Source organism: Schistocerca cancellata, chromosome 8, assembly GCF_023864275.1.
Source record: "Schistocerca cancellata isolate TAMUIC-IGC-003103 chromosome 8, iqSchCanc2.1, whole genome shotgun sequence".
Classification (NCBI taxonomy): Eukaryota; Metazoa; Arthropoda; class Insecta; order Orthoptera; family Acrididae; genus Schistocerca; species Schistocerca cancellata.
Genome location: NC_064633.1, coordinates 489,261,877 through 489,465,559, shown reverse-complemented (window position 1 = coordinate 489,465,559; position 203,683 = coordinate 489,261,877). Strand labels below are relative to the sequence as shown.

General features: G+C 42.9%; 1 protein-coding gene across 1 annotated transcript; it reads left to right on the top strand.

The window, feature by feature from the left end:
- The first annotated feature begins 25,217 nt into the window (after positions 1 to 25,217).
- Positions 25,218 to 135,733, top strand: LOC126094544 (D-aspartate oxidase). Its single transcript, XM_049908975.1, has 7 exons — positions 25,218 to 25,277; positions 77,107 to 77,294; positions 93,323 to 93,532; positions 115,634 to 115,865; positions 120,982 to 121,049; positions 126,629 to 126,839; positions 133,575 to 135,733. Exons 1-7 carry the CDS (start codon positions 25,248 to 25,250, stop codon positions 133,680 to 133,682), a joined length of 1,047 nt encoding a protein of 348 aa, XP_049764932.1. The 5' UTR covers positions 25,218 to 25,247; the 3' UTR covers positions 133,683 to 135,733.
- The last annotated feature ends 67,950 nt before the right edge of the window (positions 135,734 to 203,683 follow it).

Below are 203,683 nucleotides of genomic sequence, written 5' to 3'. Positions count from 1 at the left end.
TCCCTTCAAGACACCATCCATTCCGTTCAACTGCTCTTCCAAGTCCTTTGCTGTCTCTGACAGAATTACAATGTCATCGGCGAACCTCAAAGTTTTTATTTCTTCTCCATGGATTTTAATACCTACTCCAAATTTTTCTTTTGTTTCCTTTACCGCTTGCTCAATATAGAGATTGAATAACATTGGGGAGAGGCTACAACCCTGTCTTACTCCCTTCCCAACCACTGCTTCCCTTTCATGTCCCTCAACTCTTATAACTGCCATCTGGTTTCTGTACAAGTTGTAAATAGCCTTTCGCTCCCTGTATTTTATCCCTGCCACCTTCAGAATTTGAAAGAGAGTATTCCAGTCAACATTATCAAAAGCTTTCTCTAAGTCTACAAATGCTAGAAACGTAGGTTTGCCTTTCCTTAATCTTTCTTCTAAGATAAGTCGTAAGGTCAGTATTGCCTCACGTGTTCCAGTATTTCTACGGAATCCAAACTGATCTTCCCCGAGGTCAGCTTCTACTAGTTTTTCCATTCGTCTGTAAAGAATTCGTGTTAGTACTTTGCAGCTGTGGCTTATTAAACTGATTGTTCGGTAATTTTCACATCTGTCAACACCTGCTTTCTTTGGGATTGGAATTATTATATTCTTCTTGAAGTCTGAGGGTATTTCGCCTGTTTCATACATCTTGCTCACCAGGTGGTAGAGTTTTGTCAGGACTGGCTCTCCCAAGGCCGTCAGTAGTTCCAATGGAATGTTGTCTACTCCGGGGGCCTTGTTTCGACTCAGGTCTTTCAGTGCTCTGTCGAACTCTTCACGCAGTATCATATCTCCCATTTCATCTTCATCTACATCCTCTTCCATTTCCATAATATTGTCCTCCAGTGCATCGCTCTTGTATAGACCCTCTATATACTCCTTCCACCTTTCTGCTTTCCCTTCTTTGCTTAGAACTGGGTTTCCATCTGAGCTCTTGATGTTCATACATGTGGTTCTCTTATCTCCAAAGGTCTCTTTAATTTTCCTGTAGGCAGTATCTATCTTACCCCTAGTGAGATAAGCCTCTACATCCTTACATTTGTCCTCTAGCCATGTCTGCTTAGCCATTTTGCACTTCCTGTCGATCTCATTTTTGAGATGTTTGTATTCCTTTCTGCCTGCTTCATTTACTGCATTTTTATATTTTCTCCTTTCATCAATTAAATTCAATATTTCTTCTGTTACCCAAGGATTTCTACTAACCCTCTTCTTTTTACCTACTCGATCCTCTGCTGCCTTTACTACTTCATCCCTCAGAGCTACCCATTCTTCTTCTACTTTATTTCTTTCCCCCATTCCTTTCAATTGTTCCCTTATGCTCTCCCTGAAACTCTGTACAAAGAGGAAATTAACCACAACCAACCGATTCAATTTTTACCCAAAGAAGTTACGTTCGTAGTGCAATCCTGTCTGTCATGAAATCACCACACACTGGTATACTAAATTCATAATAACTCTCTGTGAAATCTTCTTGAAAAGAATAGCTGAGGGCTACTTTGATGATTACACTACATGCTTCACGTGGTCAGCTTGGTTTACACAAATAGTGTAACTCCACAATAATTTTGATAATTAAAATAAATTATCAAAACACAATTTACAAAAGAAAAATATCGAACTGGTTACTATCGTCTTACTATTAACCTGATGGGTGAAACAATTGTATAAGCACGTGGTACTGGTCTCACAAAGTACACCCCACATGGATTGAACATAAAGAAAAGTTACTATATTGAAAAATATTGTCAAGACGAGACATTATAATCTCACGCGCATTCGCATTTAAGATTGATGACCTTAGTTAGAGTTACAGATCATCCACACGTGGTTCCAATTTACTCACAAAGTAGTGACAAAGCAACTACTGGAAGATATTCTGAACTTCACACTCGAATTACACTGTGTTGCAATTTAATATAACATTAGATATTTTAGATCTAAACCTGAAATAAAGGTGATTAAATTTTCAGTTTGGCTGAACTTAAGAAATCCATTGTCCTATGGACTTAGCAGAGACGTGCTTAGCCGGAGATCTTACCATTTCAGACGCTCACCGCGGACCGACTGGCCTGGTCCCCTACGGAGGGTGCTTCACAGATACGAGGGCTATCCACAAAGTACATTACGTTTTCGATTGTGTCCGTTAGGGGCGGGGCTAGCGCGGCCATCTTGGTGTCATGACATTCTGCCGCTCAGTCGGCATCCTGCCGTGCTAGTGAGAGGTTCGTGCTGTACTCCGTTGAGTTACTGTGACAGTTTGAAATGTCAGCGTTAATTGAAAATGTCGCGAAGTATGAAGTGCGTGCTGTAATAAGGTTTCTGACTGCAAAAAACTGTACACCGATAGAAATCTATCGGCAGCGTTGTGAAGTGTATGGGGACAACATAATCACTGAAGGTGGAGTGCGTCAATGGGTCATAAAATTTAAAAATGGCCGAACTAACTTTCACGACGAAGAGCGAAGTGGAAGACACAGCACAGTGACTGCCGAACTTGTCGAAAAAGTCGATGCCACGGTCCATAAAAACCGTAATTTCACAATAACGGAACTCTCTATGAGTTTTCCACAAATTTCACGAAGTTTGTTGCGCGAAATCATTACCGAAAAGCTTGGTTACCAGAAGTTTTGTGCAAGATGGATACCAAAAATCATGACAGAGATTCACAAAAATCAGCGAATGGCTGCAGCGTTAACGTTTTTGGACGCTTACGAGAAAGATGGCGACTCATTACTCGATCGCATCGTTACTGGTGACGAAACATGGGTTAAGCATGTGAACTGCGACACAAAATTGCAGTCATTGCAGTGGGGGCACACAAATTCCCCCCCAAAACCCAAGAAATGCATGCACACAATGTCGGCAAGGAAGGTGATGGCGACTGTCTTTTGGGACAGATTTTTTTTGTGGATTTCCTGGAAAGAGGCACTACAATAAACTCTCAAAGGTATTGCCAAACTCTGCACAACCTCAGAAGAGCAATACAAAACAAGCGCAGGGGAAAGTTGTGCTCAAAGATCTTGCTGATTAACGACAATGCCCGGGCCCACACGGCAAATGCCACACGTGAAGTTCTCGAATCTTTTAAGTGGGAATTGTTTCCTCATCCACCGTACAGTTCCGACCTAGCACCGAGCGACTTCCACTTATTCCCAGCAATGAAGAAGTGGTTGGCTCTGCTGCGTTTTGATGACGGCGCACGGCTTCAAGAAGAGGTAACCACGTGGTTGAAGGCGCAGGCGGCTGAATTTTACGACGAAGGAATTTCCAAGCTTGTCCATTGCTACGATAAGTGCCTTAATTTAAATGGAAACTATGTAGAAAAGTAGAATTTAAATGTGACTTTTATCTGTATGTAATAAAAAATTTTCGAATACTTTATTTATTTTTATTCCAAAACGTAATGTACTTTGTGATAGACTTCGTACAAACGGAAGTGACCAGAGAGACAGCTTCCTATACCAACATGACAAGGGTCGTACAGGACCATACTAAGAATAGACACCTCTTTGCTTTTAGAAAGCGTAGTTACCTGTTCCGACGTTGGTCCTACTGTTCTCTAGCAGACAGGCTTGTCTGCTGCCATCAAGCATGCAACTAGAAATACATTTCCTCATTCATCCTTTCACACAGAAGGGAAGGGGGATGACAGTATCTTATCACATACAGTATATAAAAGAAAGCAGATGTAGGTTCCGTATGAGACTGTGTGACATGAATTACATATAAACTGTCTTTTAAAGTGTAGTAGTGTGACAGATTGTTCTTGATTATGTGTAAAAGTAACACGTTCCACTGCTCAGTCTCCTCCTAGATAGTCAGAAACACCACAGTAAATTTAGAAGTGGAATGTATGCCATAAATGACAACAGTTCTAGAAAATTAACATGAAAGGAATCCAACAGAGACCTTTCATAACCCCAACGCTCCGGGAAAGGACTCTGCAGGGAATTTTCTGGCCATGCTAGGACATTCCCAAGCAGGCTTCTCACACCCAACTTAAACCGAAATGTGAAGAAAAGGCAAAAGGTCATCAGCTATTTGCTAAAACACAATAATTTCAACACATCTTTAGAATCTACCAATTTCGAAGAGAAAAAGAAAACAATCTGAGACACCTATTTAAAAGATAGTGTAGACCTAATTCGGTCAGCAAGTAAAAACAATGGTCCCTGTGTCATTAATATGAAAATAATTTCTGGTTGTTACCCTTATGGAGTTCACCAGTATTTACTCATTGCAAGAGCTAACTGATCACAGGAAAATTTATGACTTTATTAACAAGTAAACTTTATGAAAATAGCAAAGGTGCCACAGCAATTTAAAAAAAAAACATGAAAATAACATGAGTATTATGAAGCAGAACATTACAATGCACAATCCTAAAAAAAAAAAAAAAAAAAAAAAAAAAAGATAATAAGAGAAGAAACATGTTTTACAAAGTGATTATCGCAAAAAATTCTATATCTTATAAAACTAATAATTTGTGGAATTAAAATAGCTTTGTGGCACTAATCTTATCACTCTACTAAATTTCAGTTAGTTAGCAAACAATGATCACTGTGTCATTATACTGAAACTACAATCAGTTATGTGATTGTTACCCTTATGGGGTTCCTCACTATAAATATGCCCCATGCAAAGGCTAATCGATCACAGTCCAATGAGAATGAATAGTTATCTGACTGATAAACGAAGCAATGCGACAGGAATGAATTTACGATACAAAATATCACAAATCTAATACATCACACAAAAACAAACATTGAGAAATAAAACAGCTCTGAAAGTACAGTAGTCAACATCTAAAAACAAAAAAAAAACACCAATAAATAAAAGATCTGCAAAATACAGGATTCAATGTCTAAAAAAAACAATAAATAGAACACCTGCAAAATACACGAGTCAGTCTAATAAAAAAACACACCAATAAATAGAACCCCTGCAAAATACATGAGTCAAAGTTTCTCTGAAGGAAACAAACGTATATGCATTGGACTAAGAACTGTATAATCACTGTTCACTGGCATACGCAGTAATTCCACTGTTCTGAGGCACAATATAAAAGGGGATGGGGGGGGGGGCTCGTCACTGCAGCTGTCAGTAGGGATTTTTTTCCATGTGTTGCATGCAAAAAAAAAAGGTTCAAATGGCTCTGAGCACTATGGGACTTAACAGCTATGGTCATCAGTCCCCTAGAACTTAGAACTACTGAAACCTAACGAACCTAAGGACATCACACAACACCCAGTCATCACGAGGCAGAGAAATGTTATGTGCAATCCCGCCATCTCTGCCCTCTCATGAAGTTTCTCTTAGTGGCCCGTGTCACGTACAACTCGATTTGGTTTCTTGTTTGTGTTGTCAAATTCGTGCGGTATCCTCGTTTGACTCGCCAGTTTGATATTCCTGCGCATGGATGACACTTAATGGCTCTTCTTTGTGTCACCCTTAGCAACCAGCTGAACCATGATTTACTGTCGCTTGACAATGTGCTTCCACCACGAAATGTTGACAGGCGTCGTTGAAGTCTGCAAGTTTCTCTGGACAGTACCTGTCAAAAGGCTCCACGCCCCTTTATACCCTGTCTTCTGTCGTTTCACCACAGCCGTCTCGTCATGGTCGTGTGTGTGTGTGTGGTGCGTTGCCAGCAGATGGATTTCCGCGCGGTGGACTGCCTAGCCATCTCAGGTCATCGCCTCCACGAAGGGTCGTAATGGTGCGGCTGGCCATTAGCTCCGGGTGCAAGGGAAAGTGTTTGCCCCTCACCCTTTTTTGTTGTCGAGTGTGCTCCAGAAGTGGCCCGGCTGACAGTGTGTCCTGCTGGGAAACCCGACTGTTTACAACTGGTCCTCCTCCTCGCTGCTGCCACTGTCTCGTAAGAGTTTAGCCGGTCTGCTTTCATGTTCTCAACTACATTCACAGAAATTGTTCATCATAGTTATGTGATTACAAAATGTCATACATAATACCACTTTGTGTTGTCTTTCACAATTTTTAAGAACAAAAGTGAAACTTACTTTTTTTCTTAAGTAAAAAAGTTACATGCATTGACAATATAAAAATAAAAGTTAAATGACTTGACAATATAAAAAAAAAATAAAAGTGAAATGACTTGACAGTACAAAAATTAAATGAACTGACAATATAATATCTAAATCCACATCAGTAATGTGGTATGCTTCAAATTTAAACAATTCACTTGCGTTTATATAAATCAAACGCTACTTATTAATTCACTAAAATGAATAGGATTATGCCTTGTGCAAGAATAGGTCAGGACAGCATAGGATTCACATGTTATTTACACACACACATCCACACCTATTGTCTATTCTACAAACTAACAAAAATATGGATTCTTTCTGTAGTCTTGATTGATGTTGAGCCAGAGCCTGAAAAATTATTCTGCGTTAATACTTGTCCTAGAAAAGCGACGTTCATGTGTTTTGCTGATGCTGTGAGCCTTACAGCTTACTGTTTCCGCTGGTGCGGAAACATTCAAACATGAATTACTCAAAATTTTACTTCAATCCACTACTATGTAATCCAACAAGCTACTCCAATGCTACTTCAACACAGTGTTTATACCACTACAAAATTGTTCTAATTCGTCCTCTTCTTGACACTCGCAGCATATGTCTTGTCACATGATAAATATGGAGAAACTTTCCTTAAACATACATAGGAAAAAGAACAATGGTTATTTACATGCAAAAACATTTAAACCACTTGACACACTTGATAAGAGAGTCGCAATTATACATTTATCATACTCATATATCTATACATAAAACAGTAAGACAATTTCATCTAAAATTACGTTATCACAAGAATTAATCACACAGATGACTCTGAGAAGGGTAAAAATATTTTCATCATACAGGTTATACTTCATTTTCTTACCCATTTTGCTCCAATTTCGTTCCTTCTTTAAGTTACCTTTCGCTTCCAAATCAGTTATTTGGCCTGTGGTGGTTATTCTGGATTCTTTTCTCATGAATGGCAAAATTTTGGTCTCCTCTATTCGGTAAAACAGTTTCATCTTAACTGACACAAAAGATCCGAATCCTCCTGTAGTTTAAATGACAAATGTTTTGCTTCATCCTTATTACATTAAACCAAGATTTCCTTCGGTCCCATAATCAAAATTATTTAATCTTCCTCTATCTTCAAGAGGAAAATTTCTTCAGTTCAACTCATATAGGCTGCAGTGCATCCCGCACCAGCGGAAACAGTAAGCTGTAAGGCTCACAGCATCAGCAAAACACATGAACGTCGCTTTTCTAGGACAAGTATTAACGCAGAATAATTTTTCAGGCTCTGGCTCAACATCAATCAAGACTACAGAAAGAATCCATATTTTTGTTCCATTCTCCATTTGCTGAAAAACTGCTCGTATTTGACTACCACAATAATATTTCAGGGCCACATAAATTACAAAACCACAATTCTTCTTTTACCTTGAAGGGAAACAATATACTGACGAAATCCACAGACAGCACTTTACATACTCAGCTATAAAGAACAAAAAAGACATATATCATCAATATTAACATATCATCGCATATTGGGAAGTCAATGGTTAAACAATCGTGTTATTGCATCCTGTTTTCAAGATTCTAAACTTACTCATTCCTCTCTCAGATTTCTCCTATCTTAAAATATTCATACAGCACGCATACTATAGTAAGAGATCCTCATTTATACTGACAGATGTAGAATAGTAATAGATAGATAGTAGCACTGAAAACAGAAAATCGGAAACAAGGCTACTAACAGCTGGGGACCTGGGTTTGCCAGACCCATAATACCCACAGATCGGATATTCCCCTGAGTTTTGCATTAATTCAACACAGATCTTGCTTCTCTCAGAAGGGACTCTTTTCAATTTACACAAAAAAACCATAAACAGGATTTCACTCGTTCACAAAGCAACCTTTGATCTTCACATTTGAACCAACGTAAATCATAATTGCACAAGGAAAGGAAAAAAACTACAAAACATTACTTCAATCAATCACATAGAAACATCTTTATCATTATTTTTACCAACATATTATTCAAAACGCATATGTCACAAATGTAAACTAATCCATTCTTTCTCTTCACCATCCTCTTTCCTCAATGTATTCATTTGCCAAGTCGCTCATTTGTTCTGCCGGTTTTGTTCATTGCCATAGCCGGCCGAATTTCAACATCATGTGGTGCTCCGCCTACAGTCCTATTCCCACCGTGTACCCGGTAGTATCGATTCTGGTTGCCATAACTGTTGCGTTCACGATATTGTCCACGTCCTCGATCATTTCCGTTGTTCCTCCTGTGTTCGCGACTGTTACCCCAGTTTCTATACGGCCGGTCCCGATTATTGTTCCGTTCGCGTCGCGATGACCAGTCACGCCGTTGGTTAGTACTACGGCCACGACTGCGATCGCGCTGCTGTACCCCGTAATAACTTTGTGCCTGATTAGGCGGGCATTCTCCTGCATTATATTCCAACTCTTGGAGAAGTGTCTTAAACGTTTCCACGTCCTCTTTGCATCGTCCCGCAAGAATGACGTGGAGCAAGTGCATCGGCAATTTGGTGATGCATATCCTAATTAGTTCCGCAGGTCCGTATGGGTCGTATAGAAATTGATTCGCCTTCAGCATGTGGTCGAATAGGCGTGCTGGGCTGCCGAAATCAGACTGGTTCAAATTTGGCAGCATAATTATGCCATGCTTGACCCTATCTTGTGCCGCTTCCGACCAATAGGCGGACAGAAAGGTTTGTCGAAACTCCCGAGTGGAGTTGCAGTGTCGCGCTGCCGATCTCATGCGAATCGCCGGTTCGCCTTCCAAATAGCCACACATATATTCTATCTTATGTGAACTTGCCCAGTCGGGGAGAAGACAGAATTCAAATTGCTCAAGCCATGCTCGTGGATGTATTCCTTTTTGCGAATTTCGAAATATCTCAAACTTTCTCACCGTAAGGAAATGTTTGAAATCAAATCCCCGCATTTCCTCCCGGCGAGGCCCTTGAATGTTTCTATCTTTCTCATGTCTGCCCTTCAAAATACATTCTTCCCTGTCGTCAAAATCTCCCTCATGACCGGAGTCCCTCTCTGCACTGTGCGTACGGCTCTTTTTAGTGCTATTGGCGAGTTGGGAATCACACCCCATGCGGCTTTCCAGATGCCACGGATTCTTGTAATTCGCCTGTTACAGTTTTGTGCGCCTGTTCACTTCGAACTGTCCCTTCTGAAATCTAAGAAGTGAACGCACTTCTTCGGTCTCTGTGACTGCTACCGGTGTAGTATTGTTATCGCTCTCCGTCACCTTCATCGTGTCTACGATGTCCGCTAATGCTGCAATCTTATCATGTATTTGTCTGTTGTCCTCCGCCCCAGTCTGCTTCAATTGTTCTACTTGCTGTTCAAGTGCGTGAAACGCTTGACTGTTGTCCGCTACTGTGTTACTAACGGATGCGGGACAATGCGTTTCCGCCTTCTGGACCCTGGAGAGTACCTGCTGGTGTTCCCTTTGGCATTCTTCTCTCAGCGCTTGGAAATTCCTAAGTAGCTGTTCCTCGCTCTCTTTCGATTCCGCATCGCGACTCCGCTTGCCCTGTTCTAAGGCTTGCAGACGATCATCGATTTGTTCAAATGTACGGCCTAATTCTTTCATAATATCACTTTTTATTTCACTTGCCAGATTGTTTATTCTTTGTGAGATATCATCGGACACTCTCTGCATCGACTTGTCTACTTTATTTGTCTGCTGGATTAGTTTTTCGTCTAATTGCTCGCCTAGCTTGCGGATCGATTTTTCAGATATCTGCGTAGTTTGTTCGCCTAGCTCTCGGATCGATTTTTCTGATTTCTCTGCGTTTTCTTTATTTTGTTCCAAAAGGCTTTCATGAGTTCTGCCAAATCAATTTGGTTAGTTGGAGGCAAATTAATTTCTGGCTCTGATGTGAGCCCATTCGTCCTGTTTTACATTTCCTCTGAAGTATTCCCTATTACATTTTCGGAACCATTCACCGCGTTAATATTCGAAATCAAATTATCCCCTTGGTCCATGTTGCTTAAGTTGTTGGACCGTCTACTTTTAGCTTGGTTACGTGTCTGTATTGGTTCAATTTATATCCGGTACGCAACACACTAATCACAATAAATGTATCCCCCAAAAATTACGACAGTTACACGAAAAGTACCCAACCTAGTACGCACTTTTTCACACGCAAAACAAATTTTTATCTTTGATCGAAGTAGTGCAATTTACAAGCGAGAAAAAAAACACACAAATATAGAAAACAAAACAACAAGACAAACAACACAACGCTGCTCAACAACGCCGTGAATCTTTTGAAAGTCTGCTCAGAAACAACGCAGAAGTTGTTGGAGCGCTAAGGGAAAAAAAAATTAACATTATACAACTCTCGCAATCTAACGTTTCAGAGATTCCAGAGTCTAGCGGAATCACAGAACAGGGTCGCCATGTGTAATGTTGATGCATTAATTTGTTCTGAAAGCGGTGCTGATATTCAAGACAATAAAAGCGGGTTAAAAGCCGTGAGCTATCTGGGGAAGTTAACCTTGCATTACTGAGCAACTGTTTCACCAGGTATCCAATCTAGCTTGCCAAATTCCCAACCAAACATTAATTATAATCTTTTAATAGTTATTTTACGACAACCGGTGATATATATATATATATATATATATATATATATATATATATATATATATAAAAAGAGAATTTAAATAAAAAGAAATAAATCAGTTTATATTTGGACATTTATTTTAACATTGATGATTGTTCCGTTGAAATTTCAGCATATTAAACTTGATTCATAACTAAACTGGTGCCTTATTTAGGATTGTGAAAATGTGAGTTTGTAATCTTACGGAACACATCAAATATGGAGCCAAGATTGGGACACTGCACACAACACTGCATTCATAAAATAACACACGACGAACGTTGAAACATATGCAAGAGGAAATTAACCACAACCAACCGATTCAATTTTTACCCAAAGAAGTTACGTTCATAGTGCAATCCTGTCTGTCATGAAATCACCACACACTGGTATACTAAATTCATAATAACTCTCTGTGAAATCTTCTTGAAAAGAATAGCTGAGGGCTACTTTGATGATTACACTACATGCTTCACGTGGTCAGCTTGGTTTACACAAATAGTGTAACTCCACAATAATTTTGATAATTAAAATAAATTATCAAAACACAATTTACAAAAGAAAAATATCGAACTGGTTACTATCGTCTTACTATTAACCTGATGGGTGAAACAATTGTATAAGCACGTGGTACTGGTCTCACAAAGTACACCCCATGTGGGTTGAACATAAAGAAAAGTTACTATATTGAAATATATTGTCAAGACGAGACGTTATAATCTCACGCACATTCGCATTTAAGATTGATGATCTTAGTTAGAGTTACGGATCATCCACACGTGGTTCCAGTTTACTCATAAAGTAGTGACAAAGCAACTACTGGAAGATATTCTGAACTTCACACTCGAATTACACTGCGTTGCAATTTAAGATAACATTAGATATTTTAGATCTAAACCTGAAATAAAGGTGATTAAATTTTCAGTTTGGCTGAACTTAAGAAATCCATTGTGCTATGGACTTAGCAGTGACGCGCTTAGCTGGAGATCTTACCACGCCGCGGCCCAACTAACCTGAGCCTCTACGGAGGGTGCTTCACAGATACAAACGGAAGTGACCAGAGAGGCAGCTTCCTATTCCAATATGACAATGGACGGACAGGACCATACTAAGAATAGAAACCTCTTTGCTTTTAGAAAGCGTAGCTACCTGTACCGACGTTGGTCCTACTGTTCTCTAGCAGACAGGCTTGTCTGCTGCCATCAAGCATGCAACTAGAAATACATTTGCTCATTCATCCTTTCACACAGAAGGGAAGGGGGATGACAGTATCTTATCATATACAGTATATAAAAGAAAGCGGATGTAGGTTCCGTATGACACTGTGTGACATGAACTACATATAAACTGTCTTTTAAAGTGTAGTAGTGTGTCAGATCGTTCTTGATTATGTGTAAAAGTAACACGTTCCACTGCTCAGTCTCCTCCCAGATAGTCAGAAACACCACAGTAAATTTAGAAGTGGAATGTATGCCATAAATGACAACAGTTTTAAATAATTAACATGAAAGGAATCCAACAGAGACCTTTCACTGGCTCCACGACATGCAAGTCCCACTTTGTGACATTGTGTGAAAGGCAATCGACGCCTGGCAACTCAAGATATGAACCCAGTTTCCAGTAATCTGTCCCCAAGAGCTTGCTGTGGCATTCCGCTTGTAACTTCTGCCCATATTTCAGCTGTCGTCGGCTGTCGGTCCGTTAGAAGCAGTCGAACAATCCTTCGCTCCTCCTGTGTTGTAGCCCTCTCCGATGGATCTGTGCCTCTTATTCTTGTCACACTGTTATCCTGATTCCATCTCGTCACCTCACGTTGTGCAGGCATTGCAATCCACCCAACAGTCTGTGCGAAGTGTCGGTATGATGCCCCCAAGCCTCTCATGCCAGTTCGACCTAACCCGTTCCGCACCTGGAAAGTTCCCGTAACGTTAGACACACCCAACAGCCATCATCTACTCACACCATGTTTCGTCTGCAGTAACGGCTGTTTTCTGTACTAAAAGTACCGAAAGCAAGCTCGCACGAGGATGGAATTTTAGTCAACATATCTCACAGGTATATAAATACTGGTGAATCAGTTTGGTAGCGTGTAACACTCTCCATTTCCGTCAGAGTAACTTCCGCAGTATCACCTAAATTCATTCGACTACATTCAATTATCAATGTTTTATTTCTTTTAATGCTCATCTTATAACTTCTTTTCAAGACAGTACCCATTCTACTCGAATACTTGATACTTTGGTGCCGGCCGATGTGACCGAGCGGTTCTAGGCGCTGCAGTCTGGAACCGCGCTGCCGCTACGGCTCAGGTTCGAATCCTGCCACAGGCATGGATGTGTGTGATGTCCTTAGGTTAGTTAGGTTTAAGTAGTTCTAAGTTCTAGGGGACTGATGACCACAGATGTTAAGTCCCATAGTGCTTGGCGCCATTTGAACCATTTGATACTTTGGTGGCCGAATTCTTTCAAGTATATAGCGACCAAATAACAACTGTGCTGCCAGGTCACAATGATCTGGCAAGTCCACCGCACACAGTGCACACTATTCAGATCCAGTAATATCGAAGACTTTGAAGACAGCTCTGTAATGTGCTGTTGTATGGTGAACACTTCTAAGAACTGTGTGTTCGGTGCATAATAAGAACCTCACTAACCGATCGCGGAGTAGAAAAGCAATCGCTTAGCAGTGGAAAGGCATCAGGACCAGTTGAGATATCTATAAGATCCTAGAAAGATTATGCGAAAGAACTTGCTCCCCTTCTAGCAGCAGTTTATCGTAAATCGCCAGAGCAACGAAGGGTACCTAGCGACTGGACAAAAGTTCAGGTCATTACCATTTTCAAGAAGGGCCACAACACGGATGCATACAATTATAGACCTATGTCATTGATGAAAATAGGTTGTAGAATTATGGAACATGTTTTACGCTCAAAATTTATGACGTGTTTACAGAAAGATAATCTCCTGTACGAAAACCAACTTGGACTCTGCAAATAGAGGTCTTACAAAGCCCAGTTCACAACGTGGCTCAGGTTGATGTCGTATTCCTTGACTTCAGGAAGGTATTTCACACAGTCTCGCACTGCTGTTTAGTGAAAAAAGTATGAGCTTATCGAGTATCGAAGCTGCAGAAGACTGATAAATGGTACAGAGTCCGATATTTGACCCTGAACGTAAATATGTGTAACATATTGAACATACACATGAAAAGAAAACCACTACTGTACAACTAATCTGTCGATGAGAAACTGCTGGAAACAGTATCCATCGTAAAATATCTAGGAGTCATTATCCATGGCGACCATAAATACAGTAGAATCACCAGGTAAAGCAGAGCAGGAAAAGCAGATTCCAGACTGTGATTCATAGGAAGAATCTAAGGCAATGCAACTCATCCATGACGGAAGTGGCTTATGGGGCGCTTGCTCGACCGATTCTTGAGTACTGTGCATCAATATGGGAACCTTACTAGGTAGGACTGATGTAAGAAAAGGAGAAGAATTGACGAAGAGCGGCGCGTGTCGTCACGGGATCGTTTAGTCGGTGCGAGAGCTTTACCGAGATACTCAACAAACTCTGTTGGCTATCACTGCGTGAGAGGTGTTGTGCATCACGGATGGCGTTTACTATTGAAATTTCGAGAGAGCACGTTCCAAGAAGAGTCGGACGACATACACTCCTGGAAATGGAAAAAAGAACACATTGACACCGGTGTGTCAGACCCACCATACTTGCTCCGGACACTGCGAGAGGGCTGTACAGCTGTACAGCGCCGTCGAATGGCGCTAGCTGCGCAGCATTTGTGCACCGCCGCCGTCAGTGTCAGCCAGTTTGCCGTGGCATACGGAGCTCCATCGCAGTCTTTAACACTGGTAGCATGCCGCGACAGCGTGGACGTGAACCGTATGTGTAGTTGACGGACTTTGAGCGAGGGCGTATAGTGGGCATGCGGGAGGCCGGGTGGACGTACCGCCAATTTGCTCAACACGTGGGGCGTGAGGTCTCCACAGTACATCGATGTTGTCGCCAGTGGTCGGCGGAAGGTGCACGTGCCCGTCGACCTGGGACCGGACCGCAGCGACGCACGGATGCACGCCAAGACCGTAGGATCCTACGCAGTGCCGTAGGGGACCGCACCGCCATTTCCCAGCAAATTAGGGACACTGTTGCTCCTGGGGTATCGGCGAGGACCATTCGCAACCGTCTCCATGAAGCTGGGCTACGGTCCCGCACACCGTTAGGCCGTCTTCCGCTCACGCCCCAACATCGTGCAGCCCGCCTCCAGTGGTGTCGCGACAGGCGTGAATGGAGGGACGAATGGAGACGTGTCGTCTTCAGCGATGAGAGTCGCTTCTGCCTTGGTGCCAATGATGGTCGTATGCGTGTTTGGCGCCGTGCAGCTGAGCGCCACAATCAGGACTGCATACGACCGAGGCACATAGGGCCAACACCCGGCATCATGGTGTGGGGAGCGATCTCCTACACTGGCCGTACACCACTGGTGATCGTCGAGGGGACACTGAATAGTGCACGGTACATCCAAACCGTCATCGAACCCATCGTTCTACCATTCCTAGACCGGCAAGGGAACTTGCTGTTCCAACAGGACAATGCACGTCCGCATGTATCCCGTGCCACCCAACGTGCTCTAGAAGGTGTAAGTCAACTACCCTGGCCAGCAAGATCTCCGGATCTGTCCCCCATTGAGCATGTTTGGGACTGGATGAAGCGTCGTCTCACGCGGTCTGCACGTCCAGCACGAACGCTGGTCCAACTGAGGCGCCAGATGGAAATGGCATGGCAAGCCGTTCCACAGGACTACATCCAGCATCTCTACGATCGTCTCCATGGGAGAATAGCAGCCTGCATTGCTGCGAAAGGTGGATATACACTGTACTAGTGCCGACATTGTGCATGCTCTGTTGCCTGTGTCTATGTGCCTGTGGTTCTGTCAGTGTGATCATGTGATGTATCTGACCCCAGGAATGTGTCAATAAAGTTTCCCCTTCCTGGGACAATGAATTCACGGTGTTCTTATTTTAATTTCCAGGAGTGTATTACTTCCTCCCATATATATATCGCTTAATGACAACGAATAGGAAAATTGTGAAATTAGAGCAAGTACAGAGGCTTGTATGTATTGTACTGTATGTTAACCGGGGGCCTAGAAACGACGGAGGGGCACCGTCCCTGCCGCAGCCGCAGTGGTCCACAACCCCACGACGACTACCACAGTCCACTTCATCCCTTCGCCGCCCCACACCGAACCACCCTTTCAGTGTTATTGAGCGGTTCGGCCCCCGGTGCCCCCCCCCCCCCCCCTCCTTTCCCCAGGGAACGTCTCACATCAGACGAGTGTAACCCCTATGTTTGCGTGGTAGAGTGGTAGAGTAATGGTGGTGTACGCGTACGTGGAGAACTTGTTTGCGCAGCAATCGCCGACATAGTGCAGCTGAGACGGAATAAGGGGAACCAGCCCGCATTCGCCGAGGCAGATGGAAAACCGCCTAAAAACTACCCACAGACTGGCCAGCTCACAGGACCTCGACACAAGTCAGCCGGGCGGGTTCGTGCCGGGCACCAGGAACTCCTTCCCAGCCCGGAAAGCCGTGCGTTAGACCGACCGCTAACCGGGCTGGCTATACAGAGGCTTACCGACAATCGTTCCTCCCGCGCACCATTCGCGAATAGAACAGGGTGGGTGAGGATCAATTACTGGTGCCAAAGATACCCTCTGCCACGCACCGTGTCTGCTGCAGCTGTCCTTGTGACAAGGTCGCGCGGTGGTGGCGCCTGGGACCACTGAGGGGCGCGTGGCCTGAGACCCGCTCGGATTGGCCCCGCCATTGTCTCTACACTACCTTACAGCATCTTTGCGCTTGTCGATCTCTTGCTTTGAGTTTCGATGTTAGACGACATCGCATAATTTATATCTAATAGTTTGAGAATTTCAAAGAGTGTATTCCAGACAACACTGTCAAAAGTTTCAGTTGTGAATACAGATTAGCAGTGTGATCCAGCACCAGATTTCAGCCTCGGTTATGAGCTTTCAATAAAAAGAAGAAAGAGGGTAAAATACTGTTTTGTAACGCAGCGTATTCCTCTCATACAGCACCAAGGGGCCTATAGAATTTCTCGTGTCCGTCTGAGGAATATATCACCATCAGGTATTAGGAATATGGAATTTTACCGAGAAACTGAGTGCATAGCGCAGGGATTAGAAACTTAACGCTAACATATCTGCTCTTACGAGCCAAATGTTAATGAGTTTGAAAACCAGGTTTCGAACCTCTCGCTTCGCAGCCAAGGGGCTAAACGGGTAGATTGTTCTTGGCAGTTGTTCTCGCTATTAATGCCTGCTATTTCATATCCTCCTCTTAGTTTTGCAGAGCACTGTAGTTAAATCTCAAGCTTCTGAGTCATCGATACGAAAGCAGCTGTCGAATACAAACTGGACAGATGGGGAAACAAAACCGGACAAGCGCGAGCAGGACTCACGCTTCCAGGGTTGCGTACAAACTAAACTGTGTACACACACAGCGTTTTCGTATGGCTCAACGGCCTGATGTAAGTTTTTCTATTGGACGACACTTCCGTTACTCGCGTTTGCTTAACCTACCCCAGTTATCCAACAGGGAAAACGGATCTACAGTTTAACGAGGGATCCGTGGCTACTCCACGCCTCGTTGAGAGTGAAACGAAGACAGAATAATCCATGGTCTGATCGAGATTCGATCCCGCGACCTCTCGGTTTCCAGAGATTGGCTTTATCGCTAAACGACCAACCAGCCATATACGCAGATAGTTCACGTATACGTTTTGATGAGTGAGTTTGCGAGTATCAAAATATGTGACGTGTATGGCCGCATCTTTTGACTGTTGTAACTTAAAGGCTTAAATTATTTACACTGCCAAGGGACAGATATTTTGCATAAATATCAGCTTCGTAACTCTACACGTTCCTGGGAAGAAAGAGATCTTAACAGATGGACAAAAAATGGCAAAAATTTTACTAATGTGATATAAATACAAATTACGAGTTTTCAGATTTTTCCTTTACTTGCACTGTGAAACCTTGATTCTTGCCGAATTTCATGATTCAGGATCAACGGGAGGTACCCTGTAGGCTTTGTATTGGTACGTAAGAAAAGCCAAGGATAACCGCTGTAAGCGCCCGCAAAAGATGTATTTTGCTACGCCGGAAGGCGAGAACAAATGATAAAGACCTCATTCAATTTTTTGTCACCTTATGTCTTGAGTTCTCGTGGAGAGAGGACGTATTTAGATACGAGATGCGTGTAATACCTTTCACGGTATCTGAATAATAATTTGTCTCAGAGCAAAAATATGTGGCCTTTTATTTTCTTCCGCGCACCACGAAAAGGTCATGTCACCTCCTGCTGCCTGCAAAAATTGGGGAAGAAGTCCGATAAACAAAAATTACATTACCGACTCGGTCACGAGGAATACGTTTTGCGGCGTCGGAAGAAGAAGCACCTAACATGGAGTGTGTAGATCTCTACTACAAGAAAGTAAGTTCACGTTAAAACGGACGCAAAGGAAACAAAGTATAAAAATCCAAAATTTGGGCATTAATTGAAAATAATTGATTTCTATTAATCTATTTATTTATGTACCCTTCTTCTTCTTATTGTATATATATATATATATATATATATATATATATATATATATATATACACTCCTGGAAATGGAAAAAAGAACACATTGACACCGGTGTGTCAGACCCACCATACTTGCTCCGGACACTGCGAGAGGGCTGTACAAGCAATGATCACACGCACGGCACAGCGGACACACCAGGAACCGCGGTGTTGGCCGTCGAATGGCGCTAGCTGCGCAGCATTTGTGCACCGCCGCCGTCAGTGTCAGCCAGTTTGCCGTGTCATACGGAGCTCCATCGCAGTCTTTAACACTGGTAGCATGCCGCGACAGCGTGGACGTGAACCGTATGTGCAGTTGACGGACTTTGAGCGAGGGCGTACAGTGGGCATGCGGGAGGCCGGGTGGACGTACCGCCGAATTGCTCAACACGTGGGGCGTGAGGTCTCCACAGTACATCGATGTTGTCGCCAGTGGTCGGCGGAAGGTGCACGTGCCCGTCGACCTGGGACCGGACCGCAGCGACGCACGGATGCACGCCAAGACCGTAGGATCCTACGCAGTGCCGTAGGGGACCGCACCGCCACTTCCCAGCAAATTAGGGACACTGTTGCTCCTGGGGTATCGGCGAGGACCATTCGCAACCGTCTCCATGAAGCTGGGCTACGGTCCCACACACCGTTAGGCCATCTTCCGCTCACGCCCCAACATCGTGCAGCCCGCCTCCAGTGGTGTCGCGACAGGCGTGAATGGAGGGACGAATGGAGACGTGTCGTCTTCAGCGATGAGAGTCGCTTCTGCCTTGGTGCCAATGATGGTCGTATGCGTGTTTGGCGCCGTGCAGGTGAGCGCCACAATCAGGACTGCATACGACCGAGGCACACAGGGCCAACACCCGGCATCATGGTGTGGGGAGCGATCTCCTACACTGGCCGTACACCACTGGTGATCGTGGAGGGGACACTGAATAGTGCACGGTACATCCAAACCGTCATCGAACCCATCGTTCTACCATTCCTAGACCGGCAAGGGAACTTGCTGTTCCAACAGGACAATGCACGTCCGCATGTATCCCGTACCACCTAACGTGCTCTAGAAGGTGTAAGTCAACTACCCTGGCCAGCAAGATCTCCGGATCTGTCCCCCATTGAGCATGTTTGGGACTGGATGAAGCGTCGTCTCACGCGGTCTGCACGTCCAGCACGAACGCTGGTCCAACTGAGGCTCCAGGTGGAAATGGCATGGCAAGCCGTTCCACAGGACTACATCCAGCATCTCTACGATCGTCTCCATGGGAGAATAGCAGCCTGCATTGCTGCGAAAGGTGGATATACACTGTACTAGTGCCGACATTGTGCATGCTCTGTTGCCTGTGTCTATGTGCCTGTGGTTCTGTCAGTGTGATCATGTGATGTATCTGACCCCAGGAATGTGTCAATAAAGTTTCCCCTTCCTGGGACAATGAATTCACGGTGTTCTTATTTCAATTTCCAGGAGTGTATATATATATATATATATATATATATATATATATATTTGCACAGCTTTGATGAGTAAGTTTGTATTGAAATATGTGACATACATCGTGTATCTTGTGACTGTATTGCCGCAGAGGCTTAAATTCTTCATTCTGTCAAGGCACCGTAGACCCCAGTACGTGACATAAATTTCAGCCTCAAACTCAATGTGTTCCTGAGAAAAAGGGTGTTAGAGTCGCACACACAGACAGACATAAATACTGACAGACAGGCAGACAGATGGACAAGAAAGTGACCCTATAAGGTTTCCATTTTCCCCCACTGAGTGAGGTACGGAGCCCTAGAAGTAAGTAAACTGTTTACTATCGCCATAATTGTTAACACATTTGTCCCATTGTAAGGTAAGGCGGCCATTGCCTTCATGGAAAAGTGTTTGCCTATGTAACCATGATTGGTTTGGAGTGATTTGGGGAAAGAGACCAAATAGCTAAGTCATCAGATTAGGGAAGGATGGGGAAGGAAGTCGGCCGTGCCCTGTCAAAGGAACCATCCCGGCATTTGCCTGAAGCGATTTAGGGAAATCACGGAAAACCTAAATCAGTTGGGCCGACGCGGAATTGAACCGTCGTCCTCCCGAGTGCTAACCACTGCGCCACCTCGCTCGGTGAACCATGATTGTAGGCAGGCGTGCAATTCTTTTCGCCTGAAGCAAATTGACGGCCACACGTGTCTGACTTCAGGGCTCCAAAAATGTAGGAATCGAATTGGGAGTGTTGTGGATTTGGGGCGTCCACCTTGATGAAAATCTCTATGCCGCTGAAAAAGACTAATAAAGGTGAACTGGTAGGACGAATGCGCGGGTTCTACAGCAACGCACAATCAATGAACGTAATCCTGAATAGTGAACAGTAAAATACATCACTCACCTTTTTAATGCTGGTTACAGCAATTGTAGAAGCAAGTCCAGCCTATCTGGCCTGCTTTGACCACAGTTTCATGAACACAAACGTTACTTTTGAAATAAGAAATAGTTTCCAGAATGAAATTTTCGCTCTGTGGCGGAGTGTGCACTGATACGAAACTTACTGGCAGATTAAAACTGAGTGACGGACCGCGACTCGAGCTCGGGACTTTTGCCTTTCGCTGGTGAGTGCTCTGACCAGCTGAGCTATCGAAGCACGGCTCACAGCCTATTCTCATAGCTCTACTTCCGCCACTACCTCGTCTCCTACACTGGCCCGAAACGCAAAGGTCCCGAGTTCGAGTCTCAGTCCGGCACACAATTTTAATCTGCCAGGAAGTTTCATATCAGCGCACACTCTGCCGCAGAGCGAAAATTTCATTCTGGAAACATCCCCTAGGCTGTGGCAAATCCATGTCTCCACAACAGCTTTCCTTCCAGAAGTACAAATCCTGCAAGTTTCACAGAACTTCTATGAAGTTTGGAAGATAGGAGACGAGGTACTGGCGGAACTAAAGCTGTGAAGACGGGTTGTGAGCGGTGCGTGGTTGTCCCAGTTGGCGGAGCACTTGTCTGGGAAAGGCAAAGGTCCTGAGTTTGAATCTCGGTTCGGCACACAGTTTTCATCTGCCAGGTAGTTTCAAGAAACACTATTTGCATCTGTCTGGTTTTCATTTAACTGCAACTTAACAGATTCTTGTCGGTCTACGTGGCTTCGTTTATTGCACTATGGTCAAATGCAAACACGGGTAGAAATTGAAGATAGGCTTCGCTTGAATCCACGATGTTTATAGACGAGTATACCGATGGGAAGATGTTTCCACCAGTTTCTGATATGCTCTTACAAGTTTCTGTTGACAAGCAATATTTGATATTTCAAAAATGGTTCAAATGGCTCTAAGCACTATGGGACTTAACATCTGAGGTCATCAGTCCCCTAGACTTAGAACTACTTGAACCTAACTAACCTAAGAACATCACACACATCCATGCCCGAGGCAGGATTCGAACCTACGACCTAGCAGCCGCGTGGTTCAGGACTGAAGCGCCTAGAACCGCTCGGCCTAGATGACCGGCCCAGATATCTAGCGCACTGTCTACACTGCCCAACGACATAAAAAGTCAGCGCTGATGATGTGTGATAAGCACCGTATCGACACGACACTGAACTCTAAATAAGACGCAGTTGTCTGATTTATAGGGAGTAGTGCATCACCATAATGCTTAACAGTGCTAAATTAGCCAACGAGCTCGGGAAGGTTTGATTTGTATAATGTACCAGCTGCGCGACTCCCAAAGGCGCCGGCTGGCTCAATGGGCTCCGCTGACACCACTGCCAAGATGGGTGTTTATAAATACACCCCCATTAAGATCCGAAGAGATTAAGGAGGAGAAACATTGGGCAACGTATTCCACGTAGATATTTTGGTGGTACTAAAGAACGCAAAACTAGTCGTGTAGAACAGCACTGGCCACACATACGCGTATGCATATTGGCATGCGCTGATACCGAGCGAAGTGGCGTGTTGGTAAGGCACTGGACCCGTAGCCACGAGGACGGCGGTTCAGATCTCCCCCCCCCCCCCCCTCCCTGGTGATTCAGATTTACATTTTCTATTATCTCCCTACATCCGTGATGGCTCTTGATCTTCCACCATAACCGAGTCCATAACCATGAGGTAGCAAAGTTGAGGTAGCCAAGGAGGTGGAAACGTGGGATCTACTATGCCAAGACTGCTTGGTAGCTACATCAGGAAAACACAATTAATTAGCAAGAGTACAAAATAAGAAAGTATTTATAACTTAACTTTGTTGTAGTCCATGATCTGTTGGTTGACAATTATGAAAGACGGCCAGCCAGTGTGGCCGAGCGGTTCTAGGCGCGTCAGTTTGGAACCACGCGACCGCTACGGTCGCGGGTTCGAATCCTGCCGCGATGTCCTTAGGTTAGTTAGGTTTAAGTAGTTCTAAGTTCTAGGGGACTGATGACCTCACATGTTAAGGTTCTTGGTGCTCAGAGCCATATAGAAGACGCGACTAGACTAAGCGTCTGTAGAATGACATAATTTACAAGTCACAAATCTTGCAGTGACGAATTAATTTCTCGTAATTTTGAATGTCGAATCCGGTGAATTTCAAGATTAACTAGGCTGTCAACATGACAGTAAGTAGAATAGTTTATAGCTGCCAACTTGGTATTGTTGACTTTACTGTTGTACTATTCCGGAACCTTACAACTGGGCTACAAAGACTTGCGGGCAGCAATGACTGAGCTGCAGACGATGACTGACTAAGATCGGCGCCAGCTGACCACTGAGCGCGGCTACGAGCAATAGACTGCACTACTCTCCTGCTACACATGAAGTGGCGCAGCGGCGCCTCGCGGCGAGCATAAGTACTGCGATTGGCTGTGTACTGTTTGGCTAGCACAGCCGTTCTTCTGCTCCGCTTATCGAGAGAATCGCATCCGGCGGATCGATCTCTAGGGCGGCGGTGTGGTCGTATGACTGACGACATCACAGGAATGATTGCTTTCAAAGGACGCGACCAATTATCTTCCCCAGACTTCCCCAGTCTGAGCGTGTACTTGAATTCAAATGACCTCGTCATCAGATTCAAATGGCTCTGAGCACTATGGGACTTAAAGTGTTTACAGTGAGTGTTCAGTGTTGTGTGTCTTCTCCGAATTGTTGCGAACGGACATCATACTGTCGCTGGGTGAGATTTTTATATTTCTTGCGAACAGAAACCAGACTGTCGCCATGGTTTTTAATTGTCTGTCTACTATGTTCCCTGTCTGCTTCCTGTGTATTTTATTAGCTTTGCCACCCCTTTGCTTTATGTTTTAACTTTCCACAGTTTTCCACCGTTTTACAATTTCAGTCACCGCTTTATCGCCTGCTTTTATTGTTTCTTATCTTCTTTCTTACGTTTTTAAAAAGTCTGTAGGCTGCAGAGGAGCGTAATAAGCTGCTGCCAGCCCGCCCCCTTCGGGGGGAATCGAAATACAATAAGGGAAAAAAAAATATGGGACTTAACTTCTGAGGTCATCAGTCCCCTAGAACTTAGAACTACTTAAACCTAACTAACCTAAGGAAATCACACATATCCATGCCCGAGGCAGGATTCGAACCTGCGACCGTAGCGGTCGTGCGGTTCCAGACTGTAGCGCCTAGAACCGCTCGGCCACCCCGGCTGCCACCTTGTCATCGACGGGACGTTAAATCCTTATCTTCCTTTCTCTTCAGCATGCCCGTGCTGGCGGGGCTGTGCAAAATTGTATAAGAGTGGTGTGTTGGCAGAAGAGCCAACACCGTGTTGCTAAAGGAGGCCGAAATGCACGCGCTTAAGCTCACGCAGGCTTGCGTTACAATGTAATTAATATAGCAAATAAAGTACGTAGTTGATGTAATACTTAACTTTATTCCATAATTGGTGAACATCGGTCTGACGGTACATTATATAATCTCAATATAAACTGGTAATGGCGCCTTGCTAGGTCGTAGCAAATGACGTAGCTGAAGGCTATGCTAACTATCGTCTCGGCAAATGAGAGCGTATTTATCAGTGTAGCTTCGCTAGCAAAGTCGGCTGTACAACTGGGGCGAGTGCTAGGGCGTCTCACTAGACCTGCCGTGTGGCGGCGCTCGGTCTGCAATCACTGACAGTGGCGACTCGCGGGTCCGACGTATACTAACGGACCGCGGCCGATTTAAAGGCTACCACCTAGCAAGTGTGGTGTCTGGCGGTGACACCACAAAGAGTAACAGATTTTACTTATAAAATTATTGATCTCAAAATACAGGGTGGTCCAGGAGAAATTGCAAATATGAAGGGATATGGGAGGAACGATCACTCGAAGCAAAAAAGCCCAGTAAACATGTGCTCTAAAGCTCATACCACGAGAGGTGTGAGCACTTTTTCATCTTCGCTACTGTAAAACACATCCTTACACTCAAGAAGTGTTCACTTCTTGTGTTTTTGACGACCGCTGGTATCTTACGATGTACGCGCAGCAGAGAAATCTCTCAACATCTGAATATCCTGGCTATGAGTCGGTGCCGTATAGTAAGGGAAAAGTCGTTGAATGCCAAGCTTGAAAACTAAAGGTAATCAAAGGCGTTATCGAAGGTATGTCTACAAGGTTCCATCTGTATTCAAATTGTTCTGGATTTAGCAACCGAACCTTGACTAGCAGTGCTGCGTGTGCAAGAGTTTACAAGTGGAGTTGTCCGACCTACAGAAAATAATCTTGCTGTCGGTGAGCGATATGATTGAAGGTAAACGCAATGACTGTCCTGTTACGATTTGCAGCAGCGACGCATAACTTGCGAACCCGCACTGCGTACATTTTTGTCGCTGCCGCAGCGGAAACTGTTCCCAGCGTACCGCAGCTTATCGGGATCACTCGTTGCGTCAGCCAGTCAGCGCAGAGGCGCACATCAGAGCAGCCCGTGTCAGTGGTTGTTGCCATGGAGGACGCGGCGGTCGCTGGCTACGAGGTAAACAGCTCTTATCGCGCGCATCAGCTTGGCTGCTATATTTCTCGTTAACCTAAGCACGATACCCCTTCGTTTTTACTTACACTGTTAAGGTCTTCTTTTCGATAAGTCTTCAGTTCTCTCCGTGCGTAACAGTAACACCGACCACCTTAAACGGCAATCGATGCTGGCGTTAAACCTCTGAGAGGAATTTTTGAGAAAGTTGTGACTGTGAGATAACCTAATGGGAACAGAACAATCAGACTGGGATTCGTTTCCAAAACGCTCCAGCAGAGTATAACCAACAGTAAACAGAAGGGTCAGGTACAGACGATCTCCCAGCACAAAAGCAAGTTGTAACGTTACGTATTAATATCGGTCGCCAGCCTAATTAGGCTTTCTTGCGTGAAGCAATGTAATAAAAAAGAAGGCAGTGCTAAGGCTAACCTAATCTTCCTTGACACACACAGTAGAGTCTTTCTTTATATCTGTTCACTCTATAACACAGTCACCTAACTTTGCACATAAACGTACTACTAACTTGAAAGCCAGACAAACAAACGGCCAATGAGATAACAAACAGTAACATATGCCTATCAACAACACGTACCTTAAATGAACTAGATGCAGCAGTTCATAGAACCAATCAACAATACACATGAAACTAATAGCAATACTAAACAGGGAAGAGCATGAAATGATTCTGACTTAAATCACGGGATCTATTAATGATCATACTCTACAAGATCATTGATCAGTAAAGGGTCTCTATTGATGTGGTTAACCAGCTTGCAATAGAATAGCTAACATAGTAAATATTTCTTTTTTAAGCTAAGTTTTGAAGCAACTGAACAGAATACAAATGTAAGTACACTGGCACTGAAGGAGCCTTTGCTTTGCTTCATTAACTTACTAGCTTAGCACATGAGGGCCCATAAACTTTCTTGGTTTGAAGAACCATGCTCATTAACAAAACTACACAATTACATATCAGAAATAGTAAGTCTTCTCATCAATCATTATTCAATAAGTAAAGCACAACAAACAATAACTCTTTAAATAACAAATGTGCTTTGATAAGCAGTCTTTTAATCTACTCAAAATATAGTTGGCTGTGCAACTGCCAACAAAACATTAAATTCAAGTTCAAACACCTTCTCATGAAATGAACACTGATGAACTTCGTAATTCTGATGAAAGTGCATAAATGCAACAATTAATAATCTTTTTCACTTCAAATCAATATTATTGTTGTTTTAACTAACAACTTTAGTATTTTCAGGCAGCTTTCCAAGTAAGAAAAATTATTTAAGAAAATAAGTGCAGATTGATTTAAAAATGCGCTGCAAGTGGAGTATTTCTCAAACTATAAAACTGAACTTTAAACACTGTAACTCCACTCATTAGAAAACAATCACAACTATTTTTACAGCTGCCGAATGAGTCTGTCCAGCTTCGTGATTTGGGATAATCACGGGTGTAAGATAGAGTTTTTAGCAACGCCACGATTATTATTAAAATCAACCAAATTTCACAAATACCTGGTCCAGAGTGCCAAATATAAACAATTTAGTGGGAGGGTGGTAGCACCGGTGGCGTTTTTTGCAGTGCTGTTAACATGGCTGCGATGCAGTCATGGCTGTACTGTTGGCCTCGTTCTGTTACAGATCTTGTTGGCGTCGGAATTATATTTTTACAGGGCCATGGTAATAGTATCACCAAATGCAGCATCCGAGGCCCATACACACTGCTCTTAAGCTCCTCTGGCCTCAAAACTCCAAGAATATGAGCCACAATGATCCGCTACTGCTAGCGAGTGTTAACCACAGCACTGCACAGCCCAAACTCCTTATCCGTGACAAAGCACGAGTTGACACTAGCGCACCAACCACACCTTTTCCACGCCGCCAGGCTACTTCCGTAGCTGCGAGGCTTCCCCACGTCTTTGACATTCAATCCTTCGTTCCCCAACTATGGATCAACAGTTTAAACAACATCGTTCAAAAAGTTCACATAACTGAAATATGTATACATAGTCAAAGAATTTCCATGACAGATAGAACACTCTACATAAGCAACACTACAAACTGTCATAGAAAGTCGATATAGATACAAAATAGGTCGAAAATCGGTGTTACACGTGCTTATTTTAATCGTCGCAAAACCCGAAAATGTCTGCTCTTAGGATGTTGTAAATCGTATTATTACAATTGTTTGTTATTTCCTTACTATATGTTTATGGGAAACACATATACTCATAGGACACTAAACGAGAAAACAGAAATATACACACATCAACAAAAGTTGGTAGTCACTCCGGTATGTCATCCAGATGTGTTGCTATTGCAACTGTTCGAGTACTACTCAGTCACGATGTTATGGTCCCTGGCCGTTATGGGAAACAGGCGATGACATTACAGTAAAGAAGTACAGTAGCGACTAAGGAAAACGCATCACACTTTCAATGCTTATACGTCAGTTGTGCAAACAATATCAAACACGATTACGCGATCTCTCACGATAAGTCGACCGAAGGGCTCTCGCTCCCAGGTGCAATACTATTACGGCCGACTGTTACCTATCGGAGGGTCTCCACTTCACTGACGTTGCACACAGTTGCCACGAGCGCAATTTATGGGCAGAACGCTGCCCTCGATTCGAGTGCAGCATTTCAACAGAAAGTAAAGCATCGGTAGGGGGTCATTAGAGACGTCTGTGGAACAGTAGAGTGAACATTCGTCATACCGCGAAGGACGATCGTGACCAATGATCGGGTTCGCATCATGACTCTACACGTATAAGTCTTGCAGCCAGGGGAATTTTTCGCCTTGTGCACCTGGGTCAAACTGAAGTGATTTCGGACATTGAATCAGTTCCAGTTGGCAGGGAATGTTGAGGACTTACACAACACAGGCCGTCCACGTTCCACAGGTGCACAGGATGTTTGCTATATACGACTTTTGAGTCAAAGGAACCGTGTTGCTTGTGTTCCAGCGTAACATCAAGCGCCGCCACGTCGGCCTGAAACGTAACAGCAGAGAAGTCTGTGAAACGCCGTCAGCCAATAGCACGCTGACTAGGATCGCACCACGACTGGAGCGGCATCTATACGAAGACAATATAAGGGCCGCTCCAGCTAGCTTCGGCAGCACTTGTGACTTGTGATTTATACACTCCTGGAAATGGAAAAAAGAACACATTGACACCGGTGTGTCAGACCCACCATACTTGCTCCGGACACTGCGAGAGGGCTGTACAAGCAATGATCACACGCACGGCACAGCGGACACACCAGGAACCGCGGTGTTGGCCGTCGAATGGCGCTAGCTGCGCAGCATTTGTGCACCGCCGCCGTCAGTGTCAGCCAGTTTGCCGTGGCATACGGAGCTCCATCGCAGTCTTTAACACTGGTAGCATGCCGCGACAGCGTGGACGTGAACCGTATGTGCAGTTGACGGACTTTGAGCGAGGGCGTATAGTGGGCATGCGGGAGGCCGGGTGGACGTACCACCGAATTGCTCAACACGTGGGGCGTGAGGTCTCCACAGTACATCGATGTTGTCGCCAGTGGTCGGCGGAAGGTGCACGTGCCCGTCGACCTGGGACCGGACCGCAGCGACGCACGGATGCACGCCAAGACCGTAGGATCCTACGCAGTGCCGTAGGGGACCGCACCGCCACTTCCCAGCAAATTAGGGACACTGTTGCTCCTGGGGTATCGGCGAGGACCATTCGCAACCGTCTCCATGAAGCTGGGCTACGGTCCCGCACACCGTTAGGCCGTCTTCCGCTCACGCCCCAACATCGTGCAGCCCGCCTCCAGTGGTGTCGCGACAGGCGTGAATGGAGGGACGAATGGAGACGTGTCGTCTTCAGCGATGAGAGTCGCTTCTGCCTTGGTGCCAATGATGGTCGTATGCGTGTTTGGCGCCGTGCAGGTGAGCGCCACAATCAGGACTGCATACGACCGAGGCACACAGGGCCAACACCCGGCATCATGGTGTGGGGAGCGATCTCCTACACTGGCCGTACACCACTGGTGATCGTCGAGGGGACACTGAATAGTGCACGGTACATCCAAACCGTCATCGAACCCATCGTTCTACCATTCCTAGACCGGCAAGGGAACTTGCTGTTCCAACAGGACAATGCACGTCCGCATGTATCCCGTGCCACCCAACGTGCTCTAGAAGGTGTAAGTCAACTACCCTGGCCAGCAAGATCTCCGGATCTGTCCCCCATTGAGCATGTTTGGGACTGGATGAAGCGTCGTCTCACGCGGTCTGCACGTCCAGCACGAACGCTGGTGCAACTGAGGCGCCAGGTGGAAATGGCATGGCAAGCCGTTCCACAGGACTACATCCAGCATCTCTACGATCGTCTCCATGGGAGAATAGCAGCCTGCATTGCTGCGAAAGGTGGATATACACTGTACTAGTGCCGACATTGTGCATGCTCTGTTGCCTGTGTCTATGTGCCTGTGGTTCTGTCAGTGTGATCATGTGATGTATCTGACCCCAGGAATGTGTCAATAAAGTTCCCCCTTCCTGGGACAATGAATTCACGGTGTTCTTATTTCAATTTCCAGGAGTATATTAATTGCTTGCATGGTAATTTTATAAATCGAAGGACATTGATTATTTGCATGTCGCAATTGCTTGCGACATCTCTTTGTAAAAAGGCAAAGTTAAGTATTGTCAATTTAATTTGCTGTAATAGACTCCATTAATAAGATCTGCTTGAATTGCTGTCTAGCTATCCGAGAAAACAGCTTCCTGGTCACCCTATATTGGAAGAGTGGGCCGGACACGACAGTTTGAGTGCTCAAGAACTGAATTCAACAATCGAAGAGGATACAGGACGTCATGTATCACTTCAGACTTTTAGGAGACGAATACACGATTCAAATATGCATTCCCAAAGACTACGGTTAGCACCTCTTAATAAGCCACGTGCTCCGCTACAGATGGGTAAGAAATCGTGCGGAACGGACATCCCAGGATTGGCGTCGCATGTTGTTCACGGACGAAACGCGGGTCTGTTTATAACCTGACAATCGCAGAAACGAGTTTGGTGACAGCTAGGTAATCTCGAATGCCTCCAACGCCGTGTGCCACAGGTGCAACGAGGAGGTGGTGGAGTGATGTTCTGGGGTTACATTACATGTAGCCACCGTACAACTATCTTGATTCGTGAGGACAATCTCACTGCTCTTAGGTACATGGGCGACATCATGCAACCATTAGTGATCATTTTGGTGACAGTTTCACCTTGATGGATGATAGTCGCGTGCTCATGGCGCTGTTCTCGTGAACATGTCCCTTCAGCATGCTACGATCATCAGAAAGGAGTGGCCGGCCTATTCCCCGAACATGAAACCAATCAAACAAGTGTGATATCCAGAATGAGATTTTCACTCTGCAACGGAGTGTGCGCTGATATGAAACTTCCTGGCAGATTAAAACTGTGTGCCGGACCGAGACTCGAAGTCGAGACCTTTGCCTTTTACGGGCAAGTGCTCTAATACTGCAAGGTTCACAGAAGAGCTTCTGTGAAGTTTGGAAGGTAGGAAACGAGGTACTGGCAGAACTGAAGCTGTGAGGAGGGGTCGTGAGTCGTGCTTGGGTAGCTCAGATGGTGGAGCAGAGAGAACGACCTTGGTTACGTAACGCACTGATAACGGACTTAGACCCTTCAGGCACCAGCAGGCGGGCGTTATCCCGTATGCGTGCTGTAGTCGTACTAGCAGCACGCGTCCCTTGGTGCGCCAGTCTGGCGCCGAACCGAGTCGGGCGTGTTGCATAACCGACTCGCTAGGCGCTCAGCGGACAGTGCGACACCATGTTTTCAAATTTTTTCGAACTGTTGCATCCTTGAGCCCCGGTTCGCGATGTACGCTCCCCGGTTGCTAAATTCAGGGATCACACATTATTAATAATTATAGTACAAAGTAATATCTCCAGTTAAAGTTACATTTTCTGCAAGTACACCAAGTCCTTTCATCCATACATGGATTTTTCATCGTTACTAACTTTTCTACAGGAGCGTGTATACAATGTAAATGGCATGTTACTATAAACATAGCTAGGTCTACTTTGGGTCTTCGGATCAATACCACAATGCCACGTCTTGTAGGCGATGACTTCTCGATCTGCGAAAGATTCAAGTCCAGGAAGGGAGGCGTTTTCACAACGGACGATGGCTACGGTAAACCAACCACTACCAGAATTCCCAGTAGCGACGTCCAGAGTAAAATTAACCCTGCCTTTCGTCCATACATTAATTTTTTCATCATTACTAAACCCGCGAAAGGCAAAGATCTCGAGTTCGAGTCCCGGTCCGGCACACAGTTTTGATCTGCCAGGATGTTTCATATCAGCGCACATTCCGCTGCAGAGTCAAAATCTCATTCTGGAAACATACCCAGGCTGAGGCTAAGCCATGTCTCCGCAATATCCTTTCTTCCAGGAGTGCTAGTTCTGCTAGGTTCGTAGAAAAGCTTCTGTGAGACGAGGTACTGGCAGAACTGAAGCTGTGAGGACGGGTCGTGAGTCGTGGTTGGGTAGCTCAGATGGTAGTGCACTTGCCCGCGAAAGGCAAAGGTCTCGATTTCGAGTCTCGGTCCGGCACACAGTTTTTATCTGCAAGGAAGTTTCAAGTGTGGTATCGTTTGAAACGAGCTGTCTTTGAACGTTGACAATGACCACGTGTTCTGCATGACTTCCGAAGAATCGCCATTGATGATGGGACATTTTGGAGCGCGGCTGACTTGATGATCTCATTGATGGTATGACATGACGGATTCAAACCTGCACCCGAGCAAGGGAACTTTTCAACGCGTATCGACTTTGCTCACGAGTACTGTCCAAAACCCTCATAGGGGACGGACGGTTTTGTCATGATTATTTTTTATTTAGTGATGTCAACACATAGATAATAATTATATACGCTTGTCTGTGAGCCAGTTTTTGTTTTCTGTGCCATGAATATCGAAATAAAGGGATGACGCCAAACTGTTGTTGATGTGCGTCTATCAGAAAGAGTTGACTACGTACTGTTGATTGAATGGAAAAGGCCGTTTTGCAGTTCACTGCAGCAATGTAGCATCTTCCCTGCCATTGCGTGGGATATTTCTAATGTTTAAAAAAGAATGAATAACTTGCTAACAATTACTTGAAAATATGCCTTTAATGTCTGCTAAAAAGCATCAGGGCCAAATAATATGGAGAAAACCCCACTAAATGACATTGACATACCACTGATCTCTGTAAAATGACTACTTGCTGTGTGTGTCACTGTCAATAGTAAGCAAAACTATTGAATTAGGACAACAGTATAATAATATGATGTTCTTTTATTTACTGATTGCCGAAACACTCTGTGTAACTGCTTTCGTACGCTGAAATACGTCTATTGTATGCTAGAATGACAATCTGCTGTCACTGCCAATAACAAACACCCGGAATGGTACTTCTTCGCTTGTTGCAGTTTCTCTAAAGTAATCCTGTACGAGACTAATGTTTCTGTTAAACCTGCACGTTGCTAGCCTCATTCCTGCCTTTGTCTATGACAGACACATGAACACATCTATACATATTTAAAACAGCATGTCTTTTACTGTATGGGACTAGGGTGTACAAAACAAACCTTTGTTAAGCAATCCGTGTGACATATGAGAATCAGAATGAGCTTAGCAACATCTTCTGTCTATCGAACTACTGATTGTGTATTAACACGCGTTGTACTTCTTTAATAAAGTCATGAGAGCGTAAATTATTATGAATTATTGAGTTACTGTGCCACTTTCGTGTAAAACTAAAAAACAGAAGGAATCGGTAACATGAAGTATCTACCGTTGATCTTCGATTAAATGATGTGGGATCAGATAAGTCAAAATCTGTTTTTGTTAAATGCTTAAGGTCCTGAACTATTGAAAATGTAAGTATTTAAAAAAACTGTTTCGAAATTACAATATGATCTACTGCTGAAAAATCACAAAAATGTGTTATTTATTACTTCACAGCAAGGCATGCATACTTTTACAGTCAACTTAAGTAACCTTACAACAATCTTTATAGTGAGAGAAGTTAAGTTTGTGTTAAAACTAGAATATAATTACCCTAATTTTTATTCTTTGGATAACTGTTTTTAATCTTCACTGTCTTTTACATTCGTCTGAGTTTAGTTACTGTTCATGTGGAAAGCCTGGTGCAACATAATTATTTACAGAGCTGCAGGGAACAATAGCTGGCGCGGGAGATGAATCAATGCAATCTTTCCTTAACTCAGACTGTGGCGCTGCCACCATAGCTGACAATCGCTGGAGTCGTCACATGGCAGTTTTTCGGCGGTCCATGGGAAGAGCCAGGAAAGTTGGGGTGCTGCATTGTCAATGAATGAATTATTTTAGAAAATTACAAAAAATAATTTCCGCCACCACTCCGTTGCGCTATCTCGTCGTAGAACTCTCGCTGTCAAAAAGGAAAAAATAGTAAATGCTTGTATAAAGGGTATGACGTCATCAAACGGAAAAAGTGAAGATGACATAAAGAATGGAACAGGACAGAGCATGAGGGCCATATGACAACTGAACTTCGGTCCTTTGGAACAACAAAATAACAAAAAGGACCAAGCCGGTGATATATCGTTCAGTTTTTGAAAACGTCGCTACGTACGGAGCAGAAATATGGATAGTAAAACGAATAACAGAGAAACAAATTGCTTGTCCCAGGTATGGGCTTAGGAGGCGACGTTGTGGCATCTCCAAGCTAGACAAGTACTAACATAGTATACTACATAGTTTAACTATATACAATTTATTTATAAAGAATACACTTTGGTCCGGTAGGAAAAGTATTATATGTGTAAAATTTTGCTAACGAGGAAAAGACAAGCCGAAAGAATACAGTCAGTGTGGGGACTCTGTAATGTACTGACTGACGGACGAGGTTGTGTCATTTAATCTTTGAAAAGAGTGGTGATTTCGCGGAAAGAGAAGCATGTTTCTTTGCAGTGAAAGTCAGGAGGTTGTATCCGGAGAATTACAGTAGTGACCAGAGGAAACAGTCTGAATACGTAGAAACGAGTGGAATGTAAATGTTTCCAGAAAACTGTCATAGCAGCATTGCAGTAGTAAAAGAAGAAGTTTCTAGACGAAATACGACTTTGATATTTTCGACAAGGAAAAGGATTCGCAAGAGTGGAAGTGTACAGAAAAGAAGATGCAGATTTAAAGGCCGTACAATTTGGAGGAGGATCGAGGCAGAAGTTCAGAAGATTGTCAAGATATCCAACGTACAGGAAGAACCAATAGTCGTCGTCACAAAACGCGGGACTGTACAAAATATTTACAATTATAATTGATTCCGTGTATAATCATTGAAAAACATCACCTTGTTTTGTGTCTGAGAAAATATCGGTCATTACACACAAAGTAAAAGTCAGTGCAGCAGCAGAGTTCTCCTGTATTCGATTACTTAGGTTCTATCGTTTCTTGATGCAACTGACAGTTCGTATGACATTCTCTTCATCAAGCATATCGCTGTCATGTTCCGACTTCGTATATGTGTTCTGCTGGACAATTAAGAAGAGATCTTTATAATAGATATTTGAAGACCTTCTCAGTTTGCGCGTGTCAGCTGTCAGAGCAATTATTTCTGCTGATATGGGAGTATCTCTATCTTTAAAATTTCGGTATATTCACTGCGGCATACGGCACGCGCGGCTAACCATCACGCGGCATTGCGGAGAGACTTTTTGAACACCCCGGATTACCGTATTAGAATCAAACTTATGGTGTGTAAATTTTACTGGCGAAGAAGGCAGAATATGAGATTGTGTCTTGTATCTTAACTTCCATCGACAAATACACTACAAATACAACAGATGTGCGCATGGCAGAGGATGACTTTCCTTGTATCGTGTATTGACGTTTCATTTTCATTTTGTTTACTAATGGAGGACGACAACAATTACAACTTAGATGTTTATGTGTTAGATTTTATTAGTGCATTATAAGTTTCACAATTCATGTGTGATCCTTATGTGTGGGGCTGAGCCTTTCGTGTTTATATAGCCGCGTAAATCATGGACCCTTGGGAAACAGAAAGAAATCGATAGCTACAGATTTTAATATGGAAAACAGTGAAACACAACGTCTTGACTAGAAGAAACGCCATTGAACAAGGTATTAACAGAATTTAATAAGAAGATTGTGCTGCTCAAGAAAACTAAATGAACAAGTAATTTAACATGACGACATTTTATAAAAACATTTTGAAAAGATAAATTGTTCACAAAAATCTTATAGTACACCCAAAACATTAATATTCAGTAGTACATAGTCAGTGTGATGATTAGTGGCAAATAAAAAAAAGAGAGAAATTTCACGAAACAGAGCATTTTTGCACATATAAAGAGGCGTCATCTTCAGTGGATAGTGATGTTCTATCACAAAATCATAGCTGATTCAGGACCTAGGTGTGCATAAACTTTATAGTTATTAACCACCCCGCAAATTACTTACCCCTCTGCGTAAGTAGCACTTACCAAACTTAATTTTGAACTTTCTCATCTTCTTTTCTTTTCTGCTGTCTGCTGATGTCCATGATGTTTTCGTTCTGGGTCTAATTTTCTTCTGGAAACCTATGGGAGCCTCGAGTTTTCATTTTAAAGTCACAATCTCTGTTTCCTGCGTTCCCATTTTTTTCCAAATACATCTGATTTGTCTGTTTCCACAGGTCTAATCTACCGACGTGTTGGAAGAATATAAGCTTTTTACCTGATGATATTCGATGTTATATCTTTACGTACGTACAATTTTTGGTTCGTTCGTCTTCTATAAGAAGCGTCTACTGTTCTTTAAACCCAAAAATAGTCTTAAAAATCTTTTATTCTCTAAGTTATAGCCCTATAGGTGACCATGTTCTTGAGAGGTTCAGTGTTTCTGTTGCATACAAGCCTTCAGGATCGATCACAGGCTAGTAACATCTGATTTTCAATACTTTACAAATTCTTTTTGGTGTAGATGTACACGATGATTTTGTATGCTGATTCAATCTTGTTGGTTTGTGCTCCTTTTTCTGTAGGGCGCGTTTCTATTCATTCTCTAAGATATACAAATTTCTCCACCGTCTGAATCATTGCTCCTCCTGATGTCGTCCAGTTAGAAGCTGCCTCGATATTCGCCAAATGTTTGTCTTCTTGGTTATAATCCTGCTTTAGCTGCCTGACTCTGAACGTAGGTGCTCTGATTAAAGATTTCGACAAGATTACTCTCCTCTCTAAATGCAGAGCAGCCGATATATATTCCATTCCTCTCGCATCCGATTTGTGTTCTACTAAATCCTTTTATTTCTGATCGCCATTCACTAATCTCCTCACCAAGGATGAGTTTAAAAGAGAGTCCAGCATCCTTACGGATTATGGTTTTGATCTTGTAGAACTTTGATAGGATTCCTCTTAACTTGACCTTGGACGTCATGTTGTTATTGCCATGCAAGCACATTACTGTATTCGAAAAAAATGTGTCACCTGCATCCAGTTTTAATATGTGTATTTTACGCTATGTGTTTCGGATTCTGCTAGCACATCTTCAGGCGTCATTCATTAATTTAAATAGCTTCCCTACTTCTTGAGTGAATCCAATTCGAAGGAAGGAAGGAATGAATCGAGATCAGTAGAGACGGGACACGAGCTCGGATTACGAAAGGATGGAGAAGGAAATCGGCTGTGCCATTTTTAAAGGAACCATCCCTGCACTTGACTGGATCGATTAAGGGAAATCACGGGAGACTTAAATGTGAATGGCCGGACGCGAATCTGAACCGTCCGTCCTCTCGAAAGCGCCTCCGGTGAGATAACCACTGTTCCACCTCGCTCGATGAATCGAGCTTGAAGAAGGGCCTCCTCTCCTCCAAAACGATTCAGAAACGGTTTTAGCATTTGTAACTGGAATATCGAATAGCACCAAGCTTAACATTTCACTTTGCTTATGGAGCACACTTTGGAAAAATCTCATTTCGATATCTTAAACGGCTTGTGTTACGTGAGAGGAGTCCTCCTAATTCACTCTGTAGTGTTTGGCGAAGGGTATCTGTTACAGGAGAAAGTGTTCCTACTACAGTTCCACTACCGAGCGAAGTGGCACAATGGTTAAGGTTCGCATTCGGGAGGACGCAAGTTCAGATTTCCTTCCGGCCATCAAGTTTTAAGTTTTTCGTGGTTAAAAATCTAAAGCCAAAGTCAAATCGCAGGATGATTCCTTTGAAAAAGAAAAGAGTAATTCCCTTCTACAATGGTAGCTTGTGCTCCGTCACTAACGACTTAGTTATCGACCGGAAGCAAAATCCTAATTTTCCTTTCATAGCTGCGAATGTTGATGGTGGAGAAAATTTTAGATATTTTCTGTAATACGTCGTCTTCAGTCAGAAGTGAAATCTTTCTCGACGAAAAATCACAACATAGCCGTTATCTTCATATTCTGGGCTTTCATCAAGATCTGCATTTCAAAAGCTGGAGCAGTAATCAATTTTCATCCCTCTCTAAAAAGCTTATCATTTTCTTGTGTAACTTGTTGCAAGGCGATAAACTGTCCTTGTCAAGTTTTCTGTCAAATGGTTTTCGACTGTACAACAGTGAAGAGTTAGGAGTGTGTGAAAGTAAAGGAGAGAAAAACTACAAAGCTGAGACAAATTGCATTACACATAACAAAATGTTACGATTAAACTGAAACTGATACGTATAGAATTATATACTGTAATAAATTGTGAACAATAGGATAAATAAGTGCGAACAAATGCCATGCAGCTGCAGAAGAGATATACGTGTGGTAACAGTGTAACACCAAGCTATTTACCAAATGAAAATACAATAAAATCACAATAAAATAACCGAAAAGAAAACGGTTGTATAATGTAGGAGAGAGAAGTAAGTAAGTCTTTTCTATAGCGCTTCTGAAGTGACAATTGAAAATTTGAACCAGGACAGAACTGTTTTAAATATGAATTTGATAAGCAGATGTTGATTTATATACTTTTACTGGATAACCCATTGATCTGTTATATTAGAAGAATTTAATTCGTATAATCAGTTTCAAACTTATATAATTTCTTCTCAATACGAGTTATGGCAGTCCAGTTCAACTGGAACACTGAGGTACACGATGTGATGTAAAACGTAATCACATCGAATATCAGTAGCGTTACTTAAGCACAAATACGCCAAACACACAGTAACATGCCTAGACGGGCATGACCTTTTAATTACTGTATATTTGGCCTTCATATTCGGTGCACTGTCATATTTCGTGCGGACAGTAGCACTATTGATATTCTATGTGGGTACGTTTCGGATCACTTTTTGTACTTCTTCAAATTCCTAAACCAGACAAGATGGTAATGTTGGACGCTGAGGTCTGGAGCGAAATCAACATTCTAACACATCCCAAAGGTGTTTCAGTGTTTTTAGGTCGGGACTCTGGGCAGGGAAGTCCACTTCAGGAATGTTATGTTCTATAGACCATTGCCACAAAGATGCTGCTTTATGACTAGGTGCCTTGTACAAACACTGTACAAACCACCGTTGTCTCCTGACTGTTGTACACAATGGTGTAAACTGCTTTCATATTCTTTCACATGTAGCCTTCTCTTAAGCGCAATAAGGGGTACACATCCTAACACCTGCATGATGTAACACCATCTCCTCCGTACTTTATTGTTGGCAATACATACAGTGACGGGGAACGCCCTCCAAGCATTTGCCAATCTTTGCCCTTCTGTGGGGTTACCATATCGTAGAGTGTGATTCATCGCTCCATATTACTCGTTTTCCATTATCCACTGTCCACTGTCCACCTAAAGCGTGGCGGCGCATGAAGAGATATGTGGGTTACTAGGAGCTGGTCGACCATGGTGTCCCCATTCATTGTAACCCCCTTCGTACAGTCACTGTGCTAACTGCACTGCCGGCAGCACTTCGGAACTCACGACTGATTCCTTCCACTAACTACGCGCGATTTTACAGAAACACCCTCTGCAGTTATCGGCCGTCCCAGGTCGTAATTTACAAAGGTTGAAATATACCTGATGGATTTGTTACTCAGTGACATCCAATGAGTAGTCTTCATCAGAGATTACTGACGTCTCCTGATCGAGCCAGTCTACTGTCACTGCTTCTTTGCTGACAACATACTATGGCGTTTCTGCCTCTCGTCGTATCTAGTGGTCAAATCCGCATTACAAAGGGGTGTCCGGATACTTTTGATCAGACAATGTAGAACTGTCAGAAAGGTCACAGTTCGTAGTAATGGACGAACAGTCATCGAGTAAAACAGAAGTAATATCCGGCGTTCCCCAAGGAAGTGATATAGGCCCTCTATTGTTCCTGATCTATATTAACGACATAGAAGACAATCTGAGTAGCTCTCTTAGATTGTTTTCAGGTGATGCTGTTATTTAGCGTCTTGTAAAGTCACGAGATAATCAAAACGAATTGCAAAATGATTTAGATAGGATATCTGTATGGTGAGGAAAGTGACACTTGATCCTGAATAAAGCGAAGTGTTAAGCTGTTCACATGAGTACTAAAAGAAATCCGCTAAATTTCGATTACGCGGTAAGTCACACAAATATGAAGGCCGTAAATTCATTTAAATACTTAGAGATTACAGTTAATAATAATCTAAATTGGAACGATCACATACACTCCTGGAAATGGAAAAAATAACACATTGACACCGGTGTGTCAGACCCACCATACTTGCTCCGGACACTGCGAGAGGGCTGTACAAGCAATGATCACACGCACGGCACAGCGGACACACCAGGAACCGCGGTGTTGGCCGTCGAATGGCGCTAGCTGCGCAGCATTTGTGCACCGCCGCCGTCAGTGTCAGCCAGTTTGCCGTGGCATACGGAGCTCTATCGCAGTCTTTAACACTGGTAGCATGCCGCGACAGCGTGGACGTGAACCGTATGTGCAGTTGACGGACTTTGAGCGAGGGCGTATAGTGGGCATGCGAGAGGCCGGGTGGACGTACCGCCGAATTGCTCAACACGTGGGGCGTGAGGTCTCCACAGTACATCGATGTTGTCGCCAGTGGTCGGCGGAAGGTGCACGTGCCCGTCGACCTGGGACCGGACCGCAGCGACGCACGGATGCACGCCAAGACCGTAGGATCCTACGCAGTGCCGTAGGGGACCGCACCGCCACTTCCCAGCAAATTAGGGACACTGTTGCTCCTGGGGTATCGGCGAGGACCATTCGCAACCGTCTCCATGAAGCTGGGCTACGGTCCCGCACACCGTTAGGCCGTCTTCCGCTCACGCCCCAACATCGTGCACCCCGCCTCCAGTGGTGTCGCGACAGGCGTGAATGGAGGGACGAATGGAGACGTGTCGTCTTCAGCGATGAGAGTCGCTTCTGCCTCGGTGCCAATGATGGTCGTATGCGTGTTTGGCGCCGTGCAGGTGAGCGCCACAATCAGGACTGCATACGACCGAGGCACACAAGGCCAACACCCGGCATCATGGTGTGGGGAGCGATCTCCTACACTGGCCGTACACCACTGGTGATCGTCGAGGGGACACTGAATAGTGCACGGTACATCCAAACCGTCATCGAACCCATCGTTCTACCATTCCTAGACCGGCAAGGGAACTTGCTGTTCCAACAGGACAATGCACGTCCGCATGTATCCCGTGCCACCCAACGTGCTCTAGAAGGTGTAAGTCAACTACCCTGGCCAGCAAGATCTCCGGATCTGTCCCCCATTGAGCATGTTTGGGACTGGATGAAGCGTCGTCTCACGCGGTCTGCACGTCCAGCACGAACGCTGGTCCAACTGAGGCGCCAGGTGGAAATGGCATGGCAAGCCGTTCCACAGGACTACATCCAGCATCTCTACGATCGTCTCCATGGGAGAATAGCAGCCTGCATTGCTGCGAAAGGTGGATATACACTGTACTAGTGCCGACATTGTGCATGCTCTGTTGCCTGTGTCTATGTGCCTGTGGTTCTGTCAGTGTGATCATGTGATGTATCTGACCCCAGGAATGTGTCAATAAAGTTTCCCCTTCCTGGGACAATGAATTCACGGTGTTCTTATTTCAATTTCCAGGAGTGTAGATAATGTTGTGGGTAAAGCAAACCAAAGACTGCGATTCACTGCCAAAGCACTTAGGAGGTATAACAGGTCTACCAAAGAGACTGCTTATACCACGCTTGTCCTCCCTATTTTGTAGTATTTCTGTGCGGTGTGGGATCCGCATCAGGTGGGTCTGACAGATGACATCGAAAAAGTTCAAAGAAGGGCAGGTCGTTTTGTATTATTGCGAAACAGGGGAGATAGTGCTGCAGACATGATGCGTGAAATGGACTGGCAATCATTAAAACAAAGGCGTTTTTCGTTGCGACGGGATCTTCTCATGAAATTTAAATCACCAATTTTCTCCTCCGATTGCGAAAACATTCTGTTGGCGCCTACCTACATAGGGAGAAATGATCATCACGAAATAAGAGGAATCAGGGCTCGCACAGAAACATTTAAGTGCTCGTTTTTCCCGCGCGCCGTTCGAGAGTGAAACGGTAGAGAGACAGCTTGAAGGTGGTTCATTGAACACTCTGCCAGGCACTTTATTGTGAATAGCAGAGTTATCACGTAGATGTAGATGTAGATGTAGAACTGCTGCTGATGAGGATGATTCTCTGAAGGCGAGTCGAAGTCGAAACCACAGACTTTTTCGGGTCTGAGACTGGCTCAGTTGCAGATATTTCGACATTCCCTGAAAGGTGACGAGTAGGTCTGACGTGGAAATGAACGGTACAACGCAATGAAGCATTCCGGGGGAGACTCCACGTGGAATCCACATTCATTTTTTGACTAGGCTAAGCTAAAGAAACGAATTAGTAAACGGATCAGAGATTAAACATGGACAAAGATAAGATTAGAGTATACTAGTAATTAAATCCCGAAGTATTCGCAGAAAAGAATCAAATCTGACTTCTCCCCGACAAAGCAGGAGCCTCTACGTGGGAACTGGGAGTTGGACTTTTTATCTTTCACTCTGTAAAGGAGTGTGCGCTTCTTGAATCGTCCTGCCAGGTTAAAACTGTGCACCGGGCCGGAAATCGACTTAGTGGTAGAATTGAAACCGTGGGGCGGCCCGTGTATTGTGTCCGGACAGCACAATTGATTACAGCATTACCTAAGAAGGCAAGTTTCTCTATTCTAATCTCAGTCGGGCGGTCCGCCACACACTTTTCAGCTGTGAAGAAGTTTCAATGTGAGAACTTATTGAGACGTTACACCGTTCTATCATACGGGCCATTTTATTTTTGTTAGCAACTCCCCTTTTCCCTTTATTTAAGGGGGGACGTTCATGAAATTGAGCAACAACGTAAATTTTTGATTTACTTTTTGTTTGTTAGTACAACTCATGGACAATAAGTTCCCAAAGTTCCAATGTTGAAATCGCATCCGAAGTGCCTGAAAATTAATTAAAAGTGTGACGCGGCCTCCCTGCCACGCCCACGTTTTGAAGCAGCACTTCAATACTAGCTTAGTGAACAACGATTCTGTGTATTACTTTCAACCAAACGTGTGCGGGATACATCTAGACGGCAGTTATACATACTCTTTGGTTTTATAGATCGTTTTGACTCTGTTCTGTATCTCATAAACAATAACAAACGAGCTGTATCGTTTATGAAGAAGCAATTCTTTTTTTGCCTTGTGATACTGACGGAGATTTATACAAGTTCAAAAATGGCTCTGAGCACTATGGGACTTAACATTGAGGTCATCAGTCCCCTAGAACTTAGAACTACTTAAACCTAACTAACCTAAGGACATTACACACATCCATGCCCAAGGCAGGATTCGAACCTGCGACCGTAACGGTCGCGCAGTTCCAGACTGAAGCGCCTAGAACCACTCGGCCACACCGGCCGGCATTTATACAAGTGTTCGATTCTTTCTTCATTCAGTTATGCCACGATCCCAAAGAGTGCATAAAAAACTGGATAAACTGCGTCTGAAATGGTCTTCAAGATAGGAAATTTTACTCAAGACATCCTGAGAAATAGATCTGCAGCTGAAAAGTCAGTTGAAGACCTGGTAAAGGAAAGAAGACAGACAACAAGAAACCAGAAGAGAAGCCTTGAAGGGAAAGACTACTCAGAGTACAAATGTGGTGCCTTCTGAAGAAGTGACGTAAGGAAAATAGTTAGGTTGAACTTTAATTTGCGTTTCCTGTAAAGTTTGTTTTTTAAAGTTTATGTACCTTTTACTCAGATTCTATGAATGATAGAATTATGAAATTTTGCACACATCTTTCTGTCAACCTAACAAATGTTGCCTCAAGAGTAAATTTTGACATTCTGATTCCTAGCTGAGATATGGGGCAAAGTGCTTGGAATTTTGCAAGAATTTAAAATTGTACTTGTGGAATTATAATTAAAAAATATGAAAATTCTCCTATTTGACCTATTCCAAAAACCTCACGAGAGAAGCTTACTACATATAAAGAGACAAAACAGAGAATTTTTTATAGAAATCTCTTTAATACTTTCTGAGAAAAAGGAACGTACATTATATTTTTGAAAATAAAACTTCAAATTTCATTTAAAAAAGTTGAATATATATAATTAAAAGATTTTATATGTAAATGTGTTACTTTCATGTAAAGCGTGGTACAAAATTTCATTGCCATGTCTCCAAAACTGTGGATTTGGTGCATTTTTGAAATAGTGTGTGTTTTTCATCAACGTCCCCCCTCAATGTTTTGGCCCTAACAGCAAGGCCATAAGAAATAACAAGCTTAAATGACAAGGAGGGTGACTGCTTTATTAATTTTCTAATACTCGTACAACACTCAAATCATTCAAGAACGGCGTCGGAAGCGATGGCGAGAGAAAAACCAGTTTGTAGAGATAAAATAGGTATTGTTAGATATGGAAGGAGAGTTTAAAAGAATCAACACACAAAAACTAGAAGACATCGATCATTTTCGTGAACTGAAGCAGAGTGCTGAAGACTGCGTTTTACTGTTGCGTTCTTTGATTTGTTATCAGTAAATATACGAATGCGGAGCGGAACGGAAAGTATCTGGAAATGTCAGAAGCGGCTCGATAACGACACATGAGAGGCTGTTGGGGTACTGATTGCTGATAACAGCTTGAGAGCGATGAAGCACGCATAATGTATATCGAAGAGACAGATTAAATTTCTCCGCAATAATAGACTCAAGTACGACTGATAATCGACGTTGCTACCAGCAGTTCGTTTCAAGCAAATCAGTCGTAACGTATTTCAGGTACAAGATAGCTGTGGCACACATTTTTAATTTTCCTAGCATTGTTTAAAATATTAAACATACACTACTGGCGTTTTAAACGTACACCTTTGGCGTTAAAAGCTAATGTTGCTGCAAAATATTACTGAATGCATTATTAGAGATCTATTAATAACTGCTAGTTTGACAGTTCACATGCAAGAGAATTATTTTATACAGATTGAAGAAAGTAGAACTTACCCGAAAAATATTGACAGTAAAACTGATGCAGGACAGACTACTGCTGATGAACATCACAGAAGATACTTAAAAGGGCTGTCGCTCACATCCACGCAGCGCTGTGCTCGATTTATCAAACTTTGAGGCATGCATAGCAGCTCTCCGTGAGGGATAGCAGCAACTACGTCTTCAGTGTTCTGCTGTAGCTCTTTCTGTGTGTGTGGATTATTTGACTTCACCTCAACCTTTAATTTGCCCCGCAGTTAAAAATCGTAAGGAGAGATATAACGCAATCGAGGCAGTGAGAGGATTGCACTCCCTCTGCTGATTGCTCTCTCCTCAACGAACACGTCATTCATACATGACAAAGTATTCAAGGCGCTGTGTGCTGCTTCTCCGTCAAGTTGAAAATATACAGACAGTCATTCAGCTTCTGTGAGTTGATTCACATATGGATTAAACAGCTCCTAGACATACCGATTAGCGTTAACACTTTGGTGAAAGAATCGCGTTACGATGCAGACAGCAGACATTACTCAACAAACGCCAATCTTGACATTATGCAACAGCTCTTCAAAAACCTGACAGGTATTTTATGATGTATAATAACGCATCTTCTATGAGTTCACTTACCGTGACAGAGAAAACCAAGTCCTATCTGAAATGTAATGATACGCTGAAGTAATCGAAAATAGAGTAGCTGTGGGCATAATGGTGCAGTTTGTGTTGTTGACATCTTTCCCATGACGTCATCAATTACGTCACCCTGCAACATTACCATATTTAGCCCTACTCCCCTCCGCTTTGACATCATAGCTCAGTTAAAAAAATGTTCAAATGAGTGTGAAATCTTTTGAGACTTAACTGCTAAGGTCTTCAGTCCCTAAGCTTACACACTACTTAACCTAAATTATCCTAAAGACAAACACACACACCCATACCCGAGGGAGGACTCGAACCTCCGCCGGGACCAGCCACATAGCTCAGTTGTACTGAGTATAAAATTGTGGGAAATTTAAAAATTTATAGGAAATTTAAAACAGCCCATTTGCGCTGCAGGGTTTTGCCCCACCACTCTCGTGTCATAGTTAACTTGTGCTAACAGCCTAGCTGGCCTTAATGTAAACTGGTGATTAATTCAAAAATCCAAGATAGTCATTTGTCCTGTTCGCGGGAAACCCAAGATGCTGGACCACTTGTGCTAAGATGGCTGAACGAAGGATACTGGTTCAGCCTGCATGGTAGCCAGATTTACCGGGGTTCTCTCCATTCCTCTGACGTCAGAATTCAAGGTGGCGCACCCAGGGATACTGGCACAGCTTGTATGGTTGCCAGGTCATTTGTGCTAAGTATAGAATGCGAGATGGAGGAGATAGTACTGGTGCAGCCTACTTGGTTGCAAGATTTCATGTGTCGTAAGTTTAGAATCATATTCTAAGTTTAGAATGGCAGGAACCTAAAAAAATAAATAAATAAATAAATAATAAATCCGTTTGGCCCTAACGTTAAAACGCAGCTTAAACGTTTAAATAATTTCTGCCATGTCAGTTACCCCAAGTTTAAAATGGTGTGCAGTTTACACATTTGTGGTAGAACTGAATGGGAATGTTTATGCCTTTATTTAAACAAATGCAGTGTCACCACCTCCACCCTTGCGCCCACCTGCATACTGCTCCCCAAGTCCTACATTGCGCCCTTCGTGCCGATTCCGCTAGCAGGTAGAGGGCCTGACAGGAAAGGACCGTGCAGCCTTGCCTGCCGCAAAGCTCGCGGAAGTGAAGCTTTTTTTTTTCATCAAGCCAAGCTAAAGTTTTCCGAGCACAAAAACGTGCAGTAAGAGTTATATGTGGTGTGAACTCAAGAACATCCTGCAGAAGCCTGTTTGGGGAACTAGGGATACTAACTACTGCCTCCCAATATTTTAATTCCTTAATGAAATTTGTCATTAAAATATATATCACTTTTTCAAACCGACAGCTCAATTCATGGAATCAATACTAGAAATAAGGATAATCTTCACAAGGATTTACAGTCACTTAGTCTTGTACAAAAAGTTGTGCATTGTTCAGGAACACACATTTTCAATAACTTGCCAGCAGCCATAAAAAGCTTAACAACCAATGAAATTCAGTTTAAGAGAAGCCTAAAGGACTTATTGGTGGCCAACTCCTTCTACTCCATTGATGAATTTCTCATTAAAACCAACTAATATAACTTCTGCACAATTTCAGTGCAGTAATGTGTTCATTGTAAATATGTGTGTGTGTGTGTGTGTGTGTGTGTGTGTGTGTGTGTGTAAGTACAATCTAACTTCTGCACCATTTCTGCGCAGTAATGTGTTCATTGTATTATAGTAGTTGTATTACACGTTTATTACCTTACAAAAAAATAAAAACTTTTTTATTTTAAATTCAGTGCATTAGTATTTGTAAAATGACTCTTTCATATAGTGTTCATTAAAAAATTACGATCATTCCCCTTCGGACCTGTGGAATGGTACATTAGCTTATTTGTTTTAGTTGTAAATATTTGTCATGTATTGTTGTTTTTCTGACATGTTCTACATCCTGGAGGACCTCCTCACTATGGATCAATTGGAATGAAAGTAAATCTAATCTAATCTATAAGCCACCGTAGGCTGGTGACACCTCCAATGCAGAGGGCGGCTGCAAGGAAATGCGTACTGCTGACTGGAGTACATAATGCAAAGTGCAGATCACTCACACCGGCCCTGGGCTCAAACTTGTGGGAAACAATCCAAGACAGTGGTTTCCACTTCCAACACTAGTATATTTTTTGTGGTTGCACTGCAGCCATCTCTACAACCCAACTGATATCATAGCCCATATGATCGAAATCCCCCCTATGAACCATGGACCTTGCCGTTGGTGGGGAGGCTTGCGTGCCTCAGCGATACAGATGGCCGTACCGTAGGTGCAACCACAACGGAGGGGTATCTGTTAAGAGGCCAGACAAACGTGTGGTTCCTGAAGAGGGGCAGCAGCCTTTTCAGTAGCTGCAGGGGCAACAGTCTGGGTGATTGACTGATCTGGCGCTGTAACACTAACCAAAACGGCCTTGTTGTTTTGGTTCTGCGAACGGCTGAAAGCAAGGGAAACTACAGCCATAATTTTTCCCGAGGACATGCAGCTTTACTGTATGATTAAATGATGATGGCGTCCTCTTGGGTAAAATATACCGGAGGTAAAATAGTCCCCCATTCTACATCTACATCTACATCTACATCCATACTCCGCAAGCCACCTGACGGTGTGTGGCGGAGGGTACCTTCAGTACCTCTATCGGTATAGATAGATCGGTAGGATAGATTGCATGCAACCGGTGGCGGAGTGTTCGTCGCTGTTAGTAGTAGTTTATCCTGTAGTGAAGTAGAAGTGGATAGTTCCTGTGAATTATTATGGGTGGAGGTTACACTCAACAACCGAGCAAGGTTAATAATTGGCTCCTTTTACCGACCCCCCGACTCAGCAGCATTAGTGGCAGAACAACTGAGAGAAAATTTGGAATACATTTCACATAAATTTTCTCAGCATGTTATGGTCTTAGGTGGAGATTTCAATTTACCAGATATAGAATGGGACACTCAGATGTTTAGGACGGGTGGTAGGGACAGAGCATCGAGTGACATTATACTGAGTGCACTATCCGAAAATTACCTCGAGCAATTAAACAGAGAACCGACTCGTGGAGATAACATCTTGGACCTACTGATAACAAACAGACCCGAACTTTTCGACTCTGTAAGTGCAGAACAGGGAATCAGTGATCATAAGGCCGTTGCAGCATCCCTGAATATGGAAGTTAATAGGAATATAAAAAAAGGGAGGAAGGTTTATCTGTTTAGCAAGAGTAATAGAAGGCAGATTTCAGACTACCTAACAGATCAAAACGAAAATTTCTGTTCCGACACTGACAATGTTGAGTGTTTATGGAAAAAGTTCAAGGCAACCGTTAAATGCGTTTTAGACAGGTACGTGCCGAGCAAAACTGTGAGGGACGGGAAAAACCCACCGTGGTACAACAACAAAGTTAGGAAACTACTGCGAAAGCAAAGAGAGCTTCACTCCAAGTTTAAACGCAGCCAAAACCTCTCAGACAAACAGAAGCTAAACGATGTCAAAGTTAGCGTAAGGAGGGCTATGCGTGAAGCGTTCAGTGAATTCGAAAGTAAAATACTAGGTACCGACTTGACAGAAAATCCTAGGAAGTTCTGGTCTTATGTTAAATCAGTAAGTGGCTCGAAACATCATGTCCAGACACTCTGGGATGATGATGGCATTGAAACAGAGGATGACAAGCGTAAAGCTGAAATACTAAACACCTTTTTCCAAAGCTGTTTCACAGAGGAAGACCGCACTGCAGTTCCTTCTCTAAATCCTCGCACCAACGAAAAAATGGCTGACATTGAAATAAGTGTCCAAGGAATAGAAAAGCAACTGGAATCACTCAACAGAGGAAAGTCCACTGGACCTGACGGGATACCAATTCGATTCTACACAGAGTACGCGAAAGAACTTGCCCCCCTTCTAACAGCCGTGTACCGCAAGTCTCTAGAGGAACAGAAGGTTCCAAATGATTGGAAAAGAGCACAGGTAGTCCCAGTCTTCAAGAAGGGTCGTCGAGCAGATGCGCAAAACTATAGACCTATCTCTCTGACGTCGATCTGTTGTAGAATTTTAGAACATGTCTTTTGCTCGAGTATCATGTCGTTTTTGGAAACTCAGAATCTACTATGTAGGAATCAACATGGATTCCGGAAACAGCGATCGTGTGAAACCCAACTCGCATTATTTGTTCATGAAACCCAGAAAATATTAGATACAGGCTCCCAGGTAGATGCCATTTTCCTTGACTTCCGGAAGGCGTTCGATACAGTTCCGCACTGTCGTCTGATAAACAAAGTAAGAGCCTACGGAATATCAGACCAGCTGTGTGGCTGGATTGAAGAGTTTTTAGCAAACAGAACACAGCATGTTGTTATCAATGGAGAGACGTCTACAGACGTTAGAGTAACCTCTGGTGTGCCACAGGGGAGTGTTATGGGACCATTGCTTTTCACAATATATATAAATGACCTAGTAGATAGTGTCGGAAGTTCCATGCGGCTTTTCGCGGATGATGCTGTAGTATACAGAGAAGTTGCAGCATTAGAAAATTGTAGCGAAATGCAGGAAGATCTGCAGCGGATAGGCACTTGGTGCAGGGAGTGGCAACTGACCCTTAACATAGACAAATGTAATGTATTGCGAATACATAGAAAGAAGGATCGTTTATTGTATGATTATATGATAGCGGAACAAACACTGGTAGCAGTTACTTCTGTAAAATATCTGGGAGTATGCGTGCGGAACGATTTGAAGTGGAATGATCATATAAAATTAATTGTTGGTAAGGCGGGTACCAGGTTGAGATTCATTGGGAGAGTCCTTAGAAAATGTAGTCCATCAACAAAGGAGGTGGCTTACAAAACACTCGTTCGACCTATACTTGAGTATTGCTCATCAGTGTGGGATCCACACCAGATCGGGTTGACGGAGGAGATAGAGAAGATCCAAAGAAGAGCGGCGCGTTTCGTCACAGGGTTATTTGGTAACCGTGATAGCGTTACGGAGATGTTTAACAAACTCAAGTGGCAGACTCTGCAAGAGAGGCGCTCTGCATCGCGGTGTAGCTTGCTCGCCAGGTTTCGAGAGGGTGCGTTTCTGGATGAGGTATCGAATATATTGCTTCCCCCTACTTATACCTCCCGAGGAGATCACGAATGTAAAATTAGAGAGATTAGAGCGCGCACAGAGGCTTTCAGACAGTCGTTCTTCCCGCGAACCATACGCGACTGGAACAGGAAAGGGAGATAATGACAGTGGCACGTAAAGTGCCCTCCGCCACACACCGTTGGGTGGCTTGCGGAGTATAAATGTAGATGTAGATGTAGATCGGTTCTCCCTTCTATTCCAGTCTCGTATTGTTCGTGGAAAGAAGGATTGTCGGTATGCCTCTGTGTGGGCTCTAATCTCTCTGATTTTATCCTCATGGTCTCTTCGCGAGATATACGTAGGAGGGAGCAATATACTGCTTGACTCTTCGGTGAAGGTATGTTCTCGAAACTTTGACAAAAGCCCGTACCGAGCTACTGAGCGTCTCTCCTGCAGAGTCTTCCACTGGAGTTTATCTATCATGTCCGTAACGCTTTCGCGATTACTAAATGATCCTGTAACGAAGCGCGCTGCTCTCCGTTGGATCTTCTCTCTCTCTTCTATCAACCCTATCTGGTAGGATCCCTCATCGGTGAGCAGTATTCAAGCAGTGGGCGAACAAGCGTACTGTAACCTACTTCCTTTGTTTTCGGATTGCATTTCCTTAGGATTCTTCCAATGAATCTCAGTCTGGCATCTGCTTTACCGACAATCAACATTATATGATCATTCCATTTTAAATCACTCCTAATGCGTACTCCCAGATAATTTATGGTATTAACTGCTTCCAGTTGCTGACCTGCTATTTTGTAGCTAAATGATAAAGGATCTATCTTTCTGTGTATCCGCAGCACATTACACTTGTCTACATTGAGATTCAGTTGCCATTCCCTGCACCATGCGTCAATTCGCTGCAGATCCTCCTGCATTTCAGTACAATTTTCCATTGTTACAACCTCTCGATACACCACAGCATCATCTGCAAAAAGCCTCAGTGAACTTCCGATGTCATCCACCAGGTCATTTATGTATATTGTGAACAGCAACGGTCCTATGACACTCCCCTGCGGCACACCTGAAATTACTCTTACTTCGGAAGACTTCTCTCCATTGAGAATAACATGCTGCGTCCTGTTATCTAGGAACTCCTCAATCCAATCACACAATTGGTCTGATAGTCCATATGCTCTTACTTTGTTCAATAAACGACTGTGGGGAACTGTATCGAACGCCTTGCGGAAGTCAAGAAACACGGCATCTACCTGTGAACCCGTGTCTATGGCCCTCTGAGTCTCGTGGACGAATAGCGCGAGCTGGGTTTCACATGACCGTCTTTTTCGAAACCCATGCTGATTCCTACAGAGTAGATTTCTAGTCTCCAGAAAAGTCATTATACTCGAACACAATACGTGTTCCAAAATTCTACAACTGATCGACGTTAGAGATATAGGTCTATAGTTCTGCACATCTGTTCGACGTCCCTTCTTGAAAACGGGGATGACCTGTGCCCTTTTCCAATCCTTTGGAACGCTACGCTCTTCTGGAGAGCTACGGTACACCGCTGCAAGAAGGGGGGCAAGTTCCTTCGCGTACTCTGTGTAAAATTGAACTGGTATCCCATCAGGTCCAGAGGCCTTTCCTCTTTTGAGCGATTTTAATTGCTTCTCTATCCCTCTGTCGTCTATTTCGATATCTACCATTTTGTCATCTGTGCGACAATCTAGAGAAGGAACTACAGTGCAATCTTCCTCTGTGAAACAACTTTGGAAAAAGACATTTAGTATCTCGGCCTTTAGTCTGTCATCCTCTGTTTCAGTACCATTTTGGTCACAGAGTGTCTGGACATTTTGTTTTGATCCACCTACCGCTTTGACATAAGACCAAAATTTCTTAGGATTTTCTGCCAAGTCAGTACATAGAACTTTACTTTCGAATTCATTGAACGCCTCTCGCATAGCTCTCTTCACACTACATTTCGCTTCGCGTAATTTTTGTTTGTCTGCAAGGCTTTGGCTATGTTTATGTTTGCTGTGGAGTTCCCTTTGCTTCCGCAGCAGTTTTCTAACTCGGTTGTTGAACCACGGTGGCTCTTTTCCATCTCTTACGATCTTGCTTGGCACATACTCATCTAACACATATTGTACGATGGTTTTGAACTTTGTCCACTGATCCTCAACACTATCAGTACTTGAGACAAAACTTTTGTGTTGAGCCAACAGGTACTCTGAAATCTGCTTTTTGTCACTTTTTCTAAACAGAAAAATCTTCCTACCCTTTTTAATATTCCTATTTACGGCTGAAATCATCGATGCCGTAACCGCTTTATGATCACTGATTCCCTGTTCTGCGTTAACTTTTTCAAATAGTTCGGGTCTGTTTGTCACCAGAAGGTCTAATATGTTATCGCCACGAGTCGGTTCTCTGTTTAACTGCTCAAGGTAGTTTTCCGATAAAGCACTTAAAAAAATTTCACTGGATTCTTTGTCCCTGCCACCCGTTATGAACGTCTGAGTCTCCCAGTCTATATCCGGCAAATTAAAATCTCCACCCAGAACTATAACATGGTGGGGAAATCTACTCGAAATATTTTCCAAATTATCCTTCAGGTGCTCAGCCACAACAGCTGCTGAGCCAGGGGGCCTATAGAGACATCCAATTACCATGTCTGAGCCTGCTTTAACCGCGACCTTCACCCAAATCATTTCACATTTCGGATCTCCGTCAATTTCCTTCGATACTATTGCACTTCTTACCGCTATAAACACGCCTCCCCCTTCACTGTTCAGCCTGTCTCTGCGGTATACATTCCAATCTGAGTTTAGGATTTCGTTACTGTTTACGTCTGGTTTCAGCCAACTTTCTGTCCCTAGTACTATATGGGCGTTGTGATCGTTTATTAATGAGAGCAGTTCTGGGACCTTTCTATAGACGCTCCTGCAGTTTACTATTAGCACATTAATATTGTTATTCCCTGTTGCATTTTGCCTACTCCTATCTTGCCGCGTCTCAGGAGGCGTCTTGTCGGGCCTAGGGAGGGGATTCTCTAACCTAAAAAACCCCCATGTGCACTCCACACGTACTCCGCTACCCTTGTAGCCGCTTCCGGCGTGTAGTGCACGCCTGACCTATTCAGGGGGACCCTACATTTCTCCACCCGATAGCGGAGGTCGAGAAATTTGCACCCCAGATCTCCGCAGAATCGTCTGAGCCTCTGGTTTAAGCCTTCCACTCGGCTCCAAACCAGAGGACCGCGATCGGTTCTGGGAACGATACTACAAATAGTTAGCTCTGATTCCACCCCGCGAGCGAGGCTTTCCGCCTTCACCAATTCCGCCAACCGCCTGTACGAACTGAGGATGACCTCTGAACCCAGACGGCAGGAGTCATTGGTGCCGACATGAGCAACAATGTGCAGTCGGGTGCACCCAGTGCTCTCTATCGCCGCTGGTAGGGCCTCCTCCACATCTCGGATGAGACCCCCCGGCAAGCAGACAGAGTGAACACTGGCCTTCTTCCCCGACCTTCTCGCTATTTCCCTAAGGGGCTCCATCACCCGCCTAACGTTGGAGCTCCGGGCGGGGACTACTCAAGAGGACATCGTTATCAGGAGAAAGAAAACTGGCGTTCTACGGATCGGAGCGTGGAATGTCAGATCCCTTAATCGGGCAGGTAAGTTAGAAAATTTAAAAAGGGAAATGGATAGGTTAAAGTTAGATATAGTGGGAATTAGTGAAATTCGGTGGCAGAAGGAACAAGACTTTTGGTCAGGTGAATACAGGGTTATAAATACAAAATCAAATAGGGGTAATGCAGGAGTAGGTTTAACAATAAATAAAAAAAAAATAGGAGTGCGGGTAAGCTATTACAAACAGCATTGTGAACGCAATATTGTGGCCAAGATAGACACGAAGCCCATGCCTACTGCAGTAGTACAAGTTTATATGCCAACTAGCTCTGCAGATGATGGAGAAATTGATGAAATGTATGATGAGATAAAAGAAATTATTCAGGTAGTGAAGGGAGACGAAAATTTAATAGTCATGGGTGACTGGAATTCGAGAGTTGGAAAAGGAAGAGAAGAAAACGTAGTAGGTGAATATGGATTGGGGCTAAGAAATGAAAGAGGGGGCCGCCTGGTAGAATTTTGTACAGAGCATAACTTAATCATAGCTAACGCTTGGTTCAAGAATCATGAAAGAAGATTGTATACATGGAAGGACCCTGGAGATACCAAAAGATTTCAGATAGATTATATAATGGTAAGACAGAGATGTAGGAACCAGGTTTTAAATTGTAAGACATTTCCAGGGGCAGATGTGGACTCTGACCACAATCTATTGGTTATGAACTGTAGATTAAAACTGACGAAACTGCAAAAAGGTGGGAATTTAAGGAGATGGGACCTGGATAAACTGAAGGAACCAGAGGTTGTACAGAGTTTCAGGGAGAGCGTAAGGGAACAATTGACTGGAATGGGGGAAAAATACAGTAGAAGAAGAATGGGTAGCTTTGAGAAACGAAATAGTGAAGGCAGCAGAGGATCAAGTAGGTAAAAAAACGAGAGCTAGTAGAAATCCTTGGGTAACAGAAGAGATGCTGAATTTAACTGATGAAAGGAGAAAATACAAAAATGCAGCAAGTGAAGCAGGCAAAAAGGAATACAAACGTCTCAAAAATGAGATCGACAGGAAGTGCAAAATGGCTAAGCAGAGATGGCTACAGGACAAATGTAAGGATGTAGAGGCTTATCTCATTAGGGGTAAGATAGATACTGCTTACAGGAAAATTAAAGAGACCTTTGGAGAAAAGAGAACCACTTGCATGCGTATCAAGAGCTTAGATGGAAACCCAGTTCTAAGCAAAGAAGGGAAAGCAGAAAGGTGAAAGGAGTATATAGAGGGTCTATACAAGGGCGATGTTCTTGAGGACAATACTATGGAAATGGAAGAGCATGTAGATGAAGATGAAATGGGAGATACGATACTGCGTGAAGAGTTTGACAGAGCACTGAAGGACCTAAGTCGAAACAAGGTCCCGGGAGTAGACAACATTCCATTAGAACTACTGACAGCCTTGGGAGAGCCAGTCCTGACAACACTCTACCATCTGGTGAGCAAGATGTATGAGACAGGCGAAATTCCCTCAGACTTCAAGAAGAATATAATAATTCCAATCCCAAAGAAAGCAGGTGTTGACAGATGTGAAAATTACTGAACTATCAGTTTAATAAGTTCAAGTGGTTCAAATGGCTCTGAGCACCATGGGACTTAACATCTATGGTCATCAGTCCCCTAGAACTTAGAACTTTTTTAACCTAACTAACCTAAGGACAGCACACAACACCCAGCCATCACGAGGCAGAGAAAATCCCTGACCCCGCCGGGAATCGAACCCGGGAACCCGGGCGTGGGAAGAGAGAACGCTACCGCACGACCACGAGATGCGGGCTGTTTAATAAGTCACAGCTGTAAAATACTAACGCGAATTCTTTACAGACGAATGGGAAAACTGGTAGAAGCCGATCTCGGGGAAGATCAGTTTGGATTCCGTAGAAATGCTGGAACACGTGAGGCAATAACTGACCCTACGACGTATCTTAGAAAGTAGATTAAGGAAAGGCAAACCTACGTTTCTAGCATTTATAGACTTAGAGAAAGCTTTTGATATTGTTGACTGGAATACTCTCTTTCAAATTCTAAAGGTGGCAGGGGTAAAATACAGGGAGCGAAAGGCTTTTTACGATTTGTACAGAAACCAGATGGCAGTTATAAGAGTCGAGGGACAGGAAAGGGAAGCAGTGGTTGGGAAGGGAGTGAGACAGGGTTGTAGCCTCTCCCCGATGTTATTCAATCTGTATATTGAGCAAGAAGTGAAGGAAACAAAAGAAAAATTCGGAGTAGGTATTAAAATCCATGGAGAAGAAATAAAAACTTTGAGGTTAGCCGATGACATTGTAATTCTGTCAGAGACAGCAAAGGACTTGGAAGAGCAGTTGAACGGAATGGATAGACTCTTGAAAGGAGGATATAAGATGAACATCAACAAAAGCGAAACGAGGATAATGGAATGTAGTCGAATTAAGTCGGGTGATGCTGAGGGAATTACTTTACGAAATGAGACACTTGAAGTAGTAAAGGAGTTTTGCCATTTGGGGAGCAAAATAACTGATGATGGTCGAAGTAGAAAAGATATAAAATATAGATTGGCAATGGCAAGGAAAGCGCTTCTGAAGAAGAGAAATTTGTTAACATCGAGTATAGATTTAAGTGTCAGGAAGTCGTTTCTGAAAGTATTTGTATGGAGTGTAGCTATGTATGGAAGTGAAACATGGACGATAAATAGTTTGGACAAGAAGAGAATAGGAGCTTTCGAAATGTGGTGCTACAGAAGAATGCTGAAGAGTAGATGTGTAAATCATATAACTAATGAGGAGGTATTGAATAGGATTGGGGAGAAATTTATGGCACAACTTGACTAGAGGAAGGGATCGGTTGGTAGGACATGTTCTGAGGCATCAAGGGATCACCAATTTAGTACTGGAGGGCAGCGTGGAGGGTAAAAATCGTTGAGGGAGACCAAGAGATGAATACACTAAGCAGATTCAGAAGGATGTAGGCTGCAGTAGGGACTGGGAGATGAAGAGGCTTGCACAGGATAGAGTAACATGGAGAGCTGCATCAAACCAATCTCAGGACTGAAGACCACAACAACAACAATGATCGAAATAAAAATGGCGGGGGGCATTTGAGTATACAAGAAACACATTTATGCTTTAATCCGTATTTAAAAAATGGCGAGACATTAAAAATTGTACTAAATTTCAAATTATGTCAGTTGTACAAAATCCCACACTTAAATCCAACAGAGAACACAAAAATCACAGAGGCATAGTCATCCTCTAATGAGAACTTATGCTACAGAGGGTTCTCGTGCTATCCTTTTAAAATTTAAAATTCACCGAAAAAAGTAATGTGTGAGCTGGGCGGCAGCTATTAAGCAAGCAGTATACTTCTATCTTGTACGTAGCCAACGCCAGTTCTGCGAAAAACATGTGGATCTTGTATGCACCTACCATGTATCCACCTCAATGAGAGCAAAACCCATTTAAACGAAGCGATCGGATGAATTGTAACTGACAGAAGCGCGACAAATACATACGGTGAAAAGAATGTTATGAGAGTAATGATCTTGGTAACATTGTCGTGTCCAGCATTTCAAGATGGAAAAATATCAGCAGCAGTAGACACAGGACCACCAACACCTCATGGTATATGGATGCTTAACGGTGATGTCACAAGCCAGATAACCGAATTCAGACAAGAGCACACCTCCTGCATTGCGAAAGCATGTGTCACCGCAGGTGAGAGGTCCTGCACGGTTGGATGACATGCACGCTCCGGTGGCTAACGTCTAGGGGTAGCAGTGGCGTGTGACATCATGAAAGGAGTCTAACGCTTCTGATTTATGAGGGATTTTCATGCTCACAAGCGATTGGTGTGGAGTGGAACTTCTAGTTGACATCAAGATGTTTCTTTCCTGAATATACACGGGATCTTCTGCATACATACAATGGCGATTCTGCATGACACAACACTCTGGTAGGTTTCCGGATGTATGTGGCACCAATTGTTTACAAAATTTTTGTCAAGCTCTGGTTCAGGGGTTTCGATGTTCTTAATCATTCCGACAGAATGCGCAGTAACCTTGAATTGTTGGATGATGCGTCGTCAGTGATATGTGATTCTTGGAGAGCAACATAGATACCAGAAGAGCAGGAAACTTTAGTCAGATGGAACTCCAGTGCAGCAGTCCTATAGGGAAAACGTGCACAGAAATTTTCGTAAAGACAGGTGTTCATTGTGGTGCATTCAGTAACGTAGTAGTAGATTTAAAATAGATTCAACTAGCTGTAGTAGTAGTAATAGTAGCAGTGGTAGGTTCATACCACAGACTGGAGTAGATTCCCAGCTAGCTGTACTGCAACGACCACACAATTTTTGATAGGTGTAAGTATTATTCTTTAACTAACACAGATTTTTTTCCCGTTGGTAAGTCTTGGCACACAAAAATTTATCATTACTCATATCCGTTGAGACCCCCAGGTGGGTAGTATAGTTAATGGCACAAGTGAAGGGAGCAATGTAGCATTTGCTCATAGTGATCAAACTGTATGTAATACATTTCAATAGTATCAATACTTCCCCATACAGAATCTTGTCCATTATTAATACATGAAACATCAGAGCTTTGCACGAGTAGTCTCACACAGATTATTAATTCTATAGCCTGCAGCCTGAAGATACCGCAACGAATGTACTAGGAGCAGACATGCCTAGAAACCGCTGGTTAGAGCACTTTAAGAAGACGACTAAGCCAGTTATCGAAATATTGTGAGCTTCTGTAAAGTTTGGAAGGTAGGAGACGAGGTACTGGCAGAAGTAAAGCTGTGAGGACGGGGCGTGAGTCGTGCTTGGGTAGCTCAGAAGCCGGCACGGTAGCTCAGCGTGTTCGGTCAGAGGGTTAGCTGCCCTCTGTAATAAAAAAAAAAAACTGAGTACACCGATCAACAACGAATCAAAACGGGTGTCTTACGACGCCCGCCCCGAGCAGATACAACGAACGAAAGAGAACAAAACGAGATTAAAAAAAAAAAGTTGGTAGAGCACTTGCTCGCGAAAGGCAAAGGTCCCGAGTTCGAGTCTTGGTCCGGCACACAGTTTTAATCTGCCTGGAAGTTTCATATCAGCGCACACTCCGCTGCAGAGTGAAAATCTCATTCTGGAAAGTAGAATCGTTTGTACTGGAACCTTAAATCATATGTGATTTACTGCTGTGAATGGACGAATCCTGGCTTATACAGAAGCACGTAGTCATTCTCCCTTCACTCCATTTACGAGGAAAATGGCAACAAAATCAACGAATTTTGCACATATATCAGTGAATTTTTTTGTCGAAATCGCAAAATTTTGCTTCAAAATCAACGAATTATATGTCGATACCATGGAAATTTGTGCCGAAATCAATGAATGCTGAAAAATCACAGGGCCACACTGCCATCGGTGCCACATACCCTTCAAGGAATATGTATCTCATGGGGAGACTTCACTGTTAACACTGGAGCGACCAATACTGTGTGATGTCGAAACAGTTAAAGAAGATTGCGACACACATCTATGGCATGAAGGTGATAGATAACCTTGTACACCTACTAGAGAATGGTGTTAACAAATGTAGTGGGACAGGAAAGGAAGTGAAGAAACCATATAGCGATATATGGAATATTTTGTTACAACTTTGCTATAATATGGTCATTTTGATTCATCTTTACCGTAACCTGGAGCACTTTGTTACAATTCTACTGTAACATGGCATTGTTTATTACAATTTCAATGTAACATGTGACAATTTGCAACAATTTTTCTGTTACATGGGCTTCAAAAATGTTCAAATGTGTGTGAAATCTTATGGGACTTAACTGCTAAGGTCGTCCGTCCCTAAGCTTACACACTACCTAACCTAAATTATTCTAAAAACAAACACACACACCCATGCCCGAGGGAGGACTCGAACCTTCGCCGGGATGTTACATGGGGTATTTCGTTACAGTTTTGCTTTGTTTCAATTTTACAGTAATAGTTATTTTCTTCCAGTTTCGCTGCTACATGGGGTATTCTGTTACAATTCTTCTGTAACATGACGATGTGTGGCGTCATTTATGAACTTTAGGATGTACGGTAATGTGATGTTATAGCTCAGATATTTAAATGTAAACTTGTTGGAATGCTATTATTTATCTTTATTCCACAGTTTGAGTGTTCATGGACAACCACCAAGTAGTCTGATGTCTACGTAGCAGTTGTGACAACTATTTATAGCTCACGACCATTCTATAGCATTCACGCCACATATAGTTTTCAGATCTCATGCGTTCTGTATTTAGAATCCAAGATAGCAATTTGTCAAACCCAAGAGCGTAGGTCACGTGATAAATAGTGCAAATGGCTCTGAGCACTATGGGACTTAACTTCTGAGGTCATCAGTCCCCTAGAACTTAGAACTACTTAAACCTAACTAACCTAAGGACATTACACACATCCCTGCCCGAGGCAGGATTCGAACCTGCGACCGTACCGGTCGCGCGGTTCCAGACTGTAGCGCCTAGAACCGCTCGGCCAAACCGGCCGGCGTCTCGTGACACTGGCACAGTCTGCATGCTTATCAGATTTCCAGTGATGTCAATGATGACCTCACAATCCGAGAAGGTGATTCAAGATAGTGGACCAGGGGATATGGGTACAACCTACAATGCTGTCAATCCAAAATACTTCTTCAAATTTCCACGGCACAGCAGTCACCTACCCTTCACCCCTCCCCATTCATTCACAGCACCAACGCTTACAGTGCACTCAGATGATAACCGAACACCAGCCACAAAGGGACCATGGAATGGCTCCATTCAAAAGTAATCCCACACACATTAATACATTTACCCCACTGGGAGACGAGACAATCAATCACTGTTTTTTAGAATACAGTCGTCTGCTCACGAATCCACAATCGCACCCACTCTTGCTCTTCCTCACCTGATTGAAACTGACGTCCATGCATGTATTTCTTCATGTTGGCAAAGAAGTGAAAATCACATGGTAATAGATCCAGGCTGTATGGAAGTTTCAGTGTTTTCCAGTCACATTGTTGAACCATAGCCTCCATCCGACTGGCAGTGCGGGGGAGGGCATTATCGTGAAAATCACAGTTTCTTCAAATTGTCTTCATAGCACTGTACGTTGATTGTGGTTTCATGCTCTTGGAATTCGATGAGCAGAGAGCCCCTGCAGTTGAAGAAGAAGATCGTCAGGACCTTACAGCAAGTCGTGTTGTTGGCTTTGCTATTTGTCCTTGGTCTCGAAATGGTGGCACCACGTTTCTTCCCCTGTATGATACAGGACAGAATCACATGCACTCCCTCGTGGTACTGCAACAGATGGCTCAGACTAGACGCTGTTCAGTTCATCTTTTGTCCCTCTGTCAGGTGATGTGGCACCCACTATGCAGAAATTTTGCAGTAATGCAAGTGGTCTTTGATGATGGCATGTACAGAGCCATGGTTAATGCAGACCTGAAAACGAATTTCATCCTCCATTATTCGTCAGTCTCCCTCTAGAAGACCATCAGTCAGCTCCACAGCTCCACCACATCAGGAGCAATGGCTCTATGGGTCTGTCCTGGGTATGGATCACCTTGAAGTGAAATATGTCCTTCCCAGAATCTCTTTTGCCACTCATTCACCAGGTATATGCAGTGTTCACCATACACAACAGACATGAGACGATGAATTTCACGTACTGCAGCTTTCTCAGCCATTAGAAAATGAACCACACCTCTCTGCTCTTCTCTGCTTGTCCATGTCAACAGCCAGACGAACACACTAAACCAGTCTGCCGACAACCAAGGACATAATACAACAAATGTCAGAACCTGTGATGTGGCACTATGTTGTTACCCTGCTAAAGTGATGATTTGGTGATGCACTCCACTGATGTTGAATGGGATCAATTGTGCTGCAAGCTCAATTACGATGAAGACTGCATGACAACCAATTACAACACGTTCCTAAACACATTCATATTTTCGGGAGTAGCACCTGTGCATTCATCGACACGTTTGGGTACGATAAATTGAGGGTAAGATCGAAAGACCCAACACAGTGCCTGTATTTAAAGCGTCTAAATGCCGTGAATCTACTTCTTGTTTGCTGCAATATGATTTACAGTGAGCCAACTCAGTCGAGAGGAGCACATGTTAAAGTGCTCTTTGGCGATGTTGTTAAGTATGTGTTCATGAGGAGGAAGAGGAGGAGGAGCGTAGTTAGGTGAGTGTACAACTGAATTTATGTGTGTTAGACTTAAGTCTGCTAGTATTACTCATATAAATAGACATTTTATACACGCAAATTTTATGGATGGCATACCTAAGTCTATTAGTGCTCCAATTGGTTAGAACGTAATACAAGCTGAATTTAAAGCATTTTAAAAACAGTTCTGAGGTGAGACAGTGTTGTGAAGGAGCGAGTGACTGCAGCATTATGGACACTGGAAGAACTATGTCCTATTTTGTCTAAAACTGACATTTTGAAACCATGGTTGTCAACAAAATACATGTTTATTCTTGCACAGAAGAAAACAACAACCAACCACTTTTAATAATGCCGTTTATTGACATAAATTGCGTCAAACCGGTTTCGAGGCAACAGGTTCAGCATTGGAAGGCTGTTCAAGTAACGATACACATTTATTGTTGTTTACATTAATTTTCATCTTTTATTCCCCCTTGTGCTGAAATTGCTTAGGGTGGTGATGGTCTGCAATCAAACCACAGAGTGAGAAATAGCCTGCATACCTGTAATTGTACCTAATAACGATTGGAAAAAATGTAAACAAATCATTAAAGTGAAACTGATTTAGTTTTAGATTACTTACATGAAAAGCCCCCCTGCCCCCCTCCATCATTACGCTCCAATGTTGACCACGGAATTTTCGCCATTAGGGGGAATAAAAAGCGAAAACTAATATAAACTACAACAAATATGTCTGTTAACGTAAACAGCCATCTCATGAAGAACCTGTCGGTTCCAAACATGAACCAGCGCTATTTGTGTGATGAATAACATTATTAAAAATTGCAGTTGCTGTTTTCTTCTCTGCAAGAATCAAACTGTATTTTGTACGTTAGCAGTTGAAACTTCCCCTTTGAAAATTAAGAATGACAGTGCTGCAAAAACTCTTAAGTTATTTGATTTTCAAAGAGCTGAGCAAAACTATATTTACTGAGACTGTTTTCTCTTTACTTATTCTGATCATTTCTAAACTGACACAAAATATTTTTAGCTCAACGCAATCTGAGTTTCAATAATCCTTACAAAAGAATAGCCCTGACTAACAATAACCTATACCCATCATGAATCACTAACCTCACAAAACACTTCGTTACTCGAACTACTGCAATACAGAGAGCATCAATACTGCCAGCTAAATAAAAGATTCTAACTACTGAAGGCACTAACTACTGACAGGCATATAGTTAGCAAATGAAAGATTTTGATAGAGAACAAACAATGTATTTACCTTAATAGTGTTCAAAAGTCATAACATATATCAGTTCATGATATCCAGTCTTACAAATTTGCTTTTTCTGACGCACACACGTCCAGATCGTCCGCTCATAGTAACCTCTCAAAACTCTGCCATCTCTCTCCCCACATCCACCACTGCTGGCGGCTCACCTCCAACAGCCCAACGCTACGTGCTGTTCACATCCAACTGACCAACACTACACTAGCGAATATTTCAACAGTGAGTCCAACCAGCCACAGAGTGCACAAAGCGCAGTTGGCGTTACCAACATAAAAACCTAAACAGCCTACTTACACAATTATCATTGAAACATAATGGTGAGATAATGACGCGACATTTTCGATGTAAATATCCAAAAACTAAAACAGTTTGACTTAAATGATTTGTTAACATTATTTTCAATCACTAATATGTACAATTACAATTAAATAAGCCGTTTCTCACACAGTGTTTTGGTTGTAGGACATCACTGCCCTAAGAAATTTTCACCAAAAAAATCTTCAAATTTGTGTGAAATCTTATGGGACTTAACTGCTAAGGTCATCAGTCCCTAAGCTTACACACTACTTAACCTAAATTATCGTAAGGACAAACAAACACACCCATGCCCGAGGGAGGACTCGAACCTCTGCCGGGACCAGCCGCACAGTCCATGACTGTAGCGCATAGACCGCTCGGCTAATCCCGCGCGGCAAATTTTCATCACATGGGGGAATGAAAATTAAGAACTAATGTAAACAACAACAATTGTTTACGTCAGTGTGAACAATCATCTGTTGATGAACCTGTCGGTTCGAAGCTGGTATTGCCATTATTTATGTGAATTAACAGTATTATTAAAAGTGTTCGGTTACTGCTTTTTCTCGGTAAGAGTGAACCTGTAAATTGGAAGAAATATTTTCGACAAGCAACATTGCGAGTTCTGCTGTCTCCCAGGGTCTGTAATCTGAGGTCTCCATTTTTGATCTGATGTTGTCAGTGACATCATTGGAAATATGATACCGATACAGTTTGAGACCTTCAGTCCTTCCATTGCGGATTTGACAAGGCCTCATCTTGAGTTCTAAACTTAGAACAAATGACATCTGACAACCATGCAGGCTGCACCGGTAAGTAATGTTTGCACCTGTAAATAGCTCCATCAAGTTCTTGAAAGAGAGCATTTCCACTTTGCCATTCTCCTGATGGAAATAGTCATGATAGGGCGCTAGTCAACCTATGAATACATTGTGTGTTGAAAAGTAACTGGTGACTGTGAACAAACTGTGCATTAAAGATATACAGGTATAACTGCATTTCAGTCACTTTACATTTACATATGCCTCGTTATTCCATAGAGTAATGCCCAGCCAAGTGTCATCCACTTCGATCCGTGCCAAAAACCGAAGAGCAAATTCAGAACGTTGTTGCAGATCATGAGATTTCAGTTGGTGCACCGTTTGGATCTCGTACGGGTACCAGTGTAACATAGATTGTAAGACTTTCAGTACTGTTGATCATCGGATGGACAGCTCTCGTGGCACTGAGCGAGCACTAGCACTGTCCGGGGCACATGGTGCACGCTCAGTTATAATAACAGCATCCTTTTCAATAACTTCCAGTGGGATGGGACACCTTTCTCTTCCAGGTGCCACACCAAGCCCACCTATGTTTTCAAATTCCATTATCATCTTCTTTAAAACATTTCATGACATTGGGCCCTCCTCAGACCTTTCCCACTGTCGCAATGCAGCATTATAATTGCAGCCGTTCACATAAAACAGTTTCACTAGCAGCACACGGTCTTTCTTCTCGATAACCGTAACGTTCACTCGCGTTATGACAGTGAGGATACCATATCCTCATACAAACAGTGTACATCGCCATATTTGCACCTGGCAGCCACTGTAGTGAAACGTTCCCTCAAAAATGTGTTGATCTGACAATATTTTGAATGTTAACAAGAATACAACCTAACGTAACCTCCCAGCAAATAAATTCAATGACAATGACCATTAAACAAAATTCGCAATCTGACTCTGGTGTAAGCTTCCGCAAAATAATGAAAAACAATTCAGTACTAATGAAACTTCAGTGATAATGATAATTCAATTAAACCGAAATATCGGTCTTTGGCCCTGTGCATAAATCAGAATTAAATTCTTACCTCATTGTAACTGCTAACCAGATTTCTGCTCTTAATGTTCCGCACTGCTTGGAGGAACTGCATTGCAAATAATAATATTCCCTTTTTTTTTTTTTAATTTAACTGAAATTTGTCTTTAAGGGAAGTGGAATGAATTTTTTTTGTAAAATGTTTTGAAATCAAAATTATTATTGGCGCGCTTGTTGGAAATTAATTACAATAAATAAACTTTACATTATCTGATGATTACCTTAATTAGCAATGTACCTCATTCAGCATCTTGACCAGTGTTGCCGACAGACCACATCACACAACCGAACTGGGCTGCTACTACTGACCGACCGCTCTGCATGACGACTACCACTGAACTGCTCTGAACGATAACTAACAGAGTACTGCCCTCAACTAGACAGAGCTACAGACTCGCAACGACTGACTGACAGACTGAGAACCGCTCGCAACACTCGCGCGGTCAAGCGCATACTCTCTGGTCACAGATGCTACAATGCCTCGCCATCGCTGCTATGTTACATACGTGTTTCATAACCCTCCACTGGGGGGGCAAAAATTTGGCAGCGATGGTGAGTCATTTGGACTTGCCAAGCGCGGCAAAATTTTTCTTTAATTAACAAACTTCTACAACTTACAGAATATTTAGATGTAGTACATGAATTAAATGTTGTGCACACGCACTAAGTACAAAATATGTCAGACAAAGACAAAATGTGAGTACAAAACATAGTAGCAAATCAGAAAAATGTATATACAAATTATTTGACAGATAACAAAGTGCACAGGCACTGAAAAAATTCTTTAGCATATTCAGAACAAATAAACAGACTGGCAAAAAATATTATGTTGACAAGTGACATGAGTGCACATGCACTGCAGTTGAGAACATATCAGTAAATGATGAAATGTATATACAATTAGTAACAAATGACATAAGTGCATACGCATTGAAGTATTGAATATACAGAATAGTACAAATCATATTGAAAAATGAGAAAAGTGCACAGGCACTGAAGTTCAGTAGAAAACATATTAACACCTAACATAAGTGCACATGCACTGTAGTTCAGAACATATCATTAAAATAAAATACTAAAAAAATGTATATACAATATAAAAGACAAGAGTGCACATACTGTACTTGAGAACAAATCGAAAAATGTCGTAGGTATTTTTGCAATAAATAAACATAATGGCAAAAATCATATCGACAAGTGACATAACTGTACTCGCACTGGAGTTCAGCGAATCAAAAATATGTATAGTCATGAACATAAATAATGTTAGCAAAAAATTATTTTCACTATGTGACAAGAATTAGGATAGGAAAGGGAAGGATTGCATCATGGTTGTAGCACTTTAGATTGCACACAGCTGTTCTGAAAGTCCATATCTTTCCACAGAAGTACAACACCAAGTGACACAATTTGCAGTTCTTTTCCCATCAGAATTCATCAGTGTAGCCAAGACACTGAACTCTCGTAGTAATATTTCATGTTCTCATTTTGGCAGTACATTAGGTACACCAAACAGTGGGACCATAATAACGTCTTCATCGCTCATGGTGGTGGACAGCATGTCGTGTCAACACCACGCTTTTACAAGACACACCAACGTAGAAGTAGTGCAAACCCAAAGGTAGTGCTCCATGATCACTAGGATAGACAGGACAAATGGACATTACAGTAATTCAGGGTAGTTGGCTCATGAGGTGAAGGACATTAAGTCACATAATATTGACAATTACAGTTTTCATTTGGGGCATTCATAGCCCAGTGTTGAACATTTCTGTACCAAGTATGTAGTATTACAGAAAAATGTTCATTAATTGTTTAACATAGAATCAGTAACCTTCTTTTCCTAGTTACAAAGCATTATTAAATAATCACATTCTTTTCCAGTTACAAAGTATACCATAGTTAATTAATCATTGGTCATTCCAATAGTATTAATCACTAGCCTTCTCCTAATTACAAAGCATTATGAAACAATCGCATTCTTTCCCAATTATAAAGCACAGTTAATCATTTGTCATTTCAATATAGTAAAAATCATATTCTTTTCCAGTTACAAAGTATGGCATAGTTAATTAATTATTTGTCATTCCAATATAGTAAGAATCATTAGCCTTCTTCTAATTACAAAGCATTATTAAACAATCACATTCCTTTCCAGTTACAGAGTATCAACATTGAAAACAAGAGCTAATTAATGGCATAATTAATAACATAATTCATTGATTGACATTAATTATTGGCACTCAGTGGCCATCAAGTATTGAATAGAATAAAACAATGTTCATCATTCAGTATTATTCAGATCATTACGAAGTCATTATTAAAAATCAGCTAATTACAGTCATAGCATTAATAATCATGGGCATTATAAGTAGTCTCATTACAATAAACAGTGGCAGTTATTAGCCAGTTACAAAGCATTATTTTATATATATAATTTTTGTATCATTACTGAAGTGACATACTATTCAGAGTTGATCAGTATTATTCAGAACTTTCTCAAACTGGTATCACTATTTGGGACTGGTAATACATTTTTTGTAAGCAATGCATTGCGTTTGGTAATTGTAAGAGAAAGCAAGAAGAGAAAAAAGAGAGAAAAAAAAATTGGTAATGGGTTGTTCCTGTAAATCAAAAATGTGTAACGTCATTCGTCATGAGTCAGCTGTAGCAAGGTTATGAAACAAGGCAGTATATGTGATCACATTTATAAATAATAGACACAAATGGGTAAAAAATGTAAGTGCTAGTACAGGTATAATAAGTAATAGGTTTAGTATGTATCATGAAAAACTTCTCCTGGAAAAAATACAAAATGGATTATTGACCTGAAAGAAGAAACGCACACTATGCTGAAAAGTAGTGAACTTCGAATTAACAAGTTGTGAAATGTGTATAAAATGTGCTTCATAGCTGTCCTTTCCAAAACTTTCCGTCATCCTACTATGCAATATAACACCTGCTGTCAAAACAAACTGCAACAAATACTTAAATAACTACGTAGCATAAATACATGACTTCAACATTATCCTCATCTGTAAAGAAAAAACTTCATTGTCAATCACTTCATTATTCATAACTCCATCATTATCATTACCTGTAAAGAAAAACTTCATTATTCATAATAGCATATTCTTCATCATTATTCATCAGTATTCATTATCATCTGCAAAATTATCACTTCATTACTCATTATACAATTATTCCTTATCTCTAGCATATTTCATCACTAAAACTAAGACGTGTAGTTCAGTCTGACAGCCTGCATCAATCACCTTGTATTCTGAAAGAAAAAATTAGTTAAGACTGCTATTCTACGATGAGTATAGTATATTCTTGTTAATGCTTGTTAATCCTGATCCATTTACTCTTCCTCATAAAGTTATTGCATCTTCTATCGTTTATTCCGTAGGTGAAATTCCCATTTCTGTTTAATTTATTTTCTTTACACGTTATTTCTTTCTGAAAATGATGAACAAAGATTAATGTCTTGCATTCAAATCATATACCCACTAAATAATTACTGATTAACGGTAACAGAATCAAGCATACAGCATAACATAACAGAAAACGTAATATGTCAAAAGCATAGACAGTGTTCAAAGACAAAATGTACACGGAATATCACAATGCAGCAGCAAAAAAAAAGAAAAAGAAAAACGTAAAATAGTCACGATGTTGAGACATCATAGGGCAAAAAATGTCAAAGTCAACTGGTGTTTGCTATATCTTAACTAATTCACAGTGCATACAAACAAAAGAGGAAAACAATCATACACACAAAAAAATAAAAAATATGCACGGTCTGATGTGTAACGACAAGAAAAGCGACCTGCTAACCTTACCTTGCCGGGCACTTGCCAAGAAAAAATACGACACTCATCAGTAGGTAATCACATAATTGCATAAGTGAATGGCATCATAGCATGTTACATCATAAAGTGATTTCATTCAATGAACGGTTTAATGTTTGAGATATGGTGATTGCCTTTCGATTTTCTGGTTCTCAAAGTTTCGACGTGTACAACATTGGGGTGAGGAATGCTGCGAATCCGATATGGACCTGCGTATAGAAGTTCAAATTTACTGCACTTACCTTTTAATTTACTGGATAAGTAGTGTGTACGTACTAATATTTTTTGTCCAACGTGAAAGTCGCGGCGTGTACAAACCTGTTTTTGCTGTCTTCTCCGGCGCTCTGCGGCACGTTTGATGTTGTTCAGTGCAATGTCGATTATTTCGTGGTGTCGTAAGCGACGAGATGTAGGAAAATTTACAAATTCCTTAATTTTGTTTGGTGGTTCAACGTTTTTCAGTATTACAGACGGAGATAGCATAGTGGATTCATTTGGAATGGAATTAATTACATCTTGGAATGAGAGTATGTGTGTGTCCCAATCAATATGTCTTTTGTGGCAGTATATTCTACACAGTTTACCAATTTCTTTCATTAACCGTTCACAGGGGTTCGAAGAAGCGTGGTACTTGGATATATAGATCGGAGAAATGTTTCTAGCTCGTAACATACGTGTCCATATTGCAGATCGAAACTGTGGTCCATTGTCGGAAATTACTTTCATCACATGCCTTACATGAAATAAAAAATGCTTTACAAATGCTTTTGAAACAGTTTTAGCAGTAGCTTTGCGTAACGGAGTGAAAGTAACAAATTTTGAAGTGAGCTCAACAGCGACAAAGATGTAGCAAAAACCTCTGTTAGTTCTCGGAATCGGACCAAAAATATCTACTGCGGCCATATGTCTTAATTTAACAGGTACAATGGGATATAAAGGAGGAATATGTGAAGTGGTGTCTGATTTAGCTTTCTGGCAAATTTTACATGACGCTAAAACTCGTCGTATACGTTTCTCCATGTTGTTAAAATAACAGTTCTGTCTCAGTATAAGAAAACATTTTCGTGCTCCGTAATGTGCGTAACTTAAATGAGTGTACCAGATTAATTTGTTAACCAGTTCGTCAGGAATACATAATAACCAATTGTTGGTGTCAGGGTGAGAGCGGCGAAACAGAATGTCATTGCGTACAGTGTAATGGTTTCTAATCGTAACCTTTTTTCTATCTTGCCAAAGGTGTTTAATTTCTTTCCACACATTGTCTTTATTTTGTTCTTGTGCTATGTCCTGTAATGACGATGAAATAAAATTTTCAAATGCTACTTGTTGAATGTACATGACACTGAAATTTGTTTTGCAGAAGTTGGTTGCTACGTCTTGCTGATTGTTGCCGAGAGAACGCGATAGTGCGTCTGCTATAACATTTTGCGTACCGGGAATGTGAACTATTGTAAAATTAAATTCCTGTAAATATAGTTTCCATCTGCTTAATCTGTCGTGCGTGAATTTGGCCGAAAGTAAAAATTGTATCGCTCTGTGGTCTGTGTAAACGGTGGTATGTCTGCCATAAAGAAAATGTCTAAATCTCGTAAAAGCCCAAACAACACATAATGTTTCCAATTCTGTAACGGAGTAATTTCGTTCAGCAGGTGACAAAATGCGGCTTGCAAATGCGATGTTTTTAATTGCTATTGAACCATCTTCTTCAATTTCCTGGAAAATGTGTACGCCTAAAGCGGTGTTAGAACTGTCGGTGGCAATGGAAAAATTTCTGGTAAGATCTGGGTGCGATAAAAGTGGAGCATTCAACAAGGCGTATTTCAAATAACATTTTCGTGGACAAGATTCTGTGTGTCAAAAGTATTGCTTACATTATTGGAATATGCAACCTGTACTGTATTTAATCAAATTCTATCTGACGTGTTATTGAATGTATGCTGAAAATTGTGCTAATTAATTTTACGTATGTCGTGATAGTCATTTCCATACGGCGCATTGCGATAGAGATTGAAATACTGTTTTTTCTATACATAGTTATTTCCTTGCTGCCGTGCGCTACTATTTGTTGTATCAGGGACTATACTCGCATGCGGCGAAACATTAAAGCCTGGTTGACCTTGTAGACTGCATTGTTGGTTAGGAATGCTAAGCGGCTGACTTTCATGCTGTTGTGGTGAAAAACGTCTATTGTTACAAAATGTGTTTACTGTTACCGATAATTTTACACATACTGATGATTATAATTTTTATCTGTTATAATAATTACGGCGATAGTTGTCATTTCGGGAGTGTCTAATGAAAAATTGTCACTTTCGGTAAAAACTTGTCTTATTCGGTTTTCATTACATATTCTTAATTCTAGGTAGAGCAATAGTTAAAGAGCGGTTTTGATAGATATAAAGGATAGTAGAAGAGAAGGCAGCAGTGCAGAAAACTAAAGATGAAACAGCACTACTACAGCTCGGGGCCCTATGCTCGCTACGGCACATATTCATTAAAGTGTAATGAATCCCCTGAGGTTCATTATGCGCTACAAATAAATTTTAGCTTTTGCGTTACACGCAATGGCGGTAAAATTCCAAAATCAGATTGCTGTATTCTTGCTAATTCAAGTTTCCTCATTACAGGCAATGCTGATAAAAATGCAATAGCAAATTGTCGCATCAGGTTCAAAACTCGTTTCCGCATTACAGGCAATAGCGGTGAAAGTACAAAAATAGATTGTCGCATATAGTCCAATGCGTGTACCTGTAAGCTGTCATTATTAAATTCTTTACATTTTCTGGCGGATAAAAATTGCTCGTAATCTACGTTCTCGTCATTGAATTTGAAAACACGTTCGGGTTTGTGTGTGAATCTGTTTGTCTGTGTCGTTTCGTACTTCAAGTTGCGTAGCTTTTCAGATTTTAAGTCGCGTGGCTTTTCGGATTTTACGTCTCGTAGTCTCTGTAAATTGCTCACATTATACACGCTGCGTGAGTCTGGCAAATGTTCATAAAGTGGCGTCTGTTGTGGTATGTTATTAACTGAAATGTTTTTAATCTCTGTTACTTCTTGTTGTAAATTTGACAACTTCCTACGTAACGTGTTGTTAGATGAATCGATCTCATTAATTGTCTGCTGTAAATTCTGAAATTCTGGTGTTTGGTTAAAGGAAACCGGCGCAGTATCGTCTGATTTATTCTCATTAGCACTTTCGATAGCATCAATACGACTGGCCAATTCATCATATTTTTCAGTCAGTATTTTTGCCTGATCATCGGTTTTAGAATCGGACGCATTAATCTGTTTTTGCAACTTACGCGTAGTTTCGCTCAGTTTTTTAACATCAGCTTTTATGACATCGCAATCCTGTGTTAGTTCTAATTGTTCGAATCTGTCTGTCACTGTTTGAATATCTACTGTGTGTGTATCTGTTTTTGATTTAAGATTGGAAATTTCGTCACGTAATTCTGTGTTCGACTGTTTGATGGAATTAATTTCGTCGGACACTGAGGCAATATTGTTGTCTACGTATGTCTTCGCTTTCGCGAACATTTTACGTTTGTCTTCTTGTCTCTGAGCAGTGATTGTTTCCATTACCTGACGTTTTACTTTATTTTGATCTTGAATAAATTTGCGGAAACGCGTATTACTGTTTTCTATGTGCTGATTAAAGCGCTCGTTAATCTGAGTGTTCTGTTGGTCGAATTTCGCGTCAATCTTTTCATCCATTGTGCGCGAAAGTTCTGTTGTCATTGCTTTAAACTCATCGCGTAATTGTGTAGCTTTTTCAGAGCATTGTTTAGCGACTCCGCTAATTTCGTCTCTGAGTGTTTCTGTTGCGGCTGTTTGCATTTCCCTTAACTCTTGCGCAACAGACTTAATTTCTTCGCTATTTTTTCGTGAACAAGCCTCAATTTCTGCGCGCAACTGTTCCTTAGTGTCATGACACTGCGCGGCAACAGCTCTAATTTGTTCACTAAGCTGTCTGGAATTGTCGTCTAATTTTTCATTTAAGTGTTGTTTGAGATTTTCATTATCCTGTCTGTTCTGTTCTCTAAGTTGTCTGAAATTTTCATTCTGTTGTTTGACCTGTTCACTAAGTTGTCTGGAATTGTCGTCTAATTTTTCATTTAAGTATTGTTTAAGTTTTTCGTTATCTTGTTTGTTATCTTCTCTATTTTGTATCAATATCGCCATAATTTGACCCAATGTAACATTATCTACTCCTTTCTCTGTACCGTTTGACGGTGTATTTGCAAGTGTCGCGTTTTGCGTGACCATTTGGTCACTCTGTAATTTACAAAAACGTCTATCAGTCGAATGTACACTGTCGGTCATTATTTCGGAATTACATAACTCCGGCGTACTTTGTGTAGCTTGTTCATTTTCATTAGAAAAATTCGTCTGTACATTACTTGAATTCTCCAAACCGGGTGTGTTAAGCTGGGCAGCGCTCATTACAATAGGGCGCTCCGCGTCATCGATTGTCGTCAAATCAACAGAAGACACAATCGAGTTCGTTCGTTCATCATTAAGAAAAAAGTCATCATTAATGGTTGGAATGCACTGATTGTTAGTGAACGCAGGATTGTCATCATTACACTGCGTGTCACAAGTCCTATCGGTAAAGTCGTTTGTGCCGGTAATTTCGTTCGTAATACCTCGCGATACACTATTCACAGTCTTTCGCGGCATTTTTACAATATTCACAAATATTCACAAAACAATAAGCACAAATGCAAAAACAACACACAAATGCAACAGAGCAACGAATTGCCGTTGACCTGTAGAGAGAAAGTCACAAGATTAGTAAAAGCGTAGCGCCAAATCCTAATTATATCTAAGCAAATAAGAGCAGATATCTGACTGTTTTTCAAAAGACTCTCAACGAAATACGATCCTGGACTGGGTGTCGCCAAGTGAAACGTTCCCTCAAAAATGTGTTGATCTGACAATATTTTGAATGTTAACAAGAATACAACCTAACGTAACCTCCCAGCAAATAAATTCAATGACAATGACCATTAAACAAAATTCGCAATCTGACTCTGGTGTAAGCTTCCGCAAAATAATGAAAAACAATTCAGTACTAATGAAACTTCAGTGATAATGATAATTCAATTAAACCGAAATATCGGTCTTTGGCCCTGTGCATAAATCAGAATTAAATTCTTACCTCATTGTAACTGCTAACCAGATTTCTGCTCTTAATGTTCCGCACTGCTTGGAGGAACTGCATTGCAAATAATAATATTCCCTTTTTTTTTTTTTAATTTAACTGAAATTTGTCTTTAAGGGAAGTGGAATGAATTTTTTTTGTAAAATGTTTTGAAATCAAAATTATTATTGGCGCGCTTGTTGGAAATTAATTACAATAAATAAACTTTACATTATCTGATGATTACCTTAATTAGCAATGTACCTCATTCAGCATCTTGACCAGTGTTGCCGACAGACCACATCACACAACCGAACTGGGCTGCTACTACTGACCGACCGCTCTGCATGACGACTACCACTGAACTGCTCTGAACGATAACTAACAGAGTACTGCCCTCAACTAGACAGAGCTACAGACTCGCAACGACTGACTGACAGACTGAGAACCGCTCGCAACACTCGCGCGGTCAAGCGCATACTCTCTGGTCACAGATGCTACAATGCCTCGCCATCGCTGCTATGTTACATACGTGTTTCAGTAGGTATTAATTTGTTTGTCAGCGTAAATTGGTTCCGCATTAACGCATTAGCATGTCTACCAAGTTTCGCTCCCATACGATAATTACACCCCGCATTGGACCTTCATGAGTAGCTTCACTTTAATTATAAACATTCGGTACTTGCCTATTGGTTGCTAACTGTGACTAATCACAGCCATACATCTATGGTGGCAAAGCGTAGAAATCAGATTTTAACGTTGCGGAGGGATACAAGTTATGATTTCGTAAAATGCGATTTTAAACTGTGGCAAATGAAAACTAAAAACCTCAGTTATCAATAAGTACACTACTGGCCATTAAAATTGCTACACCAAGAACAAATGCAGATGATAAACGGGTATTCATTGGACAAATATATTATACTAAAACTGACATGTGAACATTTTCACGCAATTCCTGAGAAATCAGTACCCAGAACAACCACCTCTGGCCGTAATAACGGCCTTGATACGCCTGTGCATTGAGTCAAGCAGAGGTTGGATGGCGTGTACAGGTACAGCTGCCCATGCAGCTTCAACACGATACCACAGTTCATCAAGAGTAGTTACTGGCGTATTGTGACGAGCCAGTTGCTCGGCCACCATTGACCAGACGTTTTCAGTTGGTGAGAGATCTGGAGAACGTGCTGGCCAGGGCAGCAGTCGAACATTTTCTGTATCCAGAAAGGCCCGTACAGTACCTGCAACATGCGGTCGTGCATTATCCTGTTGAAATGTAGGGTTTCGCAGGGATCGAATGAAGGGTAGAGCCACGAGTCGTGTCACATCTGAAATGTAACGTCCACATGATGCTGTAAACAGAACCTGGATTCATCCGAAAAAAATTACTTTTGCCATTCGTGCACCCAGGTTCGTCGTTGAGTACACCATCGCAGTCGCTCCTGTCTTTGATGCAGCGTCAAGGATAACCGCAGCCATAGTCTCCGAGCTGATAGTCCATGCTGCTGCAAACGTCGTCAAACCGTTCGTGCAGATTGCTGTCTTGCAAACGTCCTCATCTGTTGACTCAGGGATCGAGACGTGGCTGCACGATCCATTACTGCCATGCGGATAAGATGCCTGTGATATCGACTGCTAGTGATACGATGCCGTTTGAATCCAGCACGGCGTTCCGTATTACCCTCCTGAACCTACCGATTCCATATTCTGCTAACAGTCATTGGATCTCGAATACGCGAGGAGCAGTGTCGCGATACGATAAACCGCAATCGCGATTGGCTACAATCCGACCTTTATCAAAGTCGGAAACGTGATGGTACGCATTTCTCCTCCTTACAAGAGGCATCACAACAACGTTTCAGCAGGCAACGCCGGTCAACAGCTGTTTGTGTATGAGAAATCGATTGGAAACTTTCGTCATGTCAGCACGTTTTAGGTGTCGCCACCGGCGCCAACCTTGTGTGAATGCTCTGAAAAGCTAATCATTTGCATATCACAGGATTTTCTTCCTGTCGGTTAAATTTCGCGTCTGTAGCACGTCATCTTCGTGGTGTAGCAATTTTAATGGCCAGTAGTGTAATATTCACAGAAATCACTGATACCGGAATGTCACAGTTTACACTAAATGCGATTACTGCGATTTATCACCGTTGATTTTACACTGTGATTAGTCACAGGTAGCAACTAATAGGCAAGTACCGGGTGTTTATATTTAAAGCTCGGCTACTCACGGAGGTACAATATGGGCTGTAATTATGGTATGGCAGAGAAATTAACTATTGATAACCAAGATTGCTTAACGGTTATGTGTAAAGCGTAGTGGATGTCGTGCATTCCCCAGGGTAAGCGCATCGCGGTGGTGGGCGCCGGCGTGGTGGGGGTGACGACGGCGGTGCGCGCGCAGCGGCGGCTGGCGGGGGCGGCGGTGACGCTGCTGTCGGAGCAGGTGACGCCGCACACGACGGGGGACGGGTCGGCGGGCCTCTGGGAGCCCTACCTGCTGGCCGACACGCCGCCCGCGCTGGTGCAGTGAGTAACAGCCGACAGCTGCCTGCGTTGCCCAGGCCGCTTTCTGAACCCACTACCCTGCATAACTTAAGGGCGAGATAGATAAACTAACGTAACATATCAACGAAGTGAAAATGAATGAAAACCTGGGAGTATGTTTTCAGAGGTTTCCCAGTCGTGCTCAGAATGTTGGACTAGCCGGCCGGAATGACCGAGCGATTCTAGGCGCTACAGTCTGGAACCGCACGACCGCTCCGGTCGCAGGTTCGAATCCTGCCTCGGGCATGGATGTATGTGATGTCCTTAGGTTAGTTAGGTTTAAATAGTTCTAAGTCCTAGGGCCTGATGACGTCAGCAGTTTAAGTCCCATAGTGGTCAGAGCCATTTGATCCAATGTTGGACATCACATGGCGTGAGGTTAGCCTGTTTATAGCAGTAGTGCTGGTACCGCAACGTGAGGCAGCTGAACGAACTGGAAAACACATTTGCATTGATCGCGAATCTCTTGCCCAACGTAAAGTCCCGAGTGACTGGAAAAAAGCGCAGGTGACGCCTGTATATAAGAAGGGTAGAAGGACGGATCCTCAAAGTTACAGACCAATATCCTTAACATCGGTTTGTTGCAGGATTCTCGAACATATTCTCAGTTCGAATATAATGAATTTCCTTGAGACAGAGAAGTTGCTGTCCAGGCATCAGCACGGCTTTAGAAAGCATCGCTCCTGCGAAACGCAACTCGCCCTTTTTTCACATGATATCTTGTGAACCATGGATGAAGGGTATCAGACGGATGCCATATTCCTTGACTTTCGGAAAGCGTTTGACTCGGTGCCTCACTGCAGACTCCTAATTAAGGTACGAGCGTATGGGATTGGTTCCCAAATACGTGAGTGGCTCGAAGACTTCTTAAGTAATAGAACCTAGTACGTTGTCCTCGATGGTGAGTGTTCATCGGAGGAGAGGGTATCATCTGGGAAGTGTGGTAGGTCCGCTGTTGTTTTCTATCTACATAAATGATCTTTTGGATAGGGTGGATAGCAATGTGTGGCTGTTTACTGATGATGCTGTGGTGTACGGGAAGGTGTCGTCGTTGAGTGACTGTAGGATGACACAAGATGACTTGGACAGGATTTGTGATCGGTGTAAAGAATGGCAGTTAACTCTAAATATAGATAAATGTAAATTAGTGCAGATGAACAGGAAAAAGAATCCCATAATGTTTGAATACTCCATTAGTAGTGGAGCGCTTGACACATTCACGTCCATTAAATATTTGGGCGTAACCTTGCAGAGCGATTTGAAGTGGGACAAGCATGTAATGGCAGTTGTGGGGAAGGCGGATAGTCGTCTTCGGTTCATTGGTAGAATTTTGGGAAGGTGTGGTTCATCTGTAAAGGAGACCGCTTATAAAACACTAATACGACCTATTCTTGAGCACTGCTCCAGCGTTGGGGATCCCTATCAGGTCGGATTGAGGGAGGACATAGAAGCAATTCAGAAGCGGGCTGCTAGATTTGTTACTGGTAGATTTTATCACAAGCGAGTGTTACGGAAATGCTTCAGGAACTCGGGTGGGAGTCTCTAGAGGAAAGGAGGCGTTCTTTTCGTGAATCGCTACTGAGGAAATTTAGAGAACCAGCATTTGAGGCTGATTGCAGTACAGTGTTACTGTCACCAACTTATATTTCGCGCAAAGACCACAAAGGTAAGTTAAGCGAGATTAGGCCTCGTACAGAGGCATATAGGCAGTCATTTTTCCCTCGTTCTGTTTGGGAGTGGAACAGGGAGAGAAGATGCTATTTGTGGTACGAGGTACCCTCCGCCACACACCGTATGGTGGATTGCGGAGTATGTATGTAGATGTAGATGTAGATGTAGATGTGTGTCAACCAGTGAGCAGCTGCAGTACGCTGTGGTGTTATTTTTCTTCACGACATGGTCCAGAGACAACATATGCATCACAACGGGAAGAATTGTCGGAAAAATGGAAGAAGGATGAAGTCTGACGAGTGTAGCCTGGGAAGTTTGGCACTGCTCACAGCAGTGTCTCACATGCATGGGGAGCGGTCTGAACCGCAGGGCCTGCTGGCGGAAGAAGAGGTGGTGTTCGATGACGGTTAGCTACAACAGCAGACGACTTCTACATTGTGCAACAGCAAGAGGGACGTACGTCAAACAGCGGTTGGAATTACAACATCACAGCAAGGCCAGCAATCGCACCCTATACAGTGGCACGGCGACTGCATGGGGGTGGGCCCTTTGTCCAATAAGTGTGTTGTCTTCTGTTGACACCTGCATGTCGGCAGCACCGAGTGCGATGGTGCCAAGAGCGTAGAGAATGGACCAAGGAGGAGTGGGATCGCGTGCTTGTCTCGGATGAGAGCAGATTCGGTCTTAGTAGTGACTCTGGATGTACCCTCAGATGGCGAGAGGTGGCAATACGTAATCCACCCTGCAATATTGTCGGACATGTACGTATTGGTGGTCCATGTGTTATGGTGTGGAGAGGCAGCGCGTTGCGTGAGTGTACTGAACTCCAAATCTTTGAACAGGTACACTCATCAGTGGACGACATTGCGACATTGTACTCCTCCTCCAGGTGCATCTTATCAGGGGTACATTCGGCCCTGACTTCCTTTTTTTTTTAGATACAATGTGCGACCGCATCGAAAAGAGCAGACGAAGAAGCTATTGTAACAAGAGGATATTCTGCGAATGGACTGTCCTGTCCGTTCTCCAGACTTAAATGTCGTCGAGTCCTTGTGGTATGCATCGCATACGGAGACGTATCGCATCATGACCACATGCAACAAAGTCCACCCAGCAGCTGTCAACCGCACCCTATCACAAGAACGACTTACCAACCTTATGGCCTCCGTGGGCTCACGCTGCGCAGCTTGCGTCGCAGTGCGTGGTGATCACATTCTCTATTAAGAACCATTTCCCGTATTTTAAAATGTCCAGAGGACCTACATATGTCACGGAGAGTTCAGTGTAATTACTGTCTCTGAATAAAGGCGTCTCACTGGGTATTTATTTCAGTTATCTTTTGCATTGCATTATAGCAGTTCTTTCTATGTAACTTATAGTTCACGTTTAATCGACCTAGTATGTTGCTTGGCAGTGACACATCATGCAAAAGTCTGCAAGCTTACTACTTTCTTTTAGAGTCTGGACTTAAATAAAAATGGCAAGGTACTGTTAATCAGGACACGGGGATAATTTGTGATCTAAATGACAATAGATTTATTCATTCTTAACATCACAAGACAAAAAAATGACTAAAGAACCCTCAGACAAACATTATCATTTCAATAACATGGGGTCCATGGTGTACAAAGTGATCAGCTGGTGATCGACACACGACACTAACCGGAACACCTATGACTTTATCTGATTTCATACACGTGAATTCGGGTTATGGCTCAAAAACTACACCACCATCAAGCGTCTATACTCCATTATTCAAAAAAAGAAAAATATGGTTCGAAGTAACAGGGTGCTGAGAAACGTATATTGGAGCCCTACGCCGTAGCAGCGAATACTTTCCCCTTCTGCTGGTCAAGGTGGCACATCACGATGCGTTCGCCGACTGAAGTCATGGACGGCCACAATCTGTTATTAACGGCGCGCACCCGAAAATGGCGCGGTCCCACATTCGGTTAATTTGGAACGCAGGTACTATTGATGCAGCTCTCCATGCTACTCTATCCTGTGCAAGTTTCTTCACCTCCCAGTACTTACTGCAACCTACATCCTTCTGAATCTGCTTAGTGTATTCATCTCTTGGTCTCCCTCTACGATTTTTACCCTCCACGCTGCCCTCCAATGCTAAATTTGTGATTCCCTGATGCCTCAGAACATGTCCTACCAACCGGTCCCTTATTTTTGCCGAGTTGTGCCACAAACTCTTCTTCTCCCCAATTCTATTCAATACCTCCTCATTAGTTATGTGATCCACCCATCTAATCTTCAGCATTCTACTGTAGCACCACATTTCGAAAGCTTCTATTCTCTTCTTGTCCAAACTATTTATCGTCCAAGTTTCACTTCCATACATGGCTACACTCCATACAAATACTTTCAGAAACGACTTCTGGACACTTAAATCTATACTCGATGTTAACAAATTTCTCTTCTTCAGAAACGCTTTCCTTGCACATTGCCAGTCTACATTTTATCCTCACTACTTCCACCATCATCAGTTATTTTGCTCCCCAAATAGCAAAACTCCTTTACTACTTTAAGTGTCTCATTTCCTAATATAATTCACTCAGATCACCCAACTTAATTCGACTACAGTCCATTATCCTCATTTTGCTTTTGTTGATGTTCATCTTATATTCTCCTTTGAAGATAATGCCCATTCCGTTAAACTGCTCTTCCAAGTCCTTTGCTGTCTCTGACAGAATTACAATGTCATCGGCGAACCTCAAAGTTTTTATTTCTTCTCCATGAATTTTAATACCTACTCTGAATTTTTCTTTTGTTTCCTTTACTGCTTGCTCAATATACAAAATAACATCGGGGAGAGGCTACAACCCTGTCTCACTCCCTTCCCAACCACTGCTTCCCTTTCGTGCCCCTCGACGCTTACAACTGCCATCTGGTTTCTGTTCAAATTGTAAAAAGCCTTTCGCTCCCTGTATTTTACCCCTGCTACCTTTAGAATTTGAAAGAGAGTATTCCAGTCAACATTGTCAAAAGCTTTCTCTAAGTCTACAAATGCTAGAAACGTAGGTTTGCCTTTCCTTAATCTTTATTCTAAGATAAGTCGTAGAGTCAGTACTGCCTCACGTGTTCCAGCATTTCTACGGAATCCAAACTGACCTTCCCCGAGGACGGCTTCTGCCAGTTTTTCCATTCGTCTGTAAAGAATTCGCGTTAGTATTTTGCAGCTGTGACTTATTAAACTGCTAGTTCGGAAATTTTCACATCTGTCAACACGTGCTTTCTTTGGGATTGGAATTATTATATTCTTCTTGAAGTCTGAGGGTACTTCGTCTGTCTCATACATCTTGCTCACCAGATAGTAGAGTTTTGCCAGGACTGGCTCTCCCAAGGCTGTCAGTAGTTCTAATGGAATGTTGTCTACTCCCTGGGCCTTGTTTCGAGTTAGGTCTTTCAGTGCTCTGTCAAACTCTTTACGCAGTATCGTATCTCCCATTTCATCTTCATCTACATCCTCTTCGTTTTCCATAAAATTGTCCTCAAGTACATCGCCTTTGTATAGACCCTCTATATACTTCTTCAACCTTTCTGCTTTCCCTTCTTTGCTTAGAACTGGGTTTCCACATGAGCTCTTGATATTCATACAAGTGGCTCTCTTTTCTCCAAAGGTCTCTTTAATTTTCCTGTAGGCATTATCTATCTTACCCCTAGTGAGATAAGCATCTACATCCTTACATTTGTCCTCTAGCTATCCCTACTTAGCCATTTTGCTCTTCCTGTCGATCTCATTTTTGAGACCTTTGTATTCGTTTTTACCTGCTTCATTTACTGCATTTTTATATTTTCTCCTTTCATCAATTAAATTCAATATGTCTTCTGTTACCCAAGGGTTTCTAGTAGCCCTCGTCTTTTCACCTACTTGATCCTCTGCTGCCTTCACTACTTCATCCCTCAGAGCTACTGTATTTCTTTCCCCAATTCCTGTCAATTGTTCCCTTATGCTCTCCCTGAAACTCTGTATAACCTCTGGTTTAGTCAGTTTATCCAAGTTCCATCTCTTTAAATTCCCACCTTTCTGCAGTTTCTTCAGTTTTAATCTACAGTTCATAACCAATAGATTGTGGTCAGAGTCCACATCTGCCCCTGGAAATGTCTTACAATTTAAAACCTGGTTCCTAACTTTATGCCTTACCATTATATAATATATCTGATACCTTCTAGTATTTCCAGGATTCTTCCATGTATACAACCTTTTTTTTATGATTCTTGAACCAAGTGTTAGCTATGATTAAGTTATGTTCTGCACAAAAGTCTACCAGACAGCTTCCTCTTTCATTTCTTACCCCCAATCCATATTCACCTACTATGTTTCCTTTTCTCCCTTTTCCTACTCTCGAATTCCAATCACCCATGACTATTAAATTTTCGTCTCCCTTCACTACCTGAATAATTTCTTTTATCTCATCATTCATTTCATCAATTTCCTCGTCATCTGCAGAGCTAGTTGGCATATAAACTTGTACCACTGTAGTAGGCGTGGGCTTCGTGTCTATCTTGGCCACAATAATGCGTTCACAATGTTGTTTGTAGTAACTTACCGGCACTCCTATTTTTTTATTCATTATTAAACCTACTCCTGCATTATCCCTATTTGATTTTGTAATTATAACCCTGAATTCACTTGCCCAAAAGTCTTGTTCCTTCACTAATTCCCACTATATCTAACTTTAAAACTTCAAAAACGAACATTAGAAGGCTTAAACTTTCCCAAAAGTTCAGTACAGTTGAACTGGAAAGGATTATCTTCCGCTTCTACAAAAAATGGTTTCAAGTCGTGACCAATATCGTCAACATTTAGCGAAGTGACGTCATCCTCAGATGAAAATATAAAACTGTCAGATCGTTCTGTAGACTTGAAAGTTTTCTATCAATTATCCTACATTGGACACATTTTAATGAGGTTATTATGTAAACTCAACATATGCAGATAATAAAGTATGATAGAAATCATCTGTTTCATCATGAATGAAAGTATAGTTGACATTTTGGCTCAGTTATACGCATGTCATACTTTAGCCCTAAAAAAGGAATTTCCACGCTATTTTTTTCACGGCTTCGTTTTGTGTTATTTCAATAATTTTGTAAATCAACTTACCTGTGACAAATTATTAATCTTCCAAGCATTTCCAGTTCTTTGATGACTAAACAGATTTACAATGCGCATTTACTATGTAAACAGCATCACAGTCTTTCTCGAGCTCAAAAATACTAAATCCCGAAAAAAAGGTTTTAAGTTCCCCCGCAGTTTCAAGTTATCTCATTTTATTATATGTATTTCTGTCAGTTATAATCTGCTCCCCCTTCATTCCCTTCTCTAGCGTCATGAGTTTTATGTCATCTCTTTTTTTTTGCCGAATAATGAATTTTTTCATCATGTGGTTGCTGTGTGGTATAGAAACTGATGGAAAGCAGCAATGGGCATCAATTTAACATTTAAATCTCTTCTTGTAAACCCCATCCTTAAGAGTTCAAAATTTTAATTAATTTATTACTATTCACGTTACATCTTTTCATTCACAAACGGAAATTAGCTGTTTAGTTGGTGCGAAAATATTGCTCTAAAATCGAGCCTGCTTACAAAACACGAGCTGTAGTACAACGAGGATTAACCACACGGGATATTTCTTGCAGCTTCTAAGTGTAGTAGAATTCATTCTGTTCTTCCAAAATATATAATCATATACAGTAATCTTCATTTCATCGCTTGACTCTGAAACCAAAACGTTGATTGTACATCACGTCACGGCTGAAAATACTAATACGAATTATTTACAGAAGATTGGAAAAACTTGTAGAAATCGACCTCTATTCTTCCAAAATATATAATCATATACAGTAATCTTCATTTCATCGCTTGACTCTGGAACCAAAATGTTGCTTGTACATCACGTCATGGCTGAAAATACTAATACGAATTATTTACAGAAGATTGGAAAACCTTGTAGAAATCGACCTTGTGGAAGATCATTTTGGGTTCCAGAGAAATGTATGAAGACGCAAATCAGTACTGATCCTACGTCTAATCTTAGTCGATACATCGAAGAAAGGCAAACCTACATTTATAGCATTTGTACATTTAGAGAGAGCTATTGAAGTGTTAACTGGACTACACTCTTTGAGATTTTGAAGGCAGCAGAAATAACGTATAGGGATCGAAAGGTCATTTATAACTTGTACGGAAACCAGGCTGCAGTTCATCGAAGGACATTAAAGGGGACGCAGTAATTGAGAAGGGAGTGAAACAGGGTTGTAGCCAATCCCACGCATTGTTCAGTCTATACACTAAGCATGCAGTAAAAGAAACCAAGGATAAATTTGCAGTAGAAATTAAGGTAAAAGGAGGAGAAATAAAAACTTTCAGTTTTGCTGAGGACATTTTAATTCTGTCAAAGACGGCAAAGGACTTAGAAGAGCAGCTGAAAGGGGTGGACATTGTCTTGAAAAGTGATTGAAATATGAATTCAGCAAGGTAATGGGATGTAGGTGAATTAAATCAGGCGGTGCTGAGGGACTTAGATTAGGAAATGAGACGCTACTAAATATGAGACACTTTAAATGAGGCACTGTTAAATAACTTATTTGCAAAACGATATTGTACGGTAAGGATAAACCGAATGAGGTAGCACTGTTCCAGACAGAGTGGCCTTGTATTTGGAGGCTCCAGTCTTCATCCAGTAATCCTTATTTAGATTTTTCCGTAGTTTCCATAAGCTACTTCAGGCAAATGCCGGGAGGGTTCCAATTATAAGGCCACGGTCGATTTCCTATTCCATCCTCGGCATAATAGACCTGTAAGTATGTATGTGAATTAATTTATTTTTGTTGTTATTAAACTGTAATATCAAGACATGATCAATATCCATGTAAAAGTGATCTACGTATGCACAAAACTACTACTGTTTGTGGGACCGGAAAGTAACAGCGTTTCTGAGCATGTCGATATTCGTTTGTCTTTTATCGACGCATTGTGCACTTCAAAGTCCTGTCAAAGATATTTTAAGGTTAGCGTGACTTTTTTACTCTTAAATAATTAAACTAAATTTTTTTTAAATTTGTGATGTAGTGTCCAGCCAAATACCAGAAGCGCCACACATCCGACATTGCATGCTTTTTGAGTTTCACAAGGGTAGTTACAAAGCAAAAGTTGCTAAGAAAACCATGTTTATTCAAGTGCATATTCGTTCGTAAATGCCAAAGATTGTTTTCTAAGTGCAGGTCTGGTAATTTTGATCTTTCCGGCTCGTATCGATCAGGACGACCAACAGCTTTAGACAATGTTGTGTTCAGGGCGGAGCTGGAAGCAAATCCGCGTCAGACAATCGAGGAACTCTCACACATTCTTAACCTACCCTACTCGACTATCCAAGAACATTTGCAACAGACTGTAAAAAAGAAACAAAGCTAACTGACCCACCGCATGCAGAACACTGAATCTTTTTCAGATGGCTCGTTCACTGGAGATGAAAAATGAGTCTTCTATGATAATTCAAAACGCAAAAGGCACGGATCTCTCCGAGTGAATCACTATGAAGTACAGCTAAGCCAGGTTTACATTCCAACAAGGCGCCTTTGTGTGTTCAGTGGAGCAGTCGCGGGGTCGTTCATTTTTAAGTGCTGAAACTTGGACGAATTGTGGATGCGGACCTTTAATGTGAAAACTGGATCGAGTACATTAGTCTCTAATTGAAAAGTGGCCAACGGTTGTCAACAGAAAAAGCGATATTCTGTAACCCGATAACGCAAAACCGGACTGCGCTAAAAGAACCGTGAAAAAAATCAATGAGTTGAGGTGGGATGTATTGCCTCAGTCACCAAACTCGCCCAGAATTGCGCCATTGGATTTCCATTTACTCCGATCACTACAACATTTCCTAAGTGGAAAAAAATTTGAAAATGTGGGCGATGTGCAAAATGATATCTCCACATATTTTGCTCAAAAACCAATTGATTTTCATCAATTCGGCTTTGAAAATTTGCACACTAGGTAGGAAAAGGCTGTTGATGACGTGGGTGGTAACGTCACTGATTAAAAATAAAAAGTCTTAACAGTTTATCTGTTTGAATTTAATGTAAAAAACGACGTTACTTTCCGGTCCCCTAATACTACTACTACCGTGGAAGTACCAGAAGAGTTCTGCTATTTGTGGAGCAAAATAATCGACGATGGCCATAGTACGAAGTATAAAAGTTGAATAATGTCTTTATGTTACAAGTTGCAGTCACCGCCAGGTGGGACTACTGCTGTAATCAATCCCATCAACACTCAGTTCGAGTCAGAGCACTCTGCGTGAAGGTGGCAGCTTGTTGACAGTTACCCTTTTTCACCTGCCATCGGCATGGAGCTCTCTCTCTCTGACTGAGGAACAGCGCGTCAACATCAAGTTTCTTGCAAAGCTAGGCAAGAATGGCCGTGAGATTTTTGAGTGTTTGAAATAGGTTTACGGAGACAATTCTCTGAAGGAACCAACCGTGAACAAGTGATTAAAAAGGCTCCGGGATGGCCGAGAAGAAGTGAACGATGACCCTCGCCCAGGACGCCCGTCGACATCGAGTTCCGATGCAAATGTTGAACGAATTCGGGCTAGTGTTCTTAAAGACCGTAGATTGACAGTCAGAATGATTTCTGACGAGCTGTCAATCCCCAAAACAATCGTTCACGAATTCCTGACACAAAAACTTGAAATGAAGAAATTGTGTGCGAAAATCGTACCGAAGCTCTTGACGCCAGAACAGAAAACAAAGAGGGTTGAGTGTTGTGAGGATTGGTTGGAAGCAGAGGAACGATGGGACTTTCTCAACCGAGTCATCACTGGAGACGAGTCCTGGTTTTACGAATTCGATGTGAAGCTCAAATCTCAAAGCAACGAATGGAAACTAGTAGGAGAACCGAGAACAAAAAAGTCGCGAAAATCAAGGTCCAATGTGAAGTCAATGTTAATTGTTTTCTTTGATTCTAGGTGCATTGTTTACAAGGAATTTGTCCCTCCCGGCCAGAGAGTGAACGGAAATTTTTACGTTGAAGTTCTGACACGTCTCAGAGCTCGTGTGGCCCGAGTTCGACCGGAGTTGGCAAAAGGGGACAGGTGGATCCATCATCACGACAATGCGCCCGCTCACACGTCGCTCGTTGTGCGCGAGATTTTGGCCCGAAGCTCAATCACCGTGACAGGTCACCCACCTTATTCACCCGATTTAGCCCCGTGTGACTTCTTTATGTTCCCGAAATGCAAAATGGTGCTTCGGGGACGGCACTTGGGTGATGTGGAAGTCATCAAGGCGGAAACGACACGGCAACTGAACAACATCACAACTGAAGACTTTCAGAAATGTTATCAACAGTGGAAACGGCGTTAGCAGAAGTGTATCGCGTCTCAGGGCGGGCACTTTGAAGGAGACCATATTGCAATACCTGAATATTTGTAAAATAAAGTTGTTATTCAACTTTTATACTATTTTCCGGACAAACCTCGTAGACAGCATATACGAGTAAAAGCATTTCTGAAAAAGAGGAATCTGTTAACAACGAATATAAATTGTATGTTAAGAAACCTTTTCTGAAGGTATCTGTACGGAATGTAGCCTTATACACAGTGGCGTCTGGTGCAAAATTTTACCAGTGTTCTACAGTGTGGTGACCTATAGCCTTTTGACTTGCAGTGGTAGTAACCATAGCTAAACGGTATATATTAATTTTACGTATATAAATTGAACTGTTCTAATATATTTAAATTTTATAATCAATAATTTAACATTATGACGAATAAAATGAAAAGAAAAAAAAATTTGATACCTGCAGGAACCGAGCCCAGGTTCGAAAATTACCACTCACCCATCGTGCCATCATAACAATAGCTTTGTAAAAATCCATCATACTCTATGCTTGCACAATACACTAGATGCAATTAAAAAAATACTGACCGTTTAAATTCGATAATCTGTGGCAAATGGTTGAATGATCTGCTCTTTCTAAACACATCTTGATATTCACCTAAATTACTCTCTTACCTAAATTACATGGTGCAGCTCCGGATCTAGTGGCGCCCCCCCTCTTCCACCCCACCCTTCGAGTGTTTGAGATAAGTCGTCAAAAATTTGAAAAACATCGATTTTTCAAAAATTTTTTCATTTTGTAGCGGCCATCTTTCTATTCTGTTTATATAATATTGGAAAATTCAACTGTTGTTTCTTAACGTCTTATTTATTGCCTTTCTTATGTGATGTATGTATCAAGGCCACCTTCCACTCTCCTGGGATACTTTCTATTTTCCAAGTTTTCGCAAAGGTTAATTTTAGTTCATTTTATTTTAATTTTTGGTAGAGATCAGTTCGAACGTTCTGCTGTAATTGTCATCTCCATTAGCTTTATAAGGTTTTAATAACTTCTTCAATTTCTTTGGTAGTTGGGGTAAATCTTCTTTAAGATTTCCATGACAGTTTGAGTATTCGAGGTTATGAATTTGCACTGGACAAGTAAGACGCTGTTCAAAATATTTTGCAAGTATTTCAAAATTTTCAGTGTTTTGTAAGCGAAATCGGTGAGCCTCGACCCACACCCCTCTGTTGTTAGATTTGCATTTTAAGTACATCTCCTAACTCTTTAAATCTCACTTTCTTCTCCAAAGATCTACTGGAGAAGGGCCGCTTTAGCAGATCATCTACAGAAAACACTGTCACACTAAATTTACTCATATACGCGTTTGTTTTAGCGCTATCTAGTCTATAGCAATTTGACTTACAAGAGTAGTAATCATAACTAAGTCGAATATGTTAATTTTACACACACACACACACACACACACACACACACACACATATATATATATATATATATATATATATATATATATATATATATATATATATATATATATATTTAAACGGAACTATTATTTTTAAATTTTGTAATTAATGATTTAACATTGCGCATAATGAAAAAAGGGAAAAAGTTAGTATCAGTGTGAAGCAAACCTGGGTCCACAAACTACCAGTCTGTGTTTTATGCCACTTTGACACAGTGTCATAAGGACAACGCTTTCTTAAAAAAGTCATCATACTATATGATTGCACAATACATTACACCCAATTTTAAAGAAAAATACTTACCTGGTGCAGCTCCGGATCTAGTGGCGTCCCCCCCCCCTCCCCTACACCCGACCCATCAAGTGTTTGAAAGAGGTCGTAAAAAATTTGAAAAACATCGATTTTTCAAAAATTTGTTCGTTTTGTAGCGCCCATCTTTCTGAAGAGTTTGATATGTAAAACATGTAGGTTCGAGGAAATGTGAGAGATGTTATTTCTACATGTGACGTGGAATCCCCTGGCAGAGACACCACATACACTATGCACGCATTCAAAAATCAACTTATGATTCGCTCTGAAATCAACTTAGAATGTATTCAGAATTGTTCAAAACCCAACTGGATGCGTTTCAAAATCATATGAACAATCGGAAGACCGTCATCCACTGGATACTAAGCTCTTCGTGATACAAGGCTTTTTTCTTCAAGAAAATGTCTTTCGCGCCCCCTGACCCATGAAATTGTCGCCGGTGGCAGATACCCCTGCTTGGCCCCTCCCCCCTCCGTAGATCCGGACCTGACCTGGAGCTGTGAGTAACGTAGTGCGCGCGGTGCTGGAAGGGATGGCGTCACAGCAGAGCATGCATAGTAGAAAACAGACAGCTATGTCGTTTCTCTGAGTTTATCATAGCGTGGCTGATCTTCATTCCAGCACTCGGCGCTTTTGCAGTTATTGTGGAAAAAGCACTAAGAAACATGGTTTTGCACACTGAATAGCACACCAAATAGTTTTAATTGCATATGGGCATGCATTCGAAGAGAAATGGCATAATTTTAGTGCGATTTCAGTCTCGCATTCAGAGCGAAATGGCATAATTTTTATGCGATACTTATAACATGCTGTAGCATATTAGCAAGTGATAAGCGAACACCACTGCTTATATGAAAGTGGACATAAGCAGTTCAGAGTAGAAGAGAACAGTAGCTTTTGGAACGTGGTGCTATAGAAGAATGATGAAGATTTGATTGGTAGATCGGATAATGAGGTGGAATTGGGAAGAAAAAGAAATTTATGGGACAGCATGGCTTAAAGAAGGAATCTATTGCGAGGACACATCACGATGTATTTATGGATGGTTAATTTGGTGATGGAGGGAAGTATGGGGTAGGGAATGGGGGTAGGGGGTTGGGGTTGGAGTGTTTGGAGAAGGAGACCATACAGTTGAAAGTATCTAACCAAAATTGTTTCCTTTTTAATTAGTGAAAGTATCAAACAATAAATTGTTCCAAATTAATTATTCAACAAACCTGCATCTGACTGCGTCTGTGAACTTGTTTCTTGCACTCCTCCATTTTGCCAGAAATGCAACATGCATTGGACTCAGCAATCAAGTTTAAGAGAATAATGCCGCTTGTGCAATGGCATTAAGATGGTACTGAAAAATTAACTTTTGGCCCAGATGTTTACTTAATGAAATTATATCTTGACTTGAATAATGCCAGTTGTGCAATGGCATAAAATTAGTTATTTGAAATAACTTTGCTCTGATAACTTCAGTTATACCAAAATCGATTTCAAACCATGAACTGCACATATGTATTGCATAGAGGCCTCATTTTCTTTACGTTCTTTCATTGGTGTGTAACTTTACTTTCCTACTCATTTTCATGTTCAATACAAGCAAAGGATGTGGATTATGATTCAGACTGTTAGATTTAAGCACAATGTTGATTTCAATATATATAATTAAAATTTTAAGTCATACACAAAAACTACCATTTCCAACACCTTTGTATCACGAATCACTCTTCTAAAATAATTTACAAAACGCTTACTGTGTCAAACCTTGGACATACAGATCCTAACTCTGAACATTATCTAACAAAAACCATTTTGAAATCATTATATATCTTGTCTCATGTACGTGCTAAAGTTTGCTCAGGGTAACACAGCGAGCGTGACTCCTACCTTAAAGCTGTCACCACACGTCTGCCTCCTCTGGGCACCTAGCTGCGACTCTCGAGTTTTTTACTGCGCGCGCCCGGCTCTCTTAACCATCAAAGATCCTCCTACTCAAAGATATTACACTCATTCCACCCTGCGGTTGGCAACTGCCAACTTCATTTTCTGGATCTACCCTGATCAGACCTTAGCACATACCTTTCACAGTGAAGTCATCGGTCTCATAGGGTTGGGGAAGGAAGTCGGCCGTGCCCTTTCAAAGGAACCATCCTGGCATTTGTCTGGAGCGATTTAGGGAAACCACGGAAAACCTAAATAAGGATGGCTGGACGCGGGATTGGACCGTCGTCCTCCCGAATGCGAGCCCAGTGTGCTAGCCACTGCGCCACCTCACTCGGTGGAGAGCGGGTGTAAAAATTGTATCGGGAGACCTAGGCAAGAATACAGGGTCTAGGTTCAAATGAATGTGGACTGCAGTAGCTATTCGGAGATGAAGAGGCTTGTACAGAAGGGGCGAGCGTTGACTGTGTAAGTAGGCTGTTTAGGTTTTTATGTTGGTAACGCCACATAGCGCTGTGTATGAAAATCGCTGACTGTGCTGTGTGCAGTCTGAGGCTGGTCGGCATTGTTGGAATATTTGCTATTGTAGAGTTGGGCAGTTGGCTGTTAACAGCACGTAGCATTGCGCAATTGGAGGTGAGCCGCCAGCAGTGGTGGATGTGGGGAGAGAGATGGCGGAGTTTTGAGAGCGGATGATCTGGACGTGTGTTCATCAGAGACAGTAAATTTGTAAGACTAGATGTCATGACCTGATATATATTATGATTTTTGAACACTATTAAGGTAAATACATTGTTTGTTCTTTATCAAAATCTTTCATTTGGTAACTATGCCTATCAGTAGTTAGTGCCTTCAGTAGTTTGAATCTTTTATTTAGTGGCAGTAGTGGCGCTCGCTGTATTGCAGTAGTTCGAGTAACGAAGATTTTTGTGAGGTAAGTGATTTGTGAAAGGTATAGGTTAATGTTAGTCAGGGCCATTCTTTTGTAGGGATTCTTGAAATTCAGATTGCGCTGCGCTAAAAATATTGTGTGTCAGTTTAGTGTTGATCAGAATAGGTAAAGAGCGAAATGTCTGAGTACGTTCAGTTCTGCTCAGCTGTTTGAAAATCAAATAACGTAAGGGGTTTATCAGCACAATCATTAACAAATTTTTCTAAGGGGACGTTTCAACTGGACTGAAGAGCACAGCAACAACCTTCACATCACACTGCTCAACTTCCGTAAAGCAAACAAAATTTGCTTAGGAGTAACGGTAGGGTGTGTACTGTTGTGGCAGACGCTGGGCCGTGGAGACGTACCGGCACCTGTTGTCGCTGTGGCGGCGGCCGGAGGCTCCGGAGCTGGGAGTGAGCCTGGTGCCCCTGGTGTGCGTCGGCCAGCAGCCCCCCGGGCCGCCGCCGGCCTGGGCGCCGCACGTGCTGGGCTTCACGTCCCTAGACCACCGCCAGCTGGACGCGCTGTCTGCTGAGCACGGCAGGCGCTACACGTGAGTACAGCGCGTACCAAGTAAGCCGGCCTGCGCTGCACAGATTGCCAAAGAGGGGACGGGACATCGGCTGTGGTGGGTTCTCCTGTCTGAATGACTACCACGTGCTAGGGGAAGTGCGGTTCGACAGCTGAAGCATGGTCACAGGCGTACAGTATATCTCATATAATTTGTAAGCTACTGCTAGAGAGTTTGCAAACTACCATATTGACAAGTTTTGCTAGCACGAGCAATAACTGCACAAATACAGCCGCTCATAGTCAGAAAGGTGGAAGAAGTATATAGAGGGTCTATACAGGGGCGATGTTCTTGAGGACAATATTATGGAAATGGAAGAGGAGGTAGATGAAGATCAAATAGGAGATATGATACTGCGTGAAGAGTTTGACAGAGCACTGAGAAACCTGAGTCGAAACAAGGCCCCCAGAGTAGACAACATTCCATTAGAATTACTGACAGCCTTGCGAGAGCCAGTCCTGACAAAAATCTACCATCTGGTGAGCGAGATGTATGAGACAGGCGAAATACCCTCAGACTTCAAGAAGAATATAATAATTCCAATCCCAAAGAAAGCAGGTGTTGACAGATGTGAAAATTACCGAATTATCAGTTTAATAAGTCACAGCTGCAAAATACTAACGCGAATTCTTTACAGACGAATGGTAAAACTGGTAGAAGCCGACCTCGGGGAAGATCAGTTTGGATTCTGTAGAAATGTTGGAACACGTGAGGCAATACTGACCCTACGACTTATCTTAGAAGAAAGATTAAGGAAAGGCAAACCTACGTTTCTAGCATTTGTAGACTTAGAGAAAGCTTTTGACAATGTTGACTGGAATACTCTCTTTCAAATTCTGAGGGTGGCAGCGGTAAAATACAAGGAGTGAAAGGCTATTTACAATTTGTACAGAAACCAGATGGCAGTTATAAGAGTCGAGGGACATGAAAGGGAAGCAGTGGTTGGGAAGGGAGTGAGACTGGGGTGTAGCCTCTCCCAGGTGATATTCAGTCTGTATATTGAGCAAGCAGTAAAGGAAACGAAAGAAAAGTTCGGAGTAGGTATTAAAATCCATGGAGAAGAAATAAAAACTTTGAGGTTCACCGATGACATTGTAATTCTGTCAGAGGCAGCAAAGGACTTGGAAGAGCAGAACGGAATGGACAGTGTCTTGAAAGGAGGGTATAAGATGAACATCAACAAAAGCAAAACGAGGATAATGGAATGCTGCGGGAATTAGATTAGGACATGAGACACTTAAAGTAGTAAAGGAGTTTTGCTATTTGGGGAGCAAAATAACTGATGATGGTCGAAGTAGAGAGGATATAAAATGTAGACTGGCAATGGCAAGGAAATCGTTTCTGAAGAAGAGAAATTTGTTAACATCGAGTACTGATTTAAGTGTCAGGAAGTCGTTTCTGAAAGTATTTGTATGGAGTGTAGCCATGTATGACAGTGAAATGTGGACGATAAATAGTTTAGACAAGAAGATCATAGAAGCTTTCGGAATGTGGTGCTACAGAAGAATGCTGAAGATTAGATGGGTAGATCGCATAACTAATGAGGAGGTATTGAATAGAATTGGGGAGAAGAGGAGTTTGTGGTACAACCTGACTAGAAGAAGGGATCGGTGAGTAGGACATGTTCTGAGGCATCAAGGGCTCACCAATTTAGTACTGGAGGGCAGCGTGGAGGGTAAAAATCGTAGAGGGAGACCAAGAGATGAATACACCAAGCAGATTCAGAAGGGTGTAGGCTGCAGTAGGTACTGGGAGATGAAGAGGCTTGCACAGGATAGAGTGGCATGGAGGGCTGCATCAAACGAGTCTCAGGACTGAAGACCACAACAACAACAACAACATAGTCAGTAGTTTCTCACTAAAGTATCGAGAAAGAAATAGTCGCCCAAGTACCTGACAATCCAGCGGCGGTCGTATTGTTCTGCTCCACACTGCTGCTGGCTTGCCTGAAATTATCTACGGAAACATGCAGGCGGGTTTAGGGGAGCCACTCAACGTCAAGCACAACACCGTCCTACGTCAGGTATGAACATCTGTATTCTGAGACGATAAAAAATCACAGGTTGCACTGTTTACACTCTTAAGTCGTAAATGTTTATCACAATTAACAATCTTGGTGATTATCTGTCCACAATATCGCCTACCGAATACGACGCGGATGATTGTTGATGATGGGAAAGCCGAATAATCGAACGAAAGTTCTTACGCTCGCCACGCATACACAGATTTCTTTTGGTACCAGTCCTCCTTGACATTAGTAATGATATAGCACTGTTCGTAAAGTTAATTTTTCAGTTCTCAGTACTCACTTGCACGAGCGTGCGCGTAACCGTCGCTGCGCGGCTGATTGTTGATAATGCGGAAACGCGATGATGGAACGCATGTTCTCACGCTCGTTACAAAACACTTGCACTTGACTGCAGTATTTTATGGTAACTAATTTCTACTGATTCACATCAGTTCATTCTGGGAGACCGAACACGGCGCGGATGGTTGATACTGTGCGACACGCAACGAGAGGATACACAAATACGTTATCGGCGGCACTGCTCATTTTTAATTACATCTTGACGCACTTTCCTCTGAATCACTTCCATATATCATCATTTTACTGTAATAGCACCTGTAGCAACACCTCAACTTCCGTACTAACAATGCCTCTCACATGCCGAGCTACCCACATCATAACAGTTCCGTGTCCCGCGCTCGACTCTACAGACGCGGTTGCCCGAAGAGATACTCCACAACTAAGCCAGCGATATGACAATACGCTTACAGTCCGACCGTACCAGAAAGAAATATCATGAAACAAAATAGGATTGCAAAATTTAGCGCAGCGGAAAACGCCGATTTCTACGTTAAATATTGTAAAACGAAGAACATGTGTCACATGGAAATTATGTATCAGTTTCCTGACAACCTGTACGGCAATGTTACTTAAAAATGAAATTTTCTTCTCCTTCTGCCGCGTCTTTTTAAGTATTTGTAATTAGCCCCTTCACCCCTTTCTTTATTCTTTTGTTTGTGCAACTGAAACAGCTAGCGGTTTCTGCAACACTTTAAAGCACATTTTTTAATGAGATTTATTGTACCTCGTTTGTTGCTCACAAGGTAATTGGTGATAAACTGCTACAACAAATAAATAGTTTAAGTGTTTGATTAACGCGGTGAGGTGTTGTTGACCGCTCGCTTTTATCAACTGTGGCGATTTGGCTAGTTCCCCTCCCATTATTGCGTCCATCGGTTCATTAGCTTGGAGTTTAGTTGTCAGCAGACCGGCAAAGTGTGAGGTGTTACTCCAGAGTTCCTATAATGTGAGTGACGTCCTTTCGAAAATCGTTCGCAGTCATTTCCACCACTCTACGTTGTTTTCTGTAATTTTTTCCGCTTTTGTTTTCCTTGCATGTTCTTGACATTTTCTAATTCTTACCGTATGAAATATGGAGAAACATAGTAATTCCGTAGTTAAAGGATCCGATTCAAATATAATACAATGTGTGAACGCTTCAGACCCTGAACGTGAGGAAACTGTGGGCAGTTGGTTAGAGGTATCAGACTGTGACGATTATCTTGAAGACACTGAAACTACTGTGACTGAGCCTGACACTTTTTCAGAACAAAGTGGGACACAAAATGACGCTGATGGATGTAGTGACCCATGTGGCGACCAACGCAGAAGCAATTACTTCTACGGCAGGAATCAGTACAAACCTCCGATCCGAACTGTTCGAACTCCTCGTCATAAAGTGATCTTTAAGTTTCTATCCAACAAGCTGACTAAAGGAGATTCAAAAGCCCCGATTTAATTGTGGAATCTCTATTTCGATGAAGTTCTTGATCACATTCTACTACGGACAAATACTAAAATAGATTGAGTCTACATCTACATCTACGTCTACGTGATTACTCTGCTATTCACAATAAAGCACCTGGCAGAGGGTTTAATGAACCACCTTCAAGCTGTCTCTCTACCGTTCCACTCTCAAAAAGCGCGGGAAAAACGAGCACTTAAATTTTTCTGTGCGAGCCCTGATTTCCCTTATTTTAACATGATGATCATTTCTCCCTATGTAGGTAGGTGCCAACAGAATGTTTTCACAATCGGAGGAGAAAACTGGTGCTTGAAATTTCATGAGAAGATCCTGTCGCAACGACAAACGCCTTTGTTTTAATGATTACCATTCCAATTCACGTACCATGTCTGTGGTACTATCTCCCCTATTTCTCCCCTATAATACAAAACGAGCTCCCCTTCTATGTACTTTTTCAATGTCAATTGTCAATACCAGCTGATGCGGATTCCACACCACACAGCAATACTCCAGAACAGGGCGGACAAGCGTGGTGTCAGCAGTCTCTTTAGTAGGTCTGTCGCACCTTCTAAGTGTTCTGCCAATGAACCGCAGTCTTTGGTTTGCTCTACCCACAATATTATCTATGTGATCGTTCCAATTTAGGTTACTTGTTACTGTAATCTCTAAGTATTTAGTTGAATTTACAGCCTTCAGATTAGTGTGACTTATCGCGTAACCGAAATTTAGCGGATTTCTTTTAGTACTCATGTGAATAACTTCGCACTTTTGTTTATTCTGGATCAATTGTCACTTTTCGCACCAGACAGATATCAAATCTAAATCATTTTTCAAATCGTTTTGGTCATCTAACGACTTTACAAGACGGTAAATGACAGCATCATCTACAAACAATCTAAGAGGGCTACTTTGTCTCCTGTGTCGTTAATATAGATCAGGAACAAAAGAGGGCCTATGACACATCCTTGGGGAGCGCCGGATATTACTTCTGTTTTACTCGATGTCTTTCCGTCTATTACTACGAACTGTGACCTTTCTGACAGGCAACCACGAATCCAGTCGCACAACTGACGAGATATTCCATAGGCACGCAGTTTGGTTAGAAGACGCTTGTGAGGAACGGTGTCAAAAGCCTTCTGGAAATCTAAAAATATGGAATCAATTTGACATCCTCTGTCGATAGCACTCATTACATCATGAGTATAAAGAGCTAGTCCTGTTTCTCGAGGACGATATTTTCTGAATCCGCGCTATGTGTCAATAAATTGTTTTCTTCGAGGTACTTCATAATGTTCGAATACAGTATATGTTCCAAAACCCTACTGCAAATCGACGTTAGTGATACGAGCCTGTAATTCAGCGGATTACTCCTACTTCCCTTTTTGGATATTGGTGTGACTTAAGCAATTTTCCAGTCTTTAGGTACAGATCTTTATGTGAGCGAGCGGTTGTATATAGTTACTAAATATGGAGCTATTGTATCAGCATGCTCTGACAGGAACCTGACTGGTACACAATCTGGATCAGAGGCTTTGGCTTTATTAAATGATTTAAGCTGCTTTGTTACGCCGCAGACATAACTGCTTTGGCAAAAGCAAAGATGAACTTCAAAACCTGGATTTAGATGAAATTTTGGCTTTTTTAGGACTTCCGTATTTTTTCCGTCTTTAAATCCAACCACGGAAATACAAATAATATATTTGCAATTGTTGGTTCAGGTCGGGGAATCTTCAAATGTGTCACGGAATAGGAACAGTTTCCCAATGTTGTTGAGCGGCTTACGGTTTGTTGACTTTCAAACTAGAAAAAGAGAGGCTCAAAGTTGATAAAATTACAATACCTTCTTTTCTTTTTAGAAAAAAAACTGTGGCTAATTCCTAAAAATATTAAAATTTAGACACTTGTGCTACTGTAGATGGGAAACTAGGTTCCTACCGTAGTAAATGCTCGTTTGTGGTCTATATGCCCAAGAAGCCTGATAAATACAGCTTAAAACTAATGTCCTTGTGTGGTGCAAAGAGCAGTTACTTCTATAATAGGTACATATACAATGGAAAAGGCTATGATGGCGAGACATTGCCGGACAATGAAAAGAAACTAATGACACCAACTCAGTCTCTTTTGCGATTGTGTAAACCAGTCTATGGTATTAATCATAACATTACGGCTGACGACTGGTTCAGTTCAATACAGGCTGTAGAATAGTTAAGAAACAGAGGATTAACTTTTGTTGGAACTATAAAAGATTAAGAGAGAGATTCCAGAGGCATTTTAGCCAAAATCATAGAGCGATTGATTCGTCTTTGCACGGGTTTACGAAAGACACCACTCTGTTTTCACATGCACCAAAGACAAACGAAGCGGTTCTTCTTGTTTCATCCAAGCATGGTAGCTCTGTTGACGATTTGTCTTCTCAAAAACCAGAAATCATATGGCACCACAACGCCACTAAAGGAGGTGTCGCCGAACTGCACAAAAAGTTCTCCGCATACTGCCGCATGATCGATGTGTTTATTCAACCTTTTATTAGATATCAGAACAGTAAATGCGTAAGTTCTAAAGAAAAGTGCATCAGATGAAGATTCTGTTGACGGAGGTACGTTCCTGAAAGAGCTAGCTCATAGTCTCGTGCTAAAACATTCGCAAAAGCGGGCTCAGAACCCAAGACATCCGCATGACTTACGGCTAATGACCTACCGCCGTTTAGGCGCAGATGCTGCAACAAAAGAAACAGTGCTAGCAGCTGCAGAAAAGCAATATGCATGCACTGCTGTTCCCGGGTCTGCAGACGGTGTTGTGAAAATTTGTAATTTGGAATACTCTGACTCTTCATGTGGTTTCGATTAAGGTTAAAAACTTTATATTTTCAGTTCTGTTGATTCTTCGAAAATAAATGCAAAATGTTTCTAAGCATTAATTTCCCTATTAGCTAATGGAAAACATACAAATGTATTGGTTTACGAGATGTGCAGTTGTTTTGCTAAATATATCCGAATGCCAATTTGCTAAAGATAATTAATGTTATTCTTTTGTATTTTCGTGTTTATTTACACTGTATTAATGATTATTTCATGTGCAAAACAGAGAATTTAAAAGGAATACAAAATTTAACATTACACCCACCCAGATGTGAGAGGTCAGATTCACTACATCATGTTGTTAGTGTCCCATGTTTGCCACTATGTTAGTCAGACATTAAATACCTGGGTTGTGAAACTTAATATATTATATACAATGATCAAGAATTCAGACTGCAAAAATTTCAGCAGTTGGTAGGTACTATAACCAGCACACTCCCGAAAATGTTTAGGAAGTAGACAATACTAAAATTTTACAGCGGGATAGCAGTACCATTTCTAATGTATGGATCAGGGGCTTGGGCTATAAACGCCAATCAACAGAGGAGGATTGAAGCAGCAGAGTTGAGACTCGTAAGACCAATAACTGGTTACAAACTCACAGATCGGAAAAACTATTGTAAGCTTAGAAAGGAACTGGGAATCAGAAGCATAATTCAGTAAATACAGAAGTATAGAAACATTCAAAGGATGAAATGTCGTGTGGCTTGGCCCTCCCATCGCCTGGTGCAAGTCTTTTTAGTTGACGCATGATGAAGACAACGCAATACCCAGTCACCGAGCCGAAATCTCCGACCCAGCCGAGAATCTAACCCAGGCCTCTTGTTTAGCATTGTACCTTGCTGACCACTCAGCTATGGAGGCGGCCAGGATATCAGATGAACGAATACCTAAATTAATACACAACTATACATCTCAAATAGTTCAAATGGCTCTGAGCACTATGGGACTTAACTTCTGAGGGTCACCAGTCCCCTAAAACTTAGAACTACTTAAACCTAACTAACCTAAGGACATCACACACATCCATGCCCGTGGCAGGATTCGAACCTGCGACCGTAGCGGTAGCGCGGTTCCAGACTGCAGCGCCTAGAACCGCTCGGCCACTGCGGCCGGCTATACATCTCAGGGGAAAGTAAATGTTGGGCGTCCTAAGAATAATTGGGAAGATCAGTTGAAGTCCACTTGAAATTAGAATAGACAAGGATGCCTTAACCAAAACTGGACACAATGATGCATATAATCACGTGTGTCTGGTCATGAAAAATGTATCGAAGAACTATGGTGCGTGAAGACTGCGGGGCTACGCTGTGTAGTAATGGGATAGCAGCGATAATGCTCGCAGTGTGCAAGGTCACCAGTGACAGACAACTAAGGTGGCCGCTCCTTCAGAACAACGGGGTTGATTCACCCAGCGCTCAGGCCAGAATGCTTTTCTGTGCTACAGTGCAAGAGCTCTACACACAGCCCATACTAACAATACTTCTCCCCTCCACCACTGTTCAATGTCGCTTTATTCAAAACATCTATCATTTCCCCAAACACTAAACATCAAACACCGCAAACATTGAAAACACATTCACAACAGCTGGGCAAATGCGCTATCTAGATCAGGCTGTTCCAACCGAGCTCCAGGGAGCCGGAGCGCTCCGGAGCGCTCACTGCGGCAGCTCGGAGCCCGCGTGGAGGGGGAAAGCGAACTCACTGCCCCCTGGCCGCATGCAGCCGCAACTGACGCAATAATCCGTGTTCAATGACAGCTATGACTAGCCACGGGAGCCCTGTACCTCTACTGGAGGATACCTTTCTATTCATTGAGAGGGATGGTCGTCCGCAGTGTCTTTTATGTCATAAAGTATTTAATTCTGCGAAGAGGTACGATATACAACGACATTATACACGTCTTCAAGTAGCGCACTACGATCAGGTAGAAGGCGTTGCACGCAGAGAACTGGTAGCCAGGCTTAAGAACGACATACCAGGAGACCTAAGTCTAAAAACGGTTTCGTAATATGGAGGGTATCAAAACGTGCAACATAGTTCGTGTTCTGTAATGCGTTTATAATTTTCAGGCGAATGAGAGTAGAGAAAACACTACTGAATGTGCAATTCGAGTAAGCTACAGGGTCGCTCACATCACTGCGAGGTCGCTGCAGGAAAAAGGCGGAGAGCTTTGTTGCATTTTCGCTAGCGCTTGACGAAAGCACCGACATATTGGACTGTGCTCAGCTTGCAGTCTTTGTGCGTGGTGTCGACATGGAGCTGCAAGTAAATGATGAACTCTTGGATGTGGTACCATTCGATTACAGCGCGACAGGACGTGAAATTTTTAAAGCTGTTTGTGAATCAGTGGACAATATCAATTTGCCGTGGGATAAGCTCCATTCTGTAGCGAGAGACGTTGCACCACAAATGATCGGGCGTCACCCAGGTTTTGCTTCTCGTTTGAAAAATAAACTCGGGGACGAACTCGGGAAAGACATTTTGACTCTTCATTGTTTTATTCACCAAGAGGCACTGTGTGCTGAAACAATAGAGCCTGGTGGCGTAATGAAAGATGTCGTGAAGTGTGTGAATTCTGTGCGGCGTCAAAGTATGAATCATCGCCAATTCAAAGGATTCCTGAAAGATATGGAAGCGGAGTATGGGGATATACCTTACCACAGTACAGTTCGTTAGCTGAGTCGGGGAAAAGTTCTTGATGTTTTCTTTGCCATTTGTGAGGAAGTATCCCTTTTTCTCGAAATGAAAGGCAAAGAAATGCGTTGTCTTGAAGGTATAAAATGGATATCAGACCTGGCGTTCCTAGCTGACATAAATATGCATCTCAGTAATTTAAATCTGTCATTGCAGGGCAAAGGGCAGCTAATCGTTGACATGCACGACCAGATCAAAGCGTTCATGGAAAAGTTACGTTTATTTGAGAGGCAGATGAGTAATGGACATTTAACGTTCTTCAATCGTCTTGCTTCTTTAAAACTACCTGAAGGTACTACTTTCGACGATTACCAAGCAAAGTTAAAGCAGCTCATCACGTCGTTTGAAACACGATTCCGAGACCTCACTAGTTTGGAAATGGAACTTAAGGTGTTCAGCACTCCTTTTTCAGTTTCCCCCGATGGATGACTTGTCATCGTCACTTCAATTGGAGATTATTGATTTGCAAAATTCAACTTTGTTGAAAGAGAGGTACTGCAACACGTTGAATTTGTCACGATGATATCGTACATTACAGCAAAAACCATTTCCCAAGCTTCACAACAATGCCCCTCAGATCATGTGCATGTTCGGATCTACGTATTGTTGTGAGCTGCTTTTCTCAGCAATGAAGAGTAAAAAGTAAGGAACAATCGTTTCTTCAGGATGCAACAATGAAGGCCATCCTCAGCATTAACGCTGCCAACACTTTGATGCCTGATATTTCCGATCTTGTAATGAAAAGAAAATGTCAAGCTAGAGAGGCCCAATAAATGTAGTATGAAATTTCTTGTAAAACAGTTGTTTCTTATTTATTTCGTGAACATCGTATATATTCTGGTGTAGCAAGTCACCACGTCTTAGCAGCTAAGAGTATGAGGCTGTCGACCTTGTAAGACGCAGCTAGCACATCAGAACGCTTGTCTTGCCGCCTGCCCCAGCCAGCCGTTCCACGTGCCGGCGTGCCGGCCCACTTGAATGGCCACAGCGAGCGACACGGCTCCCTGGAGCAGGGAGCGCTCCGCGGCTCACGACGGAGCCGACGAGCTGGAACAGCCTGATCTAGATGGTACTAAAATATACCACATACGGCTTACGTTTTCTTTCGCCCTGATCCCTCTCCCCGAAAACGTCGTTTATATAATGGAAGAAAGCAGACTGAACAAAAACTTACTTACCTCCACGAGACCTCAGGCTAGTACCATGTAACACTCCCTCTAGCCTCACTTCAGGAGGAAGAACGTCTATAATTTTTGCAGCAGCGCTATATCCAGCTGAAGCAACTTATTCGTGTTAGGTCCCACAGAGCTATCAAATTGCGAGAATGTTGAGTGTTGTGTTTCACCTGCTGTTTCAAACATTCCCAGACATTGTCTAAGGGATCAGACCAGCTGATACAGTGGGCCAGACGTGGTACGATAGGGTGCCCGAGTATTCCTCAAACAAGCGACGTATGTGGGTAGCCCTGAGAACACGGCTCTTGTCATCCTGGAAGAGAGGAGTGTCCACATAACATTACTCATAGGCAACACTTGTTATAATAAATCGCGTTAGAGAGAAAGAAAGAAGAGATTGTTAATTATGTTTTTCAAAGAGTTATTAAGTGGTTCTCTCAAAACGGACTTTTCCTAAATTTTGAGGAAACGCTGTCTGAATTTCTGTGCAACAAATGGAGTCATACAACATGTTCATATAGCACGAGGTACGCGACTGAAAATATCCGTTACACACAATTCTCTTAGCAATGTGCACCCGGAAACTGTTTGAGATGGACCTGCATTCACTGTAGACAGCAGTTCCTGTGTAGTTTGAAACCGGTAGTCACTGATAAGAAAAGAAACTCGTTTCTGACCCCTTTCGACAAAAGATTCTTTTACTACCACTCTTCTTACTCCGTGTTACATGGCTGCGAGTTGTGCACACATCGAACTGCCCACGTTCGCAGATCGGGCAACTTTATTTGCGGTGTGGTCATGCGTACGTCCAAACAAGAGAACTCCTTTCTGCTATTCTGTCACGTCTGCACGTAGACGCATCTGACGGCGTCTATTCCGCAGAACCGACTGCTCATGCCCGTCACTTTACTGCCTTCGCTTACGTTGGTAACATGGGGCACGTGGCGTCGAGGTACCAGTTCTGCGTCATTTACTGTGGTACAAAGCGACCAGTGCGCTCTTTTAGAGGTGTGACAAATATTTTGGCCGCTAACACTATTTATACATCATTCACGTCTTATATCTCATCAGGCTGTTAGCGCTCACTAATCGAGATATTTTTATTGCTCATTTTTAAAGTCATAATTCTTTCTTGTGCTAATCTTTTCATCTACTGTGTACCTACTACACCCAACAGCCTCTATAATACATCTCGCGTATTCTAGTCTGCCTCTTCTGTTTCTCCTGTCTATTGCTCCTTCCGGCATTTCTGGATATCGTAGAACATCTCCCACTAACTTATCCCATCTTCTAGTAAGTTTTCTCCACAACTCCTGTTTTATGTTATTCTACTTAGTATGTCTTAACTCCGTACATTATCTGTCAACTTAATATTAAGATCTAGCTTAGCGCCTGCTGCTTCGCTCGTGTAAACTATATAGTCAGCACAGTGTTTTTTTTTTTTTTTTGTTTTCTGTAATCGAATATTCATGTTTTTCACAAATTGCAACATCTAAACTTTTCACGCTACTTAAAGACATAGAAGCATGTTATTTTCCAAATGAATCTCTGACTAAAAAGCGATTCTGATAGCTAGAGTCGGAGTTCGTTGTTAATGCTGCCTTAGGTCTATCTTCAAAATTGCCTTAATAGCGACATATTTTCAAAAACCTTTCACCCACTATTTCACCTTTATAATGGTGGAATTTCGGAAAATCCAACACACAGCTATTACTGTCAACGAGGCAGATCCGGCTTTCTTCAGAAAACACAACAAACCTCCACCGTGTCCTCCAATGAGCTCTCGCTTGACAGCACTGAAGTCGCAAATGGCGGTGGTTTGGAGTCAATCGAATGCGCGCTGCAAAGCGTCCGAATCATGGCTGCCCTTGAAGTAACCGTGTCAGTGTGGCGCCAACACAACTGCTGCACAAATGCTCCAGATGCAGTACGATGCGCCAGAGCTATACGCCGAACACGATGGTCTTCCCTCTCGGTAGTACACTACTGGCCACTAAAATTGCTACACCACGAAGATGTGCTACAGACGCGAAATTTAACCGACAGGAAGAAGATGCTATGCTATGCAAATGATTAGCTTTTCAGAGCATTCACACAAGGCTGACGCCGGTGGCGACACCTACAACGTGCTGACATGAGGAAAGTTTCCAACCGATTTCTCACACACAAACAGCAGTTGACGTCGTTGCTTGGTGAAACGTTGTTGTGATGTCTCCTGTAAGGAGGAGAAATGCGTACCATCACGTTTCCGACTTTGATAAAGGTCGGATTGTAACCTATCGCGACTGCGGTTTATCGTATCGCGACATTGCTGCTCGAGTTGGTCGAGATCCAATGACTGTTAGCAGAATATGGAATCGGTGGGTTCAGGAGGGTAATGCGGAACGCCGTGCTCGATCCCAACGGCCTCGTATCACTAGCAGTCGAGATGACAGGCATCTTATCCGCACGGCTGTAACGGATCGTGCAGCCACGTCCCGATCCTTGAGTCAACAGATGGGGACGTTTGTAAGACAACAACCATCTGCACGAACAGTTCGACGACATTAACAGCAGCATGGACTATCAGCTCGGAGACCACGGCTGCGGTTACCCTTGACGCTGCATCACAGACAGGAGTGCCTGCGATGGTGTACTCAACGACGGACCTGGGTGCACGAATGACAAAACGTCATTTTTTCGGATGAATCCAGGTTCTGTTTATAGCATCATGATGGTCGCATCCGTTTTTGGCGACATCGCGGTGAACGCACATTGTAAGTGTGTATTCGTCATCGCCGTACTGGCGTATCACCCGGTGTGATGGTATGGGGTGCCATTGGTTACACGTCTCAGTCACCTCTTGTTCGCATTGACGGCACTTTGAACAGTGGACGTTACATTTCAGATGTATTACGACCCTTCAATCGATCCCTACGAAACCCTACATTTCAGCAGGATAATGCACGACCACATGTTGCAGGTCCTGTACGGGCCTTTCTGGATACAGAAAATGTTCGACTGCTGCCCTGGCCAGCACATTCTCCAGATCTCTCACCAATTGAAAACGTCTAGTCAATGGTGGCCGAGAAACTGGCTCTTCACAATACGCCAGTCACTACGCTTGATGAACTGTGGTATCGTGTTGAAGCTGCATGGGCAGCTGTACCTGTACACGCCATCCAAGCTCTGTTTGACTCGATGCCCAGACGTATCAAGGCCGTTATTACGGCCAGAGGTGGTTCTTCTATGTGCTGATTTCTCAGGATCTATGCACCCAAATTTCGTGAAAATGTAATCACATGTCAGTTCTAATATAATATGTTTGTCCAATGAATACCCGTTTATCATCTGCATTTCTTCTTGGTGTAGCAATTTGAATGGCCAATAGTATACTAAGGGGCCGTCGCAGCCCAGTCTTATTGCGACCGTAGATCTCGATACCACCGCTGCCAACAATCATGATCAGTGGCTACATTCCTGCCAAGTCTTTCTGCTATATCGCAGAAGAAACATCAGCTTCTCGTTGCCTAATTACACGACGTCATTCAAGCCCAGTGAGGTGTTGATAATGGCGTCTTTGGCGTCTTAAAGCCATTCTTGACTAATGTCAACTCACCACGGCTAATCTCAAAGAACTAAAGTTCACGATCGTTACAGCGCGTATTTAAAGCAAACTTCATTTGCATCATCATAGTGACACTACTAGCGCCACCCTTATGCGACTGGCGTGAAATATGAACAGACATTATTCAGATGTAGAAACACGCCTACCAACTTTCGTTTATGTCGCACAAGTCCTCCTTGGTGCTGCAAATTCCGTCAATGTGTATAGCTGCTTTCATGTTTCTTGTTCTGCTCATTCCCAATGGGTCCCGGCGGAGGTTCGAGTCCTCCCTCGGGCATGGGTGTGTGTGTTTTTTTCCTTAGGATAATTTAGGTTAAGTAGTGTGTAAGCTTAGGGACTGATGACCTTATCACTTAAGTCCCGTAAGATTTCACACACATTTGAACATTTTTTAACATTCCCAATGCTCCACGTTTCATTTCCATACAGTGTTGTGCTCCAGAAGTACAATTTGAGTAACTTGTTTGTCAGATCCGTATCAATACCTGATAACAGTAAAGCTCCCTTACTGAAGAAAGCTGTCATCGCGTATGCGAACCTACTTGTGATATCTCCATTGCTCCGGCCTTCCTGTATAATGCTGACACCGAGATAGTAGACTCCTTTCACTTCTTCCAATACATTCAGCTGCAAATGTCGGTTCTTTAAATTTTCTCAATAGTGTTCTGCAAAAAGAATGTCGTCTTCCCTTCAGAGATTCCTATTTGAGTTCACAGAGCATTTCCGTAATATTCACTTATTGACCGAACCTACCGGTAATAAATCTGTGTGCCGCGCGGAGTGCCCGCGCGGTTTAGGCGCCATGTGACGGATTGCGCGGTCCCTCCCGCCGGTGGTTCGAGTCCTCCCCCGCGCATGGGTGTGTGTGTTGTTCTTAGCATAAGTTACGTTAAATTAGTAGTGTGTAAGTCTAGGGACAGAGGACCTCAGTAGTTTGGTCCCATAGGAATTTAAGAAATCTGTGAGCTTGTTTCTGAATGCTTCACTGCCTTCCTTTAATACACTATGGTGGAGGTCACAAACACCTGAGCAGTACTGAAGAATACGTCACTCTAGGATTCTAAACACAGTCTCACCGACAGATGAGCTACAGTTTCCTAGTTCAAATGGCTCTAAGCACTATGGAACTTAACATCTGAGGTCAACAGTCCCCTAGACTTAGAACTACTTAAATCTAACTAACCTAAGGACATCACACACATCCATGCCCGAGGCAGGATTCGAACCTGCGACCGTAGCAGCAGCGCGATTCCGGACTTAAGCTGCACTTTCCTAGAATTCTCCCAATAAACCGAAGTCGATCATGAGCCTTCCCTACTACCGACCTTAGTGCTAGTTCTATGTCACATCGCTTTAAAATGTTATTCCTAGCTTTTTAGTCGACGTGAGTGTGTAAAGCAGCATACCACTAACGCTAGATCCAAACATTCGAGGCTTGTTTATTCTACTCATCTGCTTTAACTGTCCGCCCCCGGTAGCTGAGTCGAGCCGGCACGGTAGCTCAGCGTGTTCGGTCAGAGAGCTGGTTGGCCTCTGTAATAAAAAAAACTGAGTGGAACGATCAACAAACGAACTTGAACGGATGTCATGTCACGTCCGCAACGACCAAACACGACGATAAAAAGAAAGTGGTCAACGCGACAGAATGTCAATCCTAAGGGCCCGGGTTCGATTCCCTGCTGGGTCGGAGACTTTCTCCGCTCAGGGACTGGGTGTTGTGTTGTCCTAATCATCATCATCTCCTCCCCACCGACGCGCCAGTCGCCGATGTGGCGTCAAATCGAAAGACTTGCACCCGACGAACGGTCTACCCGACGGGAGGCCCTAGCCACACGACATTTATTTTATCTGCTTTAACTTATTTTTCTACACTTAGAACAACTAGAAATTATCTCCAAGTCATCCTTTATTGTCTTACAGTCATTCAACAACTCTACTTCCCCTCACACCGCAGTGTCCTCAGCATACAGTCGCAAACTGCTGCTCACTCTATTCGTCTGATCATTTACATATAATATACACAGAACAATAATCGTCTCCACACACTTCTATGCGGCGTTCCTGACGATACAGTTGTGTCTGATGGACGCTTACCATCGATGACAACGAAGTGGGTTCCATCACGTAACAACTCTTCGAGCCACTCACGTATCTGAGAATCTATTCCGTGTGATCGGACGTTCGTTAACAGACTGCAATGCGGCGCTGTGTCAAACGCTTTTGCGGATCTAGGAATGAACTCTGTTGTTCTTTGTGCATGGTTTGCAGTATACCATACGAGAAAAGGACAGGAAGAGTTTCGCACAAGCGATGCCTTCTAAATTCGTGCTCATTGTGGACAGTAACTTTTCTGTCTCAACGAAATCTTTTAAACTCAAATTCAGAATATGCTCAAGAATTCTGTTCAAAAAAATGGTTCAAATGGCTCTGAGCAATATGGGACTTAACATCTGTGGTCATTAGTCCCCTAGAACTTAGAACTACTTAAACCTAACTAACCTAAGGACATCACACACATCCATGCCCGAGGCAGGATTCGAACCTGCGACCGGAGCGGTCACGCGGTTCCAGACTGAAGCGCCTAGACCGCACGGCCACACCGGCCGGCAAAGAATTCTGTATCAAGCCGATGTTAAGGATACTCATCTGTAATTCTGAGGGTCTGTCCTTTTACTCTTCTTATATACGGGAGTCACCTGCCCTGTTTTCCAGACTCTTGGGGCTTTGCACTGTGCGTTTGATTCGCAATAAATGTGAGATAAGTAACGACCAATGCCGAATTTGGGATTCCATTCGGACCCGGAGAATTTTTTTTTTCAACTCTTTTTCCTTGCTTCTCAGCGTCGGTGATACTCTTTTTTACTATGCGATGGTCAAACAAAGGTACCTTTTTACTTTATGTATCCGACATGCGTTTCGCCTCCTCCTGTTCTAAGCATCATCAGTGGGATCTATAGCAACACAGTTTTATTAGTTTTGGATTATTAAACAGTTCACTTCGCGATTTTTTCGTAAAATAAGATAATTACGTACCACTTGCTGATCTACGTTTCCTCACATCTGGTCTGGAGGTCGCACTACCACTTTTATCATTGCCATATAATCACATCTTTGTGTTCTCGCCTTCCACACACTGTTCACCATGTTTCTCACTCTTCTTTGTGGTGGACTATTGTTGTTTTGTCACTCGATACAACTATTTCATCGTACACTGTTTTTCACAACGTAAATATTGCGACTCCATTACGTGTTTCACCTTCTTTGGTATGTTTACCTATTTGTTGCCAACCTAACGAAGTATATGTTCGAGACTAACTTCTATTTATGATGTTTATACCGTGTGTGTGTATGATTATATGGCTGTGATAAAAGTGGTAGTGCGACCTCCAGACCAGATGTGAGGAAACACAGATCAGCAAATCGTAAGTAATTACTTTTTTTACAAAAAAAATCACGAAGTGAACTCTTTAATAATCTAAAACTAACAAAACTGTACCGTTATAGATCCCACTGATGATGTCTTAGAACAGGAGAAGGCGAAACACGTATGGGATAAATAAAGTAACTAGCAGGAAGAAAAGGCAGTTTTATTTACAAAACAAGTATTTATATGCTTGCCGCGGAGGATGGCCACACAATAAAATTGTTAAAGGTACCTTTGTACAATCATCGTACCTGAACGATTTTTTAAAACTCGAGTTTTAAAACTTCAGCTTTCGTTTTGTTTCTATTGTCACACCAGACTGGTCGACGAGTAACTGAATAGAAGCCTTTGCATCCCTTAGTGATTTTACGTAGAACCTGAATTTTCTATGGTTCTCGTTAACGATTTTTCGCTGACACTTGACGGTGAAAGTTGGATGCTTCGCTCATCGATCTTCTCATATACGCACGAACTTCTGCTAGCGTTTGCTTGTCGATATTTGCACGTTCTTTTTTGAACCGAGAGTGCAACAGACTCTGTTTCCTCAGCATTTTGCAAATTGTATTAAACTATGGTGAGTATTTTCCGTCCGTAATCCACCTACTTGGCACATAATTCTCCAGAGAACGATTTACAATCAGTTTAAACGTTGCCCATAATTTCTCTACTGCCGTCATACTGGAACTAACTGATCTCCCTCCATTCATCGTCTAAGTAGGATGCTAACAACCGCTTATCTGCTCTTTCGAGGACAAAAAGACACCTAGCCTTCTTCATGGATTTCATTAGCTTTATCTTTATACTTTATATTTAAGGAATATTCTGTGGCAAGTAAGCTGTCTGTGTTTTTCAACAAGACGAGTACGTGGGCCTCCCCAAAGACGATGCCATACAGAGTGGGCACTCACTTATCCGCTGGTTCAAAAATGGTTCAAATGGCTCTGAGCTCCATGGGACTTAACACCTGCGGTCATCAGTCCCCTAGAACTTAGAACTACTTAAACCTAACTAACCTAAGGACATCACATACATCCATGCCCGAGGCAGGATTCGAACCTGCGACCGTAGCGGTCTCGCGGCTCCAGACTGAAGCGCCTAGAACCGCTCGACCACTCCGGCCGGCGGTATCTGCTAGTCTCACGGCTTTCGATCACCTCCCTGAACTTAAAAGTGAGGCAAATAACGCATGCAGCGAAGAGTGAGAAGAGTGACAAAGCCACAGATGTCGCGAGTTCTGCAGTCTGCAAACTTGCCCCCACAGAAGATCATGATTCACGGACTGGACAGTCACCTTCGCAGGATAGGCTCCAGAGACTGCCCAGCGACACAGTACCAACAGTTGCTAAACCAGCAAAATCTTCTGGGTAAGGAACCAGTCCGAACACGAATTGTTCCCCGTCGTCTCTGTGGCTGCAACTGAGCTGATTGAGGCACTGTCCTCGTGATAGAATTCTTACGTCAGATTTTGTCGTTTTTCTGTCAACTCCTGTTTCAAATGGTACAGTAATGTAGAACATTATGGGTCAGTTCCGGTTCTACCTTTGCTCGAGCAGTCTATCTGTTTTACGGTCTGAAAAACGAATAAGAATAGCCATCGCCTTCTCGTCAGACAAAAATGGTTTCCAAATCTTTGACGAACTCTCACCAGTCTTCCTCCACAGTTTTAATTGTTGTTGGGATTCAGAAGTGTGGTGATGCGCTCAAGTTACATTCAAGGTCGCAAACGTTCGCAAATATTCTTGGGGATGTCTGCTAAGCATTAACAGTTTCGGCGCTGAAACGCTCTGCAGTACCATGAGCTTTTTCATGCCATGTTTCCGAAGCAGAATATCCTAGTGTACTGCTTCAGTTGAGATGGCAACAATATCAGCCGCAACGTGGAGACTCATTTTACGGTTTGTGCACTATTACTTGATCATCTCAACTGGTTTGTCGGAGCGTGCTTCAATTTCTATACTTGTGCTATGAGAGAAACTATTTAAGTTAGATAAGATGAGTAGTAAATACACTGATAAGCCAAAATATTATGACCATTGCTCGCCTGCGATATTGAATGCCGCCTGCTAGCGTTGTGGAACATGACGCGGTAAGAACAGTACTTAATCGGAGCTGAGATAAATGGAGTATCATTCTGGTGACGATACGGGTTGCATATTATGAAATCCACTGACATAAGCGACTTTGACAATGGGCTGATACTTAATGTCGCGGCCGAGCGGTTCTAGTCGCTTCAGTCCAGGACCGCGCGACTGCTACGGTTGCAGGTTCGAATCCTGCCTCCGGCATGGATGTGTGTGATGTCCTTAGGTTAGTTAGGTTTAAGTAGTTCTAAGTCTAGGGGACTGATGACCTGAGATGTTAAGTCCCATAGTGCTTAGAGCTATTTGAACGATATTTTTTAGACCAGTTGTAATGACCCAATGGAGTTTTATATCGTGTGTAGTATTTGTAATCATTAGACTGTCTTTGTAGCACAATTTGGCGTTTGTCTTTTAATTACGGTAATTGGTTTCCCTTTTCCGAATTTGCAACCATGTGGCTTTATAACCCTTCATGAGTGCTGTGTTTCCTTATGGTATCAGTTTCCTTTTTCCTTATTTCTTCGCGCGGTCTAGCGGTTCAGGCGCTCAGTCCGGAACCGCGCGACTGCTGCGGTCGCAGGTTCGAGTCCTGCCTCGGGCATGGATGTGTGTGATGTCCTTAGGTTAGTTAGGTTTAAGTAGTTCTAAGTTCTAGGGGACTGATGACCACAGAAGTTAAGTCCCATAGTGCTCAGAGCCATTTGAACCGTTTGAACCTTATTTCTTCATACTAAGAGAAACACCTCCTTTTCTTCGCCGCACATTATCCTGGTGCCTTTTGTGGTATTTATAGCTATCAAGTAAGTTTGCTGATACATGCAGTTGGGAGCAAGGACATCGGCAGATAAGTCCCTTCAACACAGTTTTAGTTGTTGTTTTTTAGATTCAAAAATGGTTCAAATGGCTCTGAGCACTATGGGACTCAACTTCTGAGGTCATTAGTCCGCTAGAACTTAGAACTAGTTAAACCTAACTAACCTAAGGACATCACACACATCCATGTCCGAGGCAGGATTCGAACCTTCGACCGTAGCGGTCGCGCGGTTCCAGACTGCAGCGCCTAGAGCCGCACGGCCACTTCGGCCGGATGTTGTTTCTTAGGGGCTGAAAGTTCTCATTCTGAGTGCTTTATTTCATAACATCCATATGGAAAATACAGTGTCCAGCACGAGTGTTATCTGCAAAATGAAACTCATTGCAATCATGCATTCACGTAACAGCATTACTGGTGAAACTCTATGAATAGTGATTCCAGAAAATTTCAAATGAATTCTCCGTTTCGACTGCGAAAGTAGTTACAAGGTCGTTAGAATTTATGAGTTAGATTTTGATAACAGTAAACCATGCCTAAAATTTAGCCAGAAATCGGAGTGAAACTTGCTTCAAAAATTTAATTGAACATTTAGTAGCGTTTTGCAAAATGATGGTAGACTTTCAAGTACAACTGAAAGAGATGATACTGGATTGTGCGGGAGAAGATCCATCAATAAGCACTTGTAAACTTGTCTTATAATGCACTCTTCGAAAAGTACTATGCGGAGACTGCTGATGATACAATAATTACACTCTTATTACAAACAATCCGTGCAGGTATTGGGACGAGACGATTTTAAATCCTACATTCATTTCTGACAATGGATTATCTGAGATTAGTGGCCCTCACTTTGAACACTTGTTATGAGTTTAAACTGTTCAAAAAATTGTTTAAATGGCTCTGAGCACTATGGGACTTAACATCTGAGATCATCAGTCCCCTAGAACTTAGAACAACTTAAACCTAACTAACCTAAGGACATTACACACATCCATGTCTGAGGCAGGTTTCGAACCTGCGATCGAAGCAGTCGCGCGGTTCCGGACTGAAGCGCCTAGAATCGCTCGGCCACCACGGCCGGCTTTTAAATTTTTGCTATAAGACTGTTTATGTCTGTAAAAAGTTAAATAACAATTTCCGAACATTTGTTTTTTTCATGTCAGAGTAGTATAGGGTACTCTACGTTCTACGATCTTTATAACAGTGATCGTAAGACTTTTTAGGACGAAGACTGTTTGCTGATGATTCTGAAAGCAATATGGTTACTTCAGTTAATGATTTTATCATATATCAGACATTCCTAGCTTGACGCAGTAGCAGTTGCATCTCTTCTTAAATTGAGGGTTAAACTCGGAGGTAGGTAAGCGCTCCTGAAGTGTGTGACGCTCTCTAGCCTTGTTCGTTATCACCCAGTCCATCCAAGGTACTTGATCTGTGATACTAGCTCAAACATCTCTTTGCTCGTCATGTATCTGCCAGGTATTTTTTATCTGTGCTGTATAATTGAAAGGGAATGGGCGACGGACGGTGCAAACTGTTGCTATCCCTCTCTTATACGAGGAATTAAATTAACAGGAAAGGTAATGGAACGTTTGTGTTCGCTGGCCTGTGGCAGGAGCGGCTTCAGCATGGTGACGCTGACGGCGGAGCCCACGCGGTGGCTGCCCAGCCTGCTGGAGGAGTTCAGGAGCCGAGGAGGCAAGCTGGTGCACCCGTACACCGTGCGCGACCTCACACATCTCGAAAGGGAATTCGACGCCGTCGTCAACTGCGCCGGCCTCGGCGCCGCCAAGTTCGTCAAGGATGACGACGACCCCGTCTTCCCCATCCGCGGGCAGGTCGCCAGGGTGGGTGCTCGACTACTTCTCTACTCAAACACTCGGGGTTTAACTTGGCCGGCTTCCTTTATGCCTTCCGCGATGTTGTACCTTCCCACTCGCAGTAAGGAATAAGGAGCTTCATAAATTTATTTTTAAATCATGATAGCTTAACACGTTTCGAAACGTACTCTTCGCCTTCGGGTGACAAACATTAATTTCTAGCAGCCATCGTTGAGATAATACTTCAATTAAATTCGAAATATGTGTAGAAAACATAATTTTGTTTGTGCTGCCCACTTCCGTGTTAAGTTCCTACTCTTGTCTGTAAGTTAAAGGATCTTCTAGGTCAAGGAAACACGGCATATCATAGCGACACTGACAGACTTAATTGTGGTGGAACAACACTGAAGCACGTAACGTACACATCACTAGAGACGCCGCATGACACATACACAGCCAACAACAACAACAACAACAGCACAACAAAACACCACACAAACAAGAACACACAGCAACAGAACAACGACATAAAGAATACATCAAAATAAGAAAGAAGATTCAAGATAGTACACAATGACCTAAAAGCACAAACTCACATATAAAATAACAAACATTTTCAAAAGACAAGGCATAAACATAGCATTCAAAAGAGACAGTTCAATCCAAAAGTACATTCCAAAAATAACAAAAGACACAGACAGCTATCAGAAAGCAGGAACATACCAACAACAGTGCAACACATGTGATGGAAGATACGAAGGACAAACCAGCAGATCTTTCGATACTAGATACAAAGAACATGTCAGAGTATGGAAATATCGGACAAGCTACTCAAATTTTGCAGGACATTTAAGAGAAAATAATCACAAACCTACTACAAGAGAGAAAGACATGAAAATACAATAAATAATGAAAGAAACCTCATAATCTTACAAGAAAATTACCACACTTGCGACACAAAGGCTGAAAGGAAGATACTACTAAATGACCAAGTGAATATGACTAACTACTCACTGTTTACACTGATTGATCTTATAACAGATAGTAATCCCAATACATGATCACGAATCCCATTTCTCTCACAAGAATATAAATGTTCGTGAATAAATAAAAAAAATTAGAGAATAAAATAGTGCACACACAAACAGACAACAGAACTTACATGAGCACACATATATTCACAGAAAAAAACGGTTGAAAGGGAAACATGTGAAAGTTGGCAACACTACAAATATCACAATACACACAGAAAATGGCAATTAAATTGCTATACGTTGAAAACAGTGACCAAAAAGAAAAGCGCATACTTTCAACCAATTTGCCATCTGAGGAGAAGCTGTTTACTTTAAAAATAATGAATTACACGCTGATCAGTTTATTATAAAAACCTCAACCAAATGTTTTAAATCTATAACCTGGACTTGCAAACAATAACCTGTATCTGCGGACGAATAATTCATGTACTGTTTCAGGGCACTCACTGAAGATGTCTTGTAACTAAGGCGAAACGCGTCTGGATGCACAAAAAAAAAAAAAAAAATAAAAATAAAAATAAAAAAAACTTAATATGCATCATGCGAAAGGCGTTTCTCTTTTCAACTACTGTAATTAAATTCGTAGTCATACCTCGATAATACCAAAACAAAGTTAATCATGCATGTGTGTATTGAACTGGGGACCTAGAAACGACGGAGAGGCTTCGGCCCCACCATAGCCCTCAGTGGTACACAACCCCCAACACGCTACAGCAATCCACTCACCCCACCGCCGCCCCACACCGAACCCAGAGTTAGTGTGCGGTTCGGCCCCAGTGCACTGAGAGAACTTTGACGGCACAACGGGCATCTTGTGTTCTCTCATGTGACAGCATCGTCGTGCCATTTTTCATGAGGACAATTCTGGTCGACACATGCCACGTATCTTTATGAACTGTCTGCTTGATTTTTAGGTAGTCCAGAGGCCAGGAAGATCTCCAGATCTCTCCTCTACTGAGCACGTGAGTGAGCAGCTCAAACAGAAGCTCCACTCCAGTTCCTGTATGCGCGATACCAAGGACGAGTTACAACAGCTGTGGGCCAGCTTACCTCAGAATAGTCTGCGACTACATTATGAACCCTTCCCAACCGAATGAGTGCATACTTCAAGACCAGAAGGGGCGGGAATGCAAGATCACACTGATATGAGTACTTATACTGCCAATTTCTTTGTAAATTTGACTAGATTTTGCAATCACTGAAATAGAGTAACATGCCCTCTCAACCCGTAAAGTTTCGTCTGCTTCCCTCTTCCCGTTCTGGGTGCTTAACTTTTTTGTCAGGCAGCGCACCTTTAAGCTATTCCATTCCACAAGAAGTCCCATTTAGAAGGATTGAAGGCGAGAAATGGAAATATGGTGTTTTTACATGTAGGGGAAACTTGATGAAAAGAAGAACAGCAATTATAATTTTTATTTGAGTGTCATAATTACAAAGTTTTTTTTAATAACATTACCGGTTTCGGCTATGCGATTTCCGTCTTCAGAATCGCATAGCATAGCCGAAACCGGTAATTTTATTCAAAAAACTTTGCAATCAAGATTATCAAATAAAAATTATATACATCATGATCGCCTTCCCGATTATCATTTTATGCAAAATTCTGTTCAGAATATTAATTATTAATAAGGATGAAAAGATTGTGATAGAGATTCAAAGAGATTTAAGTAGTTAAATTTCACAATCACTTGTGAACAATAAGGAACAGTAATTGCCAATATACGATGTTTAAGCTAAATCTTCATTGTTTTCGTGAGGTAAAATCCAGAATGACACTAACCGTAGTGAAGAAGACACTGCAACGTAAGTGACAAGTGTGAATTTAGTTGGAATCGTTAGTGTTGAAATGCTTGTCAAATAAACAGTAGCTGATTTATGTATTTTGCTCTTTCGGAGTTATATGATATTAACTATTTTGATATACTTGACTATATGAATTAAAAATACGTAACGATGTCTAAATCGAATGCGATAAGTACTAGGCACGAGCTACAGCTCTTAGCCTTCCCCTATTCATGACTGTGTAAGTTCTACTATCCCCTCACGTTCACCCCAACTACATAAATTCCTATGAAATTATATGTTCCAGAGCTTCATCTTCATCTATGATAATTCCGATTGTCTGTATTAAACTTGTGACTGATAATATTCTCGAGAAAAAGGTCATAATGCAAGAGGAACCTCACAAGAAGTGATCAAGATTGGATTAAACTGCCATGACCTTGATGGAAATCAGGAATTACTGAACGCAAACGAAGACGTGTGCTTAACACGTTTTTGAAGCGCCCGAGTGGGTGGCGCTACGGTTAGCACACTGGACCCGCATTTGGGTGGACGACGGTTCAAACACTCGTCTGGCCATCCAGATTTAGGCTTCCCGTGATTTCCCTAAATCGCTCCAGGCAAATGGCAGCATGTTTCTTTTGAAAGGGCACGGCCGATTTCCTTCCCCATCCTTGGCACCATCCGAACTTGTGCTCCGTCTCTAATGACTTCGATGTCAACGAGATGTTAAACTCAATCTTCCTTCCCTCCTTATTTTAAGGAAGCGACTGTTTCAAATGTGGCTCTCGCCAAGTGACGTCATTCAGTCTCCGGGCAGACGATAAATGCCAAGAGGTTGTCCAGTTCACCCAGATCTCTTTATCACGCATCCATCATTCTTGCCTTCCTCTGGAAGATTCCAAACTCTACTGACTTCCCTACGTATGCAGAACATTGTGCCACCCCAAAGTCTGTAGTTTTAATCAGTGTTACTATGACTATAGCGGATACTAATATCGGAATCTGGAATGTTTTATTCGAAATGTCGCTGCTTAGAAACAGAAACGATTTTATTCGAAATATATTGCAAACAAATTGACACGTTCTAGATCATTTCGAGGAACCGATATCGTGGTTCCTGAAACATGCGAACAATTCAGTAAATAACTCAGATGAGCAATGATGGAAAAAGTTGCCAACTGTCACGATTCAGTGCAAACTATACCGCATGCACTGAATGTGGTTACCACGCTGCGATTTTTGGTCAAAAGTCAGCAGTCGTTAGTTTGCTGGTATTTTCCTAGTGTAGCCTTTCGAAAGGAATTAAGTGAACTGTTTCATTAGAGATTACATTTTCAGCTAGTTTACGAAAGTTTATTTTAGCATCTTTCACTATGATGTGAACTTTTGGAGCTGTCTACTTCGTGTTGACTTCAAATGTTTGGCAGGATCGCGCTTCTACTTCTTCCGTGAGTTTTGCGGCCACGTTTGGGCTCCTTAGTTCTGGCGTAGTAATATTGAACACCAATGAGAGTCCACATGAACTTCATCTACTGCGGGTTTGATCTACGCAGCTGTCGAAAACTTCAAAAGAAATGATTTTCCCCGCGAAACGCCATATTAAAGCTTCACATAACTGGCAACTAACACATGACATCGTTTCAGAGACGTTCTCACCAGCACTTCTGCGTTTTAATGAAAATTTACAAATCAATGTACGTTGTTTGGTTGGACTGTAGCGAAAGAGCTGAGACCTGGAAGTTAAGAAATTTAAGGAGGGAGAATGAAACACGGTGGTTCAGGATAATGAAGCCTTTTCCATCGAGAGGACTGAGCAGAAGATTATAGTTGAGAAAAGTAGAAGGTAGGACGAGTTCCCCCCTTGGGATGAGGACGTTTGTTAAAGCTAACACGTGGCACCATGTGGAGCACGTGGTAATTAACATAAACACCCAGACACACATACACACGCACCAAGCAGGAGTATATTACATACCTAGACCGTACGTTTTAATTGTGATATTATTTTATGTCTATTTTTCCTTCGCGCCGGCCGCGGTGGCTGTGCGGTTCTAGGCGCTCCAGTCCGGAGCCGCGCTGCTGCTACGGTCGCAGGTTCGAATCCTGCTTCGGGCATGGGTGTGTGTGATGTCCTTAGGTTAGTTAGGTTTAAGTAGTTCTAAGTTCTAGGGGACTAATGACCACAGCAGTTGAGTCCCATAGTGCTCAGAGCCATTTGAACCATTTTTTTTTCCTTCGCGGTTTCTTTTTATATCTGAAATTATGAATTATATTGCTTCTACGTACAGAGATGATAAGGTTTAATTTGCGTTCTCATATTTCAGGTCTATGCGCCTTGGATCAAGCATGTCTTTTTGGAAGAGTTCAGCGGTGGGAACTATGTAATACCAAAGTAAGTATTAGTTTGTATTTAGAAGTATTTGAGTTGTTTATACCGGTTTGTACATTTTTGTTCTCCTGTAGTTTCTTGGCTTAATGTACATGGGTTCCGTTCCGTGTTTCATATGCAGTTATGCTGTTTTTAGTTTGCCCTTTGCGTCCCCGTGAGAAATGGTGCAAGAAGAAAACTTAAACATGTAGTAGGTGTCTATTGCTGACTGGTTTTCCAGATGTTCTATCTAATTCGTGTACGGTTGAATGTAGACACGGTCTTAAAGTGTTTTCTGAATTTTTTTGTAACTTTAATTGAATTTTTCGTTGGTGTTCGACAGTACATGGTAAAAATATTAAATAGGAAATATTTGATAATATTCTGCAAAATTTCGTTTATCTCATTAGTAACCTCCTTTCAGTTTCTTAAGCCGTCGACAGATAACAAATTAATACCGCTAACACAGATAAAACTACGCGCTACTCACACAGACATTATTTATATAGATCATACAAAAATGATGACATGTAGATTGGTTGCATTAAATGGACTACATTTTTATGTCACGCAGTAATAGTTAAATATAATTAAAAAAGGAAAAATGAAAGTTTTTTAATGTGCAGATACTTAACAACAGATGGAAAATCATGCTGAATTTAAACTTTTAATGTAATATTTGTACAACGAAAACCTGATTTAACAGAAGGGTGGGGGGGGGGGGGGGGGGGGGAGACAAACTCACCTTCCTGCATTTCTTAACATAATGTAAAACTTCACGAACTGCATTCGTATGGGAGGTTTTCAGTTGAAAGATGACCGATAAAGCTTGAGTCTTTCTGTCTCAGCTTCCAGCTTCTGTCACGTATGTGTAATCTGACTGGCACAGCTCTTCCCTCATGTCCAACATATAGTTTTCCAAATGCTTGCATGTGATTTTCTGCACACCGCTCTGAGCCAAGTGTTGCAGTTTGTCTTTACTATTAAATGACATTTTTTATATTTTTTTTAAATTAGAAAATGCAGGTCTTTAGTTTGCGAGACTTCCAATTTCTTTGCGAGCTTATCTGAATTTTTGGGATTAGTGAATGGTGCACCAGTTTTTGTAACTTATGTCTGGTTCATGTAGGCAGCGTACAGAGGTCGTATAATTTTATTCATTATTTCTTTTCGTAATATATTATCAATCAGGGCAATGGCCTAGCCATTACATAAGAAGCCAAAGTTGAGTTCGACTGTGCTTTCTGAGTGAAGTGGAACTAGGACTTTTGGATGCTCAGTTCCTCTTCAGATGATGCCCGGTTCAGCCTATCACAGTTATTGTACAAAAAGAATCTGCACCATTATGCATCAAAAAATCCCCATCAATACTTTGAAGAGCCGTTTCTCAACCTCAAGGTTGGTGTGTGGTGCGCAATATTTGGTGCTAGCATCATAACACGATTATTTCATCAAGCTATTAATGCTAACAGGCATGTCCAGAAACTGTTTAATCACGTGTGAATCAGATCACAGATGATGAACGGCTGTATGGATATTTCCAGAAAGACGAAGCGCCTGCATACACCGCCTTTACAACTAGTCACAAGAGCGTGAGATGTTTGGTGAGGAGAGGTCAGTCAGCACACTGCTGCCCACCCTGTCCGCCAAATCATTCATGTACACAGAGAACAGCAGCGGTCCTGTCACACGTCCCTGGGGCACTCCTGATGATACCCTTGTCTCTGATGAACACTCGCCGTCCAGGACAACATACTGGGTTCTATAATTTAAGAAGTCTTAGAGTCACTCACATATCTGTGAACTTATTCCATATGCTCGTACCTTCGTTAATAGCCTGCAATGGGGCACCGTGTCAAATGTATTCTGGAAATATAGAAATATGAAATCTGTCTGTTGACCTTCATCCACAGTTCTCAGTATGTCATGTGAGAAAAGGGCAAGCAGAGTTTCGCACGAGCGATGCTTTCTAAAACCATGCTGATTCGTGGACATAAGCTTCTTAGCCTCAAGAAAGTTTATTATATTCGAACAGAGAACGTGTTCAAGCATTCTGCAGCAAACAGAAGTTAGGGATATTTGTCTGTAATTCTAAGGCTCTGATCTTTTACCTTTCTTATATACTGGAGTCACATGCGCTTTTTTCCAGTCGCTTGGGACTTTTTGCTGGGCGAGAAATTCACGATAAATGCAAGCTAAGTAAGGGACTAATGCCCTAGAGTACTCCTTGTAGAATCGAATTGGGATTCCATCCGGACCTGGTGATTTATTTGTTTTCAAATCTTTATGCATATTTCTCCGTCGTCCACACAGGAATCTGTTCGACGGTCAAATGCCCGTATGTTTGTACGGTTCTCCTGAGTGAACGGTTTCTTGAACGTGAAATTTAAAATTTCGGCTTTCCTTTTGCTTTCTTCAGCTGCCACATAAAATATAGCTTACTATTTATATTGTACTTGAAAGAATGTCAAATCTTGTTAAACAGAGAGAATATTTTATAACTGAGACGACTTCTATTGATAATAAATAGTAACTTTTATAAGTTAAGTTAGTAGCATGAGTTTTACCTTTTGTAGTTTCTGTAGCGAAGTTCTGGAAGAAGTCATTCAACGGTAAAAATATTGTTTTTTTTTGTTTGTATACCGGCTAGCTTTCAAAGAGCAGGGTAAAACTTTGCTAAGAAAAATAATTTTTCTTATTAGTGTCCAGAAGTGGGGTCGACTAACGATGAAATATAGTATATCTGGGACTATGGAAATCTAACTAATAAATAATTTTGTGAAAACCATCCCGTTTTTATTTTACAATAATTCAGATTATTATTTAGAAAAATTATTTCGTACATTTACAAGTTTCATGGAAGACTTCTTCTGCAAAGAAAACGCAGTGTAATTCGCAAACTTACGGCGAAAATTAGTTATCGTTTACAATGTTTAGTCCTGTTTAGAAATTAGAATGCTCATCAGCAAAGGAAATCATCGTGGAAAATAATAATATCGCAGTAATTGCGATGCATGGTATGTCATAAGACACAACGAATAATTACAATATTAAGAAACAGAACTCACTAGAACTAAAATGTCTGACAAGATAGAATCTGATAGTTCAAGAAGCTAACAGAAAGACGCTAGAACAATAGAGAGCGCAAAATCGGTCGCTTATCGTAATTTATGGTAGTAACAGAAATGTTAATGCCGCGCCGATCACAGTAAGCTTGACATTAACACTCAGACAATCAGCGTTACATGATCGCTGCAGTTAACGCAAAATATATCTTTCCTTAGACATAAATAATTAATTATTTCTACCAGGTGACGGTAGGTGTTATTACACAAACATCAGACTGGTCATCATGGGACTGAATGGAAGCCTTAGACCCGCTTAGCGGTTTTACGTACGACTACAATTTTCTTGGGTTCTCCGCCAGATCTTTTGCTAAGGTGTGACAGTGTAGTTGTTGTTTCCTTCACGCATTGACCTTTTCACAGTCGCACGAAACTCTACTAACCTTCGCTTGTCGTCGTTTGTGCGTCCCCTTTTGAACTTGGAGTGCAATAGCCTCTGCTTCCTCAGCATCTTATGAATTTCGTTATTAAACCGTAGTGAGTCTTCTCCATCCTTTATCCACTTACTAGGCACGTAATTCTCCAGACCACGATTAACAACCAACTTAAACTTTGCCCGTAATTTCTCTACAACTATCTTGTTGGTGATCACGCTTTGTCTCGAGGACGAACAGAGCAAGTAGTAATTATAACACTTGTGTCGTCTGTGCTGAAACAACAATCCTCTGCAGCAGCTGGCGTCAAAATACGTCAAGGGCAAGGATACGAGGACAGCGATAGTAAAATTAAAGAGATAGGGCCTGAAAATCAGCTATACTGAGAATCACTCCTCTTGCAGCCTGTGAACTGAAAATGAAGGCAGTGAAGTGGAAGGGGGAGGGGCGCGGTAACAAAGGTAGGACAAAGAAATAACACTGTTGTACAAGGTATCCTCCACCACAGACTGCTCAGTAGCATACATACTGTAAATTTAGATGTAGATGATCAGCGTATTAAACAGTCAGCTGAGTAGCAAACCTAGCTACACTCCTGGAAATGGAAAAAAGAACACATTGACACCGGTGTGTCAGACCCACCATACTTGCTCCGGACACTGCGAGAGGGCTGTACAAGTAATGATCACACGCACGGCACAGCGGACACACCAGGAACCGCGGTGTTGGCCGTCGAATGGCGCTAGCTGCGCAGCATTTGTGCACCGCCGCCGTCAGTGTCAGCCAGTTTGCATTGGCATACGGAGCTCCATCGCAGTCTTTAACACTGGTAGCATGCCGCGACAGCGTGGACGTGAACTGTATGTGCAGTTGACGGACTTTGAGCGAGGGCGTATAGTGGGCATGCGGTAGGCCGGGTGGACGTACCGCCGAATTGCTCAACACGTGGGGCGTGAGGTCTCCACAGTACATCGATGTTGTCGCCAGTGGTCGGCGGAAGGTGCACGTGCCCGTCGACCTGGGACCGGACCGCAGCGACGCACGGATGCACGCCAAGACCGTAGGATCCTATGCAGTGCCGTAGGGGACCGCACCGCCACTTCCCAGCAAATTAGGGACACTGTTGCTCCTGGGGTATCGGCGAGGACCATTCACAACCGTCTCCATGAAGCTGGGCTATGGTCCCGCACACCGTTAGGCCGTCTTTCGCTCACGCCCCAACATCGTGCAGCCCGCCTCCAGTGGTGTCGCGACAGGCGTGAATGGAGGGACGAATGGAGACGTGTCGTCTTCAGCGATAAGAGTCGCTTCTGCCTTGGTGCCAATGATGGTCGTATACGTGTTTGGTGCCGTGCAGGTGAGCGCCACAATCAGGACTGCATACGACCGAGGCACACAGGGCCAACACCCGGCATCATGGTGTGAGGATCGATCTCCTACACTGGCCGTACACCACTGGTGATCGTCGAGGGGACACTGAATAGTGCACGGTACATCCAAACCGTCATCGAACCCATCGTTCTACCATTCCTAGACCGGCAAGGGAACTTGCTGTTCCAACAGGACAATGCACGTCCGCATGTATCCCGTGCCACCAAACGTCCTCTAGAAGGTGTAAGTCAACTACCCTGGCCAGCAAGATCTCCGGATCTGTCCCCCATTGAGCATGTTTGGGACTGGATGAAGCGTCGTCTCACGCGGTCTGCACGTCCAGCACGAACGCTGGTCCAACTGAGGCGCCAGGTGGAAATGGCATGGCAAGCCGTTCCACAGGACTACATCCAGCATCTCTACGATCGTGTCCATGGGAGAATAGCAGCCTGCATTGCTGCGAAAGGTGGATATACACTGTACTAGTGCCGACATTGTGCATGCTCTGTTGCCTGTGTCTATGTGCCTGTGGTTCTGTCAGTGTGATCATGTGATGTATCTGACCCCAGGAATGTGTCAATAAAGTTTCCCCTTCCTGGGACAATGAATTCACGGTGTTCTTTTTTCAATTTCCAGGAGTGTACATTTCGGTATAGACACGCTGTTTTCTATTAAGCGTGATTGAGGCACGTTCGGGTGGACAGGTAACTGAGTTGCCTTGTGGCCGTTGCAGCATAGACTCGGTGGTGCTGGGCGGCACTAGCCAGCACAGAGACTGGGAGTGCGATGTGCGGCCGGAGGACTCAGAGCACGTGCTGGGTGGCTGCGCGAGACTGCTGCCTGCACTGCGGAGTGCACCCCTGCTGGTCCAGTGGGCAGGGCTGAGACCCGCCAGGCGCCGAGTGCGTCTCGAGGCTCAGCGCCTGCCCGGCTCAGCGCTCAAGGTGAGTACTACGCGCATAGCACGTCCGAAACGCACTGTGGCTCATACACCTGCTGGTCCAATGCAGAGGGCTGAGGGCCCTAAGATGCCGTTGTGGCTTGAGGCTCAGCGCGCACCTGGCTCAGTGCTCAATGTGAGTCCTATGCTCATAGCATATCCAAAAAGCACTGTAGCTCATCCCCTGATGGTCCAATAGAAGGGGCTGAGGGATGCCAGTTGCCGTGTGTGGCTTGAGGCTCAGCACCTGCGCAGCTCAGCGTTCAAGGCGGGTACTGTGAACATAGAACGTCTGAAACACACCCCTGCTGGTCTTGTGGAGGGCGCTGTCTCCTGCCAGGTACCTGTGAAGCTTGAGGCTCAGCGCCTGTCCAGCTCGAGCTCAAGGTGTGTACCACGCACATAGCAGGTCTCAAAGGCGCTGTGGCATCTGCTCCTGTTGGTCCAGTGGATGGGGCTGTGGCCTACCAGAAACTGTGACTTGAAGCACAGTGCCTACTCGCTCAATGCTCAAGGCAACACCTACAGATACAGGATGTGCCAAATGCACTGTGGTATGTATCCTTGCTGGTCCATTTGATGGGGCCATTAACTCCCAGGAGGTTTGTGCAGCTTGATGCAACTGCCTGCTTGGCCCATCACTCAATATGAATAATCTAAACTTGCTGCATCATGCATCCCAGCTGATACAATGGAAGGATATGCAGCCTGATTGTAATGCATACACTTTGTGTCTAAACCTCTGCCTGATTCAACACTCAAGGTGAGTATCAAAGAAAACACACACACACACACACACACACACACACACACACACACACACACACACACACACACACATGCACAGAATGTGTCAATCATGATAGAGTGCGCACCCCAGGAGGTAGTTGCTGATTGAGGACCAGCAACTGCTCAGCTCAATATGCAAAGTGTGTACTGCATACAAAGGAAGACCCAGATGCACGCAGTACACACCTCGAGTGCCGCAGCAAACAGGGCCTCAAGCTACTAAATGACTCATGTGGTTTGGTGCCCGGTGCCAGTCTTCAAAGTGAGTGTTACAGACACATGATGTCACAAACTTACAACAGTGTGCCATCCCACTGGTCCTCTGGTCTTTTGGACAGCTTGGTATCACATGTGGCTTGAGGTTAAGGACCAGCCTGTTCAGCGTTCAAAGTGAGTACTACACACAAAGGATGTCCTAAGCATGCTTTGTCACATACTCCTGTCAGCCCAGAGCGTGGGTGCAAGTGGCAACTGATCGTTGAGACTCACAATGTGAGTACTGCATGCACAGGATACCCCTGCACTGTATTGCACAACCCTGCTGATTCAGTGGGTGAGATTACGACCAGGGAGCACATATGGCTTGAGACTCAACATCTGTCTCGACCAATGATCAAAATGTGTGCTATATACCCAGGAAGTCCCAAACACGCTGCAGTGCTCATCTGTCTTAGTGCAGTCGCTCCCGCTCCAACCCCTAGACAGCAACTAGTGCTTGGAGTACAATCTGTGTACTGGACAGTTCTCTTTATAGACTTATAATCACAAGTGATGTTTTACACCACTGCAACTCAAGAAACACTTGGGTGCAGAGTGTTGCATTGAGAAACTCGGGGAGTGTACATAATGAAACAGAATCTTCAGAATGGGGATTAAGTATTATAGCTGTGCCACAGGGATCGACACTAGACCCACTGTAGTTACATATCAATGATCTTCCACAATATATCCAAGAAGTAGAAACACAGGGGTTGAATAAAAATATGGAAACACTGCGAGAAACGCATACTTGAATATAAACGCAGATGCTAGCCAAGCCTACATGTTGCGGCATTGTATTTGGCCAAGAACGACATCTGTGCAATGTCCTCAATACGTTACAAGCGTCAATCAAGATCAGAACAGAGTTTTGTGTAGTTTTGAGTGCATTACGAGTACGTCGGACATAATTGAATTCGAACGCGAGCGAATTGACGCTCGTGTGGTGGGTGCTTCTGTAACCGAGGTAGCCACAGTGTTTGGTGTTTTGGGAGGCACCGTACTGAATTTTTGGTTCAAATGGCTCTGAGCACTATGGGACTTAACATCTGAGGCCATCAGTCCCCTAGAACTTAGAACTACTTTAACTTAAGGACATCACACACATCCATGCCCGAGGCAGGATTCGAACCTGCGACCGTAGCAGACTCGCAGTTCCGGACTGAAGTGCCTAGAACCGCTCGGCCACAGCAGCCGGCTACTGAATTTTTCTACCGCATGCAGGAAAAGCGGAGAAACATCATCTAGTAAATCGCTAAATACGTTATTGCAGTGCCCGTGTTGTTAAGAAGGACGCGTTCCATAACATTGTTCTTACTGGAATAGGTCGTGCGACTGCAGTCGTAATGGCTTATTCTCATAGTCGTGCGTAGTCGCTTGTAGTTGGCGACCAGCCTGAGAGGCAAAGCTCCGTGGAGGCTTTGTGATATCGAAAACCAGCCAATGTAAACCTCATAAGGTTTTGTTGCCATTGCAAACGGAAATAAAGTCTTTAGAGTTGTTTAGTGGTATAATTTTTCCTACTTCAACGTTCATTTCTTTATTTCCATTACTGGAAGCTACTTCGTGACTCACTATTCTTCAATTGGCCGGATGATTGAGTGTTGTGCCCTTATGTAATTAGCAGGTTCTTAGTCTGTTATATCAAAAACTAAAGTTATTGGACGGTGTACGTCAGCCTTTCATTGTCAGGCTCTTGGTACTGGATACATCCTGGCAGTCAATAATGAGCGAGTGGAATTTTTACAAATAATGTAGAATCAAAAGATTTCTGTTCATTTTGCTGCCAAGTTAGCTTCAAGAATGTTGTGCAGTTATAGAAATCAGAATATAGACAACTTGCAATAGGCCGTCTGTTACTCGAAAAGTGACTTCGTTTTTAACAGCGATGATCTATTTAAGGCTTCAAATTTCGTTGTTTGTAGTCATCGAGGAAGCAACTAGCTGACATCATCGGGTTGAAAACCTCAACATCAACTCTCGGGTAACCAAATGAAAGGAACTAGTTTGTTTCTGCTTTATTTGTAAAAATTCCTTCAACTCTCACTATCTGTCGTGATCACTTTCCCGATAGCAAAAGCTTGACGCTTTCTACAAAAACTTTAATTCTTCATTCCTACATAAAGAATGGGAAAACAGATTTCTGCGTACATGGGGACACAACAGTGTCTCTCTCATTGGACAGCCCTTTGAATAAAAATGCAATAGTTCTATCATAACAGTAAAATTGAAAGTTGAGCGTTGAAGATAAAAAATAACGCTGCGAGACAACTCACACGGTTTTCTTTGGGTTATAAAACATTTTTTTTTTGTAATTGGATACAAACCGACACTTTTGATTGACGCTGGGTGTCGCATCAAAGACATGTTGAACAGCCTCTGTTTGGCTGACTCGTTACACACTGCAAAAACAAAATCGGAAATATGGGATGAAACACCAGGCGAAATGCAATAAATATTAAAATGCAATCAACGATTACGTACATTGTTGCATTTTGTCTACAAAGTCTGCTTAACGAGATTTCCTTCCTATGATTTTTGCTTCGTCGTATGATGATCTTGAAGACAAAGACAAGGTGATGGGCGATCTACTTGTGCTTGATGATCAGCTTCTGGATAGAATGGGAAGAAATGTCGAGGACGTAGCGAAAAATTACATTATACACTCCTGGAAATGGAAAAAAGAACACATTGACACCGGTGTGTCAGAACCACCATACTTGCTCCGGACACTGCGAGAGGGCTGTACAAGCAATGATCACACGCACGGCACAGCGGACACACCAGGAACCGCGGTGTTGGCCGTCGAATGGCTCTAGCTGCGCAGCATTTGTGCACCGCCGCCGTCAGTGTCAGCCAGTTTGCCGTGGCATACGGAGCTCCATCGCAGTCTTTAACACTGGTAGCATGCCGCGACAGCGTGGACGTGAACCGTATGTGCAGTTGACGGACTTTGAGCGAGGGCGTATAGTGGGCATGAAGGAGGCCGGGTGGATGTACCGCCGAATTGCTCAACACGTGGGGCGTGAGGTCTCCACAGTACATCGATGTTGTCGCCAGTGGTCGGCGGAAGGTGCACGTGCCCGTCGACCTGGGACCGGACCGCAGCGACGCACGGATGCACGCCAAGACCGTAGGATCCTACGCAGTGCCGTAGGGGACCGCACCGCCACTTCCCAGCAAATTAGGGACACTGTTGCTCCTGGGGTATCGGCGAGGACCATTCGCAACCGTCTCCATGAAGCTGGGCTACGGTCCCGCACACCGTTAGGCTGTCTTCCGCTCACGCCCCAACATCGTGCAGCCCGCCTCCAGTGGTGTCGCGACAGGCGTGAATGGAGGGACGAATGGAGACGTGTCGTCTTCAGCGATGAGAGTCGCTTCTGCCTTGGTGCCAATGATGGTCGTATGCGTGTTTGGCGCCGTGCAGGTGAGCGCCACAATCAGGACTGCATACGACCGAGGCACACAGGGCCAACACCCGGCATCATGGTGTGGGGAGCGATCTCCTACACTGGCCGTACACCACTGGTGATCGTCGAGGGGACACTGAATAGTGCACGGTACATCCAAACCGTCATCGAACCCATCGTTCTACCATTCCTAGACCGGCAAGGGAACTTGCTGTTCCAACAGGACAATGCACGTCCGCATGTATCCCGTGCCACCCAACGTGCTCTAGAAGGTGTAAGTCAACTACCCTGGCCAGCAAGATCTCCGGATCTGTCCCCCATTGAGCATGTTTGGGACTGGATGAAGCGTCGTCTCACGCGGTCTGCACGTCCAGCACGAACGCTGGTCCAACTGAGGCGCCAGGTGGAAATGGCATGGCAAGCCGTTCCACAGGACTACATCCAGCATCTCTACGATCGTCTCCATGGGAGAATAGCAGCCTGCATTGCTGCGAAAGGTGGATATACACTGTGCTAGTGCCGACATTGTGCATGCTCTGTTGCCTGTGTCTATGTGCCTGTGGTTCTGTCTGTGTGATCATGTGATGCATCTGACCCCAGGAATGTGTCAATAAAGTTTCCCCTTCCTGGGACAATGAATTCACGGTGTTCTTATTTCAATTTCCAGGAGTGTATGTGGGACATGTAAAGAAATAGTAACGCTAATCTTATTGTAAGTACTTACTATTTACGAAGAAATTTTTGCAGACTTTGGTAGATATTTGCCACATTTTGATTTTTTACGTGCAGGTACCTGACGTGCGTCAATGTGTAAAATGAAACTGATTGTGAAGCAAAGATTTACTGCTGATTTTCATCCTGAATTTGAGAAAAAAAGAAATTTCTTTACGAGGTTGTTGAAAGTACAAGGATGTTCAAGATGATTAATGAAAAAAAAAATAATTTGATGAAGAAACTGATGATGTTAGTGGGACTATGAAGGTGGATACTGAAGACGAGGCTGTGTCGTTAACGTTCGGGGATCTGTTAGAAATTGAGTAATTTAGAAGTTATAGAGATCAAAGATATGTTGAGGTGTGTGGGACTGAACCAGATTAAAGTTCTGTTCGTATGGCAGGTGGCTCTAATATAGCATATACAGGGTGTTAAAAAAAGGTACGGCCAAACTTTCAGGAAACATTCCTCACACACAAATAAAGAAAAGATGTTATGTGGACATGTGTCCGGAAACGCTTAATTTCCATGTTAGAGCTCATTTTAGTTTCGTCAATATGTACTGTACTTCCTCGATTCACCGCCATGATTTCATACGGGATACTCTACCTGTGCTGCTAGAACATGTGCCTTTACAAGTACGACACAAAATGCGGTTCATGCACGATGGAGCTCCTGCACATTTCAGTCGAAGTGTTCGTACGCTTCTCAACAACAGATTCGGTGACCGATGGATTGGTAGAGGCGGACCAATACCGTTGCCTCCACGCTCTCCTGACCACAACCCTCATGATTTTCATTTATGGGGGCATTTGAAAGCTCTTGTCTACGCAACCCCGGCACGAAATGTAGAGACTCTTCGTGCTCGTATTGTGGACGGCTGTAATACAATACGCCATTCTCCAGGGCTGCATGAGTGCATCAGGGATTCCGTGCGACGGAGGGTGGATGCACGTATCCTCGCTAACGGAGGACATTTTGAACATTTCCTGTAACAAAGTGTTTGAAGTCATGCTGGTACGTTCTGTTGCTGTGTGTTTCCATTCCATGATTAATGTGATTTGAAGAGAAGTAGTAAAATGAGCTCTAACATGAAAAGTAAGCGTTTCCGGACACATGTCCACAAAACATATTTTCTTTCTTTGTGTGTGAGGAATGTTTCCTGAAAGTTTGGCCGTACCTTTTTGTAACACCCTGTATTATTCGTGTTTGGGAAACTGATCGATGCTTAACCGATGATGTCGCAAGTGTAATTTGCAGCTGTGAACTAATCCGAGATATCTCCATCAGTTACTGCACTGGATGGGATGATTGTGGATCATAAGACAGAGTACAGTGATCTTAAACTAAAGGGGATTGTTGCCTTCATTCTGCTGTGGTTGATATAACACCAAAAGATTGAAAAAGAGGTGAAGTTGTAGAGCTGGGGCTGGAGGGATTGTCAGGGGGTCTTCAGAATTTTGGAGAAGGCTAGATACTGAGGTGGTTGGCCCAGAGGGGTGTTCTAGGCGTGACCTAGACGTACAATTGATTGTACTTTAGCACTGTTGTTACTTCCGTTGCAGGTGGTGCACAACTACGGGCACGGTGGTGCAGGCATAACTCTGAGCTGGGGCTGTGCTGGACACGCCGTTGACCTCCTGCAGCAGGAGCTGACAGCCTGCAAGCTCTGAGGGGCACCGTCGTCGTCTACTAGAGGTTCCAGTTCCAGTGCAGTCAACCAGAAAGCCGTTACATGAAAAATATTACTACCTCTACACCTTCATCTACACTGTGTCAACACCTACAGCGACTACAGCGATCACTTTGAAGTGTGTGGTAGAGGCTGCGCTCCACTGTGCAATATGTTGAATTTTCTTCCTGTTACAATCGAGTGAGGAAGAATGACTGCTTAAATTCCTCTGTGTGCGCTGTAATTAGTCTAATCTTATCTTAATGATACCTACGAGGGCTAAACGTACAGGGTGTAGTACGTTCCTAGATTGCTCGCTTAATACTGGTTCTTGAAACTAGAGGAGACAGCTCCTGCAGGATAGTTGGCATCTTTCATAAACCCTCTGCCAGTTCAGGTTTTCAGAATGCTCTCCTATTCGTGCTGCCATTCATTGTATACATTCGTTAATCCCGGATAGTTCTACATGGTATGGGTCAAATTCACCTGAGCAGTATCCTAAAATGAATTGCAAGAGTGCTTTGTAAGAAATTGGTTGTTGACTGATTGTATTTTCCTAGTTTCCTACCTATGCTCCGATGTCTGCCACCCACTTTGCGTACGACTAAGTCTATGTGATCATTCCATTTCATATTCCTGCAAGTTACCATACCAAGGTATTTGTATGACTTGACCGATACCATATGTGGCTCACTGATACTATAGTCACAGGATACTACGTTCTAGAGTTTTGTGAAATGAACAAATTTACGTGACTGAACATTTAAAGTGCGTTGTCAGTCTTCGAACCACTTTGAAGTCTTATCACGATCTCACTGGATATTTGCTTAGCTTTTATCAGACATAACTGTATTACAGATAACATCGGCTGCAAAAAGCTTGATGTTCCTACTCATACTATTTACCGCATCATTAATACACAACACGAACAGTGAATGAAGAAGGCACCAATGTGTCATAAAGTATTCTCCAAATTATTAATATTACGTTATATAACAAATGAAGTAATTCAATCGGGACTATTGTTTACGTGGAAATGAACTTTCTGCTCTACTTTGTAATTTTCTACAGATTTTCGAAAAGTTCTGCTGATCTCCATTGTGTACTTGTGTATGAAGAATTCAGTTTGCTCCTACAGAGGTTTGCTTTTTTCAGAATGAATCATTCGCCCTGTGACGGAATGTATCCTATAATGAAACTTCCTGACAGTTGGTTGGTTGGTTGGTTTGGGGGAGGGGACCAGACAGCGAGGTCATCGGTCCCATCGGATTAGGAAAGGATGGGGAAGGAAGTCGACCATGCCGTTTCGAAGAAACCATCCCTGACAGATGGAAATTGTGTACCAGACGGGGACATAACTCAGAGCCCTGATTTTTTTTTTTTTTTTTTTTTTGCAGAAATATTCATATCAGCTGATCTACCAAGCCATGCATCAAGGCATCCCTCAAAGATTCAATCTACTCCTTTCTCCTATTTGTCGTAGTCCACCAACGTTTGCAGGAGACCCTTTGTTAAGTGTCGAAAGCAGTGTACAGCGATTGTCAAAATGAAGCTTTGAGCACTACTGTGAACTGTATCGGCATAGTTCAACCGCTGAAACATTGCCTGCAAAGGGAACGATGTGAGTTCAAGCCCCATTTTGGCACACAGTTATTATCTTTCAAGAGTTTCCTCCTAGTTTCTTATATCAGGAAAGCACGTTATATCATCACGTAAGTTACAGTAAGGTTCACTTCTGATCTGCCTACAATGGTATTTAATTTTTTTATATGCGCCGCTATATGAGGGTAATTTTTTTTGTAAAGAGGAACTCCCTCTCTTCTTTTTTATAGGCCACCTGCTGCACCCATTGTTAATAGTGACAGTTGACAAGTGTAGAATTTGAAACAGAATTTATGGAGCTAATTTGAAACTTTAAAAAATATTTTACATACTGTTTCTCTATCTGATTTCGATGCTTCCAATAAACATTAACTGTAACAGTTTTCATTCTGTGTATGTATCTGCATATTTTGCGCTGTTTACAATGATTAAAGGTTTATTTTCATTTTATGCACAGTGGACGGTCATTTAAATTTTTCACCTGGCAGATAGTGTACATATAATGCTTTTAGAATTCTTCACAAAATTAGCTGTGAAACCTATTTTTACAGCTACTGCTTTGGTTCCACTAACAACATGAACTGAATACTTACGATTAATGTTAATGGTGGAACTACTAAACAGTGAATTGTCACATTTTATTTTAAGAAATATTTTTTCGCTTAAGAACTATTGTAACTTAATTTGACACATTTTAAATAAATATGTTGAAATTCTGAATTTGTCTACATAAGAATTCAGAAGAATACGACCGCTGAAGCGATTATGTCAATGGTGCAGTCATTTAGTTATTTTTTATGTACAGAACTTTTTTTGTAGCAAATGTAGAAATAAATCATTTGAATTACTTTACATAAAATGTATGGTATCGATAGAAATTGCTGGAGTAGTCAATGCTAGATGTTAAGATTTTACTGCTCACGATATGTGGTAGTAAAATATTTTAGCCTTCATTAAAAATTTGATGACACTACTGCAACATGAAGGCATTAACGTCCATAAAACACTTACTGTACTAGGCGTAGTTCTTCTCTATTTGTGCATGATATTCTTGCATCTTAAGATTAGTTAAGCAAGGCCCCAGCACTTTTCACATTATTTTATCTACTAGCGTGATGCAGATTTTCATTTTTTATATGTGACTACAACACATTTTATTTCTGATGTTGAAAAATAGCAATGCATAGGAAACAAAATTTTGTACATTATGACTCAATAAAAATATATTGGGTAACGTACAGTAGTGTCAGCGACTGTAGTTAAAATGTTGTACTAACAACACTGCACACGAGAAACGTGGGACATAGGAGTCGATCAAAGATTCTTGCAACATTTCATGTGTCTAGCAAAATGCAATTCCTGACACTATGTGTACTTGGGATTTTGATGGATGCAGCGAAGATCACAAGTACTGTAATGTCGCTACACAGATTAAACTTGTGAGGAAGCCGCCATGGAGTGTGGCAGTAGCAACCGTGGTCCAATGGTGACATATGGGTCAGAATATCACATATGCGAAAGGACTGCGAGATGGACCACCTTTGGCTGGTGGAAACTATACCACACAATGGTAGCAGCTGAAGCAGGCAGAACGATGTTACCATACCAGGGCAAAATTCTTGCGAGCTACGAGACGGAGGTATGGATAATGGTGCAACAAATGCGTGTCAGAGCCGTATAAATAGGTGTAAATTTTTAGGCAGATTCGTCATTGGCAGACTCCTGCCAAGGGGCTGTGGGTCATGTCCCATGTACGGCAGTCTCCATCCGCCTTTGCAGTGGGGTGCAAGTGGTCCTGAGCCGCCATGAGTGATTGTTCCACTGAGAAAGGCCATTGCATCAGAAGTAGCAGAACGCCACCCCACTCTGGCGACCCTGCCTGGCACCAGCTCGAGCTCAGTCCAGCGTCAGCAGTGCAGGGTGCCTTCGCGTGTATTGTTTCCGGGGCAGAAGCAGCCAACCTTCAGCCGATGCCAGCCAGAGTCGCTGGACCAGGGCATGTATGCCTCACATTGCTAATGATGTGGTATCTATTTGAAGTCGAACGAAACATTTCAATCGTCCACTAGTGTGTCACTGGGCCCAATGTCCCATCATTCCACTGCTCAACCCATCGAGTGCCATCTGAACTCTTCAGACTGCTGTCAGAAGAGCTGACAACACCACCAGTGGACAGCGGAGAGTGTACCACCCAACATCTGAACTGCAGCCCACGATATATTCATTGTGAAGTGAGCGAGACTATTGTTTGTGCTTCGGTTCAAATGGTTCAAATGGCTCTGAGCACTATGGGACTTAACATCTGAGGTCATCAGTCCCCTAGAACTTAGAACTACTTAAACCTAACTAACCTAAGGACATCACACACATCCATTCCCAAGGCAGGATTCGAACCTGCGACCGTAGCGGTCACGCGGTTCCAGACTGAAGCGCCTAGATGCTCTCGGCCACTCCTGCCGGCGTTTGTGCTTCGGTGACAAACATAAAGTCAAGAGTTACACAGCGTCATAACTGCACAGTTACTTTTGTGAGGCTGGAGCAATCAGTCTATTCTCTCAGTTTAGAGGTAGTTCTATGGCTAGAACCCGTCCAATGTATTCGGTGTAATTTACTTAGGTATCCTGCCCCTTCTGCCGAATGAGTGTGGGCTGTACCAAAATGATTAAGTGTAGGTATAGAAACATGGATGATTTAAGTGCAGCAATATCTGCCACATTGTATGGTAATGGATGTTGTATTGAGACCAGAGAGTCTGGGCCAGTTCGACAGGAAAAAGGAAGTGCAAGTGATTTTACATCATGCAGAGTTGAGCTACAGACGATGTTGCTGTGTTAGGTACTACAGAAAATGAACAAGAATTTGTTGGTAGTTGTATTGCAGATGTTATGACGCAAGCAGTACAGGAACACAAATCTCGTCACAAACAGGGTGAACAGAGAAAAAGAAAGAAAAGATCGTTTCATAGAGTGAATCATCAAGGCGACAGACCTGCATCTGTTGAAGAGTTTATGCCAGAGATTGAGAATGTAGTGTGAACACTCATTGGGTCACAGCCTTGCATGGGTAGTAGCTGACATGCAAAGTCGGCTCTTTTACAACACAGCCAAAGTCAGATGTATGCGACCAGTATGAAATCGATGTACATGAGTCTGAAACTAAACGATCTGATTGAACATCATACCAAAGTTAACCTACAGCGACAGAAAGCTGTTGCCAGTGGCGTGGGGCTGTCACGAGAAGCGTCTGTTGAGAGAGACAAACTACTTAAACTGTGGACAAATACACTAATGCTTAATTCGCATGATATAGTGCCACCAGGCAGCAGGAAGCTATTTTGGGTTCGCAGGAGTACCAGAAAAGCAAGCATTTCGAGGGGAATTCAGTCTGTAATGGGCTCTACAGAGGGAGTAATAAGTGGGACTACTTGTTAAGTGTTGTGAATGATTGCAGTGTATGTGGTTTTGTCTTTAGGGTAGTTCTGAAAATATGTTTTCAAGGGAAGCATGGGGTGATATGTTGTTGCAAGGACAAATGTCTGAAATTTGTTCCAAAACGAAGGGTTTAAGAAACCACTGGATACACAGATGGGATACCAAACATAAGATTTTAAATGAGCCAAACAACTTGTTGTTACAGTTGATATGTTGAGGATAAAGTGTCGAAAATGGGAGAGAGTCGTTTTTAGTTTGTAAATGTGGAATGGTGAGTTAGTTGATTGTGCATAATCATTGCAAGATATATGGCTGGGAATTTGTTTTGTAGTATTTGAATTAATGAGGATATGTTGTGGTATTAAGCAATACGAGGAGAGAGTGCAAGGTACTGATATCCATAGTAAGTGATGAGGAACATTGCAGTGTCAATATCGGATAAAAAATGAACTCGTAGAGCTTAAGGAAGACGTGAAGCAGCTGTAAAATTTAATTTAGTAAGTCTATAGTTTTTGGACTTGTCAGTCTAGTGTAGACATGGGAGTGTGGACTTATTTTGCAGATCAAGGGTGAAACTAATCATGGTTGAGAACTAGTCTTGAGCAAAAGCTAAGGGGCTACGTCTTCTACGTGAGGGGGCAGTATATGTCGCTACCCAGTTATCAGCAAAGTTTGTGAGAAAGCTGCTGTGGAGCGTTCCAGTAGCAACTTTGGGATGGTAAGTTCAGTGTGGCAACAAGTAGGCTAGAATAACACCTATTCAAAAGGTCTGTGAGATGGGCCAGTCATGCTTGGTGAAATCTGCCAATAGCCAATACAGACAGGGTGATGTCATCATAACAGGGTAAGACCCATGTTGTGAGCTGTATGATTGGAGGCTGTGTAATGGTACAACAGATGCATCTCAGAGCCATAAGAAAAGGTGTGAATTTTGAAGCAGATGCAGTACCACCACTAGCATAATGAGAGATCCGCACAAGCCAATGAGACAACTGGGCTCTGCTATCTGCAGCCATGGGCTTGAAACTGGGTTGGGCCAACAGCTGCCTGCACTGAGCCTCCATGCAGGACTTGGTGCCACAGCACTGCTGACCTGCCAGTCGCACCTGTCATCGCCAAACTACTGCCAGGGCACAGCGGATTGTGTCCTGCCCATGGCAGTCTCCACCAGACTCCACAGTGGATGCAAGCAGGGCCGGAGTCGTGTAACGTTCCCTGGCAAACTCACGTTATTAAAGAACAAGAGTTTATTTGTACCGTATACGCCGCTCTGGGCAAGTTGTATATAGCGTAATTATTGAACAAAAATATTACTGAATGTGGTGTAAAAGACATTTGTTATTCTCCTTATATTTTTTGTTGTAATATTTCTCTGTATTTAGGATAGGAATTTTTCTGTATTTATTATGTGATTGTAAAATGTGTCAGTATTTGCGATAGCAGAGATATAAAATGTTGCCAGAAGAGAATAATATCGTCAATTTGCAAAGAAATGTTAATAGTCAGCAATACTATTTAAGCACAATGCATTATGTATTCTTTGGTCTTCTCTGTTCAGAAGTCATTGCGGTAGGACACTGTGAAAGAGTTTTTTTTTACGAATGTGTAGACTTCTTTTGTCTCTGTCTGGACTTAGCCGCCATTAGACGATGCGTTACGAATTAATGTGAGTTGTACTACTGTTTGATCTAAATATATCAGAATTTATCAAATGTGTGAATTATTTATGTAAATTAGCTTGCCCACGTCATCTATAAAATTTCTTTAAGAATTTTTCAGCATTTTTTAGCGGTGTTGCTGGGCTGTGCCGCGACCAACAATAGCAGCGGCGGTACATTTAAAAAAAATTATCAAACCCGTAAATCGGGAACAGATGCATAAAAATCAATAGTGAATTAAGAAATTGTTTTTTTTTTCAGTGATCCTGTGGCTGATAAAATTTGAATTAATTATACGTTTGTGCATTCGTAGGCGGATAGATAATGTTTGTTAACATTGAAATTTAACAGTTTGGTTCTTTAAAATTAACTCAAATGCATAGTGAAGTAGGTTTGATCAGTGATAAATGTCGGCTTGGCAATAATTAAAACATTTTCTGCTAATAGAGGTAATCTTGTGTTCTATGGCTAGTGCCGGGATAAAATTCAGTAAAAATATTTAAAAAAAAAAAAAAACCACTGCATCTGGAAAGTGTATGCCAAGGCCGAAAGATTTAAAGGACTCAATTCTCAACCTAATATTCTTAACCAGTTCATATGAGTTCACGTAAATATTATTTTTTCTTTAAATGTACGTAATTCTTAAGAAAGTAAAAATTTTTATTACCACACGAAAATAAGAGAGTGGTTCTACAACAAAGTTCGCACGAAAGAAAATTAACTTAAAAGCAAAAGATAAAATTTATTATTCTTCTTTAACGAAATTGTGACGACGATTTTGTTAAGTTGGCGCCCAACGTGGGGCCCGAATATGCAGTGGCCACTAAATACCCGTGAGATAACTAGGGAATTAATATAGTCGAACTTTGTTGCAGAACATTTAACAATTTTTCTATGTATTGTATGTATTGCATAACCAATATTGTGTGGTAATACCTGTGTATGATTTTTTGCATGAGAACACTATGTACCCAGAGGCAAGCTGAAGAAGAGAGCTCAATATTTCGAAAAATTAATTACCTACCACAATATCAGGGGGCAGCTGCACCCAAGATAGATCACCAAAAGGTAAAGCTACAGTGTAGTTGTCCTGTGGGTAGTAAAGTAGCCTCAGTGCAGTGTTCTCGGATCATTAGTGGTGTGCTTGTTGTTAGTACTTTGTTTTAAAATAACAGGACATTTAGGTAGTTAGTCATTGTAGTATATAGTAAGTGTGTATTAGTTAATGTCCATTTCTTGTGTGATTATGTCAGTGAAACCTGAGTGTTAGGATATTTAGTTCAGATTTTATTTCTTTTGTTTACTATGGTTAGATTGCGTAGTCAGAAAGATATCAACATGGATAATGAGCAACAATCAGTAAGTAGTGATACCGAGTTGGAAAGTGGGACACAAAGTAATGTTAGTGACATAGTTCAGGAAGTACAATGTGAGAATCTGGGGGCAGAAGGACAAGAAATGTTGCCATTGCCACCCAGTGATTCAGTTGATAGCAGAAATACTGTGCCATCCGCAAGCACTGGACACGGACCAGAGAGTGGTGTGATGTCAGAAGTGCAATCATTAAGAGTTATGTTCGAGCGCATGCTAAATTTCCAAGCTGAATTTGTACATATGCAAGCAGAGCGTGACCAGAGATTGGTAGCTGAATTTGCATGCAAACAAGCAGAACGCGATAAAGAACGTGATGCTAAACAAGCAGAGCGTGACCGACGCCTGCATGAGAGGGACTTGCAGTTGATGCAAACTTTAGAAGTTATGCAAAGTGAGCTTGTTAGTTTGAAACAAAAATATGAAACCATACCCAAAACAGTGCATGAATTAAGCGAAAGAGTAGACAGTATTCAAGTGGCTAACGCCAATATCGTAGAGGAAATTAGTGTCCTGACTAACAGAGTCGAGCAATTGGAAATTGACACAACTCAAGTAATTGGGGACAAAGTGATCGAACAAGTGCACAAAGTAGAAAATGAAGTCATAAAAGAAATAGATCAGAAAGTGCACGCCGCAATTGAGGCCAGAGATGTGGGCTCAAGTGCGGATGTGCAGGATCTAAAAAGGATAGTGCACAAAGACATTCCGCTGTGGCAGCGGAGTATGGACCATCGTCTTGCCGAAATGGAGCTTAGCTTGCGGCATGGCGAGGCACAGGCGTATGTCACGCCAGCCAGGTCCAACAATGATAGGCATATAAATACTGCAGTAAAAAATTGCGACTGCGAGACAGAACAGGCAACCAATGTAAGCGAAACAAATAAATGTCATTCCAAAGTAGTGATTGAAGAAAGCTTGATTAGGAACCGACAGTTTCAGATCTTTACAACGGAGAAGAAATCTGTTCACCCTGTAGTGTTTATCAAGGGATTTAGAAACATTTTGCCTAGCGTTTGGAGTCATACCCAGAAAATACAGTTCGTTATGTCTTACATACAAGGAGATGCTGCATTATGGGCAACCGAAGCAGCTGATAGTTGCGATACATATGAGCAATTTGAGAAGGCATTCTTGGCCAAATATTGGTCAACATGTATCCAGGAGAGATTACGGAAGGAGGTATATAATCCAGAGCCGTATTCTCCACGACTAGGCAATTTGCGAAAATATTTCGAGAAGTACATTAATAAGACCCGTTACTGGGACGAACAGATTTCATCCCGGGATTTGATCAGACTTTTGAAATCACACTTGCCGATACATGTGCCCGAAAATGATATGGAACATTTCTTGTCTGTTCTGGACTCAATTGACCTGATTCAGGAGGACGTTAAGGCAGCCTCTGAACAGGCTAGAAGTAACGGAAATGGTTATAGAAATGGTAGAAATAACACGCCTCCACCAAGTAATGGAAACGGCGGAGGTAATAATAGGAGACAAGATTATGCACAAAACGGAAATAGAGGTAGAGACCGGAACGGCAATAGTCCGCCGGTGAATAATGACCGGAAAAGGAGGTTCGATGACCGGTATGAGACAGGCCCACCAAGCAATAATAGATGGAATAATGCCAGGGGGCCGAGCAATACTAATACTTATAATGACGCAAACCGAACTTGGCCGCAGAACCAGAGGCCCAGTCCGGACCGGCAAAACAGTGATAGATATGACAATAACCGACCGCCACCACAAAATGCGCCAATTGCGCAACCGTGGCGGCCGACGCAACACAACGTGCACATAGTGGAGGTCAGTGACACAGAGCAGCCACACCCATCCACTAGCAATAATTCAACAAACTAGATGCAGCCGAGATACGCTCTCCATCGTCGGCTGAGGCTTGGAGTGAGAGCAGCCCGACACAGAACAAAACACTGAACAACATCTGTATCCTTAGGTATAATGACGGGGTACAGATGGGAGATTAATTAATAACTGAACCATCCACGTGCATAAAGGAGCACAAAGACAAAGTACAAGCGATAATAGGGGTCAAAATTAACAATATTGATGTGCAAGCGGTCGTAGATACAGGTGCTACTGTCAGTGTTATGAGTATGGACTTATTCAAAGTACTGGGGAAGGAAAGGCGTATGCTGACTTTTCCCGTGAATAATTGTAAAGTCACTGGAGCCATAAGTGCACAGCGACAAATAATTAAACTCCAAGTGCGGGTAGAGATGTATTTAGGGGATGAAGCCATAGCGTGCTCATTCCTGGTAGTAAAGGGTTTAAAAGTAGCCTGCATTTTGGGGGTAGATTTTTTGAGAGAAAGGGACGCAATAATCGACCTTTCTCGGGGAAAATTAAATTTGATGAATGCTGGTAGGAGAATAGAATTGTCCATGCTCAGATCTGAAGAGGTACCTGTACCTAATTGTAACGCTATTAACATAAGGTGTAGGAATCAGTGGATACTACATTTAGACAATCATTGTCTAGGCCAGAATCTCTATTATCCTGACGTACAAGGTGATCAATTAAAAGCAAATGTGGACGCACTTGTGAACAAAGTATCACAGTCCGAAAATTTAAATTCAATGCAACAACAGGATTTGGTACAGTTATTATTTAATTATGCAGATGTATTTTCTGAACGACCAGGAATTGTTAAGGGATATCAGTACAAGATCGAGGTAAAGCCTCACAAAACTTACTGTCGAGCCTCATACTCCATTCCTTAGTCCAAGAAGGAAATAGTAGCTATCTCTTAGCAGATCCCCACTCAGGGAGAGTACGGGGACTGTATCCGCGTAAGGATGTAAAAGCATTCCTACAGTAAAAGACTAATAGTCCTATGTGGACACCATTCTTTTGTAAATAATGAACATTAATGATGTGTGATCTTTAGAGATAATGTACTAGTGTAGAAGTGTTTAGTTATAAGAATATGATTGACTTTCTCATGTGTATGGATATTTGTGTTATGTACTCTTTTAATTTGTGTTATCTAGAACATGCTCTAAATGTTTGCACAGATAATCTGATTAGTGCAATTATTTGTAGTGTTAAGCTGTGACAGAGTTCAATCAAAAAGGAACATTTTAGTAATGATTAGTTAGTGTACTACATAATTTTTTATGTGCCCAAATTTGAAATATTTCTTGGCACAATCTTTTCTATTATGTGTATGTATCTATATATGTGTTGCTGTCAGATTGACAGATTCGAACCCAGAATAATATCAATAATATGAGGCCCTGAGAACTTTATTATCTCACCAATGTTATTAGAGAAAATAATGCACCCAGTAGTGACCCGAGGGCACCACGGGAGGCAAACTTGTTGCAAATTTAAGTAGTGCAAAGTTACGCACAAAGAAGCTTCAATTGAAGCATGTGCAGATTCAAACAGTAAAAAAGAGCTAGCCAGATACAGTCCAAGTCAATTTTTACCTACAGAGACTACACTGTAGTTACGTAAGACGTTGATAGTAAAGTGTGACATGAGTTCAAAGGAGTTATTGAACAATATGCCTGAATCCGGCTGGAATGCACAAATAAAATCTACTCGAACACGAATATAGATGACTTTTGGGCAAACTAATACCAAATTTTGAATATTTGTTACCATGTACGCAAATATCACACCTTGGTAAAGAGTTACGAATGTGCTATTACAAAAAAAATTGCACAGCGGACATTGTAAATAAAAATAAAGGAACTTAAACAAAAGTGCAGCATTGTGCGGCAGAGACAGACAGTGACTGTTAAACCTGCAGCAATACGTCACGGAGTAGTTGTGTATAAGTGATAAAAAAAAAAAAACTGTATCATCGCCGTGTGTGCAAGTGGACAAGGAACTAGCACGACACGAACAGTGAACCGATAACGGACGGTGGATCAAGTTAGTGTCAAACTTTAACTCTTTGTGTGTCAAGGGACGCTAGGAAAGCGCATTGACTACGAAGATACATTTTGTCCTAAGGTGAAAACTTGCGTGTGACTAATGACAAGTCATGACATGGTGAAAAATATTGTGTGCCCATAAAACGTATTACTGTGACAACGAAACATTGTGCAAACCATACTAGTGAAGGCCTACTGAGTAATAACTGCCACTAACTGTGTGCGTTCTTTCCACAGCAGGAAAAATGCCTATAAGGATAGTACACTGTTTCTGAACTTGTTGCATGTTTGCTGGAGCACTGCAAGAAGACGTCGCACGGGCGAGCGGATATCCAACGCGCATCCGGCTACATCAGCTATGCAGCGGCCGCAGCAGCCCGTAGCAGACCAGACAGACAGCCACGCCCCTCCGCGCCGTAGCTGTCAACGCCGGGGGCGGTGACCTACACGGAGTCAGCGCGCCGCGCCGAGCGCCGCTCAACAATCACTCCGCACCGCTCACCAAATACAGCATTATTGATTTTTTTTTATGTTCACATAAACTGAATAACATGTCAATGACTTCATTTCGATAAACATTGAACATTTACTATGTATGTCTGTAAGTGATATATCCTAGGACAAGTGACCTTGTAGTGTATCACAAGAATAATAGTGTCACGCACAAAACCTTCCGTTGAACTGTATGTGACTGTGATATTGTGTAATTGTGTAACCGTTTGTGACGAACTGCAAATTTAATTCAAATGAATAACTGCTAAAGAGACAATATTGACCATGAACCAACTGGGATGGCTGGGCTCCGGCACAGTTTTGCCCAGGTTTCCTGTTTGCCTACGCCCAAATGGGGGAGCCATGAACTTATATAACCCTGGGACTAAATAAAAGAGCCATTCCGTAAAATATACAAGTCTACAGAACGTTACTGGCACCATTGTGTCAAAGTCTAAAAAACTCTTTGCCAAATGCTGCCAGGGGGCAATGTAACGTTCCCTGGCAAACTCACGTTATTAAAGAACAAGAGTTTATTTGTACCGTATACGCCGCTCTGGGCAAGTTGTATATAGCGTAATTATTGAACAAAAATATTACTGAATGTGGTGTAAAAGACATTTGTTATTCTCCTTATATTTTTTGTTGTAATATTTCTCTGTATTTAGGATAGGAATTTTTCTGTATTTATTATGTGATTGTAAAATGTGTCAGTATTTGTGATAGCAGAGATATAAAATGTTGCCAGAAGAGAATAATATCGTCAATTTGCAAAGAAATGTTAATAGTCAGCAATACTATTTAAGCACAATGCATTATGTATTCTTTGGTCTTCTCTGTTCAGAAGTCATTGCGGTAGGACACTGTGAAAGAGTTTTTTTTACGAATGTGTAGACTTCTTTTGTCTCTGTCTGGACTTAGCCGCCATTAGACGATGCGTTACGAATTAATGTGAGTTGTACTACTGTTTGATCTAAATATATCAGAATTTATCAAATGTGTGAATTATTTATGTAAATTAGCTTGCCCACGTCATCTATAAAATTTCTTTAAGAATTTTTCAGCATTTTTTAGCGGTGTTGCTGGGCTGTGCCGCGACCAACAATAGCAGCGGCGGTACATTTAAAAAAAATTATCAAACCCGTAAATCGGGAACAGATGCATAAAAATCAATAGTGAATTAAGAAATTGTTTTTTTTTTTCAGTGATCCTGTGGCTGATAAAATTTGAATTAATTATACGTTTGTGCATTCGTAGGCGGATAGATAATGTTTGTTAACATTGAAATTTAAACAGTTTGGTTCTTTAAAATTAACTCAAATGCATAGTGAAGTAGGTTTGATCAGTGATAAATGTCGGCTTGGCAATAATTAAAACATTTTCTGCTAATAGAGGTAATCTTGTGTTCTATGGCTAGTGCCGGGATAAAATTCAGTAAAAATATTTAAAAAAAAAAACCCCACTGCATCTGGAAAGTGTATGCCAAGGCCGAAAGATTTAAAGGACTCAATGCTCAACCTAATATTCTTAACCAGTTCATATGAGTTCACGTAAATATTATTTTTTCTTTAAATGTACGTAATTCTTAAGAAAGTAAAATTTTTTATTACCACACGAAAATAAGAGAGTGGTTCTACAACAAAGTTCGCACGAAAGAAAATTAACTTAAAAGCAAAAGATAAAATTTATTATTCTTCTTTAACGAAATTGTGACGACGATTTTGTTAAAGTCGCCATGAGCAGCTGTTCCATAGCAGAAGTAGCAGAGGGTTTCTGACGTCAGGGCTGTGGCCTACTGTCAGGCTGGTGGCCGCAGCTCGGTCCCACTCAGCAACTCTGGGCATCTACATGTGTGTTTCCTTACCAGGGTGGAATCAGCCACCTGTGAAGCGATGGCATCGAGAGTCAGCAGAGAGTGGTGCTCGTGGTTCACATTGTATTTGAAATTGAATAAAACAATTCTCTAGACCACCAGTGTGTCATTCGACCCACCGGCCCATCACTCTACCACTCACTCTACCGAGTGCCGTCTGCACTCTACAGTACAAGGAGATACTCCCCGAACATTGATAGTGGCATTTGGAACTGTACACATTTGTACGTTTCTTGTCATTTCGGGTGTATATCTGTTTGGTGTAGAAATTGGAAAGACGGAAATAGTTTAAAAGGAGAGAAAAGGAAAAAAAAATGTTCTGAGCAAGTTTATCGACATTGAGGCGGACACATAGAGTGAGATTAAACAGAATATGCTGCATAGCTGACAATATAGGCGAAGTATTTACAGATGAGTACACCGTAATTACGTCTGACTCATCATTTTTGTGGTCATGACACTCATCTAGTGTATTCAGAAAGAATGGAAAATCTAGTAGATCACATGAGACCTCCTGTGAGAGAATATTCATCTGAATATTTCTATCATATGCTGACCACTGCTCAGGGTAAGGCGACTAAGAAAGGTCATCTAAAATATCTTTTGGACGATTAAACATATGGGGAGTGGTTTACGCGAAGTTACAATGGACAATGTAGCGAACTTCCTGACTTATGCGAGCAATTTTTTTAATGCTTATAGCTGCTGAGTTACGACAATGACTGTTTTTTAAATGGGGATATGTTACTTTTGCTATGACTTCGATCTTTAGAGTAGATATGAGGCTCTGGCAGCTGCAGTTGATCATTATTCTGTACTATTAACATATGGGAAACTGAAAATGGATGTCGCCTTTGCTAGGTGTTCATAGAATAGGATTCTGAAAGAGTCAGTAGGCACTAATCTGTATTTAAGATAGGTAAAGTCAACATATTAACCTATGATTTGTTAACTAACAGTTTAATCTACGCATATTGCACCTCAGTCCACGTATTTTAGTCCACTGGGGGCCGAACCGCCAATAACCCTGGGTTCAGTGTGGGGTGGATGGACTGTTGCGACCTGTTGTGGCGTTGTGGACCACTGAGACTACGGCGGAACAAAGCCTCTCCGTCATTTAAGGCTCCCTGGTTCATTACACAATACACACACATAATATAGTGAACAAAAATTCATGTGCAGAAAAGCCATCCGACGACGCTACAGAGCGACAATGTTATAGGTGGCAGCGCCTGTAGATATATGTGTACATAGGGTGTTTCGTGATCATGTTAAGAACTTTCAGGGATGATAGTGATGGATAAATGAATCAATTTGAAGTAAGGGTTCATGTACCGGAAACGAACGATTCGAAAACTAAAACTGTTCTAGTACCTCTGACAATGGAATACATGTACCAGTACTGTTGTTGCTAAGAATGTAGGGATTGCAACTTTCAGAGGTTGTGGTATGGACCAAACCAAGAAAAAAGTCTAGTAAACATGTGCTCTAAAATGCAAACCTTAAGCTTAAGAGCTATGAGCACTTTCTCAATAGATGAGATGTGTTTCACACTAGCGAAGATGAGCAAGTGCTCATAGCTCCTCACCTATGCATTTTGGAACCCTCTTTACTAGAAATTTTTCTTGTTTTCGTCCATACTACCACCTATGAAAGCTGCAGACGCTACATTGTTAGCAACAACAGTACCGGCACATGTATTCTACTGTCAGAGGTGTCAGAATGATTTTCGCTTGTAACTTTCAAGTCGTTCGTCTCCGAACCAGGGACCCTTAACTCAAATGGATACATTAACCCGGGTCCATCATCCTCGAAAGATCCTAACACCATCAAGGAATCACCCAGTATATACGTACATTTACAGGCGCCGGCGCCTACAACCTTGACGCTCTATAGCGTCGTTGGATGACGTTTCTAGACATCGATTCCTATTCAAAATATTATGTACTCACTCCCCTCTACAAGTCATAGAAGTTTGTAATCGGACCTGCCGAACATTCTGTATAGCTGTACCTTCAGTTTAAACATCAATAGCAGCAAACATGTCAATGCGGGGATGATTTCGGATAGAGAGTTCCACTCAGTGGTGGCTTTCGAAAATCATCGATATAGTGATGCCAGATTCATAATAACCCTTTGTGACTTTCCTCGTTTAAGTGGAACTTCGATGCAGGTTGGTGTCGTGTTCAAAGGAACTGGTGGAGCCCCATCAGTGATACTTGGCGATCGTATAATCACCTCAGGCGACTTCTCAGGGACGATTAAAATTTATAATGGAAAAGAATGCACTCGTCTACAGGAGCAGACATTCAAAAACTTAACGTAAGCCAGTTGTGCTTTTCAGCATGCTCTGGGAAAGCAGCTAAGCTGGCAATCATACGAGTACAGATCCTATAAGGAAATGTGGACCAAACTCCTAACGCGTTGGAAGAAATCATTGCTTAACTATGTGGCCTATGCTTTGTGTCTGTACATGGGAATATGTATGAACCAACCATGCCTGATGTGCACACTGGAATACGGTTATATTTAAGCAAGTGCATTTAGTTTGTCACATGTAATAATTTATGAAGGATCGTCATTGCAGCACCCCCCACTTTCGGGACTGTCTACTGTTTCGTCTGATGCTGTCTATGGCACAATCATCTCATTCAGGGTCACCTGGCTATAGTCAGCAGCCAGCTTCCTCCATCCTATTGGATTAAGACTGGGCGAGGTCAGTCACAAGCCAGCATTAAATTCCTCTGTGGTTGCAGGTGCATTTAGGGAGCGGATCTCATATGCCCACATAGATAACAGTACTGTGGGCTACCTAAACCTGGGCCTTTGGCTTAACACATGTATACCCATTCCGGAAAGAGAGCTATATGAAATCTTAAATGATTCAAAGTACCCTGCCATTGAGGGCGGCGCATTATTGACGTCAACTGTCCATCCTCGAAGGATGATTGTGTAACATACTTGGTTCAGAGTCTGCAGCGTCTACTGTGGCTGAAAGGTCGTATACGAGAGTGGCAGTCCTTACTACAGTTTGGACAAGTGACAAGTGAGAGATTTCGAACAGAAACAGCTCTCCCTTTTCGTCTTGTCCTCTTCCTGATTGTTTCTTGTGTGCATTCGTCTCCTGCAATCATGACCCCATTTCACACAGTTAGTCGCCAGTTACACGGTTTTCAACAGTACTTTCCCATCGACTTGGATTAATGGTGGCCTTTGTTAGGTCTCTCTTGCAGACATCCTTTAAGCGAAGGTGCGGCTTTCCTGCTGACTTCACACCCTCCTGAAGTTCTCTGTGCAGTAGTTGGTTCGGTATTCGCCTAGGATACAGACGCTTAACACGTCCCAGCCATCTTAGACATCAGTGGCTCAGGAGTGCACGAATACTGATTGTGTTTGCCAGCTGTAAGACTTCAGTGTTGGATATCGTATCTCTCCAACAGATCTTGAGATAGCAGAGATGAAAGCTGTTCAGTCGAGATTCGTGCTTAGCAAGAGTTGTCCATGTCCCACAGCTATAGAGAAGTGTGCTGATAGCACAAGCGTTGTGCTCTTGTTATTTGGTTTTCATTGTGAGCAGTCCATTTTTCCCTATTCTGTTTTTCAATCTAATCGTGAATGCTGACGGATGGGAGGTTGGTGATTCCGTGCATCATGATATTAGTATTTTGGAGGCAATGTCGAAAAGATTTCCATCATACCTAGTATGTAAATAGTCTCTCTTCTCACAGTCTTCAAACGCAAATCTCAGCAGAAGAGAAAAGAAGGTCTCAAATAGAGTTGGACCTAACACACACCCCTGCTTTGCACCACTATCAACAGGTATTAATGTTCTACTGTTGAAGCAGATTGTTGCTTGCGTTTTCTCATAGAAAGAGACAGTTATTTGTTGTAGTTTAGATGGGCATCCAATCTTCTGCAGCAACTTGAAGAGTCCATTTCTGCTCACTAAATCTAATGCCTTGACAAGATTGCTCTAGCGAGAAGATCACATCCGTGCTTGATCGGGCAGGTCTGAAGCTGCATTGTGATTCTGGGTACTCTCTGGAAGCTAGGATCTGTAATTGCATTAGGATAACTCTTGCATATGCCTTCCCAGATACATTTAGCAGTGAAATGCCTCAGTAATTTTTGCAGTCGCTTTCGTCCTCTTTCTGTTGGTACAGAGTAATAACTTTCGACTTCTGCATACTCAGTGGCACGTAACCTTCTTCCCAGCTCGTTGTGAGAAGTGAGGTAGGTGCCTGAGAAGGACAAACATCTTACACTCAATAACCTCTAAAGGGAATCCGTCTTCACCCAGAGCCTTTATTAGCAAGGGAATCTGTTGCTTTACTTAGTTCTTCCGTAGTAGGCACTGCATCTAGTTGTTTGATGGCATCAGATGCATCCCTGCTAACCTCACTCTCAGCTGCATACAACTCGAGGTAGTTTTCAACCTTGAGTTCCATTTGCTTGCCTTCATCGGTAATGAGTTCACCTGTCTTGGACTTCAAAATGAGCTGTTTTTGTGACAGATGGACCAAACGTTTTTTTAATACCATCATACATTGCCTTAGTGTCCCCAGAATCGGCCGCTTTCTGTCTACCTGCACGTAACTGTAGCCATTATTTCCACATCTCCTGGATGTTGGCTGCACCCCGTTCTTTGCTTCTATCAAGTCATTCCGAGATCTTCCATGTGGATTTCTTTTGTGAACAAGCAAGGGTTTCCGTGTAGCCTGAGTGACTGGCTCCATCTCTTCCAGATTTTGCTCGTACCAGTTCTTGTTTCTATCTTCTTTCATTCCATAGGGCAATACTACCGAGTTGTCGACGACTCCAGGAAGTTATGCCCATTTCTTATCAATAGTCCTTTCTGCTTGTACGTTCCCTAGTAAAGCACTTTCAGAATTGCTGTCTAATTCCTACTTGTTGTGAGTCATGAACACGATACGTGTTTACCTGTGGGTGACCTCTCGGTTTGGCGTGGTGATATTTCTTAGGGGCGAGCCTCGCTGTGCAAGCCACCAGAGCGTCGTCAGTGTTGCAATCAGCACCATGACAGTTTGGTGTCAGCAGGACATTTTTGAAATCTGTTCGCCTAGCTACGACAAGATGACTTAGATGCCAGTGATGAGAGCAGGCGTGACTCCAGGACGTCTTGTGTCGATCCTTAAGTTGTAAATATGTGTTTGTAATGTACAGTCCATAAAAGCAGCAGGCTTCCAACAGTCCCTGGCCATTTTCATTCATTTTCTCCACTCCACGACGGCCCAGGCAAGTCGGACACACGACGCTATCTGATCCAACTCGAGCGTTAATGTCCCCTAGAATGTATAGTGACTCAGAGCCAGGTACTTTGGCTGGTGTTCCGCTGAGTAAATCATAAAACAAATTCTTCTCTTCCATGCTGGATGATAAAGTGGGAGTGCACATATTCAAGACGTTGTTAGCGCCACTTGAAGGGCACATTTGAGAAGTAAGAAATGCTCTATTCCATCAGATTGTGGCACAATACAGATCAGGCGGGTGTTTTTATCTATGAATTCTACGTCGTGAAGTCTTGAATCTTGACTCATTTTGAGACTTTCTCTGTCAGAAGAATGTCCGGAAGCCGCATCTCCTGCATTCCCACAATGTCCAAATTCAAGTGATGGAGCTCTCTATCAACTACAGCAGTCTTACTAATGAAATCTGTTCCGGCGTAACGACAAACGCCGGCACGAAGGTGAAGAAGGCAAGAGCAGAGAGTGCTCTGAGGCGACGTCAGCCAGTAGCCCGCTGACTAGGACCGCACCACCACAGCAACGGCTTCTCTACGAAGAGAATACAAGCGCCGCTCCTGCCAGCCTCGGCGGGACAGTATGTAGGGAAGCAGCCTACTCACGCCGTATAAAATTCACATCAGTCTTTCCATTGAGGGCCAGCCAGTCCGCTGTAAATAGCTCTGACGTCATAAATGTTGCGCAATACTTTAAAAATCAAGTAAATAACCGGAAACGTGTCTAGCATGTCAGGAGTAATACTAAATCAATATGTGTTGGATATCAGTACAATAACTTTAACCATTTTCGAAATTTGGATGTTTTTCTGTAAAAAACATTGGCGCAACAAAAAAGAGCTAGAAACTTAAAAATTTATATTTAGATTCCTTTTTCATAATAATTTAGTAGAAACAGTATTCTGGATCTCACAAATTAAAATTTTAGTTGAAATTCATGATTTTCTGGTTTTTGTCTTAAAAATTGAGGAAGCAAGATAGATTAAGTAGGCGAATAAATGAGGCTAGGATGTTTAAATTTAAGTAGAAGGGAGATCCGCTATAATCATAAAGATGTGAGAAGTTTCAACTGAATAACTATAAAACTATAGCTATAGCGTATCTCCAAAGGGCAAGTTCATTGCTCATCTACTGCGTGTAGTGTAATTAAATTAATTCTCTCGCCCAAAATATTCGACTTAGCCAGGTCAGACTTTTATTATGATTACTTACCTGTGTGCTGATTGCACGTTTAAATTGAGAGCTTCATCGGCAAAGGAAGCAATGATTTATTCGATAACTTAAAGTGGTGCATTACTAGCCCAGCGGCTAGTCGGGAGAGCGGATTTGATCTGGCGTTCCCTTAGCCGTCCGCACCGCGGCTTTATATGTAAGAACGCTGCACGAGGGAGGAAGGCCCCAGTTCTCTCCAGACGCTGATTAGTGCACCACCTGTGCCGGGAGTCGCGTCGCGTCGATATCATTGCTACAAACAGCCTCAGATGTCGTAATAAGTTACTCGGGATACGCGTAACCATGAAATCGTTTTCGAGTGAAGTGTTAATTCTGGGATGACTTTAATGATATATCTTCAGTTTGCGTATGTCGTATTTTCACGTGCCGCCGCGGGACAGACATTCTACCATTATTTAGCATGGCGTTTGATGAACAGTATCATCAAATTATGGCGAGTATTCACTTAAACATTTAATTTGAACAGTTATAGTTGCATCAGCGCATTAGACTCTGAACTGCTCTGGTAGTTGGATTGTGTGGATCCTTTTTGGTCTGTGACTTTCGGAATATAGTGAACATTTTAGAGAGAATCGTTTTTGATTATGAATCCCAGACAATCTCCTAATTCCTCAGAGCTATAAGCTGTAGCTATAAATGTATTTCTCAGATGAAGTGGGCACTAGGAATTCTAATTACAGGCTTCACGTTTTGCTAATCACTTTCTGGTTGCCAATATTGTAGTTAGAGAGCCAGTGTTGAGAACGGCAAACAACAACACAGCATAAATAATAGGAACATTTAAATAACAATTAATTCCACCCGCCGCCCCACAAGTAGGAGACGCGCTCTAGCAGAGGCAGTAGCAGACTCCATAGGCGCGAACATACACTCCTGGAAACTGAAATAAGAACACCGTGAATTCATTGTCCCAGGAAGGGGAAACTTTATTGACACATTCCTGGGGTCAGATACATCACATGATCACACTGACAGAACCACAGGCACATAGACACAGGCAACAGAGCATGTACAATGTCGGCACTAGTACAGTGTATATCCACCTTTCGCAGCAATGCAGGCTGCTATTCTCCCATGGAGACGATCGTAGAGATGCTGGATGTAGTCCTGTGGAATGGCTTGCCATGCCATTTCCACCTGGCGCCTCAGTTGGACCAGCGTTCGTGCTGGACGTGCAGACCGCGTGAGACGACGCTTCATCCAGTCCCAAACATGCTCAATGGGGGACAGATCCGGAGATCTTGCTGGCCAGGGTAGTTGACTTACACCTTCTAGAGCACGTTGGGTGGCACGGGATACATGCGGACGTGCACTGTCCTGTTGGAACAGCACGTTCCCTTGCCGGTCTAGGAATGGTAGAACGATGGGTTCGATGACGGTTTGGATGTACCGTGCACTATTCAGTGTCCCCTCGACGATCACCAGTCGTGTACGGCCAGTGTAGGAGATCGCTCCCCACACCATGATGCCAGGTTTTGGCCCTGTGTGCCTCAGTCGTATGCAGTCGTGATTGTGGCGCTCACCTGCACGGCGCCAAACACGCATACGACCATCATTGGCACCAAGGCAGAAGCGACTCTCATCGCTGAAGACGACACGTCTCCATTCGTCCCTCCATTCACGCCTGTCGCGACACCACTGGAGGCGGGCTGCACGATGTTGGGGCGTGAGCGGAAGACGGCCTAACGGTGTGCGGGACCGTAGCCCAGCTTCATGGAGACGGTTGCGAATGGTCCTCGCCGATACCCCAGGAGCAACAGTGTCCCTAATTTGCTGGGAAGTGGCGGTGCGGTCCCCTACGGCACTGCGTAGGATCCTACGGTCTTGGCGTGCATCCGTGCGTCGCTGCGGTCCGGTCCCAGGTCGACGGGCACGTGCACCTCCGCCGACCACTGGCGACAACATTGATGTACTGTGGAGACCTCACGCCCCACGTGTTGAGCAATTCGGCGGTACGCCCACCCGGCCTCCCGCATGCCCACTATACGCCCTCGCTCAAAGTCCGTCAACTGCACATACGGTTCACGTCCACGCTGTCGCGGCATGCTACCAGTGTTAAAGACTGCGATGGAGCTCCGTATGCCACGGCAAACTGGCTGACACTGACGGCGGCGGTGCACAAATGCTGCGCAGCTAGCGCCATTCGACGGCCAACACCGCGGTTCCTGGTGTGTCCGCTGTGTCGTGCGTGTGATCATTGCTTGTACAGCCCTCTCGCAGTGTCCGGAGCAAGTATGGTGGGTCTGACACACCGGTGTCAATGTGTTCTTTTTTCCATTTCCAGGAGTGTATATATAGTGAAGAACATTGATTATTTGCATGTCGCTCATCGCTTGCGACAACCAAAGCTTGTAACCAAAGTTAAGTATTGTCAACCTACTTTATTGTAATAAAAACGATTAATGTGATTTGCCTGAATTGTTGTATAGCTATCTGAGAAAAGCAGCATCCTATAGGCACCCTATAAGGGACGAGTGGACAGGACTCCAGAAAGCTAACCTCTTGCCTCTTGGATACCATCAGTGTACTTTGGACACTTGCTCTTAACAGTCCAGCTGGCAATACAGAATAATAATTTCTTTATTACTTCCTTTTTGTTGTTTCAATCATCACGGTCTCTCTCTCGACTTAGATGATAGTGTTCAGAGAAAAGGCAAGCCAATATTTCATATATTGCTACAGTTGCTGGAGCTCCCAGGAGGGGCCGTAGTATACCTTCTAGTCACCTTCGAGGCTCGACTCTAAATTTTCTTTCAGGGCTTTCCCCTTAGCCTTCATACCTCCTGAGACTAACCCTAGGGCAATCGTGCATAAGGTAATTAGAGGAGGAAAAGGAATAGTAATTGAGGAAAGGGTAGGGAACAGGACATGTAGGATGTAAGATGGATCATTGTGAGGCACACTTCGTCTGGTTCCTCTGCGAAAAAGTGCTCAGCTAAGTTAGACCTGCCAGTGGCTACACTACCATTGATATAGCTCTCAGCTTCCTTGAAGCACACAAACTCTCCACTTGCATAGACAGTGCTACGATTTATTATTTTTATTTATCGTATGATGTGTACATTGATTTACATTTATATACAATAATTTCAGGACTAAAATGTACAATCACAAGTTCGTACAGTTTTACAGCTCTATGTCTAGTTCTTCAATCCACTTGACTGCTTCATCCGAAGTACGGTGAATGTCCATTAAAGTTCCTCTGAAAGTACGATGAGGGCAGTCAGCAACAATGTGATGAATCGTCTGTGAGGGGGCACCACAGTCACAATTTGCAGACCCCTGGGTGGTGCTAAGAAAGCAACAACGATAAGATGAGACCGAACTGTCTGAAAAGACCTCTCGGTCAAAGAATGAAGAAGGACATGTGCGGTCCTATTCAGGACCCACAAGCTCGTAGAATTGGACCATCTCTGCGCATCTGTCAACTGAATATCGAAGGGATAAGTGCTACGATAAGGTGGTGCCTCCTGGGGGAGTATTATGCAGCGAACTAATGTACCCTCAAGAAGAAGGTGGTTTGGAGGAGTACACCATCAGCAGTTGGAAAGAAACTGGCGCAATATCGTGGGGTGACTCAATTGCTGAGTGGTTCTGTGACTTAACCTCTAAGTGTCATACTAGACTAGTTTTCTAAAATGCAGGAAAGGTGGTCTAGGAAGACACTTAGATATCCACAGTCATGTCTTTGGACCACTAAATGGAAGTTGTAGCTATATCAAGTCCCAAAAGGATGTAACTGTTAAAAAGGTATGTATCAATGTTCAAAATCACAATGATGAACTTTGCCTCGTTTGTTCACTACTCGCGTGTGACAGGTGTTATACATATCATGCAGCGTGTCTGAGTATATACAGAACAATGTTTATGGACTCTGTAACGTTGACAGCATCAATTTTCCCCTTATACCTAAGGACATACCTAGGTTTTGGAGGCAGATACTGAGCATTTAAGTTCACATTTATGGCCTGAAGAAAGTAGAAGAAGAGCGCACTGCAGGGCAAAGGAAAGAACCAAAACATGAAGCTGTGAGACCCCTCTACTTTTCCAAAGCAAATGGTGAGTGTGAGAAACATGTAGATATGTTGTTATTCCCCAAGTGTGAGATACAGTGTTACATATCAGTCAAGGACATGTCCCACTTACTTTACTTGCAAAAGAGCAAACATCATGGTGCACACCATTATCATTCTAGATGTCTCATTTATTTTACTATGGACCAAGAAAAGCATCTGATTGATTGCCCTAGCCAGGAACCGGTATATGTGGAAATGCCAACTGAGGAAAACAAGTTCCTAAAGTTTAAGAATTTCCACCACCAGGAGCACTGTCCCTTTATAGTATAAGCTGATTTGGAGTAACTACTCGCTCCTGTGGTGTGCTGTGAAGGAGACCCCACTGCCTCCCATAAAACCCTCAAAGAGCGACATGTACCATACGTGGTGGCATATCAAGCTGTATACTCATATAATTCGAGGCTCAATTATTGTGGATCGCACAAGGGGGAACATCCTGCAAGACTATTGCTCTCAGAGTTCGAATAGATTGCACAGCATGCTCATTGTATTTACATTACCAACATTTCCACGACCAAGTCGCAGGAGAATAATCCATTATATGAGAAAGCAGTCAGCTGTCATATATGTGTGCTGCCGTTAGATAGAAAAGCATGAACTCCATGTAGAGACAATTGTCACCTAACACTGAAAGTGTGCATCCAACGTGCCCCAAAACATAATCATTTTCTTCCACTGTTTCAATGGGTAAGTTGCTCATTTCATCGCTGGACACTTGGATGATTTTAGTTTGCACGATGAGTGGGTTAGTTTCCTGCCTGAGGGTGTTTAGAAATACATTTCATTCTCCAAGGGAACGATGCTGCACATTACGTTGCTGTTTCTGGACTCATTACGTTTTATGCAAGCGTCGCAGTGTGTCAGGAGGACATGCATCTCACTAGAGCTGTATATCCCAATGAAGAATACCTGGATTTGATGGGGAGACTCAGTAAAACCATATTGTGCGACATAGCTGCAATCACCAGTGACCTTACAGGCAATGCCATAAAGGATGTGGAGTATGGGCATGTGGTGAATATCTGCCAGGAATCCAATATCTCTGGTTGAAGGAAGTATGCAAAATTGTACTTGAACACAGATATGCGACTGCTTGCAGATATTTTCGAGAAATTCCAAAGTGTATGCATGACCACATACACACTGGACCCTGCTTTCTATTACAATATGCCAGAGCTTTTGTGGGATACAATATTGAAGAAGACCAGTGTCAGCATCGAATTATTGACTGATGTTGAGATGCTGCGCTTTTTCAAATGTGGGCTTCGTGGGGAACTTTGCCAATGTATCCATTGGCATGCCAAGGCAAATAACTCACAACTGGTTCAGAGCATCTGCCGATGTGAGTTACATCAAGTATCTTGATGTTATCAATTTATACAGACATGCCTTGCAAAGATCTCTGCCTGTTGCTATGGTTTGAATGGCAGTCCTATGAGGACATGTGGCAGCTGATTCCGGTAAAGGATATGTCATGGAGACGGACTTGCATACCCTATTAGTTTGCATGATGCGCACAGCGATTTTTCGCTATTCTGACCACCTAGTCCCATACAATGGTGACATCCCCAAGTTGATGAAGACACTTAGGGTGTAAAGAGAGACATATTATGGGATGCAGAAACCTCCAACAGTGTCACAGTGTAGGAATGAAACTGATTAGAGTCACCCACGGCATCTTCTTCAAGCAGTCACCCTGTTTGAAGGAGTATATTGATTACAAATGCTAAACAAAGGGCACTCGCAACTTGTGGCTTTGAAAAAAAATTAAATTAATAAAAAGTGCTAGTTTCGGAAAAACAACAGTGAATTTAAGAAATTACAGTGATTTACCACTGCTAGTGTTGTTATTGCGCGTAAGATTATATTGCAAGCCCAAATTTTAAAAGGGACATAATCTCGAACCAAGGATTAGTTGCTCTGGAGATAACTAAGGTTATGGTAGAGTTCACAAAACATGTTTATTGTGGTATGTATATACTGGACCAATCCAAAGTTCATATGTACCAGGGAGTTTCAGCTAATGGGTGCAGATTATGCAGTTTGTGGGCCATAGATACAAAATGTATGTGCATCTTATGGAAACAGCTGCCACCCAAATGTGAGACAAGGGTGTGCATCGTGCAATGTCTATGGGTCCCTCAACTGGTGATTACTGAGAGTGCCTTCGACCTGGTGGGGAGTCTTCTCCATATATGGCGCCAGAAGCAAGAATTTGATAGTGAGAGATGCACACTGTATCACAACTGAAAATCTGCCTGTTGTTTTGTGACAACAAACAGCTCATCTGTCATGAGGGGTTCGAGACCCTCCTGTTCTCACACTAGTCATTTGGATGATTTGGGTGACAGTGTGTATGTGTATGTGTGTGTGTGTGTGTGTGTGTGTGTGTGTGTGTGTGTGTGTGTGTATGTATGTGTAAGAGCCATTTGTTGTGGTGTGTGTAAATATATGTGTATACATGCAAGTGTTATGAGGTTGACTGCAGGTGTGCATGCAAATTGTATATGTTGTACACTATGTACATGTTTGAGGATGTATGTGTATATAGTTTTTTCTTCACTTGCTGCTAGCTGTCATGTGTTACTAGTTATATATATATGTGTGTGTGTTCACCTGTATACATAATAGCTCTATTGTCAAAGAAGAAAAATGATAATTGTATCAGCTACATTAAAACATACACATATCAAAAGGAATCTATAACATTGCATCAGCTGTAAAGTAATATTGTAAAAGCTATAATAAAAAAAGTCTCTGTATCAAAAAGAATGATAACATTTATTTTAGATTACCACGGGAGTTACACTCGAGTAAGAAAGTTTCTATTCATAAAGTATCTTCCAAAGAAAACAACCTATCTCTGTATTTTGTAGTTATTAGTCTGTAATCATTACAGAATATACCAAAGAAAATGTGTCTGTACAAAAGAAAATAAACAAGAAGTTATTCTGTTATCAAATGTATAACTCTCTTGACCTTTTTATTTACAAAAATGCCCTATCATATATACATATTTGGGTAGTTCCACTACATTTAGAAATACACACAGCCATTATAGCTTAGCCGTATGGTGTGGAGGCATTCTCTCTATTTTTAGTACAAGTACACTATTGACCAAAGTACAAAGGCTGTGTGTCTTTACTTGAAATAAAATAACATAATTTTTTAGGCATAACAAAGTTGTTAGTAAAAAGTCCGCTGAAGCATTCTCACTTGTGGGCTTTGAGCTTTGTAAGAGCATAACACACCTTTATGAATAATCCGTACACATGCTCCCACCACCTGACAGTCATTCACAGCACACTGGATGGCAGAAATAGCACACAGCAAGTTCCTGAATGACAATTCCTAAAAATGAGTGTGGTGATTATTCAGCTAAAGAAGTTATCTAGGTTGATCTAATATAGCTGTAAAATTTCTACTGCTGCCTCGGTTCAGCCATCTATTTGAATGGGTGTGAGCAGTCGCGGAATCGTACAGTGGTGGCCTTTGGCAAGTTCAAAATGTGAAGCAGAATGTTGAAAACTGATCCATGTCTACTTCACTTTTTCCTGTGTCACATCGATACGATCTTCATGCGCCAAGGCCTCTAACTCACTTGCGATTTACGATCTGCCACAGAGTTACAGTCTGCCATACCGTTCAACAGACTTGTTTGACTACACTGAAGGGTCTGCGTCACCTTTCCGCTATGTCATACAATGGTGCGTTGCAGCCATATACTTCACCAGCTCAGCATGAATTGTTGCAGCGTTGTCCCCTTTAGATGCAGAAAACGAATTATTGGCCAATATTCCACTTTTTCAGTGGACAGCACAATTTTGTTTTGGGTTTAGCGTCCTGCTAAGGTACTGTGGTGACAGGATTTAAGAGTGTACCAGGACTGTACATATGTACCTGCTAACAAACGAAAAACATGATCTTTCAGGTTTTCTCGGCGAGTCTGATCCATGGTTTGCTTACGGGAGATCATCCGAGTTGCTGTTTCCATTTTAATATTTCGATGGCCGAGCCACCCGCCTTCTTCAGGTTATTGGAGTCTATTCGGTGAGCAAACATAACAGCAAAACTCCCAGCACCTGAAGAAGACAGCTGTGCCGGTCGTCGAAAACCATACATATTGCGAATACGTTTGTGTGTGTCCACATTCCTCCTAAGCCAATGGACCGATTTCATCCAAAGTTGATGTACATTTCTCTTACAGTCAGGCAAAAATCGCCGTGAGGGCGAAAGCTGCCTACCTAATATAGTTCAGGAAATATGACATCATAAGCAATGAGATGCGTGACAAATTCTTTACAACTGAGACACTCGTAGCCCCGCGGAGTGGCTGCGCGGTTAGAGGCGCCATGTGACGGATTGCGCGGTCTCTCCCGCTGGAGGTTTGAGTCCTCCCTCGGGCATGGGTGTGTGTGTTGTTCTTAGCATAAGTTAGTTTAAGTTAGATCAAGTAGGGGGTAAGTCTAGGGACCGATGACCTCAGCAGTTTCATCCCTTAGGCATTCAAACAGTTTTGAATATTTTATGACGCTCGTACAGTCGAGTCAGATTAAGGAAAGCCCTGATACCGGGCTGCACTTTTGACAGCCTTCAACTGATAAGTAGGTGGAAACAGTAGCCATCTATTAAAGCTACAAAGAGGCGTTGCCTTAGAGACGTTTACAAAAGCGCGTTGTAGATACGGGAAGCAGGTGCGTGCAGCGTACAGAAACTGTTGCTTCTTAATTTGGATACTGTACATACACATTTGTACGTTGAGCATATTTCTTTGTACAACTCTTTTATAATTTCAAAGGTGTTTTCACAAATACGTTGTAGTTGTTGTTGTGGTCTTCAGTCCAGAGACTGCTTTGACGCAGCTCTCCGTGCTACTCTATCCTTTGCAAGCTTCTTCGTCTTCCAGTACTGCAACCTACATCCTTCTGAATCTGTTTGGTGTATTCATCTCTTGGTCTCCCTCTACGATTTTTACCCTCCACGCTGCCCTCCAATACTAAACTGGTGATCCCTTGATGCCTCAGAATATGCCCTACCAACCGATCCCTTCTTCTAGTCACGATGCGCCACAAATTTCTTTTCTCTCCAGTTCTATTCAATACCTCCTCATTAGTTATTTGATCTACCCATCTAATCTTCAGCATTCTTCTGTAGCACCACATTTCGAAATCTTCTATTCTCTTCTTGACTAAACTATTTGTCGTCCACGTTTCACTTCCATACATGGCTCACTCCATACAAATGCTTTCAGAAACGACTTCCTGACACTTAAATCAATACTCGATGATAGCAAATTTCTCTTCTTCAGCAACGCTTTCCTTGCCATTGGCAATCTACATTTTGTATCCCCTCTACTTCGACCATCATCAGTTATTTTGCTCCCCAATTAGCAAAACTATCTACTACTTTAAGTATCTCATTTCCTAATCTAATTTCCGCAGCATCACCCGATTTAGTTCGACTATAGTCCATTGTCCTCGTTTCGCTTTTGTTGATGCTCATCTTATATCCTCCTTTTAAGATACTGTCCATTCCATTCAGCTGCTCTTCCAGGTCATTTGCCGTCTCTGACAGAACTACAATGTCATCGGCGAACCTCAAAATTTTTATTTCTTCTCCATGGATTCTAATTCCTACTCCGAATTTTTCTTTTGTTTCCTTTACTGCTTGCTCAATATACAGATTGAATAACATCGGGCATAGGCTACAACCCTGTCTCACTCCTTTCCCTTTCATGCCCCTCGATTCTTATAACTGCCATCTGGTTTCTGTACAAATTGTAAATAGCCTTTCGCTCCCTGTATTTTACTCCTGCCACCTTCAGAATTTGAAAGAGAGTAATCCAGTCAACTTTGTCAAAAGCTTTCTCTAAGTCTACAAATGCTAGAAACATGGGTTTGCCTTTCCTTAATCTTTCTTCTAAGATAAGTCGTAGGGTCACTATTGCCTCACGTGTTCCAACATTTCTACTGAATCCAAACTGATCTTCCGCGAGGTTGGCTTCTATCAGTTTTTCCATTCGTCTGTAAAGAATTCGCGTTAGTATTTTGCAGCTGTGACTTATTAAACTGATAGTTCGGTAATTTTCACATCTGTCAACACCTGCTTTCTTTGGTATTGGAATTATTATATTCTTTTTGAAGTCTGAGGGTATTTCGCCTGTCTCATATACCTTGTTCACCAGATGGTAGGGTTTTGTTAGGCCTGGCTCTCCCAAGGCTGTCAGTAGTTCTAATGGAATGTTGTCCTCTCCCGGGGCCTTGTTTCGACTCAGGTCTTTCAGTGCTCTGTCAAACTCTTCACGCAGTATCATATCTCCTATTTCATCTTCATCTACATTCTCTTCCATTTCTATAATATTGTTTTCAAGAACATCGCTCTTGTATAGACCCTCTATGTACTCCTTCCACCTTTCTGCTTTCCCTTCTATACTTAGAACTGGGTTTCCATCTGAGCTCTTGATATTCATGCAAGTGGTTCTATTTTCTCCAAAGGTCTCTTTAATTTTCCTGTAGGCAGTATCTATCTTACCCCTAGTGATATGCGCCTCTACATCCTTACATTTGCCCTCTAGCCATCCCTGCTTACCCATTTTGCACTTCCTGTCGATCTCATTTTTGAGACGTTTGTATTGCTTTTGCCTGCTTCATTTACAGCATTTTTATATTTTCTCCTTTCATCAGCTAAATTCAATATCTCTTCTGTTACCCAAGGATTTCTATTAGCCCTCGTCTTTTTACTTACTTGATCCTCTGCTACCTTCATTATTTCACCTCTCAAAGCTACCCATTCTTCTTCTACTGTATGTATTTCCCCATTCTTGTCAGTCGTTCCCTAATGCTCTGCCTGAAGCTCACTACAACCTCTGGTTCTTTCAGTTTATCCAGGTCTCATCTCCTCAAATTCCTATCTTTTTGCAGTTTTTTCAGTTTTAATCTACAGTTCATAACCAATAGATTGTGGTCAGAGTCCATATCTGCACCTGGAAATGTCTTACAATTTAAAACCGGCTTCCTGAATTTCTGTCTTAGCATTATATAATCTATCTGAGACCTTCCAGTATCGCCAGGCTTCTTCCATGTCTACACCTTCTTTTATGATTCTTGAAACAAGTGTTAGTTATGATTAAGTTATGCTCTGTGCAAAATTCTACCAGGCGGCTTCCTCTTTCATTCCTCACTCCCATTCCACATTCACCTACTACGCTTCCTTCTCTTCCTTTTCCTACTATCGAGTTCCAGTCACGCATGACTATTTAATTTTCGTCTCCCTTCACTATCTGAATAATTTCTTTTATCTCATCATACATTTCATTAGTAGTAGCTTACCCACATTCCTGTTTTCCTATTCATTATTAAACCTGCTCCTGCATTACCCCTATTTGATTTTGTATTTATAACCCTGTACTCACCTGACCAGAAGTCTTGTTCTTCCTGCCACCGAACTTCACTAATTCCCACTCTATCTAACTTTAACCTATCCATTTCCCTTTTTAAATTTTCTAACTTACCTTCCCGATTAAGGGATCTGACATTCCACGCTCCGCTCCGTAGAACGCCAGTTTTCTTTCTGCTGATAAAAACGTCCTCCTGAGTAGTCCCCGCCCGGAGATCTGAATGGGGGACTATTTTACCTCCGGAATATTTTACCCAAGAGGACGCCATCATCATTTAACCATACAGTAAAGCTGTATACGAATACATGATAAATTAATTTTTTTGACGCCTCACTGAAAACACAGTTCATTTTTTGTTTTCGTTTTTAATATAAAATTGGCCGACAAATACCCGGACATTGCCGGGTTTTTCAGCTAATATTGTGCATAAAATGGAAAAAGTAACTCGGGAGAATATCCGGATGCACACTATTAAGCAAACAATAGCTATGTAATCCTATTTTTTTTAGCCGATAATCAAAACCTCATCCTACACTTCGTATTGGTTCATTAATTACTTACGAAAAACTGAGAAAATCTTCTATTTTGAGAATGAAGTTATTACTCTTCGTCTTTCACTTCCTAGATGCTATTTTTATCTACTACTTTTTGCGATGCATTGATGCAACTCAAATGTTTTTGCAGAAAACTTGGCTCTGAGCACTATAGGACTTAACATCTGAGGTCATCAGTCCCCTAGAACTCTGAACTTCTTAAACCTAACTAACCTAAGGACAACCCACATATCCATCCCCGAGGCAGGATTCGAACCTGTGACCGTAGCGGTCGCGCGGTTCCAGACTGAAGCGCCTAGAACCGCTCGGCCAAAACGGCCGGCTTGCAGGAAACTATCAGGTCCCCTATTGAGTAGAAAAGCTAAAACCTGTTTAATATGAACATTAATGTTAACTGAGATCTACATTTCCAAGTCCAAATATACTGATAAATTATAGTAAGGCTTACGAGTCATTCTCTACTTTCTATTTGAGTATTTGGAGTTTTACAGCTTAAGTCATTCCGGTCAGCACTCTGCTAAAGATTTTTGCGTTTAGAAGATGAAACTCAACTCAAACCATAGACAGGGATGCATATTCTATAGTGAGTCTCTCTCCTAGGAGTCGTCAGGTGCATTTTCTCGCGTGTTTCGGCACAGATTTGCAATTTAGTTTTTGCATTGTGTAGCTGGAGTCAGCAAAAACAATTACTCCTCGTCACGTCCTCCATGCGAACCCCTTTGTCAACATAAAGCGTCGGTTTGTTTTCCATTACAAGCAAAACTACTTTTAAATCTGAATTTTACGTGCCCATTCGTTAGAGCTCTCCATAATCAGTCTAGTCCGGTATTCATTTTATCAATATGTATTGCAAACACAAGAGCGCGGAGCGAACTGCCTCCGGCCAGAACACATACGGTATATATATAGCTACAGAACATTCCAGTCCAATGATTCTTCACATTTGCGGATACTTCTAGAATGTACTCGAACAGAGTATAGAAATTAAAGTTGTACAGTCCAGGTGAGTTTTGAACTCACGACTCCCCATGCAACAATTTATTATCATAGCCACTACACCGCGGTGCTACTCAGCTGCTTCTGCGACGTTAAGCCCTCCTTAAGAGAACAGCGTCTCGTTGTTACGTCCTCCCAGTCCGTGAACTAGTCATCGATCCTGCGTACTCCGACTTCCGATGAATGATTCTCGCCCTGGCGGTGATCTTCTTACTTCTTGTGCCACTACGCTCTTCGTCATCTTCCCGCTTGTTGCCTGTCGCTGGAGCTTCGAATTTACCCTGGGTAGAAAGATCCTTATAGGGCTTCATTCGAAGGACGTGAACCGTACCTATGATCTTTTGTCGTCTTGTGTCGGGGTCGAAATCTTCAACTTCATATGTAACATCAGACAACTGTCTTACAACCTCATAAGGTCCAACGTAACGCCTGAGGAGCTTCTCTGAGAGACCAACCTTCCGAACAGGAGTGAAGATCCAGACGAGGTCACCAGGCTGGTAGAAAACAGGGCGGTGGCTCGCGTCATATCTTCGCCGATAGTTCTCTTGAGCCTGCAGCGTGCGGGGTCTAGCTAACTGCCGAGCTTCCTCAGCTCTGGTTAATACCTGGCAGATGTAGTTGTCGTCCACGTCATCAGGATGTAACAGAAACATAGTGTCTATCGTCGTAGTCGCCTCACGCCCATGCACCAGGAAAAATGGCGTAAATCCTGTGGTGTCTTGTTTGGCGGTGTTGTAGGCAAACGTCACGAAAGGTAGCACCTCATCCCAGTTGCTCTGCTGCACATTGACGAACATTGATAGCATGTCGGCCAAGGTCTTATTAAGGCGTCCAGTAAGCCCGTTAGTTTGCGGATGGTAGGCAGTCGTCATGTGATGAGTAATGTTGCACCGACGGTTTATCTCTGCCGCAAGATTCCATTGAAAAACTTTCCCTCGATCCTTAATTAACGACCTTGGGGCACAGTGTTTTAAGACAATGTCTTCCACGATGAATTTGGCTACCTCGGACGCTTTGGCTGTTTTCATGCCTTTTGTAATGGCGTAGCATGTCAGATAATCAGTTCAAACAATAATCCATCTGTTGCCACTAGCAGACTTTGGAAATTGTTCGAAGAGGTCAATCCCAACACGCTGGAAAGGTGTTTTGGCTGGTGGAATTGGTATGAGTCGGCCAGGTGGATTTCTGAGGAACTGCCTTTCTCCTGTGGCACTCTCTACAGTGCGACACATAGTGACATGCACTCTTAAATAAACCTGGCCAGAAAAATCTCTTGCGGATCCTATCGCATGTCTTAATAAATCCTAAATGTCCGACCTCAGGTGTGTCATGGAATTTCTCTAGAACATCTAAACGCATGTGTTTAAGAATCACTGGTAGCCGCCTCTTCACAAACGGATCACAGTTTTTCTTGAAAAGTAATCCATTAACGACCTGAAATTGTCATTTCACATCCTCTGACCGATTTAAGGCAAGCATAATTTGAGATATCTTAGCGTACTTCTTCTACTCAATAGAGAGATCCTGGAGAGCAGCGAGACAGTCACTATCTTCATCAAAGTCTTGCACAGGGTTTCTTGAGAGACAGTCGGCATCTTGGTGTTTTCTTCCACTTTTGTACACTATGGTAATGTCATACTCTTGAAGACGTAGTGCCCACCTGGCGAGTCGTCCTGTTGGATCCTTGACACCAACAAAGTGAATGATGGTCTGTAACAACTGGGATTGGCCTTCCATAGAGATACTGTCGAAATTTGCACATGGCCCAGATCACAGCAAGACATTGTCTTTATGTAGTTGAGTTGTTTCTCTCGACTTTTGTAAGTGTAAGCATAGACTATAACCTTCTCTTTTCCATCCGAAATTTGCACCAGAACAGCACCGATCCCATACCCGCTGGTATCTGCGTGTAGTTCTGTAGGTGCTCTCTCATTATACAGACCAAGTACGGGGTCAGTCCTCAGAGCTTTTCGCAGCACATCGGAAGAATCTTGTTGAGCACCACCCCAGATAAATTTAGCATCAGCTTAAACAACTCTTAGAGTGGCCTGGCTTTCATACAAAAGTCTTTGATAAAACGACAGTATATTGACTGGCTTCTGCAATAACATAGGAAAGAAAAAAAAATAGAATTTCAGAATAAAAGTTTATTTACATCTAAATGTTTAATAATGTAATGGTCCTTCCAAAACGACTCGTGAGAATGATGATTCTGCAACCATCTCGCCGTTCTATGAGATGCATATTGCCAACGAATGAGAGTTATTTTTCAGTTCTTTGAACCATTCACAGTAAATACCTTAAATCTTAATATCACAGAAGTCACATTGCGTTACCTCGATTGAATAGAAATTACTCACAGGTTCAGAAGTACAGTTGAGTGGGCATACACTAAATGAAACTCTATGTTTAAAATGACCAAGCCTCGACGAAACTAGATGGCACCAGAACTTGGATAAATTAACCAAACAGCTCGGCTCTGTTTGCTTTGTACTCACAAACTTTCACTGTCGTGACCTACAGATGGGATTGCTAGCATGCTTTGTATACTTCCAGACTATATTCTTCCTTGCCTTAATCTTCTGGAACAATGCAACTAAGATAAAAATGTATTTATTTTGCACAAGTATGCAGTAAGGATATTAAGTACTTGTACGTATGATAACAGAATATCTTGCGGAACCGTGTTCATGGACTTCGGATTTCTTTCATCCACGTATAAGCGCATTCATTCAATAATAGTTACTGCGCTCAGTAATAAGGGTGAATTCAATAAGAACATTGAAATGGAAATGACGTCCATATACATGATTTCTCTTCTAAAAGCCATTAGGCATATTTTAAGATTTCAGCAGATATTTGCGATTTCGTTTCCCATTGTGTAACGATAGTCAACGCAAGCAAGTAGTGTTCATCACGTCTTTCATTCGATTCCCAGTGTCGACGGAAAGCGTCGGATTGTATCCCGCTACAAACAAAATGATTTTTAAAACGGAATTTTACGTGCCCATTTGATACAGCGGTCCCAGATTAGTCAAATGCGATACATTAAGACACGAGGAAGCCCAGTACTACAGCAGCGACAGCTCGCAGACAGCTACCGCCAAGCATGCGGCGCTACTGAGCCGCTACTGCATTGCTCTTTATTTTTCGTGTTTTACCGTCCCTGTTAATACATACTGTCGCAGAAGAAGCTGAGTAGTACTGCGGTGTAGTGGTTATGACACTAAACTGCTGTATGGGGAGTCGTCAGTTCAAAACTCACCTGGACTGTACAACTTTAATATATATTCGGTTCGAGTACATTCTGGAAGTATCCACAAATGTGAAGAATTATTGGACTGGAACGTTCTGTAGCTGTATATATACTGATGTGTTCTGGCCGGAGGCAGTTCGCTCCGTGCTCTTGTATGTGCGAGTGCTGAATCAACAAGTGAAGTAAGTGTTCGTCATTCATCTAATTATACCTTCTACTACGTGACATTAATCTGGTGGAGACGCTGGGTATTGGAGCTTGTGATCGCGCACATTATCGACGACACAGTGGCTCCGATCAGGCCACGACAGAGCCGCCGTTCACTTGGCGAGAAACCCGAGTTCGAGCCATATTCAACAGATTGCGATTTATCGAAGACAGAAAAAGTAGTGGACGTTACGGTGACGGCAGCTGTGTGCCACCACACGACACATCCTTCTGGGTTCTCTGGTGACGATGGCCAAGATCCAAACAAGTGGCTGAATATGAGCATTTAGCCAAATTTAACAAATGGGATGACACCGTGTGTTTGGTTAACGTATTTTTCTACTTGGAGGGCACTGCCAAGCAATGGTATGAGAACAACGAGGAGAAGTTCGCAAGCTGGGAAGTATTCCAGGCGGAACTGCGCAAGTATTTCGGCGGCACACAACGACAGAAGTGCGAGGCTAAAGATAAATTCAAGTGCAGGGCACAGCTCCCAAGAGAAACTACAGCATCCTACATTCAAGATGCCTTGGAGCTGTGTAAGATAGTGGATCCTAGAATGAAGGAGGAAGACAAGGTTGCACATCTCACGAAGGGTGTTGCTGAAGACATGTATCAAGCACTACGCCTGACGGAACTTTCGACAGCAGACGACTTCATAAAATGGTGCCAGCACATCGAGACAATGCATCAAAGAAGAATTACACTCGAGAAGTTTGAACGGCTCCCAAACGTCGTATTGATGTCTGTGATGGAGGAAGCAACTGATTTTACAAGTGTTCTTCGTCAGATAATGAGAGAGGAAGTTCAGAAGGCACTTGGATTGCACGGCGAGCAAAAAAACGAGTCGCTTCAAGAGGTCATAAGGGAGGAAGTAGAACAGACATTGAACCCAATCTCTCGTCCGACCGAGCGAGGTGGCGCAATGGTTAGACACTGGACTCGCATTCGGGAGGACGACGGTTCAATCCCGCGTCCGGCCATCCTGATTTAGGTTTTCCGTGATTTCCCTAAATCGCTCCAGGCAAATGCCGGGATGGTTCCTTCAAAGGCCACGGCCGACTTCCTTCCCCGTCCTTCCCTAATCCGATGAGACCGATGACCTCGCTGTCTGGTCTCCTTCCCGAAAACGACCCAACCCAACCCAATCTCTCGTCCTTCATTTCCCTTTAAAACGATGAAAAAGTCGAGACCCAGGCGAAGTTACGTTACTACAATGCCACACGAGGAACCTGTTTGGGCAACAAGGAAGACTGGCGTCTGGAGGACCCAGGATACCCAACCAGTATGTTTCCACTGCGGACGACCGGGACATGTGGTGCGCTATTGTCGAGAAAAGCGGTGGATATTTGATGACGCCCGGGCCAGAAGATAGCATACCGATCTTAACAGACACCAGCTCCGGGACGACGAAGATGAACAAGAAGATCTGGGTGCAGGACGACGTAGGTCACCATCGCCGCAAGCTAGCTACTGGAGAGGACGCTCCCCAACACGCCGATCAAGGTCTCCATCGCAGTTTAGAAGCTCCAGCCGATCACCTAGCCGCCGAAACCTGAAAAACGAAAAGGTGCGACCTTCCCTGGAGGTGAGGCCGCCAAAGAGAAAACTCCTCAGCTATGGATCACTAAAAAAATGAAAGGAAACTACGTCGATATCCTCATGGATGGCAGACCAGTCAAGCTTTTGTGGACTCTGGAGCATCATATTCAGTCATTTCGGAGAAGTACCGTTGCCAGATGCAGAAAACCGTATTCGTCGACAGCAAAACATCTCTGCTTAAGGTGGCTAATGGGGAATTTGTAAAACCTACAGGAAGATGTGTCATTCGTGTGGGTGCAAGTGGCCATACACAGCCCTTAGAATTAATCGTCTTACAAGAGTTTTGTCATGACGTCATTCCCGGATGGGACTTTTTGAAAGCTTCTCAGGCAATTATATATTGTGGTCGATCGAATAACTGTGCTAGACGAGATGAGATACTGTGGACAGGAAGATGCGCATCCGAGTATGTGCGACGATGTGTGCTGGATGAAGTGGTCATTCCTGCAGTCAGCACTAGAAAGGTAACTGTCATGTATCATGCCATGCCTCAACCCATGGATCTGTAGTGGAATGTAAGAGAAACATACGACTGAAGTATAACTTGGTCATCCCAGCCTCTGTCGTCTCGTTCAAGAACGGATTCGGTGAATTGTGGATAGTTAACTGTCGCCAAGAACCGCAGATCATTCCAAGACACATGTGCGTAGCAAATGCTGAGCCGTTAATTGCAGAACAGCTGAGCTTCATAGAAACCTCCCATGCCGAGTCTGTGGACGAGACAGGATCTTCTAGCGCGACTATCATCAGATCTCACTAAGGAACAACAGAAGAAGCTACTTGCCATTCTTCAAGAGTTCTCTGAATGCTTCAATCAACAGGTGAAGAGCAAATTAGACAAATCGACGGTAAAGCACCGGATTAGCACTGGAGACGATCAACCAACAAGCCATAGAGCATACCGTGTGTCGAATAATTCCCGACGAGGTAGAGAAAATGATGAAGAATGACATCATTCAGCCTTCGAAGGGCCCGTGGTCATACACTAGATTTCTCAACCATGGACATGTACTCGGTAAAGTGGCAAATCGAAGTAGATGAGGCTGAGAAAACTGTAGTCATCACATCTGAGGGCCTGTATGAGTTTAAGGAAATGCCGTTTGGTTTGTGTAATGCACCAACAACTTTTGAACGGATGATGGATAATCAACTAAGGCACCTGAAGTGGACGATGTGTCTTCGTTATTTAGATGACATTATAGTGTTCCCAGAGACATTTGATGAACACATAAAAACACTGAGGGCCGTTCTTAAGTGTCTCCAACAAGGAGGACTGAAACTTAATCCAAGAAAGTGTCTCTTTGGAGCAAAAGAAATCAAAATACTTGGACACCTTGTATCAAACGAAGGTGTACGGCCAGACCCAGAAAAGGTGAGATCTATAACGGAATTTCCTATTCCTAAAAGTATTAGAGATGTGAGAGGCTTCCTCGGAGAAACCGTGTGTATGGACGTCATTTTCATTTCACTGTTCTTATTGAATTCACCCTTATTACTGAGCGCAGTAACTATTATTGAATGAATGCGCTTATGCGTGAATGAAAGAAATCCGAAGTCCCTGAACACGGTTTCGCAAGAATTTCGGTTATAATACGTACAAGTATCACCACATAATATCCTTACTGCATGCTTGTGCAAAATAAATACATTTTTATCTTAGCTGCATTGTTCCAGAAGATTAAGGCAAGGGAGAATATAGTCTGGAAGTATACAAAGCATGCTAGCAATCCCATCTGTAGGTCACGACAGTGAAAGTTTTTGAGTACAAAGCAAACAGAGCCGTGCTGTTTGGATAATTTATCCAAGTTCTGGTGCCATCTAGTTTCGTCGATGCTGAGTCATTTTAAACATAGAGTTTCATTTAGTGTATGTCCGCTCAACGGTACTTCTGAAATCGAGATAACGCAATGTGACTTCTGTGATATTAAGATTTAAGGTATTTACTGTGAATGGTTCAAAGAATGAAAAATAACTCTCATTCGTAGGCAATGTGCATCTGATAGATCGGCGAGATGGCTGCAGACTCTTCATTCTCACGAGTCGTTTTGGAAGGATCATTAGATTATTAAACATTACACATTAAGATGTACATAAACTTTTTTTTCTGAAGTTCTATTTTTTCTTTCCTACGTTATTGCAGAACCCAGTCAATTTTTTCGAACTTGATTGGTTTTATTACAATATTAGTAATTTTCCATTTATAAAACTTCTATGTCGTTCTCTGCTACGTCCTTCGGTAAAAAAATGGTTTATGTGCATAGTGATATTAACGCTGAACATGCACCTGTTGAAGTTGTACATCTTTAGTTTGTTACTGACACTCATAAATTGAGAAAGACTCATAAAGCGACGAAAACGAAACAAGCTTTAGTGCTGTTTCAGTTATAAAGTTTCTAATTCAACAGTATAACGTAACGTAACGTATATTAGACAATGGTACACTTTGTTACAAAGTCTCACAGTCTCTTTGAAAGAGGTCATCTGTGCAGTTACGTCACTACGGTAGACTGAACAAAGATATCTGAAACGCATATTGTACGTCAGTTGTTTAATTGTTTGCTTCGACAAACAGTTACATGCGATTAATTGTCACAATAATCATCCTTTCTAATTCAGCATTAGTCTGAGAAGTAAATCGGATATCAACAGTTTTCCGGTTAGAAGGTAAGAACTACATTTTTAAATGTTTCACGTTCAATGTTCTACAATATTACACGTTATGTTCTCAAGATGCTATTCATAGTATTACATGGTATGTACACCAGTTTAGTAGCAAACTCATCATACCCAGTATGTGCTTCAGTTATCTCCGACTTTATAAATATCGCAAAGAACGCCCGCATTAAATTACAACTGTTGAGCAAATAGTTTCAACCTGGTTTCATTGTTTTCGTGAGACTGTATGCAGCAACCGCGACTTCATACCATGTCACCGACGGAAGACGCAAAGCTTGTCTCCATAAGCCTAGGGACATAGAACGTAAACCTGATGTACAACAAAACAGCAGAAGTTGCTTCAATCTGTCAATATATTTACAGTATATGCTCGCTATGCGTATATGTAGCTCCCAAATTCGGACTTCGTAAATAGATAAATTCGGATTTCCCTCACAGATTTCCCGATACCACTTTCAGTTTTTCGTGTAAACACTCCAATATCGATTCTGGAAACACGGTTAGAATTACTAGATTTCGTTTCCCACAGTGGAAATTCTTTGGCATATGTGAAGTGACGAGAATTAAGTATTTATTCATCTGTCTCTTAAGCATTTGTATACTATCGATGTCGTCAAGAGTAATTTAAAAGCAACTTTTGCAGAGGATATTGACATGTTAGAATAACGTCGCTATATATCGTATAGTGCTACAAACTGTTTACTAAAATACGTACGATGAAATAACAAAAGCGCATACAAATGAGCACTAGTAGAGGTTTTATATTTAGAAAAAGATGTTTTCGGGTGATAAGTTAATTACTTTATCGAACTGGAGAGAAACATATTTTATCCTTATTAATTGGAAAGATACATTTAAGAGTTAGAAAAATTGGACTAATTGAAACAACCACATATTCTGTATAGATGGCTAATTTACGCTCTCTCTTAGTGGAAAAAAGTTCTCGTACATAGCCTTTGGCTACTAACAAAACATTCGCTAATTGTGTGTATAGGAATAAGAACTGTCGTACACAAATAGTGGATAATGACGAAATATTCGCTAATTCTGTGTACAGAATATGAAAGTGCTTTCACTCATGGAAATTTTCCATCCGTTTTAGGTTTCCAAAAAGACAGACTAGAATAATCTTCCACTAGTGACCATTTAGCACTTTTTCCGACAATGCACGTAATTTGAGTGGGTTAATAAAGCAGTTTCGACAGAATTAATTAGCTTGTAGGATGCTTTTAAACATCTCTTCTTGTACAGGCAGTTCCTCCTCCTCTTCCTCAGGAGTTCGCTGGCATCCTTAAAGAAATCGTACTCTTTTTTTGAAAAATGACTTAAGTACTGATAAACTCGCGTCATACGAAATAAGACTTCTATAAGAAATCAGACAACTGATTTGCAGCCCAGTGTTCATGTATAACAACGACTCTCCAAAAACCAGTATCTTATTGGCGTAGCAAAATCGATTTATGTCTACAACGTCAACACAACAGCGAAAACTGTTTTCGAAATGAATGTTCTGCCTTCTGGAAGTACTACAGCATCTAAATATAGCAATTGTACTCTTTTCCTAGATAACAAAACATACACTAGAAGGCGTGAAAGATATTTCTTCTTTAGATGCGATGATAATTTACACGAACATAGTTACTGGAAATCAGTATAAATCTATTATTTGTATTTTTACTTTAGCAGTAAAAACAGCACAAACTTAATGAAAAAATCGTTCTTTCTCATGTCGTTATTGAAAGGTAACACGTAAGCGGTAGTAGTGGCATTATCTTTGAATACTACAGCAATCGTTTACAATGGCATGGATACACAGTGGTAAGTCAATGCAAGAAATGCTTTGGCTGCACTGGTAGCCTTTCTCATTAGTGTCAAAATTCACAGCGCGATACGCACAGCCAGAGGGACGCTTCAAAGGTGAGATTCTGTTTGATAAACTTAGTTGGCACGTCTGCATGCTTGTTTGGTAAATCCGTGGAAGGGAAACAGCGAAACTGAGAAACAAATGCGATCGTATACAGGTGCCTTTACATGACAAACCACACGCAGTATTTGGAAATTTTGCATGCCCTTGTAAACATCGTGTCTTCGTGAGGCTCTCGTGTACTAATAGTTAAGATGTGTAACATGGGATTGGGCTGCCGCGTTGACGCAAACTCGTAATGTTTATTTACTGTCCCAAACTATTTTCAGGGAAATATCGCCATCGTCAGTGGGTTTCTAGATTCTAAAAGATGCATAAATTGGCATCGTTAAAACGTTATTACAGATGTGCCAAAAATTGTGTGAATGATGTTCTTCTTTCACTTTTCTCATTGAAGGTTACTCGCTCTCGCTTTCCAGAAGTCTCGGTGACCCCGATCGAAAGTTATCAATCCTCCTCATCAATTGCTCGATAAATTCCCGCGACAAAGATAACCGTCGTTCCCTTTTCAGTTTTTCTCGGGGTCCACATTAACAGCTTCTTCTTGGGCCACCTGCGATTGCTGATTCTTTTAATATGTCCAAGCCACTGCAGATCTCTATTCTACAGTCTGTTCCTTGTGGACTATGTCACTTTGTGCTATATTTTACTTCACGGATGGCCGGCAAGCATCTTCTCATAAAATCTAATTCCACTGTCCTGATCTTGTCCCGTCTCTAATTTGTAAGTGGCCACATTTGGCACTGTATATTCTCGATGATGATATGGAATATCCTTTTCTTGTCTGTTGACTTAACCTTATTTATTTTAAAGTCACTACATAATTTCTATGTTTGTTTCCGTTTTTCCGGCATACAGCATATCATCTGGGAACGTATGAGCGGCTATTATTATCAAATATGAAAACATGAATTTACAAGCGTCAGTGTTGTTACAATTGGAAGTTCAAATGGTTCAAATGGCTGTGAGCACTATGGGACTTAACATCTATGGTCATCAGTCCCCTATAACTTAGAACTACTTAAACCTAACTAACCTAAGGACATCACACAACACCCAGTCATCACGAGGCAGAGAAAATCCCTGACCCCGCCGGGAATCGAACCCGGGAACCCGGGCGTGGGAAGCGAGAACGCTACCGCACGACCACGAGCTGCGGACACAATTGGAAGTTGACGCTGTATTGTGATACAGGTTTGGTGGGCATTCGGTTTTAACCTAATCTGGCATGTAATCACGTTAGCTTGTCGACTTTTAGTCGCTCTGGAAAAACAGGAACAGTATAACTTTCGACCGTGGCAGTAATTCAGATATTACGGCATCCTACTGTTGACGTGTGTGACGAAATGTATCGCCTATCACGAGGTAATTTTTGAAGCTGTAACGGGAATTCTGACGACTTCTGTTCTTTAGTTAGACCTCTCTGCGGGATGCTGGTGCATGGGGGGAGGGGGGGGGGAGAGAAATCATGCGTGTATGTGTGTGTTATTTCTGTTCTGCGTCCTGTGTCAGTTCTCTTAACCCTTGCTTGGTGTCTGGGGTCTTCTTAGACCCCAAGGCTCTTTTAACAACAAAGAAACGTTTCTAAGGTGGACATAGGATTCTCATCCTCCAGATACGCTTTTATGGACTTTTTACTATAACAATGCAAAATATTGATGGTTTTACCACGGTTCGTAGTAAAATAAACTGAAATTTTTGCAGTGAGCTCAGAAAACACTCCAGCTACACAACATGTGATTTTCATTGTTATATTTCAATTTCATTACGAAAATAGAAACTTGGCAACAATGCACGTTCTCATCCGACATTTACATTTCCATTGTTGCAACTAGTTCGCAGAAAATACGTACGCGTGCATTGTTGGAACAAATTCACAGTTAGGAATTGCATTTTGTTTACGTAAGGCGTAGTATTGTATTTTATTTATAATGGATTATGGTATACGCAGTGAAAGGGGCCACAGGCTCGAGGAAGTTTTAGCTGATGTGCATAAAAGTAACAGTAGTAATGAATAAAGTTTTGGAAATGGGACTTAGAATGATGCTGATGTAATGTGACAGGAAGATATACAGGTCGGAGATGAGGTGGATGTGAATGACGGTGAAGAAGATGATAATGATATTCAGGAAACTACTGCGTTACTCTTGTATTTAGAAATGGACAAATAACATATGATGTAGGACCACCTGAAATGCAAGTAGGTTTCCAGTAGTATAATACGTGAAACTGCATATATTCCACGTCACCTTAGACAGAGGCAGATTGTCTCAGACCTTTCATCACCAATCACATGTAGAGTATAATAGTAATGCATACCAAAAGCCATGCAGAAGACAGTCAAATCCTACACCCATATTTTTAACACTGGACTGAACTTTATTCCACAGAACTACAGACATTCTTTGGTCTACTAATAAAAGCTGGTTTACATAAGGTACATGGGAAATCTGTGAGTGAATTTCGGGAGTGTTCTACAGTGAGTGTTTTACAGTGAGTATTCCGTGTTGTGTTTTTTCGGGAAGTGTTGCGAACGGTCATCATACTGTCGCTGGGTGTGCCTTTTATCTCTTGCGAACAGAAACCAGACTGTCGCCGTGTTTTTTTAATTGTGTGTGTACTATGTTACTTGTCTGATTCCTGTGTCTTTTATTAACGTTGCCAACCCCTTTTGCATTCTGTTTTAACTTTCCGCATTTTTCCGCCATTTTACACTTGACGTCACCGTTTTATCGCCTGTTTTTCTTGTTTCTTTTCTTCTTCCGTTTTTTAAAATAAAAGTCTGTAGGCTGTAGAGCAGCGTACTAAGCTGCTGCCAGCCCGCCTCCTTCGGGGGGAATTGAAAATCAATAAAGGAAAAAAAAAAAGCTCAGCTGGCGAGTCTAATCTTGCGTACGTCTCTGGACACATCGCCTCGCCTTAGCGTATTTACTTTCTTGTTCTGTGTACGAGTGGACTTAGTTGTCTATTTAGGTTTTCTTGTGAGTCAGTTGTTTCGATCTTGTTGTTCGTTAGGTCCTTCGTTGGTCGTGTCCGTCCTCTCCCGTTGTGTGGCTGTTCGCGGGCAGCTCCGCGGGTCCCGCCGCGCTTTACTTCACTTCAACCCCGCGACCGTTCCGGTCCCAGTCACAACATAAACGACATTGGAAAAGGGGTCACATATCTAGATTGAAGCAGAAACATACAGTAAATAACCATCTTTGACAGTATGGCGGCAATGCAATGTAAAACTCTGAGCAGTAAATAAATATAAAAAGAGTAAACGGGGAAAACTGGAACAGCAAGGCTACATAAGCGTTTATGTTAATAAACGAAACCATTAAAATGAAATAAAATTACTACTTGACAAGGCTACTTCAGGAGGTGTAAAACATGGAGAACGATACCCAAACCAATAAAAACGAGAAAGAATATGTAAGAAATTTAAGCAATATCAATAATATAAACAGAAATGAATAAATGCAGGAAAATGGAGGAGTGTCAGGGAACATACAGTAAATGCCATCTTTGAGAGTGTGGTGGAGCTGCATTTTAAAAAGTAAAAAGTTGAACATTATGCAAATAAAAAAGGAGCAATCAGGAAAAACATTAACAGTATACCAAAAACTGTGCCTGTGTGACAGTTTGCATTAAATAAATGAACCAAGAAAAATAAAAACAGTACTAGAATCACTTCGGAGTCAAAGGACACCCCATATGTCTAGTATGTTTTTCCGAAGCTGATACAGTGCGAGGGCTAAAGCAGTAAAGAGTGTGTTGTTGCTGAGCGATATGCGTTCATTTATTGCGTTTTTTATTACCTCTATAAACTTTTGTATGCAGTAATTGTCTTCTAACTTGTAAGTTGTTGTTGTATTTGTAGATTGGTTGCTATAATTTATGAAATACTTTAGAGAAGAGAAGGGCAAATGGAACGGGAGGCGTCGTGTGAGGCGACGGAGGCTGTGTGGGTGCGGCGGCAGGCGGTGTCGACGCGTCGCCTGCAGCAGGGCCTGCGTCGCGACGCCGACGCCAGCATCCGCGTGCGGCCGGAGGCGCAGAAGCCGTGGAAGCCACACGTGGCGGCGCTGCCGCTCTACTCTCCGCACGCTGCAGACGACTTGCCCGACTGCATCACGTCAGTATATACCATAGTACCACTCAGCTGTACGAATGCGTGGTGTCTGTTCTTTACGCCGGCCAGAGTGGCCGAGCGGTTCTAGGCGCTACACTCCGGAACCGCGCGACCACTACGGTCGCAGGTTCGAATCTTGCCTCGGTCATGGATGTGTGTGATATCCTTAGGTTAGTTAGGTTTAAGTAGCCTTAAGTCCTAGGGGACTGATGACCTCAGAAGTTAAGTCCCATAGTGCTCAGAGCCATTCGAACCATTCTGTTCTTTCGTACGTCCGAAATAAAACACCACGCGGGATCCGTAGCTGTGATTTATACTATGTAAATTGAAGGGGAAGGGAGGAGGAAGGAAGGGGAAGGAACTAATGATATCCGCCCCCAGTAGCTGAGTGATCAGAGCGATAGAGTGTCAATCCTTAGGGCCCAGGTTCGATTCCCGACTGGGTCGGAGATTTTCTCCGCTCAGGGACGGGGTGTTGTGTTGTCCTAATCATCTTCATTTCATCCACATCGACGCGCAAGTCGCCGAAGTGGCGTCAAATCGAAAGACTTGCACCTGGCGAACCGTCTACCCGACGGGAGGCCCTAGTCACACGACATTCATTTAGCAGCATCGGGACTTTGTACGGTATTAGCGGCTACGAGTGAAAATGTGTGTCGACCGAGACTCGAACCTAGGATCTTACTAGGCAGTTGCGTTAACCACTGCGCCACCCGGGCACTGCAATCAATGCAAATGCGTGGACTGTCTCGACATACTCCCCGCCCGACTCTCATTCCCGCCTAGTGGCAGCTATCCAAAGCCCCCGTCCACGTCCTCTATGCTCGCTAATTTTAGATTCGGGCTTGTCGGAAAGAACAGACACCATATAACTGATTCACCTTGATGGGCAGTGGATCCACATTTCCGTTCGACCTCCAGCGGGAATCTAAAATTAGTGAGCGTGGGGGATATGGACAGGTATTGCAGATAGGTGGCGTTACGTAGCAATGTGAGTTGGCTGGGGAGAGTGTCGAGATAGTCTGCACATTTATATTTCACTCTATGTACGGGTGGCGCAGTGACTAACACAACTGCCTACTAAGCAGAAGATCCTGTGTTCGATTTCTGGTGTGGCACACATTTTCACTCGTCGCCACTGATTCCGCACAGTCCTGATGCAGCATTTTTCCTTTCCTTTCTGCCCCTTCAATTTACATAAGATACAAGTAAATTACGATTCTTAATCTCAGGTTTGAAACAGCTTCAAATATCTTATTGGTTCAAAAATGGCTCTGAGCACTATGGGACTCAACATCTTAGGTCATAAGTCCCCTAGAACTTAGAACTACTTAAACCTAACTAACCTAAGGACATCACAAACATCCATGCCCGAGGCAGGATTCGAACCTGCGACCGTAGCAGTCCCGCGGTTCCGGACTGCAGCGCCAGAACCGCTAGACCACCGCGGCCGGCTCAAATATCTTATTCCTTTACAAATAACTTAATGCGTTAAGTACGAGGGTTGGAACTTTAATAGTGGCAACTATTTATTTACAGCTCGTACAAAATAGATACGTGTTTCAAAGTTTTACTCACTTTCAAAGTAGTGCAAATGGCTCTGAGCACTATGGGACTTAATATCTGAGCTCATCAGCCCCCTAGAACTTAGAACTATTTAAATCGAACTAACCTAACGACATCTCACACATCCATGCTCGAGGCAGGTTTCGAACCTGCGAGCGTAGCGGTCGCGTGGTTCCAGACCGAAGCGCCTAGAACCGCTCGGCCACACCGGCCGGCTTCAAAGTAGTCACCAATTGTGTATAGCCCTTTGCCAGCGACGTGGAAGTCGTAGTATACTCTCAGCAGTGCCAGTTGTGCTGGCCGGTCGCTGTGACCGAGCGCTTCTAGGCGCTTCTGTCCGGAACCGCGCGACTGCTACGGTAGCAGGTTCGAATCCTGACCCGGGCATGGATGTGTGTGATGTCTTTAGGTTACTTAGGTTTAAGTAGTTCTAAGTTCTAGAGGACTGATGACCTCAGATGTAAAGTCCCATAGTGCTCAGAGCCATTTCAACCAGTTTTTAGCCAGTTGTGTTGACAGTTCGAACGGCGCGGTCTATTGTCCGACGAATCTGTAGCAGTTCTGAAGCGAATGCCGTGAAGTGTTTCCTTCAGTTTAGAAATCGAGTTGAACTCACATGGGCATAAGTCAGGGGAGTGCAGTAGGTGGTATAGCACTTAGCAGCTCCATCAGTCAAACAAATCAGTAACACCTTGCATTGTACATGCTTGATCATTGTCCTGCAAAATGATGGTCAGGTCCTGCAGAAAGTGTCATCACTTCTGTCTCAAAGCTGGTCGTGGGTTGTGTTCCAAAAATGAACAGCATAGAGACAGAAGTTATAACACTTTCTGTAGGACCTGCCCATCATTTTGCAGGACAATGCTCGAGCACGTACAGTGCAAGCTGTTTTGATTTGTTTGATTGATGGGGCTGCTAAGTGCTATACCACCTACTGCACTCCGCTGAATTAAGCCCTCGATTTCTAATCTGAAGGAAAACACTTCACGGCATTCACTTCAGAACTGCTACAAATTCGTCGGGCTATAGACCGCGCCGCTCAAACTGTCAACGCAACTGGCACTGCTAAGAGTATTCTACGACTTCCACATCGCTGGCAACGGGTTATACACAATGCTGGTGACTACTTTGAAGGTCAGTAAAACTTTGAAACACGTATCTATTTTGTACGAGCTGTCACTATTGAAGTTACAATCCTCGTATTTGACGTTGAGCATGAAAGCGAGAAAAAAATTAGAAAATGTTCGAAATTATGTTTAAAGTTTATTGGAAGTCGTTAAGCGCACCCATAACCTACGTTTGCATCTATGTGGCCACATTACAAATCACACTTAATTGCCTGACAGAGTGTTCATGGAACAATGTTCACAATAATTCTGTGTTATTAAACGCTCGAACAGCACGCGGATGAGTATAACTTGGGTGATTCGTGCTCAGTTTTAAGCGAAAGCTAGTTGTTCACACATTTCAGTCTTGGTGATGTCTTATCCACTGAACTATGTGTTGTACAACGATATAATTTTGCAGGTACATTAATGATACATATAGACACTGTAGGCAAACAGTGTTGCGAATATAATTAATAGTAAAGAAGTAACAAATTAAAAAGTCATGCCTGATGTAAAGTTTTACTGCGCGCCATTCTAAGCAAAAACTAGTTTTTCACACATGTAAATGTTTATGACGGTGTCTCTCCTGAACTGTGTGTCGTACAGTGATACAGTATTGCAGCCACACTCGGCGGTATATGTGGATACTGATGCAAAATGTGTTGCGAATAGATCTAGTAGCAAACAGGTAATAAATTAAAGCATCATGACTCATGAACAGCGAAAATGTATGAGTTTTCAAATAATAATGTGCAAAACGTCGAAACAACCAAACCGGTTGAAATTTGCATATACCGCTTTGCGATAATGTAGTGTGACATGTAGGGAGGAGAATATGGTGTCGTTACACTCCACTAAGAATGTCAAAGCTGTGCCCTCAGCAGGCAAAGCGCTGCTCACGATATTTTCTGGCGTCTGAGGTCTGATACTCAGCGAATTTCTCGAGCACTGAGAAACCATTAACAGTGACGTGTAGTGTGAGACACTCCGTAGCCTACTCAAGTCCCTCGAGACCAACCGGCCTGGGGTGATCATGGAGTGAGTGAGTCTGCTCCACGACAACGCGCATACACACCAAGTGTAATGGCCAAGTTCAAAAGGGAGCAACTTTAGCATCTGCCCTACATCCTGGACATGTCGCCCTGAGACTGCCATGTGTTTCGTCCGCTAAAAGAACATCTCAGAGGGAAACACTTCAACTCGGACGACGAACTGGAAGACTAGCTCTTGTCACACACACAGGAATTCTGAGAAGAGAGAATCCTTCGGCTCGTGAAACAGAGGGATAGTTGTGCTCAGGCCACTGGAAATTACATTTGAATAAAGTCTTCCATTATACCCACAGTGTTGTTTCATGTTTTTCTTTTGAGGATAAACTTTTTTCCTTTCATTGTTTTGTGGGGATGTCGGAGAGAGGAAGTTTCGGAAAGGTTTGAAATTATGTGTAAAGGTTGTTGGTACTGAAACGTCCCCTTATAACAATTGTACATGACTATGCTTAAACTGACACACAATGTTTTTAGCGCAACGCAATCTGACTATCAAAGATCCCTGCAAAAGAATGGCCCTGAGTAACATTAACCTATACCTTTCACAAATCACTTACCTCACAAAAATCTTCGTTACTCGAACTACTGCAATACAGCGAGCGCCACTATTGCCAGCTAAATAAAAGATTCAAACTACAGAAGGCACTAACTACTGATAGGGATAGTTAGCAAATGAAAGATATTAATAGAGAACAAACAATGTATTTACCTTAATAGTCATAATATATATAGCAGTTCATGGCAAATTACAAAACTCCGCCATCTCTCTCCTCACATCCACCACTGCTGGCGGCTCACCTCCAACTGCGCAACGCTACGCGCTCTTCACATCCAGCTGCCGCTGCCCGACACTACAATGGCAGACAACAATGCAAACCAGCCACATACCGCACACAGCACAGCCAGTGACTCCCATACAGAGCCCTACGTGGCATTACCAATATAAAAATCTAAACAGCCTACTTATAGTACGTGCTGTCATTCTCAAATAATTGATGAATATAGTCGAGATAACTCGTGCGGCGTACATCTCAAGATGTACATGATACAGCTAAGCCGCAACATGTAAGCAAACCACGTCCCCTCCACGCTTGAATATCGCTCTGTGTTTCTTTTCTGAGGCCCGTTCTGATGTGAAGCGCACTATATTTATGTAATAATTTTATAGGATGGACGTCATAATACGTGAACTGTAAAACTAAAAGAATGACTGGTTAGATGTAAGAGTGGATCTCATGGTTCTAATCTGAACATGTCCGCCACGATACCTGAGTGGTCAGCGTGACGGATTGCCGTCTACGGGCACGGGTTTGATTCCCGGCTGGATCGGAGATTTTCTCCGCTCAGGGACTGGGTGTTGTGTTGTCTTCATCATCATTTCATCCCCATCCGGCGCGCAGGTCGCCCAATGTGGCGTCGAATGTAATAAGACCTGCACCAAGGCGGCCAGACCTGCCCCGCATGGCACCTCCCGGCTAATGACGCCAAACGCTCATTTCCATTTCCAATCTGGACATGATAAATAAAGAAATAAGGTAGAGCAGCCTGTGATTCTGTCCATCGTTTAGTCCTTTTCGCCAAATCCCAGGGAACTGAAAGTGGGGCAGAGCTGTCCCAGTTGTGCACGGGGCATGTTGACAAACTACGGCATCATGTTTTGCAACTAAGGGAAATGTCTCGAAAACTTGGTGAGAACTGAGAGATTAGAAATATTTTTAACTCGCACGCTCCATTCACGTATCAGGAATATGTTGTCCCATATAACAGTTTCACACGTACTACAGTACAAAAACTGGTATGACCAAGGCTCGAATCTGTGACCCCTGGTACGACGAACTAACGCTATACCGACTTCCCGACGGGAGTTCTAGATGGTTGAAGCTTACAGTTGTACTTTTCCATCGCTCCATAGGTCAGGTGTTACTTATTGCTTACTGTTTACGTACGTTGCCCTGGAAGACAGCACATAGCGCAAAGTATATCGGAGTTCTGTCGATTTCTGTCGATATACAACGTTTGATACCAGTCTGACTGGCTGACATTTGGAGGTTCGGGTGTTACCTTCATTACATCACGTAACGTAACTGTTCATTTGTATTTATATGTTTTTATTCTATGTTACACATTTATTCTGCTGGCAAAGTCCGATAACCGTCCTGTTTAAGCTTCATTACGTCTCATAACTGTACAAAATATCGAAGAGTCATTCTAATCAAGCTCTGCGTGTAATTTAACATTGTGTCTGATCATATGGAATCTGCCTGTAACCAACAAAATTAAAACAAAAATCCTGCGTTGTGACGGTTTTCATCGGATGGCACGATTTTGGTGTATTTTTGTGTCTGCAGTGGGAAGACGTATCCGTGGAAGATGGACGCTTACAACGAAGAGGAAGCCGAGGTGAATTGGCTGCTGTCGAAGCCCCTGTGTGTGCTGATCGTGGGCAAGCTGCAGCGGGACGCTGCCAAGCTGGCTCAAGCCTTTGCCAGGCACTGGGGTTGTGTCTGCGTAGAGCGTGAGTATCCTACACATGATGCCACTTGTGGATTTTCGTTGCCTTTGAACCAAAATTAAAAGCAGTTATCGTTCTTCGTCATTGTCGGTTTTTATAGTGACTATCAAAAGTGCACCTTTGCGATACATCTCCAGAATTAATTGTGAAATTATAATATAGGTACTATAAAGCAGGCAAGAACGGGTTAGAACTATGATGTTAGTCATTAAGCATCAGCAGCTATACTCTAATTGTGTTTAGGTTAGCTCTACAACTCTGTGTGCTCACCAGCCAGTAAATGGCACCGTTGTCTTCGCCTATGGTATGATGCAACAGCACTCCTGATTGTTTTTTTTTTCGGTTTTGGGGAAGATATTTCTTTGGGGGGAGAACAATTGGGGAAGCGAAAACACTGGGGAAATTTTTGGGGAGGAAAATTTCGGTACTGGGGTAATTGGGGATGTATTTTATCCGCCTAGCCTACTACTAATGCCATCCCTAATATTTTAGTTCAAACAACACATACATGGGTTCGATAAAAAGTTGTAGGAACACTGCCGTAACGTGAAGGATGTGCGGTACATGGCATTCCCGTTGTCTGTATCTGGACAGCAGAAGGTAAGCTGAAGTAGTGCAATGAGCGACAACGGCTGTGTTTGAGACAGTTGCTGTGTGTACTGTCTGAAGGCACGCAAGGCCAGTTAGGGCACCCTAACAGTATCCAGAATGAAATTATCACTCTGCAGCGGAGTGTGCGCTGATATGAAACTTCTTGGCAGATTAAAACTGTGTGTCGGACCGAGACTCGAACTCGGGACCTTTGCCTTTCGTGGGCAACTGCTCCACCATCTGAGCTTCCCAAGCTTCTGTGAAGTTTGGAACCTAGGAGACGAGGTACTCTGGAAGTGAAGCTGTGAGGAAGGCTCGTGAGCCGTGCTTGGGTAGCTCGGCTCTCGCAGCCGAGCGAAGAAGGAGAGAGCCGGCCGCTGTGGTCTAGCGGTTCTAGGCGTTCAGTCCGGAACCGCGCGACTGCTACGGTCGCAGGTTCGAATCCTGCCACGGGAATGGATGTGTGTGATGTCCTTAGGTTAGTTAGGTATAAGTAGTTCTAAGTTCTAGGGGACTGATGACCACAGATGTTAAGTCCCATAGTGCTCAGAGCCAGCGAAGCAGACGTGCAGTGTGTGCTCTCCGTCATCAGCGCTGGCCCGATCGCGTTGTTTACTTCCTTCGGCCGACACTAACGTGACGCCGTAGCGCTACAAGACCATGGCAAACCAATACAGAAGATCAACCTTGAAATTCTCATTTCGGAACGACTTTACCCGACCAAGGGCGCTCGAAGTCGAACGCTCTTTAAAAGAGGAAGCCAAGATCCCAGCTGCAGCCATTGCCGGCACCCACTTTTCGATAGTCAGTAGCACGGTTTATGTAAACCTTATAAACGAAGCTATAAGCGCCAAGGTGCTTCGTGAGATGACACAGGAACTCCGCTTCTGCCACGCAGACGGAAATGTTGGCAACGTCGAGGTCGGCCATGCCTCAATGGGACTGCGGACTATACGCATATTCGAACTTCCATTTGAACTACCTGCGGCAGAAGCTGTGGCGGCGCCCCGCCCCTACGGCACGGTACACGAACACTTGGTTGAAAAACTGACCCAGTTTAAGAAGTATCAAGTCCTCAATGGAGTACGTCAAGTGCGCATTGACCTTCAACGTCACGTGCCGTCCTACCTACAGATAGGAGGGTTCCGGGCCCCATAGTTATTTATGGCGGCCAGCCGAAGACGTGTTCCGGATGCGGCAAGGAAGGTCACCTTCGTTCCGAGTGCCTCCAGCGTCGGATCACACAACTCCCACCGACGGACGTTGCACCTCCACCGACGAAGACTATTCTCTACATCTACATGATTACTCTGCAATTCACATTTAAGTGCTTGGCAGAGGGTTCATCGAACCACAATCATACTATCTCTCTACCATTCCACTCCCGAACAGCGCGCGGGAAAAACGAACACCTAAACCTTTCTGTTCGTTCTCTGATTTCTCTTATTTTATTTTGATGATCATTCCTACCTATGTAGGTTGGGCTCAAAAAAATATTTTCGCATTCGGAAGAGAAAGTTGGTGACTGAAATTTCGTAAATAGATCTCGCCGCGATGAGAAACGTCTTTGCTTTAATGACTTCCATCCCAACTCGCGTATCATATCTGCCACACTCTCTCCCCTATTAGGTGATAATTAAAAACGAGCTGCCCTTTTTTGCACCCTTTCGATGTCCTCCGCCAATCCCACCTGGTAAGGATCCCACACCGCGCAGCAATATTCTAACAGAGGACGAACGAGTCTAGTGTAAGCGGTCTCTTTAGTGGACTTGTTGCATCTTCTAAGTGTCCTGCCAATGAAACGCAACCTTTGGCTCGCCTTCCCCACAATATTATCTATGTGGTCTTTCCAACTGAAGTTGTTCGTAATTTTAACACCCAGGTACTTAGTTGAATTGACAGCCTTGAGAATTGTACTATTTATCGAGTAATCCCAACGGATTTCTTTTGGAACTCATGTGGATCACCTCACACTTTTCGTTATTAAGCGTCAACTGCCACCTGCCACACCATACAGCATTCATTTCTAAATCGCTTTGCAACTGATACTGGTCTTCGGATGACCTTACTAGACGGTAAATTACAGCATCATCCGCGAACAACCTAAGAGAACTGCTTAGATTGTCACCCAGGTCATTTATATAGATCAGGAACAGCAGAAGTCCCAGGACGCTTCCCTGGGGAACACCCGATATCACTTCAGTTTTACTCGATGATTTGCCGTCTATTACTACGAACTGCGACCTTTCTGACAGGAAATCACGAATCCAGTCACACAACTGAGACGATACCCCATAGGCCCGCAGCTTGATTAGAAGTCGCTTGTGAGGAACGGTGTCAAAAGCTTTCCGGAAATTTAGAAATACGGAATCAACTCGGGATCCCCTGTCGATAGCGGCCATTAATTCATGCGAATAAAGAGCTAGCTGCGTTGCACAAGAACGATGTTTTCTGAAACCATGCTGATTACGTATCAATAGATCATTCCCTTCGAGGTGATTCATAATGTTTGAATACAGTATATTCTCCAAAACCCTACTTCAAACCAACGTCAATGATATAGGTCTGTAGTTCGATGGATTACTCCTACTACCCTTCTTAAACACTGGTGCGACCTGCGCAATTTTCCAATATGTAGGTACAGATCTGTCGGTGAGCGTGCGGTTGTATATGATTGCTAAGTAGGGAGCTATTGTACCAGCGTAATCTGAAAGGAACCTAATCGGTATACAATCTGGACCTGAAGACTTGCCCGTATCAAGCGATTTAAGTTGCTTCGCAACCCCTAAGGTATCTACTTGTAAGAAACTCATGCTAGCAGCTGTTCGTGTTTCAAATTCTGGAGTATTCCATTCATCTTCCCTGGTGAAGGAACTTACGCTGCGGCGCTCACGACATTCTCCACAAAACAGACACAGCCGACCGATTTAGCGGTACAGGAATCACCTTCCACGCACAGAAACCTGGATGGCCAACCGGCCTGGCCAGTGGTGGAAAATAGTACGATGATGCTGGAGGTACCAAACGCGACAGACACTGACGACAGCATTTGTCCCCCTCGGGACGTGAGTCAGTGCTGTCTTCTGACAATGAAGGCCACGTACGGAAACAGCGATCACCGAAACGCCGAAAGCGCCGTCGTCGGACCGTGTCGGAACACGGCGGTTCACATTCGGCCGTGGAAGAACAACTGACCACTCAAGAAGCCAACCGCGAGGCCGTTTCCATTGACTCCAACCTTGCAGAATAGACGGAGAAACAGGCAGCGTTCCACCACCAGCCCCCTGACATAAACAGTGAGCAGCAGGAAGATACCAGTGAAGGCAGCGAAGTGGCCCGGTCCCTTACTATCAAACATTCCGAGCCAATGGAACATGAACAGACATCCGCGCCCACTTCGTGGGCCGAGGACGTCGAGACACAAGATCACGATCCGGGGTCGGCTGAGGCGTCGCCGGATCATGCAGCATAAACAGCATAAGGTGGACCGCGTTCGGCGGGGGTGACATCACTTTCGATGTTCGCTTCTCTCCAACATCAACATGGATAACCTCGCCCAACCAAGCGTTGCCAGGCTTACCACCTGGCGACAATGAATATCAACATGATGAGTCCTCCTGTCAAGATTCAACTTTTGAAAGAAACAATACGAGCCATGGGACTTGATTTTTCTTTCCTACAAGAAGTGAAAACGTCTGCACTCCCGAACTATTATGGTTACGCCACATATGTGACGCCCGGTGCTCCTGCAGACACCGGAGTGGCATTATTAGTGCGGGATGGTATTGATGTTACTGACGTCACGTATCTTCCCTCTGCTCGAGGAATAGCACTTACGACGCTCAACACCCGATTCATTAATGTTTACGCGCCGTCGGGTACCACCAGACGTCACGACCGCGCCAGATTCTACTCCACGGGTGTCGCCCCCCTTTTCCTCAGACGGTACGAAAATAGCGTCTTCGCTGGTGGTTTTAATTGCGTACTTCACCCCAAGGACCAAATCCCACACTACATGCCCTGTCCGGAACTGGGTGCGATGATCCAAGAACTTCACTTGTGCGACACGTGGGAAAAAGTCCACGGTAATTGCTCCGACCACAGTCATCTTACCAGTAATTCGGCCAGCCAACTAGATTGCATATATGTGTCTCAAGGCCTCACACAAGGAGTGGTGGCCGCCGAACTATGGCCTCAGGCCTATTCAGATCACAGTGCCTATATCTGCATAGGTCATATATTTAAAGTACCATACGACACTCTTACCCTTCCAGTGAACAAAGGGAGGCTGGGATTGGTCAACACCAGGGCGAGAGCAGCTGCCTTTCACATGAGCAACATGAGGAAACGATGGAAAAGTCAACATACCCCTCTCACGGGCCGTTTACTACAGGCTCTGATGCCAGCCTCTCACGTCCCGCCAGTGTTGGTTGTGCACGTCGCACCTTAGCTCTCCCATGTGTCGACCTTCATTCTTGATTACAGCTATGTCTGCTCGAACCTCCCCACCACACGTCCACCAAAGGCGAAAGATTTTTATACCAACCTTCTGCAGGCTGTTCCACATAACATGGTGGAAAACAAGTACCCCACCGTTCATTGGCAAAGAGTGTGGAAAACGATACACTACAACTTTCTGTCATCCTCAGTACGTTCGAGGTGGTATGTCACGCCTGATATGACTGACTCTCAGATCCTCCTCTGTCCAGATGAATCTTACTTTCCCGCCGCAAAATATCATGCGCTTACATGGTTCAAAGGAATTACGGTCGCCTATATCTTTAGCGACGGAAGGAAAGAGAAGCTTGATTATTATTGGTGGTTTCTACAAAATGCTCACAATGCCCTCGAACGCACGCCGAGATACCGTCAGCTCTTCGCAAATTATTTACGCAGTGTTTTCGTTAACCCCCCACTCAGTTGGTGAGTACCAAGCTGTGGTTAATGTTCTGTGCCGCATCACACTTACGGCTGAACGTCCTGCCTTGTCAGCGATGAGAGAAGGAAGAGACAGGCGACTTCAAAGATTGCTATTTTCCATGAGGCACTAGCGAAGCAGTATGTCTCCGTTGCAGATACCCTTCAAAGGCGCTGTTGGAGACATCAGATAACGATGGCGAAGTACCAAATGGAACCGGTTACGTTTATTGAAGAACTTTTTAGCTGGAATTGCATTAGTGATTTACATTTTTATTTTTTTGTTTACTCTTTGAATGCCACCTTCGTTGTTGTAACACTCAGTTACTAGAATTATCATTTGTACACGTTTCCTAAATGTATTCACGTAAAATAAATAAAAATAAAAATAAAAAAGTAAAAAAGTGAGGGAATAGTTAGGGGCAACGCCTGAAAAGGGTTAGTTCATTTCTTTTTTTAAGGCAAAAAAAAAGCAGGAGTCCCGAGCTCTTGTCCCGCCCATAGTACAAATTTTAATTCATTTATTGTGCTTCTCCTTATCGAACATAATGCTGATACTCATATTTCTCTAGGGGAAATGAATATGGTAAAGCACTTGCCCGCGAAAGGCAAAGGTACCGAGTCCGAGTCTCGGTCCGGCACACATTTTTAATCTGCCAGGAAGTTTCTATCAGCGCACACTACGCTGCAGAGTGAAAATTTCATTCTGGAAATATCCCCCAGGCTGTGGCAAGCCATGTCTCCGCAATATCCTTTCTTCCAGGAGTGCTAGTTCTGAGCATCGCAGGACAGCTTCTGTGAAGTTTGGAAGGTGGGAGACGAGATACTGGCGGCAGTAAAGCCTTGAGGGCGGGCCGTGACTCGTGCTTGGGTAGCTCAGATGGTAGAGCACTTGCCCGCGAAATGCAAAGGTCCCGGGGTCGAGTCTCGGTCTGGCACACAGTTTTAATCTGCCAGGAAGTTTCACCATAACTGTATGTTTAGGAAACACGAACAGTGTGCGTGGATCAAGGTCGAAGTGTTACGTGGTCGGAGCGCACAACAATGTTTCCTCTGGCATTGCATTCCATCATCTCGAGGCAGGAGCTCCTGCGTACTTGGGGGTGGGAGGTACTGTAACATCCACCTTATTCACCCGACTTGAGTCGGTGTGATTACGACCCGTTAGCTGAAATGAAGGAACCTCTTCGTGGCACATGCTGCAATGCTAGAGATGACGTTATCCGTGCCATAGGGCAGTCCTTACTACTAATCTATGTCTGTGGTTTCGATATAATTCATGACTAAGTGAATGTTGTTGTTGTGGTCTTCAGTCCTGAGACTGGTCTGATGCAGCTGTGCAGGCATCTTCATCTCCCAGTACCTACTTAAACCTACATCCTTCTGAATCTGCTTAATGTATTCATCTCTTGGTCTCCCTCTACGATTTTTACCCTCCACGCTGCCCTCCAATACTAAATTGGTGATACCTTGATGCCTCAGAACTTGTCCCACCAACCGATTTCTTCTTCTAGTCAAGTTGTGCCACAAACTCTTCTTCTCCCTAATTCTATTCAATACCTCCTCATTAGTTATGTGATCTACCCATCTAATCTTCAGCATTCTTCTGTAGACTAAGTAAATAACCGTGTGAAATGTGATTGTAATTTTATCGCATTCGTTTGCTTTCATAGATTGCCTACACGTAGCGTCTTTGCCTTAGGTACGAAGCCATTGCCCAAATCCGACGAGTGGAATCAGACACTAGAATTTATCCCGTTTTGATGCTGGAGTTGTTCATGGCTAACGACTGCAGGGACTGCTGCATCGTTGTCTTAACTGTGGCCGTGACTGGAAGGGTACTAACCTATGAACTAGTGTCTATTAAAAATCTTAAGCTTGAAATCTTATCAATCACGTGCAATCGACGATATCGTGCCGCGACTCATCGGAAAAGCATGCCATCATGGGCCTTACCTTTGCCTCGTGTCCATCTGCGCGTTGCTGCAATACGACGTTTCTTGTACTTTGGCGGCGCCTTTTGTGAGTGCCACAGTCCGTGGCGCCTAATTCGGATTGCCCTTGTCATTTGGGTACTTACATGGCTTCGTGCACTTTGTAGCACGGACGTCGAACCGTCTGTGGTACCAGCTATCATCAGCAGTAGCTTGACCTTGAGTGTTGTGTAATGTCTGTAGGTTGGATGAACGATGCGACCACGTCTTCTTATCGGAGGCCGTCCGTAACTTCAAGTTCTGTAAGTGCGTGAGAATTCTTCCCACTGTGGTCCGTAACTCTCGGACTTCTCCTGTGATGTCCAGTGACTATCGATAAGGTGCGGCGGAACAATTCGGCATCGGCTCCTTCAAAAACTCCGATGAGTGTTTGTCACCTTCTGTTGTGACGCTAGTATTTGTTGCTGCTAAGCACATCACAGTAGTTGACTCCGATATGGCATATGCTCTATCAGTTACTTGCAGTACTTTATCCAACGACTGTACTTCATACGCTATTAATGTCAACTGTACCTGAGACGGAAGCTGTTGTCGCCAGATACGTAGCAGCAACTCACTAGATATTATGCTACAGTCTACTATCGCTCGCAAATGTCTCCAGAATTCGGACGGGTAAAGAACTTGTGATAGCATCTGTTCAGGCAACTTCGTGCAGCGAGTGATTAGCGAAGTCCTCAGCGCGAGGTATGCTTGTTGATGAGGTGGGTGTAGAATCACGTCGGAAACTATTGTCGTCGCTCTCTGGTCCAGATTGTTAAATGTCAGCGTATTGTTGTCTTCTGTGATCCTTTGTTGTGTAAAAATGTTTTCTAAGATCGCAAACAATATGTCCGGTTATGTGTGCATAAATGGAGGTGTTCGCAATTGTAGGCAAGGCGCAAATGACACTAACGAACCGGCACGCGGAAAATTTTCGCCTCGGGTGTGAGTTTGCGGCGCGGCCGTTTTTATCGTTGGAGTTTGTGCCCGTCCTGCTCTCTTTTCTCAGCGTCGACAGTTCTAAAACTTCAATCTTGTTGCAACATCCTAGTCTCAAAATCAGTTAAAACAGTTACTCTTCCGAGGAATAAACAATGCAATTCACTGGACGGTCTCTTGTTCCCATTCACATCCTCTTTTCTTGTGCCAAATACGAAAACGAACGGAAGGGTGGTGCCGTTAAATCGATACAGCCAATGAGTTATCAACTTGGTCTAGCGGATACTCACCTATTATCCTCTAAAGACATTCATCTGTATCTGTATAAAGTAATTTATAATGTAATTAAGAAGATTGGAATAAATGTATTGGACAGGTATAGGTTGAAGTGGACTTCATATTACTGATACGATCCTTTATATTTTATCCTGTACTCGTTATTGCTTTATTATTTTATAAAAAATTGTGTATTTGATGGCTAAATGGATTTTCCAAAGTCCAAATAAATAAATAATCCATTTAATCTATGTAATCAGTGGGCAATAACAGACGCCAGCAGAATCTTTTTCAACGCGATGACCATTGCTGCCGGCCGTAGTGGCCGTGCGGTTCTAGGCGCTTCAGTCTGGAGCCGAGCGACCGCTGCGGTCGCAGGTTCGAATCCTGCCTCGGACATGGATGTGTGTGATGTCCTTAGGTTAGTTAGGTTTAATTAGTTCTAAGTTCTAGGCGACTGATGACCTCAGAAGTTAAGTCGCATAGTGCTGAGAGCCATTTGAACCATTTTTGACCTTTGCTTGATGAACAACAGCGGTCGGCTTTCCGTTTGGCGGCAGTGCCGAAGATGCAGCCGACGAGTTACTGCGCCGTCCCTCGGCATGAAACATACGCAAAAAAAGCCATTTAAATACATATTCAAACTTTAGAACCGCGTAACTATCATTGACAATAATCGTACTAAATGAAATGAGATGAGCCTCCCGTCGGGAAGATCGGTCGCCTGGTGCAACACTTTTTAGCTGATGCCACTTCGGCGACTTGCCTATCGATGAGGATCAAATAATGATGAGGATAACACAACGACGGAGAATCGGTTTTGACCCCTCGTACAGCATTCTGTCGCTCTGGCCACTCAGCTATGGAGGCGGACTTCCTACTACATATTTATCGTCGTGTACGTATAATACACTGTTTTCTGCAAACCGAGCGGTAGGAGGCATGGTATCTGGTTACGCTACATTTAGAATACTTCAACAGTATGAAGTTGTAACCTCCCCCTTACTAATCGGCCTACCCTGATTGCGTGGATCGCGTGTGTGCTTAATGGATTTTTACTAATCGGATAAGGCTATCTTTCCCGAAGAAATAATACCGATAAGTAGGAGGAAAGTGTACAACAGACCCTTTTGATGGAAAAGCCTACTAAAATTGCCGGCCGGAGTGGCCGTGCGGTTCTAGGCGCTACAGTCTGGAACCGCGTGACCGCTACGGTCGCAGGTTCGAATCCTGCCTCGGGCATGGATGTGTGTGATGTCCTTAGGTTAGTTAGGTTTAAGTAGTTCTAAGTTCTAGGGGACTGATGACCTCAGAAGTTAAGTCCCATAGTGCTCAGAGCCATTTGAACCATTTTGAACCTACTAAAATTAAAAGTAGTTAAACTGAACAGGGTTATAATTGGGAAAAATGAAAGTTAACATGTGCATTCACTCACGAACAACACTGGACCGAAAAGGGGGTTCCACTGATCATGAATACAAAAGTTACACTGATGAACGAAAAGGAAATAATTAACGGTCGCCAGCCCACTAGGGCAATTTACATCCAAAATCCTGTACAAGATGATAGGAAAGAAAAGCATGAATTGTTAAACACTGACAAGACAACTGAAGGTTGTCACACTTTTTTTAACACTAATTTTAACTTGAAAAAAAAAAGCAGTCGAGTAATGATTTGAAAATATGCAATTAAACTGTAGGTTAGAATTGAACTTCGTTACGTGAACAATGACTTTTACTGACCTCAACGTAACGTCATCAAAGAAATTTAGAAAAAAGCGAGCACTTTTTACTTTGCAGTTACTTATTTTGCAAATTGGATTTCAAATTATTGTCTGAACAACTGAGCCTTTTTTTTACGGACTTGAACAGAAATAAGTAATAGAATACGTCCCAAACCAAACATCCATGTGCTCCAAGCTATATGTAAAATAAATAAAACTTCCGCACTCTTAATTTGTGCATTTCTTTAGATTTGGATTTTTTTCCAGTGATTGATTCTCAAACTTGAAAAATGAAATTGCTTTACTTTGAACTTAACCAATCAGATCGTTCCACTCGCAAATTCAAGCGGCCTCCCACACACAATTAGAGTCAGTTGTTCACATACCGTAAATGATGGCTTACGAGCTTACAAGCTTTCGAGGCTGTTTCTAATCACCCTCTGTGTGTGTGTGTGTGTGTGTGTGTGTGTGTGTGTGTGTGTGTGCGTGCGCGCGCGCGTGTGTGTGTGTGTGTGTGTGTGTGTGTGTGTGTGTGTGTGTGTATGCTGTCTGACCAAAAGTATCCGAACATGTATTAGTGGACATTAATATACTGTGCGCCCGCTCTTCACGTTTATGACTGCTTGAACTCTGCTGCGGACACTTTCAGTGAGATGTTTGAATGTTTGTGGAGGAATGACAGACCATCCTCCCCAAGAACCGAATCCAGAGAAGATACTGATGTTATTCACTGGAATCTAGAGCGAAGTTGACGTTCTCAGTCATCCCAAAGGTGTCGCATCCGATTCAGATTGGGACTCGGGGCAGGCCAGTCCATTTCAGGAATATTACAATCCACAAACCACTGTCTGACAGATATGTTTTTGTGACATAATACAGTGCAATCTGATACAAACAAGCATCGTATCCTAACTTTTCCTCTACTGTACGCAGTTCACAATGCCGTAAAATGTGTTTATATCCTTCCGAATTTAGTGTTTTCTCTAAGGCACTGCAGGGGACCACACCCTAACTACGGAAAACAGCTGAGTAACAAAACCCCACCTTCTCCACAGTTCAGTGTTGGAACTGTATAAGATGACAAGTAACGTTCTGCAGGCCCTGACCAAACCGAAACCCTTCCATCGGATTGCCACAGCGTGTAGCGTTATTCATCAGTCGTTTACAGTCATCCTCTGCTCCGTGGCGTCACTCTTCCCACCATCTCCAGCGTCACTTAGTGTTGACTACAAAAAAGTGTGACTTTATGAGTAGCTACTCGATCATTGTACCTTATTATTTTTATCTCCATACGTACAATCATTGCGCTAGCTGTACTGCTGGTAGCATTTTGGAATCTACGACTGATTTCTTCCACTGATTCCATGTGGTTTTTTTTTTCGGCGGTCCCTATCAATCACTACATGAGGCCTGCCTGGTCTTGGTTCATCTGCGGTTTTTCCTTCCGTTTTCCACTTTACAATCACTTCACCACCAGTCGACCTGGGCAGCTTTAGAAGGGTTGAAACGTCTCTGATGAATTTGTTGCTCAGGTGACATCCAGTCACCAGCCCACGTTCAAAGCCACGGAGCCCTCTTGACTGACCTCTTCTCTACTGACAGCCCAATTTCCCCCTCCCCGCTCCTATTATACTGGCGGTTCCGCCTCTCATCACACCTTACTTATGAGTGTATTTTTATACACTTTTGATCCCGTAATAAGAGAGCTATTTTTTTTCAACCTCCAGTCGGTCACGAAATGGAAACCACAGTGGAAATCAAAAATGTTTTATTCTCAACAATTAGATACAACTTCCAGCTAATTCTCTTCAAGGTCGTCTCTCCGACCCAGACATTTGCCGTAGCGTGCTTTCAACTCTCCAATACCCTCGTCACAAAAGGCAGCTGTCTATGATTTCCGCTAATTCCCTAGGCTGGTCTATATTTCGTTGTCTGGCCTAACTACTGTCCTCATAGCCAGCGGTTCATGTGAGCGAAGTGATGAAAAACAGAGGAGTCAATTCCGCGCTGTATGGTGGGCGATCAAACTCTTCCCATCGAAAGCGCTGCAGGAGCGTCTTCGTTGCACCTGCAGTATGCGGCAGAGAATCGTCATGAAGTAGGATGATGATGATGATGATGTTTGGATTGTGGGGCGCTCAACTGCGTGGTTATCAGCGCCCGTACAATTTCCCAACACTTGCTCAGTCCAATTTCGCCATTTTCCTGGATGATGATGAAATGATGAGGACAACACAAACACCCAGTCATCTCGAGGCAGGTGAAAATCCCTGACCCCGCCGGGAATCGAACCCGGGACCCCGTGCTCGGGAAGCGAGAACGCTACCGCGAGACCACGAGCGGCGGACATGAAGTATGAATCGCATGACGGTTACGTTATTGGGATACGTGAAATCAGGCGAAACCTCTCAGCAGGACTTCACACTTCGCGGGAGGCACTGTTTTCTAGGCATCTTTACGTGCTCACTTTGCGCTCAGAATTGAAAAGAGTGAGGTGACGCGATAGACGCACATGTTAGAGACAGTGCGCAACACACCTGTCCGAAGTATCACTGGATTTCCACTGTAGTTTTAATTTCACGTGTGATCTGGGGATGAAAGAAAAATGGTCTTGTATATGTGACATGTACACTGACTGAAAAATTCGCAACACCAAAAAACAATTAACATAGATTAATGAAATTTTGGGAATACATTTGTCTAAGTAACATACTTAAGTGGTTAGGATTGCAAGGTTACAGCAAATGGTTCAAATGACTCTAAGCACTATGGGACTTAACATCTGAAGAGATCAGACCCCTAGACTTAGAACTACTTAAACCTAACTAACCTAAGGACATCACACACATCCATGCCCGAGGCAGGATTCGAATCTGCGACCGTAGCAGCAGCGCGGTTCCGGACTGAAGCACCTAGAACCGCTCGGTCGCAGCGGCCGGCACAGGTTAATTAAGCGCGAGCTAAGCCATTTCATATGTGAAGTGTTGGTACATTAATAACCCGTGTAACCGCCAGAATGTTGAATGCAAGCATGCAAACGTGCATGCAGTGTGTCGAGCGGATGCCGGATGCAAGTTTGTGAGATGGAGTCACATGCCTGTTGCACTTGGTAGGTCAGTACAGGGACGATTAATGATGTTTGTCGATGAAGAAATATCTGATGATCGATATGGCCGAGGCAACATGTCGATACTCTGCTGAGCATGTTGGGTTAGAACAGCGGTATGTGAGAAAGCATCGTCCTGATGGAAAACAAGCAGTGGAATGTTGTTCATAATAGTAGCACAGCTGGTCGAATCACCAGCTTGACCTATAGATTTGCAGTCAGGGTGCGTGGGATAACTACGAAGAGTGCTCCTGCTATATAACGAAATTGCACGCTGGACTATAACTCGAGCTGTAAGTCTAGTGTGTCTAGCGCGTGGACAGGTTGGTTGCTGGCACTCAACTGGCTTCATTCTACCGAGCAAACGGCCATTACTAGTACAGAGGTGGAACCGACTTTCATCAGAAAACACAACAGACCTCCACCCTGCCCTCCAATGAGCTCTTGCTTGACACCATTAAAGTCGCAAATGGAGGTGGTTTGGGGTCAGTGGAAAGCATACTACACGGCGTCTGGCCCAGAGCTGTCCTTGAAGCAACCGATTTGTAACATTTCCTTGTGTCATTGTGGTGCCAACTGCAGCTCAGATTGCTGCTCAGATGCAGTACGATGCAGCACAGCCTCTAACGCTTTCTTGGACGACAAGAGTGAGTGCAGTGTTGGGTTGCACGACTCACACGTCTCTTCCAGTTGACTTGCACATTGTGTGTGCAACCGACCCTCTTATTTGGGTTTCAGCTAAGCCGCTCTCGCCGTTTAATTCTTCTCCGAAGACTGTATCAGGTTAAGGAGAATATTATTAACCAGTTCTATATTCGTGCAATAAATTATGTACTCGTTGGCTCTTGTCAGTTAAACAACAATATATTTTCGACTCTCGTCCCAAAGTAACAATTATTATCTACAAACTCCAGCAAACCAACTGGTTCCAAGATAAATGATAGAATCTACTATACATTCAAACAGTTACATACGTTCTGCCACATATAAGATATAAAGTAAGATCTCTATATAACACACTCTTCATCTGTCTCTTTAACAATCCTCATGACACCACGCACCAGGGAACTTGTCCAGATACTCTTTGACTTTTTTATATAACTTCTAGGGTGCTCCTTGTAACCACTTGTCGGGGCCGCTCGTCTGACACAGCTCCTGGCTCCTCGTGACAGCTGTCCTTCCTGCACACACAGACATGTGTGGCGCAGTAAAAAAGGCTGTCTCACCTTTGTCATTAAAATATCGGGTGTTCGAGACGGTGGAGAGCCAAGTGTTTCTAGAATTTACCCCGAAATTCTCGAAGTACCACAAGCCATGTGCCGAACACGATGGTCTTACCTCTCGGTAACGCCACACGGTCGCACCGAGCCTGGTTTTCTTGCGACTGTACATTCCTGTTAACCACCGCTGCCAACAAGTTTCTGCAATATCGCAGAAGAAACATCCAATTTCTCATAGCCCTACGAGGTGCATTGAAGTTCTAAGGCCTCCGATTTTTTTTCTCCGGACTGGAAAGAGATAGAAACATGTGCATTGTTTTAAAATGAGGCCACGTTCATTGTCAATACGTCCCAGAGATGGCAGCACCGTACGGCAGATGGAATTTTACCACCGCGGCGAGAATGAGAACTGTTTTAAATCCTTAAAATGGCGACGTTTTCCTTACTTGAACAGCGTGCAATCATTCGTTTTCTGAATTTGCGTGGTGTGAAACCAATTGAAATTCATCGACAGTTGAAGGAGACATGTGGTGATGGAGTTATGGATGTGTCGAAAGTGCGTTCGTGAGTGCGACAGTTTAATGAAGGCAGAACATCATATGACAACAAACCGAAACAACCTCGGGCTCGCACAAGCTGGTCTGACGACATGATCGAGAAAGTGGAGAGAATTGTTTTGGGGGATCGCCGAATGACTGTTGAACTGATCGCCTCCAGAGTTGGCATTTCTGTGGGTTCTGTGCACACAATCCTGCATGACGACCTGAAAATGCGAAAAGTGTCATCCAGGTGGGTGCCACGAATGCTGACGGATGACCACATGGCTGCCCGTGTGGCATGTTGCCAAGCAATGTTGACGCGCAACGACAGCATGAATGGGACTTTTTTTTTCGTCGGTTGTGACAATGGATGAGATGTGGATGCCATTTTTCAATCCAGAAACAAAGCGCCAGTCAGCTCAATGGAAGCACACAGATTCACCGCCACCAAAAAAATTTCGGGTAACCTCCAGTGCTGAAAAAATGATGGTGTGCATGTTCTGGGATAGCGAGGGCGTAATCCTTACCCATTGCGTTCCAAAGGGCACTACGGTAACAGGTGCATCCTACGAAAATGTTTTGAAGAACAAATTCCTTCCTGCACTGCAACAAAAACGTCCGGGAAGGGCTGCGCGTGTGCTGTTTCACCAAGACAACGCACCCGCACATCGAGCTAACGTTACACAACAGTTTCTTCGTGATAACAACTTTGAACTGATTCCTCATGCTCCCTACTCACCTGACCTGGCTCCTAGTGACTTTTGGCTTTTTCCAACAATGAAAGACACTCTCCGTTGCCGCACATTCACCAGCCATGCTGCTGTTGCCTCATGGATTTTCCAGTGGTCAA

Coding starts and splice junctions, on each gene's coding strand:
- LOC126094544 (XM_049908975.1), top strand. CDS start 25,248: ATGGAGGACGCGGCGGTCGCTGGCTACGAG. Junction 77,295..93,322: donor ACGCCGCCCGCGCTGGTGCA/GTGAGTAACAGC, acceptor CTGTTGTGGCAG/ACGCTGGGCCGTGGAGACGT. Junction 126,840..133,574: donor TGCCCGGCTCAGCGCTCAAG/GTGAGTACTACG, acceptor CTTCCGTTGCAG/GTGGTGCACAACTACGGGCA.